At 39.0% G+C, this 288358-nt stretch overlaps 1 protein-coding gene across 5 annotated transcripts; it reads right to left on the bottom strand.

Annotated features, from left to right (window-relative positions):
* Positions 1-53231: 53231 nt before the first annotated feature.
* epha3 (eph receptor A3) lies at positions 53232-267253 on the bottom strand. 5 transcript variants are annotated; one of them, XM_028799857.2, is made up of 18 exons: positions 267064-267253; positions 220247-220311; positions 204888-205548; positions 162145-162300; positions 148703-149044; positions 123777-123901; positions 121187-121349; positions 101730-101832; positions 98544-98608; positions 91697-91822; positions 84766-84951; positions 80447-80508; positions 73270-73479; positions 72491-72640; positions 66314-66507; positions 63386-63541; positions 59516-59609; positions 53232-56348 (listed from the first exon to the last, which is right to left on the bottom strand). In XM_028799857.2, exons 1-17 carry the CDS (start codon positions 267146-267148, stop codon positions 59534-59536), a joined length of 2925 nt encoding a protein of 974 aa, XP_028655690.1. In that variant the 5' UTR covers positions 267149-267253; the 3' UTR covers positions 53232-56348; positions 59516-59533. The 5 variants fall into 5 exon arrangements, with proteins under 5 accessions (XP_028655690.1, XP_028655686.1, XP_028655687.1 ...); XM_028799853.2 differs by lacking the exon at positions 59516-59609; XM_028799854.2 differs by lacking the exon at positions 59516-59609 and having other exon boundaries at positions 121187-121346.
* Between the last annotated feature and the right edge of the window lie 21105 nt (positions 267254-288358).

Raw genomic sequence — 288358 nt, 5'->3', positions numbered from 1 at the left:
GTTTGTTCTGTTGTGGCTGATGCCATGTGTTCATGTCTCTTGATATCTGTGTATAGTGGCTCAGGCAACAGAAAGCAAACAGTAAGATTTTACATGTGGTTTACATAGTTCAACAACAGGTTCAGAATGCTATTGCTAGTCTTAACTCGGTCCAAATTCAGGATTAGTATTATCTGTTAGCTTGCTACACTACACTGGCTTGCTGTCCATCATCATCTGAAGCACTTGAATATGAATATCCTGCAGTTCCTGTCTATGCCAGACAGATAAATACTTGTGATGACCTTCTGGCTATCTCAGACCTCTATTGTCCAAGCCTAACTTGGCTCTATGGAAGTCATGGAAGTCTTTGTTGTCTCAAGTGCTAATGATTCAGTTGAGGTTGTTAATACACCTGGCCATTTACAGTTGTCATTTCTGGTATAATATATCAGAGTTTGCTTTGACCTTTTACATTTTGGCTTTAGTTGTTTTATTACAGGACTAGAACCATTTTCCAGACAGAGGAGAGTCGTCTACCTTGAATGAGGTATTCTGAATTTAAATTATATTATCCGTATATGTAGGTTTAGAATGAGGATGCCTGAAATGGAATGACATGAAAGCAGGAAAAAATAGCTTTGAAAAACAATTTCAAATTTGGAAAAGCATTGAAAAATGTAGTTAAACCCAGGATAATTGGACTTTCAATCATCAGTACGCACTATGAGATGCTGAGCTGCATGAAGCAAACACTGAAATGATTTAGGAAACTATGCTGATGTGTTCACAGTGAGTGATCTTGATTCTCAGAGAATTGACAATGGGTTGTTTCTTTATTTTCATATGGTCTGGCAGTTTCCTTTTTTCAATAACGGACATGGAGACACTATTAAGGCCATTGTCATAATGACTGATTCTTTGTTTAAATGCAAGGATGAACAATGATAGCTTGACATTCCTTCCAGGACTGTTTAATACTTTGGGCCTCCAGCTTCCTTGTCACTGATCAGCATAAAGCATGTTTTGATGTGATGGTCTCATCCTATGCAGCATGATGGAACAGTGGTTAGCACTGCTGGGTCCAGAGCTCCACTTGGATTTTATCTGTGTGCAATTTACATGTTGTCCAGGTATAATTCAAGACATGCATATTGGGTTAAATTAGTGACTCTAAATTTGCCCAGTGTATCTGTGTGTGCATGTGTGTTGTGATGGAACGTTTCTATGCATAATTGCTTCCTGTCTTTTTCCAGATGCTACTCTGATCATTACCTCAATTAGTTCAATAAGATATGGGCAGTTCTATCCTCAATAATGTACAAAAATAACTATTAAACATATTAGGCTGTTCATTTAAAACTAAACAATAGAAATAAAGAATTTTTACTCGTATTCTACTTCAGAATAGAGGCAACTGTGAAATGAGTAAATGCAAGGGATTATAAAGAGTTGGGGCACCCAAAGGTGTCCGGTGTCACACACGTGTGTATGGGAAACAACTCCAAAGCTTTGCTGGCTATAAGTCTACTCCTAGCCACAGGTTGGTGCTGTCAATTAACATCTCTCCTTGTTTTCCTATTGCAGAAAGAATGATTGACATGTCTCATGACATCACATCCGGTTAGGTCTGCTGGACCCACCTCTTCCTGTTTGCAGCCATGAAAATGATTGCATCTCTGTTTGCCAGTCAGTCACATTTATGATTTTCACATTTTTGATTTTTTTGATTTTCACATTTATTTTAATTTTGCTTTCAATATACGGGGATTGCTTTGGTGCCCTGTGGCACCTCCTGTAGGTTGGCACCAGACTACACAGTGTGTGTCTTCTAGCCAGGGATCAACCGACATCAAAATCAAGAGATGGCAGACATGGAGACATAGACACCAAAAGGGTGGTATTTACAAAAACAATAGTGGGTTTTATTTATAGGTGCACAAAAACACAAAAATAATGTACCAATCAAAAATAGTGATTCCATAAAAATATTTACAAAATAAAGAAGTGTATATATAAGAAACAGACAAAAAGTGAACTGCAAACCCAAACTATAAGATACCTTCACCAAACCAATGCTACAACTAGAAAATAGCTATACATACAGTGCATCCGGAAAATATTCACAGCACATCACTTTTTCCACATTTTGTTATGTTACAGCCTTATTCCAAAATGGATTAAATTCATTTGTTTTCCTCAGAATTCTACACACAACACCCCATAATGACAACGTGAAAAAAGTTTACTTGAGGTTTTTGCAAATTTATTAAAAATAAAAAAACTGAGAAATCACATGTACATAAGTATTCACAGCCTTTGCTCAATACTTTGTCGATGCACCTTTGGCAGCAATTACAGCCTCAAGTCTTTTTGAATATGATGCCACAAGCTTGGCACACCTATCCTTGGCCAGTTTCGCCCATTCCTCTTTGCAGCACCTCTCAAGCTCCATCAGGTTGGATGGGAAATGTCGGTGCACAGTCATTTTAAGATCTCTCCAGAGATGTTCAATCGGATTCAAGTCTGGGCTCTGGCTGGGCCACTCAAGGACATTCACAGAGTTGTCCTGAAGCCACTCCTTTGATATCTTGGCTGTGTGCTTAGGGTCGTTGTCCTGCTGAAAGATGAACCGTCACCCCAGTCTGAGGTCAAGAGCTTTCTGAAGCAGGTTTTCATCCAGGATGTCTCTGTACATTGCTGCAGTCATCTTTCCCTTTATCCTGACTAGTCTCCCAGTCCCTGCCGCTGAAAAACATCCCCACAGCATGATGCTGCCGCCACCATGCTTCACTGTAGGGATGGTACTGGCCTGGTGATGAGCGGTGCCTGGTTTCCTCCAAACGTGATGCCTGGCATTCATACCAAAGAGTTCAATCTTTGGTCTCATGGTCTGAGAGTCCTTCAGGTGCCTTTTGGCAAACTCCAGGCGGGCTGCCATGTGCCTTTTACTAAGGAGTGGCTTCCGTCTGGCTACTCTACCATACAGGCCTGATTGGTGGATTGCTGCAGAGACGGTTGCCCTTCTGGAAGGTTCTCCTCTCTCCACAGAGGACCTCTGGAGCGCTGACAGAGTGACCATCGGGTTCTTGGTCACCTCCCTGACTAAGGCCCTTCTCCCCCGATCGCTCAGTTTAGATGGCCAGCCAGCTCTGGAAGAGTCCTGGTGGTTTCGAACTTCTTCCACTTACGGATGATGGAGGCCACTGTGCTCATTGGGGCCTTCAAAGCAGCAGAAATGTTTCTGTAACCTTCCCCAGATTTGTGCCTCGAGACAATCCTGTCTCGGAGGTCTACAGACAATTCCTTTGACATCATGCTTGGTTTGCGTTCTGACATGAACTGTCAACTGTGGGACCTTATATAGACAGGTGTGTGCCTTTCCAAATCATGTCCAATCAACTGAATTTACCACAGGTGGACTCCAATTAAGCTGCAGAAACATCTCAAGGATGATCAGGGGAAACAAGATGCACCTGAGCTCAATTTTGAGCTTCATGGCAAAGGCTGTGAATACTTATGTACATGTGCTTTCTCAATTTTTTTATTTTTAATAAATTTGCAAAAACCTCAAGTAAACTTTTTTCACGTTGTCATTATGGGGTGTTGTGTGTAGAATTTTGAGGAAAAAATGAATTTAATCCATTTTGGAATAAGGCTGTAACATAACAAAATGTGGAAAAAGTGATGCGCTGTGAATACTTTCCGGATGCACTGTATTTACATAAGAAAATATATACAACTAAGGCACAAGCCTCTGTTTGGTATACTGAAAGAAATCGATATACCAACCACACTCTCCACCGGACTGAGTCCAAAAGTGACCTCTATAGGCCAGAAGTGCCTTTTATATCGGGGAACAACTCTTATAGCCAATCCTTCATCATGCTGCTCTCTTTCACCAATAGATACACAAAGATAATGGTGAGGCTAGAAACTGAACCCAAGGTGTCTCAAGCAATGCGGCAGCAGTGCTATCCATTATGCTATCATGTCGCCTTTCTAAACATCATTTTCATTTAACATTGACATCAATGCACAAGAACACATTTGGGAAGTAAGTGGCAGTGCAATTACAACTGAAATAGTCATGTTACTGTTAAGTAGGACTTCAGCCCTGGCAATTTTAAGGAACTTTTCAGTAATACAAAATGCCCCTTAAGAAGTGGCTTTGCGTTTACATTTTTTTACTTCTTTGATGGCATTTTCCAGTTAGTCACAAGTACAGAGGATTCAGAAAGTATTCAGACCCCTTCACTTTTTTTCACATTTTGCTATGTTTCAGCATTGTGCTAAAATTGTTTACACTCATTTTTATCTCAAAGCAACAGAAAAGAAAAAAATAGGAATTTACATTTTTTTTTTGCACACAAGTTTTCAGACCCTTTACTCAGTACATAGTTGAAGCACTTTCAGCAACGATTATAGCTTGAAGTCTTTTTGAGTATTACGTGACAGGCTTTGCAATCCTGGATTTGGGAATTTATTGCCATTCTTCTCAAGCTCTGTAAGGTTGAATGGAGACCATAGGTAGACAGCTATTTTCAATTCTTTCCATAGATGTTTAGTTGGGTTCAAGTCCGGGGTGTGACTGAGCCATTGAAGGAAATTCCCAAGTCATTGTCCTGTTGGAAGGTGAACCTTCTACCCAGTGTGAGGTGCAGAGTGCTTTAATGCAGGTTTTTATTAAGGATACAACTGCACTTTGCTTCACTTAGCTTTTCCTCAACCCAATCTAGTCTTCCAGTCCGTGCCACTGAAAAACAACCTCATCGCATGATGCTGCTATCTTCATGCTTCACTGTTGGAATGGTATTGCAAGAGGTGATGCCTGGTTACCTCCAAGCATGATGCTAACTTTGTTTTCATCAGACCAGACAATCTTGTTTCTCTCAGTGTGAGAGTCTTTTAGGTGATCTTTGCAAACTTCAAGTGGCCTTCCATGTGTCTGTCACTGAGAGGAGGCTTTTGTTAGATCACTTTTCATAAAGCCTAGATAGGCGGAGTGATGGAGTGATGGTTGTCCTTCTGCAAGTTCTCTCATCTCCACCAACTGGAGCTCAGCCAGTTTCTTGGTCACCTCTTTTACCATGGCTCTTCTCCCAAGATAGTTCAGTTTGGCCAGATGACCATTTGTAGAAAGAGTCATGGTTGTTTCAGACTTCTTCCATTTATGAATTATAAATTATTTAATTATAAATTAAATTATAATTTCACTCTTGGAAATCTTCAACACTGCAGGGATTTTTTTGGAGGCCTTCCCCATCTATGCCACCACACAATCCTGTCTCTACCTCTAAAGGCAATGCATTTGACCTCATGGCTTGGATTTTGTTCTGATGCACATTATCAACTGTGGGTCCTCATACAGACCAGTGTGTATTTTTCCTTTACATGTAGAATCAATTGAATTGACAACAGGTGGACTCCAAACAAGGTGTAGAAACATCTCAACAATGATCAATAGAATGGGATGCACTGGAACCAGATTTTAAGTGTCATAGCAGAGGGTCTAATTACTTGTGTTAATGTGATATTTCAGTGTATTTTTTTTAATGCATTTGCAATAAAATCTAAAATTATGTTTTTGCTTTGTCATTCTGTCTATTCAGTGTTGATTAATGTGTAGAAAAATGAATTTAAATGATTTTAGCACAAGGCTGCAGCAGAGCACAATGTGAAAAAGGTGAAAGGATGTGAATATTTTCTGAATGCACTGTATATATGATCACTGTTTCTGTACTTTGTGTGATGAGAGCTCTGGTTAGTTTAATAAATTGTCTCCTGGTCTCACAGTTTATCAGTGGTGTGAGTTGAACCGTTATCTTTATGCATTACAGTATAAGGCCTCAGTCAGTCTTTAGTTTATATAGCACCCTTCACATCCACTTTAGAGCCATATTGAAATGTTCCTGGCATTCGGCAACTGAATCACCGGTAGGCTAAATAACTTCCTGACACGGATATCGTTTATATTGTGCCTTTCAGTAGCAAACACTATCAGAAGCTGCATTACATGTATAGCAGAGTGCAATTGTTTCCATATGTCTATATGTGAAGCCTCAATTCATGAAGTGACTTGCTCAGTGCTTCACATTACTGGAGGCTGATGCTCTTCAGTTCAGTGCTTTACAACTGAGGGGCCACACTGCCTAGATTTTAACAGAATGGCTCAGAGGGCATAGTATCTGAACCTTACACCAATACAGCACCATAAGATAATAGTGGCATTCATTCCGAACTTTGTCACTTGTTTCATTGGGTAAGCTAAGTTAAAAAATAAATCTACTACACTTTATGGGCCTCCTAAACTCCTGCCCCAAGAATGCCAAGTACTACTTCAAATAAATGTTCAAAAAGCATCAAACTTTCTGTCTTTTTCTCTCCAAAGCTTTTTTCTCCAGTTTTTCATAAAAGGCAGATGGATACCGAGTGAAATTTGGTAGGATATTGGGAGCCCATCTGCCAGTATGTCTTTGGCATTGCCAGAAAGTCTCCATTGTCCTGAATGCTTCTTGCTGTTAGCCTCACAGCAGCTAAAGATGGTACCTTGTGAAAGCCTTCTGTCATTTTAGTGTAATATTTCTGAATGTTGCATTTGCAGGAGGTGCACAGATTCTCAAGTAGTGTAAAGGCCAGTTAATAAAAATCAAATGGATTGCTCAGGAAAAACAGAGGAAGAGTAAATGAAATAAAACAAGACACAGAGGTTAACTTTGTATAACTCTGTAACATTAAACAAACATTAAGACATTAATATTGCTTGTGAGGGGCTGTGTTGCATTACCGAGAAGACATTTAACGAGATGTGAACTTGGCGCCTGTAACGTGGCACATCTTATACAGTAACTGCCATTCTCTTAGCTCTATGCTGCCCCCCAATGGCACTTCTCTTTCTTCAGTTCTCAGGGACACATTTTAGAAGTCAATGCAGGAAGAAAGTGCGCCAAAGTTGTTGGCCTTCATTCCTCCAGCTTTCTTTCCCATAACACATCCAAACACAGCTAACAAATCCCCAGGGCAGCTTTAGGGCTTCCAGATGTCAGAATTGGAAATGCATCCTCACGGCTGGTGGCTGGTAGACTTCAAAAAGCAATTAGGCTATTGGACGTGAACTTTTGGCCTGTTGCAGGGGGAGTTTGGCTGTTGCACATCCCTTCCGGCAACCAAGCCTTAATGTTTGCATGCCCAAGTAGCCCAATGTGTCATTTGGATAGAGAGGTGTAGAACATTCCTGCTTGCATATCTTAGTGTTGAATTGTGGTGATAGGTTGATGATGGAAAAGACTTCTTCTACTTGTGAGGAAAAGCGTTGACCTTATCAGTCACAGTTGTCTGCCCTTAGAGTCACAATCAAATCAGAAATCAGAATAACAAAATTAGATAGATTAGATAGATTCTTTCATCATCAAAGCTACTGAGGAGGCTGGTGCAACAGGGAGGGTGGGCAACTATATGTCAAAGGCCCATAGTCATCAGAGTATGCAAAGGCTGAAAATACAGGTATCTAATCTTGAAAGACAATAGAGACAGTTTTTCAAAAACAGTGCCTCCACATTGGCTCCAGTAAATCAGGGCTTTTATGCCTTTGTATCTTTCTAACACTGCCAGTGAAAGCCGATGTAAAGTGAGTGGAATGACTAAGTGATGGAGGAGTTCTGACCCAAAGGGTTGTTGAGCAGGTATGTTTGGACATACTTTTGAAACAAGACAAGTTGAACGTGAGACGGGTGTGGAGGTTGTATTGCTGTGTGATGTGCTTTCTCAGCATCTCCTGCATGAATATATAGGATTATTCATGGCTAAGAAATAGTGAAGAATTCTTTCGAAATGCATGCTATCTATCTATCCATCCATCCATCCATCCATCCATCCATCCATCCATCCATCCATCCATCCATCCATCCATCCATCCATCCAGAACTAACTAAGATCTGCTAGTCACATGACTTCCAGGCCGGAAGGGGCGGGTAAAGAAGAGCAGAAGTGACATCAGAGCTGGAATGGCTGCCAATCTTCCGTTCTACAGAGAGGAAGAGTGAAGGCATTAGCAAACAGTGCCAACCCCTCATACAGGTGACACATTTACTTATTTGCAATGATAAACCCAATGTCTGCTATGTCATGCCTTATGCCCTAAAATTGGGAATTTCCCCTTGGGATTAATAAAGTATCTATCTATCTATCTATCTATCTATCTATCTATCTATCTATCTATCTATCTATCTATCTATCTATCTATCTATCTATCTATCTATCTATCTATCTATCTATCTATCTATCTATCTATCTATCTATCTATCTATCTATCTATCTATCTAAAAGGATTGATTCTGCCTTCCCTACACCGCTTAGAACTAAATGGACAGCATGATGTGGCATTCCCCTGGTGCACAGGGTAGAATAATGTAGCATGACAAGGCACTGTATTACAAAGTAAATGGCAATATGACACACTAGTACAAAGGATGGAATGGCATAGTACAGTGTGACGGAGGACAGAACAATGTAGCATGTGACTATAAAAATGTCAAGACATGATAGATTGCAGCATGGCACCAAATTGTTTTACAAATGATGTTTGTTTTGGGACTTGCTGTGAAAGATCCATCCATCCATCCATTCATCCAGCCAGCCAGTCATTTACTTAAACCATTTATCCAGGGTGGCATGATAGCTGGAACCTTAGCAATCAATGGGCACAAAGCAGGGATAACACCTGGAGAGTGCACCAGTCCATCACAGGGGTGAACACACACAAATACCAGGGCCAATTTTAGCAACACCAATTTAAATAACCTGGCTGGGAAAGATGTTATATGAGATTAAGACTCATACATGGATTAAACAATATAACCTTTCCGACACACCAAAGCAGCTCCCTGCCTTGCTGACTGCGCTGCTGTAACAGAGTCTGGATTGCATGTTTTTCATTTGTCGAGTATTAAAGCCCTGTCTTTCAATTTTGTTTTCTCTAGTGGCATGTTGAGGACACTAAATCAACTCCGCATGAGTATGAGAGTGAAGGTGAGCCATTTGAGAGATGGAGAAGCATTTACAATAACTGCCAAGTGTTTTGTTAGATGCTCCACAGGACTCTTTTCTGACACTTTGTCAACAGCAAGGATAACTCAAGATTACTTGGAAAATTTCAGAAGACACCAAGTCAGATTTATTAGGTGAAACATTGAATAAGGTTAAAAGCACAAATCCCAGGGCTTGTGTGAGCCTTCTTTTACAGGCCTGGGCATCAACAGCCAATGAAACACCACACAAGGTGAGGACATTACAATTCTAGTGTCACTGCGCTACCACTTCTTATTAAATGCATTAAAACTCTGGCTGGGTGCCTGATGTGGTGCCATGTCTGCATTCTTTGGGTCAGAGAAAGATGTGCACATAATAAATCCTAGTGCCCCTCTACTTTGCGCCAATCAAGCAGTCTTTCCCATTCCATGTTAATGAATCCATTAAAAAGATTGGGATGTCAACCTTGTAGGAGACTGTATTTGTATGGAATATTTTATAATTGTGCTTTGGTCCTATGTTCATTTTAAAAATTTTTAAAAATGTATAACAACACATTCAGGAACGAGGTCTATAAACTTCTCCAGCACAGTGAAGATGGTACACTGTGACTTAAGTAACCATGAGCTACCACACCACATTATATCTGTTTTTGCTGTTGCTTTGTCTCCAAGAGCTGGTGTCTAAACATTGCATTGTAATGTACATTTTTGTTGCTGTTTTGGATTTGTAAATCTGAGTCTGCCTTTAGTGAAGACTCCCGAATTAGAATAAACTGAAATTTTTTTTCAAGATCTTCCCCTTCAAGTGGTGCAAAGAGTTCAGAGGCTTAGGCTCTAGCTTTGGTGGGAGAAGCAGTATTCCATCACTGCCACCATTCCATGGAACAACCATAGGAAAAGAAAATGCAGGTAGACTTATCCACAACTTAAGACTGCTAAGCAGGAGCTCAAAGGAGTTTAGATGGGACCAGTGGGAGGTGCAAATAACTTGAACAGTGTGAGAGGGTTTCATGCATTTTATTCTGAGATGGCCCAACTTCGTATCAAAGTTCTTGGTGGCCTGCTGGATTCTTGGCTCATCAAAATAATATTTGGGATTGACGTAGAAGCTATGAGCAGTGTCTCTTAGGCAGGTTATCCATAAAGGACAATTTTAGTATTTTTTATGTCTTAAGAACACAATTTCAACAGGTAAATTAAGTAAGTTTATATACTGTATTTTTTGAGAACAGGCCATTCAGCCACCAAAGATCTATGTTGCTATCCACATAATTATCCTTAAATAACATCAAGTTTATTTTTGAAAGTCCCTAAAGTCTAATTGTGTATCACGCTACTTTGTAGCTTATTCCACATTTCTATGGTTCTCTGTGTAAAAGAAAAACTTCCTAATGTTTGAGCGAAATTTACATATAACAAGTTTTCAACTGTATCCCCATGATTTTGATGAACTCATTTTAAAATGACAGCCTTGATCCACTGTACTAATTCCCTTCATAATTTTAAACACTTCAATCATGTTTCCTCTTAATCTTTTGCTTAAACTGAAAAGGCTCAGCTCTTTTAATCTTCCCCCAAAATATATTGGCCCTAGGCTCCAGCATCCTCCCAATGACCCTGGTGGATGGATTAAGCAGATTATATAATGGATTACATACACACATATATATATATATATATATATTTTTTTTAATTTACTTATTTATTTATATATAGTGATAAAATATCAGACAACAGACTGTGATAAGGTTTCAGGATGGCCATATACTGAAAATCAGCAGAGCAAAAAAAAAGCACGGTTTACAAAGCAGAGTTCACAATTGAACTGGCTAACAAACAGACTGCACTATAAACATGGTGGAGAGGAGGAAGATTTGGAGTCAGGAGAACCGGAACTGGAACTGATGAGGCAGGAAAATTAATTCTGGGTAGCGGAAATTATATCATTAGGGTTGGCCGGAACTGATGTCAGCAAGGATATCAGCATTCATAATATTTATATTTATGAATTTATTTATGAACAGGCAGGAACAGACACAAGAGTTTTTTCAATAGGAGTTTATCTTGAGCACATGATCACACAGGTAGCAACTGGCAAACGTCATACTCCGGTTCCACCGTTCAGCTTAGAAGAACTTTACGAGCAGGTAAAGTGGCTCGGAAGCATCTGTTTCCACACGGTCTGGGGAAGACAGGACAGAAGAGCAGAAGAGTGAGCCATTGGGCTGGCCAGGGCTTAATCTTTTAAATATTCTAAGCATTGTGTGAGAAGCATGTTATGCAGTAGGAGAGCAAAGCCGCAGCTGACCCTGCCAAAAGAACTGGTTAAGTTGTGTTTGTTTCCCAATGAAATACTGTTTAGGAGGGGGTTTTCAAAAGGCAGCTGTGTTTCTTTGCCATTGGTTTACTGTGTAACAGAAAGTCAGCTTACTGCTAAGGGAGCATCAGCACGCAGATGAGCAGCCATCTTGAGCAACTGCCGCTGCCACCATCAAAGACGGCGAATGGGCTGGGAGACCAGTCACAATATATATATATATATATATATATATATATATATATATATATATATATATATATATATATATAATTGCAGGTGGCTGGGGAGGCGACCCGGCTGGGACGCCCCGGAGGAACGGATGTGGGCTTACGCCTTCCCCAGACCAAGTGGGGGCGACCGCCCTGGCGGCTATGGGGACCATGGGTACAGAGCTTGGAAGCTCATCCCTGTAGAGGCCCGTGGTCACCGCCAGGGGTACCCGAATGCCTTGGGAGCCCTGGACCTCAGCACTTCAGCCACACCCGGAAGTGCTGGGGGGAAGAGGATCGGGGACACCTGGAGTGCTTCCAGGTATGCAGCCGGCACTTCTGCCACACTGGGGAGTGCCGGTGGAAGATTGCCGGGAAGCACCTGGAGCACATCCGGGTGATTATAAAAGGGGCCACCTCCCTTCATTCAGGACTTCAGTCGGGTGGAAGACAGACGAGGTCTGGGAGGAGGCAAAGAGGCGGCCTGAAGAAAAGAAAGCATTGTGTTGTTGTGGTCAGGACTTTGGGGACTTGGGGACTATGGAGCACTGTTGTAAATATGCACTTTGTAAATAAACATGTGTGGGGTGATTTGAACGTGTCTGCCTGTCTGTGTCCGGGTCATGTTTCCACAATATATATATATTTATATTATGACGGGCAGCCGGGTCCTATGCACGGTCGGGACACCCCTGCTACATATGTTCCGGGGAGCAACCATGGGCAACTCAATACTTCCCCCGGGACACTTGGTGGCAACCTCCCAGGCTGAGAGTGATTCCCCAACCTCCCACAGGGCTCCATGGGAGATGGAGTCCTCCACAGCACGGATGGGAGCTGGGGTGGCCGCTAGGGGGTGCTGCGTGAATTCCACAGCCCGGCTGGACAAACCTTCAGCCCCACCTGGAAGTGCAATTGGGACCAGGTGGTCAAGCACCTGGAACACCTCTGGGTGGGCTACAAAAGGGGCCAGCCACCACCACTCAGTGGTCAGAGTTGGGAGGTGGGGGATGAAGCTACACGGGAGGAGTGGTGGTGCCAGAAAAGTGTTTTTGTGTTGGCTTAAGTGCTTTTGGGGCTGTGTATTGCCTGTGGGGTTCACAGGGAAGACGTGCCCCATAGGTGAAGAAAAATAAAAGTTTTGAGTGTTTTTACACATGCCTGAGTGTGAGTCTCTGTCGGTCGGGCGATGTACAGCGTCCTTATCACAATATATACATACCGCCCATTTTATTAGGTACACCTGTTTAACTCCTTGTTAATGCAACTATCTAATTAGCCAATCACATGACAGATACTCAATGCATTTAGGCATGTAGACATTGTCAAGACGACCTGCTGAAGTTCAAACCGAGCATCAGAATGGAGAAGGGAGGTGATTTAAGTGACTTTGAACATGGCATGATTGTTGGTGCAAGATGGGCAGAAACTGCTGATCAGGATTTACAGAGAATGGTCTAAAAAAGTGAAAATATCCAGTGAGCAGCAGTTTTCCAGGTGAAAATGCCCAGTGGTCAGAAGAGAATGGCCAGACTGGTTGAAGTTGATTGAAAGGCAACAGTAACTCAAATATCCATTTCTAACAACCGAGGTATGTAGAAGAGCATCTCTGAATGCACAACATGCAGAAGCAGATGGGCTACAACAGAAAAAGACCAGAAAGGGTGCCATTCCTGTCAGCTAAGAACAGGCAGCTGAGGCTACAATTCACATTCACACGCAGTAGTTGGTTATTTTGACGTCACCCATTATTAGTCTTGTGATCAGATGTCACCTTTCCATGCAACAAACACCTTTTGAAGTTTATTTAAAAACTAAACCAATCTAAACAGCATTAGACCTTTTTTGCTTTGTCTCTTTCAGCTTCTTTCTGCATATTGATGATCACTGCTTCTGGTATTCTGATCCTTTTACCTGTGCTTGGCCTCATCCTTACTCTGTTCTGCCTTTTGAAAACCTCCTTGAGAATTAGAGTAAGTAAAAAGGCACTTCCAGGAAACCTGGTTAGGACCCTTACTGTTTCACTCACTGTCACTTTGTAGGTGTTTTTGAATAGTCTGTTTGTGTCATCCTGTGTCCCGGTTTAATATCCCAGTAGAGCCCATTTTAAACTGCAAATATCGGCATGGTATTTTATTAAATTTATAAAAGCTGAAGTTAAGAATGCAGTTTCCCATGACAAATTATTGCATACCATGACGTGAAAGAATAACTTTGACTTGAAAAATACCGAAAGCCAAATTTCAGAGACATGAGTTGGGGGTGGCAGAGGGGCACCGTGCCCTTATACAGCTTAAGTGAAGATCATTTTCATTTTGAAGGGGAACAAGTAGAGTGTCAGTGAAAAGCCTGGATTAGCTGCTGAGACTGGAATCTCAAGAGAACTTGGAGTGTGGTGTCTAGACTGGTTCAGCGTCAATGTTTAATCCTTTAATTTTGGGAAATTAAGAAGGTGTGGGACTGCAAACATTGACACAATTTACTACACTTTATTAGACAGTGTGGAGGAGAGCTGCGGCTACAGGCAGTTATGCACCATGCAGGACAGAAGCCTGGCTGGATGAAGCATGGAGAGTGTGCTTAGTGTTCCTGGCAGATAATGTCTCCACACCAGAGTAGCTAGCTATGTTCCCTAATTATGCGGGATGCCCTGTCAGATATACTGACTTAGAAACAGGACAGTTAGAGTCATTGAGCAGTGAACTAAGAGTCTCCCAATCTCAAAGGTGAAATTTGGGAGGCCTATTATGTTGAGCACAATTTTACCTGCTAGGCCATACAATAGACAGTCATATATGGATTTGCATGACCTTTTTAAGTAGGCATGGGTGGAGTTTGACAGTTAGAATGGGGGGAAGGCTGATGAACCATAAAAAATAGTTGCACCTTTTTTTGGAGTCACAATCGTACTGCTACATATTTACATAATATAACAAGTCAAATATCATAAATTGGCTGTAATATAAAGTTACAGTATAACCTAAATGCCACTTAAAATAACGTTTAAGACGTTGAACTTTTGAAAAGTATACACATTCTGAAAATGATATTGCCAGAAAATGTGTTTTTTTTAAATCTGCTTATTGTACTTATGGCAAAATACAGTGCAGCTTTCGTTGTTGAACATAATTCGTTCCAAATGCTCTTCGGAAACTGATTTGTTTGAAAACTGAAACCATTTTCCCATAAGAATTAATATAAAATGGATTAACCCATTCCTGAACCCCTGATGGTTACTTCCTTAAACCGTTATGACAGTACTTCATGCATAAAATCATATTCAGAAATAATGAAATTACATAAAAGCTTACACAAAAAGAATAAACACAACGAATAGATAAAATATAGACAAAAATTTAGCTTCACTTTATCTGTACGGAGGAGAGTTGATGGCTTAAGTGGAAGGTAGTGAGGAAGGAAAAGGAGAGAGATGTTATTATAAACCTCCGGTAACTGTCCTTCTGTGTTTTTTTCTATTTCTCTTTTCTGTCTCTTGGTGCCACTTGACTCTGTTTGAGACTCACTAGACCTCTGTCTCACTAAAAACCTGTTCAATGAGATTTGTTTTTGCCTGTGTTTTAAAATCTTTCTGAAGTGAGACATGGCATAGTATAATTTGATTTCCTTTTTCCCCTCTATTGTGGTTCTAACAACTTTTCTTTTCGCTTTACTGCTATCACTATCCTTCTTCGGTGCCATGGTAGCATATTGAATAATAATTTATATAAAAACAACAACAAACACAAAGAATATCAAGAAAGGTCACAGCAATTTTAATCGGGTGTCTGCACTGAGTGGAGATGGAGATCTAACTGACAATCTCTGCTGTACATTTGAGCCCACAGAGAACGTGGTTGCCAGTTTGCCTCTTCAGAAAACTGGTGTGCTTTTTGTTCGGAAAATATGTTCGGTAATTTTTTCAAGATGGAAGTCGTTCAACAACGGTGGTTCTGCTGTATACATGTACTTACAAAATGTATGCATGGTGTTGAGTGGTCTGGGATTGGGTTAACTGTTTTGAAAAACATGCAGTTTAGGTGCATTGGCAATGCTAAGTTTGCCCTTGATGTATGTGAGTGTGTGTATGTGTGTGTGTGTGTGTGTGTGGGTGTTCATTCTGTCCTGGGATTGTTCCTGCCTTAAACCTGATGAGCTCACCATTGGATAAGTTTGTTTAGAAAATGGATGGATTGATGGAAAGTTGAAGCACATTTTATTTTTATTTACTTTGTCAAAGAGACATTTTTGTTTGTTAAATACTTTGTCACATTACTTTGTTTAGACCACCACTCAACTGTTTGTACAGGCAGCACATTCAACCATAAAACATGGACACACAGACATGCGCACAACTTTGAAGTCATTTAAATAGCTGCTTGAGGACTTTTCTGCTGACGGGAGCAGCTTTATTGACATATAAAAGAGGAAAATACTGAATACAAAATATACAAGTTAAAGTGACCCCTCTCAAGTTGAATTTGAAGTAGTAAATTAATCCAAAAATTATGTACACTAGTTCAGAATTTTGATTGGTTTTGTGACATGCAAGTGGGAATTGCTTTGGTAGGATGGAGTTAAGTACAGTATCTATTGATGATCATATGTTTATGTTAACTGTGCCCAAAACAAAATTAAATATAAACTTTTGAGGTAAACTTTTATTGGAGATTTATTTTAGTAACTTAGTGCATGCACTGGGGTTGGGGGGCATGTCCTCTCCTAAACTTCTCCAATAATTGTATGGACGTCTGGGACCAGTAAAGGTACCTCTTAGAGATGCCATTAGGATTTCCAGAGCATTCTGGAAGTAGCCAAGAGAGTCACCCCAGAAAGTAATCCTTGAATGGGGATCCCAGTCAAAGGCTCGGTCAGCCTCTGTGAGACAGACAGGGAAGGTGCTTAAAGGAGAGCTGGAGAAAGTTTGGGGGATAAAAGATGACCAAAAAACCCACCAAATAGGCAGTGTGATTTAATCAGTTTAGTAAGGCAAGGTGTGGCACAAGAGTTTGTTGCTTTCTATTGGAGTTTGTGTTTCACTGCTGTTGTGCAACCCACCCTTACATTTATTTTTATATATTCATACTTTGGCCTACGTGGTGTAAATTTAATTTCAGGAATGGTTCCAGAGCACCTCTAGAGATCACAACTGTTGATTACTTCAGCACAAAGATGTATATTTTGTCACATGTAGAGTACTGTGAAATGCTTACATGCGTGTCTGTGTTGCAACCAGTTATCAAGTGTGAAGGAGCAATTATTCTTTTAGAAAGAGCCGGTTGCTGATGGGTAACTTATCCATTTAATAAATTCCATATTTTAAAAAAAGAGTTATTTGCTCACTCAGCCCTTTATCTAATGTTAAATTTATGTTGAAGACCTGTCAAGCAAAATGACACCTTTTATTGGCTAACTAAAAAGATTACAATATGCAAGCTTTCGACTGATTACATCTTGCCTGAAGAAGGGGCCTGAGTTGCCTCAAAAGCTTGCATATTGTAATCTTTTTAGTTAGCCAATAAAAGGTGTCATTTTGCTTGGCTTTTCTCTACATTCATAATGGCTAACACGGTACAACACCCTAGTACTACGTTGAAGACCTGAAAATTTTCTGTGTCAAAATTGCAGTACTAGGGATATGAAAAGGGACAAAATACTTTTTCATGGCACTGTATGCCTGATATAAATGCAAGTGCTTGCACAGAAAAATAAGCAAAAGCAAAATTAATTGTAGATGTCATAGTGGATGGGCTGACATCTCGTCTGAGATAAACAACATCACCCTACCAGGCCAGGAGGCCCTAGTGGATGGACTGTAGAAGTGGAGGTGCTGGGATGGTACTAGGTTACAATCCTAGTCGAGGCAATCAGATAATGGATGGACTGAGAAAGACTGGTTGTCAAGGACAGTGCTATTCTAGTGTGGTCCCGGTTTGGACTCCCACAGGGTTCTATGGGACATGTAATTCAGAAGGGCAACCCTGTCGGAGTCCATGAGTGCCACCAGATGGTGCTACTGAGATAAGGTCTTCCTAGTCTGAAATGTTTCTGCATGGCCCGAAAGTGCTTCTGCCATGCTATGCCATGAAATCGGAACCAGGTTTAACATAAAAGGAGCCACCTTGCCTCACTGAGGTGAGTAGGAGTTGGTAGGCTGTGGACGACACTTGTGGAGGAGTGGTGGAAGGAGACATAAGGTGACCAGTTGTGCATTATTTATTGCGCTGAACTGATTCAACTTTGAAAAGAAATTATTATATAATAAACTACCATTATTTTATCTGAAATTGTGCTTGGTTGAGTTGCGTCTGGTCTTCAGGGCTCTGGGGTGCCACCTGGTGGTCACAAAATGTACAGGTTGACTTGATGTACTGTCTTTGTTTTAACGCTGTTGCAGAAATAACTTTTTTCAAATTGCTTTTTGATGTTCCAGTAAAAAGGTAAGCACAATGTAAATTAGTAAATTAAAGAAAATTCTCAGTAATGGTAAACTATTAACCAATTTAATGATAATTTACATTTTAATAAGTACATTCTATGGGGTTGCCCAGCTATAGATAGTGTTTTATAATAAAAAGAAATGCAAATGGAACAATTTCTAGTGTGATAAGACCTCACAAGTGTGCCCATCCCATACACTACGTTCTGGATATTTGTGCAGATTTTGTTTATTAGGTTCTGCTGACATTTTAGAGCCTTAATAAGGTACAGCGAGAAAAGCAATAGCTGTAGTCATCTCCATTATTACTTTAAACAAAGCTAAATCTTCCTCTTCTCTTTGTGCCTAGTTGATGAGAGGTAAATAAGACAAGGAGGTTATTTCTGTCTGCAAAACATTGTGCTACTGTAAGTCATAAAGACTGGCAGGCTTTTCATATGCTCCAAAGAGTAGTCAATCCATTCAATTTTCTGACTCTTCCTGACCCCAAAATGGATTAAGTGAGGTAGAAAATGTATAGGATAGATTTATTTTAGGGTTGCAGGGGTCTCAAGCCTATCCCAAGAGCACAAATCAGGAGCCATTTCTGGACTGGGTGCCAACCTCTCACAGGGCACACCCACTCATATAATGCCAGTAGCTCAGCTAGGATTTGAATCCAGGCCAAGCTCGGATGCAACAGTGTTACCCGTTATACCTCTGAGCTGCAATGGACAGTTCATTGCACTGTAATCTATCAAATTTACTAATGAAGAAATATTTAATATTAAAATGATTGGCAGCTTCAGATTACTTTTATCGACCATATCCTGGTTTTTACAATACTGGACAAGAGCCCCTTGACTTAACTGTAGAGCTCTGACAGAAGACTGCCTCAGACGTTCGGGCAGCTCACTCTTTTCTGACTGTCTGCCAGGTGTCTAAAGCGAAATACAGATGGGGCCTACACAAAGCTGCTCCCAGGCTTTAAGCTCCTTTCCGCCTGTTAATTTATTGCCATGTCGATCTAAGCGGCAGGAGGCTTCATGCTTATGCGCTGCAGGGGTTTCTGGGGCTCACTTCACAGTGGGGCGCTTCCAGGTGCAACTAAAGCTTCTTTGTTTTGTGGATGGTATGGGAAACTTGGTTTATCTCTGCTTCTTGACTCCCTAGATGCTCCTCCATTCCATTTGACAAAAGCGAACTTCACATCTTGAAGCGTGATGAGGATCTACATTTCCTGGTAGAAAGAGAGATGCCAGTGTTCACGTAACTGAGAAGCAGGGAGGAAATGTGTGCAGTGGGACATTTTTGAAGCTTGAGTCACAGGAGTATAAGTATAGATCATTTTTAACCCTAATCAGCACTCCACTGATTATCTACACATCTCTCCAGCCTGGCCATACATACAGTATGTGTGCTCCTGTTGTCATTTTGTATTTTGTGACATTATTTCAAGGCACATTTGCATCAGAGTTAGGGAGTTCTACTTTCCTAAAACACTAAAGAATCCAGAAAGTTCTATATCGAGTCATGTTTGTTGTACCTCTTTAAGGCCTTCATGATGGTCACTATATCTTTTAGAAACACTTAAAGAAAAATGCTACATAGGTTTGAACCACTTACTTCTGGATCTGTTTATGTACCTGTTTTTTTTTATAGGTTAATTAATTTTGCTACAGCTTCTGTCCTTTGTTGTGTCTCAGTATTTGGACCTTGCATATTTCTGATGACCCGAATATTTTACACTCCCGGAAGCACATGGGCAGCACACAGATTCAGTGCTATTGTAAATGGCAACTCAAACTGGGCAATTTCACACTCTCTTTAAGATTCCTAGTGGAAGAAAATAACTTTTTTATGACTGAAGTGCAATTCATACAACCCCCTTTTAAATCCTATCCACTATTCTTGCTGTGATTTAAGGATTCCGAATTACGTAGATTCCATTTCTACACACTTTCTTATTTATTTTGATTTAGAATTATTTAATCAATTTGGTGATTTTATTATACCAATATTTTATATTTTGTTTTTCTTCATGGGTACTGTCATCTTGTGTATTTTTGAATTGGTGTGCCCATATGGCTGTTAACAATATCACGCGATGCTACCACATGACAGTGCATTGTAACATCCTTAAGGCTGTCCCCCTGAGTATACCATGATATGTAAATGCTTTTTAAAATAGTAGTGCATTATCCCCCAGTGTCCAAGCTTTCGGATTAGTGATTGAAAATGTTCTATGTGTTTATTTCGGAAAAAATCAGTTTAGGGATTTCAAACTTTTTTACTTTAATTTCTAGTTTTCATATTCAGTTTTAGTATTGCTTGAATTATTTCCTTTTGCTTTTTACCCATAGTCATTTCTTACCTTGTAGTCTTTCTTTCTCTCACCTCTTGTTCCTGGCAACTTATTTGCCTTTGGACTTGCCAAATTTCCCATTGACAGTACAACACTACAACTCTGTTCTTACATTGCAAGAGGCATTTCAGTTTTAGTTTTCCTTTCTTTCATCATCAGCTGAACATCTCCATTCCCTCTATTCCTGTTCATAATCAGCAAAATGTGATGTGGCCTGGCCTTCAATACATCACAATATTATTTTTGTAATTGTTCATGTAGTAGTTCAGAACAATGAGTTCATGACATCTGAAACTGGTTCCAGTAAAGAGGAATGGATAGAGGGATAAGGAATCTCATTCTCACCTTGCTGCTGAAATCAGCTTTTCTTTAACATTTAATTACTAGGGGGCTCCGCCCCCTGCTTGCTTCGCTCGCCAACCCCTGGTGTTGGGAAATGACAAAGAGCGTGATGTATGAATGAGATATAGAATAGTGTGAAGGTGTAGATGATGCATATAGAAAGCAAACAATAAAGTGTGTGGCACAGTGTAAAGGTTTATTGGAAAATTTCTTTGTACATGCCGTTTAAGTGTAAAAGGTAATTCCAGGTCAGAACTTGTAAGGTCAATGAAGATGGTTATTGTCGTGATCAGAGTCAACTTTGTCAGAGCTTAGAAAGAGTTGTGTCTCTCCAGGAAGTAATGCAATGACTTGGGTATTTATGTTTTCTACATTAATATTTTTTGGACATAATATAGTGCGTTGTGTTAAAAGGGGCATTTGGTCTAATGAGATTGTTGTTCCAAATATCTGTGTAACTAAGTCGTCGCAGATAAAGGCTTGAGGAATTGTAATAATATCTGGCTGAAGTCTATCTGTATTGGTGAGTGTACCATCTCCCAGTTGTAATAACCAATTGTTATAATCTGGATCTGGACATCGCATGTTTTGTACTAACTGTATGTTTTGAAAGCAATGCCAATTGTCTGCGTATTTTAAGGTGCACTGAACAATAGCTGAGCGCATGGCATGTGGAACAATAGCTAAGCACTGTGTAAAATCTCCTCCTAATAAAAGTACCTTTCCTCCAAAGGGAATATTATTATTCATCAACGTTTGTAGAAGTTTATGAATGGTGTTGAGTAAGTGACTGGATGCCATTGTACATTCATCAATAATTAACTGTTTTGCAAGACGGATGTCACGTGCAGTGCTACTGTTCATGTTCATAGTGGATACCGATTTGTAGGATCTAATGCAGTTCATAAAGTTTTTACTTTCAGGTACATCGTTAGTTAGAAGCTTCTGTAGATATTCAGGATATGAATGTAAAGGAGGCAGTGTACTTGTATTGCTAGTTGTTTCTTCAGGGAAGTTAAGTGAATGACAATGATTGCAAATGACATTCATTAATCCCAATGAATTTTCCTGAATAGTGGACTCATTATTGAACGCATTGTCAGCTAACTGGCGCAAGTGTTTAGCAGGTGTCTGTCGTTGATGTCTGTGACGTGTATGTTTTGCTTGTGCCGTTTGAGAGGCGCGTCGTTGTATGTCCAGTATTTGGGACGTGTTGTTTTGGAGCTGTAATCGATTTGCCTGTGCTGCGTGAGAAGCCCGTTGTAGTTTACAGCGTGCATTGTTTGTATTGAGCCTTGCCCGTTTGTGTATGTCGGTCAGTCGAGCTTTCTCTTTTTGGAGCCTTGCCTGCTTGTTTTCCGGCATTCCAGATGCGCGTTGTAGACGTCTGCGTTTATTTATTTTGTCCCTTCGCTGCCGTTTCTGTATGTCTGAGACGGGAGGTGTTTCGTTTTGAACCCGTGCCTGTTTCGATGCAGCTCTGTGAGACGCGTGCTGCATGCGTCTAAGTTCGTGTGTTTGGTCCCATTACCCGAGCCGTATCGTTTTGTACCCGTGATAGTGAATTCATGACTTGTTTGTTCTTCAGCTTTGGAAATATGGATAAGTAATAAGGAGGATCGCACTCACTGTTAATATGGAGCCTTTTCTGCGGTTGAACGGTTAATAGTGCCTCATTGTAATGAGATCCACCTATGCTGCATAGTGTGAACGTGTTGAGATGACATATGTTTAATACGGACGGTTCATTTAGAAATGGGGCTTTGTGTGTCATTTGTTATTTATGTTACTGTGGTCGTGGGTCTGAATCGTCGTTTTTGTGTACGTTTCGTGTGCTATGTCCGTAGTCTGTCCCGTTTCGTGTCCAATGGGCTTTGTGTGGTGCTTGCGGCTTCTTTTTTTTTGTGTGCTAGGGGCTTGTTGAATCCTCCTCTTTGTGTGTGTCCCGTTTCGTGTGCAATGGGTTTCGTTGCATTCCATCCGGTTCCCGTTGCTTGGGGGTGGGGGGGTAGAGGATTTGTGGGGCGCCTGCGCAGTACATCTTTTGCGTCCACGGCCCATGGCCGGATGTCCCTGCGTCCATCCGGTTTACCATTCTCGGTTAGTAATGTGGAAATGTGATGTGGCCTGGCCTTCAATACATCACAATATTATTTTTGTAATTGTTCATGCAGTAGTTCAGAACAATGAGTTCATGACATCTGAAACTGGTTCCAGTAAAGAGGAATGGATAGAGGGATAAGGAATCTCATTCTCACCTTGCTGCTGAAATCAGCTTTTCTTTAACATTTAATTATGCATTAGTCACAATCAATTCCTAGCTTTTATGTAGCCAGTGACACCTTTAGCAGGTGTGTGCATACACAGGCTCATTCATCTTAAAGCAGCTTAAAATAAGAAAACTCTGAATCCTGTTTTATTTCATATAGCACAGCATACTAATTTGGATACTTGTGCATTAAAAGTACTGGCAGACAGAGTGACTCGCTAAGGTCACATAGCAGCTTGGTGGAACTGGCTTAACCATCATCCTTGCAGTATACACTTCAATATCTTAGCTGCTAGGAGCCACTTTGACACATTGACTTTGTCTTGCCTACTTCTTATTCTTTAGGATAGCCACTACATCTAAAGTATTGGATTACGCAAGTTTGAAAATGTAACAGTACAGAATAATATCCTTTTCTTGCCCATAATTTCTTTACTGCCCAAATGAAAGATTGAAGTTACAAAATCATAAGCTAGCAGAACAAACTGCATAAAATGAATGATCTCCTCTTGTATGGAATAGTTTTTTTCTTATTACTTTCCCTACATATATCATTGGTATATACACTGTGTATAAAGGAAGAAGCGTTATGATGGGATCAAAAGTACATCTTTAGGTTTTCAAAAAATTTGCATGTTTTAAGTGTTCCTGAACAAGACTGGCCCATTTTAGGAGTAAACATGTTGTGTGTCAGAATGTGAGACTGTGGATGTTAAAACCTTAAAAACAAATCAAACTACAGTATAAAATACTAGCAACTTAATAATTCTGAGTAAAATTACTTTAGAACTTCAGTAGATTTTGCTGTAAATCTGTAATTACATATGACAAATACTATGGTGGTCGGCTAGGGATTGTGCCCAATCACCATTTTGGATGGACCAGGAGATGGACTGTGCCTTCCCAGGACTATGAGAGGGCTCAACCCAATCAGGGCTCGTGGCCACCGCCAGGGGGTGCTCGGACGATTGTGCGGCCTCAGACTCGGAGGTGCTGGCAGAAGGAATACCGAGGACACAATCGGAGGGCTTCCGGGTGCTCAGGTGGCACTTCCACCACACCAGGAAGTGCTGCAGGAAGTTAATCAGGGAGCACTTGGAGCATGTCTGGGTATTTATAAAAGGGGCCGCCTCCCTCCAGTAGAGGAGCTGCAGTCGGGAGGAAGAAAACAGAGCTCGGTGGAGAGGAGTGGAGGCAGTGAAGGACCATTTGAAGGCCCGTGAGAGGGTATGTGGTGCAGGGGCACCGTGTGCTGTGTGGACTTTAAATGAATAAACATGTGCTTTTTGTAGAAATTCCGGTGTCTGTCTGTCTGTGTCCGGGGCTGGCTTCCACTAGATATATATATATTTATATATATATATATACAGTAATCCCTCGCTACTTCGCGGTTCACTTTTTGCGGATTCACGACTTCGCGGGTTTTTAAATACAAGTGATTGCCCGCCTATCGCGGAAGTTATGTTCCAGACCCATCAGCAACAGGAGAAAATCCGCGATATAGAAAGACCATATAAATAAACATTTTTATAGTTTAAGCCTTAAAATACCCATCCCACATGCTATAAACACATGTAAACTTATAAAACACACTTTGTTAACACATATGATATGTGGATGTCGGGCTAAGGATATGAGTAACATCTCACTATTATAAAACATTTTAACTTCACGCAAGACAAGACAGTGAGACAGGAAAATTGGTAATGTACAAGCAGTACAAAGCCAGCACAAAGTCCACTTCTCCTTAGCGTTCAATCAGCTCCCCACCCCCTTGACAATGCGAAGTGGCAGGAGCGTACTGCGCCTCCGGGGAGGGGGGGTTTGAGCGAAGGTGCGTTCAGCTCTCACACTCTCACACACCCACACACACACACACACACACACACACACGCACACACACGCACGCACACACACACTCCTCCTCCTCCTTCCGAACGCTCAGAGCGACAAGCAGGCATTTTGGCAGAAGCAGCACAAAGTCCATTTCTGCTCAGCGTGAGTTCAACTGCCCCCCTTCACAAAGCGAGTGCAGACACATTGACGTCTGATCGCTGCGTGCAGTATGAAGTGTTGGTCTGAGGTGTTTAAGAATGTAGAAAGTGTTTAAGAGCATAGGAAGTGTTTATAAGAGCGTGGGAAAGGTTAACAAGAGAGTGAGAAAGGTTTATAAGAGTGTGGGAAGGGTTTATAAAGCCTTAAAATATGTATAAATAATAAAATAAATATAGGTCGCTACTTCGCGGATTTTCACCTATCGCGGGGGGCTCTGGAACGTAACCCCCGCGATAGGTGAGGGATTACTGTATATATATATATATATATATATATATATATATATATATATATTGTCACACACGTGCGAGTAGGGGGACGTTGTGTGGACCAAGTAAAGGTAATTCCACGCCAGGCCAGGGGGGGCGGGGTGCACTAAACCTTCTCCTGTTGTCTCTACAGACCAGCCGCGGGAAAACCTATTTGAATCAAGAACGTCACTTCCAGTTCCGGCGCCTAGAAGGACGTCACTTCCAGTTCCGGCACCTAGAAGGATGTCACTTCCTGTTCCGGTGCCTAGAAGGACGTCACTTCCTGTTCCCTACATCACTTCTGGTTACCCTACATCACTTCCTGTCTGACCACTTAAAACCGCCATCTTTTCCAACCTTGATCAGTTCTGTGTTGGACTCAGTGCAATCAACTACTGTGTTGCATAAAAAAGAAAAACCTTTGCAGCTAGGAACATTATACGGGTGGCTGCCCCAAACCTTCCGTTACGTGTGTCGAGTCTGTTCTTTTACAATATATATATATATATATATATATATATATATACTGTATTCCTGGTCACTGCATTGAGAATCAGCTGCACTGCCATCTTGAATCAGTTTGAAGAAGGCTCCGGTCTGAATAAGATGTAATTTATTACACTGCACAACAGAGTTTTTGCTTCTTGAACACTGTTGGGTGTTATTTATAGATTTTTGGGTGCTGATCACGAATATCACATCAAAATTTACCCATCATGTACTGCTTCAGTTTTGTCATGATTTTTTCTTATATTTGTATCCAAACATTTTTGCTCCTTTAAGTGACTTACTGTATAACAGCAATATAACAGTAAGTAAGCTTGATGCTATAGACGTTTTGGTGTCGGGCAATATGTCTCGTCAATGTCGTAACAGCCGCAATACATTCTGCTATATCTGTGGAGAATATACACTTACTGTATACACTCAGAGACATTGGATGACTGCTCTTGTGAAGAAAGCTTATCATGTGTATTTCGGCTGCAAAATTGGTGATCAAGACAAGGAATGGGCGCCTCACATTTGCTGTGCAACTTGTGCTGTCAGTCTGAGAGCCTGGCTCAGAGGCACTCGAAAGACGATGCCGTTTTTTGTTCTGATGATATGGCGAGAACAGAAAGACCATGTGACGGACTGTTACTTCTGCTTGACTAATGTGTCTGGTTTCTCTGTCAAAAACAAGAAGTCAATTGAATATCCTAATCTGCCTTCACCAATGAGACCCGTGCCACATGACAACAGTCTTCAAATTCCAAAACTACCAGAGGATTGGACCTTAGACGAACCAAATGAAGAAACTGCAATGCAGGGTACTAACAGTGACATTGACCCGGATTTTGAACCGTGCTCATCAGGCGATCCACATCTGATAAAGCAGTCCGAATTGAACGATTTGGTCAGAGATTTGGGTCTGTCAAAAGCAAAAGCCGACCTGCTGGGTTCAAGACTGCAGGAATGGTGTTTGCTGTCACCAGGTACGAAAATTTCTGTGTTTTGAGGCCGACATCATGATATAACCAAATTTTTTGCACAAGTCGACAGTCTCTGTTTCTGTTGTGACACTGAAGTATTGTTCTCGACCTTGGGTTGTGATCATAACCCCGAAGAGTGGCGTCTCTTCATTGATTCATCAATGTTAAGCCTGAAAGCTGTTCTGCTACACAATGGCAACATTTATCCTTCAGTACCTGTTGGCTATGCAGCACATATGAAAGAAACGTATGAGAATATGGAACTGTTGCTGAAGCACGTCTAGTATAGCAGGTGCAACAGGAATATCCGTGGAGATCTTAAAGTCGTTACTCTGTTACTAGGACTGCAGCTTGGCTATACAAAGTACTGTTGCTTCATCTGTGAATGAGTCAGCCGTGCCAAAGAGTCGCACTATTCTCGACAGAACTGGCCACTCCGTAAAAAGTTAGTTCCAGGACAGAAAAATGTGGAATATGTATCGCTTGTCGACCCAGAAAAGATATTTTTGCCTCCTCTTCACATAAAACTGGGACTCATGAAGAATTTCGTGAAAGCACTGAACAAGGAAGGTGAAGGTTTTTGTTATTTAAGACATATGTTCCCAAGAATAACTGACGCCAAGATCAAAGAGAGCATTTTTGTTGGACCCCAGATCAGACATGTTATGAGTGACAAGCAGTTTGAAGATCTGTTAGTTGGCCCGGAAAAAATTGCCTGGAAAGCCTTCAAAGACGTTGTTGACAATTTTCTGGGCAATTACAGAGCCCCAAACTACATTCAGCTTATAGACAAACTTCTCAAAGCATACAAGACAATGAAGTGCAACATGTCACTCAAGATTCATTTCTTTCACTCACACTTGGACTTCTTACCTGCAAATCTCGGTTCTGTCAGTGACAAACACGGTGAAAGTTTTCACCAGGACATTGCTACGATGGAGAAACGATACCAGGGCAACTGGAATCCGTCAGTGCTTGCTGACTACTGTTGGACACTGCAACGTGATGCACCAGACATTGAATACAAAAGAAAATCAGGAGTAAAACACTTTTAATTCTGTTGAATTTATTAGCTTATGCGAAACATAAACGTGACTAAATACGTTATTGTCAGTAAACATATAAATGTCTATTTCTCAGAGTTCCTACGTGATGCGGTAAAACCAAATATTTGTGCATACCCAGTAGGTACCTGTCACAATCAGCAAAACTTTTCAGGAAGGAAGACCTTTCAAAAAAATTATTGTGCAGTGTTATTTTTCCTTTTGTAAAGCTTTTTTGTCTATCAAAATATATAGGGTTCACCCAAACCTTTTTATGTGTTTCATTGTTTTTAGTGCTATATATAAATATATGGAAGCAGAGGTCTGTGATACGGTTTGCATATTTGTAGCTAGAAATCCAGAAAGGGAAAAAATTATTTGTATATCTTATAATAGTTTTTTATACCTAAGCTTTCGCCTCCTACCAGGAATCATAATCAGAGGAACATGACTAGATTTACAGGAATCCAAGGCAATATATAGCAAATAAGGAGGGGAGGGAAGGTGGATGTTTTTGATTAATGAGGTGGGGTTTGGAGGGTGTGGGTCATAAAGTCATATTTATATGTGCATGTTCCTCTTTTCAAGCCTGCATATGCTGGGTTCATGTCCAAATGTATATAAATGGCATTTTCATTAGATAGCCACGTTTCACTGGCGTCTTTAGTATTAGCCTTGAATTTTATTTGCACTGAGTCTCATTTAAACGTGTGTCCAGTCGAACTTGCACGTGTGTAAATCAGAGACTGTGAGTCCTTTCTTCTGACCGATTTTCCTGTATATGTGTAGCGAGTGTTTTTGATGTCTGCCCCACATTTACAGCTGGACATCAGTCACTATATATATATATGTATATATATCTTCTTATATAATATGCTACCATGGCTGTCAGTTTGTCTGTGCAGGATTTTAAATCACCTGTAGTTCACAAACCGTTTGACCTATTGACCTGAAATTTGGTACACATATACTACGTGACGTCTACTATCCGGGGTGATGATTGACCTCCAAGGTTATTCCTCTTTTTATTTTATTTTATTGTTGAATCAACTCTCGGCAGCAGCCAGCAGGGTGGCCGAGTGGAGCATTGTGTATGGGCGTCGTTCTCATGCCTACTACCTTTGTCGTCACTTCCCCTACCTCTTCATATCTTAAATCATTCTTGAGGCAGATTGAAGACTTAAGTGCCAGCTTAAGTGAAAAATTGAGGAAGACGTACTAAGTAATTGCAACACAAACACTGACTTAATCAGTTTTAATGTGAAAAGATGCCGATGAAAGAAGAGAAGAAGCGGGCTGCTAGGGTGGAGAAAAGAAGAGCTGCTCAGGAAGCAGCAAGCACATCAACCTCTGAGGAAATGAATGCTAAATGTACAGAGAAAGAGTATGAAAACTATGAACATTCAAGTCAAGTGTATTCACTACACATCATGCAGTGCACCGTTACTTTATATATACTGTATATATATATATTGTGGCAGGCGGCTGGGGACCCTACCCAGCCAGGACGCATGGACGATCCACGAGAGGGACGATACCTTCTCTGGGCCACGAGAGGGCAGCCGCCCTGGTTTGCTTGTTGGGCCACTGGAACAGAGTTGGGAAGCTCATCCCTATGGGAGGACGTGGCCACCGCAAGGGGGCACCTGGGCAGTTATGGAACCCTGGATGGCAGCACTTCTGCCACACCAGGAAGTGCTGCTGGTAGAAATCCCAGGGGCACCCGGAGTGCTTCTGGGTGCTCATCTGACACTTCCGCCACACTAGGAAGTGTCGTCGGACGGAGCACCTGGAGCCCATCCGGATTGTTATAAAAGGGGCTGCCTCCCTCCAGTAGATGAGCTAGAGTTGGGAGGAAGGAGACGGAGCTTGTGAAGAGGGGAGTGGAGGTCAGAGAAAGAGAAAGAGAGAAAAGAGACAGTTGTTGGAGACTAAGGCATTGTGGTGCTTATATAAAATAAACGTGTGTGTCAGCAGTTCGATCTAAGACGCTCGCCAAGGTCCACACCTAACGGACAGTCAGTTTGATGGGGAAGAAGAAAGGCAGACGGACCCTGAAGGTAGCGGCACCTGTACCAAGCGTTGTCTTCATGGACACACAGGTTGGCGGAGCTACAGAAGAGGCATCCCAGCCGCAGCACGCTCGGGAAGACGGGATCTGGAAGGTAAGTCTTGTGCATGATGGCGATACACCTGGTGGGGCTTACCCTGCTGTCCCCTGGTCTTTCTTTTTAGATGGGGACTTCCGAAGCACACTGACCCATGGAGTGATGGCGAAACGACAGCGGGAGAAGAGGAGGAGTCACTACAGACCGTAGACGGGTCGCAGGGCGGAAAGCACCCAGAAGACTCTTCCCCGATCGAGTCCACTCATAGGGTGGAGGGAGCGCTGGAGGACCGGAAGTTCCTCCCAGAGACAGGCACAGGATTGGACGGGGTGTGTTGTGTGCCCGCCGGTGATTCGTCAAGGGCAGGACCAATGAACGTCAATCCTGAGACGGACAATGACCCAACTGAGCGTGCGCAGGAGCTCCTCGGCTCACAGCCGGATGGGAGGACCGAACAGACTGCAAGTCCACCGCCGGCTGATGTTTTGGTTTTGCTGTCGGCTGTACGGGAGCTGGAGGAAACCCTTCAGCCCATACAGTTGCTCTTTAAGGTCCTGCGGTTAATGCAAGAAGTGGTCGATGCGTTGGAGAAGAAAACTGAGACTTCCCTGATGACCATAAAGGAGTGGAGGGGAAAGTATAACGTGGGATTCTCCATCCAAAGCATTGATGCAGTACAGGTGAGTACTACCAGTGCCGTAAAGGAAAGAGGAAGCCCTAGCGAAGGGAGCCGAGACATGGGTGACCGGACTCAAGTAACAGGGCATCCTACAGTAGATCGGGGGACGAGTACCGAGCAAGCAATGGAAGCTGAGGCATGGGGGAGGTGCCGGCTTGTATGTGTCGGCACACAGACTGCCCCGATCCAAGAAGCCTCAGCGCTCGTAACCCGATCGAGAGGAGTGCAAACAACACGGGGTCCCTCTTTGTCCCATAAGGGGATTCAGGTTGTTGCAGCACCCCAGAGTAAAGGGAGGCCCCACAGTAAGAAGGGAGGGTCTCCCGACAGAAGGAAACGTGAGCCACAGAGCTCATGTATGGTGAGAGAGCGCTCTCCACAGGGATGGAGAGAAGCCCCAAACCTGGCTGGGGAGCCATGGGCACGGGCGTTCCCGTCCTGTTTTCAGGTCCGGAGGGCACCGGAGAGGCAGGGGAACAGTCGATGTTACAAGTGCCATTGGGCCAGGTCATCTGTGGAGACGCTGACAATACGCCATGATGGAAGACGCCAGTAGGCGGCACTGGGATGATGTCTACGCACCTTATTCTTGTTATTTTACATGACCGGACCGTGGACAAAAGTATGTCGGCACCCCGCTGTGGGAGACACCCAGCTCTCGTGGGACAGGCCGCTTTGCCCTACGGGCTTCAGCTGGTGATGGGGCAGTGTGGCAGACAGCTGAGGACCCTACCCAGGCGGGACGCCTGGACAGTCCACAAGAGGGACGATACCTTTCCTGGGCCACGAAAGTGTGTTTTGGATATCCTGGTGTCTGTCTAGTTGTGTCCGGGGCCTGTCTTTCCACAATATATACAGTATATATAAGGCATTGGGAAGTAAAGAGCAAGCCATGTAGAGTTCGCTTTGCTGCGAGTTTGGCAAAATCACATAAATGTTCTGGAACTTCGCTGAACTCCACATAATTCATTGAAGTTAATGGGGAAGGAGGAACAGAACTAGTTTTGAGTGGATTATAATGGTGCAATGCTCATCTAAGTATTCAAGGGGGCTAGGGAAGCATCTGCCAATTGTGCTGTAATGATTACTGTGGCCAAAAATGTGATCTGTGCTGTAAGGCAGCAGCGCTAACCACTGTGCCATTCTGCCACAAATAACAAAAGATGCAAACAGAACAAATACCACAAACAAAATACAACAAATAGACATAAACTAGCAATAAGTAAACAAAATTTAGATCATTACGCTTAAAGATGTCCAAGCATTGGCCATGCCATGAAGAGAATCCGAGTGCTCGTTCCATTGTTCAGTGTTATATATACGGTGGCAATAATATTTTCATTATGATCAGCTAATGTACCTCTTAAATGAAAATACTGCAAGTTCTTTTTGTTTAAACATATGAGGGGTGGAAATTGTACTGGAGTAACAATCAGGTTATGACATCACACTTGTGTGAAGCAAACAGGCAACAATCTTATAGTGCGCATGAAGGTAAGATCCATGTTTGACTAGTAATACTTGCTGATCACGGTGCCAGCGAGTGGCAATGTCTTTCATGTTAGCCGGAAGTTCACCTTACTCTGTACATTTGATAATAAATTGAACTAGCGAAGGAAAATATACATTTTCTTTCAGCAAGATATGACTCTTTGATTTTTTTTGTGTTTAATAAAATATTGGTTCACAATATTATCATAACATCACCAAACCCATTTAATCAATTTCAGAGTCATGGGGGGGGGGGTGAGGTTATAGCCTTCAGTGATAGCACTTGTTGCAAGGCAGGAAACAGCCCAGGCTTTCAAAGGGCCCAATCGCACATATTCAGGGTCCATTTGAAATGGCTAGTTAGGCTAATCAGCATGACTTTAGGGAGGTGGGAGTATAACTTCCCCCCACACAGGAAGAACATGCAAACTCCATGTTCAATATCTGGGTACAATATTTGAACCCAGGATAGTGGATCCATGAAGTTTGAGAACTAAATGCTACCATTCCACTTATGATGCAAAATGTCCCTGCTGAAAGCACAGATTTACAGTACATTTATTTACATGGTGCGTCATGAGCAGGACACATTAGATTTTTTCTGATTTTCGTACCTACGGTTCCGGCCCTAAGAATCTTGCCCTCCAGACTCAAACACAGATCCTACTTTCGCTATAATAAACCATGAAAAGCAAGTCTTTCACCCAGTGAGTTAAGCGCATATTCTCTCGCTTCACCAAGCTGCTGATGTGTTGTACACCCTCACCCACATGCAGTGAGCATCTGTGTACCCTGAGCTCCTGTACCACCAAGACGTGAGCTTGAGTCCTAAGAGAGTAGCTTGTTTGCACTGTGGGTACTCACATCACTTGAGCCCTGTAACAGCTACAATTACCAAGGTAATAAGAATGTCTGCAAATTGAATTTTAATGCATCTGTCAAGCGCTGCTAATCACTGTGAAAGGTACTATAGAAAAGAGTGATTGATTACAGAATTACAACAAAGGGATCATTGTCATTGCTCTGCTCCACTATTGGCTATTAGCTGTAAAAAACTATGTAATAACAGTTTAGCCGCTTTTCCCGGTTCCCCCATTTTAAGGAAATACTTGAAAGCGTGCCTGTTATACAATGTTGGCACCTTGCAGCCAGATGGGTGATTGGCATCCTTCATAGCTGGCCTTTGTCTCCTTCCCACAGGACTCCACATTTTGCCTCCTTGCATGTTTTTGCTATGCGTGTAACACTTGATTGCAAATGACCCAAGGCACTATATCAAATGTATCTTGTTAAGGTCAATCTTTGGGCCTTCTAGCCCAGATGGTTCCCTGCAAATGGAGTAACACTCGGCTGCACATGCTGCAGGGCAGGGAGCTGGATGTGCGGAAATGACAGCACTTTCTTGTTTCCTCTGCTCTTTCTAAGCCATGTTTACAGCAGGTGTTTAAGTGAAGTGTTGTTTTTCATCGCCTATATGAAAAAAAATGGTTGCAAGCTTCATGAGCTTTTGATTGAGATAGTGAATTCAAAGTGAAGTGCCTTCTCTCAGAATGCCCCTTAGAGAAGACAGTGCCACTAGTTTTCTTCTGCTCTGCCTAGTGCCTCATTTGACTTTTCTTGAATCACCCTTCTGTTTTTTCTGCCTGGCATGTTGTGCATTTATTTATGTTGCAGAAGCAGATGTTGGCTCTCTCGGCTCTACATTTGTTATTTTAATAAGGGTGAGAAGATATGCACATAATCACCCCAAGTTGGCGTGCATCAGCACACTAAACCTCTCTTCAGATTCCACTCCACGTGGGCTGCACAGGATGCCTTGGGTCACAAAGTGATTGAAAGCACGCAGGCCCTCAGCTCACTCAAGGTTTTGGAGTGGAAGGTACCCAGCTCAGCTTCACCATTTTTTGAGTTTTAGAGCACAATATGTCCAGCTCAAAGGGACTAACTGGAGGTAAAATAATTGAGACCACAAGGTACATAATAAGCCATTGTAAAAGCATGACTCTCTCCCGTGTTTAGTATAAATAAAAATCCAATGATAAATGCGTCCTTTCTCTGAATTTCCATATATCATCAGTTGCTCAAAGGCACTGGAGCCTATCCTGGCTGCATTTGGCACAAAGTAGAAAATAAGCTGTGGCAAGGACACCAGACCATTAACTGGCTGAACCACACCATAATGTCAACCAATCTTGCACATCTTTAGGATATGGAAGAGTAAACTAGAGTACCTGGAGAACATGCACACTCTTTACAGACAGTGACCTGGCAGCAATTGAACTCTTTGTCCCTGGAGCTATAAAGCAACAGATTTAACCACTGGACCACATTTCACCTCTTCACCTAATACATGAATTCATATGATGCCAAAATAAAGTAGTGGCTAATACTGTGGAAACTACAGAAAATTATTAAAATAAAAGAAATATACAGTACATATGAGCCTATATAACAAAAAGCTGGAGTTCACGGTAGATAAATGCAAGCCACCAGGTAATGAAAGTAAAACAACATAAATGGAAACAAAGGTATTCATTTCTTGTTAGGCATTGCTGCCTTACACCCCTCCGCCAGTGCCAACACGGCAGCTGCAGGGATATCAGCCGATAGCCACCCTTCTCTGATGCTTTGCCCCGTCATGCAGGTGCGTCTGAGAATCTCCCATTGGGTTTTGTTGGTGCTTGCAATACCACCCCAGTGATGGAGGGGGTGCCTTCTCTAATTATGTTGTCTATTTTTTTCTCTGCATTGCAGAGAAAACACCAAGTGAGGACAATTGAGCTCTGCCTACAGCGCTCCTGGTGTCCCCACCCCTTCTGATCAAGCTTTATAAATAAGCAGATGTCCTGCATTACAGACGTCCACAATACAGAACAGCTTGATAGAGCACTAAAGCTGAGTAGGCTACCCAGGCAGTTTGTCTGTGCCTGTTTTCTGTTATTGCACATGTTTTAGTTATGTTTTTTGGACACTGGCATTAAATAGGGTGGCACAGTTGGTCCACCAACTTTTTCAATGGACTCCTCCGCTTTGTTGCCCTTGACACTCCATTAATCCTGGAATATCTCAAGATGTGGGGGGAGTGGTAGGGATATCTCCTTACCACTCCCTACAACAGACCCTAGGATACTTACTCTCCCCATTTTGTGCTGTTTTTTCTAAACCAAAGCCAGAAACTCCTCCTCTGTTAATTCATTAACTATTCTCTTTTGCCTGGAACCATCAATTCTGATAAGCTTTCAAAACTGCTGGGTCAATGTTCAAATGAAACTCCTGTATCTGACTTCTATAGAGTAAGTTACTATGGTATCTTCCACCCAGTTTCTGTGCACGCTTCTGCCAACTCCTCATACTCTCCCTCTTCCTCTCAAAGTCCTCACACTGAATGTTGAGCTCTGCCATGATCACTGTCCTGGCAGGGATAGACAACAAGACAATATTTTGTCAGAGGGAAATTATGGTGATTTCGAGTGGAAAATTTAACTGACAGTCCAGGTAGGCTCTCAGGTTTCACTCTATTCGAAGAGTCAGTCTGGGCCTCTGCCTCAGGGTGGTATTCTGCATGCCTTCTCCCTGTCTGACAAAGTGAATTTGCCATTGTGATGTTCTGAGAATAGCACTATCCATTTCCCGCCTTCATTCCTACAAGATCTCTGTGACCTTCTGAAGAACCTGGTCATGGCACCTACCATGCCGACTCTGATTTAATGCTGCCTTGTAGCCAGACAGAAAATCTTGTAAACTTGGGTTCTGTGCATTGTATAGTTTGAAGTTTGCTTGTGTGCCATACCAGATGTGTACATTTCTGAGAAATGGATGAATGTCTGTTGAAAATAGCTAGCCAATTTGTCTGGCTCCATTTTTGATGTGGAATCACTGCTTTGATGTTATATCTCTCTTCTTCCATCTCGGTCGCTTCAGAGATTATCAGCTCTTTCTACTCCTTCTTTGTCACTTTGGACATACATTAATAATTAAATAACATAACAATCTCAAATCTGCTTAATCCAATGCAGAGCCATGCAGGTCTAGAAGCTACCTAAGCAGCACTGAGCACAAGGTTGGAAACAACCCCACGGCACACTCACAGATACCTCCATGGGTCTACTTTATAATTGCCAAATAATCAATTGCACATTTCTATAACATGTAGAAGGAAAAATCATGGACAAAAATAATTGGTCAGTCTTCTGACTTCAAACTGACAGCAATTGGGTGTACTATTCAAACTAAGACCCTAAAAGGCGATAGCACCTTCAGAACCCAAGGATTGTCGGTGATGGAGATTAAACCTCCAAGCTCTTCATCCATTAGTTCTTCTGAGGTCGGCACTTTTTGCATGAATGGAAGCTGTGTTTTAGAGTAGGGGAATTGTTATGCTGCAGCCTTGCACATTGCTGGTTTTCTCAACATTTGCTTGCCCTCCTAGGTGCACACTTCCAATATTTAGTTGCTTGCAAACTATAATTACACAGTAGTCGCTTAAGACACATTTAACCTTTTTACTTTATGAATTCCATGCATTCTTGAAAGCACACTCTTTTAAACAGGGCATTACCAGTCTAAATAATGACATTGCTATATGTGTAACTAAAGAGTGCTAAAGAGAAATCTTGACCAGGTCACACTGCCTGTTTATGTGTCTCTATAACATCAATATACTTCAAACAACCAGGAGTGATAAAAAAGGCTAATTTAATGATAAGCCATGCCGTGAAAGTACAGAATATAAAATGGAATCTCTGCCTATGAACTTCACTGCCCAGACTAGAACACATAGAATTTAATATTCAGTTCTTCTCCGCATGACAGAGATCTTTACTACAAGCAATACCACAACCAGCACATGTTCTGTTCAAACAGGCTAAAAAAACTCAGTGCTGTCATTCTTGGAGGTCCTGATCCAAATGTTCAAAGGCATTAATCCCTCTGGAGGTCTACCAGGAATCCTGTAACCAAAAAAGCCAGGTCTTCTAGATAGGTTTGTGTGTTCCTTTGTAGCCATTTACACCTTGTGAGGTCCCAGATCAAGATCTGGATGACTACTAGTCTCACCAGAACTGACCACAGGGTCTCTTGGTGGCAATTGCATGGATATCCTACAAACACGTCTGACATCTGATAATGTGGCTAGCTGATAAGGCTGCCAGTATGATGAGTGCTGATTGCTTTTCAAGGCACCACTGGAGAGACACCGCTTTCGTGTTTGCAGCTGCTCACAGCTGGATGCTTTCTGTGAGTGAAATTTTGCTTCGGGATACTTCTCCATGTGAGCACTGCGACGATTTATGGGGCGGATCTCTTATTTGGCCCCTTGGCTCTCTCTGTTTCTGCCTCTAGCATCTTTGCTGACCCGAGGTTTAATTGATGTATGCGCCTTCAGCTAGAAATGGGCTGGGTGAGGCAATAACTTTAAAAAGCACACAGTGCTTAGAAATGTAATATTTGTAAGAGTGCAGTCCAGAACATTGGACAGAACTTGAAAATGAGCCATATCATAAGGAAGTAAAGCTCTGTAAATTCAAAGCAATGGGAAAGAAAGACACAAAGAAAGGGGGGTCATGATCAGGAGTCAGGAGAAGAACACAGTGAGCTGGAGGACAGAGTGCATGGATAAAGATGGAATGAGAAGACACTGATTTTGAGTGAGGTGGGGCAATAATTTGAGAGGAGCAAGGGAGTGAGGCACATTGAGAAGTGTGGATCTCAAACAAAAGCATGCAACACAAGCATATGGGACCCATCAGAAAGGCATTATAGAATGTAAAGTTCACATAAGCGGTTACTGACCCGGAGTCGGACTGAAAAGCAAAAAGGCACAGGCTCATATGCCACTGCTGATTTATTAAATGTTAATACTGAATGTGCTCTAATAAAAATGATGCTGTGGCCTTTAAAATGAAGTATGATAAATAAAATAACATTTTTGTTTAGGTCAAGGACTTATTTTGCTGTTTAGATCTGGACTAAAATGAACTGTTCCTAAAAATGCATGTGGCTATAGTTCAGCTTGATTCTGTAATTTGTAATCTAGGTTAATCCTATTTAAAGGCTGTCATGTTGTTACTCAAATTACCGATGACCTGGATGTCACAAATGACAACAAGATCACCTTGTAAAAGGCCTAAAACATTAAAGCATGGCTAACAGAACACCCTTGAATGATTACTGTTGTCGTCCCATAGAAAGTGCCCTGCCTGGTGGTATCACCAGGTGTGTAATGGCCACCCAGACTAGAAAAGCCACAAATAAATCATCAAATGTCTTCTGCTAGCTACACCTATTATGAATACTGCAAAGTAAGGCTTGTTTCATTTAAATGATTAAAGCCACCCCAGTGCAGAGTAATATGGCAGATGTCACCGTAACATTAGCACACAGGCCAATAGGTTTTACCCAAAGAGCTATGAGCTTTGAATACCACAGGGATGGTCTTGTCATGAGATCTTCTTTAATCAGGTGCTGTCAGTTCATTTGTGTCATGTCAAGTATACATTATGTGTTAGGGATGAGTTCAGCATATGGTTCAACAACAGACAATGCCTAAAATCACGGGTGATCATGAATAGACACTAACTCCATGGTAGCACCTCATTTCAAAAGGCCAAGTACAATGGATGTAGTGTTTAGAATTTGAAATAGGCACCAGTTTGCTGATTTTGGCAGTCAGAATTCATGTCTACTATGAAGAGACATTTTCAATGTTTTATTGTATTGTTCTTGAGAAGACAAACATAACCAAATGCAATCATTGCCATTATCCCCTGAACACTTGTCTTTGTGACCATTATGTTTTATTTTGTGTTTTTGGTTACTTCCTGATCCCGCACTCCTTATGTTCTAACAGGGCTTCCAATTAAATGAACACTCTCAGGTGGTGTGGTGTTTATGGCTGCAGTTACCTGAAAGTTATTTAAGCACACCTCTTGTTACAGCCTCTTCTCCACAGCATTCACTTGTTGTAAGTGTATGATTTGGCTTTGTCTTGTGGTCTTTTAACCATTTCAGTTTTGAATTGTGTTAGCTTTGATCTTTGCATTAGTTTTTGGGATTTGCAGATGTTTTGTTTATGAATTAATTCTATTGCCCATTCTTACACTTATTAACCTTTTTATTGATCTACAGATAACAGATATTATGCACTTGCACCCAGAACTACAGTCAATTACTTTAAGAATTAATTCAGGTGTGACTGTCACAGTAGCTTCTCTATGGGGTGTATTCTTTGTCCCTCACCCCTGATTGAACTAATTGAGAAAAGAACTCGGTTCCTAGACCCCAGTTTCCAGCATCCATGTAGATCTGGCTTTGAAACAAGAAACACACACAGTAAACAAGCAATACCAACTTACACCCATCAGGTTTAGGCTCAAAACATATATGCAAGGACAAAAGGTGAAATTTGGAGTTTCTACCAAATGTACTTTCTTCCATCTTAAGGTATTCAGCAGTAAGAGCAGTAATGAATGTACTCAGTCACATGTCTCGTGGAGGGTCTCCATAGCTGTGTTTAGCTTCATGCTGTTCTTTATGGTACATTTTGTCTATTTCTGAATCTTCAGGTCATCTTATATAATATTCTTGCTTCATGTTAGACATGAGCATCGTGCCATCACTGGGTGTTATTTGCCACTGCATTGCAGCAGATGCTGTCCAAATGTTCAAAGCTGGTATAAGTAGTGGGGGACGTCTACTAGTAAGGTCTTTGAATTTTATGTCATCATGGTGATGGGATCACCTCTGCCTCAAAGTCTAAGCAAATCACCTAACCTACCTGTGCTCTAGTTATAAAAAAATACATGTAAATAGGTTTATAGGCTCATCATTGTCACATGCACATAGAGTGAAATTCTTACTAAATAACTGTGTGACAGAGGTGCAAAATAAAATGAAAAGTCTGTTATATAGCCATCCAGAAAATCAATTCATGAAACTGCTGTGTTCAACTTAAGTCATGGGTTACTACACAGTGGTCCACAGATGATGGGTGCAAGGCTGGTTGGAATTAGATAGGTTGGTTTCATCTTTTCCTAATGACAATGCGTTCCATAGGCTTTCTTGCACTGGAGACTGCCAAATGAGAAGCTTTATTGTCTAACCTTAGTTTAATCTGTTTGTGTGAATTCATTATAAATAGATATACCACACATGTTTGGATATTTTAAGGGGACTCATTGAATACTAATGTGATTTATTATAATTCCATTTATAAATGTGTTTAGCACTCTAATATAACACACTTCCTATGTATAAATTCAAAGTTAATTATATTAAGATGAATAGAACTAACCAGAATTCAACATGATGTATTAAAATAAGGCATGGATTCTAAATATTCCAGTTAGAACATGCTGGGTCTTTGGGACTACAGCTCTGAGCTCAGTAGTCTCGGTGATACTCATTTAAACTTCTAAAGTCAACCACATCCAAACATCAAGACTGATCTGAAACATCTTCAGCGTCACTGGCAGAAGGTATAACATCACAGAGCCTTAATTGTTTCACACAGATGTCCTTCATTGCAGCCTCTTGAGAAGTGCCCCTGGTTAGAGCTATAGTTTGAGCACATCAGCACATGGGAGACTGAAGTCTGTGGACTACCAAAGGTATAGAATTTTGTATAACATTATGAAGCCATCAGTAAAGTGAGTCTGACCCCAGCAGCTTGAATGGAAGGTCAGAGGTCTTCATGACTGCGTACTGAAGCAGACACACACGCTTTTCCATACGTGGAGTATGATTGTGCTATAAAATAAATAATTGTTAGCTGAGTAATTAAATGTCTGCAGGTGTTTACACTGGGTACATTGTATGAATCTTTGCATTCAAAATCACTTGATGTAATTGGTGCTTCTGTATCTCTTTGTTGTATTCTTCTGCTGATAAAGTTACAAAAAACATAACGAAGGAATAAACTGCTGAGTGACGGAAATGCTTTCTAAATCTCAGCAAATGCAATGAAAACAATGAAATCAAAGACTGATGAGCTTCCTTAACAGCTAACATTTGCTTTCAGTTGTTAGGGTTTACATTTTCCCAAATGGGTTATAATTTACTGACTGTCAAAAGTGCCCCTGTGAGAGGGTGGACTTCCCAAAAATGTGTTTGAGCTCATTGAAGAGTCTGACCTGAGTGGGGCACCGCTAGAAGAAAGTAACCATACTGTCCCTACCAGAAGTGGACCCAACCTCTTCAACACTATGTGCAGACCACAAGTGCAATGCTGTGAGTCCCAGAATTCACGGGATAAATAGGGGCATCAAGAGATTAAGGCTGACCTATGGCCAAATGTTGATGCAGAAGAAATTCCTGAAATTGGGAGCAAAGGTGGGCCAAGGAAAGAGGTGATGTGATGAATGGGGGAAGTAGCTGAGATGCCCCAACAGTAACGCATGTGACTGGAGATTCAAAATTGGCCTACTGTGGGGGACTGGGGCTGCAGATTTGGTTTCTGCTTTGTGCTTAACACAAGGATGGGTTCTGGCATGTTGTGATCCTGAGTGGGAATGATTTGACTCTTAAAATAAACAAACGGATTGGGTTTTTTTCTATTGTGGTGCAGTGGTTAATGCTGTTTCCTCACAAATTCAGGTCCAAATCCCATGTCTGGTTGTCTGTGTGAGTTTTCTTCTCAAATCTCAAAGTGGTGCCTGTTAAATTATTTGGCATGAGTAGCCTATGCAATACACTGCTGCCCCATCAAGGATAACTTATGATTAATGTTGATGGAATAGACTCCAATACCTGCATGACTCTAGGTTAAGAGGATTTGAGAATGTTATGTAGATGTTTCAGAAGGTGTTAGTTAAAAAGGTGTATATATGTAGCATGTAACATTTTGCTTAAGAGTAGCACTGTGAAGTGAAAGGAGAAATATAAAATGCATCCATCCATCATTTTCAAACCAATTCAATCTATGGCCATGTCACCGGAGGCAGGACTTGAGGCAGGAACTAACTGTGGATGGGGAAACCTGTTCATTACAAAGTACACTGTTTCACTGCAAGCCATATTTCATTAGTCCATTCTGTTTTATTTATTTATTTGTTTTGGAGGAGCATGAGTCTGTAGTACACCCCAGGACAGGGTAAAAGTGATGAACTAACAGAGGACAGCAGGCTGGTCCATAGATTGAGGAGTTTGATGGTAATACCAGGCAATATGGCTAATGCACTAGACATTAAAACTTAAAATTGTTAGCTCTGTCCAAGCACTGGTGTCCTATGTGACACTTAGGAAGTCACTTCAGCTTCTAGTTCTCCAGTTTTAGAATCTGGAAGTAGTAATCCTCTACCTGTTAAGCTCCTCATGATTGTGATTTCCTTTTAAGGCATTAATAAAAGGCATTAGTGCCTAATTCATCATACTCACCATGTGATCCTCACCTGATGGGCTCCAGCTGTACACTGTGAAACCAGATATGGTCACATGTCACAAGCTGTCAAATGGCGGCTTAGCCAGACACTTGAGATCTTCAGTAACAGTAATATTCCGTTGATAACGATGAGCTCTGTTTGTATGAAATCCTAGGCTTAGTAAGCAAGCAGTAAATTTACAAGTCTAGCAAAATTTAAGAAAACTCAAATGATTTTCAGAAATAAATACGGGACAAGGGATGAAGTTGTCTTCTTTAAAGTAGGCATACAACAACTAAACACAAGAAGTACAATAATGGGTCAGGAATTTTAAAACAAAGCATAAGTCAAAGCAGGGTCCTCTTCTGATGCACAACTTTTAAATCCGCTAACATTCAGGCAGAGGTGATAAGTAGCAATGATTGATGTCACGGACACCAGTTCAGTTATTTGTGACTTAAAGGACAAAGGCATTAGATAATACTTGTGATTATCCATTTGTATTCTTTAGGGCCTGATGTATTATTAACCATCCAGTAGGGCAGTTATGACCAGCTTTGCACAATCCACTACCCTCCACATGTTTTAAACCCTGAAAGTTGAATTTCAGGATGATTATGGTGCTTTTATTTAAACATTTTCAGTTACTCAGCGTCTCTGTTTAAATAGAATGTTTTACAAAGGATAAACTGAATAACATTTACAACCAGTTTGCACAGGTCCCCCTTTGTGAATTTGTGCTCATGAAAAGTGTGGTATTGGAAAACATATACTGTATATACAGTGCATCCGGAAAGTATTCACAGCGCATCACTTTTCCACATTTTGTTATGTTACAGCCTTATTCCAAAATGGATTAAATTTATTTTTTTCCTCAGAATTCTACACACAACACCCCATAATGACAACATGAAAATAGTTTACATGAGATTTTTGCAAATTTATTAAAAATAAAAAAATTGAGAAAGCACATGTACATAAGTATTCACAGCCTTTGCTCAATACTTTGTCGATGCACCTTTGGCAGCAATTACAGCCTCAAGTCTTTTTGAATATGATGCCACAAGCTTGGCACACCTATCCTTGACCAGTTTCGCCCATTCCTCTTTGCATTACCTCTCAAGCTCCATCAGGTTGGATGGGAAGCGTCGGTGCACAGCCATTTTAAGATATCTCCAGAGATGTTCAATCAAATTCAAGTCTGGGCTCTGGTTGGGCCACTCAAGGACAGTCACAGAGTTGTCCTGAAGCCACTCCTTTGATATCTTGGCTGTGTGCTTAGGGTCGTTGTGCTGCTGAAAGATGAACCGTCGCCCCAGTCTGAGGTCAAGAGCGCTCTGGAGCAGGTTTTCATCCAGGATGTCTCTGTACATTGCTGCAGTCATCTTTCCCTTTATCCTGACTAGTCTCCCAGTCCCGGCCACTGAAAAACATCCCCACAGCATGATGCTGCCACCACCATGCTTCACTATAGGGATGGTATTGGCCTGGTGATGAGCGGTGCCTGGTTTCCTCCAAACGTGACGCCTGGCATTCACACCAAAGAGTCCAATCTTTGTCTCATCAGACCAGAGAATTTTCTTTCTCGTGGTCTGAGAGTCCTTCAGGTGCCTTTTGGCAAACTCCAGGCGGACTGCCATGTGCCTTCTTTTACTAAGGAGTGGCTTCCGTCTGGCCACTCTACCATACAGGCCTGATTGGTGGATTACTGCAGAGATGGTTGTTCTTCTGGATGTTTCTTCTCTCTCCACAGAGGACCTCTGGAGCTCTGACAGAGTGACCATCGGGTTCTTGGTCACCTCCCTGACTAAGGCCATTCTCCCCCGATCGCTCAGTTTAGATGGCCGGCCAGCTCTAGGAAGAGTCCTGACGGTTTCAAACATCTTCTACTTATGGATGATGGAGGCCACTGTGCTCATTGGGACCTTCAAAGCAGCACAAATTTTTCTGTAACCTTCCCCAGATTTGTGCCTCGAGACAATCCTGTCTCAGAGGTCTACAGACAATTCCTTTGACTTCATGCTTGGTTTGTGCTCTGACATGAACTGTCAACTGTGGGACCTTATATAGACAGGTGTGTGCCTTTCCAAATCATGTCCAATCAACTGAATTTACCACAGGTGGACTCCAATTAAGCTGCAGAAACATCTCAAGGATGATCAGGGGAAACAGGATGCACCTGAGCTCAATTTTGAGCTTCATGGCAAAGGCTGTGAATACTTATGTACATGTGCTTTCTCAATTTTTTTATTTTTAATAAATTTGCAAAAATCTCAAGTAAACTTTTTTCACGTTGTCATTATGGGGTGTTGTGTGTAGAATTCCGAGGAAAAAAATTAATTTAATCCATTTTGGAATAAGGCTGTAACATAACAAAATGTGGAAAAGTGATGTGCTGTGAATATTTTCCGGATGCACTGTAAGTATAGATATCTTCTAGTTGTAGCATTAGTTTGGTGAAGGTATCTTATAGTTTGGATTTGCAGTTCACTTTTTGTCTGTTTCTTATATATACACTTTTTTTTTGTAAATATTTTTATGGATTCACTATTTTTGATTGGGACATTATTTTTGTGTTTTTGTGCACCTATAAATAAAACCCACTATTGTTTTTGTAAATACCACCCTTTTGGTGTCTGTGTCTCCATGTCTGCCATCTCTTGATTTTGATGTCGGTTGATCCCTGGCTAGAAGACACAAAATGTGGAAAAAGTGATGCACTGTGAATACTTTCCGGATGCACTGTATATACTAATATAAAAATATATATACTAATAGAAGCTTTTACCTAATTCAAGTGTGTGTGTAAGGAAAGTATGATTCAGGGTAAAAGATGGCAACTACCTAAAACAAAAGCAACTGTCAGCAACAAATATTTTCTGCCTGGAGTTAGGAAATGCGCTAACTTAAAATTGTAAAAGAGGAAGTATGTAAGTGAGACAAGTAGACAAGTTTTTTTGTTTTTGTAAAAGGTCACAGAGGGAGAATAAACTATATAAAGGGCTTGCAGAAGGGGAAATGCGTTCTTCTGACTTGCGAGCAGGAGATCCATGTTACTCACCTGTTGTTAATAAACTAATACTAATTGATTGCCTTCCTGTCTTCCTTGGTGTCTTTCTTCCATAGTTTTCTGGTGCCCGAACATGAGGCATGTGGTGGCTGCGGGCTCTAGGTTCGAATCTACAAGAAGGACCCTCCAAGAAAGGCCAATGACGATTGGTTAGACCAGCTTCGGGTAAAAGTTAGGACTGGCTCGTCCCCAGTAGGAATTAGGAGCCGGGAGCCTTAGAGCCCCTCTTGATTGAAGAACCCGAAAGCAGTTGTGTTCTTGTAGACATTCTTGCGAAATGTCCATCCACATTTAATGGTGTCAGTTTTATGTCCCATAACTGTGAAATGAAAGGTCTGTAAACCTTTCCTCTAGCACCCTGCTCTAAAGAATGCTTTCCACAAATAAACTTATATAATTGATAATTTGCTAAGAGGTTCCTGGCTTTTATTCCTTGTTTAAAAGGCAACTTTTCCAGATCAGGGTGTTTATAGTCCCCCATTGGAGCCATGAAGGGGGTGAAAGTTAGGATGATTCCAAAGGCTTCTGACATTCAACATAATTGAATCAGTTTTTATTCATGACTTAGAAGCTAATGTTTTTGATATTTTCTTACTTTTATGGCCAAAAGCAGCAATCCTTGCAGTTTCCATTGTATTTCCTCCACCTGTATTAGCCAGGACAGTTCTGCCTGGTCCTCATGAACTTGAACTGTAGAGCGGTAATCCACACAGCTAGCAGCCAACGAGGACTGTTCGTTTTCCTTAAATTGAAATGTTAAATCCAAAGTCCAGGTAACAGAAAAGAAAAGAAAGGAAGAAAAGCTTGAAAAGAGAAAACTAAGGGTAATGGTTGGTTGCCCAGTTTTTCTCATAGAAAGGTCAGGTTGCTAACATCCATTCTCCATATGTGGTACAAACCAACCAGTTTGCAGGTTTGTTCAATCTAAACTAATAACAAAAAGATAAAAAAAATCTAATTGGAGCCAGTTCGAATAAACCGTGCAGGCATATGCTTATTATTAGGCAATTCAGGAGGAATGGGCTGTATTGAATTAGAGAATGACACATTTGTGTTGCTAATGTTTTTAATGCTAGACAGCTTTTTATTAAGAATATTTGTGAACTAACTTTATTCATGCACCTTGCTAAATCAGTTGTGCCCTGGTTTCAGCACAGATGTAGCTTCAGCAACCCTTTTGTCACCCCCAGCTGAAGGAGGTGTGCAGCATTTCATTGGTGGCTGTATTTACTAAGTTAGTTTAACACAGCTAACCATGGTGTATGAGCTAATGACGACAATTTCTGTTCTTAGAATAAACATTCCAGCCTAGTTTATTTGCAAGATGAATATTTATTTTTAGGCCAAATGTGGCTAGTTATGGTAGTAACGTAAATTATAGTTATACTGTATATTATATTGTATTGTTCTGAGAGGGTGTTTACACAGGCATTGTACAGAGTTGGTTTGGTCTGGGTGAGGGGCCCAAAATCTCTAGTATGTCCTCACAGGTGGCGCAGTGGTAGTGCTTCTGCTTTGCAGTAAGGAGACTGTGGAAGATTGTGGGTTCGCTTCCTGGTTCCTCCCTGTGTGGATAGCGCTTTGAGTACTGAGAAAAGCGCTATATAAATGTAATGAATTATTATTATTAGCGCCCACGTAGTGACTTATGTATCAATAAATGCAGAGCTACAGAAATCAACTAGCATATTCCTAAAAGTCACCCAGTGCATTGGAGAAAACATAAAGATCTACTTTATTAACAGTGTCTGCTGCTTCTTGACATACATGAAGCTAGACAGGCAGGATCACACCATAAAAGGCACTATATAAAATGAATATCTTTCTGAACATATTTCCTAGCAGCTGGCAAGGTGGTGCAGTGGCAGCGCTGCTGCCTCGCAATAAAGAGCCCTGGGTTTGCTTCCCGGGTCCTCCCTGCGTGGAGTTTGCATGTCTGCGTGGTTTTCCTCCGGGTGCTCCGGTTTCTTCCCACAGTCCAAAGACATGCAGGTTATGTGCATTGGTGTTCCTAAATTGTCCCTAGTGTGTGCTTGGTGTGTGGGTGTGTGTGTGCCCTGCAGTGGGTTGGCACCCTGCCTGGGGTTTGTTTCTGCCTTGCGCCCTGTGTTGGCTGGGATTGGCTCCAGCAGACCCCTGTGACCCTGTATTAGGATATAGCGAGTTGGATAATGACATATTTCCTTGCAGGAAGTCCCATAAACCTTTTAGAAAAATCTTTATGGAAATCTACTATGGAAAAAGAATCCATAATGTTCCCACAATTCATTGTCTTTGATAACATCTGTGGTACACAAGATGATACTCTTGAGTAAACATGTAATCTCTTGAATACCTTAATCTGTTAAGTACTCATTTAGGTATGCATGTACTTAATTTGTAATATGCAATCTTATTGGCCAAGCTCTCTTCTCCTAAATGTAATGTCCTATTGTTAGGGCCATGGGGAATGGCTCACAGCACACTCTGTCCCATTCCTTTTCTGTTCACATGTAGCCTTCTGTTTCAATACATCTTCAAACTTGTAGCTTCTCTTTTTTACAACTTTTCTCTCTCTCTCTCTCTCTCTCTCTCTCTCTCTCTCTCTCTCTCTCTCTCTCTCTCTCTCTCTCTCTCTCTCTCTCTCTCTCTCTCTCTCTCTCTCTCTCTCTATATATATATATATATATATATATATATATATATGTCACTGCATAGGACTCTTTTAAACTCACCTTGATGTCCACCTGGACATCCTGTAAAATTCAAACCCATAATACAATGTGGTTGGTGAAGCATTCTGCTTCTACTATAATAGTGTAGCCCATCTACCTACTTTTATATAATCATGGCTGAGTGCATATTATGGATAACTGGTTGAAATCTGAGATCTAGGAAGAATGGTATTATTTTTCAGATAAATTCATGTCGAATAATAATGCAGCAGTTATAAAGAAGAATGTATGATAAGAAGTGACTATTTACAATAGGAGCTCCAAAGCTCTTTTACAACCACTGCATTAGACAGTAGCACATCGTGGGACTTCACCTCTTACAAAATAATGTAGAGCATTAGAAAAATTGTGACGAGAATAGGCCATTTGGTCCAACAAACTTATCCATTCCATGTATCTATATTGTCGAAAATAACATCATATTGAGATTTGAAGGGCCCTATAATACTGCTCTGCACTACACTACTTGGAAATTCATTTCATGGGTTTATGGTCCTTTGTGTGAAGACAAACTTCTTACATTTGTGTGAAATCTACCCTTAACAAGTTTACAAATGTGTCCCCATGTGTTTGTTACAGAATTTTTTTCAATGTAACAACTGGGATATTCTGTACTTGTTCCTTTCATAATTTTAAACACTTCAATCATATTCCCTCTTAGTCTTTGCTTGTTTAAACTGAAAATGTTCAATTTCTTTAATTGCTCATACCTCTCAGTCATCTGCTCAGCCTGGTGACTCTTCTCTGGACCTTTTCTAGTGCTGCTATGTATTTTTTGTATTAGGAAGACCAAAACTGTACACAGTACTACAGGTGAGGCCTATACCAGTCCATTATATAATTTAAAGAAAACCTCCCTTGCCTTATACTCCACACATTGTGATATATAACTTAACTTAATTAGCTTACTTGATCACTTCTGTACACTGTTTTAAAACAGATTGTGATGAGTCAACTGTGACTCCTAAATCCTTCTCATATGTTGTACTTTCAATTTCCAGACCAATCTAACATTTTTAATTCCTATGTGTAATATGTCGTATTTACTTACATTAAATTTCATCTACCACAAATCTGCCCAGGCCTATGTGTCATCCAAGTCTCTTTGTAACAATTTAGATGATTCTACATTATCTACCTTCCGTGCAGTTTGATATCACCTGCAAATTTAACCAGCTTATTGATTGTATTCATCCATACTATTTATGTATATTAAAAGATCAGCAGTCACAGCATTGATCCCTGAGGGATACCACTTTTAACATTACCTAATTTGAAAAAAAAAACCAAAACCTTCACCATTACCCTTTGCTTTTTGTGTTTGAGCTAGTTTTGCACCCACTTAGGCTATTCTCTGAATTACCATTTCTTTTAGTTTGATTGCTGACCTTTCTTTTGGTACCTTATGAAAATCTTCAGAAAATCAAGATGAATAACATCATGCAAACCTCTGTTATTGTATGCTTTTGTTGCTTCCACACAGAATTTCAGCATCCAGAACACCACCTTCCTCTTCTGAACTAATGTTGAAAGGTCCTGGATGTGGTTGGAAACCACAAACTCTGAGATTGATTCGCTTTGACAGTGTGGGCCTCTTGCCTTGAGCTTACATTCTACTGTTACCTACCTGTTTTTATCTCTCTGATCTGTATTCTCTTCATGTGCCACATCAGCAGTACACACTATCTCCCTAAAGGGCACGTGGGTAAGATCTACCAGTTCTCTGCTACAATGCAGGCATGCCACATCCTCTTCGAGCTGAACAAACCTAAACTTGAGGTGCTGGATCAGCTGGCATCTCCCAAAAATACAAGAATCCTGGAAGAAGAGTTTGTTGAGGTCAGCTTCTAAAAAGTCCAACATCATACAGGGCTTACATTGTACTGTCCTCAGGTTTAAAATTTGTTTGGGTGTCAGTTAAGCTCTTTTAAAGTGAATATAATTTATTTATGATTTAATAAACTGCAGTATCAGTTTAACACTTATTGGTCTCTTAAAGTCTCTGTATTAACTGTTGAAGGTGTTCTCATTACTAAATGCTTTCTGCTGCTGTCTCACTTTAAGATTCCTGCTGATTATGTTTTACCTGACTTTCCCTTAAGCCTGTCTTTATCCCTAAGAAACTCTCTTCACCAATTCCTTTTTTTCAATCCAACACATCAATAAATACAATAACTATTTAAATGGCCTTATTTTAAATGTGATGTACAGTATACCCTTCCTTCTAGCATATGTCAATGGAGGCTTGCATTTAATGTACCCAAGTTAACTAATAAACATCACTTCCCGGTTCCTCCCTGTGTAGATAGTGCTTTGAGTACTAAGAAAAGCGCTATATAAATGTAATGAATTATTATTATTATTTATTATTTATTTATTATTATTATTATGCAGGTCTGACATTGTGGTCAGCAACACAGGAGCGCCGCAGGGGACTGTACTTTCTCCGGTCCTGTTCAGCCTGTATACATCGGACTTCCAATACAACTGCAAAAGTGCAAAAGTTCGCTGACGACACTGCTATCGTGGGCTGCATCAGGAGTGGGCAGGAGGAGGATTATAGGAACCTAATCAAGGATTTTGTTAAATGGTGCAACTCAAACCACCTACAACTGAACACCAGCAAAACCAAGGAGCTGGTGGTGGATTTTAGGAGGACCAGGCCCCTCAATGGACCCCGTGATCATTAGAGGTGACTGTGTGCAGAGGGTGCAGACCTATAAATACCTGGGAGTGCAACTGGACGATAAATTGGACTGGACTGCCAATACTGATGCTCTGTGTAAGAAAGGACAGAGCCGACTATACTTCCTTAGAAGGCTGGCGTTCTTCAACATCTGCAATAAGATGCTGCAGATGTTCTATCAGACGGTTGTGGCGAGCGCCCTCTTCTACGCGGTAGTGTGCTGGGGAAGCAGCATAAAGAAGAGGGATGCCTCATGCCTGGACAAACTGGCGAGGAAGGCAGGCTCTATTGTAGGCACGGAGCTGGAAAGTTTGACATCTGTGGCAGAGCGACGGGCACTGAGCAGGCTCCTATCAATCACGGAGAATCCACTGCATCCACTGAACAGTGTCATCTCCAGACAGAGGAGCAGCTTCAACGACAGACTGCCGTCACTGTCTTGCTCCACGGATAGACTGAGGAGATCGTTCCTCCCCCACACTATGCGACTCTTCAGTTTCACCCGGGGGGGGTAAACATTAAAATTATACAAAGTTATTGTCTGTTATACCTGCATTGTTATCACTCTTTAATGTAATATTGTTCTTTATCAGTATGCTGCTGCTGGAGTATGTGAATTTCCCCTTGGGATTAATAAAGTATCTATCTATCCATCTATCTATCTATTTCTTACTTCTTTACTGTGAAGCCCACTCACTTATTCAGTTTTAACAGATAAGAACCTGGCTAATTATTTACTTACTGCCTGTGCTGCTGAAGTGTGAACACCCCAAACACACTTGTGCTTGCTTTTGATTTTGGGTAGTTGAAAAAAAATGTAAAAAGCCCTTGAAATGGAAAAAAAACACTGGGAAAGGATCTACTCATTCACTTTGTGGTGACCAAAAACAAAGTTTTTGGAGTCAAAGTTGTATTCTAATCAAATTTCACAGACAAAATTCAGAACCGCTCACTACAATCCACCAGCAGGGAAGACTTCAGCAGGCAGTGCATGCTCCGTACATCACCAAAGCAAGGCTCCAGTTTCAGCAAAACAAAACTGATCATCTTTTGATCATCTTTTGCACCGTTCTGAGCTTTATAGCTTGGCTAAAGGGCAGCAAGTCATAGGGACAGTCTTTATTCCTGGCTCTGAGTATGTAACGTTAAAATCTGAGCTCCAAATGGGGACATACATTGCTCTACAAAATAAAGATCAATAAATATGAAAGAGTTCGTGGTGTCTGTGCTACATAAATCCATATTTTCTGCCATTGTGTTGTGGGACCCAGTGCATGAGACATAATATGTAGGCAGAAGTGAGAGATGAGTTGTTAGAGTGAAACTAGCTAGACAGGAAGAAATGATACAGTAAACTAAGAGACAAGAAGAGTCAACAGAAATTGGGGAAGCTAAGATGAGACTATGGAGAAATGGTGGAGAAGAACACAGAGCCAGCAAAAACAAACACTCAGGTACACTCAGGTACATGCAGTATGTTGTCTTATCCTCCTAGCAGAATTCCTGGAAAATTTAATGGGAATGCTTAAACTGAATCAGAGTCTGATTTAAACCCTCCAAAATCTGCTTCAGGTCACTAATTTGTGTTTTCTACTAAATAAATTTAAGTTATGATTTTAACTCATTCTTTTTTTATCTTTAGAAAGTGGCAATGTGTTGGACATGCAAATAAGCATTTCCCTGTAGTCTGTACACATGACAATACAGTCAATCCTCAACTGTTGCAGGGGATAATGTTACTAGAAAATGACACGAAAGTCAAAGACGCAAATCTACAGTATGGGAATTGGGGGGTTAGGTTCCCACAACCACTAAAAACTGTAATCTTTTCCAGAGAGAAATTAAATTACACTTTTCTGCAAAGAATTCTTTGCAACAAAACATTGTTTCTAAAAATATGTACTTTTCATAACACAGTAATGCATAGCATGTGAATACATATGTACTGTTTATCTAAACCCACTTGAGCTGCTTCTGTTCGACTGGTACCCCTAAAATAACAATCCAGCTGCTCTTACATTATAGATAAAATGGTTCCATTACATCAGCATTCACCCATATGTGACTTACAAGACACTTTGGATAAAAGCATAAGTCACTTCACCTTTTTGAATGAAGCACTGTATCAGGAAGTGAGATGTAGTGAGTGGCTAAGGCAATTGAACCACAATTCAATTCCCAGCCTAGTTCATAGTTCAATTCCCACCCGTAACACCCTGTGTGATATCCATGTGTAAACATAAAAACAACTGTAAAAAACACAGAAAAATAGTAATTGGCACAAGTACATGAGGGCACTGAAGTGGATGTTTTGATGACTCCTTGGCAATGAGAAGGACACCTGAATTCTTAAAAAAGAGACACCACTTGGTCTGCGTATGCATTCTGTAAAAAATATTTTCATTATATTTATTATAAAAATATAAATGTTTCCACTACAAACCCTTTTACATTAGTAGGAGGCAATCTACATCTGCACACAAAAAAACCTATATGAGGGATATTTTTTTTAATACACAATGAAAATCAGGATTTATAGCATCAAACTATCCATCCATTTTGTGAACCTACTTTCTTCAATAGGGTCAAATTAATAACAAAAAGTAGTAATAATAATAAAACAAAAATCATGTGGCATGTTTGAAATAATTGTAGATGAAAGGAAACCCTTTAAGTGGATGTTGAGTGGAAATAAATAATGAAGAGAAAGGATCTTTCTTCTGGCAGTTCAGAGCAGCTTTGCTCACTTGCCTGGACGTCTCTTCTGCCCATGTCTACACAGGACATGTACTGTGATGGCCACACTGGTGTGAGGCTAGCTGGAGATACACTATATCTTTACATATGTACAAGTTAGCAATTATAATAATACTGTGAATCACACAATGGACTCCTGTTGGCACTCTGCTCAATTTTAAGGCATTACTTGACTAGGTGACCATGGCATACACTTATTCTTGTTGAAATAAGCCAAACTAGCTTTGCTTTTTTTTGTATCTAAGTTGAGTATATGGCACTGTTGTAGGTGGGAAAGGCCAGGAGATGCAGACCCAAGAGCTTTCCTCTCTGGCTAAAGTATGTAGTGGCAGCGGATGAATTATATCAACCATTTTTGATACATCTAAAAGGCTACTCTTTCTGTCTCACATGCATGTGTGGATAATGTGGGGCATGCCCTTTGTGTTAGAATAACCATTCTTTAAACATGAGCTCCGAGTGGAAAAACACATTCATGTCATGCTCTAAGTCATAAAATGAAATTTGAGAACTTAAGAAACATCAAGAGACCACAACATCTCCCACTGACTGACTATTGATTTCAAATGCCACAACCCTGCAACAGGAAGCATGGTGGCTGAAATGGCTTCCTTCACATCTCAGCAATAATGCTGAAGCATTCATGTATTAAGAAGCACCCAGAACCTCAAAATGAGTACACAATTAAAAACAATGAATTTTGCGTTGAATATGAACTTTACTGCCACAAAAATGTATTTGTGAGCATGTTGTATTTCCTCCTACTACTGTTTTTTGGTTCACTGGAATATTTTCACTGACTTAAAAACTTGCAGACTAACCATTTTACACAATAATAGGCTTATACTGGTCGCAACAAACCTAGCCGACGTTTTGGCCCTTTATATTTAGTGTTGGTTTATGTTGATGACCAAATAAGATGGTGCTGGAATTATCACGGTTATTGCAGCCACGTTTCTTGTTATGATATCCTTGTTAAATGCCATGAAAGGTCAGCAAGTGGAAGAAGTTCAGGTCTACATGTTTCCCCCGAGTTCCTTACTTTCATCTTGGATAATGAGATGAACTTTTTTCTTCCCAACCTGGGAACTTTAATATTTGTGTTGTGGAATTTTAGTTCTCATCCCAGTCAAGTCTAATTTGAGCTTCAACATAAAACAGCATAAAATGTTTGCAAGTAAAAATGCAAGAAAAGTGAATACCTTTGTTGCGATCAGCATTAGCCTGGCTGACATCTGTTGTTTATTTACTTGGTGTGCAGCGTAGAAGTGTTTGGAAATATAGCTATAAACCAATCTATAATAAAATGAAATAATACTGTATAATTCATTTATAGTATATGTAATGCAAAAAACATCTGACAGTATGAAGAGAGAGTAGCAATTCTTGAATAACCTCCAACTAGCCATACTGTGTGGTTGTCTAAAGAAGTCAATACTTCCACATTTTCACGTTGTTCACCCGGTAACTCCAACATGACATGAAGGTGTCATTGCTCAGCACAGCTTGACAGTTGGTACTGTTTAAGTCACAAACATTTCAGCTTTTCAGGTCATACACAATAGGTTATTGTTTTATGCATAAGGGTAACAGGCAATCGCCATTCATACAAAGATAAAAAATGTTTATTAGTTGGTTCATAACAAGTAGCTGTTAATGTGTATAAATACACATACACTTTGGCATGTTTCTGACCAAAATGGTAATTCATTAGTGGCTGCTTTTATTATGCAAAACCATGCCCAGATCACATTAAACCTCCCTCGGTGTGGGGAAACTGACCTTAATAACCAAGTATAGTGGATTTCAAGTCTCAAAATATGGGCAGTCTAAGTCCACTTCAGGGGCAATTGGCCAATAACATCTGCCAAACCTGCACGTAAGACTCCATTTGTAAGAACCCTTCTTCTCCTGCTTGCTTGTAAGTTCTGTGGCCTTCAGGAGAGGGAAGGCTTTCCAGCAGCTGCTTCTAGTGCTCTAGGGCACTTGTCTTTCTGATGGGTGGGTGAGTTAAAAGAGCTGCAGGATGAGAAGAATGAACGAAAAGGTGCAACAGGAATTCAGTGTGTAAAAGTGTCAAGCCAACCCAGCCTACTCTAATGTGTGATCCACTTGCTACTACCCTGCATGCACCTGCTGGCAGACCCTGGGACCTGGCTGTCCAGTGGCTGGTCAGGCCTTTCCCTCCGTGACATTGCTTTCATTTATTGCTAAGTGATTTTATGGCTGAAAAAAATATTCATCCAGAAATGTCCTTCTTCCCTGCTCCACAGGGCATCGAGTTCTCCAGGTCCACATATCCTTTGTATAAAAGTGATGATTTGAGTTGAGACTTACAGAAACACACTGCGTTCCTATTGGACTGCACATTTTCCCCAGGGATTCAGGGTGTGATTTATCTCCGCTCATCTGAATAAGGACTTTCAGCCTTCTGGTGCAGCAAGTAGAGGCTATGCTCCCTCAACAGGGTTGGCGAGGCAATGCTGCTTTGCTCCCTTATGGACATTTTTATGTATTAAGGCAACAATATGCAACCCCCAAGAGTTAGAGGCGTCCAGATTCAGAGTGCTATGTGGTCTTCCTGAGACCCTCAGACCTGTTCCTCAGTGGCCTGGAGCTGAGAAGGTCCATGCTTACACAGGAACAGGGCCGTTCTTTGTGTGCGTTTCAAGTGCTTTAATGCTGCTTATTATCTGCTTCTGTGGTCCAACGATCGAGACACCCATCTTCTTAAAGTCCCTGTATGTTAATTGAAGAAAAAAAACAACAAAACAATATAGTCAAAAGCTGGAAGAAGAGAAAATGAGACCACGAGCACTGCACAAAACCCAGGTGACACAATAAAGCTTCATCTGCCTGCCTTTCATAGATGATAGAGTCAGCACTTCTGCTTGGCCCATGCCGTATTTTTCAATGTGAACATCTTCATTTGAGTGTATTAATCATGAAAATGAAAAATCAACACACAACTGCAAAAATCTGCTAGGGTGGTGACAGCTCACCTTAAAAGTCATAGTTCTGCACTCTTTATATTCGATGATGTGATAACTAAATGAGCACAACACACACATAGACATACATATGTAACATGCAAAGTTGTACCATTGTTTGTTAGATAATAGGCCTTTGTTAAAAAAACAAACAAATATTGTACACAGAAAAGCACCTAGTTAATTACATAGTACTTCTGATACACCCAATTAACTGACGCCACTAGAACTGAGGCCCATTATTTTATGAAATTTCCCAAAAATTCACAGCTAGTCTATCAATAAAGAGGACAGTCACAAAATCATTTTCAAAATTCAGGAAATATTTTCAGGTGAAAAGCAACCACAATTTTCAGTTGGGGATGGACTGTTTAGTACAACTCGGTAGTGCTGCTAACCCATTTATAGCGAAAGTCAGTGTGGTGTCAGGTTGGTAAAATGTAAGGAGCATGCTGAAATTCCCAGGGTCAAAAAGCTCAAGTCACATTGATAACTTTGATAATTGTATAAAATTCTCTTTTTTTTAATATGTAACTAACCATTGAGCATGCATATTCTGACTAGGGGTAAGGTATGAACCAGCCCTAAATGTTACTCCAGCCGATAACATGGCACACACATATGGCCACATTCACACATAGCAGGGTAATATAGAGTTGTAATTGCTCTAAGGTGGTCTTGAGAATGCGGGAGAAAACTACAGTATGATGATAACTAACAGGGAGAATCTGTCCTGTCTCTACAGAGACAGTGACCGAGTCACAAGATAAATTATGGTCTTAGAAGTACTGAGCTGCTGTGTCAGTCATTAGCTAACAGTGGTAAGCTATAATCTTATTTATGTTAAGATTTCAAAATAAAAATGAAAATCAATTAAGAGAGAGAACAGAGGATACATAAAAGCACAATCACAAACAGAAACAAACTCCAAGGTGCAGCATATGGTGTAGACATGTTGGTCTCTGTATAAAGCACAGGTTTCACAGATCCAACCTCCCTCAATTTTCAGAACAAGTACTACTTGGTGTAAAACCTGTCTCTGAATCTGCCGCTCTGAGCTTTCATGAAGAGTTGACATCAGTCAGATTGTAAAGATAGAATAGATTGTTCAGGTGGATTGAAACCTTACCAATGGGACAGGCCTTATTTCGTTGTTGCTTATAATAAATCTTCTATACCTGAACACCAGGCAGAATGGCTTTTTTTATCTAGAGTAGGCAGTTTTACAGTAGCACACAGTGATGCCATAAGTCAGCACACTTTCTATGGTGTGGGCCAACAAAGTTAAAAGAATCACCTTATTATTCTCCCCTACTAAACATTCCTGAGGAAATGAAGGTGCTCTTGTGCACTTTTTAGTATGACCTCTGTGTTATGCGTCCCTCTTAGATCTCCAGGGAATGTGAAGTGGGTAACATGCTTTAAGTATGTTGAAACTGTTTCCAGATCTGTAGTACATCAATGCATTGTTATTGTAGTATCCTGCACAACTTTTGAATGAGTATTGCTAAATGAGTTGACAATGAAAAAATCACGTAGGTTGTTTCACATTCTTTGAACAGCATGGAAACCCTGGGACTAGTGAATTCTTATTTAAACTAAGAGTAACCTTGGAGCTTACCACAATGATGTAATCCACACTATAAACTATGGTTGCTGATCACCAAGTAATGAGAAACCAATTCAGAATTTTAGAAATTTGGGTGAACTATTCTTTAAAATAGCAGCCTATGAAAAACTAGTGTCCAAGGTTGGTTCCTATGCTGCACCTAATGTTGCCAGTATAGGATCTGGCTCAATGTGATTCTGAATTGGATTTATGTGGATTTGAGAATTTAGTGCTATTCCTTCAAATATCTATAGGCTATCATGCTTCCACTACACACTGCACTATTTCATTAAATGACAAAATTATATGATAAAAGTACCTCGTAATGTACTGTAACTTAAAACAAGCACCTTTGATCCATGGTAATGTTACTCTTTTTACCTCACTGATGTACCCCATTCAGGGTACTTACTCTTACCTTGACTATACTAGCTCTTATCCATTTTGTTCTCACAGCTCCACAACTCATTAGTCTTTAGACACTTTTGCAGCTCTTAGGAGTTTCACGAATGTTAGCTTCTTGTGTAACCCTGAACACTTCAACACTCCAAATGAATGAGTAGTAATGGCTGCCATAGTTCATTTCAGATATAGTCTACAGTGTAAGGCACTGTATGATTGGCTACCCAAAGCATCATGTGGCCAGGTTAAAGTATACATTGATTATTACGCCCTCCATGAGATGCATGTGACAATCGATCTCAGTTTACCCTTCTTCCCAGTGAGGTTGTAGAGTCCATATGACATCTCCTCCATTTCTCCAATGCCGCTAGTTTTCAAACAGCATTATCAGAAATGGAGCAACATCTTATCTTATATTATGCCTTGCCCCTAATCTTTTTATCAGAACAATTGATTCCCTCCAATCCGCAGTAGATGAACATAGGCAACTAAATAGATGAAACGAAGAGAAACACAATGCAGTCTGAGTCAGAATCTAGACTTGGACACCGTGAACTCTGGGACCCAAACCTAGGTGACTTTCAGTACAATCTGGACAGCTGAGGCACTATACAAGGCGTTCAAGTGCTGACTCGTCTTATTTTGGTGATAACACAGCTGGGTTTTGTGTGTCATTTCAGTAAGGTCAGGTTAGTGGAAGCAAAGCCAGGTTAGAAGGTGATGGCACATGCACCTTTAGAAAGCAGAGAGCATTTGGCTACAATGCTTGAATCATTTCACAGATTGAAAGCAGTGGCAAGTAGCTTGCATCTGTGCTGCAAGGTGGTGGGAAGCGGCAACCAATTTAGCAAGGTTGTTCAGAGGCAGTCAGCATAAGCATCATACTTTATCTCCTGTGGACCCACCATCTGGGATTGTTGAGGTTAAAGTGTTGAAATTCCTAGGGCCAGGTCGAGCTCAGGCGAAGGCCACACTGGTTTGATGTCAGTCAGGCATATTCTACAAATAAAGCAGAGCTTTAGAAAGAAGTTGGCACATGACCAGTGCAATTTCTTGTGCCAGTATGGGAGCACTACTAATTCTAGCAGTCATCTGAGGACAGGTGAGGTGATCTGCTGCTGTCCTTTGAAAGTCATCCAGAGAGGACATCCAAATCACAGGAGCATGGCGCTGGAGCAAATGCCCAGAAATATGAGTAATATTAACATGGCATTGCTGCTTGGACTTCCACCACATGGCTGTACAAACGTTGCTAATCTATTCAGAAAGTTAAGTAAAAAAATTGCCCTGTGCCAATTACCAGACACATGTGGTGTACAGTGGTTGCTGGCCATGAATTGTTGTGCATTTAATCTTGTCTACACTGACCTGGCAGTGTATGGTCTTAAGTGAATGCCGCAGAAATGCCCATCTAGGCAAGATTTATTAAGCTTCTGTACAGCAGGGCACACAGCTAACAAGCGAGCTGGGGACTTACAAGGCTCTGAAGCAATTAAACCAGAGTCAGGGGTGAAGGGAAGTAACCTTCTTGGGATTTGCATCTAATTTTTGGCAACATGCATATTACAAGTGTTTGTTTGGCCCTCTTGTCCATTGCTGCCCAGGAAGACAATGTGAGCCAAGCCTTTCATCATTTCTGCAGAGTTCACTGAAAAAAAAAATAGCCTGATCAAAAGGCCGCCTGGGAAAGCAAAGCTATGCTGTTCTGCACTTCCCATTAAGACAGAAGGTAGAGGGCTTTATTATTTCAAGTGCTGCATTTATTAAGTGCAATCACTCCAAGTATGAGAATGTGCAAATTACTCCATGCTGCTGGGGCTGAGTGCAGCTGCCTTCTTGGTGGGATGTGATTCCTGTAGCACAATATTAGACAGTTTAACTGTTTAGTCTTTGTACAAGGCCAGACAAGTTTAGTTAGGTTTACTTTACCACCTTTAACTGTAAAGTGATTTAACGCACAAAGATTTGTGGCATCTGTTGTGTTGCAGGCTATTTGGATTTCATGTAGCATACTGAAGATGGGGCCATTTGTGTTGTGAGATGCTGTAAACAGAGCCCTGTGTTTAACTGTTGGTGGAGCAGTTTCTTGTTGACGGAGCTCAGCAAAGTGTTATGTGCTGTGTCATTAGGGGTCAGATTCGTAAAACTTGTGTACACACAAAAAGAGAGAAGTAGTAATGCTCTGGTCAATGAGCCGCCAATTTAAATGGGCCAATTTTCACTGCAAAAGACTCGCTTGTTGATTGGTAAATTGGCCAATCACAAAAATATTTTTTTCCAGCACCTACTATTCTAAGCTTTATGGTGATTTAGTTGTAGTGCTTCTTTATGTGAGGTATTATGGTAGATGAGCTAGCACTTGTCTTTTTGTTGCTGTGAGCTTCCTTTAAACAGAAAGCAGAAAGGCAGACTTTACCAGAGAGAGTGAAGAATACTAGGCTTTAGATTAAATGTAATGGAGTAATAAAATGTGAAAAAGGAACTGGAGGAGTCATTCTGTGCAATTAGACAAACTGCAAGAAAATCTGCTTTAATTAATTTAGACCTTTTTCTTTTGCCCTTTAAAAATACACACTGTTTTTCCGAGTTTGATCGGTGATCGAGCTTGTGTTAAGTACAGCAGCTCACATTTTCAATTAAATTAAAATTAATTTTAAATTGCTACTTTATAAACAATAGGCTTGTTAGTTTAACATAAAAATGTGTTTATTTTACTTGTAAACGTGTTAAGCATGTTAGTCTTGTGTCTTCTTGATAAACATCTTATGAATATTTGACAGATTTGTGACTTTTTTGGAGGTTTATTATTTGTTTGTGTGTGTCATACAGTGCAGGTTTTGGTAAGAAACAAGTACTACATTATTAAAATGGTAATCCATATTCATAATACCACCTAAAAAATTTGGAATGTCTAGCTGGAAAACATTAAAAATACAAACAAACAAAAAAAACTCTGTATAAATATAGTGAATGTATATTTTAAAAGCGAAAAAAAGCATAGTGAAATTAATGATTAAAAATTATTAAAACCCATAAGAGTTTGTAAATTTACATTTAATGCAGTGTTTAACTGCCAATATCAATTAATGAAATTAGTGTGTGAGAATTAATTTTTTGTTAGACAAATAGTGAAAATTACTTTTTTTAAAATTAAGCTTTCTTTCAGATAAGTGCATTACATTACAATATTAAGCAATATGACAGCTTTTAATTATGAGAAGCATTTTTTAATGCCATATGAATTATGGATAAATATTTTCTCTACATATTTTATTAGTCAAAAGATATGTATTTTTATGGTCAAAGAACAATAAAAAAATATTGTTAATAAAAAATGAACAAGTAACACCCTGTGGTCTATAGTTTAATTACAAAAATCAGTACATGATCAGATCAGCACATGAACTTACATGGTCATTTGCGGAGTGCAGCCAGATACTCTTGAATTCAGGTGAAGGAGTCTAAATGCAGCAGGCAGCTCTACCAGCCAATGACATTCTGCAACATTGTGATTGCATATGTACTGTATAAGGTTGATCAGCATAGGTCATGTATGGTTGTTTAAGGGCAGCAACCAGGACGAGTTCGAGGCACATTCACATACACACATTAGCAGGATGATTGTGAGCTATAAAAGTAAACTGCATAGAAATTTGCATAAGCCTAGTTTTATAAATCAGATTTTGTTTGTCATATTTGCATATTTTCACACTCGAATCCACATAAACTTTGAGAAATGAGATCCTAGGTGTTTTGCAGACAGGGTTCAATTTTAGGTGGTTTTGTGCTATTATAGAAGTGGCTCTGCATCACATGACGTTATATGCAATACTCTCAAAGTGATGTGTGGCAGTCAGTTGAAGCTGTGTCACACACCATGTTATAGGTACAGTTATGTGACTGGGCATATTGTAAGCAGAGCCCTATTGGAGATGGCACCCGGAAGGCAGAGCACGTCTTCATGTGATATATTGCTCTGAGCTATTTGACATGTTGCATCTAGACCTGTGTCATCAGGTGCAATGCACATATAGCATTTGGATGTGTCATCCAGTGAGCAGAGTTCTGTTTCTGGTAGAACTTCGCAGTGAGAGTTTTGTCTTGTGTGACACATGACAAGCTGCATGCAGATCTGTCATATGCTGTGCTGTGGTATGGCTGCATATTACAAACAAAGCTCTGTTTCACATGTTATATTGCAGGTGGAGCTGGGTCATGAGGTGTAATGCAAATGCATCTTCCATGCTTCTGGGCTGTTTCTGGCTTTCGTGGCATTTTGTCCTCAGAGATGTCTTGTGTGACTTGTTACAGGTGAAGTTCTGTAATTTAAGTGTTGTTGATGGAAGCTCTATGTTTAAGGACATTTTGCAAGTGAAGGGTGAAATTGTGTGCTGTAAATAGAGCTCTTGGATGTGGCATATTGCATGGAGAATTTTGATTTAGGAGATATGTTGCAGGCAAAGTCTTTTGAGATTTGGTGTTGTTCTAGTGAGCTCTGAGTCATGTGGTATGTTTCAACCACAGACCTATGAGATGTAGTACATTGTAGATAGAGTTCTGTGACATGAAGCAAGCAGAGCTGTATAATAAACAGCATATGGCAGAATTCTGCACCTACAGTACATGATGCTCTACTGGAGTTCTGTTATATATACAGTATGTTTCAGGTGGTATTTAAAGTGATCATGGTGGTTGTATACATTTAATTAAATATAAAAACAATCAGCCATGACTCCCATCTCCTTTCCTCCCCATCCCTTTACAAAGATCCTTACTCTGCAGCTGTTTTAGTTAGAGTTTCAGAGGAACTGTAGCCAACCCCAGCAAAGCTGTCCTTGCAGGGCACCATCTGAACACTCTCCAACCAGTCCTCCATGGAGCGGAAGCCTGTGACATCAGTGCTATTTTGGTCCAGTAGAAGGTTTGATGGCCTGCAAAGGATTAAAAAAAACATGTTTAGGGGAGAGGCACAAGTAACTGTTAACATGAAATGAGTAGGCCATCTCACACATAATTTCCACCATCACTCTGTCATTTGCCATAGAAATGTAAAGAATATAAAAAGTAGAAATCCTCTCCTATGGAGATAAGAAGAAAGTATCAGTACAGCCATCTTACATTAATGGATAATGTCTTTTACCCAACTACTGTATATGTAGACAATTGAGGGACACCTGACATTCTCATCCCAATTGCCTTGTTCAATCTTATCTCCATACAGAACAGTATAAAAACTGTAATAGAAAGATGAGGCTTGCCACCTTTTTCCATATTATGCTACTGCTCACTCTGACTAGCTATATATAGTAATGAGGAGCTAATTTCTGCCATCCCAATTGATGCAGAATCCTGCTTACTCTGTTGTAAGTGGGTAGCCAGGTTCCCCAGTGGAGCTACCTGCAATAGCATTACAAAGTCTACTTCAGTGAGTTTTTAGTTTGATAAATTCGCATAACATTTTCCAAACCTCTTAAGCTAATGCAAGGTCACAGGGTATCCAGAGCCAATGTGAAAATATTCTTTATAAGGCAGAAAGCAGTGCTGGAAGCAATGCTAGTCTATTGCAGTGACATCAGCCAACTTTAGAATTAACAACTGACTTAACACTTATGTCTGTGGGCACGTGGGAAGAAATGCAGTACCCACAGTTAAACATATCACAACAAACAAATTATATTTTATATACCAACAACTAATTTGTCTTGCTTTTTGAGTGTAATAGTGTGATCAAAAAGATTACACAATTCACTTTCCTCTAATGGAGTACTGGCTGATGAAGCGACTTGTTCAGCCAAACATTATTCTAAACAGTGATTTTCTATTGTACATATATTCAGAAGGTGCCTTAGAGTTACAGTATATTCATTGTTTTAAATAATAAGAGCTCTGGCAACCGGTGTGTCTTGCTCAGGGCTGTATACACAATGTTGGGGATTGAACCAGTAATGCTATGATTTAGTCTAAAGCCTTAGCATATAGATGGTGATACAGCCTGTCTAATGAATGAATTTAAGCTCCTACTTTATCACTCTGTGTCACTTTACTGTATCCTTTCCTTCCTGTGGCACAAGGTACAGTTATGAAGCATGATAATGGGAAAGATTAAACTAAAACTATTGTGACCTCCGGCTGACCGCAGCAATGCTAGATTATGAGGAAACATGGACATCTGGACAGTTTAGTCATGGGCAAAAACACACTGAGATACCTCTTTAGAGCACAGCAGGGACTGAAGGTTAGCGGACTGTCCGTACATATCTGCCTATGAGTGTGAGCTTCTACACGGCATACAGGAGGTGAAATTTATTGCGTAGACAAATGAGGCGGGCTCCCTGCCGCGTTCCAGCACATGCTTTACTGCCTTCTATAAATCATCACCTCCAGCTCCACAGGCCGAGCGTGTTAAAAGACAATCAGGGAAATTAGCAGCCGCCTTCAAGGGACCCATTTTCACATCATTAGTCACTGTTGTGCACTTCCACACAATAAAGTTCTCTGTTAAAGAGTCAGTCATCTCAGCAGGTTTGTGAGGACTGAGGCCTGCAGTAAAGCCAAGCAAAGAGCCTGAAGCAATAACAGGTAGCCGAGACATGTCAAGTATCACCCTGGCATCCGAAAATACTATATGTAGAAAAGAAACAAGTTAGCTTTTCTTTTTGGGTCTAACCAGATAAAAACCCATTTAACTTGATGCAAGGCTTTCCCCAGGCCTAGAATGTCCAACTACCGATAAAAAGAGATCTTTCTGGTTTTGCATCCTGCTCAGATTCACTGTATGAAGTTAAATCTCTTTATCCATCTGAACATTTGCAAAATTGATGCACCTCAGATTCATTAAGAGTGTTTAGCCAAGAAAACCAACTGGAATGTTTCTCTATTACTAGACTTCTTCTGTACACCGTTCCTTGTTAGTATGAAGCTTACTAACATTTTAGACAAATTTACACTCTGCTAATGTAAACACACTCTCTACAGACCAGCTGAAAGCACACTTGCATCAAGAGAATGAAGAATATCCACAATGCAAACAAAGTTTTACTTATATATCTTAGCCGAAAATAAAGGTCCAAACTCTGGTGAGTTCCAAAGCCTACAGACATATCCTAATAAAATGTCCTCCCAAACCCTACCAAGATATGCAGATATGCAGATACTGCAGAGATATAAAGACTCTGAGGAGAGGTTAATTTACTCCTGATATGTGGGATACTTAGTCATTGTTGAGATATTCATCTTCTTCTTCTTCATCTTCTTCTTTCAGCTGCTCCTGTTAGGGGTTGCCACAGTGGATCATCTTCCTCCATATCTTCCTGCTCTTTGCATCATACATTGTTGAAATATCCAAATGATGTCATTTTACATATAACACAGCTAAACTGAGTGTCTTCTGAAATAAGTGAACAGATGTCACTGTCTCCACCATGAAAAACAACTGAACAATTCCTGTAGATCTGTTGACTCGTTGCCTGCTTTTTCTGCCAAGTTGAAGCACAGTGCAGACTTGTCACAAATGGTTGTATCTGTTATATTAACGATCCCAAGTAATTCCAATATAACATAACAATAAAATATTGTCCCCAGAGATGCTTTTTCTTTTCTAGGCTTAAGAATTTATATTTAGCCTCAGTAAATCTTTACTTACCACTTGAATCAAATATCTACACAAAAGATGGCCTAGCCCTGGGAAAGGAACACAGAAGTACCTGGAGGCAGTGTTGGCAGTTATTTTAAGGTTACTGGGGTTCCGGATCAGCTTGTCCAGAATGCTGACAATCTGTTCGAACTTGGGCCTATTGTTCCGGTCTTTCTGCCAGCAGTCCAACATCAACTGGTAGAGAGCAGCAGGGCAGTCCATGGGGGGAGGCAAGCGATATCCTTCATCTACTGCTTTGATCACCTTTATGAAGGACAAAAAGAAAGTGCAGTCAGCCAAGCTGTTCTTCATGACAGACTCCCCAAATCCATTATAGGAATGTGAGCAGTCTGGGTGTATCTATAAATCACTGGGTGCAAAGAATGAATCTCTTCTGGATAGGTAGCCAGTCTGTTGAAGAACAAACTTAACCAAAATCAAACATGACCTCTGCTGATCTCTAAGTATGGATGATCCCTTTGTTTGGAGTTTTTTCTCATGTTTCAGGAATGGAAGCACAACTATGGAGTATATCAGGTTAGCTGATTTGTGTTTTCTATTTAAATAAAATAAAGTTATATATTTTAATACATTCTTGTGTATCTTGGCACTAGATAGTAGAAAGTATGAATTTCATTGTACTCTGTACACACGACAGTACTACTTACTATTGCTACTATTACTACTACCCATTCTTACCAGGCCAATTTTGAGGCAACATGTGGCAGAAAAGTAGAGTGGACAAGGAGAAGAGAGGGCATGTAAACTGTACTTTAACAGTGACTGGACAGGAAACTGAACCTGGTACAGTGGAGGCAGCAGCACTGAACTTTGTACCACCTAATCACCCATGCTCTGAATTGAAGTATTTAAAACTGAAACCACAATCAGCTTCCAATCTCCACGAAAGGCGTCTGGTAAAAATTAAGCTTTAAGTGACACCAGACAAGGGCACGCTTGACACTGCTAGAACCTTTTGACATTGTAAGTACTAACAGAACTGGAATATGAGGATAGAGATGGTTGTATATATTGATTATCAGCTTTCACTAGGTTGCTCTATGTGTTTCTGGATAACTCGTTTCTTGCACGGTAAGCGCTGATGTCAATGAAAACCCCCACGTAAGGACAGAGAACATACGTTCAAATATGGCTGTGCAAGACACAACCAGAGCCACACTGCACTCTCTGGAATAATAATAATATGTCATTGCTATTTTTTTATGTGATTTTTTTAATATAAGGAGTGTAAGTTGGATGTGGAGAACAGGGTCTTGTGCAACATTCCTCAGCTGGAGGATCATTAGAGCTACACTCTAAAATTCTACCCAAAAGGCTGTCTAACAAAGTGAGCCGATGACGTGTTGTCTTCACCTAGCTTCTCATCACCATCCAACAGCACATATTTGACGATTTCATTTCCCCGCTCAGCTTAAGTGTAACCTCAGAATTCAGGCCAACTAATGTTTCTCATAGCTGTGTGTTCCTGTATATATATAGGTGTTAAGTGACAAGTGGCTTCAGCACTTCAGAAGGTGCACTTCAGCCACCAGCTCCTACCTCAGAAGGCTGCAACATGAGCACAAACCTGTTGCCAAGCATGAGCTTAAAACTTTTCTTAATGGGCATTCTTGACCTGCTACAAGTTCTTCTTTTCTGTGCATTTGGGTACATTGGAGGGAGGTGGAGGTCAGGTCTTGGCATGCATAACAGATAAATAAAAGAAGTTAACTTGAAATTCCACCTCGTGCCCTGCTAAAAAGCTTTGGGTGAGTCACTTCTACTGTGTAATTTTGTATCTTTGGAACATATACATCACATGGATCTGTGTTAGGAATTAATCAGAATTTAAATACAAGTGATGATTACTTGCCTAGCACATTTTTACACCATTCCAGGACGTGTTAAAATTTCAGTAAGATTGCTTAAGTAGCATTACGTAAATTTACTTTTTACAAATGTATGACATGATGGTCATGTGACTTGCACAGGGCCACCCAGATGTGGGAACCAAAATGACAACCTCTACCTTACAGTCCAGTGTCTTGGCCACTAGTTCACACAGTCTCAAGGTGGCAGGCAAACAGGGTGATTTCTTAGTCAATAAAGCACTGGATTCCTGCCAGCTTAATCCACACACTTGACTCATTTAGTATGTGATCCTGAAGAAGACCTTAACCTGCTAGTCCTCACAAGGTATAAATACTGAAGCTGCCTGGAAAGCACTATGGATGATGTTCATAAAAGAAAGGTGCTATGTTCCATAACTTTGTTCAGGTAGTGAACAAACAGTCCATAAAGGAGCACATAAACTGGCACCTCCAGAGTTTGCTCTGTGGTGGTGGATTCCTGCATCATTTTCTGGGTACTGCTAGCATTTCTTACTTTTATAGGTGAAGCAAGGGGACGCAGGAATTAATTATTGATACTCTATAAATTACGGGAGAGAGATGACAGCTTAGAGTTATGTTGAAGCACTATTTTTTTAGCCTGAGTGATTGTGGATTTGGAGTACAGTGTGCCTAGGAGCCTCCAGGAGGCACAGTTTTTAGTGGTGTGGCAGCTGATTGTGTTTTTGATCCAACACTGGGTTTGAAATCGCCCTTTCACCCAGTATTGCAGAATCTCAAAAAACAGGGAAACATTTCTGTGACAACTAGGGGGCTCCGCCCCCTGCTTGCTTCGCTCGCCAACCCCTGGCGTTGGGGCATGACAAAGAGTGAGATGTATGAATTAGATATAGAATAGTGTGCAGGTTTGGATGATGTGTATAGAAATAAAAAATAGAGTGTTTGGCATAGAGTAATGTTTTATTGGAATATTTCTTTGTATACAACATTAGTAGTAAAGATGGTGTCTTGTCCTTGAATGAGTCTTCCTTGGCATGGATCATTTATAATTTTAACTTTAACGTCAGATGAACGTCGAACACGTGAGAAGGCAACATAAAGTTGTCCATGTCCAAAAACGGGTTCAGAGAGGTAGATGCCAACCTTGTCCATGGTTTGTCCTTGTGATTTGTTGATGGTCATGGCAAATGCAGGTTTAATGGGGAACTGTTGGCGTTTCAATGTGAAAGGTAATTCTAGGTCAGAACTCGTAAGGTCAATTCTAGGAATGAGAACAGTATTGTTAGCATGTGATCCTGTAAGAACTGTTGCTTGAATAACATTGTGTGTCATGGTGTTGACGACTAACCTTGTGCCATTGCATAAACCCTGTTTAGTGTTAAGGTTTCTTAATAGCATGATTATTGTTCCGTTTTTAAGGGTAAGGTTGTGTTGTGGTAATCCGGCCGGGTTAGTCTTGGATCTTGACCAAGACCAAAGCAATTGTAGTTGCCGCTATAACTTCTGCATTTGCTTTTGTATTGGCCTCCTTTTCAACTTCATGTAGCATTTTTATAGACTTAGCTAATGGGTGATTGTTTATGACATGAGTGACGTTTCTCATTATAAGCTTTGTGCATTGTTTGTTTTCAGGAAGGTTCATTCGTTGATAGATTGCCTCATCTGGATCTAGGATGTAGATTTGTGCATATTTGCGTTGTTGATTTGTTTCAGGGTGCACTGTTCCAATGCGATGCAATATTTGTCCACATATGCGAAAGCAGTATGGGCCATTGCCTTTGGTGGCCTGATATGTACTCCGGTAGATGCAAAAGCAAATGAACTATTGTAGGATCTAATGCAGTTCATAAAGTTTTTACTTTCATGCACATCGTTAGTTAGAAGCTTCTGTAGACATTCAGGATATGAATGTAAAGGAGGCAGTCTAATCTGCCCCTTTTGACAACAACGTGTAAATTCATTATTTGTATTGCCAGTTGTTTCTTCTGGGAAGTTAAGTGAATGACAATGATTGCAAATGACATTCATTAATCCCAATGAATTTTCCTCAATAGTGGATTCATTATTGAAGGCGTTTTCAGCCATTTGGCGTAAGCGTTTAACATGCGTCTGGCGTTGATGTCCGCGACGTGCATGTTTTGCTTTTGGCGTTTGAGTGCCGCGTTGTTGCATGTCCAGTATTTGGGACGCGCTATTTTTTTCTTTTAATTTATTCGCCTCCGCTTTGTGCAAAGTCCGTTTCAGTCTACGTCGTGCATTGTTTGTATCGAGCCTTGTCCGTTTTTGTATGTCGGTCATTTGAGCTTTCTGCTTTTGGAGTCTTGCTTTCTTTTTTTCTGGCAGTTCATTTGCGCGTTGTAGACGTCTGCGTTCATTTATTTTTTCTCTTCGCTCCCTTTTTTGTATGTCTGAGACGCGAGCTCTTTCGTTTTGAAATTGTGCTTGTTTCGATGCAGCACTTTGAGACGCGCGCTGTATGCGTCTACGTTCATTGTGTCTGTCCATTTGGGCACGTCTCTGTAACGGTGTTACTTGTGCTTTGCGTTTTTTGATCCGTGACATTTTTTCTCCCGGAGTTTCAGAAGCGCGTTTTATGCTCCGCCGTCTATTTTGTTGTTTCATTCGTGTTCGTGTGTTTGGTCCCGTTATCCTTTCCGAATCGTTTTGTACCAGTGACCGTGTATTCATGACTTGTTTCTTTCTCAGCATGCAAAATATGGATAAGTAATAAGGAGGATCTTACTCACTGTTAATATGTTTCCTTTTCTGCAGTTGAACGGTTAATAGTGCTTTATTGTAAGGAGATCCACCTATGCTGACACCTATGCTGCTTAGTGTGAAGGTGTTGACGTTCACTTTAGAATATGTGGCTTTGGGTGTCACTTCTTATGGATGTGTGGGGGGGGGGCGTGAGGATTGTTGTTGCGCGAGCGTCTTCTTTCTTTTTGTGTTCCTGTGTCTTGTTGAATCCCCCTCTTTGTGTGTGTCCCGTCCCTTGCTTGTAGGGTCTGTGGGGTGGTTTTGTGTTCTTTTTTTTTGTGTTCCATGGGCTTGTTGAATCCCCCTCTTGGTGTGTGTCCCGTCCGGTGCTTGTGGGGGGGGGGGGGGGGGGGGGGGGTGCCTTGCTGTTGTGCAAGAGCCTCTTTTTTTTTTTTTTTTTTTTTTGGGTCTAGTTTCGTGTGCAATGTGTTTCGTGCTTTGCCTGCGTTTGACTACTTTTTTATGTGCCTTTTCCTTTTTTCGGTGCTCGTTGCGCCTCATTTCTTTGACTCCTTTTTTCTCTTTTTTCTGTGCTCAATCCTTTTTTCTGTGGTCTTGTCCGCCTCTCGCGGCCCCTCATCTGCTTCTTGCAGCCTCTTTTGTCCCCCTCTCGCGGCTCCTCAGCCGCCTCTCGTGGACTCTTTTTGCGCCTGCGCAGTACGTCTTTTTGCGGCTACGGCCCATGGCCGGATGTCCCTGCGTCCATCCGGTTTAGCATTCTCGGTTAGTAATATGGATGTGGTCATGGGAACAACAGCAATTGTGTGAAAGTTCCTGTATAACAGCCAGTCAGCTGCTCCGTCAACAGTTTCGTCCCTTGAAAGAGGAAGAGGAATCACTACTACTGCAAACTGTGTATGTGAATTGCTCCTTTGGGATTAATAAAGTATCTATCTATCTATCTATCTATCTATCTATCTATCTATCTATCTATCTATCTATCTATCTATCTATCTATCTATCTATCTATCTATCTATCTATCTATCTATCTATCTATCTATCTATCTATCTATCTATCTATCTATCTATCTATCTATCTATCTATCTATCTATCTATCTATCTATCTATCTATCTATCTATCTAACTGAAAGCAGTAATTTGGAATGGTTCAAAGATCTGATGAAAATGTATTCAGAAAGCCAACTCCTTTAGTCTGCAGGAGGGGAGAGGTTAGGAGAGGACCTGGACACATAGTGAAATTATACAACCAAATGGGAAACAGGGATGAATTGGAATTTTCTGTTAGGGAAGGAGAATGCTGACCTAACCTGTTTTGTTCAGGATCATTACATACCACACACACAAAAAAAAATTATAAAATGAACAGATATATGTTGGATTTTTCTAATATTGGTTACCTTCTTAAGATTAGTTTTTCATTTTATTTTGTTAAAATGTCTTTTGTTAAAATGATTGGCTCAAGCAGACCCCCGTGACCCTGTAGTTAGGATATAGCGGGTTGGATAATGGGTGGGTGGGTGAGTAAAATATCATTTAAGGTACTGGTGCTATGTGGCCAAGTTAAAGACTTACAAATGAGACAGATGAGCCAGCATATGCCTTAATGTTTGGTGATAAAAGTCACTTTGAAAGGCAGCTGAACCCAATTTGACCAAAGCCATCACCTGTACTCACATCCTGATTGGACATCTCCCAGTAAGGTCTCTCTCCATAAGACATGACCTCCCAGAGGACGATGCCATAGCTCCATACATCGCTAGCTGAGGTGAATTTGCGATAAGCAATTGCTTCAGGTGCTGTCCATCGAATTGGGATCTTCCCACCCTGCACATCAAAAAAATATGTTCAGTAGACATTACCTCATACCTGCCTGAATTTACAAGAACAGTGGCCATTGGGAGTTACAAAGGCAAGTAGATAGCTCCTTACCTCCTGAAAGTAACATAGATTGGCTTCCAGACAGAGAAGAAGAATACAGTATGTAGTGATTTGCCTGCTAGGCTTTAAAACTTGTAAATCATCCTACAAAACGAGTGTGAATCTCTACAGTTATAGTATTTAGTGGATCAACCAACCTGCACATATCCAGGACCTGCCTAAGCTGTGGGCGGGCTATAAATTTCTTTAACTACTCACACTGAATTCTTTAACATCTGTGGTAACTGACTGCTGGGGTGAGTTGCACCTGAGTTAAAACAGATCACCCCATACTTGGTGAAACATCCTTCTCTTCCTCTTGGGCTGGATCATCAATCTCCAGCATCACTCTATTAAGTTCTGCCACTCTACCAACATACCATACTTGCAACCTGCTTGCTCAATCTACGTAAGTAAACATAGAACATCTGGCTGAGTGTCCATGAGGTCAAATTCACATGCTACACCAACCAGCTCCTGTTTCATCCACGTGTTTCCTTTCATATGGCACTATGGAAAAACTGATATGCTCTCACCCGAGTGGTATAAGCTGCCTCTGGGTCATCCTCCAGCACACGTGACAGCCCAAAATCAGATACTTTGCACACCAGGTTGCTGTTCACAAGGATGTTGCGAGCTGCCAGGTCCCGGTGGACATATCCCATGTCTGACAGATACTTCATGCCAGAAGCAATCCCACGAAGCATCCCCACAAGCTGGATTCCAGTGAATTGGGCGTCATGCTTCTAAAGAGAAGGAAAAAGTGATTTGGAGAATGAACTGAGTTTCCAGGTAAAGCAGAAGCATGTTAATGGAGATGATGGGTATGCTCTAACCACCAGAAGTAATGCTGTTTTCTTCTTTACCCCTAACTGGGAATGACTACCCAAGGAGATGATTTGAACACTGAAAATAGTATATGAAAATGTTAGGCTGACAAACCAGAAACTAGAAGAACTAGGCAACTCATGAAACTATGTCTTAAGCTTCAAAAAGCCCACCCTCAGGATGTACATATATCATGTAAAGTTCACAACAAAATAGGAAGTTGACAAGACAAAACTTTTATTCTGTTGGAATCCAGGCATATCCAGGCAGGTGACACAAGTGCATTGAGAAGGGTGGGGACTACATTGAGAAATTACATTATCAGTTTTGTTCCATTTTCTAATAAATCCCATTTTCTAACTTTAGCTTGACTCCCCCTCATATAATAAATCACAAAAGCCATCTGATTGAGTGATCCCACCCTTCCAGTGCTCCACTTACACTTTGCACCGATATGATGCTATTCATATCATGTTAGCAACCTCCCACATGTTAATTCATTCACTTGTTCTTCAACTAAGCCATTACTATACAGTATGTATACTGTGGTTGTACTGTTAGTGATGTATCACTGTAATGTGCTTCACATATGCTGTGTACTCTGGACGTTTGGGGATTCTGTCCGTGTAATACGGAGCATTCGTTTATTAATATTATACCTCCGGTGCCGTGTGTGTGTTTTATGTGGTTGTCGTTGTAGGCGATTGCGGCATCCGTACTATCTCGGGTTTGACTATGCTGTGTCTTGTGGACGTTTGGGGACTCCGTACTCTCTCTGGTTTGATTGTGGGGCAGGACGCCAAGGCGTCCTGTGTTCGTTTTTTCTGTGAGTACTCATATTATTGTATTACTGTAATGTGATTCACATATGCTGTGGAGTCCGTATCTCTGGGGCTTTTGTACCATCTCGGGGTTTTGCTTGCGGTGTGTTAGACGCGCGTTGTAGGTTCGCGGTTTATGTGGTTGTCGTTGTAGGCGCATGCGCCCTCCGTACTATCTCGGGTTTGACTATGCTGTGTCTTGTGGACGTTTGGGGACTCCGTACTCTCTCCGGTTTGATTGTGGGGTGGGACGCCGAGGTGTCTTGTGTTTGTTTTTTCTGTGAGTACTCATATTATTGTATTACTGTAATGTGATTCACATATGCTGTGGAGTCCGTATCTCTGGGGCTTCTGTACCATCTCGGGGTTTTGCCTGCGGTGTGTTAGACGCGTGTTGTAGGTTCGCGGTGGATCATCTGTCCGTTTAATACGGAGCGTTCGTTTATTAATATTATACCTCCGGTGCCGTGTGTGTGTTTTATGTGGTTGTCGTTGTAGGCGCATGCGCCCTCCGTACTATCTCGGGTTTGACTATGCTGTGTCTTGTGGACGTTTGGGGACTCCGTACTCTCTCCGGTTTGATTGTGGGGTGGGACGCCGAGGTGTCTTGTGTTTGTTTTTTCTGTGAGTACTCATATTATTGTATTACTGTAATGTGATTCACATATGCTGTGGAGTCCGTATCTCTGGGGATTCTGTACCATCTCGGGGTTTTGTCTGCGGTGTGTTAGACGCGCGTTGTAGGTTCGCGGTGGATCAGACTTCGCTTGCGCCTTCCGTACTATCTTTGTGGACCTTTGCGGACTCCGTAGTGTCTTACGTTTGACTCTGGGGTGCAGTGCGGAATCGTCTTTTCTGTGTGGCTGTGTCGTTAGTCGTTAGCTATGGGCGCATTGTTGCTTCATGTCTTATCTACGTTAGTTGAGCTCTTTCGTTTTTGAGCCGTAACTCCTTCGTTCGCGGTTGATCAGACTTCGCTTGCGGTTTATGAGACGCACGCTGTAGGCGCCTGCGCACTATGTCTCCTGGGTCCATCGCCGTGTACCTGCGTCTGTGCCTTCCGGTTTACTGAGACCTGCGTCTGTGCCTTCCGGTTTACCATTCTCAGTTAGTAATATGGATTAACTGTACTATCAATCTAAGATGGGTTGAAATCCAAGTAAACGATGTAAACCTTAGCTTTAATGTTTGCAATACATCACACAATGCAAATGTTTCTGTTATATGCCATTTGGTAGGGGATTCATAAAAACATACAAATGTTTGTGATCTACCATCTTTTGTAAAGACAGAAATGTAGCAAATGGATGGACACACAGACAGAGACACAGAAACTTATCCTTTTATTAAGGTGGATTATATTATATTGATAAAGAGAGCTACAAAAATCCCTCAGTTCAATGAGGCATACATTATGTTTTGCATATGAATCTTCATGAAGAGAAGTTAATTTACTGACATCTGGTGGCATGGGGCTCTGGCAGTCCACATATTTCATAGATGTCAATCAATCATTTAGGCAAGCTGAGCAATCAGCAAGTGCTTTGTGATCTACAGTATAATTATCATGCAATTATTCTGCTCTGCTTTAACTTCTTCATAATCACTGATGCAGAAAAGTAGAAAGGCTGGCCCATTCACCTGTACTGAAGACAACCACCATCAAATCATACTCCATAAATCTATAATAGGCATGTTGGGAGGCATGTGAAGGGAAAGTCTAACTTATTCGTTTGAATCATCCGTCTAAATTCTTGTTGTCATCTTAATTCAATTATTTTTTACATAGTGCAGTATCTTTATATACATGGCACCAGATAATCAGTTAATAAACAGGTTTGCAAATATTTTATGTGATATTCCTTTTTTTAAATTGTGCCATAAATGAACTGTAAGGCACTCTTCTATTAGTTCAATTGTGTTATTTATTAATTAAGAGGTGTAATGATAAAGAAAATGAGCAGAGTACAAGAGTCAGGTAGAAAACTTTCATTTGTGGTGCAAGCAGAATTATCTGCATCTTAACATTAGCAACTCAAGGAATTGGTTATTGACTTTTGCCGCAATTAAGAGCCTCTATGTCCAGTCCCTATTCAGGGAGTGGATGTAGAGATGGTCCAGTCTTACAAGTACTTGGGGGTCCACAATAATGACAGGAAGACAGAGGAACTATATAAGAAAGGGCAGAGCAGGCTCTTTTTCTTTTGGGAACTGTGTTCCTTTAATGTGGTAAGTGACATCCTTGACATCTTCTATAACTCTGTCCTGGCCAGTGCAACTTTCTGTTCTGTGGTGTGCTGGGCTGGTAACATCACTTCAAGACAAGCACACCAAATCAACAAGCTAACTAAAAGGGCAGGCTCAGTATTGGGATGCACTCTGGATCTCCTGGAGGGAGTAGCAAAGGAGAAAATGAAAACAAAACTGAGTGCCATTATGAACAATGCTGCACATCCTCTATCTCACACACTAACACTGAGTGCTTTCAGCCAACAAATTATTCAGTAAAAGCATGTCAAGAAACGCTACTGGGGGTCTTTTATATCAACAGCAATACGTCTGCATAATTCCTCACTATTACTGTGACAGCCAAGTCAGAAGTTTTCCCTCTTTTAATTTTCTTGCTCTTTAGTCATTTTAGTGTATGTTCAGACCATCGTGTGTGTATATATATATTTATTTATCTATCTATTTATGTATATATTTCTGCAAAAAGCCCAATTTCCCCCTTCTTTCTTTCTTTCTTTCTTTCTTTCTTTCTTTCTTTCTTTCTTTCTTTCTTTCTTTCTTTCTTTCTTTCTTTCTTTCTTTCTTTCAATATTCCTTACCTATCTAGGCTCTGTCTGTGACCCTGCACAATTCCCTTCACTTGTGTCAGGGCTCAATTTATGGTACTAAGTGAAATTACTCTATCATACCACTAAAGCACCTTCAAATTAGTTTCTTTATGGAATGGAACTACATAAATTAAAGGCTGGTGGTTTGCACTACATATTTTTTATAATGGTGCCAAAAATTGTGCTCTTTAAGAAAGGAGCTGGGAGGAATTGGACTGCTGTTTGCTCAGCAGAACATGTGTGTACTAAGACTGTTTGGTTCTAGTCTCTTTTTACAGGATGTCAGATTTATGGTAAGTAAGGTGGGTGTTTGAGTAAACATTGGTTAGAGGATTAAAACACAGAAATCTTGGTGGTTTTCTTTAGGCGTATTTATCAAAAGAACCAGAAAGTATTCACAAGGACGAGATTTTCCTGAGAAACTTGCCCATTTAAAGTAGCCATATTTGAGCTGCTATTACATATTTTTCATGATTTGTCCTTTTGTTCTAGGTTGATGCCTGTTTGCACCCACTTCTGCTGTGATGGCTTTGGGACTACTTCTGAAACCTTACTGGACAGAGAAGGGATAAAAATGGATGGATGGATGGATCATCTCTTAGACCTTCAAAATGACTTTATGTGAAATTGCCACTGCAATTATCAAATCAGTATATTGAATTCCTGCATACATTACAGCGCACTTCATAATACAAAGACTGAAATAATTGTGAGAACTGTCAAAGCCTTTGACCTATCCTACTTGGCATGGTGACTTGAGTTCACGAACGCTACTAACCCTCTTCCCCTTTTCATAAATTTTGCAAATTCTCATATACCGGCTGGTGGTTGTCTGAAGGGTTATTCATCTGACTAAAAACACAAGAAGAGAGAATAATTAAAAGTAAATCTGTCACATGATGCAGTTGACATTTTTTTAGGCCCTTTGGCATAGTTTACCACTGACTTTAATTAAAGGTTAACCGTTTTCTATGAGGGTCAAAAAGAAAATTAAGCAGTCAGCAGAGGAGCAAATATGCATATTAAATGCAGACATCATATATTAAAATTCTCAATTTAAATTCTGTTTTGCATGAGTAATCATTATGCACTAGCTATATTATTAAGAAATGTTAAATCACAATTTTTCTCTCTTGAAGAGAAAGATGCCAATCAAAGGGGTCTTCATTATCCACACTGAGTACAGTATCTAGTTTTCTAAATCACTAATCTCAGTTGACTTTGTGTTAGTTTCCATCCCTTCTCCAGCTGGTGTTTATAACTCCAAAGTGCCTCAGAGGACTGCCTAAACTTCTGTAACCCTCGCAAAAGTCTACAGTGCCTTATGGGGAATCCTCTTGTGCTCTCTGGTATGTCCTGGGTCTATCTTGCATTTTTTTCCTAGGGATTATGTCCAATACACACACACACACACACACACACGCACACACACACACACACACACACACACACACGCACCATGGGTGATAGCCTAGGTCAAAGTTATTTGACAATGGTTGTCTAATCCTCAGCTCTCTGAGGGTTGCAGGGACTGCATGTTTCCATTACAGCCACTTTCTTTAGTTTCTAACCAATCACTGCTGCTAATAGAACATACAGCGGTTAGCTGCAAACTCAGAATCAGTACCCTTGCCCAAGCTTTGTTGGGATGTTGAGGTGTGTGATCTCTTAGTAATGTAGATCTCCTAGTCTGCTAACCTCAAAGCACTGCATCCATTTTGTGCTGCACTTAAGATGAACTGTAAGTGAGACATCCCCATAATACATAGTACTTTGAGAAGCTATGTTTTGGCAAGGCTGTGGCAGTGGATGACATCTGGCCAGAAATGCTCATTTACCACACCTCAGTGGCTACATTTGTTGCTAAGCTTAACTGCTTTGAGGATGAACTTATTAGATTGCTTTGCCTTTCACCACCATAAACACAAACCTTTATTAATGTTGCGTGGCCCTTTGTTATGATCAATGGACATTAGTTCATTCTGCTTTGTTTACCCTGTGCTGAGGAAATGGGTCAACAAACACAAAGCCTTAATTCACATCCTTAAGACTTGTAAGTTTCTTATTTCCCTGACAAATACAAATGTGATCTTAGATAGATAGATAGATAGATAGATAGATAGATAGATAGATAGATAGATAGATAGATAGATAGATAGATAGATAGATAGATAGATAGATAGATAGATAGATAGATAGATAGATAGATAGATAGTGTTACACAAATGCACATGGGAGACAGTTTACAGGCTCAAATAAATGTGTTTCTTCACTGGTGCAGGGGTTGACGCTGTACTCTAACTCTTCTTCTTTCCCTCTGCAGACCAATAGAAGCACCCCCTCATAAAAACGTCACTTCTACTTCCGGCCCCACAGACCCTGGCTCCTACAGACGTCATTTCTACCTCCAGTCCCTCAGAACCTTCCTATAATATCATTTCAGCTTCCAGTCCCGCCTCTTCCTGTCAGTCAGCTATATATCAGCTATCTTTGTCATTATACCTCAGTTCTGTTTTGGTTTGTAAAGACATAATATTGCTTTTCTTGCTTTTTTTCAACCTCATCTTTTCAAGTTTATGTGGTAGCTTCCCCAAAACTTTTTCTGTCTAACTCAGTTTATTTTACGATAGATAGATAGATAGATAGATAGACAGACAGACAGACAGACAGACAGACAGACAGACAGACAGACAGACAGACAGACAGACAGACAGACAGACAGACAGACAGATAGATAGATAGATAGATAGATAGATAGATAGATAGATAGATAGATAGATAGATAGATAGATAGATAGATACTGTAATCTGAACATACCAAAATGAATAAAAAGGAATAACATTAAGAAAAATGAAATTTTCTCCCTTGTCAGTCACAGTCACAGTGAGGCACTATGTAGGCACATTGCTGTTGATATAAAGGCACCCCAGTAGTATTCAGTGTGTCAGAGAAAGGATGAGCAGCATTGTTCATAATGGCACTTATGACATAATAACAAAGCTTAATAGATCAAAATCTTGAGGAAACATTCTGATAAGTTCTCCCCAACCTGAGACCTAATGGTCAATTAGTTTTTGGTGGACTTATGGGTGGCATGTGTGTGTGTTATGTTCACCCATTAAGATAATCACTGAAATGCTGCATGCACAAAGGTAAAGTGAACATTCAAAAAGACAGAGCCAGATTCACATACTTCCTCTCCCAAGGTAATGGAAGTCATACTCACTCTAAGAAAGCTGTCCAGGGAACCATTTTCCATATATTCAGTGACAATCATGACTGGTTTACCTGGGAAGAAAGCAGACATGAGTTTAGATGATGAATGAAGCTGTGGAGAATGCACGCATGGAGCTACGTAAACATCCAGAGGCACAACAGATAGCACTACAAAGACCATAAATCACTTATTAATGTGTCTTACACCCATCAAAACAGATGGTGTTTTACATGTTATGTTCCTCACTGACTACAACTGGCAAAGAATCTTGTTTCAGAAGCTCAACAATCTACTGCACAAACGTTGTATGGAATTCACTTGCACTAACATGCTGATGAAGCCATTTTCCAAATCCTGTGCAGATCCAACATGATGTAACCAAAGGAAGGATTTTTGAGCAACAAGGGGAGATGTTTGGTTTAAACTTTGTATATTTATCTTTTAATTTCTTGTTTTAATTGTCTTTAATCTACTTTGTTATGAAAGACACTATTTAAATATAAAGAATGTTTAAATAATGTTACAAAAACCAAAGCATGTGGACACTGTATAAAAATCTGCCACAGAGTGAGAATGTAACTAGCAGCAAACCTTATTGAATCCTAAAAGCATATAAAGAAGAAGGGTTCTCTGCTAGCGACATCTGGCTTACTCCCCTGCTGTGGACAACCATAATGGCAGACATTTCCTCTTCCCATTCCTTTCCCTATGTGGGTAGTTAGTAAGTAAAAAGGGGAAATATAAGCTTTCATCATGCTGAAGCTATCATAAAAATAGAGGTTAAAGTCGGGCAAAGCTTCTGTGAATTTTAATCACAATACAGTATGAAAGAACACTTAACATACTATATAACCTTAGTGACAGGGACCAATTTAACATCAAGCAAACATTTACGCTATAATTTAAATACAATTAACCACATTTCTATGTGTTTTTCAAGGCACATAATATTACAATGCAAATTTTAAAAATTAGGTACAATTGGACAACAAAACACAATTTAGACATGTTTTAATTGTGTCGCAGAGTAGGCCTTTGTGTGTGTCTGGAAATTACAGACAGCGATAAACTGCTATAAAAACAAAAAGGTTAAAAACAGATAAAAACAATGCACAATAACCATTTTTGAAGGTCACTGAAAACCAGAAGAATTCTTAAGAACTAAAAGTGATTTTAAATTGTCCAGTTATGCAAACAGAGATCTCACTCTCTGGTAACTTTAAGTCAGTTAGCATAAATTGTAAACTATGTACATTAACCGAAACAATTGTAAAGTGAAAGCAACGTTCCAGTACTGTTCCATTACAGAGCAGTCAGCATAAGTTTAGACTACAGATTGACTGACTGTGTTACATTAATATTGTAGTTTTATTGTAATAAAAGTAAAACATCTGATAGCAGAACAGCTTATCTTATCATCAATGTTTACTTCCAAAATGATATTATTGATTTCAGGCTTAACTTGAGAAACTACAAGTAGTGCTGAGTCAGGTCAAGCATTTAGTTAGTGGTCTAAACATAGAAGACAATGAGTTATTGCACAAGGAAATTATTCTGTATTTGGTCATACCAGAAGATAGTTTCCATATGTGTCACTGCTGCAACTCATTTTTAAAAGTAAGTAACACATTTTGCAGATGACACTAAATTACCTGATTAAGCAGGCATTCGAGAGTCAGAAATAGAAATGATTAAATGTCACGTTTTGTTTAAAGGAAGTGGAAATAATTGGAACAATTACAAAGAGTGGAGTTTGGAGCTACATTATTGTGCACCTTACTGGAACAACGTGGGAGTCCGAGTCACTCATCAGTGTCCTCAGTCACACAGTGTGCAGTGGAGATTAAAAAAAAAGACTAAAAGGGTGTTAGGCTATATAGTGTTCAAACTGTATAGAGTACACTGAAAAGAGGTTGAGATACCTAATGCACTTGTGAGGCCAAATTGGAATACTATGCCAAGTTTTAATCTCTTTGTAACAAAAAGAACAAACAGTCCGACAGAATGTCCAAAGACAAGCTACTAGACTGATTCTGTGACTTGGAGGTATGAGATAAGAGAAAACATTGAGGGAGTTAAGTTTTCTTAGTTTAAGCTAAGAGGGATTATTAGGAGACTTGATAAAAGCATCTGTGATGGACTGGATATTACTAGGACTGGATCTGCCCCACTATGACTCCACATTGGATTAAGAAAGGTTGAGAATGTCATGTTGTGTTATGGTAAAAACGTTTAAATTATTTGGATAGATGCCAGTTGTAATTTTTGCATTAATTCAGCTAGAACACAGGGACACATTTTCCAGTAAGTAAAAGGTAAATGTACTTAAATGTTAAATTATCTTACTTCATGAAAAGAACTAAATTCAAATGCAACAGGTTACATAATAGAATAGCTGAGTAGCACCTCAAAAAATATTTCAAAAAATGAAAAAACAAATCTTGACCAAGTGTTATTTTGGAAATGTTACAAAATTACTAGTTTATTTATGCTTGGCTGAATAGCCTGCTTTCATTAAAATCTCACTTTTTCAAAATGCATCTCGAAAAAGCAAGCAAGTGAGAATTTTTAGAAAACTCTTTTGTAAAAACACTGCACATTGTGATTTCCAAGAGAGTGAAAGTGACACTGCATTCCTATCCATTACAAGTAGACTTGGATGCTGTTCTCCCCCATACAGCAACACTAATATTCATCTAAATGAAGTGAGAAAGCCAAGGGATTATACAAAATCCATTGGCACTCCACAAAAGTGGATGCCAAAATGACAGAGAAGATGTGTTCTTTATCTTCTTATGAAATCTGCTTTCAATAAGCAGCATCTGCTCTCCACACGCCAATGTTGGACAAATTGAGTGGCACCCGCTCTTATAATGCCACCCCTCTTTCCAGTCCTTTGATTCACTAAAGAGGGAACTGTCATCATTACAGAGAACTCACTATAGACTGCGATTACTATATCATGCCTGAGATCCCTAAAGAGACTCGTTTGTTGGAAGATGGCTCAAAAAACAGTATGGTATTTACTAGTAGTTTTATATTAGGTAGTTTTACAGGAAATTATGTGGTAGTTTTATTATTTTGTTTATTTGCCTCTCACTCTGATGAAAAGCAGGTGACTTTGTCAGACAAGATTAATACAGATTTTGTCAGTAGATATTTGTACTTTTGTTACATTTTTAAACCCACATTTATTAAGACATACAGAGACGAACATGAGGCACGACCTGTGATGCACTGGCACCCCACCCAAGGTTAGTTCCTGTTTTGTGGCCAATAATATATAGTAATAAGCAGATTCCAAAAATATAAATAAATGAATGTGAGACAGTGACACAGTTGTCATTTGGGTGACAATAGTAGCAGTTTGCTGGGAATGACAATCCATGCAATGCAAGTAGGTATGAATTATATGTTGTACATTGTATTATTGTTCATGGTTTGATCACTCAGTCAGCTAGTCAGGAGAAGGCAGGATATCATGGATTAACAGAATGACTGATTTTTCTTGTAGCTATGCAACTCTAATAACTTTTTTCTTTATAAATCACCTTTTATGGTTAATGTCATTGTGTCTTTCTTTTATGTGTCACTTCTCATGATAAAAACAAATACATCCTTCAGTTATATAGTACCTTTCACTGGATGCAGCATCTCAATTGGCTTTATATGTGCATTACACCCCCATTTTACAATGAAGTGACTTCCTCAGAGCCTATCTCTAAATCTTAATTGTCACCAACGCCCAAACTCTTTGTGTTATGCTACAGGGAATGACATTATTGTCAGACTGTAAAAGCTAAGCTAACTTTAGCAAGGCTGCTCATCATTTGCAGTCACATGGCTCCATCGACTGAGCTTTGGTTTATGGATTTACATCTGTGTGGTGCACCACCATGTCCTCTCACCTCACTGCTTACGTGTCTATGAATCTGTACCTCTGAAGGTTGTTTTCAGGTATACCTTGAACATGAATGACACTACATAAAATTAACATTGCCAGATAGTGGCTGCAAAGAAATGGGCAGAGAGGAGCCCTCTGAAGCTTTGAAGATTTTTTATGATGAAATGGGCACCATTGCAGGCTTTTTATTGATCTAAGTCGACTGCCACTGTAAATATGAAGACTCATTTATTGTACATTCATTTCTATTACAAGAATCGTTCAGTTGTGGAGCTGAATAAAGTCTGTGAAGGGTCAGTATCTGAGGTGAGGACTGGCATTTTCTTCTGTCCATTCAAGCACAGCACAGGCACAAATATGAAGGCTAATGAAATGGTGGCATAGTAGAACAGCCATGTTACAGGCCAAATTGGCCAATACTTACTTCTGGTCACAACCCCTTCCAGTCGGATAATATTTGGATGGTCAAACTGTCCCATGATGCTGGCTTCACTTAGGAAATCTCGTCTCTGCTTATCTGTGTAGCCAGCTTTCAGAGTTTTGATGGCCACTGAGATCTCCTTCTTGGAAGGCAGCTTCAGGCGTCCGCTACACACCTCTCCGAATTCTCCTTGTATTGGGGAAACAAACAATAAAATCAACTTTTTAGATGCAAGTAAAGGACTTACAAAAGGGATTTTTACACTTGACTACATATTATTTTTTACATTAAGTTAATGCACAATACTTTCCCACTTTAAATCTAAGAGTTTGGACACAGCCTGGTTTAAGTCCCCACAAAGTAATCCAAGTTTAAATATTATCCAAATTTACAAATACATAGATAGATAGATAGATAGATAGATAGATAGATAGATAGATAGATAGATAGATAGATAGATAGATAGATAGATAGATAGATAGATAGATAGATAGATAGATAGATAGATAGATAGATAGATAGTGTGGCAGACCCAGGCCAGGACGCACCTTTGGATCCGGGGGAACACCCATGGGCTACACCCTACGTCCCCCGGAACACTTGGTGGCAGCCCCCCTAGGTTGCATCGGGGCCACTATTGTGGCACACCAGAAATCATCTCTGTTGGGCTCCGTGGCCACCACCAGTTGGAGCTGCACGGCTTAATGAGCCAATGTGGGCTGGAAGTGCAGCCTTAATTAGGTTAATTATCACCTGAAGCACTTCCGGGTGGGTTATAAAAGGAGCTGACACCCACCACTCAGGGCGCCAGAGCTGAGAGAAGGAGGCCAAAGCTCCATAGGAGGAGTGGAGTTGGAAGAAGAGTGGAGTTGTGTTTTTGTTTCACTTTGGGTTTTGCTTTGTGGAACGGTGCTGTGCCTGTGGGACACGGGGAAGACGTGCTCCACGGGTGAAGAAAATAAATGTGTTTCACTTTTACACGTGCTTCTGTTGTCAGTCTGTGTTGGGTCGGCCGCCTATATAGTGCCTTATCACAATAGATAGAGAGATAAGGAGTGTCTAATGATAGATAAACACTTTATTCATCCCCTCAGAGAAATTCAGGTGTCCAGTAGCTGAAGCACATCAGCAGATTATTATAATTTTCAAGAAGAACAAAATATAAATAAAGAAATAAACTGCATTTTCATATTACAAAAACTGCAAACTGTGAAGAATTAAATATTTCCTCTTTTCTTCTCAGATATGACAATATACAAACAAAACAATATAAATGTAACAATATAAATGAAGAAAAGAACTGAAACACAAATTGCTGTCAGATGGAGATTAATCACATTAGTTTTTGAAAATAATTCCTAAACACACGTCAATGAGTGGCTGAGCTACTGTGAATGACAGGCTATACAATGATAGGAATACACCATAGGAATCCTTATATAAATATCTTTCAATAAGACTCACAGTCTGTTCGAATGGTTTGTCTGCTATGAAACAGCAGGCAGCACTAGTGTGCAAACTTTAGGACACAAAAAAACAAAACCTACTGGGAACCCTGATTCAAAATTATAGGTTCCAAAGTTGTCTTTTTTGTCTGTATGGTCCTAGAGAACAACTATACAAAATTTGGTCCAGATTGGTCAAAGGGTGTAGGATTGTATAGGGAACATAACAGACAGGCAGGCATTCTATTTTATATGTATAGATTGAGATTCTATTGTTTGATCCAGTCAATGTACATTGTTTAAAGAGCACCTAGTGTGGCCATATTACTACAGGGGTGAGCTGTTGAGAAGAGACATCTTCAAAAAGTAGCACTGTAGTGAGTGGCACAGGTGTAGCTCAGGTTTGAAGACAACCATTTACCCTACTGATATTGAAGAAGCAAGTCTCTCAGCTTGAAGCATCTGTCGACGTGCAAGTAAAACTGTACACATGGGGCGCTATAAAGCAGCTATACCTAAAATTCATAGAAGTAACATAGTTAACTGTACCTGTAGTGTTGATGAACCAAAATAACAAACATAGGAACTTCTACGATAATACAGTATACTGAAGAATAGTGATAATACCATCTGGTGTGGGTAACTCTTTCAAATACATTTTTTGCTTTTGCTTCTATTGGTTTTACTATGTTTTATTAATTTTGCTTTAAAGTAATATTGATTATATATTGTTTCATTGGGTTAAGGTATATTGTTAAGAGCTCCAAGTGTTGCTGATTGCCATATTCCCTCAGACGTTAGCAGCTAAAGGGCACTTTTCTAAAGAAGCAGAGCAGTAACTGGACATCTGCTTTGGTGAGTAGCACAGGTGTAGCTGAGGTCTGAAGACAACCATTTGGCCTAACTAGTAAGTCCCATTGCTTGAAGTGGCTGTGCACATACAGGTAGAGCTGTAAATGTGGGGTGCTACAAAGCAATTACAGTGCATCAGGAAAGTATTCACAGCGCATCACTTTTTCCACATTTTTTTATGTTACAGCCTTATTCCAAAATGGATTAAATTCATTTTTTTCCTCAGAATTCTACACACAACACCCCATAATGACAACATGAAAAAAGTTTACTTGAGGTTTTTGCAAATTTATTAAAAATAAAAAAATTGAGAAATCACATGTACATAAGTATTCACAGCCTTTGCCGTGAAGCTCGAAATAGAGCTCAAGTGCATCCTGTTTCCCCTGATCATCCTTGAGATGTTTCTGCAGCTTAATTGGTGTCCACCTGTGGTAAATTCAGTTGACTGGACATGATTTGGAAAGGCACACACCTGTCTATATAAGGTCCCACAGTTGACAGTTCATGTCAGAGCACAAGCCAAGCATGAAGTCAAAGGAATTGTCTGTAGACCTCCGAGACAGGATTGTCTCGAGGCACATATCTGGGGAAGGTTACAGAAAAATTTGTGCTGCTTTGAAGGTCCCAATGAGCACAGTGGCCTCCATCATCCGTAAGTGGAAGAAGTTCAAAACCACCAGGACTCTTCCTAGAGCTGGTCGGCCATCTAAACTAAGCAATCGGGGGAGAAGGGTCTTAGTCAGGGAGGTGACCAAAAACCCGATGGTCACTCTGTCAGAGCTCCAGAGGTCCTCTGTGGAGAGAGGAGAACCTTCCAGAAGGACAACCATCTCTGCAGCAATCCACCAATCAGGTCTGTATGGTAGAGTGGCCAGACGGAACCCACTCCTTAGCAAAAGGCACATGGAAGCCCGCCTGGAGTTTGCCAAAAGGCACCCGAAGGACTCTCAGACCATGAGAAAGAAAATTCTCTGGTCTGATGAGACAAAGATTGAACTCTTTGGTGTGAATGCCAGGCGTCACGTTTGGAGGAAACCTGGCACCATCCCTACAGTGAAGCATGGTGGTGGCAGCATCATGCTGTGGGGGTGTTTTTCAGCGGCAGACACTGGGAGACTAGTCAGGATAAAGGGAAAGATGACTGCACCAATGTACAGGGACATCCTGGATGAAAACCTGCTCCAGAGCGCTCTTGACCTCAGACTGGGGCGACAGTTCATCTTTCAGCAGGACAATGACCCTAAGCACACAGCCAAGATATCAAAGGAGTGGCTTCAGGACAACTCTGTGAATGTCCTTGAGTGGCCCAGCCAGAGCCCAGACTTGAATCCGATTGAACATCTCTGGAGAGATCTTAAAATGGCTGTGCACCGACGCTTCCCATCCAACCTGATGGAGCTTGAGAGGTGCTGCAAAGAGGAATGGGCGAAACTGGCCAAGGACAGGTGTGCCAAGCTTGTGGCATCATATTCAAAAAGACTTGAGGCTGTAATTGCTGCCAAAGGTGCATTGACAAAGTATTGAGCAAAGGCTGTGAATACTTATGTACATGTGATTTCTCAGTTTTTTTTATTTTTAATAAATTTGCAAAAACTTTAAGTAAACTTTTTTCACGTTGTCATTATGGGGTGTTGTGTGTAGAATTCTGAGGAAAAAAATGAATTTAATCCATTTTGGAATAAGGCTGTAACATAACAAAAGGTGGAAAAAGTGATGCGCTGCGAATACTTTCTGGATGCACTGTAAATTACAATAAAGGTACATTTGCATGATAATACACATGGTCTACAATAAATACTGCAAAATCAATTTTTTGTTGAATATATGGTCTGGAGTGATAGCTGTTGGTCTTAAGAATGCTGATGTAAACTGGAGAACACAAATAACTTCCCTGTGCATTTTATTCCCATCATGCCGTAACAGTAACTTTCTTCCACTAATACTATTCTGTTGCATTTTGGAACACGCAGTGCAGAAACAAGCACCAGGTTTTTTAAATTTTCCTGCAGCCAAGCCTTCCATCATTTATTTTTAACACATGTTTGTATTGCACATGTGTCCCCATTCTTAAATAACTCTGAGTCTATCTTGGGTGCAGGGTTTGACTTGTGCTCACTGTATGCTCACACCAACAGAAATCAGCTTCCTGTTAATTGGTTAGCATTTGAGAATATGATTACACAATTGGTTAAAATGTTTGCAAAACACATTACATGGATGTTGCTCTTTTACTAAAATAGTGCAAAATGCAGTAAAATGTTTATAAATCTAAAGCAACCATACCACATAAATCTAGGATGTTCTGGGAAAACTTAGAAAAAGAAATAAATTAGGAGCAAATTAAAGAAACATTTTGCTTCATTGAATTATGCTGCATCCACCACACTTGGAACTTGAAAGAAAAATTAGGAAAACATTCTAAATGGTTTTTCTCCCTGAGGTCAGTACTTGATGGTAACCCTACTGCAAAAGCCAAAAGCAGGAGTCATTTTGGATATGTTTCTACAGATGTTGCATAGCACGCAATGCTGTTATTACCCATTTATACTACTTAGTAAGTAATTCCTGCATACTGTAGTATTCTAGTCTTGCTACTGATTTTCTATTGGATTAATGTCTAGACCCAAGGACCTCACATGGACATCCATTTTCATTAGCCAAAAGGGGATAAAGAATGCTGTACTATATATCTAATTCAATATTAGACAAACAGTACTGTCCATAAGGCATCAGATACATGAGTTGCTGAAGTAACACAAACCAGGAGACCTGCTATGATCGGCTCTCAGGAACACTGAGTAGAAATCTCTGCTTCTTTGGAGACTCTCTTTAACAATATTTTGTGACACTGTCTCTAATAGCATCTATTATGAAAGACCAAATAATGAATGGACGGGCTGATAATCTGATATCCAATGAGTACCCTGTTTCCATCTTTCACTGCTAATGCCACTGAATGAGGAGAACTGGGTAGATTCCCATCATTGATAAAGAAGTATTTTTGTCTCCCAAGATGACTAACAAGCCTTTTGTGTATTATAACAGATTGCTATGGTTCGAATTGGCATCTAGATGACATGAGATTGCACATGAGAGAAACCATTACTAGTCACTTGGTAGCTCCTGTTTTAACCAGTGTGGGTATACAGAAATCCCCTGTGTGAAATGTGCACAGATTCCTTAAGACCACTAGCTTGAAAGAAACACCAAAGAGTGCTTGCCAAATGTTAGTTTGTCTCCCCAAGTAGTAACATGGCAGCAAGCAAGCTCTGTAAGAAAGAGTTGGGGGCCTGGTGTTCACAGTAGAGTTTAGGCTGGCTCAAGAGAAGGACTGGGTAACAGGTCCTTGTAGTACAGAGTAGGACTCACAGTAACAGTGAGGGACACAGGCCGTTCTACAATAATGCTCCTGAGACTTTATAGAAAGCTTCCTAACCATAGTAGTTACAGTAATTCCAGAGTACCATCCACACCTTTAACTTAAGAGTTGAAAGGTGAACTAAAGTGGTTCACTGATGGGGAGACGGTGCAGAAAGAGCATTATGGTGAGCAGGTATGAAGGCTAAAAGGATTATGTTAGTTGTAATTTTAGGTGAGCAAATGTATAAGTCATTTCATCGATTAAGGAAAGGAGAACCTTAAATCTAGTGAATCCCATATGGAGCAGCTAAGTTTGTATTGTGCAATGTTTGTTTGTATTTTGTGTTTAAGTCCTGTGGATACCCCTACATTTGTGCCATTGGCCAATAAATTCACAAAGTTTGATGGTGTGGGATCTTTTTAGTTTACCTGAGCCACCTGTAGGTGGGCACTTGATTACATTATTTACAGCATTCCTCGAGGTGGAGAGTTCCTTTCATTGCCCTGAAGGTGCTATGTACATTGGAGGATGACCGACTAGCTACAACAGCAACACAGAGGAGGACACATGGAGTTAGGTGATATAGAATAGAATATTGCCTCCACCATTCTGCTGTGCCAGTTCAAAGTTACCTAGGCACTGATCCCAACCTTGTTCAAAAATGCAATGGTGTAACTCCATGTTTACTCAACTATTCTTGATTTTTAAAATATGGCACATTTAACTATTGGAAAAGAAGGTAAACCAGAGCATGAAAAAGGGACAGTGAATCAGAAAAAAAAGTAGTATAAACCTAAGGGCAGAGTACACAGAATAAGCTGTCTCTTGTTATATTAATGCCACCCTGGCACACAGCGAGTGGCTTATTAGGTTTATCAGACTCACAAGCCAAGGGCACAACCAGCAAGAGTGGTTGCTATTTTTATTCTTTCTACATAGCCAGCTATTCCAGGCTAGAAGATGCATGCTGGACACACTGGGGAGTGCAGCGCCAGTGATGTCAGCCTGGAAGTATTCACAGTAGGATTTTGCTCATCCTCTGCAATTTCATGGTTAATTATTTCTAAAAATGCAGCCTGAGGGAAGCTCCTTGTTCAACTTTGAAAATTCCTCTGGATGTGGTAGAGCCTATAGCCTGCTTGCCAATCAGAGGCACTTTGTTTCACAATCTGTCTGGTTTAACCAGCATATGCCACTCTGTGTGTGATCAGAATCTGCTTTGCACTCTGGTACACCCACCAGGCCAGTTCAACACAACACATTTGCTTCTTACCTGCACCCACCACCTTGTCAATGGCTATGCAGGAGGCATCTAGCTCCTTGGCAAACTCATGCACAGCCTGACATGGGTCCTCGTAAGTGTGTGGGTCCACATAGGTCCTGATGCCAGGGAGCTTTACTGGTGAAAAAGGAAAAGACAAAAGTGTTACTGTAGCACTGAATAACAGGAAAATCCGAAGAGACTCAGAGTATTTAAGGAAGTATGTGCCATTCACAATAATGGAGTCTGTTATCCAAAGACTGCATGTTGTCAGAAAAGGCAGGCTATCAGTATGGCCAAGTTAACATAATGAAAATTCAAAGGCTGTTGATTCATTCTTCACCACTTACTATGTGTTCCGAAAGAGTGTATTCTAAAATGAACAGATACCTGATCTGTAACTTGTCACCTGCATTTAAATTTACATTATTAATGTGGGTGCCTTGAAGGCACAGAGACCTATTTACATTACTCAAGGCGCTATACAAACAAGTGGATTTCTGAGTCTCTCATTTGACTTCAGTCATAGATAGATAGATAGATAGATACATAGAACCCAAGACAAGTTTTTATCAAATAAAAAAGTGCCCATTGGCACTAGCTAGGTTGGCAGCCATAACCATTATAGATGGAAACTGACTGTTGGGAGTTAAAAAATCAAAATAAATTGCTGAAGGATTACTGGAGATTTTCCACTGTGTTTAGGTACTATATAAAGTATCTATCTATCTATCTATCTATCTATCTATCTATCTATCTATCTATCTATCTATCTATCTATCTATCTATCTATCTATCTATCTATCTATCTATCTATCTATCTATCTATCTATCTATCTATCTACTGTAATAAAAATGAGTGGGTCATTAATGGGAGAGTCTTCAAGGCTGTTAAAATGTGATATATTTATGAACTGATGTAAAAGAACTTGTGGGAACAAACAGTTGGAACAGTGTGGAGTCATGATGTTTTCCCTGTATCTGTGTGGACTTTCTTCCAACATCCCAAATGGCTCTGTTGGGTAATTTATGATTTTTAAATGGCCTGGTGTGCATTTGTGACCTTGCCCGACAGTGGACTAGAAAAGTAATCTATGAATTTTCTCCTGCTTTACCCACAATACTTCTACGCTAGGCTTCACCTCTCTAAAACACTGTAATGGAAAAACACGTTCAGAAAATGAATAGATGTGCAGTATATTAGGTTCTGTATAGATCCCTCTTGTGTTACTCAATTTCGGCCTGCATATGTCTGTTTCGTGATTGCCTGGCTTACAGTAATCCTGTATAACAAGACAGAATTTAAATTTTGATGTTCAGTATATACTCGTGGATAAGTTCTCCCACGAATAAGTCAGGAGTTGATTTTAATGTATAATTTCTGGTATTTTATAATGTTGGTTGTATAAGTCGAATGCGGAAAACTCACGCTATTGGTCCAAGAGATTATAATATACTAATGCCCACCTGAGAGAGTAACCACGGAGCACACTGCCTTTTTTTCTATGTATTATGCCTACGTGACCACACGGTAATACTTGAATTATTCCGAAGCGACGTTTGCACCTTTTTGTGTTTTTTGTATCTTACACCCTCATACACCTTTATCTAAAGAGCATCCCTTATCTACAATGGAGCGTTTGACCAGAAGAAAATATGAAGCTGGTTTTAAATTAAACGTCGTTGAAATAGAAAAAGAATTTGGTTACTGCGCTGCTGCAACAAACTTTGATACGCCTGAGAAACTTTTGTGAAATTGGAGGAGGCAAGAAGTTGTTAAAAAAAAAAAAATTAAGTGTGGTATTTTTGAACAGGCACATAAGTCGGGTCTGATTTTATGATTGATTTTTTGGGGTTCAAGACCCGACTTATACGCGAGTATATACGGTAGTCATTTTCTTCTTCTTCATCATCTTCATCTTTTTCCTACTTTCATGTAGGGTCAATGTACTTGCTCAGTCTTCTCCAAATAACTTGGTGCTGTACCTCCTCATCAGTCAAAGCTGAGATGAGTTTATTACTTATTACATTTTTGTAAAACAACGTTATTCTGCTTCTGGGGGCAGTGCCTAACCTGCCCCTAATGTAGAGGACACTATTCCTACTCACAAGAAAAGAATGCAATTCCTCAAGTGTTTCCATTTTTAAACTTTTTGTACTGTGCATCAGTAATAGAAAAAGCAGTAACAGAATATCTTGTACAACATACTGGTATCGTAGGCAGTCAGTTAGACAAGATGGCCTCATTTCTAGCAGTGGAGTTAACAATGGATAAAAAAAATCTAATTTATCCAATTTGAATTGCTCCTTTTTCCATTGTATATAGTATCTACAGGGATGCAGAACCTCAGCAGCACCAAGTTTAAGGCAGTAACCAACTCTGGATAAGGCTTCTTTAAATTACAGTGTAGGGCCTGTCACTCACACAGGGTCAGTTTTGAGTCAACCTATCTGGCATGGCTTTGAGAGGTTTGTGTTGTGTTCAGCAAAGCATCCAGTGAACACCCGCTGACACAGACCTGCCTGGGAATCAAACCCAGTTTTCTGGAGCTGTGAACCAGCATTGCTAAACAATACAGTATACCACTGTGCCAAACAGAATCAAATTAAATGTAGTTTTTTAAACAGACTTCTGCTAAACGGATATCCACATGTAATTTATGACAGATTAAATATCTTGTACAATAAATCATACAAGTACAGAAACTGAGTGCATGTAAGGATAGCATTGAGGGACACTGACAGAAAACAAAACAATTTAAACCCTAAAAAAGTGGAGGTTTTGAAAAAATTTTTTATTTGTAGCATATTCCTTAATTCACAAAATATGAAAGAAATGTTGACTTTTATTAATCTGCTTGCAGCTTTCTGTTAAGTAAAGAGTGCTCTGCAATTTCTGTATCTTGGCAAATGTTATCCTGCTTATTTATTTTGGTGGTTTGGGGAGGATAACATTGCAGTAACCCTCTTCAAGAATAAAACCAACAACAGATGCAGTATGTGCAGACTGAAATTCTGTGCACATCTTAATATATTCAAAGTTTTCTATTCACTTAATATTTTGCTACTTTAATGGCCTGATTTTAATATATATGTTTATAAGAATACATAATTCTACATAAATTCACAATGTGAATTCAAAGTTGCATTTTAGTGTGCTCTTATATGTTAGCTTTGTGATTGTACATGTGCAATACCTTAGCTACGAGACAGGCACACTGCCTGTAGCGCATATTCCTTATGTTTGGTGTACAGAATGAAGAAAAATAATATATTGTAAAAGCACCATTTTGATAGGGCTTTAATGTTACAGCTGCCCCTGCATCATAGAACATGTAGTTCATACCTTTGTTATCTGTTATCAATTTTACTATTTTCTGTCATTAAAACTTTTACTGTTTTCTTATTTTCCACTTTAATAAAAGGACAAGTGACCATGTGTGTGTGTCTGTCTGTTCATCTATGTGTTCATCTGGTTACTATGTCTCTGTTAGTGGCTATTAGGTATGGGATTTGTAAAAGCAGTACTAATGTTTGTGATGCATCAGCTGTTGAAATGAAAAATGCAATGCATTTTATTTCTGCATACTTTCCAAATGCTGAACATGTCCAACAGAGAGTAACTGCTGGATGGGCAGAAATCAGAAATCATCTAGGTTGATTGGTTAGATTTGAACCCGTCTTAGAAGGGTAGCACATTTAGTTTATAATAATGTTACAGGAGAGAGAAAACATGGCAATTTTTTTAAGTCTGTAAGTGCTAGCCAAGAGTAAAACTTTCAATGGAATCTATGAGGAAGATCGAAAGTGATATATTTCTTAATGCCTGCTGTGAGCTGCTCTCATCGAGCCAGAATGAAAAAATATTACAGTGTGTAACCATGGCAATAACAGGGAAATATCGTTTACAGAGGTCTTTCAAGCCATAAACTTCAGATGGTCCTTCAATTAAGGTCTAGACAGCATCTACCATTTAGAGCTAACTTTTACGGATTAAACCTAATCTGGAAGTTAGAAAAGTAACATGGTACCATGTATGCTAATGAACTGTGCAAACAGAGAGTGTGGCCAACCTGGTCAACAATCTTTATAGTTGAAATTGTGTACTGCTCAATTTCTGCCTTAAATACAGCAAATCAATTTATTCCTATATATTAGACTAGCTCAGAGTGTAGAATATGTTATAAAATCGAAAGACAACACACACTTTGTACAAATATGATTTTGCTGATAAGAATCAAAATAGATATTAAACAAACATCTATGATAAAATTGTACTTTTTTAGAAATGCTTGAAAGCCTGTTATCTCTTTGACATGTGCCAAATTGATTCACATTATAGAAAAATGCAATGCACTGACATCATTCAGGGTTGGTTGTTGCCTTCAACCTGATTCTGTTGGGATTGGCGTTACCTCCCCAAAAAGTCACTAATAAAACAAGCTACTTAATAAAGTAAGGGAATGAACTTCCTATATACTTACACTCCTCACATTTTTGTAAATTTTGTTATACCTTTTCATAGGACAACACTGAAGATATGACACTTTGATACAATGTAAAGTAGTCAGTGTACAGTTTGTGTAACAGTGTAAATTTGCTGTCCCCTTAACATAACTCAACACACAGCCATTAATGTCTAAACCGCTGGCAACAAAAGTGAGTACAGCCCTAAGTGAAAAATATCCAAATTGTGCCCAATTAGCCATTTTCCCTCTGTGGTGTCATGTGACTGATTAGTGTTACAAGGTCTCAGGTGTGAATGGGGAGCAGGCGTGTTAAATTTGGTGTTATCGCTCTCACACTCTCTCATACTGGTCACTGGAAGTTCAACATGGCACCTCATGGCAAAGAACTTTCTGAGGATCTGAAAAAAAGAATTGTTGCTCTACATAAAGATGGCCTCGGCTATAAGAAGATTGTCAACGCCCTGAAAGTGAGCTGGAGCACGGTGGCCAAGACCATACAGCAGTTTAACAGACAGGTTTCACTCAGAAAAGGCATGGTTGACCAAAGAAGTTGAGTGCACGTGCTCAGCGTCATATCCAGAGGTTGTCTTTGAAAATAGACGTATGAGTGCTGCCAGCATTGCTGCAGAGGTTGAAGGGGTGGGGGGATCAGCTTGTCAGTGTTCAGACCATACGCCGCACACTGCATCAAATTGGTCTGCATGGCTGTCATCCTAGAAGGAAGCCTCTTCTAAAGATGATGCACAAGAAAGCTTGCAAACAGTTTGCTGAAGACAAGCAGACTAAGGACATGGATTACTGGAACCATGTCCTGTGGTCTGATGAGACCAAGATAAACTTATTTGGTTCAGATGGTGTCAAGTGTGTGTGGCGGCAACCAGGTGAGGAGTACAAAGACAAGTACAGTATGTCATGCCTACAGTCAAGCATGGTGGTGGGAGTGTCATGGTTTGGGGCTGCATGAGTGCTGCTGGCACTGGGGAGCTACAGATCATTGAGGGAACCATGAATGCCAACATGTACTGTGACATACTGAAGCAGAGCATGATCTCCTCCCTTCGGAAACTGGGCCGCAGGGCAGCATTCCAACATGATAACGACCCCAAACACACCTCCAAGACGACTACTGCCTTGCTAAAGAAACTGAGGGTAAAGGTGCTGGACTGGAAAGCATGTCTCCAGACCTAAACCCTATTGAGCATCTGTGGGGGATCCTCAAACATCCACCAGCTCTGTAATGTTGTCATAGACAAGTGGAAGAGGATTCCAGTGGCAACCTGTTAAGCTCTAGTGAGCTCCATGCCCAAGAGTGCTGGAAAATAATGGTGGCCACACAAAATAATGACACTTTGGGCACAATTTGGACATTTTTCACTTAGGGGTGTACTCACTTTTGTTGCCAGCGGTTTAGACATTAATGGCTGTGTGTTGAGTTATTTTGAGGGACAGCAAATTTACACTGTTATACAAGCTGTACACTGACTACTTTGCAGTGTATCAAAGTGTCATATCTTCAGTGTTGTCCCATGAAAAGATATAATAAAATATTTACAAAAATGTGAGGGGTGTACTTACTTTTGTGAGATACTGTATATACAGTATTAATTTGTCCATTTCTGAATTGTATCCAAGTTTGCCTAGAATGATTTTAGTGGCTTAGCGATAATTGATAATTCTCCTAGTTTTGTGTCATATCCAAAATAAACTGATGGATTTGTTACATTTCTGTCAAAAAAACAAGCATCAACCTTAGTGGACCCTTGTGGAATCCCACTGCCAGTTTCTATCAAATGTCTTCTGAAGGTCTGAGCTTATAAGCAAAAACAGAATCTCTCTCATCTAAACCTGTTATGGCCCTCCTTTACTGAGAATTCAGAAGCACGGAAGGTAAATACAATTTTTTAACCCACTATTATTATAATCAATCCTATCACCACAAATTAAATTAATAGAGCACCCAGTTCTCTGCACAGGATGATGTATAAATGTGTATGTGTTGGTGTACAGATCTACCATTAGCATTTATTAAACACTGAGATAGATGTACAATTTAGGGTGCCATCCAAGACATTAGAGTTTCAACAAAAAGCTAACTTTTAATTATATCTACGACCTACATATTGCTCCTTTTTGGGTAAAGTAAGTGAAAATAGTAAAGGGAGAGTGGGACATTAACCCGATTACACCTTATGAGCTGGAAGTCAAGAGAATGTCATGGTAAGACCTGATCCTAGATTGTGGTGGAAGGACTATCAGTAAAGTGTGTGAATCTTCATTAACTAAAGTTTATACAATAACAAAAATATTGGCTTTGTGAAAGGACTCTCAGCAGAAGGAAGCTGTAATGTGTAGTGGTTCAGGTTTCTCATGGCACATGCATTAAAACTTACAGTGACCATTTCCAAAATTCAATCTTTTCTCTTCACTCTCTTTTGACTTGTTGTGTCCACAAAACCTGCAGAAAACACAAAGATCAAATCAGGTTAATGAGCACTCACCCCCTGTAGGTTAACAGCACACAGTCCCTCATCCCAGTAGTTGTATGGATGGACAAAAGACAGAGATGTCACCTTGGCTCCTTTCCTCACTAACTCTGCCACCTATCTGCTGGCCAAGAATTACCACTGGATCATGCATTGCTTTTCATATATTGGACACACTTTGCTTCCACTGGCATGTCTTCTGTAATAACACACAGGATAGTGACAGAGTATGCAGACAGGGTTATTGCTGGTGGCAGACTGGCACAGTTCATAGCATACTGTATGTAAGGTTCACTCAAGCCTCCTCAATCTCTGATTAATTATAGTTCTATAAAGTGTTATGTGTGCTTGTGTACATATCCTAAGGTCAGTGATTTTGGGGAGACAGATCTTACAGTACTGTTTGGATGGACTGACATGCTGTCTGCTTGTATGCAAGGGTCATGCTCATGTGTAATGCATGATTGAATGAAGACCATAAGATTAAAGTCATCTTCTCCTTGTAAATGTTGTACAAGATTCAACTAAATTAATAATAATAATAATTCTTTACATTTCTATAGCACTTTTCTCACTACTCAAAGTTCTCTTGGGACATATGCCTGTCTTTTCTAGCACACTTGAAGCTAGTCCCATTACAATGGTTCCACTGCTCACCCCACCCCCAACAGCCCAGCATAAAACGTGTATTATTTGTAACAAAGAATGCAAGGCACGCCTGTGGTTTCTTTACTAAAAAAAAAGCCAAGTTCTCAAATTGAAGCTCAAGTAAAAAAAAATGAAAGCCAGATGCTAGTATCATTGAACCAGCATTGTTTTTCTTTTTTGTTTTGCCAGCAAATATGAAATCTGATTATACTTTAGGCCCACATTGTCCCCAGTCTCCAGAGGGAGGGAGCTCTGGAGGTGTCAGAATTGATCATCTCAGGAACTTGTGGCTGCGCCTGTCCATACCTATTACTTTGTCAGAGGAAACACTGGTGTGTATGGCATAAAGATCTCATTTTAGGAACATGTAGTACAAGTGAGACAAAGAGCTGTGGATCTAGAGTCTTTCGTTTTTGAGTGGGGTTCAAAGTGCACATTGAAGTTGCAGTAAGCAATCACTAAGGACCACACAGAGAAGAGGTTTTTAAACAGACAAAAGAGCCGTGTTGGAAGCTGCCCATTTCAAATGCAGCACTCAATTGAAGTTCTCCAGAACCAAATTATAAATTTGCTAGTAAATTATTTTTTTGAATCCTGCCAAGCTAAAAGAATAACCCTGTTTACAAACCTTCTACTGTCCAAGATACTCTAGTGTCAGGTAACACCTGGTGGGAATGGGAATAAAAAATGTGCTGCAAATCACCAATAGCACAGGGAAGAACAAATCTACAAGATAAACACTCCGTCGTCCATTTTAAATAAATGTATCCTTTTATTTTTTCCAATAGGTAGTGAGGTGTATTGGCTAAAGCTTTGGACTGTAAATAAAATGTTTTCCATCCAAATATAAGCCAAAGCTTGCCTCTTTATTACTGGCTCACTGTGTGACCCTGGGCAAGCTACTTCACCTAACAATGCTGTAATTGAACAAATATGGAATCAAATGTACTGTCTATACTTTCAAAGTTCCTTGGAATGGAAAATGTCGATGGAAAGACTCTATGTTAAAGTTAAGTTAGTAAATTTCCTGTATGTACAGTAAATACCAATGGTAGTATGAGAGTGTACACCTCTTGCACGCATGTACAGACATGGACAATATTTATAACATACTTAACTGTGCAAGGGTGATCATTGTATTTTTATCTATGATCCACCTCTGCGTCTCTACAAATATAACACAGATTTTAAATGTTTGTGTGGGGATGCCTCAAGACTTCTTATTACCTGCTGTATGTGGGTAATTTCATCAGTCTTTATTCTTAATCAAGTCCTAAGTGAATTGGGTGCAAAGCAAGCACACACACCCAGTCACATTCAAATTGTGCAAACTAAGAGCCACTAATTAATTTAACTTGTATTTCTTTGTGATGTGTGAGGAAACTTGGTACCTAAGAAAAACATTATGAACACACCAAAAATGTGAATACAGTGAATGAGCTAGAAACTAAGGCCTTGTTCCTAGAGCAGTAAAACAGTCATGCTAACTACTGTGACATATGTCACCCTTGCTGACAATGCCCAGGGCTTAAGAAATGTCTTATAAATATGTCACACTGATTGTGCATAGCAAATTTTAAAAAATCATGACAATAAACAGATTTTACAGGCTTGTTTTTTTCCCATCGCCTCCTACTAATCTTTTAGGTTAGGTTAGGCAGACTTTTATTATCCAGGAGAGACATTTGTTTACAGCAGGAAAGTACAAAAAACGGGAGATTGCTAGAGTGATACAATAAATAAGCAACATATTCATCTGAATTTCCCCATGGCATTAACAAAGTTTATTTTATCTAATCTAATCTAATCTAATCTAATCTAATCTAATCTAATCTAATCTAATCTAATCTAATCTAATCTAATCTAATCTAACATGACTACCATTGTTACAATCGGTTCACAACCATTAAGATTTGTACAAATGAAAACATAATGAATTGTAACTATACACAGGCATATTTTAAAACTCAGCAGGATCTCTACAAACACTAAAATTGAACATGTTTACAGTATATATCTGGGGTAAAAGAGTTCTAAAATCTGATGTGCGCTGCTCTTCTTCATTATTTAGTGATAGTGATGGCAATAAGACACAGCATTGATTCTGGTGTGTTGCATTCGGTAAAATTCAGTTAATGTTTAATGCATATACTGACATTCAGTGCAGTTAAATTAATTTTAAATATAGTCTTTTGCAGTAGTTTAATCCCAATCTCTGTACAGAATGTTACAAAGAAGTGCACAAATAATCAGTCGCAAAAAAATAGTCTATAGTCATATAGTATACATCATGTGGGCAGGATGTTTATGCCCAGCATGCTATCACAAAGTACTTTATGTTAACAGAAGATTTCAGATAAAAACAGTGAGAGAAGAGACAAAGAAAATCTAAATTAAGAAAGGGGGAGAGAACAGCATCAATTCAAAACAGTGAACCACACTGACCTTCCAATGAGGATGTAGACCACCACAGTGAGGAGAATAATGGCAACAGCAGCAGAGATGGCGATCATCACAACTTGACTGTTCTCACTCGAAATGGAGAAAGCTGGAAGCAAAAGACAAGACAAGATTACCTTTCATTTTGCTTTCCTAGCCAACCATGATTTTTACTTCTGGAGTCACAGGAAGCCACCTGATAAATATCTAAATGTTTATGTTAGAGTTTATAGAATAAGCAAGATTTAACTGATGCTCTGTAGATTTAACATATTTGGGATTAGCTCATTGATCGAAGCAAATGCAAGGGTATTTTAAAACACCTGTTGTAAGCGATGGTATCAAACAGTACATTTTCAATTTCTATACTGCCTCATACTGTAAACACTGTCCCAAGATGTTCTAAAAGCCAGAAGAAACACAGTACTTAGCAATATAAGATAATGTTGGCTTTTAAAATTCTCCTCTGATTGCTTTAAATCCTTCCCTCTTTCTTTCATGTCTGTACTGAGGTTCTAAGGAATGTCTGCATGCTGTAGAGCAAGCAGACACACAGTGTGGTGCCACGGACTTGGGCAGCATGGCTCCAAATTGAGTCACTTCCTGGGCTCTAAATATCAAACAAATATGTACACTACTATGGAGCGTTTGGTTTCTCAATTCTTGTAAAATGCCTTTGACTTTATACACAAACCTATTAACAAAGGAGGCGTGTATTTGCACTACAGGAAATGTTGTTTATTTTAAGAGATAAAGCTGTCATGGTGTATTACTAAGGGAGAGAGTCAATGACAGGACAGCAAAACTTACTAACACCTCAAAACAAAAGCGAAAGACAAGGCTTGATCATTCAGATCCAGGCAGTAGAACCTTTGAGGTCCTAGGGTAAATTCCAGACTTCTTCTCCAAACTTTCCATAGCCATTTTGTCTGTTGTTAATTAAAGATCAGGGCTCATTTCCATTATCCTTTGCCTGTCTGGCTATGCTATATGAAGGTGCTACTTTAAAACACGAGGATCCCAGTCCATTTTCCATTCCGTTAGTGATTCATTGTGGGACTATAAATCACTGAGACACTTCATCTGCCAGGGCTCCAAGTACAGATATATGAAAATCATTTTAAAGCTCATTATGATAGTGATCTCTGTCAGGTATCCCATAAAAATAGTAAAAGGGATGTTGAAGTAGGAAAGATTTTAAGGTTAGAATATTCATATTGCATATCTGAATATATTTTAACCTAGGTTAAACATTCCAGATGCAGTGTGTACTTTGCATGCTTTTTTATATTTATACTTTTATTAATGTTGCTACTTTTTTTTTTTTGCTGTGTGTTTACAAAGCAAAATTTCCTTGCGAGTTAAAAGACTAAGTGTGACCTTTGAAAACACAGCCTTTCACAAAAACTGAGCCCTTTTTGTGCACAAAGTACATTGATTAAAGAGAGAGTGTAGCCAGGAACACTACACTGTATAGTGCACAAAAGAAATACAGGTCAAATCACTTGCTGTTGCTCAAACTTTTTTAAACATTGTGATTATATATTTGTTTTCACTATAGGAGTGCTTATTTATGCTCCTAAAGGCCATTAAACAAAATGTTACTGCCAATCTTTCGTTATATAAGTTCTGTAAGTCAACACCTGTTTAACAACTGAAACAAGTTAATGTACTCTTTGTTGCATTGTAATAATATTTAAGTATTCTCTACACTTTATATTTTTTTAACAAATGATTCTACTCATGGCAACTTTGAAAAATTCTGTAAAAATAAGTCTGAGGGTTTATCAGGAAACTACTAATTTAACAAAACAATACAGAGCAAAATTTTAAAATAAAATATAAGAAGCATTGATTGTTGGTCAGCTGTGTGGGATTCGATTTGATACTTGTGTGTGTGTGACACCAGAGTGAAGCAAGTGGTCAAAGCATGAGTGTCAAGACAAACATATACCATTAAAAGTGCACAGTGAAATGGGGTAAAAAATGAGCTCAGCCACAATTCTCTTTGCACCAAGAAACAACATTCACCGGTGTGCCCAAAGAATAACATACAGAACTTAACTAAATTCTGTTTGTATTTTTTGCACCTTTACAGGCACATAAAAATATGTTTCACTAACCTGTATTATATTTTTTACACACCATTGGTTTAAGCAATGTGTAAAGTAAGCAGCCAACTAATATACAGACTGAATGCTGTCTCAGGTAGCTAAGTGAACTCTGCTGATATTAAAATGTTCCTTGAAATAGTGATTTTAAATCCATTAAAATAATAAAAGGAAAATAAAAAAGGCAGTTACTTTGCAGTGCCATTAATGAGCAATTTTGATGGATGCTTAGTTATAAGTTATAACCTAACTAGACATTAAGCCCGTTACAATAACGGGCGCTAGAACAGTAGTGATTATCATCATTTTTTATGCTCATTTTCCTTTTCTTTTATAGATCTATTTGCTCTAATGAGTCTTTCTCTTTTAGCGTTTTTCTGACGCTCATTTTCTTTTTCTTCTTTTTTAGGTGGCATATTGTTAGTAGGGCGGCACGGTGGCAGCGCTGCTGCTTCGCAGTTAGGAGACCTGGGTTCGCTTCCCGGGTCCTCCCTGTGTGGAGTTTGCATGTTCTCACCGTGTCTGCGTGGGTTTCCTCCGGGCGCTCCGGTTTCCTCCCACAGTCCAAAGACATGCAGGTTAGGTGGATTGGCGATTCTAAATTGGCCCTAGTGTGTGCTTGGGGTGTGGGTGTGTTTGTGTGTGTCCTGCGGTGGGTTGGCACCCTGCCCGGGATTGGTTCCTGCCTTGTGCCCTGTGTTGGCTGGGATTGGCTCCAGCAGACCCCTGTGACCCTGTGTTCGGATTCAGCGGGTTGGAAAATGGATGGATGGATGTTGTTAGTAGATAGTCACAGTAATATAGGCTTGTACGTCCCTAATATGTTCTGTTACAGTAATACTGGCTTGTATGTGGCTGTAATATGCGTCACTGTATTGTGTGTCTTTAATTTTCTCTCGCCGTAATAATAATAATAATAATTCATTACATTAATATAGCGCTTTTCTCAGTACACAAAGCGCTATCCACACAGGGAGGAACCGGGAAGCGAACCCACAATCTTCTAATTTTCTCTGACAGTAATACTGGCTTTGATATCGTAATATGCATTTAATTTTCTGTCATAACAGTGGGCAATCAGCAGATTCTCCCCAGCAACTGATGTAATGTGTGGCGTGTAGTTGATAATCATGCTTGTGGCGTCTCTCCAGAAAGTACTGTGCAGTTCCCTAGCCAAGTATTTTAATCCGTGCTGGCTTGCAGCTGATTATTGTATGTGTGGCGTCTCCCCAGGAACGGATTTTATGTGCGTGAAAATAAATCTACTTTTAAAAGTCATTGTATTGTAATATCATGAAAATTCGTATATTTAGGAAAACCCCTTCAACGACTGACACTTTACCGGGCCAGGCTTCTTAATCGCAAATCTGGCATCCTCAGAGTGAACACTTGCACAACAACAAACACTAATCCCACCTCTTTGGGGAAGCTGGTCTCAGTACCCGTTTGGATTTTTCGTGCCTTTTGTTTTATGTCTTACCTCATTTACAGAAATCCGATTGGATCGGCCGCACGATATTTCATAGGTCCCGCCCTCTCTGTCTTGTGTGACGCGTCAGGCGGCCTTTGAAGCATCGCACCGTGCCCCGCGCATGCGCACTTCACCAGAAGACACACACGGACACTGGACGTACACAGGGGTTTTATTAAAGAGGGTGCAACAGTGGGTCAGGGGTCAGAAGTAGAATGATACTCCTAGTGTGGGTTCAAAATCTGTTCTTAGTAAAACTGTAGATGAAAGAGCAGAGCAGTGAGGGAAAAAATCCAAGTTAAACTGTACCATGAAGGGATATGTTTAAGAAAAAGAAAGGGTGTCCTTTGTACTTATTACAATAAAGGTTAGCCTATTCAGCATAGAAAAGAACAATTTTGGAAGCGATGTACAAAAACAGATCTGAAAAACACTGCAGTATAATAAAGCATGCCATGATGCTGAAATGAGTGCAAGGTAAAACAAAGAATTCTTTCTTTTAACATTTGAATGTCAATTTTTGCCTTTGAAAACTTTTAAAAAAAAAAGTTAAAATTTGAATAGTGACATTTAGTCTGATAGACCTAGACAGAAAATTGTAAAAGGTATGTGCAGCCTCCTGGTTTAATTGTGAGATTCCAAAACATAAAACAGTTGGTTCAGTACCCGCTTCAAGACATAAGCCAAATAAGAAGGTTTGATTAGGTCTATCAAGCTCATTTACCTAGCTAATAGCTGACCTGTTTTGGATACTTTTTAAAATTTGCCAAGTGTTCTACTTCAGGTACATAATATTGTAGTTTATTTCATACTTCCATAACCCTAGGTGTGAACAAGTCATTTGTGGCTATAATCTTAAATGCACTTCTCCTTAATTGCCACTGATGTCCTCTAGTATGTTATTTACTATTTTAATGAAAAGAATTCTGTTGGATCAGAATTTTAAAAATATAGATGTGTTCCTAAAGAGATCAGAGTAGGGCAAACCCTTTTGTCCCAGGGTGCTCTTGGTTGCCCTTCTCTGCACAGCTTCTAGAGCTGCAATGCCTTTGTTTGTAGTAGGGTGACCAGCCCAGCACACAGTACTCTAAATCTGACTTCACTAGCGCTTTATCCAGTCTGAGCATAATGTCTCTTGATTTATATTCAACAGTCTTTACAACATAATCTAACATTTCATTGTCTTTGTAATTGCTTCAGGAATTGCTAAGAGATTGAGAATGTTGTGGTAACATAATTTACTCAATTCTTTTCAGATGTTCATTGCTTCAGGTCAGACTTATCCATGCACATTAAACTTTTCTGCACTCTCACTCATTGTGTAACCTTGAACAACTTAAGTTTCCCTAACCAGGGCTCCAGTATTTGAAATATGGACAAATGTACTACACACTTAGGACTTCTAAGTCATTTTGAATAAAACCATAAACAAAAAATAATATAAATCTTAACAGATGCCTCATAACATTATGTGATAGTGCAGAGAGTTCTTGTATCCTAAAGAGAGTGATGACATATAGTAAAAATGTTTCTTTACAGATTCCACCACTGCTTACAAAAATCCAACTGACAGCATAGTACAGGTGGCAATGCTACATAGCCCCCGCACCTCACTAAAAAAAGCCTTGCTGCTTTGCTCTGTCTCTGCAGTCCAATTTGTCTTCACTTGCAACCAACACCCAAACTCCTGGCTGCTCGCCCAGCTGGTGCGTTGGGATGCTTTAAGAGCCCAAAACCAGAAACACATCTAGTGCCTTCCCTGAGTTTTCATTTACTTTTTCAAGACACCTCAACATTTCCAAAAAAGCATCATCGCAAAAAAAGAAAAAAAAAAAAACACAAACACGGAAAAGAATTTAATTTAACAGCTGTGCTCCCTTTGTCCCGAAGAGATATGGAAACATTGGAATTTCTCACAATCATATCTTCATGGGAAGTAACGTCCTTTCCAGATGTTTCTAGTAATCATTCCAAGCCAGATTTTAATATCAGCACATACTGAAGTATTAAATACAAAGAAAACACCCACTGGTGCAGATATGAAATATTAAGTGTAGAAATTAGGCAACAAATGAAGCCTCTTATATAAATGGTGCCCTAATAATAAAAGCCATAAGTATAACTATTAACTATTAAGATGTTTTCATTTAGCTGATTGTTTTACAATTTTTTCAATTGATACACAACAATATAACAACTGTACATCAACTGTCTGGTAAACTGTAGGTTAAGTGTCATGTTCAACAATTTTTATTTTATAGTGTTTTTACAAAGTGAACACCAGCCCAAAGCACGTTACAGTACACAGTTATGTACTTTACTCTCTGGCACGTGACGTGACTTGCTGTGAGTCCCACTGTTATGCAGTTTACCATTCATTGCCCTGTCTACTAAGCCAAACTGCCTTATGGGTAAAAAATGTTTTAGAGGCAAAAAAAAAGCAAATAAGATACTAGCGCAACTGCCGCTCTGATAATCTGACACATTGCTAATTAGCATGTCTTTAACAACAAAGCCATCACGAGATATTTTCATATCAGTGCCTTTCACAATGACCACCATCACAAGGTGGTTAATAAACTAAGCATTAACATCATACAAGTCTATCCTTTGATGCTTTTTGAGATGCTTTACTAAAGAGATTTGTGGCAGCAGTCATCGCAATATAAAACAAAAAGTGGCAAAGAAAAAGTTCTCCTCACCTTGGATCTCATTATCTGCATAACTGCTCCTCCATTCAGAGCAAGTAAGCAAAGTTCACTGCCTGAGAGGTTGGCAGGGCCCTTCAGAGGAGCCTGGATGAAATTTTCATGAGGTGCCAGAAGTGGATGAGGCACTTTGAAGTGAGCCTATTTCATTTTTCTAGCTGCTTTTGACATTTTGACAGCAATTATGTTAGAATATTAAAGAATTTAATACCAAACAGGGAACAGTGAAGCCCAGGAGAGTGCATGAGGGCAGTTTGTTGCAGCCCATACAGGTCCAGTTTGAGTGGAATTTTCTGCTGAATACAACGAGGGCCTTTGCTGTGAAATTCTAACTGCTCACTCTGGCTACAGAAGATCTGTGTGATACATGAATCGAGTTTACAAGTATGGTTATATTAAAGGGCAGTACCTAGGTACACTGCTGCCTTACAACTTCAGAGTTTGGAGTTTATTTTCCCGCCCAGGGCACTTCGCATTTTGTCCTCATGTTTATATAGACTTTCTCCAGGTACTCCAGTTTTTACTTGCATCATAAAGAAACAGATTGGACTGATTGTCTGGATGTATACGTGAGTGTACCTGCTCAGGATTGTTTTTTCCCCTACATAAGACATTCACAGCCCTCAAATTGAGATAAACAGTTTCAAAAAGAAAAAAAAACTGTAATACGTATGATGCAATTCAATGATGGTATTATATAAAACACTTGAAATGCATTTACTGCCCAAACAATTAACAAGCTTTATTTCATATAGTGTGTTTCCATTTTGATCCATCTGCCTAAAAGCTTTACAAGTATTGAACAGTTCCCTCTTTACTTCTACAGCTGGAGCAGCGGCCTGAGCAGAAGAATTAAGCTGCTTTGAATAACAGAATGAGGGATTATTTTGAACCAGCTTATTCATGTCCTCACGTTTAGGGGCTGATATTATGCTCTGTGAAAGGTACTACAGTATATAAAAACAAAGTTATAATGACTGCCTGAGATAGAAGCACCCTGTCTTAGCTTTATGTTCATACAGTAGGAGCCTCTAATCAATAAAATAGATGAGAATGATTTGGTAACATCACCAAATCCTCCAAACCCCTTTGACCTCTCTCATTGTTGACATTGTTATGTTATGTCCAGGGGTTGTTCCCTGCCTTATGTGTCTTTCCTTTTATTGTTAGTTCTTTTTAAATTCTAATGGTTGTTGCTTTGAAATGTCTAATTGATAATGGGAATGGTTTTAACACTAGGTTCTTTGTAGCTAAGAAAAGCGTAATGAGTCTTGTGTTGTTGTGTTGTTCTGTTTGGTTTAGAGCTCCTCACTCGTGATGATCAATTTTGTAAACTTGTTGTGTGGCACTTGTGTGAAAATTGTCCTCAGATTGACGTTTACTCGACTATATGGACCTGTTTTGTAAGATGCTTTGAAGAGAAGTGAATAAATGGAAATGGAAATCATGTGTTTTTTGTTTTTATGTAATTTTTGTTAATTTATTGGATTCACATACATTTAAACTATTATGTGTTGTGTATTTATGTTTTAGCCTATATTTCTTGTGCTTTTTAGGTGGGTCCCCAAGAGTATTGTCATCAATACTGTGTGGCCATCCTCTGCCCTTTAATGTGAGGATGAGGAGATGGTTCCACCAGAGTGTCATTGTGCACATTTCATCTTTGTGAGCACTGTTCTTGGATTTTCTGCTTTATCTTTGGTTTCTGGTTACTGGATTACAGATTGGATTTGTTAGCTTTTTTAAGCAAATCCTTTCTGCCATATTGTTGCCTTTTTTACCTTTTCTTGTTCTACTTTTGTAAATATAAATAAAATTATTCACAAAGATACTGTGTTTTGTTTTTTCAATTTAATCCAAAGTTTTATGATCATCCTCTTCTTTAAAGGACGTTTATGTACTATATGATCATGTGTTTCAAGTATTTTATTTTATCTTTAATTTCTTGAGCCCCATTTTGTTTTAGTGCATGTTTTGTTCTTGTGCTTTTGAATTTGGGGACAAGCTGCCGGGGTGAGGCCTATTTTGGGGTCAGACTCATTGAAGCCCTCTTTTACCTTATTTGACATTTTGTACAGACATGATTGGGGGTATGAATAAGGTGATCCTGCAGTGAGGCTTTACACAGGAATAATGGGTAGGTGTCACTGGGGAGAAATCATCTCAAGTAGCTACAGACTATTGTGTTATACATCATATTCTAATGCATCGGATCTCACACCATATAACTGTTTGATTAAAAGTTCCTCCTCAAGAATAACTACATCTACCCCTCTGTCCAGAAGGGGGGGATTCCTGGAGTCCCTGGATGCCTGGAGCACACAGGTGTGGTAACTCAGCTTATCAGAGAGGCTCATGAGATCACAGGCGAACTTGCTGTGTTGTGGTTGGACCTGACCAATGCCTATGGGTCTACACCACACAAGCTGGTTGAGCTCACACTACATCGCCACCATGTTCCCAGGAAAATCAAGGATCTGATCCTGGATTACTATAACAACTTCAGGATAAGGGTCACTTCTGGGTCAGAAATATCAGATTGGCATCAGCTTGGCAAGGGAATAATAACAGGGTGCACCATCTCCGTTATTCTTTTTGCCCTTGCCATGAATATGGTGGTCAAGTCAGCCGAGGTAGAATGCAGAGGGCCCCTGACTAAGTCGGGTGTACGACAGCCCCCGATAAGAGCCTATATGGATGATCTAACCATCACGACAACATCAGTCCCAGGGAGCAGGTGGATCCTACAAGGACTTGAGAGACTCAACACATGGGCAAGAATGAGTTTTAAACCTTCCAAGTCAAGGTCCATGGTGCTAAAGAAGGGGAAGGTGACTGATAAGTACCAATTTGCTATCGTGGGAACAGTCATCCCATCTATCACAGAGCAGCCAGTCAAGAGTTTGGGGAACGTCTTTGACTCAAGTCTGAAAGACACAGCTGCCATTCAGAAATCCACCCAGTAGCTTGGAACGTGGCTCACAAAGGTTGATAGGTCTGGCCTGCCTGGTAGGTTTAAAGCCTGGATCTATCAGCACTCAATCCTGCCCCGAGTCGTATGGCCTCTGCTGGTATATGCAGTCCCGTTTTCAACAGTTGAGTCCCTTGAAAAGAAGATCAGCAGCTTTCTTCAGAGGTGGCTGGGACTCTCACACAGCCTCACCAGCGCAGCACTGTATGGGACAAGTAACATCCTGTGGCTACCATTAAGTGGCATCACTGAAGAATTCATGGTGGCACGCACCAGAAAAGCCCTATAGTACAGGGACTCCAAGGATTGTAAGGTGTCAGCAACTGGCACTGAGGTGAGGACAGGCAGGAAATGGAGGGCGGAGAAGGCTGTGGAGTCACGCCTGAGACAGAAAGCTCTGGTGGGCACTGTGGCAACAGGTAGAGCAGGTCTGGCCCATGTTGGTAAGGCCCAGGGCAACGAGAGAATCCTTCTATTCCAGGAAGAGGTCTGAGCAGGCGTGGAGGAAGAGAGAGTGAGCAGGGCAGTAAGACTCCGGCAACAGGGTGCATAGACAAGATGGGAGAGCACTCTCCTGCTAAGGATCACCTGGTCGAACATCATGTAGGGAGATTTCTTTCATGTCCGTTTCCTGGTGCAGACAGTCTATGATGCCTTGCCAAGCCCAGCAAACCTCCACGTTTGGGGAAAGAGCAAGACACCATCCTGTCTAATTTGTTCAGGAAGAGGCTCTCTAGAACATCTAGTCAGCCGCTTCCCTAAGGCTCTAGCAGATGGCTGCTACCAGTGGCGCTATGACAAGGACCTCAAGGCAGTTGCTGAAAGCTTGGCTGCAGCCATCAACACAAGCAAACTCCTCCACGGCTCAAAGAAGGCAGTTACCTTTGTTAAAGAGGGAGAGCAATCCCAGGCAAAGGCAGTAATAACAGGCCTCTTCCACACAGCCTCTGATTGGCAGCTGCAGGCTGACTTGGAAAAGCAGCTAAAGTTCCCGCAGCAAATTGTAACAACATCACTTCGGCCAGACATGATCATTACCTCGGTGGTCTCAAAACAGCTGATCGTGCTGGAAGTGACAGTGCCCTGGGAAGAGCGTATCGAGGAAGCTAGCAAGAGGAAACCAGTAGCTGGTGGAGTAGTGCAGGGACAGAGGCTGGAGGGTACTCTATGAGCCCATAGAAATTTGCTGCAGAGGATTTGCAGGACGCTCACTCTGCAGAGTTCTCACATGGCTGGGCATAACAGGAGAGGCCAAAAAGAGGGCCATTAAATCCGCAAGTGAAGCTGTAGAGAAAGCCTCAAGGTGGCTTTGGATAAAGAGGGCTAATCCGTGGATCGCTACTGGGATGCAAGTTGGGGATTATGTGAGGTATATGATGTTGCGAGACCCGAAACGCCCGATGACCTCAGGATACATCACTAATGATGCATCCCAGTACATCCAGGTGATGTTTCTTATATAGTCATATTTACAGATTATGTTATATTATTTTCCTTCATATTGATGGTAATTCTGTAGTTTGCCATCCAGTTGGTTTTCAATGAAACTATTTCATATCAGAAATATTTTGCTAACATTAATATTTAATAGACAGTGATAAGATACAGTAGTATTTAAGTATTTGTAATAGCAAATAATAAGTTTATAATTTGCTGTGGACCATACCTTTATAAGTGAATTTGGGAAGGAATTAATAAATACTAGCGAACCCGCGGCGTAGCATACGTCGCATAATTATTTATTGATGGCTGAATACTTCCGGAAAGACACAGTTGTCTAAAAGGGGTGGGTTTGAGGATACAACAGTAAGTGAATGAAAAGATGGAACTCTGGAGAGAGCATCATACAATTGTCCGTGACTGAAAACTGGTTTTGGCAGATACAGGCATATCTTTTTGAAAGTTTGGCCCTGTACCTTATTAATTGTTATCGCAAAGGCCAATCTAACAGGAAATTGTCTTCGTGTAAAAGTAAAAGGCAAATTTGCATCTGACAGGGTCAAGGATATTCGGGGAATAAGGACAGTTTGTGAGGTAGCAGATGTGATAGTTTTACACTCCAGTACATTGCGGTGAATGCTGGTAACAGATAGTCTAGTGCCATTACAAAGACCTTTTGCAGGCAGGAGGTTTCTGAGAAGCATGATGACGGATCCAATTTTAATTCTGAGTTTATGCGGAGGCATGCCAGTGGGAGTAGGACTATTAAGAAATTCTTCGGGGAATGAAAGTTGATCCGCAGGATTGTCTGTGACGATGGAGTCCACGCTTGTGAAAGTCACCTCGTCGGTAGGGATAAGTTTCAGCACTTGTTCATTAAGGTGTAGCGAGTCTTTGTTGGTGACGCTTAATATAGCTCGCGTGCTGAGTTGTTCCAGAGTTACAGTTGAGAAGTCGACGTCGCCATACAGTTGTTGAATGGGATCAGAAATTAAAGGAAAACAATGTGAAGGCAATGTCACAGGTGTTCCGTTTTTCCCGTCTCCAACATCGAGGAGCCATTGTGCGAAATGTTGTTCTTCAGGAAGAGCTCTCATATTTGTTGTCAGTGTAAGAACATGCATGTGACACCACAAAGGTTGCTTGTTAATGCAACTGGCGACAGTAAGCACGTGGGAGCCATACATAATGACAGGGAGTATTTGTCGGAAATCTCCACCCAACAGTATTGTTTTGCCTCCAAATGGCTGTGTGTTACCTGTGAGGTCACGTAATAACCTGTCAACTGCCTGGAATGCGTATACATGTGTCATTGGCGCCTCGTCCCATATTATCAATTTGGATTGCAGAAAATGTTGAGCGTGTGGCGAAGTAGGTTTGATGTTGCATGTGGAAGTAGTATTCAGCTTCAACGGTATTTTAAAAACAGAATGGGCAGTTCGTCCACCCGATAATAATGTTGCAGCTATTCCTGTAGATGCTACGGTTGTAGGAATGTCTCCCCTAGCTCTGATGATATGAATCAGGGTTTTATACACAAAGGTTTTCCCTGTTCCTGCAGGACCATCTAAGAAGAAGCATTGGGGATAGGAATTGCTATATGCAGCGTGTAAAACAGTATCAACAGCGTGTTTCTGTTCTGTGTTGAGTTTGTCGTAGTGTTCTATAGCGTGTGGGTGTTCAGCCTGAGCGTCGAAGGTGGGAGATGAATGACACAGCGGAGGAATGTCAGTGGAGGGTAGGTGTAATTTGTGCAGGTTGAGGCCATGTGGTTGCAGCAAGTCATTAATGTCAGTGACAGCATACGTGCAAGCGGTGGTTGTGGAATATTTTGTGAGAAAGTCCTCAGAAAGGGAGAGTTTATGTGTGTCCCAAAGGTGTGGAACGTTGTGTGGTTCGCCAAAGACACAGATGAAAACGAACATTTCTCGCAAGAATCGTGGCATTAGTATCTGGGATGCCTCTGAAAGAGTATCATGCCATATCTTGTCGTCTTTAAGAAGACCTAATTGTTGGCAAGCTTCTTTGAAAGTGTCACATTCGACGCCGTTGACTGTTCGTAGATGGTGGAAACTTGTGACGCCCACGGAACGGGTAAGAAGAAGTCTGAGGTAATAACGTTCGGTATCGTTAATGGCAACAACAGGCATTCTACCGATCACTTTTGTGCTAACAGCATAGTGTTTTTGTTGGCTTGTCTTTTTAGCGCTTGTTCCTCATGACCCTCATGAAAGAAGATGATTTGTTGTTTCAGCAAATGAACTGGTAATCGTGTAATCACATGAGATTTTTCTGAAAGACTGTACTCATTGAAATGCCACATAGCCTCAGGAGCACTAACATACCTACCGTCAAGGAAAGTCTGTATTTCGTCATGTTGGAAAACACCATTGGCTGGCTCACTGTGAAGTGCAATGGATGCAGCATTGTGCCCTTTGCAGACATACTTATAAAGATACTTAATACATTGAATGGACGCGCAAACTTCAACGTTAATATGAGCATTGAATTTCTGAGAAAGCCAGGGATTGTAAGGAACTATCCAACAGTTGTCGATATTGTATTTGCCAACAATGGCAGTTCTCCCCCCTTTTCGGCGGTATACGGAGTATCCTTGTGTGTTTTCTTGAGTCTCTGCGTTGAAGTCTTTCGGGAAATTTTTGGTACACGTGCTGTCTTTCATGCAAGGTGATTTGGTGTTGAGCGTGCCACACGGACCATGCACCATGCATTTAGTGACAATTTGGAAAAGTCGAGGGTGTACTTCAGGATTTGGAAGCTCAGCACAGACATATTTGTCTATATCATCCTTGGTCCTTATTTTGGATTGTGAGTCAAGTGTAAGTAACATATGGTAATGAGGCAATCCTCGTTTTTGGAATTCAATGGCGAAGATGTAAGCGAGAACATTGCTGAAAATATTGTTTTCCAGAATATCTGTTAGAAAATGTCGCAGTTTGATATGAAAGATGCGAGCAACGATGTCAGGTCTGTGTTCTGTTTGCTCATGATGGGAAATGGCGTTATAGAATTCTGGCCAAGCAGGATTCAGGTGAAGGTTAAGAATAAGTCAGGCTTTCCACATTTGCGGACAATTGCCATCGTGTCTTGGTAGTTCTATTGCATGTACCTTGGACTGCCTTGAAAGGCAGAGGGAAGAATGATCAATTTTCCAGAGCGGAGGTTATGGTGTTGTGCTTTCGCAGTGACACCATCCATAAGTCCCCTGTATTGTTCTACACGCAAACCTTGTTGATAGGACCGTAGGTAATGTAAACACGCACCTTCTGTTCTGACATATGCGTCGATGATGTATTGCTGGAAGAGTTTGCCACTGGAATGCAAGACGCTAAATGAAGATCTCATGGCAAGCCTGAAAGCATAAAATTGGAGCTGTGTGACTCATGTTCTTTTCGCAGTTCGCTTTTCCTCAACATGGTTCAATTGTATGTGCCAGCCTGGATCTCCGTAAGGGAACAGCAGTGGATAAACCATGGGGTCACAGTTCATATTGAGAACAGAGATACGCTTGCAAGCATCTCCCCTTGGGTATATGCAAATGTTGCGTTGTGCAGGAGGTTCCCCGTCTTCACCTACAAAGATTGCAGCAACATCAGTTTGACAGGATGGGGCGTTATACCTTCTCATATCCACACTTGGATTTTCCATGAACACCATTCGTACTGCAGCAACAGGGTTACTGTGAGTAACTTTGCGAAGGGATTGCGAAGCGATTAACCTGACGTATCATCTTGTCTAGTTGCAGCAACAGAATGTCACTGCAAGCGCTATTACATTCCTTTTGCAAACGTTGAGTGGTAGCCTCAGCAGAATCGAAGATATATAGCTGACCATATCATGGTGACGTGTCAGGATTGGTATATAAAGGAGAGACCTGGTGATAAATTTGACCGTGGATTCAGAAAGCATACGGTCCGTGTCCAGATGGTTGAGTGATGTGTGCGCCCATTGACGCGAAAGCTAAAGCAGAGTTATATTCCCTGATATGATCACAGTAATTTCGGGACAGTGGGTTCTTGCCAGTCAAGAGGTCTTGTAATAAAAGAGGAGGTTTGGATAGCGGTGGCAAAGACACCTTGCTGTTATGACAACACTTAGTGTAATGTCCGGATGTGTTGACCTCTGCTGACCAATGAAGAACATTGCAAAAAGTACATAGTGCGGTAGGTAGGCCAATGTTATGTTCTTGGATGGGAATGGCGTTATTTTCTTGAAAAGCTGAGAAAAATTGAATGCGATGACTGTGCATGCTGGAATGTGTTTTTGTATGTTTGTTGAAAAGAAATGATGTTTTGAACAATTTGGTGCAGTGTTGACACTGAGCAACAGTTTCATCGATGACATTTTTCCAGAAAAACCCGACTGATAGAAACAAACAGTTACCTGATGCAGGAATTTGTATAACATTGAAAGAAGTGTTGTTTCCATGAAATACATTTGAAGCGGTGGCCATGGTAGGCAAATGAACAGTCAACTTGGCTCACAGCTGGATGTGGACGTAGCACAGACCAAAGCGAGTGAGTATGTGTTTGGTGAGCTGTTGGGGGCGGGGACATGAGTAAGCCGTGCCTCGAGAGCGAGGGTGGACGTGGGAGGACGGTTAGAGTTGGCGGGCAGGGCTCTGAGGTGCGTCCCCTATCACGTGGGAGGAGGGTTAGAGATGGTGGGCGGGGTTCCATCGTTTGGTGAGTTGTTGCGTCCGGGCACATGAGCAGGCAATGTGAATGCCTGGAGATCAAGGGTGGACGCGGGCCGGGGAATAAGGAGTATTTTGTAGACAAACGTTTTCCGTGTTCCTGCAGGACCACCTAAGAAGAAGCATGTTTGTCGCGGAATCGAATCGCTATATGCAGCGTGTAAAACAGTTTGCAATGGAGGACGCGGTCATGCGTCGTAACCGAAAGGAATAATGAAAAGTCAACGTGGCTCTGAAGTGCATGTGGACAAACGTTTTACGTGTTCCTGCAGGACCATCTAAGAAGAAGCGAATCACTGTATGCTGCGTGTAAAACAGTTTGTGATGGAGGACGCGGTCGTGCGTCGTAACCGAAAGGAATAATGAAAAGTCAATGTTGCTCTGAGGTGCATGTGGACCGTAGCAGAGACGAACCCGACTGACGCGGTGATTGGTGAGTTTTTGCATCCGAGTTGGTGGTCGTGGCTCTAGCCAACCCACAGCGTAGCATACACCGCATAATTATGTATTGATGAGTGAACACTTCCTGAAAGACACAGTTGTCCAAATGGGGTGGGTTTGAGGATACGACTGAAAGTGAATGAAAAGATGTAACTCTGGAGAGGGCAACATACAATTGTCCGTGACTGACAATTGGAGGACCGCCGTCGCACGCTCATTCAGCGATTCACATCCGCAACAAACAAACTGTTTTACACCCTCGTTCTCGAAGCATACACACTGCCTGGTCATGTGCCCTCTCGCAAGAGCAACTCACGGAGACCCGCCCACCAACTCTAAGACCATGGCATGTAAAACAGTTTGCGATGGTGGTGCGTGCATCATAACCGAAAAGAATAATGAAAAGTCAACGTGGTGCATGTGGAGTGTAACAGAGACGAACGTGAATGACGCCCTGTGTTGTGAGTTGCTGCGTCCGAGTTGGTGGGCGTGGCTCGGTGAGTTGTTGTCGTATCCAATGACGCCATGTTTTGTGAATTGCTGCATCCAAGTTGGTGGGCGTGGCTCTGCAAGTTGTCGTCGTATCCAATTATCTTAGAGTTGGTGGGCGTGGCTCCATCCTGCGTGCTTCCATGGGTGTCTTGCTTGCGCTGGCGGCGGCTTAGTGAATTATATATATAGATTTTGGACATCTTAATTCACCTTGTAGTGGCTGTAAATGTATTTAAACAATTTTTCAATACACTAAATATAAAGTCAATGGTGACTGACCTCAATTACTGGCATTGGAAGAAGTAGTAGGCTGAATCTTTTTTTTTTTTTGTTTTGTTTTACACACTCAGTCACAACATTAAAACCACATGCCTAACATTATGTGGGTACCCTTTGTGTCACCAAAACAGCTCTGATTTCTCAAAGCATGGACTCCAGAAGGCCTCTGAAGGTGTCTTGTGGTATCTGAAAGCAAGATGTTAGCAGAAGATTATGTAGGTCCTGCGAGTTGTGTGGTAGGGCCTCCATGGATTGGACTTGTTTTTTACATCACATCCCACTAATGTTTTGATCGGATTGAGATCTGGGGAATTTGGAGGAGAAGTCAACACCATGAACTCTTTGTCATCTTCCTTAAACCATTTCAGAAGTATTTTTGCAGTGTGGAAGGGCACATTATCCTGCTGAAAGAGGCCACTGCCGTCAGGGAAAACTGTTGCCATGAAGAGGACGCACGTGGTCTGCAGCAATCTTGGGTGGTACAAGTCACACCTGCAAGAATGGCAGGACTCAAGGTTTTCTAGCAGAACATTGCTGAAAATATCACACTACCACTGCCAGCTTGCCTTCTCACCATAGTGCATCTGGCTTGCATCTCTTACCTAGTTTAACAATTCACACTCACCTGGCCATCCACATAATCTTAAAGAAAATGTGACTCAACAGACCAGGTCTCCTTTTCCCATTGCTCTGTGGTCCAGTTCTGACACTCCCATGACAATTGTAGGTGCTTTGCCAGTTGACAAGAGTCAGCATGGACATTCTGACTGGTCTGCTGCTATGCAGCCCCATACCCAAGCTGTGATGCACTGTGTGTTCTGACACCTTCTTCTCTTGGCCAGCAATAAGTTTTTCAGCAATCTGTGCTACAGTAACTCTCCTGCAGGATTGAATCAGACAAGCTAACCTTTGCTTTCTACGTGCATCAATAAGCCTTGGATGCCCATAACTCTGTTGCTGGTTCATCAGTTGTCCTTCCTTGGACCACTTTTGATAGTACTAACCACTGCAAACCTAGAACACCCCACAAGAACTGCAGTTTTGGAGACCCAGTTGTCTAGCCACCACAATTTAAACCTTGTCAAAGTAACTCACATCCTTACATTTGCCCATTTTTGCATGTACCCAACACATTACCTTCAAGAACTGACTGTTCAGTTGCTGCCTAATATATCTCACCCCTTGACAGGTGCCATTGTAATGAGATAATCAATATTATTCAGTTCACCTGTCAGTTTTAATGTTTTGGCAGATTGGTGTTTGAGCTCCAGTTACGCCGTGCTGTATGTTGGTTTTATGTATCTGTGTCTTTAACTCCTTCCACATGTTTGATCGACACGGGTGTTCCGCTGTTTGAACCTGCAGCGTTGAATTGTGCTGAAGTTCTTTTTGTTCTTATCTCTGTTATCTAAGTACTGTCTGGAATATTTGTTGTAAATTAAAAATTCTGTGGTCTTAATTTGTGTAGTACTCATATACTGTAACAGCTCCCCTGTGAAAATCCAGTACCAACTCTGTTGCAAACTTTGCAACACATAAACTCTTCTTGACACCTGGGTGTGCAGGTTTGTTGGTTATGAGGAATGCCAATGACCTACAAAACAAGAGCTTAAAGCAAGACAGTTAACACTAGAATTACCAGAGCCAACGCAAAAACTCGTAGATCCGGCCCACCTTAAATCCGTTTGCACCTCTCCATCAGCATCTTTTGTCCTGTAAATGTGCCGATAAAGACAAACAGCAAGCAGCCTACTATTTCATCCCCCCACAGCTGCAGAACGTGCACAAAATTCTCCCAGCTCATGCCTTGATTGATTATCTGGGAGTGAAGTGCTAGAGTTTTAGAGTGGAAATGATAGATCGTTATTTGGAACACATGCATTTCATGTGTGTTCCGTTTCTACAATAATCTGTGTAAACACATTGTTAAAACAGAAACATTTTTCATTTTTTAGTAGTAAATGACAAAATGTTGGCATAAACTATATAATGTGTGAAGTCTGAAGTTCAGTCTATAATTTCTAACAATCTATTATTTCCACTCTAAAACTCCAGCACTTCACTTCCAGATAATCAATGAAGGCATGAGCTGGAAGAACTTTGTGCACGTTCTGCAGCTGTGGGGAGATGGAATAGTAGGATGCTTGCTGCTTGTCTTTATCGGCACATTTACAGGACAAAACATGCTGATGGAGAGGTGCAAACGGATTTAAGGTGGTCCAGATCTACTTGTTTTTTCGTCGGCTCTGGTAATTCTAGTGTTAAATATGTCAGTTTTTTTCATAACCTGCACAGATAATGGAGTGTAGAAAGAAGGCAAGGCCAACAGACAACATTACTTAATGAATGGTAGAGAGTGATCACTTTATTCCCTTAAAGTAGAATTTGAAACTCCACTGGAAAGTTTGTCTTCCAGGATGAAAACTGCTCTATTTACATTGCATGAGTGGTCAACTGATGAACTAATAATCATGATGTAGACTTTTTTTAGAAGCTATGGTCTTCTTTGTCACCTATTCTGAATCCAATAATGCATTTAGTACGGACAACTTCCACCTCTATCAGGAAGGCATACGCAGACTTACTTTTTCTTTAAAAAAATGGGTCCACTGTCTTGCAGAAAACGTATTTGTCCCAAGACATACACCATTAAAGTTCCAAACAGTGGACTGATACCCTATTAAGTGGATTTTAAACAGTACATTTTTATGACTACCAGTTTCAGGTGTGTGTGCCTTTAGCTGTTTATTTATTTATCTTTGTAGTGAATGCTAAAAAGCTTCACCTTTCCCTCATGTCATTTCATAGATTATATGTTTTCTTAAGCACTCACAGTCAGGACTGGTTTCAAATTCAAACTTGCGGCTGCTCCCACCATAACCCGCTGCTGTGCGTGCACGGATCTGGAACACGTAAGTAGTGTCTGCCTTCAGCCCACTGATGGTTACATTTGTGCCTTTTGATCTCAGGATGGTGTAACTTGTCTCTTGTTCCTGCTTTAAAGAAAAGACAAGAAAGCAAGAAAGGTAAATTAAAATATGACCATGATAAGGAGCAAAATTAAAATCTCAGACTGAAATAAATAGAAAAAAATGCTGGTGGAATGACTTGGATAACATAGTGTAGATGAGGTGGCACACATATTGACTACAACTATTTTCAGTAGAGTATTGCCATCACAGAGGTCTGAATCAGAATGCAGAATGTTATTGTTGTTTCTTGTCTTGTCCGATGGGTTGCATTGCAAGAGGGTCAAAAGTACATTCAGTCACAATGGTCCATAGGTCCTGTGGGCATAAGACTGAAAGGCTTTGCAAATGTCACTAGGATATAATGGTGATCTAAGGAAAGATGGAACAGTGCTGTGTGACTCAACCAGTTGTGTTTAGAAACGTGAACCTACTCTGCTATCAATGCTGATGAAGCATTTCAGTATACTCATTAACTGTTAGATCTTCCCAGAATATACTGCTTTCTCATTACCACCTTATTGCTGATGGGGGCTTCTGTAACCAGAACCACTTCTGCTTTGCACAATACCCAGCACAGATGCAAGTGGGCAGCAACTGCAATATTTTGGGTTTGTACACTTCCACTTGTACAACACCTCTCTATGGAACAAAAGTCTCTGAGCTCGTAAAAGGCACTGAACTACCCAAAAAAGTCATCAATCGATTGCAACTAGTGCAGAATGCAGCTGCCAGAATCTTAACTAGGAAAAGAAAATCCGAGCAAATCTCTCCAGTTTTGATGTCACAACATTGGTTACGCGTGCCATTTAGAATTGACTTTAAAATACTGCTTATGGTTTATGAAGCCTTAAATAATGTCTCTATGTCTCGGAATGCCTTTCACCTTACACTCCAAATCGGAACCTTAGATCTTCAAATGAGTGTCTACTTAGAATTCTAAGAGCTAAACTTAAAAGAAGTGGTGAGGCAGCCTTCTGCTGTTATGCACCTAAAATCTGGAATAGCTTACCAATAGAAATTCACCAGGCTAATAAGGTAGAGCACTTTAAAACACTGCTAAAAGCACATTATTTTAACATGGCTTTCTCATAGCTTCATTTTAGTTTAATCCTGATATTCTGTATATGCATTTAATTATCATTATCATTCATGGTGGCTACAAACTCCATACTAACCCCTACTTTCTCTGCTGTTCTTTTTCTGGTTTTCTGTGCTGTCGATCTGTACCACCACCATCTGATCAAAGCAGCCTGATGTCCCTACATTGATGGATTAAAGGCCAGAGGTCCACATGATCGTCATCATCAAGTTCTTCCATGTGAAGTCTGAAAACCACGAGGACTGATTGAGATAATTTATGTTAGGTATAATGCCTAGAGGTGGCTGGGTGGTCTTGTGGCCTCGGAACCCCTGCAGATTTTATTTTTTTTCTCCAGCCATTTTTTTTTTTGTTTTTTCTGTCCTCCCTGGCCATCAGACCTTACTTTTATCCTATGTTAATTAGTATTGCCTAATTTTAATTTTTATATAATTTGAATTTTTTTCTCTTTCTTCATCCTGTAAAGCACTTTGAGCTACATCATCTATATGAAAATGTACTATATAAATAAATGTTGTTGTTGTTGTTGAAGCAGAATGGCTGCAGCAGTAGTAGTAGAAGAGTATTGTTACATATACAGTACAGAGTACAGTGAAATTCTTACTTGTATGTCTCACCAGCATTCTTTGGTTGACACCTCCCCACTATTAGTTCACTCTGTATTTGCTTAATGAAATCTTAAAATCTTTAACATCTTGCCCAACCTATGATACACAAGACAACCTCTGTTTACTCTTATATCTTCTGGGAAGCAGCTAAGGTCAATAAAATAGTTCTTTGTGGTTCAGATAAGAGAAACATAGTTTGTTATTATATTTCAGTATCCTCACTCACAGTGTGCACTTCTGTATATTTTTACGAGTTAGCAGACACACTTAGAGACATCCAGTCACCTAAGTATGTTGAGCACTTCACACTTATGGCTGCCGGTGCTCTATATATGACAGGAGGGCAGATATGGAGCCCAAAACAGTTGGCAGACTTGCCTTGAGAAATTTTTTAATTATTATGTCTTCCTGTGGACAGAAACACTTTAAAACCTGTGAGCTGACAGTAGGAGGCCATGCTTTTAGTTTCCCAGTGAGACACAGTGCTCCACTTTACACAGCTGACACATGTACACATTTCTTCTCATACAGCCAGCTTTTCTGTCTATATATGACAAAGGTGTAAGATCTGTAACCCAATAGCTCAATGGTCTTTATGACATGCCACTGAGACAGGATGCGCAAGTCTTGAGAAAATGTGCTCTCCCTCTGGATGGTAGAAAGAGCTGCTTACAGAGATGAAGTAGAAAGGCATGTGCTTAACTCTAACATAACAAGCAAAGGTCGACTTGACAGACTCCCCACCTTCTCATAGTACTTGACTTCATAGTCCAGAATGATGCCATTGGGATGTTCAGGCTCCTGCCATGACATGGAGATGCTGTTCCTGGAGGTGCGGTCCTTTCTTATGACTGTTACTGCAGAGGGGGCTGCAAGACAGAAAAAACAGGCTGGATAAATGTGCTCAGTAAAGGGAGCAGTGCTGCAGCAGTGGAGACATACTGGGGACAATGGGAATGTGGTTCTACTCTGAAAGCTACCTCACTGCTGCTCCAAGCAGATGGTTTCAATTGATTGTGCTAATTCAAGCCAGGATGTGCAGCTTTCTGATCTTTCTTTTTGTGTTGCTGCTTTGAAACTGCAAAGCAGAAAACTTGTACAGACATCTGATAAGCCAAAGGATTTGGTGTATTATTCACTTGACCACAGGAAAAAAAAATCTGCTTTTCTTTGAAACTCTCACAAATTTACAGAGCACGACAGTGAGATGCTGTTTCACTTCATTTAACTATGGTGCCATGTCCTCCCTTTAGTCAGGCTTTTGAGTTGCAGGGTCGGCTCTGTGACCTTCTAGTGCTAAAACACATCTCTGTGCATGTACCTCTTGTCAAGATCAGTTGCCATGTGAGACCATCACTCCAAAACGTCAAGAACACTGAACTCTGAAATAAAAAAAAACTCAGAAAGCCATGACCTCATGTCATTCAGTAAACATAGCTAAACTAAAATCCCCCATTCAGCCTGAAATGTTGCCTGTTCAGTGGCTTGAACAGTTACAGAGTGACCATCTCCTGGCCATCTGGCCTGACCCTGGCTTCTAATTCTGATCAGAAACTTGGTACTGTGTTTGGTTGGCAGCAGATATTGACTCCTCAATTAAAACACCAATGGTCACTAGTATGTGTGTTGCTAGTAAAGTTTACATTTTCCTAATGTCCACATTGCTTTTTTCTGGGTGTTACAATTTCCTTTTCCATTACTAAAACACATGGAATATTAGCGCTTGTTCAATGGCCCAATTCAAAAGAGTGAAACAACAGATACAATTTTCCTGACAAATTGCAACAAACACTCAAATACCAGCCAAGGGTGCTTACCCGTCATTTTGAACTGTGCACTATCATTGACTATTTTTCTCTGAAGCAGAATGTTAGCTGTAAGGCACAAGTGAAGGGACACAAGATGTAAAAATTTTCAGAAGGCACTTGGTGTTTTAATGAGAGCAAGATGTGAGCCTTCCAGCTTAAATACTTGCAGACTGTCTTTATAAAATATCACTGACCTAATAACAAACTCATTTGTACAATATTGAATAATTTCAAGCACATGGCTCTGAGGTTAGCACATGTGCCATGGTATAAGTGGGCCTGACAGCACAAGAGTGTCAGAAGCTGAAAGACACAGCAAAAATGGATCAATAAATGACCAAGAGACTCAGGCCTGAACAAATTAGGGGCATAAAATTGATTCTGTTTGAGTCAAGAATTGCCCAGGGATCCTCTGATAGCCTTAGTTTTCCAAACGCTGCCTGGGAATTTTATCTGATTAGAATTGTGAGTGTGTTGTTAAACATGTGGCAGTCATGTAATGTCATAGTGGACAACATACCTATACAACAAATGTATATAGAGCCATGGTGTGTTTAGTGTCCAGGGAATACTAAAACAAATTATACTCTCTTGAAAGTAAGGAAAAAAGGCAAAATAAAAAGATTTTGGTAAAAACTCAGACATAACGTGGCCTCAGGCATCACATATAAAATGCTAGATAACCCATTTTTACTCGGAAAGCATTACATTTCTATAAACTGGAAAACCTCAAATCCAGATGTGTATCTTTAAGAAATTTATAAGAAATGTTCTGGTTAATTATAACCATTTATACTATCAATTTTCCAATGAAACAAGAAAGCAGGAACATCTACCTAGGAGCTCAATGCCCTACATTTATATAATTTTCTTAATAAAAAATTAGGAAATTAATAACCGTACAGACCAATTTCCCTTCTAAACAATTTAAGATTCTGACAAACTTCACTAGTACTGCAAAACTGACCAATGATATTTGTTATGCCCAAAAAGCACAAGGCTTCAGAAGGTGACTGGAAGACAAGGACATAGTCAAAGAAATGTAGTGAAAATCAGAACCAGAAGAACAACTATCAGCAACCAAAGCCAGGAATTGTGAGACAAAATCAAAATTAGGATTTTTTTTCAAAAAGGATTGAAGGGTTTTGGAATCCATGTAGTCAGATTGGGAAAACATAATCCTGGATGACCTTTCATCCCATCACGCTGTGATTGACAGGTTACAACCTTAAGGATACGCCCACTCAGGGATGGTCCTTGCCTTGGGAATCAACAATGGCACTGTCGGAATGGGAAAAAATAATGGCCAAAATCAGAAATCAAAATAAAAATTGTAATTATATTTCAAAAACAAATTAACACAATGGACTGCTTAGGCTATGAAATCCACCAACAGAAGGAAATGATATTCAATGTGTTTGATGTACTTCCAAATGGGCTTAAAGTGGGGAAGGGCAAACAAACTGTAACTGCCTTTATTACACTACGAGCACGTAGACTTATGTTGCTCAACTGAAAGAATCCTAGCCAACCTCTTTTAAGTCAGTGGGTAACTGATGGTATATACTTACAGGCTTTTATATTGGGGAATAGGATTCTCCTCCCACTTTTCTACTATTAAAAGCTTTACTCTGGCTTTTGGCCTTCCTTTCTTTCTCTTGGGTGGGGTTTGAACTGAATTTAGTTTAGTTAAGTTTTACTTGTTTATATGGAATGTTATTTGCTTTTAATAAATTCATTAAAAAAAAAACAGGAGCCTCTGACCCTGACAAATTGTATATATATATATATATATATATATATATATATATATATATATATATATATATATATATATATATACTGTACATACAAATATATATATTCATAGACTATATATATATATATAGTCATGATTGGGCCACAAAGAGAGTACAGAAGGATTTCCAAGGAGTAGAAATTTTATTGCTATTCTAGCAGATCCAAACACAAGTCTCTTTTAGAAGCGATCTGGCCACACAAGGAACAGCTTTCAAACTTGACGCCTCGCCCCCGACTACTGGTCAAAAGAACACAAAGTCTTCCTCACCAAGTGACACAGCGGCACGGAAGCAGTGACCAGAGCGGACGGAATCTGGGGGAAGAGAGACAGGACAGTGAGACCTCAGGATGGCTGCGGCTTGGTCTTTTAAATGGTCGAAGCCCTGTGCAAGCCAGCAGGTGATCAAACAAAGAGGAGGTGTAAGTGTGTTTGTTTTCCACTGAAAAACTGTTTAAAAGGGAGTTTCTGAAGGGTGGCCATGTCCCCCTACGGCAGCGGTCACAATATATTTATGTTTTTGATCTTTGTTCTTCAGGGTTATGTCTTGCCGCTCTGCTTTTTATATACAGTACCTTGGTCTGTTTTTGATTCTTTTCCCAGTTTTTTTTCTTTTTTAATTCAGCCAGTTACCTGACCCTGCTTCAGCATATTTGACATTTAATGCGAATTTTGCTTAGTTTGCTGTTCTTAACCTAAGTATACAAAATTAAACTGAATTGGAAACTCATCTCTCTGATGTGGCTGATCACAGCAAGCTTGTCAATTGATTGCACTCCATTTTGAAAATCCTTAGTTGTAACATGTCATGATGGTGTATGCTTCAGTGTGGTCAAAAAGATTCAATGTTATATTTCAAACTACAACGGTGCTAGCTCAGTTCTCAGACTCACTTCCTGTGTGACCCTAAGGATGTAATTTACCATAAAATTGGGAAAAGAGCTGTAATATGCAATTCTGGCTTGGAATTATGTTTTTTAAATGTAACACAACATTATTTCCCATCGATACACACTTTGTTCATTTCATAACAGAGCACTTATTAGCAAAGCAAATGTTGTCAGTTAATTATTATTGTAGAAGAGGCTTCATTAACAGGTAAAGATAATTAGCATTAAGTACTAGTGATACGTGGTCTCATGCTAACTCTCCTGGCTTTCTGGATGCAGCAGGTCATTACTGTGTATGCTTACATAGTTACACTTAGAACTGTTCTCTGCTGGCTCAAATTCTGTATTTGGTTCACTGTTTTATATTCTGATTTAAAGCCAGCGCATTCATACACTTTGTACAAAAGAATCAAAAATGAAGTTATTTATCTTATTTTTGAATTATCTGGTGATTATCTTGTTCAAGTACTGTTTGTCAAATGTATATTGGGATTATTATTCATGTTTTACTCCCTGTAATAAATAAAAACAACAACAACACAAAACAGTTCAGAGTAGTGCTAAATATATGCCCTTATATCCTGGGCAACTGTGTTACTGTAAAACTGTGAAACACCAGCAGCTAGAATACTCCTAAAGTATGGCAATGAACACTGTGAAATATCTTTTTTTCTGTTAGAATTTCTTCAGGCAACTCAGAAAATGAAGGTGCTCTTGTTCCTTTTTCTGCAAGACCTCAGTGTTGTCAGTCTAAAACCTTTCTTCTGAAATGTGCAATTCAAGGAAGTTTCAAGCAGATTCAGCTGAAGAGGCAGGGGAGGTTTGAAAAGGACTACACTTGCAAATTTAATAGGATCTGTGAAAGATTTTAAGAAGCCGCTTTGCAGGTTTTTTACGTTCTTAAAAGGGTCTGTGCAAACCAAATTCACTTTAAAGGTTTATACTTTCTTACAAGGGTCCCTACACTGACCTGTAGTACATAGCTCCATCATTTATTGGGTGCTTTGATGCAAGGCTAAGTGTTTTGGGTTTTTAAGCTAGTATTAAGTTTAATTACTTCATCCTGAGGTACGGTGTCTGTGCTGGATGGTTTCACTAGCATTTTTTTTATAGTTGTTATAACTTGTAGACCCTCATATACAAAATAGTAATTTGGTGACATCAGCCTACTCCTTTTTGCTGTACTCATGAATGCTTTATAAGAAGTGATTTAGAATAATTAAAAATCAGTAGAGTGCACTCTGTGTTTCCCACAATTAACCAGCACCCTTACCTTTTTCACTTGCTTTGCACTCACAATCATGAAACACTTACTGAATACATTTAACTTTTAGCCATATTCCTGTCTTGGTCTTAAAAATCCTTTACCTCACTCCAAAGAGAACTTATCTATGCCAAACAGTTCAGTTGTCAGCCATTGAAATGCACTATATGAACCAAAGCATGATTAATGAAAGTAAAGCCACATAGATTTTAGCCTCCACTAAGCCAAAAAGAAAAGGGCTAGCATGAATGCAGCTAACCAGACCTGTAGAAAATTGTGACATCTCTTTTTGAGGAACTTTGGGAGCTCAGTTCTGAAAGGGGTTTGAGGTACTTTAAAATGAATTAATTATAACTTTCATAACAAGCCCCACCTCATTAGTATATTTATTTAGCAGACACTTTTATACCAAAGTAACTTGCACGCCAACCATCAACTGTACAAAAGTAAAAAATCAAACACATTCTGTTAAAATTATTCCATAAATGCTAGTTTAAAAAATGTACATCAGAAGTAAAGTAATAGCCATTTTATGGTGATGATTATTAGACAGGCATTAACATTCTTCTGCGAGGTGAGGAGAACTTCCTACTTCATTTGGCAATAAAATATATTAAGAAAGACCCTGCCATCAGTATATGACTTGAAAGGTGACCCATGAGATGTGATAATGTCAAAGCCTGGATGGAACTGCGCAGCCCCACAAAGCACAGAGAATACCCAGCTTGTCATCTGTGCTGGCCTCAATGATTGAAAGCGCAGCTGGACACATTTCAGCTTTGCACATCCATCTCCGCAACCCATTTGCATTTTACACGATCGTAAACAGAGCCTCTTGATTTGTCTGCATCTGAGTGAGTTTTACAAGCCCTAGGAGAAGGTCACTGGCTCTCGTGTTTCCCGTGAACCCGGGCAGCCTTTACTGCAGTAATAAAATCCCCATTTAAGTCTAACATTTGTTTATACTGGGCAGGGAGATGCTGAGTGAAGAATTTACACAATGCATAATGCATCCTGATGCTGTTGAGTACAAGCAATCAGGAGGGAATGCTCGAAGGAATGGCCTTCTCTCATGTGGTTTGGGCTTGCTGTGAGGCTACAAAAAGCCTCTTTTTCATTTAAGGAGATCTGCTCTTTCCAAACTGGAGCCTGCACAGGAGGAGGAGGAATGGGGGTTGTAGCTTAGACTTTCATGAGACCTTCGTGACCAATGCCAGTTCAGACTAAGCTGTTCTCATGAAAGTAAACATGATGTTTCATATGAAGATATCTTTCGGTCAATGAAATCTAACAGCTACATCCTAAGTTTAGAACTATCCTGGGGTTTTGAAATGTGGCCCTGATGACCCCATGCAGCTGCCAGTTTTGTCTCAACGGGTTCCTTACTTACACAGCAATCCTTGATGTTAGTCTGTTATCACAAAGTGCAAAAAATTGGACTAATGTACTCGATTAAAAGCAAAAGGTTGCCCCTGTTTAAGTCAATGCATATATCTGGGCAAGTCACTTAACCTGTCAGTACTTCATATAAAAGGTGCTACATAAAATAAAGTGTTTATGCGATTGACTGATTGTATCCTTACAATGTAAACCATATGGTTGGTGGTTGGTGGTACATTTTACTACTGTAAAAAAAAATCACTTCAGCTACTAGAGCTCACATTTTTGAGCAGCAACATTAGTGGGAACAGCAGAATCAGGCTTTGCCCACACCTAGCGACTCCTAAAATAGGAAAGATGAGAGAGTCTACACTATTTTTCTTGGTGTTTCAGAAAGTACTAATAGCGTGGTTTCCCCAGCCATGAGACAAGCTATCAGCATTAGCAGACACTCGAACAAAAGGCAGTTTTCTGTTACCTAACCAGCTTAAAAATCAATAACAAAGGCAACAATATGGCAAAAGTTTGTTTTTGATAACTAAAACTGCATCGTCACTGCAACAAAGGTGCTACTGTAGACCCAAGCCAAAAACTGTTAGTTGAAACAAGCTTCGATAGGATGAAATAGTGGAGTATCTGCTTTGCGTTTGTTTTAATATTAATAAATGGAAACACTTTGGTTAACAACAGGATAATTCAGGCACTCTGTGGAAAAATGCTTCCATTTATTAATGTGGGAGTGTCAGTGGCGACAGCACACAGTGCTTGACAACTTGAGGCAGACTTTATATAGCATATGGATATTAGGAATATGGTAGCTTCTTAGTGCTTCTAACATAGGTTTCTAGTCATTCCTTCTCAGTTTTGTCTATTTTAAATATATTTTTATGATTTGAGAACATCAAGTAAAAATGCATTCTTCTGAAAACAGCATCCATAAAACAAACACAACCTGACCAATCCAATCACAGCAATTGAAATTAGTTTGTGCACTTCCCTTTTCTTTAATTTCGGATAATTTTTTCATTTCTTCATATAGATTGTACCCAAAGTGACTTAGAAAATAGAGCACACATGCATAGTACTGAAACATGGACATCACTGCTCTATGCCAGGTGACTTGCAGGATACTTGTCATCTGAATATAAATGTAATATGGGAAGCATTCTGTTCAATCCAGCTGCAAGTTCCACATCTTTTGTACCTCAATGTGGCATTTTGTTTCAGTTTTCTAATTTCTGCCTATCATAGACACAGAAAATACAAATCCAGACAGGGCTGTCTGGAATTTTGTATAAATTGCTGCAATATGCAGAAAAAGAGTGTGCACATCTGTCTCTGGCACGTGTCTCTGTAGGTGGCAGGTTTTTTGTCTAGAGGGGAAAAAGGGGTTTGGAAAGGCTTTTAAAACTGAGCCTCACAACAGAAAACCCACTACTATAAAAAAGATGGGGAAGCGGCAACCCAGCAAATTTCAGAAAAGGTAAATAAAAGTTGCCAGGCAGAGTGGCATAGTGTCCAAGGTGTAGGAATGTAATTTATAATAATTCATGGCTACCACTTCACTCCCTATTACTATATAAAGCTGAATAAATCACTTAACCTGCTGGGGTCATGCTTACAGAGACATACAAAAATTTGTGTTATACTTTTAAATGTCATTGAGTTTGGGTTCAGCACAGAAATTGCTATGTAAAGATTGTTATTTATCAGCTGCTAAACCGACTCTAGGTAAAGTGCAAATATTGTTGTGAGTACATAGAAGTACCCAATGACTCAATAACCAGCGCATGATCTGTAAAAGTGCTAGTAGAATAAGCAGGGGAAAGAACAAGAGCTGACATTTCTAGAAAATAGAGAGCAAAACAATGAATAGATTAAAAGTAAAACAAAAACCAGGAACCTGAAGCAAACCTATGACAACCTTTTATTTTAAGCTAGCTTACACTAGAATTCTTATTTTTTTAACAGTTTTATCCACCAAGGGATACTGTCTGGTCAATCGCCACCAAGAAAACTGACATCACCAACACTGGTTATTGCAGGCACATTACAGTGAAGCAGATGGCATCATGATGTGACTGTGTGCAGAGGGTACAGACCTATAAATACCTGGGAGTGCAGCTGGATGATAAATTGGACTGGACTGCCAATACTGATTCTCTGTGCAAGAGAGGACAGAGCCGACTATACTTCCTCTGAAGACTGGCGTCCTTCAACATCTGCAATAAGATGCTGCAGATGTTCTATCAGACGGTTGTGGTGAGCGCCCTCTTTTACGCGGTGGTGTGCTGGGGATGCAGCATTAAGAAGAAGGATACCTCACGCCTGGACAAACTGGTGAGGAAGGCAGGCTCTATTGTAGGCATGGAGCTGGACAGTTTGACATCCGTGGCAGAGCGATGGGTGCTCAGCAGGCTCCTATCAATTATGGAGAATCCACTGCATCCACTAAACAGTGTCATCTCCAGACAGAGGAGCAGCTTCAGCGACGGACTGCTGTCACTGTTCTGCTCCACTGACAGACTGAGGAGATCGTTCCTCCCCCAAACTATACGACTCTTCAATTCCACCCGGGGGGGGGGGGGGGGGGGGGGGTAAACGTTAACATTATTCAAAGTTATTGTCTGTTTTTACCTGCATTTTTAATACTCTTTAATTTAATATTGTTTTTTTGTATCAGTATGCTGCTGCTGGAGTATGTGAATTTCCCTTTGGGATTAATAAAGTATCTATCTATCTATCTATCTATCTATCTATCTATCTATCTATCTATCTATCTATCTATCTATCTATCTATCTATCTATCTATCTATCTATCTATCTATCTATCTATCTATCTATCTATCTATCTATCTATCTATCTATCTATCTATCTATCTATCTAATAAAGAAAATAGTTAAAATGAAAGCAAATCCTAAAATAGTGAAAATACTTTAAAATCAGAAAAAAAATCCTAAAGACCACAAAAAGTCCACAAAAGGAGACCATAAAAGCTGTACAAAATTTAAAAAGAAGATAGAATCATAGCAAATATTCAGTTACCATTGAGGTTTTGAAGTGCAGGCCTAGACTGTAGACTTTACATCATTACAGCTCAGTAAAATATGCAACAATTTCATTGATCTACTTGTTGAACCTGCATTTGACAGATTTGCTTGGAGACAGAGCCTTATAGTTCAAAGGGCAGCATATAACACTTACAAGTATAACTTTTATAAAAATATTTCCACAAGCTAACATTCTCTATTTTTCCATTCTAATAAGATTTATACTTCCGTTTTTTTGGAACCAGTCATTTCATTTTAGAGTCATGGGGAGTCAGAGACTTTTCTGACAGCATCAGGCACAAGGCAACAATCATCCCTAGGTGGGATTTTAGTCTGCTACATAATGTTTGACATATGTAAAGTTGAGGCCAAGGAAACATTTGCCAAAGATAAAATATTTTATCACACATTAGTCTTTTGCTGATAAGCACAGTACAAGCAGTTCCATACAGCATCTAAGGAAGAATATATTGCTTATGTTGTAGCATGTGCAAATTACCAGCTGGCTAGCATCAGCATGTGAATAAATCAACTCATTCCTAATTTCTTTTACAGTAAGTAAAAAGAGTACAGGAAGGGGCGAACATCCTGTTGTCAAGTTTTCTACTTCTACATTATCGGTTTACTTTGGTGCGTTAAATGTTTCTGATGTTAAAAATGAAGACAGTGTACGGCTCCTGTCTGACTATGTTAATACACCTTCATTTATTCCTGTTAATCATACAAAAATTAAATAAAATGGATCATGCAAAGCTTGCATTCTCTTACTTATAAAAGTTTAGCAACGGCTGTGTTGAAGACTACCTATACACACACTCAACTGCAGGCAGTTTTTAATTAAGAGGGAGCTGTCCAGGTGCTGAAGCAACTCTGTATACCTCTGCCTCACGCTACCTGCAGAACAACCTGATTCTTCATATGCAACAGGTGGTTATATCTTGACTTTTTTTCTTATTGGATGCTTTTCATCAAAAGGTTTGCATATTGAAACAATGTTTTATTTTCCATTAATTTAGTCAGTATTCCAGAAACATTCAAAATTTGGTGCTTCATCTTTTTAAAACTTTAGGATTCTACTTCACTCTTACAAGACATGCTTGCAATTCCAGTCTGTGAAGTAGTAGTAAGTGAATATCTTCATGATGGACTAACAACAAGGGAGGGATCTTATGTTGAACCTGTAGCTGTTGTGACCACTAAGAAGTGTCATTTCCTTTACAAAACTACACATACTGTATGTAATCCCAGGCTCAAATGAGTATTTTATTTGATAACAAATACCTGAACCTTGCACAGGCTTCAGTCACAATCAATAATATAATATTCATTTCTTTCTGTTTCTCTTTTACTCTTTCCCAAGCAAGCATTGTCCTCCTCCTCTCCTGACTCCAACTCCTTGAGTGAAGCAAGGCGGCTCCTTTTATGTTCGACCCAGGATTATTTATATATATATATTGTATATACTCACATGTTTATACATTTTACACCCACCTTTCTAATATTTGTTACTGAAAACGAATGAATGTATTGACAGAAGTAAGAATTTAGAAACATGTTCTATGATTTGCATATACCTTTCTGAAAGTTTCTCTTTGCAGCTACTTACTGGAAATATACTTTATAATAAGTATAATCAATCAGTCCATCCAACCTTATTTTATAAGATATTTTTTATTGCGTTCCAAACAACATAGCAGTTCTTTCTATTACCAGTGACTGGGTTAATCTATATTGGTATATCAAGGGACTTCTCTTTCAGACTTCATGCAAAGTACTACACAGATCACTAGTCAAAATAACATTTACTTCAGACATTTTAGGTTGGAGGTCCCTTGAAATGTAGACAGAGTGTATGCATTTGAAATTAATATAATTTTGCTGTATGTCATTGTGGACCAGTGTCACACTTGCGCTGACCAATATTGCCAAACTTGTGAAATGAACTATGACCTAATATAAGCACACATATTTATTTTGCAGCATATAAATTACAAGAGAATGGAACACATTTCAGTTAGTTTGCTACCATTATGAACCTGCGAAAGTAGGTTCAGAAAATTAATGAAGACATAATATTAGAAGAGCATCACAACTGGCTGATTAGCACTTCACCTGTACCAGGCTCCTGTGATGTTTGGTTTACACATAAGATTTATTAATTATATACAAAGCAATTTCTAAATACCTCTGGGATTTTAAAATGTCACATCTCTATAAATAGTTATTTATGTTGGTAAAAACTCAGAAAAAATGTAAGAAGACAAACTTGTTGCTAGATCTACATACAGCATTTATAAATTAACAGTAAAACTAATTGCTTATTGGTGGTTGACTCAAATTCAGACTGAAAGCATAAAGAGATCTAATTAAAATAAAGATTCAGTTTTTGTCAGAGTTAAAAATTAAGAAAATACATATGCTAGCAGTTGGTGTCTGCAATATGCAGTAAAGATGGAAGCCACTGTGTTACCTTCATTGTTCTGATTAATGCAACTATATTTTTACAGGGCAACTAATTGTCCCCATTGTTTCAGAGCCTGAGCTAGAGTTCTGTACCAATGAAAGCCTCTGGATCAGTGCAATACTAAGTCTGAGAGTTATTATGATGCTGTACACCAGCTACACTAGAGCTGGGCTTTTCTGAAACCCTGGATAATCTACTGTTAGCCACAGAGTCCCAGTTAGAAAAAAGTAGCACCCTGGTTGGAGTTCCTAAACTGGCAGAGAGTGGTTCATTAACTTAGACCTCTTTACTCTAGGAAATACTACAAATAGTTGACAACAAAATCACTAGATAAAAAAGGTTGATTCTTGTGATGCTCATGAAAACTATAAAAGCAGTTGTTCTTCTTGATCTATGGATCCTGCAGACTAAGACTAGGAAATGGTGTCCTTGAACAACACCTGGACTTTGTCTCTCATTTTTGTTATGGCCAAGTACTTATCTCACAGAACAACAGAGCATAATGTTTTGGGTTAAATCATCATTAATAACTGACTGTAAGTTCTTGAGCAAATCACTACAATGACAGTAATAATACATTTTATTTAAAGGCACCCTTCTTGACTCTATGGGACAATATAAAAATGATTACAAAAACATAAAATCATAAAACAAGATACATAAAGATCATTAATCATATGTAATGTAGACATAAAAAGCCTGACTTTGGTTTTATAATTGGCAATTGAAGGAGAGCAGCAGAATTGAAGAAGAACAGAATTCCATAGTATATCAACATAAGCACTGTATGCTTAGATCTCCAGAAATTGGCATATAGTGTCAGGTACAATGAATAATTCGTCATGAGAAGACCGTGGATTATGGCATGATGCTTCATATCTAAAAGAAAGATGGGACCAATAATAGCACAAATAGTTTGTATGTGAGCAGAAGAATCTGATAAGAAATTTTATATTTATTTGGCAATCAGTGAAGAGGAAAAAGAAGGGCAGTAATGTGCTTCTGAGGCTTGGCATTGTTTACATTCAAATCTATTTGTTTTGTTAGATGCTTCAAAAAGCCATCAGTACAGTAGTCCAAATAAGAAATGACAAAACATTCTGTGTAAGTGTTTCTGCTGACTCATCTGAGAGACGTCTTGGACAAGAAATACTGCTGTGTTAAATGAAAGAAGTACTAGTGACATTTTTGTACATGTTTTAAAGTGACACCTAACTTATTGACTTCATAGAAGATAAAACCAATTCATCCATTGATACCTGTGCTAAATCTCCCAGAGATATGATTAAAGATATAATCACTTTAAATGTCAGTTTAAACTCAAAAGTGGGCTTTTTTTTGTGGACATAAATCCAAGTATCTTCAGCACTGAAAGAAGATCTCAGACCAAGCTGTTGAATGAGCTCATCCAAAGGGAGGGTGGGCCAAGCACCAAGACCTGCAGAACATCTTGCGTAACAGGGATTGACAAGAGTTTGTAGCTGCCAAGAGACACAAACATCTGTTCAAGGCAGACTGGACTAAGTTTATGCCAATGGCACACCCAAATACAATTCAAAACATTAATTAAAAACAGAATGGGCCACTATCAAAGGCAGCTTAAAAGTCCAAAAGTATAAGAACTGAACATGCAACTGTTAACAGCTACAAGAAGACTACACACAACCTTCAGTCAGCCAGTTTATGTTCTTTATTTAGTACTGATACCTAAGTAGGATGGTTCAAAAAGTCTGCGATGAGCCTTCAACTGGCAAGGCTACTGTCATTCAAATATGGAAACTATTATTCAATAACCGTAAAATACACTAAGACGGTATTCACTATGGAAATGTGCTAGGGAAAAAAAAAAGAGTTTTATGGCGCTCCTTTCCTGATTATAGTTTTATTTTTTCCTCCAGTGAATCACTGCAGTTGTAATGAGGTACCTCATTCTTGTGTATCATCATGGCACTGCAGACTGGTGACAAGTTGCTTATTGGTTGAACACACAAGTAAGAATTTCACTCTGTATACACGATAATACTATTACTGCTACCAATACTACTAAGCTAGTAGTGTAATATATTAGTATTGTATACAAAATGCCAACTCGTATCAGTCCTTAGAAGGCCACAGTGGCTAACTTAATATTTGGGAATTTACTTTTGTACAACATTTAGTTTAAAATTGGAGTGACATGGTGACATGTAATGAGTCCAGAAAAGGATCTGCATGTTCATTTCCACATGCACTTGAGTATGCTCAATATAGATTGCAGTTTAGAAAGGATTAATAGTAATATATTAATTAACTAGTTTGGGAATGAATGAACTCATGTGGACCAACTTATCACAAGTGTAATACAAATTGCTATATGTTTACTCTAGCTGCATGTGGTCTTCGGGACAAAAAACAACCAGAAGACTCCCTAGCAGTTTTATTGTATTTGTGACCTTGGAGAGGCATCAGCTAACTCTTACGAATTAGCCAGGGTGGAGGATGTGGACCCACCTGTGCCTGCTGCCCCACTGGCTTTCGTAAGAAGACACTGGCGATACTATATTTTAGCTGTATCGCTAGCCTATGAGTCCTATTAATCTTTGTCTCTAGAAAATGCCTCCACATATACAATGTTTTTAGTAAAAACTTCAAGCCTTGCCCTCCGTTCCTGAGGTGTTTCAATGTTCACTGGTGTTGTTCACATTGTTGAGCCACGGCATTTGCTTTGTTTCAATGCTGTGTCTCTTCATCTGTATCATTAGCATTATGCTGTTGTTGCTTGACAGCATTTGATGCACACAGGTCTTTAGTAGTGAGAAGTGAGGTGCATGCAAGCGCCGAAAAAATGTAAAAGTGCATGCATGCGCCATCTATTGGCTGTAGTTGAGCACAGAGCAGAACGGACTGCTCCATACACACAAAGGTCTATTGTTTATAAATGTCTAATATTGCAGATTTTTTATTTTAATATAATATAATATAATATAATATAATATAATATAATATAATATAATATAATATAATATAATATAATATAATATAACCAGTAACGGCACTCTGCACGATAACGTGCAGTGAATACACTTGACTTGAGTGTTCATAGTGTTCATACTCTTTCTCTGTATGTTTAGCATTTGTTTGCTCAGAGGTTGATGCGCTTGCTGCTTCCTGAACAGCTCTTCTTTTCTCCACCCTAGCGGCCCGCTTCTTGTCTTCTTTTGTCGGCATCTTTAGGCATTAAAACTGATTAAGTCAGTGTTTGTGTTGCAATTACTTTGTACATTTTCCTTAATTTTTCACTTAAGCTGGCACTTAAGTCTCGAATCTGCCTCAAGAATGATTTAAGATATGAAGAGGTAGGGGAAGTGACGACAAAGGTGGTAGTCATCCCTACCACCTTCGCCATCACTTCCCCAGTTCTCATCCGTACGGTGCCCGTACGCATGCGCCACATGGCCACTCTGCTGGCTGCTGCCAAGAGTTGATTCTACAATAAAATAAAATAAAAATAAAAAGAGGAATAACCATAGAGGTCAATCATCACCCCGAAAATGGATAGTAGATGTCACGTAGTATATGTGTACCAAATTTCAGATCGGTTTGTGAGCTACAGGTGATTTAAAATTCTGGACAGACAAACGAACAGCCACAGTATTGTATAATATAATATAATATAATATAATATAATATAATATAATATAATATAATATAATATAATATAATATAATATTTAAATGTTTAAGCATGAAAGTGTGTATGTCTGTCTGTCCTGCCCGGAAGTGTGAGGCTACAGCATGAAGCTCAAAGAGCCGGCAAGGCGGCCCCAAGTTAACAAGTCAGAAGAAGAAAGAAGTATGAGGCTACAGCATGAAGCTGAAAAGAGGAAAGACAAAGGAGAGAGAAATTCACTTAGCCACTGATAGACAAAGGGGGCAAGCACATCCGCAAAACAAAACCACAGATTCTGCATTTCAGTTTTTTTTCTGATGATTTCAATAGTTTCCCTGGGCTTTTTACAGCATGGACTTGCACAGCTAGTATAATATACAGTAATTCTCAACTTGTATAATCCAATTAAGGCTTACAAAGAGTTAAGGTCTACTGCAGCAGCACTGAGTCCAAGACAGGAAACGGCCCTAGATGATGCCAGTTCATCTACTCAGGCACACACCCACTCAGGGACCAATTTGAAAACCATTAGATATAATCTGCAAAATATAGCAATTCTGCCTATGTTTAATATAGTTAATTCTGAGTGCAGAAAAAAAAGGAGTCAGACTGATAATGTAGGTTATATGAGATAAGTTGAAGTAAACTGTTTTTAATACTGCTTCAAAAATGTGATGGATTTAATCATCTTACTATAGAAGACTCGGTGGTGCACCTCTCTGATATCTGCCTTTCTAAGCTTCCTACAATTTAAACATAGTTTCCTACTGATTTTCAATTCTTGTGTAAAGAATCTCAGCTCAACTAACCAATGTATGCCCACTGGATCTTTATATGTTGGGATACATTGGAAGACACAGAATGAATTTACATGCACTTTCATTAGTAACCCAGTTATTCACAAAAAAAAAATAGTTTAAAAAATGCCATGTAAACCCTTATTCCAGTTAGAGAAACTGGCATATCAGTCTCTGAGAAACCAGGTTAACACACTTAAAGTTCTTGCGAGTAACCTGGTTATTTGGCCATGTAAACAATTCACCGGGTTACAATTAAGGATTCACACTTTGCGCATGTCCGTTTCACTCTGTTAGCTTCACACATGCTTTGAGTAGCCGTGGGTAAAAAATGGTGGAAACATCCACAGAGATACATTTCCTGAGGCAAATGCTAGGGCAATCACATTATTCCTTCTTCTGGCTGAAATTATCTGTCAAATACAGATATTTCAGAAATTGCTAAACTTATACTGATGAGCTGATTGTACGGTTCTGTGCTCAGCAGTCCAATCTTGGGAGCAGTAGGACAACATGTTAAAAGTAACGTGTGTTGAGTAGTACAATTACCTTTTAAAGTAACAAACTAATGCAATTCTTATTCTATTCATGTGAAACAGCTGCGCCAGGAGCAGTCCCAGGAGCAGTGGGTGTAAGACAAAAGCAAACGTACCGGTGCACCACTTATTAGCAGGTCTCAGTCGCACATCCAATCAGAAGAGTGTGCAGCGTGCAATCCAATAACAGAAACACAATAATAAAGTGTAAGTTTAGTTTTCATCCAGCTATTTGCTATAGATATGTTGAAACTGTTAGCAGGTGGTGCAGTGGCTAAAGTTGATTCTGTGAATCTTTGGGGGCTTAGGTCGAGGATGTAAAAAAGGGACAGATGCTATTACTTCACAACACATAAAGGACTAAATATGTTTATAAAATGCAACAAAATTATGACGTTTGTGTTTCCAGTTTTATGAAGGAATGTTCACATAAGTGCTTAGGATTTAATAAATGCAGGCCAGTCAAATTAGCAGTTTTTCAGATAAAGTAATATAAATGTAATCCATTGATTATATTTTATATTTTATAAAGAGTAACTCTGTTACATTTTGTTTGTAAGTAAAATGTAATATATCTAATTACTTTTAAAAAGTAAAGTTCCCCACACTGTTCAGGACAAAAAGACTCCATGCTTGTTTTCAGATTAACGGCAACTGATTAGGACATTTAACTGTTTTTTGCACAGTTTAATGATACTGGAATATTTTCCTAAGAGAGAACTCAATAGGTGAGTTTGGGCAAGTAAGTGCGGGTTTTTAACAAACCAGGTATCTCACCTTATTCTGGTTTACTATTACTCTATTGTGACAGTTTATTTTTAATTTCTGAATTTTCTACTTAATCTTAATCAAAATTATTTTTTAATATCTGCAACTTGTTAAAGTCATATCAGCTACCATGGTCCCACAACATCGTTTTATGACAGTGACAGTATGAGAGGTAGTATATTGAATATCAAATCAATTAGTTTTTGTCTTTACTCAATATAAAGGGTGCTATCAAATAAAGAAATTCAAATTAATTTGTACACCACTTTTTGGCAGTTGTCACAATGAAAAGCACAAAAGAAATAAAAGCATGTTTTTGCAGCACTCATTATGAAACTCCTTTATTTGAAAAAATAACTAAATGGTAGATTGAATGACATGTGAAGCCCAAAGGTTTTAAATACATTTGTGAAGCTGAAACTATAAAGAAGCAGCATGATGTCACTTTGAGTTGCAAGGTGAGTGTGTTGTGGAAGTTCAAGAAGAAAAAAATGAAGGAAATGAGGCATTTACTGAGCCTGCTGGAAACTTCTTTGTGACATACTGTTGAGAGGTTTCTCACAGTCATCACTTTGGTACTTTCAAAAGGCAAGACAATTGTGCAAACCATGGACACTTTTAATTTATGATGAAATGTAGTATATAAAGGAAAATGATAAATAAGGAAAAAAACATAGCTAAAATGGAAAACAAACACACTGAATAACACGAAAGATGTCTGCAAAGGACTAGGCATAATTATAGGACTCGAGCAATCCAAAGCTTAGGTGCTATAATGGGGATGTGGAAAAGCTAATGCCCTGAACTAACATAATTTTAACAGATTTTCTCTTCCCCTGACACCTTCTTCCAATGACCAGTCTCCCCACACCATCCCTACTATATCAACAACTCCTACCACGACAAATGGAATGGCCAATGACATGTCCACCTCTGATAATGGGCTGTTCATAATTGAAGACCAAGTAAGGAGACAATTGAGAAAGCTACACACAGGAAAAGCCGCAGGCACAGATGGAGTCAGTCCTTAAGTTCTAAAGGCCTGTGCTGGCCAACTTTGTCGTGTCCAGTGTCACCTGTTCAGTCTGTCCCTAAGGCTCCAGAAAATGCAGCTGCTGTGGAATCCTGCATTGTTCTTGTTTCAAAGAGCAGTGTCACTTACGTCTTAAATCATGAGGACCTTTGAAAGGGTTGCCCTGAACTATATCAGTCTTCTTATGGTAGACCATCTGGGCCCACTGCAGTTTGCCTATTGAACAAAGATTGGAGTGGAAGATGCAATTAATTTTCCACCTGCTCCACCAGTCTTATTCTCACCTTTGCAAAGCCAGCAGTACTGTGAGAATTACATTTTTCGGATTTCTCCAGTGATTTTAAAACCACCCAGAGATATGCAGGTGGAACTGCCTATGGTGTCCTGGATAATTGACTATCAGTATGTTAGACCACAGCTTGTGATGCTCAAGGACTGTGTTTCTGAATTGGATGAGAACAACACTGTAGCATCAAAAGGAACAGTCCTGTTTCTTTTTCTCTTCTATGTACATCTCAGGCTATAAATATAACATCAAGAATTGTCACTTGCAAAAATTCTCAGATGACTCTGCAGTTATGCATATTAACAAGGGAGATGAGACTGAGTATAAGAGTTAGGTGGAGAAACTTTGTTTCTTGGTGAAAATATTATCTGCAACTAAACAGCAGTGGAACCAAGGAACTGGTTATTGACTTTTTTTGCCACACAAAAGAATCCCCATGTCCGGTCCCTAGTCATGGAATGCATATAGAGGTGATCCATTCCTACAAGTTCTTGGGGGATCTACATCAATGACAAGTTGGACTGATCTTGCAACATAGAAAAACTATATAAAAAAGTACAGTACAATTTTCTATGTTGTGGTGTGCTGGGCTGGTAACATCACTTCAAGAGAGGCCCACTGAATGAAAAAGCTAATTAAAAGAGTAATGGGACACCCTCTGGACCCCCTAGAGGTAGTAGCAAAGGAGAGAATTAAGACAAAACTGAGTGCCATTACGAACAATGCACATTCTCTCTCTGACACACTAACACTGAGTACATTCAAACAATAAGTCATTTAACAAAAGTGTGTCAAGAAACGCTACTGGAGCTCCTTTATAGCAACAGCAATATGTCTGCATAATGTTTTACTGGGACTGTGACAGTCAAATCAGAAAGTTTTCTTTGTTTTTAATATCCTTTCTTGTTAGTCATTCTGGAATGTGTTCAGACAAATATATGTATATACTAGGGGGCTTCACCCCCTGCTCGCTTCGCTCACCAACCCGTGTTTGGTTTTCCAGATACACACTTTTAAGATTTTTTTTTCTTTGAATTGTTGCTTTTTCATTAGTTTCACCTTTATTTCAGAACTTCTGTAAAAACATTTGTAATCTTTGGAGTCCCAATATGCTGAATCTTTTAAATGAGGTCAGTGAGACATGTATTTAATGACTTTGTACCATAATTCAGGATAGGTTTCTCTGTTTGGAATTTTAGTATAGACAAAACGATCTACTTCATCAGCAGTTAATAATTTTTTTTGCAAAGTAACTAATAAATGCATGTGAGGTAAACCCTGTTTTTGAAATTCTCTAACTTAAACTTCAAAGCCTTACTATATTTACATACTTCTGACATATCACCTATGTCCATATATTCGATCTCTATTCGCCTTTTCGTTATTTCTCCGAGTAATAATTTCTCTTTTTTTGCACTTATACGCTTTATATGTGCTGAGACCCTGGATCTGCGTGTTCTCAAATCCTTTAGACGACTGAATGTTTTGTTGCCCATTGTTTTATTTGATATTGGTTGTAAGTAGGGCATGTCTTGCAAGAATCTCGTGTTCTACGTCATCATGAGACGGTCCTGGGTCAATCTCTTGGCACAAAGTCTCATGTTTAAGGTCCCCGCGAGACGCTCTGTGGCAATTCTCTTTCGTCTCGCGGGTCTTTTAAGTGTCTTCCATGATCTTAACGTGAAGATCACGTCTCGTCTCCCGTCATTCTCTCCCAGGATTTTTTTTTATAATAGAGAGACATATATATGTATATATATATTTCTTAATATTCACATCTATTTATTTATTTATTTGAAGAGCTTCTGTTAAAAAAATAATCCTTGGGATAAGTAAAGTTTCTGCTTTCTTTTTTAACAAGCAAATTCCTTATCTATCTATCTATCTATCTATCTATCTATCTATCTATCTATCTATCTATCTATCTATCTATCTATCTATCTATCTATCTATCTATCTATCTATCTATCTATCTATCTATCTATCTATCTATCTATCTATCTATCTATCTATCTATCTATCTATCTATCTATCTATCTATCTATCTTGATGCCCTATTTTAATAAAATGTGCTATAGCCTTAAACTGTGGTGAGATTCTGTTTACTTTGTGTTTTCTAAATAGAAACAGTAATTCTTTTCTGCCTGAAACCTTCAGCGCACTGTTTGGAAGTCTTTGTTTCTTTCTCATTTCAATGAAAATTATTTGTTACTATCAGTGCTCTCTTATATTCTAGTCACACAAGAAAAGATACACATGGTTCACTTTTTGATGGGTGCACCCACTCTATTAAATATGCCATATCCAAATCAGACAAGAAGCAAACAGACCATATGGGATGTTACAGGATAACTTCACCACACTATATAAAATATGGAAAGAAACTGAGTCTCTTTAAATTTCTTGTGATCTCATCCGGCTTCAGCTATTAAGATTTCCAAAGGAAGCTACTCATTTAGAAACCCTCTCTTCATTTTCATTTTCTCTGTCCTTCCTGCTCTTTCTGTCTGTCATACATGTGGATTGCACTGTAGCCAAAGAGCATAAATTCCCTTATTTATTGCAGAGCCATGTAAAAGCTGTACGTCACTCTAAAGCGAGCGTATCAAGCAGCCCAAATAATAATGAATCACAGCTGTAATAACAGGCATTGAAGCATGGGTGCCCTGCAGTGTGTTATTAGGGGACTTTGAGAAGGGCGATCCCGGAAAAAAGAAGCCATATGGAAAATTGAAAAGGATTTGAGAGACAGAGAGAGAGAGAAAATTAAAAGAAAATCATAAATGAACCACTTTTCTTTTTGGTTCCATACAAGTTTTGTTAGAAATATGGCTTAGCAGCTTTAAATCTGCACCACAAACAATAGTAAGATTTGAGTTATACAAATATAGTCTGTGCAAGGCACTTTATAAACTAAAAGTCTGATTGGACTTATCACTTAACTGTGCTACTCCTCTAGTCTGGCTCTATAGTTATATGGATTTCATGAAATTGCTATTAATATTTACAACATTCAAACGTTCATATCTTTTAAAAGATCACAGCATTACAAATATATTTTTAAAGGTCATTGACAGACAATAACCCACCAGCAATTAAGAGAACAGGGAAATGCTATCATAAACATGTTTCAGTTTCTCAGTTCTTGCCCTCTGTCAGGTTCCACACTTGCTAGTCATTGGCAGAACATGTCAAGTTAGCAGTGGAATTAAAGTTTGTGCTTTTTAGTGTGTCACTGAAAATGTGTCCTTTACTTTTTTGAAGATTCCCTGGCATTATTGCCTTTGGTGTTACCAATTCATAAATAGGAGAGGTTTTTTTCTACACCTTATATCTAGACACAGTGCCAAAGTACTGCTGAGATGGTTTTAGCAGGGTGAGGTGCCTCTATATTTATATTAATTTGCATTAGGGACATAAAAGTCTTAATTCCAGAAATTCATCCATGACACCCTAGGGGACCTGAAAGCAACACACTGCAGCTCCCAGAGATACGTTCAAGCTACTCCAAATAAAGAAATAAATAAGGACCATGATATTTATTCTGCCACACATGTGCATCAGAGGATCACTTTCCGAATTCTTCATAGATATGTGATACCACTCCAAGCCAAGAAGGGCTGATGCCCCTAGCTGCCTTGTCTTCTTTTTCCTCCACAACACAGAGAAACTGCCCAGTGAGGGAAACTGACTTTGCCCCTTCTGGTTCCTGGGCCATAAAAACAAGACCAACTGGAAAGAGGTGTCACTTCTGGTTTAAGCAACCTAAGGAGGGGAGCTCCATAGCCTACTCACAAGATTGTTGTACTAGCCTTTTGTTGTTACTTTTTTGAATGCCATTATGAGTTGTTTGTATTTTCCCTGCAAGTAAACAGGCAAATAATTTGCTGTTGTAAACCCCAAAAATTTGCTTTTGTATCAGCATGTTATTCACTTGGATGACTAAACAAAAAACAAAAAAAAAACCAATGAAAAGTATAGCCTTGTTCTCATAATGCTCTACGTAATACTTACATTGAGCTATTCTCTTTCATGTAATAATATTTCTAGGATAACTATCTCTATGAATTGTGTTACACATGTAAAGCACTTGGTATCATTTGTATGGGGTCTAAATTTGTTTTTTTATAAATTGACATGATAGATATTTTACAAGATATCGAATGATCGACGGGTTGATTAAGAAAAGCTGGAGCCCAGCCACATAGGGAGTCTGCAGTTAGAGAGAAGAGTCTGCAACTTTGTATATTTTCACCCAAAAATAGTGATACTGCTTTTTCCATGTGTTTATGATATTTCTGTCTATTACTGTGTATGTCACTTGCGCCTGTGTGTTTGTCCTCTTCAATGGTTCTTAGGTTTGCTTCCTCTTGACTTCTGTGAAGAGAATGAAGGCTTTGTTCAACAGCCCAAGAGGAAGCCATTTCAAAGTCAGGCATATATACAGCACTCATCTGGAATGCACATCGCCAATCAATCAATGTAGACAAGCAAGAAAGTACGTGTTCACTGATAAGATTATCTGGTGCTATGCCGTCATGAGCAATCTCTCCCATGGCCTCCATTAAATCACCTTAACCCCATTAGCCATCAAATCCACATGACAACAAGCCATAAAGCAGTCAAAACAGACAAATGAAGCCAGACATTAAGGTAAGATGATCCCAATCAGACACAGATGCAGCACTATCTGACGTCCAAGTGTCTACCCCTCACTGTGGATAGACAGCAAAAGATGAAAGTAACAGCTGTGCTGTCTGAAGCATCATGCCTAGAAAACAATCAGTAGTAGGTGACTTGTGCCAGTACGTGAGAGTCAGAGCACTCCATGTCCTCTTGACTTACAACTGTAGGCCAAGACTGAGTCATCAGTGTCTGGATGCCACTGTATCGGGTCAGAGGGAGAAGGTCAGTGCATTGGTTAAGAAACTGGGAGAGAGAGAGAAGACTCAAAGATTAGAGACAGGTAATGATTGAGTCGGGTTGAAGACAATAGTTCAGACCATGGTGACCTGCATTCCATCAAAGCTAAGGAGTCAGGCTATCATAGACAGGAAGTCAGAGTACTCAGTTAGACTTGAGAGATTGGAATCCAGGTCATTAGAGAGTAGTGTTAATGCATTTAGACTGAGACAAGTGGCTAGACAATGCCCGAGTGTGTCTCTCCCCATAATGAATGTCTATGGAGTAAATCCTGTCAACTCTACCCATTCCACATGGTTTTGAGCAATAGAGCTCTCTTTATTTTAGCTACCCTAGCCAAAATCTCTACCATGTGGATATACCACTGTTGGGCTGAGGTAGATACTGTAGGCTATGCTCAACATGTCAAGTTCTTCCTTTTTCTAGTCCTGCTACTTTTATTTATCATGCCTCTTCAAATGAAGAGACGAGAACAGTTGGTGGCTATTCATGTTTTCAAGTCATTGTCTTTATAATTGGTACAAGACATCATCATCATCAAAATGTTCACCAGTTTAAAGGCCATTCTCCAGGTGATTCTGCTGACTCCCCTTATTGCAGTTCACTAAAATGCTAAAAATGAATATAGTCGATCATTGTGAAATTCTGTTTTCCATTCCAGTGTCCCTAGAGCTCAAAGATTCATGAAGTGTGAATGAATGTACTTAGGTGTATATGACTGGGTAGATACAATCTGTACGATACAGAAGATATAGCTGATTTCTTCTGAACCTATAAGAACATTTTTTGCTGCTTCCAGATCATTAACGAAATCACCTTTGACTGTATGCTCTTATAGTTAGTCAGCTAGACATATGAAAGTGAGGGAGACTGACAGATCTAACTTACTTGTCACTAACCTCAACCTGGCACAATTTAGTTTGCTGCTAATGTAAAAGGTGTTTATTTTTTATTGTAACCAGTTCTCTGCTAAAAGTCTTTCGTTTGGATATTTTGGAGCAAAAGAACTAAAGAGGTGACCCACCCTTACCGGCTTGATTGGTGGTGATGGTGACTGCAGCAAATAGTCGAGGGCCAGAGCTCAAGTCTGAAACACCATTGAAAGCCTCCACCTCAAACGTATAGTTGGTATGAGCCAAAAGGTCAGTGACGGTGACTGTAGAGTTGAATAGCCCTGTTTGCTGAGGCAAGAAGTGGACAGCATCACGGCATGGCTCACAGTGGCGGTTGTTGGAACCACACTTCTTGCACACCACACTGAAGGTCACATCCTTACGGCCTCCTGTGTCCAAAGGCCAGCTCCAGTCCAAAATGACAGAGGTTTCATTGATGTTGGAAATTACATTCCTTGGAGCAGAGGGTGGTCCTAGAAATAAAGAAAATACATAGTGAAGAACTTCTCAAGTGATGCAGCATTATGATGAAGGGAAACTTCTTATCATCAGCATCAAACAAGAAAAAATGTGTTGGAGATCTGGGAATAGATGGAGCCCATGCTGATATATAGAAACTATACACATACAATACATACCGGTTAATATATAAGTAACCAGTGATTCAAGTGACTACCAGCCCAGTTCAAGCACTGGTTACATGTATGTTTATTTAAAATCTAGCCAATTTAAAGACAATCTATACAATTGGAATTGTTTTTTTTTAATAATGTTAAATTACCCAGGTTGGCGGTCCCCAGTTTGAAAACCATTGGCTTAGAATAAGGCATGGATTACCACTATTAAGGAAAAATAACTTTGAAAATGAATCACATGCATTAACTTTGACAACCCTAATATAAATATAAAACTGTACTGAAACATTTCACGATCAGGTACAAATAATTTTACACATACAGATTTCCTCTGCCTCCACAAAAGGTGCAATAATTGAATAAAATCCAACATTTGTTACAGAAGGTCTTTCTTCAGGCTGCCACATACAAATCTATTGCAATAAAAAATAACTCAGAAGACTGTCCTTTAAACAAGACAAAAACCGAGTTTCTCAAGTTCATTTAAGCAAAATACAAGAGGCTAAATACAATTCCTTAAATTAAGCAGCGAGTATTATTTCTCCTCCACCAATCTGTCCTGCCCAGATTATAAACCTATTTCTGTATCCCACTCAAAAACCATACAGTGACAAATATACCAAAATCATATGCAGAACCCAGCATAACATCATTGATCCAGAAAATATCCTGCAATTTCATGCTAAACTTGAGAAATACATTACCCCTAGTATTTTACTTTTGTAGAATTACATCAGTTACACCTAACGGACAAATCAGATTTGACATCTAATAGATAAAATTTGTGGGAGGCCATGTATTCATGCTTAATACTGCTGACAGCTTAAATGCTGCGCTACAAGGCACCATACCTACTGTAATAAAAAATATCATTATGTCTAAATATCTGTTCTCTTTTTTATTGTTCTTTATATGTCACCAGGAAAAAGAAAAATTAAACTAAAAGAAAAGCACTACCTTATTCTGAAACATTTTGCTCTGAATAACAGCTTACTCCTCATAGCAATTCTTAAAATTATCTAAATAACTTCTGTATTAAACAACAGTCCAATAATTACCTATGCTGAATAGAACACAACACCACAAATCCTCGGTACAAAAGTTATTACAGCAATTTCCTACTGCTTTGTCACCATTGCAGACTCACACTGCAATTTATTGCAGCTCAACATTCATACCTTCATTGTAGAAATTTATTCTAAACAATCAACCAAAAAGCAGAGATATGTAAGTCTAACTCATGGTGGATCACTTGGAATGTTGAGCATGGCTCTGATTTCATTAGCTGAATGTTGTTTGAGGATGCAACAAAATTCTTCTTACTGAAACAAAGTGGAAAAACACACAGAATGTACACGGGTGTCCATTGATGAATAGGGGCAGATTCTGCTCCCCCGCTGGAACACTTCCCTTCCTTACATTAATTTTCTTCTGTTTTGTGTTGCTTTATGTTGCTTTATAATAACCTGCTGACATAATGACTCAGTAGATATTGAAGAAAGTTCTGTGGACAACTAGTTAGAAAAGGTATGTCAATTCCCAAGAAAGTCACCTTGCAGAATGGTACAAGATATCTCATGCCAGCAAAATAATGCTGAAGAGACTGCAGTTATAATGTCTGATGACCACAAAACAGCAAATGGGTAAGCCGAATTGAGGAGAGGAATGAAAACACAAGGAGAAACCTCAGCAATAAATTGGATAACCCATTATGTAATGAAATAAAAAATGTATGTTATTGATTAAAGCAAAGGTATTGGTTGTGCGGAAAGACAGACCCCCAGGCACAGACAGACACCAAATGTCCATAAACACACGTTTATTATTTTATATACTAAACAGCACCACGATGCCTAAATCAACCAGTCTCTTTAATCTCTCAATGCTTCTGCCGCCTTTACTCCTCTCCTCCCAAGCTCTGACTTCTTCCTCCCGACTCCGGCTCGTCTACTGGAGGGAGGTGGCCTTTTTTATAACAACCTGGATGTGCTCCAGGTGCTCTGTGATGATTTTCCGGCGGCACTTCCTGGTGTGGCGGAAGTGCTGCATGAGCACCCGAAAGCACTCTGGGTGTCCCTGGAATTCCTTCCGGCAGCACTTCCAAGTGTGGTGGAAGTGCTGCCATCCAGGGTTCCATAATCATCCGGGCGCCCCCAGGCGGTGGCCACAGGCCCCAACAGGGATGAGCTTCCCAGCTCTGTTCCCGTGGCCCCCATGCAGACCAGGGCGGCTGCCCTCTCGTGGCCCAGGGCTGGTATTGTCCCTCTCGTGGACCTTCCAGGCGTCCCGGCTGGGTAGGCTATCCCCAGCCGTCTGCCACAATTGTGTTGGCTATTATACATTAATACCCTGATTACAATGATCTGCCACCTGAAGATCTTATAGGACAATGAACAAATACTAATTCAACCTGCACATACTGTAGAAGAGACAAATGACTAAAATGGGAAATAAGTTCATATAATTTTATTTACATAGTATAAATGCTGAACTTATCATGAGGAAGCCAAATAAGAACCCGAGAACAAAACTTATTTATGCATTTTTATTTACCATGGCATTTTTTGAGTTGAGCCTTATGTTTCATTTTATTTTGTTTGTTTATAAGGATACTGAATTTTTAACCTCCCTAGCATTAGACCTGAGTGTCACTTGGGCTGTGAAAACAGTGCTAAAAGCGTTAGTCCTGAGTGTAACTTGGGCAACTGCATAGACTTGTCTCATGTAAGCGTTAGACCCGAGGATTAACTCAGGCTGCAAAAATGTTAACAGCATTACTCTATCAATGGCATAGGTGTGTCTTACATACGCATCAGGCCTGGAGCAACGATGTAGACTCGTCTTCTCCTAGCCATATAATGGCATCTCATAAGAAACATTTTTCAGCAGTTTAGGTGTTGCACACTCTTGACAGTGATACAAGCAATGATGCTGAGGGGCCTCTGATCAGCAGGGATGTTGGTTATGTTGGTTATGAAGGTGGATGGATGGATGGATGGATAGATGGATGTTTGTTTATATTTAGTAATGTTGTCTTTTTGTTTAACTTGAGCCAAATGTTTTGGGTAGCCTTTCAGAAGCTTCTCTCCAGGCAGTGAAATTGCAACAGACAGTAAAAACGAAAGTGATTCTGACAAATCCAAAAGTTTCTGTTGTTCCTGCTTAAATTAAATCAGCACTACCTTATTTTGATTTTGTGGGGGAGCCAAGAATAAAAGTGAACATTGAAAGCCAAGATCCACTTACTTACCTCAAAGACTGAAAGTATTGTTGTTGAGATGAAACGTTACGCTGAACAGCGTAGGGTAACTGACCGTACACCAAAGCAATTTTCCTGTTCAAAGTTATACCACAAAAAAGACATATTTTGATAGTATATACGGTATTAGCACCATTATTATTATTATTATTATTATTAATTTCATATGATTATTGTTATTATTCATTCTTATTATAATTTGTATCACTATTATACATTTTACACTTCTGACTTTGTTTTTTTAGTGTTTTGCACGTTTTATAGTAGAAAGATGAGATTTATTTAAAAAATGTATTTTTTCTATAAAAAAATGCAATGCTTTTTACATGTTTTTTTGAGAGAAAATGCAACACTAAGGCGGTTAATATTGTACCCGGAGGCTAGGCTTATAAATGGAAGTAGAATACTAACAAGATAAATTGAATTGAACTGAATCTATGACATGCCCATGACATCATAAACAGTCAAAAGACTCATGAATATTAATAAAAAAATGTTCAGATGCTAACTGAGAAATACAGAAAGAGCAAGATTATCTCAGGGTTAGCATACTGCACTCACAGCTCAAAAGCCCTACAGCAGACATTGTTGTGTGGAGTTCCCAATATGTCTCTTTATGTTTTATTTTCTTTAGGTACCTTGGATTTACTCTCATGTCAAAAACAAAATGAATATTAGGTTAACTTGAAAGTCTAAAGTTGCCCTGTATAAGTGTTCCATATTTAGGCTAGTTTCTGAAATAAACCCAAAGTTTTTAGATCAGAGTCATAATCAGAGCTGAATTTTAGGGTCTTATGGCATTTTCTGTATTGAACTCCATTTTCCGTAACCCTCCTTAGGGTTGCATCCCACACTACTAAGTGCATGGTCTCCAGGGTTGTGACTTTGAGATCATCGGCACGATGGGATAAAAGGTCAGCATTTACACCAAGCTTTACCAATCTGCAGATAAATCCTTTAAACACAAAAAGAAACACTTTCTTTGCTATTGATATTTATGTCTTTCCTGATTTTTGACTTTGATTCTTGTCTCTTATTTGGGTTTTGGCTAATTTGTTTATATTTTATTTGTTTGTTTTTATTTGCTTTTTGCAGGTATCTCCCAGTTCATCTAAAAAAATTAGTTATCTATCTCCAGCAGAGCCAGAACAAACAGGCTTTAGTTTCCACAATCCTTCATTTGATCAAGTGGGTTACATAAAGGACAGACAGACAGACAGACAGACAGACATATAATAAATGTGTGATAGATAGATAGATAGATAGATAGATAGATAGATAGATAGATAGATAGATAGATAGATAGATAGATAGATAGATAGATAGATAGATAGATAGATAGATAGATAGATAGATAGATAGATAGATTAAGAAGTTTAGATTGTTAAAGAATTTGGTTCAAAGAGCCAGTGAATGAACTGAATCAAGAAATCTATAAAGCAATGCTATTCCCAGTAAAAAAATATGACCATGTGAAGTGGATCACCTGGAGCAGGAGTAAAAGGAAATGTTTCTGGATTCATTTAAAGCAGCCAGCTCAAGTTCAATGTTAACAGCACTTATTGAGACCGAAAACACTTACTGAAAAATATCAGTGAGTTTTAAATTAGATCAAATCTGAATGTACACTGGAGTCATTTATTACAAAGCCTTTTGTAACACCTTCTTAAAGTTTATAATGTGTTCTATTTAACTGAATAGGCGGGATAACTGTCAGGATGTGCAAATTTATATGTTATGGTTTTTATACATAACAGGAATGAATGATTTACCGTTGTATTTACAATTTCTTTTGTTCTTACAATAAAACACAAAATGAATGCAATACACACATACTTTATATACACATTTCTCCATACATCTTCTGAATCTGCTCTTTGTAGTAGAGAGTCAAGATGAGCCAAAGCCTTTCCTGGTAGAATCAGCTTTGAGAAAGCAATCAAACCTTAAAAGGGAAGCTAGTCAAATACACATAGGCATACTGAACAGGATGAACTAAAATATTTAATGGGCACATTAAATGGTTAAATAATATTAGGACATCTTTATTTTCAAGAGCCTTTGACTTAAAAAGGAACTTCTGTGTTTAATTGTTTTAAGACAAACCATGAATCAAGAGAGATTTAATGGATTATCTATGATCTCCATTGAAAGGGAACTAACAGGAAGTTTAGATTACAAGGATTAATAGTAGAATTTGCTGCAGTGAAAGTTAAGATTTTTTAAAATAATCTGCTATGATTCTTGCAAATTAGCCTTATATATTGTATAAATAATACTGATATTTTAATGACTCTTAATGTGGTCTTAGTATATTGTGTTTCACGGCCAAAGAAATCTCTTTTTCTCAATGAATACTAATCTCTCTATTTTATAAAAAAATCCTGGGATGAGAGATAATTTTTCAGAGAGATAATTTCAAGTCCCACGAGACGAGACTTTGTGCCAAAAGATTTAAACACGCCCACTGTCCACTCACCTCTCATTCATGTGAATGCTATTGTCAGACACAGTTCCTGTGCTCTCTGCTCTTATAAATTTTTATGTTTTCCTCATTTTAATACAAGACATACAATCTGTTCGTTTACTTCGATGTAGTCCTTTTCTGGACAATAATTTTATATGTTCTAAATGAAATGTCAATGACTAAGCGAAGAAGAAAGGGCAATGAATTGAAAAGAGACCCAAAAGCGTCGGAGAGAAAAGAATTCAAAAAAGAACAATAATAATCTGCAAATTCGCAAAATAAGGAGTTATAATCAGCCCGGACCAAGTAGAACTGAAAACCTAACAGGTCCAAGCGGGGGCGGAAATAAAAGACAAAGAGTAGAAGACAAAGTAGACTGTCGTAAAGAGTTTCAAAAACGTTGGCGTGATACACATGCAGAGCAGGTTAGAGATTATGAAAGTACTAAAATTTGAAAGTCTCAAAAAACTGATAGTAAAGTTTGCATTAGCGCTAACAAACAGAAATTATTACTCGGTGAAATAACGGAACAGCAAAAAGAGATCAAATACTCTTAATGGACATAGGTGATATGACAGAAGTATGTAGATATTGTTCTGTTTTAAAGTTTAAGTTGAAGATTTGTAGATCGTCTAATTCGTGTTGCCATCAGGGAAAAGTAGTGTTTCTTCCCAATAAAGAGGCGTATCCCTGAGAAATTAAAGATTTGTTATTTGGTGAAAGTGAAATCCACAAACACTACACGTAAAATATTAGAATCTACAATAATCTGTTCGCATTCTTATGATTCAATGCTCAAAATGTACATTTACACGATTCAGGACCACATACTATGAGAATTTGTGGCCCCGCAACAAGTTTAATTTCAAAGAAACCACAATTCGTTCAGGTTTATATTTATGATCACGGAGAAGCAATGCAACATAGAATCGAAAGAGTTAAATGATCGGACATACTAGAAATTCTACAGCCAATAATGGATACAAATCCATACGTCCAAAAGTATTACACTTTACCCGAAATTTATCTTAAAAACAAACACGGACAAAGAAGTTTTCTTGGATTTCTTATATGAATCTGAAAGATCACACTCACATATATAATAAACCAACGTGATGAATTGTCAGAGATAATAGTTTCGAAAGACAGAGATATCAAAGACAGAGTTTATATTCGTGTTTATCCAAAAGAAAAGCATGATACGGGAAATGACTAGCATGTAGTGATCGCATGGGGGTTGGCAAGTGAAGCGAGCAGGGGGCCGGACCCCCAAGTTATATATAAATGACAATATCTTCTAGGAATCTTCTAAACCCTTCAAGGGGTGTCCCTGATGCCTGAGCCTTTAATTAATGTATTAAAGTCATTACATTATTGAAATTAATTAATCTGTTGGCCTTTGATACTGGTAAAATGATAAACTCCAGGTGATATAGACATATTAAGTTTCTGGAGTATCATGAGTACTGAGAAATATCACAGTCAACTTAAAGTTAAATTTGTTACAGATGACTTATTTTTGACCTTGGCTACAATGACCAAAATACTTCACTCAAATAAATAAAAAGACTCACTAGATTAGGCATTAATTTTTAGAAATTTGTTGATACAAGAAAAAAAAGATTGACATCATGGAAGACACTGATGCAAAAATCATTAAACTGAAAGAATGCAAAACCTGATCAGCTATTGATCAGATCATCATTAATTATAAACTACTAATACGGCTCAGATCAGAGAATATTTTTTCTGTGAAAATTTGTCCCTTGATTAAATCTATTTGATGACTCCTGCCATAGGCTTCTCAAACTAGATACCCTCTAAACTAAGGCTGTGCTTTAATTGCCTGGCCATGAAAATCACAAACAAACACATACACAACTCTTGCTCCTTTAAGGCTGAATGGTATGCAGCCACAGCCATGGCACTCCATGGAATTTTTTCCAATATACCACAAGGTATGCAGTCATATGATTTTTCTACTTGTGGTAAGCAGATATAGACAGAAGTGGCAGTCTCTGATGATTCCTCAATCATAATGAGTTAATCCACTGTTTCACAACCAGGATAGAATCCACATTGTGTTTCAGTACTCTGGCATAAGGGAGGTTAAGAAGTCTGATTCCTCAGTAACTGGGACAAAAAATCTTGTCCACATTTTTAATGATGGAGACCACCACCTGAACACTGCCAATTTTAAGACATTAACTCTGCCTTAAAACATAAAATTGAAGAGATGGGTTTGTCCCACAATATCCAGCACTTTCAGTATTTCTTGTCAGATCTCATCCATGTTTATCTTTTACCACCACAAAATGTTTTAATTATAAAAATGACCACAGCCACATAGATTGACCCAAAGCCAAAATTTCTGGCACTACTTCCTCTGGCATACAATGTGGGAGTTTCTCAAAGTGCTCTTTCTACTTCTCAAAAATATTCCTGTTTGAGGTCATTGTGACCATGGTGTGTTGAGTGGCCTTGTGTTCCTCAATACATAACATATCATTTATCCATTCTTTCATGAAATGACCTTAGGTTTGAAATTAGGTGCCATATGGATAAAACTTATTATTATTATTATTATTATTATTATTATTATTATTATTATTATTATTATTATTATTATTAATTACATATGCTTTCTATTGTCACAAAAGACTTTCTTGAAGAAATAAAGACCAACACATTCATTCATCTAATAATAATTCTAATGTTATTGGATTTTATGAGGAAAGTAAATAAACTAGACATAATTGTGGCTTCACAGACAGCCTTTACTAGTACAGCAATCCAATGTTATTTTGTAAGCCCTCATAATGAAACAAAGTGTAGTGCTACATGCTGAGACCTGCAGTGATGAGGCTGCAATGGTGAGTAAATAATGAAATGAAGATGAAAATGCTATTTATAAAAAAAAATGAAAACACAATTTGTCTTATTGCCAAACCCCAACCAAGACATCATAAATAATTTAGCTAACAACTGGATTTAACTTGCATTCTATTATTTGGTTCAGAATTGAATACTCCTATATTTATCAGTTAGATTATATAAATTTAATTATCTTCTTTGCTTCATATGAAAAGGTTGTAGTTGTGTCTATACTTCGTTGTTTATAATTTTCCTCCAAAACAACAAATCACAACTTAAAAGTATAATTGGTGCCATATTGTACCAGTTTGAACAAGGACAGATGACATAACTTATTACCTCTCCTTTATATAAAGTATCTTTCCATAGTGAACACCAAAGCAAAGTATTTTCAAGCATAGGACAGAGGAGTCTGAGTGTTTGGGCTTGCGAGTGTCCTGGATAAAAACCAAGATCCAGGCCTTAATGACCTCTTGGGCACAGCCATCAGCAGTGTGTCTGTCTGTGGAGAGAGTGTTGTCTCTGGTGACTCTTCCTATGAAGTCAGTAGATGGATTGGGAGAGTATGGGGGGTCATGAGGTTGCTGGAAAGGGGTGTGTGGCACTCCTGATATCTATGCAAAAGGATGCAGGTCCAAGTCTTTAGAGTCCTGGTGCTTCCTGTCTTACTATATGGTTGCGAGACATGGATGCTATCCAGTGACCTGAGACGAAGACTAGACTCCTTTAGTACAGTGTCTCTCCGGAAAATCCTTGGGTACCATTGGTTTGACTTTGTGTCAAATGAGCGGTTGCTCATGGGGTCCCGAATGAGGCACATTACCTGCATTGTGAGGAAGCGTCAGTTATGGCACTATGGCCATGTTGCGTATTTCCACGAGGGTGATCCAGCTCGTAGGATCCTGATTGTTGGGGACCTAAAAGCCTGGACCAGGCCAAGGGGTCGCCTACATAACACCTAGCTGCAGCAGATAGAGGGTCATTTCCGGAGGGTGTGACTGGACCGCGTGTCTGCCTAGGGGGTTGCCAACCAGGATCCTGAGTTGTTTCGTTGTGTGGTGGGTGCGGCAACGCACTGTACCAGTGCATGCTCCCCAACTTGACTTGACTTGACAATTAGAGCATTGGGATTTGAGGAGATAATAATGCGCATTACTCCTGCAGTTTGTTTGTGTAGTTGGTTGGAAGATGTGCCCTATTAAGGAAGGGGAGTTCTGGTTTGGGGGAATGTAGGATGAATAGGAACTTACCACTTGCCTCATACTTTTGTTCTACATGTGTGTGCTTGGGGTTTAATGAAAAATGATCTGTTAACCATAGGAATTTGAGGCGTGTGGATACAGGATGAGCATTTATTGGATTTAATATCACATTCATCTTCATCTGTCTTTATGATAACTCAGATTATGAAATGCAATTCATCAGCCTAACTAACAGAATAACTGAACTTGTCTTATACGTTGCAAGCTATGTTAAAAGATAAATGTTCAATGAGTGCCCACTGGAAATGAACATTCTATCCTCCTTGGATTGCTGATTTCCTGTAGCCTAGGTGAATTAATTACACTCCATATACTTTTGAATGGTCATCACATAGTTATGGAGACTTCTGCTCCGCCTGAAGAGAAAAGAGGAGGGCAGCAAAGATGTGCAGACTGATTGGAGCACATTACCATTCCTTCAGGGCTTTACATCAAAGATACTATGGTATACTCTGCTTGCTGTTCTGAATTACACTAAGAAAAGAGGAGTGATGAAACCATGGTGGTTATTAAGTAAAGGCAGGTGCTGTTTTCTGAAATTTCTGAAAAAGAAATCATATTGTCATTGAGCCCTAACTGAAATACTTGTCATGTCCCCGTACTAGCCTGCTTGTCAAAGTAAAAGTATCACTGACTCAAAGACTAAGAGGCTGGTCTAAACCACCCCTCATCCAGTTACAACTAAATGTTCAGAGTTTTTGCACATTAGGTGTTAGATATAATCCTTCTGGCTTATGGGTGTATAGTTTTATTTTTTTACAGAGGACATGTAGAAATCTACCGGGTATCTTCATCATGTGAAAATAACTTCTGTACAAAAACTACATAGGAAATATGGGAACATATAGACCCCAACAGTAGTCTTGAACATTTCCTGTATAGAGTATCATGCTTAATGTATAATCCATGTATCTTTTTTTGCAATCTATTTTTAAATTATAATCATATATAAACTAAAATATCAAAAAACGTATTGGCTTCAGCAGACCCCTGTGACCCTGTATTAGGATATGGCGTGTTGGATAATGGATGGATGGATGGAAAAACGTTTTCAGAAAATATGCAAATAAAAGAATAACAACCTCCCCAATAGCACCCTAACCTTGCGAGGAAGGAAAATGAACAAAGTGACAATATGGAGCCTGAATGACTACCAGAAAGGGCAGCATCCAACAATAGGTCTTGGGGAAAACAAACAAACAAACAAATAAATAAATTAAAGTAAGCAGATCAGTCTCATGTTGTTACTGACTACCACATTTGATAATAGATAAAAAACTTTGATGTTAGTTCTAGATGATCTATTAATCCCTAATGATGATAACTGAAGATGGTTTTCCTAAAGTGAAAATAAAAAAACCTAGAAACATTCTAGCAAGAGGGTTGTCCAAGTGTGGTGAATATGGTACCCCAAAAAAATATCCTCTGTTCTCTTCTACATGAAAAATATGTGGAGGAAAATTAGGGAGCAGTGGTGGATAAAGCCACTGAAAAATATTTATGAAGAATATCATGTAAATTTTAAAAAGTTTAAATGAACAGGCTGTTGATTATTGTTTTTGGAGGACAGAGTGATATTTTAAAAAATTGTATACTAGAATAAAATGATGAAGGATAGGAGATCACAAGAATCCATTTATCCTAACATGCAAACCCCTAGACATGCTGCTGATTAGTTAAACCAGACATTGCTTTGCAATATTTTCTATGTATTTGCTTAGCAAACTGCCCAATGTGGCTGTCTACTCTGGAGTTCATAAGTAGGTATGCTGCATGTCACCAAATTTTAGGAGTTTTAGTGAATGCAGGGATTGGTGAAAGTAGGGAGTGTTCTAGCCAGAGCCAGTCAATCCATTAGACAACACAGATTAAAGTTAAGGGGTGCTGTTCATGTAACTCAAGAGCCGTGCACTCCTCAGCTTTCCACTTCACTCCTCTATCAATGCTACGGACACCAAGGGGCACCATTTTGGAAACTAAAGGGACACACATTTCCCTAGGGTTCCATAAGGGCTTTGACCAACACTGATTCCTGCAACAGTTAACACCAACAAGAGTACAAATCCAATAGCTAGGTCAGAATTGCAGCAGGGTCTGTGGCCTGTTTCCAGCCACTACATCCTCTCCCAAACCTAAGTACATGATTTTTTCAGCACCCCCTCACTTTAAGCAGACTTACAAAATACTCGCGACATATTTAGAAAGCCTTGCATTTCAGAACACAGGTACTTTATTAATTCTAATGTGCCTTTTCACTTATTTGAGGAATTATAGCAGAAGAAAAAAAGTAAGTATGAAGATATTACTTCAGAACTCAAAAAGAACTTAAAGTTAGTTGAAAGGTACTGAATTCTGAGCATTCATAGAAGGATACCCCAGAACAGAAGGCTTTTAGGTTTTGTACATTTTCCAGAAAAACCCTAGATGTTGCTGTATCAATTATTACACTCTTCTTTATTTTCACAAATTATCATAAGTGCACAACAGAAAAATACTGGAACATTAAATGTTCTGCCAGCTCATCATTTTTAACGTGGTATGACTTTATACAGTTATACCAATTTATCAGAATGGTGTGGAAACAGAAGAAAACAAGCAGTTTTTTTAAAGCCAAATACACCCCCATGATAATCTCACTTTCTATTTCCTCATACAAGTTGCCCAGGTTTGCTGACTTGTCAGCCTGACATAATTACAGTCCTCCTGTTGAGTGCAGTTTACACAAATTGTAAAGAAGAGCCGACCACTGAGAGAAGACAAAGGTGCATATATTTATTGTAAACACCAAAGCCCTTATCATACAGGCAACTTTTTGTCTAAAATAATCATCCACCATTAATGCATTCTTATGTATAAAAAGAAAAGTTACAAGAATGCATTCTGTTGTACAAGTAGCTTTGTTAAACACTTTCATTCTTAACGTTAACTTAAGATATGCAGACCTGGTCAGACTTGCATGTGAGTAACAAACTTATTTTTTCCTTATTATTTTAATGAATCACTTTAATTTTGCCATTCCCTGCAAAAATTACTGGTGTAGGTGGAGTTGGGAGAAGGAAGGGAAGTGGGTACCTACTTGTGCAAGCCATGGAGGCTGGGTCCTTCAGTGCTCGGAAGTAGTTCTTTTCACACTTGCAATGCACGGCTCCTTCTTCATGGCTGTAACTGTGTGGAGGACACTTGGCACATTTCATATTCCCAGAGAAGGATTTGTAGAAGCCAGGTCTACAAACTGTAAATAGAAGATCAAGGATGGTAGTTATACCAAAAACTTAAACAAGTGTGAAGGTTAATCTGTTTAATTGAAACAACTGCACTCAAAATAGAATTACAGGAAGTAGACATCAACAGTAATATATCAAATGGGACAGCAGTGGACCTGTGTTTGCACTGCATCTTGCTATTTTGTAAATTACATTGGTCAACAAGCATTTTGCTACTGGGATTCTTTCACCTGTTCTTTAACGAATTTCACTTGCTCGACTGTAAATCTGAAAACCGTTTTCGTCAAGCACGTCCCATTTTTTAGTTATAATGTCCCAGGTCTTGGACAACTAGGGTGACTGACAGTAAACATGGATAACCATTTTGATAAATACCAGTAATTCTACTAGGGATGCCACACGCTGCTAACAGCTGTAAGTTGTTTACCTTGTCATTATTAATTTTATTTAAAAATTATTCATTTTTAATTTGCGGAAAAAATATTTGTTATTAATTACCAATTCTTATATGACTCTTAAGCATAATGACACAACTCAGACTTGATGCTGCAGTAGGTAGTCGGTTTTACTGTTTTCTTAACATAACATTGCATTTCAGGACATTTTGTTCATTAGATTCACCATTACTTTGAAAATTCTGTCAAGGCAATGAACAGAAACGTCAATGAATTTAAGCATTTAAGAAATAAGTTTGGTCTCGAGAAAAGTGAAGCCAAAAAAAAGGAAGCTGTTTTTGTTGGTCCTGAAATCCATGAACTGATGCCTGATGATGAGTTCAAAAGGGAACTGAAGCCCACTGAATCAGCAGCATGGGCATTCATGCAGGCTGTCCAGAATTTTCTTGGCAGTCACAGAGCAGAGAGTTATGCTGAGCTTGTGGAGAACATGCTGGTATCGTCTTCTGGTTTGTTTTCAGAATAAACACATCAAAACAATTTTGGTGGGACAGAGTTCAAATTCCAGATATTGTCTTGATATATTAATATTCAAACGTGTCAAAACATCAATGATATGTATCTCAAAAACCTGATGTACTAGCTTAATTCCGATTTCACATATGAAATCAATGTGAAAAACTTAACAAAGAACTGGTCAGAAGTTCCCAGTAGCAAACAAAAAATATTTTTTTGTAGACCTGTGTTATTGAATCTTGCTAATATTCATCCTCTAAGGCAAATCTCTAATTCATGTAAGGCCACTTAGTTATGTTGTTTGAATGCAAAACCCCTTTCTATCCCATTTAAAGTTCAATGGAACATTTTGTAATATTTCTCTGTCTTACGTTTGGCAGCTACAGATCCAAATTGTTGTTCTTTTTACAATAAATGGATAATATATAGTATTTATACATGCTGTTTGGTTTCTTACACCAGTGTACATTGAAAGATGCAACTACTATATTATTCTGTGCTGCAAGATAAAATTAAAAGAAGTGCATAATATCATGAGAAATTTGACAAACGAGAGGAGACCATTTAGTCCTTCAAGATGGTTTGCTTAGCTAATAGCCAAGCTATACCAATATCTCATCCAGAATCTTCTTATAGGTCATCAAGTTTTCTGCTTCAACTACATGTTTCGGTAGTCTGTTCAAGATTTTCACAACTCTTTGTGTAAAGAAGTGCTTCTCGCCTCCAGTCCTAAATACATTTCCCTTTAATTTCCACTGATGTCCTCATGTACATTTTCGCCACTTAGATCACCTAAAATTCTGATCTGTGCTTTTCTTTATCAGCAGCATTAATGTTAACCTGAAAGATCTACTCTAGAACACCTGAAAGCACCTGGAAGAAAAAATTCTCAGTTCATAGCCTGCTAAACACAGACCTAAAACAGAATGTTGTATTGGGCTGCAGTCATACATACACACATATGTATATAGGGACTTTGGAAGGGGCCAGACATCACTGGAGCCCTACTTGCTTTACATAGAAATGAAACTGTGCTCAAAATCCTCAGTGTATACCTTGCTTTGCTTTCCTGTTAATTATCAATACCATCAATATATAAGCAATCCCATTATCCACCAGTCACATCAGATTCTGTACCACAGTAGAACATCTTTAATGCAGGAATGCTTTGACCAGCTGTACTTGTATATAATACATTCCAACCTTCTGTAACTTATTTAGTTTCTATCTTATGAAAGTGGTTAGGTATAGAATCCTTTAGTGATCTTTATAAAGATATTTATGCATCTTTTCATATGTTTTCCCACCAATACACTATTTTTTCCTATATGCAAGTTGGACATTATTTTAAAAAGTTTATTCATAATTTTCCTCACCTTCCACCAATGCCTATTCTTGAAGAAACTCTGGCCGCTTTTGATAAAAATACAGTTATCATTCCTAGATGTTTAGAAACAAATCTGAAAGATTTTACCCTTAGTCAATCTCAGGGAATGGTGGGAAAATGAACCTTATTCGAATTTCAGAAAAGGAATGGAGCTCAGTCATTCAGAAAATCTGTTCCTCTTCAATTTGTGCAAAGCATACTAACAATTCATAAATACTATACACTACACATATTTACATCAGTATGTATCACAGAGAAATGGTGGTATATTCTTCAAGATAGTTTTTAAAAAACACAACAATTTATTAGAAAAAAATACATTACTCCACTTCTAACAGACCCCTCCAAGATATTAATATGGAATAAGGCCTGTTTAAAGAGTACATTCTGTAGAAGTTTGAATGATGTTGCTTCAACTGCCAGATATAAGTATAGCTGCTTTCTTCCCCACAAATTTTCAGGCAAGAGAAGCCTAGAAACAGGAGTAAGAGTAAAATAACTATTTTAATATATTCTTGATTATGATGTTGCAGTAGAGTAGCAACATGATACATTTTGGTTGAACATGCAAGTAGGAATTACATTACACTATGTACTGTATATGTAACACTTCTGCTACTACTACTACTGCTACTACTATAGTTTATCTAAAAATTACATATTGGGCACAAATGCAGTGCCTATGAAATGTATTCAGCCCTTGGTAGTTTCACATTTTATTATTATATAACATTCTTCTTTGCAAAAGTACTCAAACTCTGTCAGGTTGCATAGGGATTGTGAGTGAACAGCCTTTTCCAAGTCCAACCACAAATCCTCACTAATTTTATACATGAGGCTTCCATACTAAAATTTTGCATAAGCTAGAAAAGCAAAAATGGTGTACATACAACAAAAAAATTGGATTTATAAAATGTATGTATACCAGCTCCCATGCCAAGTAACTTTTTAAATCTCAAAATTAACTTAAAGACATGTGCATGTGCTTTAGCCTCTCCCCATCACCTCCCTCCAGTAACAATGAGAAAGATCTTAGGAGCACGTGCTGATACAGCATATTACCTCACCCACCAAATGACAAATCAACTCAGGATCCCAGATTAGGACCCGAGTGCAGCCATGCAATGGGTGACACCTCAGCACCACACTAGAATAGAACAGTGTGAATTTTCTTATGGTGACTGAAGTGCCAGCTGGTTGGAGGGCCTACATGTAGGGCTGGATGCAGATTAATGTCATACTCAGGACGGAGCAATTGCAGGTTAAGGGCCTTACTCAAGGGCCCAAAGAAGTAGAGTCACTTTTGGTATTTATGGGATTCGAACCGGCAACCTTCCGACTGCCAGTGCAAATACCTAGCCTTAGAGCCACCACTCTGCCCAGTAACAATGGATGACCTAAAAAAAGCCTATTTTGAATATTCATAACCTAATCATCATAAAAATTCAGCCATGTTCCTGAGTGACATCTTTACCTTCATACCATGTGAGAACACAAAAAATGAAACTTCAGAGGATGTCAACTTGAGGTATTACTGACATTTGGCAGAGTTTAAAGAGTGACTAGGGTGGTCTGCTCTCCCAACAACCACTCAAATGTACACTGTTACATAAAAAACAGTCTGAAATATATGATATTTTTCCTCAATTTTAAGGTCACAATGAATGTAAACATTTTAATGAACAAATTAAGCACCAATGATGCCGCGGTAGCACTGTTGTCTAATAAGGAGGAGTCTGGAGGTTGCATCCTGGGTGCTCCCTGAGTGGACTTTCCACATGGGTTGGTGTGTGCTTGCTACAGTTTCCTCCCACAGTCCAAAGACATGCAAGTTAACTGAAGTGGTGATGCTAAATCCCCCCCTGATGTGTGTGAGTGTGTGTGTAATGGCTGCCGCTCTGTCTAAGGTTTGCTCCTGCCTGCGCTGCTGCTAACTGGATTAGGCTCTAGCTACCCCCTGCTCTTGATAAGCAGGTTTAGAAGATGCATGGATCAATGAATAGCATAAACTGTCCTGCCTAAAGCAACTTTCAATTGCACTTTGCCAATCCTTATTACAAATAGAGAAAAACACTGCAGACTACAATTTCAATTACAGACTAGTTTACTATTTCTGATTTAACTTAAGCAGGTCAATTTTATCTTGAATATGTTATATACAGAATTTTTCTCATTTACACACCTGACAGACACTCCAGTCGGCAAACAGATCCTTGGATGTTGGGGTGAGCGATTAAAACAGTGGTGTGATTGATTGGCTTATGCCAGCCAGTACTAACAGCAAAGTGGTGGCTAGAGCAAATCTTCATCATAAGTTATATACTCATATATATCACCGTGACAAAATATTTAAAAAACAAAAATGTTGTATCTGTTTCTTTGATAAAGCAAATAATTAGCAGAAAATGTTTCAACTTGAAAATCAGTTAACTAAGTTACACTCAGATGTTACACTATGCATTCATTTTCTAACTTCTTAAAATAAGAAAGTGCTTACTTTGCCACAATTGAAATGCATAGAAAAACAAACTTAAAAACACATTTTCCATCATTTGAATATTTGCAATGGTGTTTGTGTCTTTTCTTGTGATGATAACTTATAAGCGAAATTAGACTTCCCAGGGTCATCCTCTTAGACTTGTGTGCTGAATCAAAACACAAAGAAACCATGTGATCCCTGTTTTGTTTCAAACACCAGGTTTAAAAAATGGATGGATGGACGGACTTCAGAATGTGACTGATGCATCATTGAAATGTGCAATGAAACAAGATTTTCTGCTCATTTCATTGTCCTGCTACCTGAAGTCGCTAAAATGCCAACACCAAAAACGTTTGTGTAGGACTTACAGATGGATGAAACTTTCTGCAACTGTAAGCCAATTTCCACACCAAGTTCAGGTTTTATAAACTTTGACTTTTATGTAAGAAATGGTTTTATGCGCGAGCCCCTGGACTTTGAGTCGGCAACTCCAGGATCTTAACATTTTTTTTTTGCCATTCATGTGTAGCGTTGGCTTTATGCTAGGAGATGTTCACTTGCTGGGAAAAAAAATCTTCTCCCAAGGTGTAGGTTTCTTGTACACTGCATCAGGTTTTCTTCCAGGAACATTAATATATTGGTCTGAATTCATTATACCTTCTACCCTCACAAGCCCTGCTTGTAGAGAAGCATCCCCACAGCAAAATTCCCCTACCACCATGCTTCATGCTTGGGATGACGGTTTTTAAACAATATGCACCGTTTGGTTTATGTCAAGCATTGTGTTTATTCTGATGACTAGAAAGCTCAATTGCGGTGTCATCAAACTTCTCTTTGCCATTCTTCCATAAACCTGTGACTGGTGAAGCACCCCAGTAACAGTCTTTCCAGTCTCACCCATTATAGACTGTCACTCCTTCTCTTAGAGGTTTACCTCAGTAGTCTTCTTGTAAGGTCACTCAGTTTTTGTGTACTGCCTGCCCTAGGAATATTTACAGCTGTTCCATACTCTTTCCATTTCTTAATGAATAATTTAATTATATGTACTCCAAAGGATATACAGTGATTTGCATATTTTCTTGTCTCCATCCCCTGACTTGTAATTTTTAACCACCTTTTTATTTAGTCGTTTGGATTGTTCTTTTTGCCTTCATTGTGTAGGTTATGCTATGATACTGACTACCACAAGCTGGACCTTTCATTTATACTCTTATCAATGGAAACTCCTTTACTACAGACAGGTGATCTCCATTGAGCTAATTATGTGACTTCTAAAACCAATTGGCTGCACTGGTAATGATTTAGATATATAAGGTGAATACTTAGGCAATGGGTTATAGTGTTTTTTATATTTTTAATTCAATTAGATCATTTTGCAGAGATCTCCTTGCTTTCACCTTGACTTTAAAAAGGCTTTTTCTGTTGATCAGTGTCAAAAAAGCCACTGTGATTCAATGTTTTATAAAAATAAAATGTGAAAACATCCAGGGGGGTTGTTTAATTGTGGAAGAGTTTTGGGGTGACGCTATCCTGAAACATAGATTCTTTTATTCCCATGCCAAGACTCGTTATTACGTAGACCCACATATATTTCCTCCACCCCAATTCTTGTTCTCTTATCCTTGTACTCACACTCACTTGGCCTGGTAAGAGACACAGTCCACAGCAATAGTACATTTGCACTTAGTACTATGAACCAACTTTACCCAGAAATAACTCATACTGTGCTTCACATTCCCAATTGTAGACCTTTCCTCCTATTCTATATACCCCAGATGGCAAGATAGAGCAACACATCAAACAGGGGACCAGTTTAAATTTTTATTCAGTCATTATAAGGTGTCTTTCCACCACAGGAACTTTATTTTCAGGAGCCAATGAGCTCCTGTATAATGTAGGCAGCATACCAGGGAGGTGGCTATGAAGAGCGACGGAATGCAAAGTGTGACACAATTGAGAGTTCATTGGGTATGCTCATGACTTCTTTGGTGAGATTTTTGCTTCGATGCAGTGCATCACACAATGCACCAGGGAAGCATCTATGAAGAGTAATGCAGAGAAAGGTACAGTGCTCTACCTTCACCAATAATTCTTCAAAGTCTAAACCACTAAAAGATTTGAAGGTTTGGTCCAGTGCTTTTGATCAACCAATCAGCACAATTCATTGCCCGAGCTCCATCCATGATAGTTTCTGATTGAACAAAATGAACACACCCTAGAGTAGAAGCTAAAAGAAAGATTAGGAACTACAAATAGTCAGAGATCCTATGGTGTGAATACTACAAAGGTTACTGACTTTCTATAAAGTCTTTGGTTCCTGTGAAAAGTCTGGTGTGGTGGGAAAGCATATAGTTTTTAAATTAATATGTTTCAGTGTACCAAAAGCAGAAGTGAAAAGCAAATGGATATGACAGCATATAACCTTGATACTTCAGGAGCTGTAACAGAAACTCTTAAGGTTACATTGCTATATCTCACATCTTGGATCTTGTGTTCTTCCTTTTTCTCCTCAATCCTGGTTCTCCTCCTTTCACTTGAAACTGCTGACTTTTTAAAGCTTGTCAAGGCCAAGATAAACATCTCTAGCCTGTCTCTATTCAATGTCATTTTCACAGAATATATCAACACAAGTTCATGAGATGAGAATGCAAGAAGATATCCAATGGATTGAGGGCTTCATTTTTACGCATGTGTAAAGTCCCGAAAAGTGACCGTTTTACCTTTCACAGCAAAAAGTTCCATTTTTGCTAGTTCAACTTCTCTGCCTTCTATCTGCTAATATTTAAACTGAATGTTCAACACTTGCTGCTTTTACAGAGGTCAAAAGATCAAGTAAAAAGATGAATGTACAATTTCACATCATGAAATATTGTCTACCAGTAACGGCGCACTGCATGATAACATGCAGTTACGCATTACACTTGACTTGAGCATTCATATTTTTCATACTCTTTCTCTGTATATTTAGCATTCATTTGCTCAGAGGTTGATGCACTTGCTGCTTCCTCAGCAGCTCTTCTTTTCTCCACCCTAGCAGCCCGCTTCTTCTCTTCTTTCGTCTGCATCTTTTCGCGTTAAAACTGATACGTCAGTGTTTGCGTTTAGTATGTTTTCTTTAATTTATCATTTAAGCTGGCGTTTAAGTCTTCAATCTGCCTCAAGATTGATTTAAGATATGAAGAGGTAGGGGAAGTGATGGCGAAGGTGGTAGGGAATGAGAATGGAGCCAGTACACCTTTTTATAGGCACTGCATATCATTTGAAATTGTCTAGAATGTATCCTGGACAACACGCAAATTTTGTATGCTGTAACCAGGTACTCAACACACTGGGTCATACATTTTGCGAGTGAGACTTTTTTGGCTTAATATTTTTGCACTCTTTTAGGTTGTCTCATATATAAAAAGACTCCTACCCCCTTAATTGCAATATCTAGAGTAAAACCATAAGGGATCATGCTACCAAAGGGAAAATCTATTGGGGTGTCCTGTACTCTATTGTTTTCATGAAGACTCATCTTGCATCACTGGAAGTACCAAAATTCACCTCTCATAACCAAGACAGAAAGTTATTTGGTATATCATCTTCAATTGTAAAAATGAAATTCTCTCTCTGAGGAAGAACAGTTCAGGATTTTTTTTAGAATGGGATAAGATTTTGTCAATGTTATCGAAATATAATTTGTATGATCTTTAGTTGACATGTGCTGCAGTTTTAATATATGAGGCCATTTTGACCTATTGTTGTCTGATGTGGGTAAGGTTCTGTGTATGCCAAGAAGTTAGTTTGATTGAAATTTTTTTTGAACACACTGTGTGAGTGTATTTTTGACAGAAGTGTGTGGAGTTGTATGTGATTTGTTCTCTTAAAGTAAAATATGATTACTTACAACCATAAAACAACCATAATGCTAACTTCTTTGTTAGAATGTAGGCAGAGATCCTTTTGTGATTGGAAGGGCCCAGCCAATGTAGGTTAAAACAATGAACAAGATATATGAGGGCAAATCTAGTGTGCCATAGAAGACCCATAGTGACAATAAACTGTGTGTATGACAGACTGGAATTCCATACTGGATTGTTTACTGCCTTGCATAGGGTGCTTCTGGGAAAGAGTTTGTGTCTATTTGACCCTGCATTGGAAAAGCTAGGTTCAAAAACTACATAAACGAGTATTTTATTTTTGACACACATATGTTTGGTCACAACATAAGTACAGAGTGTAAAAATGGAAGAGCTAACTGTTAAATTTACTTTGTATCATAAACAGCTTATATTAAACAGTTGGTGTCTCGATGAGCACATCAAAATAACTTGGTGTTTCGATGAGAAATACTGAGAAATCAAGTAAAATTACCTCTTTCATTCTTTTCCTCTTTATTTACTGTACAGTATAGGGATGATTATTTGTTCCAACAAACAAGATTTCAAAATGTTACTTTGCCAATGGAGATAGGATTTGACTGGCTCCATAGCTGCCCTATGTATCTCTGCATTTTCAACTGTATTGCCAAGTTCTTTGAAAGTGCTCAAATTTAAATATGCTATACAGTGTGTAAAGAAAAATATGTTCCTTTCCAGCTTATAAACAAACTTACTATTATGAAAACTACTGAATTATGCATACTGCTATATTTTGTAGAAAGGTGCAGCCACCCACATTAGTGCCATGGGAGCCATGCGTAGGAGCACCGCTTTCATGTTTCCTTCTGCTGCAGATATAAGTATTTTTCTAACAGAATATTCCACCCATCAGTTGGCTGTTCTAATGTCAGTGGAGAAATTAATCATTGAGCTTTGAAGCAGAGGAGAGGTCTTTTTTATCTCTCCTTTATTCCTTTGGCTGTTTACTCTTGGAAATCCACTTATTTGTCCATCATAATCTTCGAAGTGTGCTCTTTGCCTTAGTTTTTAAATGAAGTTAATTTGTAGACGCTCTCTAAGGCAGCAAGTCGAAATTAAATATCAATTAAGAGACTTCATGGGGCACATCTACTCTTGTAAGAGTATTAACATCAATTTTCTGGGTCAAACTTATCTTAAATGGCTACAGATGTGCCTACAGCCTTCTTTTGTATCCTGAAACTTTTTAAGGTTTTGGTTGGAATGAAGTGATTTTACTTTTTATGTTGTTAACTCCTTCCATATATTGGAATCACAAATAAGCTCATCTACAATAATGATCATACAGTATAACAAAAACAAATGATACTTTTATTCACTGTCAGCCTTTTAAAATAACCAATGTTTGAAAAATATGCACAATATGCAAAATATCCTTCATGAATCACACTATAGAGTGAAAAGACTGATAGGTGTGACGACGCAAGTTCAACTCCATGCTCCCATCTTCTGTATGGGAGCCCTTGAACCCGTCACCGTCGGTAATGTTACCGATGAGCTAAGCAGTGAGGCACAACAATAGAGCAAAAGGATGGTGTACAAAAAGTGTCAAGTGCTTTTATTTAAAATCCAACAAAAATAAAGTGTCCAAATAAATAAGTGCAGTGCTTATCAAAGTCTTCATTAAATAAATAATCCATAAAAACAATTGTGAAATGTGGAGGTTAAAAACAATAGAAAAAAGTCTTCTAAAAACAACGAGGTTAAAATAATGCAGAAAGCTGTCCTTTTAAAAATCCGGTGCATCCTTTTTCTACTACTGGTGGCCCCTCTGCTTCCCCCGTCTGGGCGCCTCAACAGGATAGTCGCCCTACTTGCAGCTGTCCTTCACTCTGTCTACTTCAGCTGTTCAGTTCGCCTCTCCGATCCCTGGCTCCGGTAGGCTCCTCCTGACAGCGACTTGGGTTCCACAGTGACCAGGGCGCCCACGCTGGGGAATACACACCCCAAGTCCCGACTCCCACTGCCTTCCGCGGCCTTACGCGGAGAGTCATCCGCCTTCCGGTCACTCCCGCCCTTCAGAATCAACTCTGCGGGAGCGACCGCTACTGCTACTCCTCGGGTTTCAGCCTAACACCCAAGATAACTTTACAGCTGCACGCGAGCCTGCACTCACTCACTTTCCCGCACCGACTTTCTCCTCCTGCTGCTTCCTGCCTTCTCCTGCTGCTTCCTGCCATCTCCTTCTGCTTCCTGCTATCTCCTGCAACATCCGTTCCATTCAATCTTTCATTTTTTTCCTCTTAGCCGAATCACACTACTATTTATCAAGAGATCATGGCAGCTGTGGAAAATTAGCAGCCCCAGGAACAATCACGGATGCAGGCGGTTTCTCACCTGTGCACTTAGGTGAGAAACGCCCACATCGCAAATTGCCCTTAGAACCGCTTCAGCCACACAACTACCACGCCCCCTCGCTAAGCCGCGAGCGCAGTGATTATTTATTTTAAAACGGGCCTTTGATGGGAGCTGTGGACCCACTATACCACAATGGGGCTATGTCAGTCCCGTGGATCCTTAACCTGTAAACCTGATAAACCCTAAGACCTTGATAGAGGTACAATTTATTGTTCAATAACTACTTCAATAAAAAGATGAAAACAGTTCAAAAAGTGCACGCTCCAAAAATGTGAAAATAATAAAAAGTTGGTAAAACATGCCTAAAAAATGCACAATAAAAATCTCAAAAATAAGTTTAAATCACAGTTCACATATGAGCACATTCAGTCAAGTTTTCTCTTAATTAAGCCTTTAGTTTTGTTTTGCCATCCCTCTTAAAGCTCAGAGGGTCACTAAGCTTTCGGTTTCAACAGAATTCCAGCCCATCTCAAGTAGCAAAACATGCTTACATGAATAACTTCAGATTCTCTCAGCTTCAGCTGATCCCTACTAAATTCTCACCCGGCCTTTATAAGCTTCTCCTACTATTAGTTCCAAAGGGACCTTGTCACCCATTCTCCTGTCTCGCATACTGCGCCCATTTAAACAAGTGAGCTAACCTCGTGTGCACATATTCACCGGCTCACAAGATGGCACTGGTGCACTCTCATGAACACCTGACTACTGTGCCCTGCTTCCTATGCCCGACAAAACACACCTTTTCTATTCCCCAGCCAGCATGCTTCAATAAAATCATAAAAAAGCACAGTTTTTTAAACTTTGCCGTACCTTCCCTTCTTGGCACTTTTAAAATGATGACAGCAAGTGAGTGACCCTAAAAGAAACAGACAGGTGGTAGCTGATACAACTCCCTGAGAGACCTTTGAGGAGAGACTCCATCCAAAATCCTCCAAAGGCACATCACTGATTTGCTGCCGACATTGTCCTACACCCCTTCATGTGAACCTGAAACGTTGCAGGTATGTGACATTTCTCTGATGTTTATTTCAAAGACTGAAGACTAACAGGGCACAGTTAATTATATTCAGCAGGACACCACAGAGAAAATCTATATTGTCCCAGGGCACATACAAAATGTAACTGTTGTGAAGGGAGTTGCATCCTCACAGGCTGTGACAGAATCTTAACTGGACAGTGTAAGATAAAAAAAAATTCAACAGCAAGGAGCTAGAAGGTGGTCAAGTGAAATGTCACCCTGCATACCCAATGGAACACAACCAACCGGAGTCAACATTAAACAACACAGCTCACCATATTGTCAATAATCTCAGAGAAACAGACTACACAGCCATGCTGCCTTTTTTCTGAAGTTACAAGTCTTTCCAAATCAGTGTAACCTCTAATACTACCGGGTGTGTAAAGTACCAATAGAAAACCTAACAACAATATTTCCACCAATCTGCCTTCCGTTGCGGACAGAGAGCCAAGCCAAAGGTCTTTTGAGAAGTAGGTCAGCGTGACAGAACTCTCTCAGTGGAATCGGTCCCCCAGGATCTAAAAAGTGGCCTTCCCAAGGGAGAGAGGGTTTAACTCGTTTTGAAAATGCCTGCCGAGTGATTTGCCAGCCGTGACAAATTGCAGCTCTGCTCTGAAGGAGACACGGCAGAATATTTGTTAGAAGAAGCCCTTCATCTTGTAGGTCACGCTGGCCTACTTTTTAGAAACAAGGGCACCTTTTTATATTTCAGATCATCTACTATGTTAAAAAAAGAGAGAGCTCCACCTCACGTGATGCTGCCAGGCTGTCAACCTATTACAGGTACTTAAAGCTTTTTTTTTGTGTTTTCAATGCAGAGCAGAACAATGAAATGATCTTAAACATAAAATGAAGACAAGAAGATGCTCTGCCCCTTATTAATTTAATCTATTCCTTTATCCAGTTACTGAAATCACTTGGTGTAATACATGATCAAAGCCAATCCTGACAGAATATGGGACAAGTTTATTGCAAGACAGAAGGATACAACTTCTCATATTCATAAAAGGTCAATTTACCCATCACCTAACTATTCTGCCCATCTTTGGGATACACAGAGAATTCAGAGTAGACAGAGAAAATTCTAATACAAAAAGAGAATATCTACTCAGACAGTGAGACAGCAACACAAATCACTATGCCAAAATGTCAGCACTAACTGTTTTAATTGAATTGGCCTATTGAGTAAAGGTGGCTGGCAGTAAAACCAAAAGATTACAAACTGAACCACTGATTCACTGTGTAAACTGAATAAGTCGATTTATTTCATTTTCAGAAATACAGGAATGCAAAATTTATTATAGTAATGCACGTTAGGATAGTGACAGCAATGGTAAAGTTTTAAATAAAAATAAAGTTTTCTTTCTAAAGTGTTTTTCACAGTCAGTACCATCACAACGTGTATTTGGAAGTAAAGCAGAATACATGACCATCAGGAAGAGAACACACAAATATCTGTTATATATCTGGAACATTTTGTTTAAGAAAAACACTGCATTTAAGTAACAGTCAGGCAGTGTAGTCTCAGAATGGCTAAGATGCCCAACTTTAAGACCAAACACCACATAAAGGCAGTTGTTAAGGTCATGTTTCCACTTCACCATTGGTTTTGTCATTACTTTCCAGCTAATTTGTTGGACTATTCATAGTAAATGACTGATCTGGTTGTTGTTTTTTGGTTTTTATAGACCAGTTGATGAATATCTAGTACAGTAATACCTCGAGTAACAAATCCTCTGAGAAGGTCCTTTCCAATGAACTGTACATAAAACAAGCTATGGTGCATGTACAAATTCAAGTACCAATCTGCTAGAGTGCTGTCATTGTTCAATACCCTTAAAAAGAATAGTTGTTGACTCTCATTGATTTGAATATACTGGAGAATGCAGTATTATTATATGTGAGTGCTTAGTTATTTTTCTTGAAATGTAGTTATATTAATATTTGTATAAAGTAATAAATATAATTGCCCAGTATGTTACAAAAACATTAAGTAGTACCTTTTAAAAATTAAGATGGAGATTATAAATAGGGTAGAAGCTGGAGAAAAGAAATGCCACATGCCAGGATCGTTGTTCATGACAAGGAGCCAGTGCAGAGCTTAGAAATGGGGGTGCAGACAGATAGCATTTAGTTGCAAACACTTCAGAGACATTTGTCTACTGCGAAAGTCTATTAGTCTGGGTGCATGGACACTGGCAATTCTTCCTAAAGATTTTGGCTTGGATTGGCCTCCTCAGCTCAATCTTGTACACAGTTGGGGATAAATGGTGTTGCCTCTGAGCTCAATTGACATATGAGGTGTGGTCGACAGTGTGAAATGTCTAGACATTGAACGAGGCAGACGAGAGCTTGTGGACCCACAAATAAAGAGCCATTGGCCATTGGCAGCAGCATTGCAGGGTGGCCAAGGAACTATATGGCATGAGCCTTAAGACACCCAACCAAACCAACACATACCCTGACACATCATCCTCTCGGTTGTTAAAATATGTATCCATATCCATCCTTGATTAAATCCATGGTTAGGTGGATTGGCGATTCTACACTGGGCTTAGTGTTTGTGTGTGTCCTGAGGTGGGTTGGCACCCTGCCTGGGATTGATTCCTGCCTTGTGCCCTGTGTTGGCTGGGATTGGCTCCAGCAGACCCCCGTGACCCTGTCTTCGGATTCAGCGGGTTAGAAAATGGATGGATGGATGGATAATGAAGCTTTTTATAACACATTAAAATACAGGAATGCATTTACTTCGTTAACTGAGATATTACTGTATAAGCATATAACTTTAAAATACAGAGTGAAATTAGGAATACAAGCCTCCACAGTCTCCAATGTTTACATTGGATTAAATTAAAATGATAAAGCAGACAGACATATTTATAAAGGATGACAAATTTTACAAATGAGATGAAACTGTTCAGTCTGTTGAACTTCATTTGTTTAGCTAACTGCAAAGTTGTCCCAATATCTTATCCAGAAATAAACCTGTCAAGGTGTCTGCTTTATCAACTCAGTAGTTTGGTCTAGATTACCCAAGCATTTTGTGTAAAGGCATACTTCATAGCTTTCCTTTTCAATCTACTTTCCTCCAATTCACATTAGCATTCTAAAGAGTTATTAATTATCTAACAGAAAGAATTAGCACGATTCATTTTATTGATATTTTAGAGAACTGTGAGGTTTCAGAATAGGTTCCTACTTCCGACATAGTCTCTGAAGCTGTAAACTAAAACAGCTTAATTCCCTTAGCCTTTCCCAGTACACCATACCCGCTTAATCCAGAAATGCAGTTGGTTAAGTTTCTCCACATTGCATCTAAAAGTCTTGCTATGTACTGCAGTAAACTGCACTGCACACACTGCTGTACATGGTATCTCACCACCAAACTAAAGTGTCTGAGCACATTTATATTTAACAGTTTTTACAGCATAAACATTTTGTTTTTTTACTTAGTGTCGCCCAGCTTGCATTTACAATTAATTTTCCTTTTGCCTATATGTGCTGTTCACCCAGTTTACCTGCCTCCTCAAGTATTCAGTATTTTTCCAGGTTTGATATCAATAGGCACACAAGAAAATCTTGAGAAATATCAGTTCAAGAGTTGTTACTGTGTAACATTTTCAGTCAAAAATATGCTAATTAGTATGGCAAAGATCATTAATACAATAAACAACACTCTTGCCTCTGAGCATGAAACCAAGTCCTTAATCCTCATACCAATTATGGTAGGGTCACCCTGGGCTAATTCAGACTGAGTGTGAGCATTTGTATATTGTAATGAGAGCATTTTTGAAAGAAAAATAACGGCATGCAATCAATGCATTGGGAAACACCAGTTTCTGCAGGCTCTGTGTATCAAAGATGGTTTGCTAAATTAAGCAAAAAAAAAAAAAAAAAGCAAAATAATATGACTCCAAGGCATGAGTGAGAATGTAGGAATGGGAGTTATCATCTGACAGGGCTCATTTCTGTTGCTCATTTCAGGTTTTTAACAGACGTCTCCCTGATGTTATTTAGCCAAAACAGCAGTCGCTAATATCTCTGTACCTATCTGAATTTGCACTTGCTCTCTGGATTTCTTTTCTAATGTGACAATTTGAAGCTCCAGGGAACATCTGATGAACACAGGTAAAGCTTAGTTGCTCTCCTGCTATTAACAGGATAAAAATAAACTGAAATACCATCCATACTTAGCTAACCAATCCCATTACACTGTACAATGTTACTATGAGCACAGATGGCAACTGAAATCAGACATATTGACATATATTCCTGGAAGCTATCTGTAGTTCTTACTCCATTGTTCATATATTCATTTGCAAATGTACACACACACACACACACATACACTCCAACACAGACACTCATCCACCTTGTATTACTTTGTTGTTTTTTTCTTCTTACCAGCAATGAACTCCAACCTAGGAGGCAAACCAGAAGCCTACATAAGTAGGTAGCCTCTGCTTGTGGGCTATTTTCTGGGGCATCACTGTCCAAGAAAGCAACTAGTCAACCACCTTAGGGCTGACTAATTCCCCCTTTACCATCTAACCAACCCATGAGAAGACTTCCATAAATAAACATAAAAACACACCAACAGAGTCAACAGAGCACAATTATCAGCCCTAATCATACCTCTCCCAAACACCCAATTTTTCATGTTTCCATTATCATAAGACTTATAACTCTGTGTCATTACGCCCACCATCAGTCCTAAACTGCACTCCAAGCTTATGACATTGTTATGGTGCAATTTGGGCTTGAACCTTATCAATGTCATATGACAATATTTAATTCAAAATGCACTATGAAAAACTGGAAAAGTTCTGATCCTGAAATGGGGCTCTTAAAAAAAACTAGTTAAAGTTGCCTAATATTTTGCTTGTTATGTGATAAATGGTTGCTCAGGCATATACCATTTTCATTCTATTCTGTCAGTATAGTGTCTCTTCCAAATAATAGTGCTGGAAGAGGCACTGAAGCTATGCTTTGGTTTAGTGATTATGAGACATCAAAGTCAGAGAACGGGACTTTTTTAGAAGTGATACCTCATCTGTCGAGGCACCTACAAATTCACACTGGGAACTCCAAAGAGGTGACTGATCAGATTTCTTGAGGATAGGAGCAGGGTGGCCTTTTCTTTCAGTGCCATCTGTTTACCCAGAGTGAAGCCACTATGTATCTCCTCCTCAGATTACTACATTCCACAACTGCAAGACACAGTTTTCTACCTGCATCCTAGAGTGTTTTCAATAAAAGGATCTAATTTTGGGTTTCTGAATAGTTGCTGATTATTTATGCACATACAGTATGTGAATCAACAACTTTCAAATAAACTCTCTCAGAAATCCTGTCATGATGATTTAGTATTTCAACATCATAAATCCTATACAATTTAACTTGTTCTAACAATCCGCATTTCCAAAGCCTCCAATAAGAGACGAGCTGCCGTTTCTTAAACGACTGCAGTCAACACATGATGTATTCATTAGAAATGGCTGCACTGGTCTTAAGGTGGCAGCTTGTCCGATCCATGTTCTTTGGCAGTCGTGTTTGTGACAAACTGTTATGATCTATGATCTATGATTTTCAAAAATTTGCTGTGCTAATTTTACATTAGTATGTGACTAATTAAATATTGTATATAGGGTTTTGACACACAAAGGTTTGCTTTTATGTTTTGAACCTTAACAAAGTTTAAATTGATTTACTTTTTACTGCAACACCAATTTTTTTTCTTTCAGGTACTACCATTTTGTGGATCCCTTTGCTATGACGTGACCTCTGGTTGTGTTCTCAAGAGGTTATGATCCTGACCTCGTTGGGTCAAGGTTTTAAAGGTTGGCTTGAGCAACCACACTTTATCTGAGTTTACAGGTAATCCTTGAATCGCTGTGTTAAAGACTACTGCTTTAAATTTTTCCTGGTTAATGAAGCCTTGCTATTGCCTTTTTGACTTTGAAATTTTGATCACAATTTGCTGGTTTCTGATCTCTTGCCCTTGGTTCTGACTTCTGATTTGAACAGATTCCCAGTTTCTTTGGAAGATAGAATTGACTTTAATTTCTGACCTTGGCTTGCTTTTTGACTTCAAATTTTTTCCTGATCTTTACTTAAAAAACTGCTGTCTTCCTGTGGGGCATTACACAATCATCTTTCTAAAGGACAGGCTGAAACATCACCTTCTATTTGGGGGCTAAAGAAAGATCTCTGCACAGATACTGCTCAAAAGGAGCCTTCGTCACCAATGTACAAATTTCAGTTTTAGAAAGAATTTATGCTGGAATAAGCGGGAGAGGTCTGTTCAGCAGAATTAATAGATGGTCGAGTCTCCTTAGAACCCATAGATGTTGTGCAGTATGACTGAGCCGCGGAGGTCATGGAGCTTGTGGACTCACCCTAGGACTGTCCTGGGTAAGTTTTAATATGATCTGTTTTAGAAGTTAAATACCCCTTAACCTCAAGATGTTCAGTAACTTCTTAGTTATGTATTAGCAGTTTTATCAGGTGAAGGATAGATAGATGAGAAATTTCTTTTGCTGTGTAGACACAGAAGAATATGTGCTGACAGACCAACAGAAATTCAGATAGATTATAGACTGGTGTAATCAGAGACATACATATAAACAGAAAACAATCAAATCAGAAGACAATTTGGTGGGAAAGCTCAGGAACTGACAGACGACCTTGTTGAAAGAGTGAGCCAGTCTCTTTCAGTTTCTACCCAGTGGACACTTCATTCCAAGACCAAATCCCAGTAAATGGTGCATTCCTTCAACGTAAGTTTGTGAGTGTTAGCAAAGCCATTTGAGTGGATTGATGTTTCCTCACTAATACGATAAAGAAAATCCCAGTGACCTAAGATCTCCTCACAGTAAGAAAAGGAGATCACCATAACAACCAGAAACCACTTCATTAATATGCCAAGACCAAATAACTGCATTTCTGAGAGCTGAGTCTTTATCATCTTTGTAAGGAGTACAAGTGACATTCAAGATCTGTTCATGGATGTATTTAGAACAAACAAAATCTACTTTTGCTCTGAGGGCTTTTCATCAACATCCCAAGTTCAATATACTGAAAGCAATCCTAGTGATTGCAGGAGACTGTGATGTGCTGCTGATGAAAGTGAAATTCCCAACAAGTCGAAGCATGTGCTAAGTGCGAAAAGTCTTCCATTTGGCCAAGGCATCAACTTTGATGCTATGTTTCCAGTCGAGGTTCTCCCAGCAGAGTTTGTCACAATTATACTAAAAAAGAATAAAACTTTCCCATTGGGCTAAGAACCATTCACCCATTCACTAAAGGAGTTACTACAAGGTTGAGGCTTCCACATTAATAAGTGTATCACCATAGGCACTTTTCATAAGCAATGGTATTGCTTTACTTTCAAAAGAAACATGAAGATATGAGGGACCTTCAAAAAGTTTCCATACTTTTATATTTTCATTGGAAAAGGTGAAGGAGGGAGTAGTCAACATTACATTCTCTGTGGACAACAGTAAGCTTTCTATCCAGTCAACATACATTTACAGTGATCAGCTCTGCACCAGAGTTCCAGAAAAACATTTCACCAATTACCATAGAAAACTAGTAATCAGCGTGGGTTCTTATAACCTTTTAGACTCAGCTCCATTGTTTTGGACTCACTGGCGAAACTGAACAATAATGCAAAATTTTAAAAAGTGAATAAAACCATACATTTGATCACCTGTATAATTAAATTACAATGTTTTGCTGTTAAATTGCCATATTGCATACCCTGAATCCACGTTGCAATATTTTTCTTTCTTCCCAGTTTGGCCAAATTGTTGCATCACAGCAACACCTGTGCCAACCCCAACTGAACAAAGCCTTCTTGTGTGTCCTGATTAAAGTGCATACACTTTGACAGACAAACTATTATCTACTAAATGAGAGGGGTGTTTCATCTTTTAAATGACACATTCAACTTTTTATATTTCAGAATTTTTTGTTTTCGGAAAAACGTTCTTGAATCTTACAGACATTGGTGTTATAATTTGGATATGCAGCATCATTTTTTTACTCACTATAAACTTTCTGACAGTATGTTCTGCTCTCCAAAATAATACATATTCCACGGGGGTTTCCATAATGTATATGTATGCTATGGATACTTATTATAACATAGTTAAAGGGGAGAAAAAGAATCCTGTTTCTTGTGCCACTTCAAAACAATAAAACTAGACATATTACTTGTAGATATTTCACAGCCATTTGTTTCTTGCTGTCCCTGACATATTCACTGACACTTTTATAGTGTTTGGAAGCTTATTCCAACACATATGCAAATAAAATTAACATTCAAAGTGCATTTTTTGGTAAAAACGTTACTGAGATTACATATGTGTTCAACATAACTAATTCTCCAGTTGTAAAAAGTCTGAAAGAGAAATGTCTGACCTCTGTTTTGAGGGGTGGAACATGAATACTGAGTGAAGGATAATTAAGTTATAGCCAGTTAAATCAAAGTAGTAGAAAGCAGCCAAAAATGAGGATAATAAATAATAATAATTTTTTGCATTTATATAGTGCTTTTCTCACTACTCAAAGCGCTCAGCAATTGCAGGTTAAGGGCCTTGCTCAAGGGCCCAACAGAGCAGAGTCTCTTTTTGTCATTTACGGGATTTGAACCGGCAACCTTCCGATTGCCAGTGCAGAGCCCTAGCCTCAGAGCCACCACAGCATAAAGGGTTAATGTTGCAGAATTATAGGCAAATGAACTTACACAACTTACCAATCTATGTAACTGAGTGTCTGATTGTTGGGGTCAAGCAACAATAATCTAGTTTCCTGAGTACAACGCAAATTGCAATGTGCAAACACAAAATAGTTTCAAGTACTATCTGTTTCAGGGAACTCCATAAATGAATTAGTAGCTTGTATGATACTTTTCCTAGTGATATTATATCAAATGATAAACATTACAATACAAACAGAGAGATATACTTTCATACAGTGGCCATGTGGGGACAAAAGATGATGTCGCCCAGGGAGGTAGAAGTGGGATCTGAAGCTGTGACCTTGCTTTTTAAGGCTGCATATATGATCTCTTATCAGCATGGGGTAGGGAGGAGGCCCAGTTATTATGGAGATGTGCATGCTGTGTTGTCTGCAATTCCCAGCTGTATACCTGCTTGCTGTTTTTCTATTACATCAGCAAAAAGAAATCCCGGGTGTACAACAGAATGGGTTGGGCTTGCTAAGTTTGGTTTCCAGGTTCAGGTGATGAAAAATGGTTGCTAAAGGCCTGTATAGCTTGACAGCATCTACTTTAGATTCTGAAAAGTGATAGAGGAATAAAAAGCCTCATGTACAGGGAATGCCTTATGAGAACCAAGGAATACAACACAGTAACAGTAAGTGTGCTGCATCAAAGCAACGTCTTTGACTCACTGACTATGGGATACATCTGTCCTCTTTTTTTGTGGAAGGAGTATTCCACTTTTATTAACTGTTACTCGCACACACATGCACATACATGTACCACTTTTTCTTGATGTATGAATAAAAGTCACATTTGAAATTAAATTAATATACTCAGGAAATCTGTGAGTGAGATTGTTATGCGCTGATTAAATTTATTACAAACTTCTGATGGACAAGTAATGTGAGTGTCGTTTATACAGCTGAGTCACTAGTTTGTGGGACACCGGAGGACAGGATGGCTAACAGCCTTGCAGCTTTTCAGGCCAAAAATGTAGGGATCTCAGTTTTAGCTAGAAAACCAGTTCCTGAAAGGTCATCATAGAGGTGGTAAAAATAGAAGTTAGACTTAATTTGAATGACAAAGTAAGGATGTAAGAGTGTAAATGCACTAATGTAAGGAGACCCAAACATATACATAAAATATTTAAATATAAGCTGTCAAAAAGTGATATATTAAAGTTGATTTTCTGTTCCTCAGCATCTTCACAGTGCTGTGTTTTGGATGCAGTGCTGCATCTGACATATCCTTTCATATAAGAAAAGCTTTTGAACACAAGCATCAACTTGGCATAAGTGGCATTACAGTAATACATATTTAGCTTTACCATACCAGTGAGCTTTATTTTCAGTTTTTCTCTTGCTGGGTCAGTATGGACTTTCCCCATTCTTCGCAATTAGGTATTTCACTTTATCTTATTCTCTTTAGTATGTCAGAGTATGTAGGTGTTCATTGAGATTACTAGCTAGTTATCATTGACGTTTGCTATGGCCCATCTAAACTTCCTATATATTGCCAATATTTCCACCCAGAACATGTGTATTCAAGCTAATTGTTTTTCAATCTGTATGTTAGTGTCCTTCTCCCTTCAGATCTCTGGCATTTCTTTCAGTTACATTCCTCGTTATCAGCCTCAAACCACACAAGCAAAGACACATCCATATTTTGTTTGTTCATTTATAAGTTTTGACATCCTCTTTTCCCTGTTTTACCCACTTATGTGCAGCATCTTATGCATCTCTTTTTATGATCTCTTCTAAACCCTGATATTCCCCTGGTTAGTTATACTATCTCATTATTTGTCCTTCTAATATTGCTTTAAAATTTCTTCAGTCAACCTTCTGTAAAAATGTTACTAGTTTATTAAGACTACAGAGCCTGTTGAATGGATATTTTCTTGCATGGTGACAAGAGCCGGATGTACCTAAGAAGACATTTTGTTTGTAGACAACATTCTTACCCCTTTTGACATAGAGGGTACTTTGGGATATTTTATCTGCTTATGTTTTACCACATGTGACTGTTTCTCTACCTCAAATACCATAGGCTTATTATGACTTACAAACCAGAATGTACATTAAGATCTCAAGATGCTGGTCTGCTTGTGATTCCAAGGATTAATAAAATAACAGAGGGAGGTCAAGCTTTTAGTAACAGGGCCCCTAAACTGTGGAATGTTCTGCCTACTACTACAGGAGATGCCCCTTCAGTCACAGCTTTCAAATCCCGGCTGAAGACTCACTACTTCAGTTTAGCATATTCTGACTAGAGCTGCTGATTAACTGTACAGACAGCATCTCTGTTTTTGGTCATTAGCACTAAAACATAAGTAATATGATAAATATAATTGTTACTAACTTTTATCTATTCTGTTTCTCTTCTCTGTACTCAAATGTGGTACTTGGTGCTACTGCCCTACTGCCAAGTTGTTTTGCCTGACTAAGGTATCTCTGATGGAGGATCGCAGGAATCATTGTATAGAGGCGTCCTTTCATCGGATTGGCTGGCCCAGTAATGACTCAGCTGTGGAATGGCCAATACCGGGAGGCAGCTTGATAGACGAGGTCTCCAGGACTCTGAACAAATCCAAATCGTATTATGTAATATCATCTGCTGTTGAATTCTGCTTTGTACTTGTAATATTTCTATTGCACTATTATATTGTATTGAGGATTACTTGTTGTGGTGGGCTGGCGCCCTGCCCGGGGTTTGTTTCATGCCTTGCGCCCTGTGTTGGCTGAGATTGGCTCCAGCAGACCCCCGTAACCCTGTAGTTAGGATATAGCGGGTTGGATAAGGGATGGATGGATTACTTGTGTTCTGTTCTGTGTATTGTATTGTATTTAAACCCTTTTTTGACACCCACTGCACGCCCAACCTACCTGGAAAGGGGTCTCTCTTTGAATTGCCTTTCCCAAGGTTTCTTCCATTTTTTTGCCTACAAGGGTTTTTGTTTTGCGTGTTTTTCCTTGTCTTCTTAGAGAGTCAAGACTGGGGGTGGCTGTCAAAAGGCATGGCCTGTTAAAGCCCATTGAAGCATTTCTTGTGTGATTTTGGGCTATAAAAAAATAAATTGTATTGTATTGTATAGTCCCTCCATTACAGAATTCAAAGAGTAATTTGCTCTTTGTTCAACTTCTAACAATTCAACAGTTCCAGGGCGGCTAAGATGCTTGGCATCTTCTGTCCAAGTACAAAATCTCTGCTTTATTGAAGCCACATTAGCGAAGCTGCATAAGCCCTAAAGGTTGTGACCAATGTCACTGCAGAGTCAATGGCTAATATAAATGCTGAACTAGTTGCCTGGACGAATGTTGCTCTTCAAAACTGATTGGCCCTGGATATTCTCCTCACAGCTCAAGAGTTACATGTGCAGTGATTGGCAGTGAGTTTTATATGCACATCTCTGAAAAAGCTGACATCTCTGACTTCACACAATCATCATACAATGACTGGTTTGCACAAGGCTCAAGACCAATGACTAATATTTAACAGATCAACTCCTCGGGCGGGGGCTGGAAAATTATATAATTGTTTTTAGTCCTATTGATAACATTTTCTGTATTCTTCATATGACCTCTTGTATTTCTGTAATTTATAAAAGAATTGTTTTTAGTAATGTAGTGTCTGTTGCTGCTTCTCTTATCTGTTCTACACAGACACCATAACCCCTAACTAAAACTGAGACTAAACTTACTTGACTTGTTCTGGAGGATATTTATAGAATTTGATCAAATATTTTTAATCAATATATGTATTTTTTACAATTTAATAGAAGCAAGTACTTAAATGAAGTTGTAACAATTGATTATTAAAAGCGTACAGAAAAGTACTGAAGGTAAGTAAAGAGTTAACTAAACGCGACTTTAAGCTTGAGAACGTGAGGGTTTTACCTCATCTAGAGGAGCCACCAAGATAGCTGATAAGGTGAAAATGAAGTAGATGTGCAATAAACAGCCCCTTAAAAAGTTAGAACAAACTAGTGAGAGGGCCCAAACACCAACCTTAGGAAGCAGTGATAAGATCAATGGGGAAATGTATAGGACACCCCTATTAACAAAGAGATGTTTAGAATAATGGGAGAATCGACATGTATATGAAGCTACTGGTGACTGTAGTCAATTGGATAACATGGCAGAATTCTGAATATTAAGAGTCAGATGACGCGATGTATTGGATAAGGTAATGGCAATAGGAAAGTATAAAAGGGAATGAATTGTTTCCTTGATTGCTCACTACATGGACAGAGACATTTGCGCATATCTATATGCAAATAAAGAATTGTTTTGTATTTTTATCTGGTCTCTGAGAAGGATTTACAGTATTTGAAAACAGAGGAAAGCTTTTTTCCACAAGTTCTTGAGAGTTTTGTACATCAGCAAGGTTAGTCTGTATTTGTGTACTAGAAAAGATTAGCAATGAATATGATTTTAAAATACAGTTTCTTCATCTTATTTAATTATAAAATATCTCAAAAATTGACTGTAATACTTCAATAGCAGCATTTTTTAGTTGCTCAAACACACAAGTCTCTGAAATGTTGGCAACACCGCTCTAACGAACACAGCAGAAGTGTGAGCAGAAGACTGTGGGGGCCTTTTCGACTTTGCAGTTTGAAATCGTGTGCTTCCTTTTTAAGGATGCTGTATTGTTGACATGATGTTCAACATTTGTTCTTGTTAAGCTTTGATGTATCATGTTCCTACATTGGCCTACGTAAGGTGTAAACAGATTCTTGATTCTGGCTGTACATCTATCAGCACTGAGCTAGACCAAAACTCATGCCTGTTAACATTAGCTCCTGGAAACCACTTTACCTCTTTTGAATGAAAAGAGAAACTAAAAGCACCATCTACTCACTTTCTAATTGGATTATCCCATCATGTCATATTTTATATTAAATAATCAGAAACCTGCCACTTCTTAAAGCTGAAAGACGTTTACTAATCCCAAAAGGAGGAAGGAAGCAGTAGCAACTTGGATTAGAAACTGAGTGAGTCAGACTTATGTTTACATTCTTGTGAAAAGCAGCTATTTCAGTTGTATTTCAATCAATCCCCTTTAATAAATTTAAAATTTAAGAATTAACTGAAAAGAAAAAAAAATATTTCAAAATAATCCAATGATGTTGTCTCTTTTCTTGAAAGTGTATATTGTTGGCAAGTAAAAAATTCTAAGTACTTACAGTATGTGTAAAACGTTAACTTATAATCAGTGAATGCAATATTACAAATCAAGGATGATTGGAGTGACCACAACTGATGCCAAAACACTATGTCAAACAATAATGGCTCAATTAAAAAAAAATGCCCTTCCTGTGACATAAGAGAGTTGCTTGAACCCTTGCAACAAACGGTTATAAAATACTGTAGCAGCTTGTATTCATGATTTCTGGCCTTAGAACCCGCACAGGGGCATTAACCAGTGTGACACATTACAGAAGTCTGAATACCCTTCAAATTCCATTAATCTCATGCATACAGGAATACAAAACAGGAGTGCTTTGTCCGAAATTGTACCCTTGGATTCCCTACTGGGCTGTACTTATTACAAGACAAGCTCCTATTAGGCATTAAGTATGGTGACTCTAGCTTCACACTGTATATTGCAGAGGCTTTAGCTAATTTCAAAGAATTATTTAGGACAGGGAATATTGACCCAAAGTAAAGGAGGTGTTATTCTGGAAAAACTATCAGTTATTCCCAACTTTTTTGAAGTGGTATGATTATTACTCACTGCTGACTGACTGTTGTGAGCTGTGTTCATTACTGGCTGCTTCTAGGCTGATTTCATGCAAAAGAATTTTCCACAGTGACGTTCACTTCGGTGTACACACAACTACAATTTATTCACTCATAGAGAGCTCACTTTACATGAATACTTACATTGATACATGATGCAAGATGACCCATGCGCACCAAGCAGTACTAAACTGGTGCTTAGAATGTATGCTGATCAGCAACATTAAAACCATCCGCCTAATATTGTATGTGTTCCACTTGTCCCACCAAAAGAGCTCTGACCAGTCAAGGAATGGACTCCACAGAATATCTGAAATTGTCCTATGGTATCTAGCATCAAGATTTTAACAGCACATCCTTTAAGTCCATTAAGTTGTGAGGTGGGGACTACATGGATAGGACTTGTTTTTCCAGTACATCTCACAGATGCCCAATCAGATTGAAATATGGGGAATTTGGAGGCCAAGTCAACGCCTTGAACTCTTTGTCATGTTCCTCAAACCACTCTGAACAGTCTTTACAGTGTGGCAGGGCATATTATTGTGTTGAAAGAGGCCACTGTCATCAAACTATTGCCAAGAAGTGTATGTGGTCTGTAACAATCTTTATCTAGGTAGTATGTGTCAAAGTAACATCTTGATGAACATCAGGACCCAAGTTCTCCCAGAAGAACATTATTTAGGGCAACCCATCCACATCAATGAGCCCTCAGTACCTATGACTCTGTCACCGGTTCATCGGTTGTCCTTCCTTGGACGACTTTTGGTAGGTACTAACCACTGCATACTGGGCACACCCTACAAGACCTGCTACTTAGGAGATGCTCTGATCCAGTTGTATAGCCATCCCAATATGGCTTTTGTTAAAGTTGCTCAGGGTGGCACAGTGGTGCAGTGGTAGCGCTGGTGCTTCACAATAAAGAGACCCAGGGACACATCCTGGGTCCTCCCTGCATGCAGTGGGCATGTTCTCCCTATGTCTGCATGGTTTCCTATGTGTGCCCTGGTTCCCTCTCACAGTGCTAGTTAGACATGCTAGTTAGGTGAACTGGCGACCCTTAATTGGCCTTAGTTTGTGGTTGAAATGTGTGGGTGTTCGTCCTGTGATAGACTGTCGCCCTGTCCAGGTTTTGTTCCTGCATTGCACCCTATACCACCTGAGATAGGCTCCAGTCCCCGCTGTGACCCCGTTCAGGACTAAGCAGGTTAGAAAATTACTGACTGACTAAAGTCACTCAGATCCTTAGGCTTGCCCATATTTCTGCTTCCAACAGTTTGGTGTATGTAGTGTCTGATTGATACAGAGGTACTGGACATACATACTTACTTGTCCAGTAAATCTCTTGAATAAAGGAATAGATTTTTCTTTTTATTTATTTTTGCCTCCCAGGCAACATTTGAGTTTGGCTTTATAGTACCCTTGATTCTATAGACAACAACTGACATACATCATTGAGATATGTAGTATCTGAATGATAGAGAGGTGGCAGACATCCTTGCCTACCTACCCAGTAAAATGCTTCTGTAAAGGAATAGATTATTATGACATGTTAGAGTGTGTGTACACTAACAGTCTGATGAACTGCTGATCTGTGTACTATGCAATATTACAAAGCATAAGACATCATTAACTTTTTCTGGATGCTATAACAACAGATAGATGTAAAAACACAATTTACAGAGACTGCTGAATTGGCCTTGTCTTCTTGCTTAGAAAAGGCATCACCTTTCATATACTATACCAGTGAACGCAAACTGACATGAGTTTACTTAAATCAGAATGTGTTGCCTCCTGTTTTATATTTTATTTCAGCTACATGAAGAAAATTTCATTCTGTCCCTGTTACTGATACAAATGGAAGAAGCTACATGTTTTGAAGTGGGCAGCAGCCTTAATCAACGCAGCCAGGCAAGATGTCCATCCTGCTGAGACAAACGCAAGCAGCATCCATCACTCACTCACACATGAAGCCTGCAATCGGAGGAGGTGTTTTAAGAGAACCAAGTGCCAGTAAGCAGGAAACATAATGTGCATCCGTGAACTTGTCAAGCTCGGTTAGACTTCAAAAGAAGAATAGCTCCATAGCTATCTTGTGCGGCCTGCTGTTTGTTTGAACCTACATAGACAGCATGGAGTTGAGTATGGATCTCAATCGTTTTATTGCAATATTTTCTTCTCTTTTGTTTTAGGTCTTATTGCTTTTAAGTAACTAATGGGGGCTGAAAACAAGCTGGCTAAAATGTAGAATGAAGTAATTAAAAATAGAGAGAGAGGTATCATACAGGAAAACAGAAATTGTTTAATTTAGATATTAACATAAGAAACATAAGAAATTTGACAAACAAGAGGGGATATTTTCAGTCCTTGAAGCCTGTTTGTTTAGTATAAAAGATAACAAACACAGAGTGGCAGAAAAAGATATGATTCTAGATTCACTAATGGGCAAAAACATAAAAGAATGGGAATATGCCAAAGAAGGGACACTAAAGGCATAATTAACTGTTCAGATATCTGGAACGATCTGTCTGCTCATGGAAAGGATGTCCCAATCTGTGTTACCATTCAACTCCAGTGTGAAGATTCACTACATTAGCTAGCATGACCTGATTAGAGTTACTGAATGGGCTGTTGATTCTACAACTCTTTGTTAGTCACTTGCTCAAATGAAAAATTTCGGCAAACATTCTGAACTGTAACCAAGCTTCATCCATACTGTTTCTCTTTTTTAGGTGTGTTCGCATATAATGCACGAAGCACCTATTGGGAAAGCCAATGTCTGTCTGTCTGTCCACGTGAAATGACTCAGCCCATCATGGATCAGATTTGTTGGGATGTAGCTCATTCAGATATCTCAAACAACTTCAGAATTTCCCATTGAAAACCATTGATGAGTTTGCAAACTAAAACATCTTAAAACAGAGAAACGTACTGTGCGACTGAGTTTACTCTTTCAAATTTATCTTGAGAGTGGGACTTTTATATTTTTTATATTTTCCTTTCCTTATATTTTTTCCTTACATTTTCCTTTTCCTTATACTTTCATTATATCCTTATATATATTTTCCTTATATTTTTTTATATTTTCATCTGTCAGCTGCTCGGGTACCCAATGCAAGCGAGTCAAATGTAAGGGTAAGCGAAAAACACAACAATGACCTTCTCCTGCTGCTTTAGGTATGTTAACTAAAAGAATACAAAAAAAGTCACTTCTCAAGAAATAAATGGAAAGGAGAAGCAATTGTGTAACTATGTATAAAACTGAATTGACTGAACAATTCAGCTGACGCTATCAACCTGTAGCTAAATGGTGTTTGAACTAATTAATAATACAGGAAAGGTGCAGCTGCCCTAACTGATATTAGCATAGGACTTGTTTAAAAATGGATGTTGGGGTTACACGGTTGGAGGGTTCAGTGGCTTAAGCCACAGATATACAAAAACAATCGCCGAAAGTCACTGATCTTCTTGCCCATTTCTTCGTGTACGATTTGTATTCCTGTTACACAATAAATCAGTTTCTTTCCAAATTCTTACTGATTTATCCATCCATCCATCCATCCATTATCCAACCCACTATATCCTAACTACAGGGTCATGGGGGTCTGCTGGAGCCAATCCCAGACAACACAGGGCGCAAGGCAGGAAACAATACCCCGGGCAGGGCACCAGCCCACCGCAGGGCACTACTGATTTATATAATTTTAAATTAATTATTGCATTTTAACTAATATTACCAGCTAGATGGGGAACTTATTTGAGTTCCATTTCTACTTTCATAGGTTAATATTGACTGATTTTATGCTAGTGGTCATTATGTGGTCATTATTTATTAATTGATATTTTCCAATTGCTAGTTATTGAATACTACTTTATTTGGTATACTTTCAAAAATGTTATGTGTAAGAAAATTGAACAACACGTCACAGACCCTCCACCACTAACACATATCAATCAATGCTATTTTCACATCATTTCAATGGCAATCTGCTCTGTGTGAAAGCTAATGAGCCATCACAAGTCTATTTGGGCTGTTTTTAACTGCAATGGACTCTTCTGATGTCCACTGGTTATATCTCAATTAAAGTATACTGTTACTATCAAATGTAAATTGCGTACATATTATTGTAAGTGTTGTATGGTTTGCAATTTACTGCTAATACATTTTACTCATAAATATTTGCAAAGTGAAGATCACTATAATGTACAAAAATAATTTGAATTGAACAGCTGGTTGGACTTTGGGTGGAATGAGCGGTTGCTCATGGAGTCCTGAATGAGGCACATTACCTGCATTGTGAGGGAGCGTCAGTTACGGCACTACGGCCATGTGACGCGATTCCAAGAGAGTGATTCGGCTTGCAGGATCCTCATTGTTGGGGACCCAAGTGGCTGGACCAGGAAAGGGGTCGCCCACGTAACACCTGGCTGTGGCAGATAGATTGTTATTTCTGGAGGTTGGGACTGGACCGTGTGTCTAACTGGGGAGTTTCCAACCAGGATCCTGAGCTGCTTCATTGTGTGGTGGGTGCGGCAACGCACTGTACCAGTGCATGCTCCCCAACCTGACCTGACCTGACCTGAACTGGATATGCCCATTGTTTATTGTTTAAGACAATATGTGAGACTATAGAAGAGCAAAGTGCCAGAAACAATGCAGCTATATACAGTACATGCAAGAATGTAAAACATAATGGTGACTAGGAAAGAGACTCTTTTGACATAAAAGCCTTAAATGAAATCAAGTGGGATGACTTAAGAAAATGAACTCTCACAGAAGAAGACAAACATGTAGTAAGAATCTCTGAAGAGGTACTATAAGACACAAGAGGCAGTATCACAGTAAACCAGTTATTCTGGAGATGAACATTAAAATGTGCAGTCTCAGAGGAGACACCATAGATATGCGGGCACACTGAAAAGTGCAACAACAAAAATTGGGGAAGTTCTCAAGCAGATAAGTATTGTGACATACACAGAGAGCAGATATTAAAGCTGCCACTGTTCACCTCTCTGGCATTGCACTGTCAGGAGCATGCAGCTGAAAGGGAAAAAGGTGATTTCCTTCAGATTTTTCAAAAAGCACTTCTAACATTTTAAATCCCCTCAGCACTGAGATATTGGGTAGCACCACAAAGAGCTTCAAGTCTTCATCTTGTTTCAGGAAGACTAGAGGAAAAGAAATGGAATTGAAATCCAAGTCTTGTAGTTTTTATTCAGCTGACTTTAGATTTTGTTAACAATCATTCCTTTGAAGAGACTTGGAATTCATATATAAGGCAGTGTAGATGAAGAGGGGCCAGCACTCTGCATGATGCAGCCACACTGCGTCAGCTGCAAAGTGGCAGGGAGTCTATGCAGAAGACAAGATGATCAGACAGTGACCTGTTACAAGGAAATTGCAGAGCAGCAGGAATGTCCTCCTGCTGAGCAAACACATGGTAGTCTGCTCAGCTGTTGAATAACCAAATTGTCCGAGTGGAACGGACAATGTGCCAGGAGACCCCAGTATGCTGAAAGCTGTCATTTTATGTGCAAGAAAAGTGCTGAGGATAATTGCTATGACATTTATCAGACAAATAGACATCCTTACTTGTAGAAAAGTGGAGCCAGAGCTGTTGATGTTACTCAAAAAGACAAAGAGGCCAATTTTATTTGGAGTGAGGATGAAAGAGTTTTTTCTGAATGCCACAACTCAGTGCTGCCAAGAACCCCCTACTATCTCCTTGGAATATGCTAGTTAAGAAGTGTTCCTTGGGAGAGGTGGATCTTCAATTTAAAAAGCTCAATCCTATTTGAATGCGCTCCCCAGCTGTTTTGAAGAGGATTTTTCAAAAGTGTTTTATTTAATGATTTTCAGTAAAAATACATGTGCTTGGAACGTTGTGAGCGTATGACTAGATACCTGACATATGTATTATGCAACGCAAGTGTTAAGTGACGAGTAACATTTGGGAATTATTGTGAGCAAAAACAGTGACTGGGAGATGGAAATGTGCACAGAGCACAAAGTCAACAACAGGCAGAGGTTGTAACCATCAAGTCAGAAAGAAGTGTAATCAAAGGGCAAAACTAAAACCAGAGTTCAACAACCTACTTGCAGGAAAGGTAACTGTCGCTAAAAGTCTTAAGATTTGTTGTGTTGTGTCTCAGCTGCCATATTTATGTAGTTACATCTAATAATGTAACTAATGTGACTGCCGTGGTCACGTGACACTACTCCAAATATTAAAGTCAAACTCTGCCAAAACCAGTTACATTAAGAAATAACAATAAAAACTGAATTCTTCATCCAAAAAATCTAGAACACAAAGGCATATATGTACAAAAAGCTTTAAATATTACAAAGAATAAAATGAGAGTTTTTGTCATGAACCTTTTGATATATCATTTTTGTTAAGAGTTGTTCCTCGTAGAAGCCTACTGTATCAGGAAACACAAGAGATCAAAAATGTAATCAAAAAAACAGCATGCTGTAAACTATCAAAAAATATTATAATTTTTGGGTGGAGTATTCCTTTAAGGTGTCGCATTGATGTTCGAGTGGAATCTGCCAATACATTACTTTTGATAGTTACTCATAAAATAATCCTACCAGAAAAACCTTGTGGTTCTTAGAATGATATGAAATACATTTAACAGGACTTGGTCTGCATCTCTTTCATCTCACAGACCTCCTATTTAAAAGCGTTTCAACTTAAAAGAAATGTTAGGTCAACTATAAGCATTAGACTGCAAGTTTGAATCCTTGAAGAAGAGCACCTCAAGACAGTACTGACAGAACAGCAATCCTGCTATATATGGAAAACAGGAAAGTCAGGATATACAAAAATGTATGAAATACAGCTAAGACTGTCCTACAGAGCACTGTTTGAATGCGTTTGTCACACGCAGACTGCCATCAAAGACATGATCTGAACACCTCTTCCAGGCTCTCAGGCTACCCCACAGGGAACTGAAGTGCAGCTCAGGAACACAAAATGAGAAAATGAGCTTGCCAGCTTGAGACGTCATTAAGCACCTGTCTTGCTGGACACTTAATAAGGCTTAAAGCACAGCTAACACACGCAATTGTGTCCCTGAAAGCATTCCACAAGCTTTACCTGTGTTTCATCTGTCAGCGCTCCATGTTAAGTCATTGCACTACAGAGCGCCTCTCAGGCGATGCCAGGAATTTCACACACCAATATTTGTGCATGGTGGCTGTTCTGCTTTAGAGTTAAGGAATAACTTTGTGCCCAGGGACATTTGTTCTTGATGAGGCCAGCATGAAATCTGATATTTATGCCTTAAATATTTATGTCCTCAAGAGATTACAGTACTTTTTGTTTTTCTCCCATATAATCAGTTAACAATAGTTCATAGCATCACAAAAAAAATAACAGTTCACGTTCTGTCCAAGATTGAAAAAGGCAGTAAGCTTCAGGCAGTAAGGGGAATCTTAAACAGTACCAGGAGATAACTACAAATGGAGTAAATGGGCAAAAGCTCAAAACCAGAGCAAAACCAATCTTTAAGAGAATCCTAAATGGTGGACAAAAAACAAGTGAGAAGAACATTTCTTAAAGCCAAATGCCCAAGATGGTCTTTGCTATAAACATATCCAGAACCCTTCAACACATATCTACAATATTTGACAAAGCACTGAATTAGCTGCTGGTTTAAAAAACATCACATTTAGGAACCACACTCCCAGTAACCAACCACTGCATCCTAATGCCAGAGACAGAAAATGATGCTGGTCCTGAAAAACAAAATAGTGTTGCAAAATAAAAAATACATTAAGATATTAATATTTACCACTTTTCCAAACTGGTGCCCTGACCAGGGTTTGTTCCTGCCTTGCACTCTATGCTAGCTGGGATAGGCTTCTACACCCACATGACCCTGGGCTGGATTAAGCGGGATAGAAAATGACATGATATGACACTTTTCCAAAACTAATTCTAAAAACAAAATAATTATAATTTCCATTTTTCCACAATTCAAAACTTCTAAAAATGCACATGTAAGTGTTGAAGAAAAAAGAAAAAAACTCAATCACAAGATATTTTTAAAGTTTGTCAAACTGTAACATTTTATGAAACTTCAGTTCAAAGTTCTTTGAGAAAGATCTGACACTTGACTTACCTTGCATTCAAACCCTTTATTACAAAGACTATGTAGCATTCAAACCTGACCCCAAACTTTCGTGACTAATTGAAGAATGGCTTACAAAATGTATCTTATTGACCAATGGCTCATCCCACATTATGAGAAAAAGCTACATCTTCTTCTCTGACAATTACACCACCTACATCTCTAATGCTGCATCTACCTTTTTGAGATATTTTGTACACCAGGAAGATCTGTTTGCTTGTATGCAAGTATTCCATATTTAGACCATCAGCGATTCAACCACATGCTAATTATGTCCACCCCAAAGCTTATTTTAGTGAATTCATGTGCTGAATGAACACACAAGCATAAAGACCAGAGAGGATAGGACACAAACCTCACTGTCCTCTTAGTAAGTCCTGGGGCCTCATGTATAAACGGTGCGTACAGACAAAAATGTTGCGTAATGTATAAAACCTAGACTTGGCGTAAAGCCACACACATTTCCACTGTAGCCCATACCCTGTCGTACACAAGTTCTCCACTCGGTTTTGCAGACTGGTGGCACCCAGCGTCAAAGCAGTGCTACTGTGTGGTTTCCCTTTCTTTTTCAGATCCACATCCCTGACGCAGCTTTATAAATGCACTGAAATTAACTGCATATTGTTTATTAGTTTAAGGCATCTGATTGTAATTAACCTGTAACAATATAATGGTCCACGGAATGGCCAAACTATTCCAAATACCATAGCTGCTTTAGTGTTGTTACTCTCACTGCACCTTCTTTTTCTTCTTTCAGCTGCTCCCGTTAGGGGTTGCCACAGTGGATCATCTTTTTCCATATTACTCTCACTGCACCCCTCGGAGAAGCTGATCGGAAAGAGAATTATTGGTATACAGCATCAAGCACACGCTGCATCAGCCATGCTTCCTATTTGAACTGCTTCTCACACGGAAAATGCTTCAAAACCTTTCCTGTACGGACCTCGCGGTTCAGAAAGAGTTTCATCCCAAGAACTATAAACGCAATCAATCAGTCCATCAAGTGATCCTTGTAAAACTGTTTGTACTTATTAGTACAATCACCTCACTGTAAACTTGCACTACAATTATAATATTGCACAACCAGAGCCACCTTATAAAGTGCGTATTTACATATGATGACGATATCATTTTAAAGATGAAATGCAGCAAAAAATGTTTATTATATTATACAGATAAAACTTTAACTTCATTTAAATAATCTATATTGTTAATAAATAAAGGACACGGTGTCGCTGCGCTAGCAAGGATCTGGCGCTCCGTTCACGGATTGTTCCTGCCTCGCACTGTATGCTTCACTGGGACTGGCGTGAAGGATAGAATAATTAAACATGTACTATGAAGATATTTCAATGTTCCTTAAAATTTTTGAAGAATCGGCGTTATAAGCTTACGGATGGCTTAACTTCTATTACAGAGCTGATTGTGGGGTGATTGGGTATTTGGAGAAAGAAAGGTAAGGACAGGAATTGGGGGTTAGTACGTTTGAAAGAGACATTACTGCTGCAATATATTATTTCATCGAAGGTCGTGCACAATCACTGCGCCACCGTGTTCCCATGTTTAATAACATGCTTTAACTCCTATTATCATGAAAATTATATCAAGTATACATCTCAGTATTTTAGTTATTCAGAGAGCTGTAATATTACGAATGTAATGGATTCTGTGTCATGTTGGAGGAAGAGAAAACCCGGAAGCACGTAGTGATTCACACACATAGAGCACATAGAAGATCAAATACAAAACAAAGCATTTAACGTGCTACTTTACAGTAGTTACGATGGGATTTGAGAAACTGGTAAATTAAACGATTTTAAGATGAAGTTTATGATGTTCTACTTTAATGACAAAATAAACTACGTGATTAAAGTGGAAATTTCGAGATTAAAGTTGACATTTCGTGCTTTTTTCCCACTGTGTGCCTATTATTTTTTTCTCTGTACCCTAATAAGCTTTCATATGAAACTCAGACGGTGGGCTACAACTCGGCTTTTCATGGTGATTTTGTTATGTGACAACTTCTTTTTTATTTCGAGCACTGTGTGACTTTGCGAACTTGAGCTTTCGAGTTTCTCCGACACACTATGTCACTCGATCAACTTCCTTTTGTTGTTTATACCACTGTTTAAACCAACAAATAGTACGTTTTTCTTTGCCTCCACTTGGTATTCACTGAAATTGTTCTATTTTGCGTTGTGGTTTTGCCATTGTCTTTTCACAGAAGGCTGGGCTTAAGGGCTACAGTATTTATATTGATTTGCATATTCAAAGAGGTGTAATTCTGGGAGGAGTTGGGGTGGGACAGCAGGCGCGTGCACGTGCGTTACTTTTCACGCTGACCTGGATTTATGTAGCGGAAGATCGTGGAAGTTGGTGAATACATAGATTTATGCATCTGGATTTTTTTGTGTATAAGCACATTTCCGCTTTTGTGCTTACGTCATGTAAGAATTCTACATGAGCAAATTCTACGCTCGGCGTTAAGCATGAGGCCCCAGGTGTCCTAACTCAATAATGGGCACCTTTTTTAAAGAGTTCTCTGTGGATTACATAACCAGCAAGTTTCAAAAGCTGTTCACTCAAGGCCATTGCTTTTATTTTATAGATGAGCAAACCCTCTCAAGGAGAGTACATTCATTTTTATGGATATCTCAGTGTGAATAAGTCCGGAGCTGTAGATGCTCACAGCAATTCTGGTGCCCTCTCAGTCCCTTTAAGGACCAGGGGTTGTTACATTAATATAAGTTCAAATATTTGCAGAAACCCCAAATTTTCCCGCATACAGAGAGAAAAAAGGTGTTCCACTTTGTTCAATTCCCCCCGCCTTTCTCCCAAGTACAATATTCCTGGAGATGGTGCTAAGACTGAAAGAGCTATCAGAAAAAAGTGGCACATCGAATTAAATAAATCTCTCCAACAAGCAGGCAGAACATATGACAAGATGCCTTTTCACAGCTTTGTGAATAAGCCCTCTCCTCATTAAAATATTCAATCACACATTTTTGGTATCATTAAAATGATCTAATTACAAATCAGAGGTGCCGACCAACGAGATCGAGTTTCCTGCCAAATCATGAAAGAATTCTAAACATTTGGCAGCTCCAAAGGACACGGAGGCAGCTGTGCGCAAGGCCTTCCCCTCCGCCAACCTCTACAGCCAAGCCGAACAATGAACTAGAGGGCAATGGAGCTGATGCTCAGCAGGACACTTCAGAATAACAACGGATGCTTTACCGGCGGTTGCTGTGTGCAATTGAGTATATTCCTCAACCACTCAAAACTGAGCAATAGCTACTTAGGCAAGCATGAAAAAAATAGGGGAGTAAGTTACCCAAATCTGCCAGTGCAAGATATCAATTCCAAGGACACTGAGAGAGAAGAGGAGAAATACTGCAGAGTGTCTATATACTTGAAAGAAAGAAAGAAAGAAAGAAAGAAAGAAAGAAAGAAAGAAAGAAAGAAAGAAAGAAAGAAAGAAAGAAAGAAAGAAAGATATACAGTGTGATAAATACATCCACCTGTCCATTAACTTTAAATCCACCGACTAAGTGCAGAATGTTGGTATCATATAGATGTGTTGCAGGAACCAACCCTGAATCGGGAACGCATTCATTGCAGGGTACATTTATGTACTCATCGACACTCACTCATATAGGACCAATTTAGAGCTACACAGAGTGGATTCAGAAATTATTCTAAACCTTTCACTTTCTGTTTATTATACTATGTTGCAGATTTCATTTTAAATGGATACATTTGCTATCTTTGTCCATCAAACTACACTCAATAACCCATACTGATAAAGTGAAAATATGTTTTCAAACAGGTTTGCATTTTTGTCAAAAATCAAAAACTGAAATCTCTTCTTCATAAATGTATTCGAACCCTGTGGAACTTCAAAAAAGCAAAGTGAGCAGGGGGCTAAGCCCCCTAGTTAATTTACAATAACAAGAGAACACCTGAGTTTTCCAAAGTATCACGCTCTTTGTGCTAATAACATATAATTACATCAGTAATTACCCAAATCTTAGTAGACACGTGGTAGCAGAAATGATTCTGAATGACCTGAACAGTATATTGATTGCAGCTTACTCCTTAGCACCCACTGTACTTTATTACCCAAATGGGATCAAACTTTGGGATTTGCCTTTGCAGTCTCATTTCTCCAAAAGTGTTGCCATATAAGACTCACACATTGATCAAAGTTGACAACATGAGGTGGAGAAAGTGTTACTTATCGTTTTGCCACCAACAAAGACAGTACTCTTGTTTCTTTTATTATGCCATCCCAATGCTAATATGTCAGCCAAAGGTACCAGCAGAGTGTCTACTACATGACAGGTGTTTATCTGAAGCTTTATGCAAAGTAATAGTCATAATCCTCTATTAGTTCAAATATGCTGGTTTAGGCAGTCAATATCTAGAAGGAAAGGCTTCAGAGTCTGGATTTTGAATTCTGCTCAGGACCTTTACTTGACTGGCTAATCCTTCAGTATGTACTTAAGATGACCATGTATTGAGCAGCTGAAAGAGCATGATCAGTCTGCTTTTCTCTTTGTGTAGAGGGGTTTGACACTCTTCCCTTCATAATGAATTGCTCTTTAGAATGTCCAGTTGTTCTCACAAGGCACTGGGCAAAATTCTATGAACCCTAGCAAATGCAGCCGGAAAAATTCTATGAAACCTAGCAAATGTAGCCGTTTGAGCTTATAAACCAAAGTGATCACCTGACTGTTACATGTATGCTACAGGCATCCAGGTTACAGAAATGATGAAGTAATTAACAATGGCAGTATAAAAAAATTGTAATATCATATATCAAATTCAGCACTGTACTATAGTTAAGGGGAAAGAATTACCGGGACATCAAGATGAGGCTGAGAGTTAGACAGTAATGGGTTAATGATGGCCTTCCGGCCTCCCCAACCTCTCTCCTGATGAATGCCTCTCAATCACCCTCACCCTGTGCTGGAGAAGGGATTTATTAGATAGTCACAGCTGTCACCCCCTTGGTAATCCAACACTCTTATTATCCTTCATTAGTTGCGCTCGGCATCTAATAAGAGATTGTCAAATGGATGACAAGTGCAACACATACTGCGAGGAAATTCTGAGCCACAGAGACAGCCTTTAGCCACTCAACGGGACAAGCAACAGATATCTGCACTTCAGCTAGGCCATAGCAGAATCAGACGTCTGCGTAAAAAAGGGCTGTTTCGGAGGCTAACAAGGAATGAACATTATGTCCTGTCAGCCATTTTTAGAGTGCAACAGAAGCTGCTGGGTTTTAAATCAGAGAATAATTCCATCTTGTAAATAAAGTTATTTCCTAATTTGGCTTTTTCCTTTTTTAGTTGCTGTAGAATTTTCTATTTAGCTCGTAGATTTGCATTCTGCTCCTCTCATGCTGTTTAAATTATGTTTTGTTTAAATATTGTTGTTTCTTATAGAATAGACAATGCCTGATCAAGAGACACAGGTGCATGTGGAATGACCTCCAGATTAGCAAGTTCTGAACATCATTGATATCTTTTATTTGTTGATTTTAATAGTTATTTATTTAAAATTATTTTGTTACTCTGAGCTGTTGTTGCTGAGTTAAAATGCTTGCTTTACTGGCATGTGAAGTTGATGCAGCCATTGCTTATGGACACTCTATTTTCATTTTAAAAATTAGAAAAAGGAAAACATTAAGCTTAAATAGGTATTAAAATGTTTAGAATGCAATATACACTTACTAGGAAATCAAGATTTTAAACTAGGAGCAACTTTTTAGCAAACGTTTCAATTTGTTCCTCACAAACATTTTATTATTTCCTTCTGGTTTCTGATTTTGATTCTGATCAATGATTTGATCTTCTTTTTCTGGCATTCAGAACATGTTTAATTTAAAGCAGAATATAAGTTTTCTTTTGGACTGATTTCTTTGGTCGCAGCAGTGATTACATATACCTAATATGAGATCATAAGTACCTGCCTCTTCACCTTCTGAGCTCTCTGACTGTTCATAACTTTACATAAGAAGGCTTATCTAATCAAGGAAACACAGAATACTGAATATAGCACCAAGTGGAAGCCAGACAGGCTAAGTGATTTGTTAAAAGTTCCATAGGGAGGACAGTTTGAACTAGCAACCAGATATTTTAAAGTTTACATTATATATATGGTACCATTTACAGTCCTTGTTAGGATATTAACAAAAATAATAGAAAAACTTAATAATAAGTGATAGATACATTTGTAAATCTAAAAGTTAAGATAGATAGATAATATCATCAGAGTACGCAGCACTGAACCAGCTTTGCAGTAAATGCCTGTGAACTCTCTTAGGACCAGCTGTACGAACCATTTGCTAGTTATTTAAGTTATATTAAATGTTTGCCTATATATTAGTGCATAGTCTATGGGAGGTTCTTATAACCCACACAAACTGAATAGAATGGGTATATTCTAACTATTTCTTGTCGATCTGACTACAGATTAGTCTCAGTGACCTGCCTTGCCATGAGTAAGACATGGAGGGCACACGGTTTTAAACTGTGCCTTAACATGCCCAATAGTATGTAACGCATCGAGCTCTATTGAACAAGCATGACCATACGTTTAGAGAATACTGAAGGCGAAGTAAAGCATCTTTAAGTATAGGAACAACTGACATTTGGCAAGAAAAGCTGAGTTTAGAGAAGAGACATTTTTTTCCAATTTGTTTTTGCCTTTTATTCTACGTGTGTAACAACCTTTTTCTTTATTCTTGAGTGGACTGTTTGCTTTGAAATTTTCACTAAATCTTTTAAAATGAATTTTTGAACTGAGAGATTTCTTTCAGCACACGTTTTGACTCGTGCTTGATCCTGCCTTGCTTACCAGCAGATACACCAGCATTAACTCTTGATAAAGCAACTCAATGACATTGACACAGAGTACTTCTCACTATACATCATGTATGTGACTACATCAGGCTAACAGAAGGGATGCTTCAGCTTGAATTACCCTAAGAAACAGCATGTGACACCATACCACATGGTAGATTCCAGTGAAGCAAAGATATTAATTCTGTTAGACCTCCATGCAGATTTTGGCACTGTCAGACTTGACATTCTACTGTCCAGAATGGAGAACATTCTGGGTATCTCTGGCACTGTCCTCCAGTGGTTTAAGTCCCATCTGACTGATAGACAAGCTTTGGACTAGGTTATCATTTTTATGCAGATGATTGTGTATAAAATTCTATTATTAACCTACAAAGCTTTAAATGGTCTCACACCAAACTACGTCAGTGACTTTCTCCATTGCTATGCTCCTGTTTTCTCACTAAGGTCCTCTGATTTTGGCGATCTTGTTGTGCCCCACACTAACCTACACTCTATGGGTGACAGGGCCTTCAGCTGTATAGCGCCCAGACTCTGGAATGACCTCCCTAAATTATTATTAGATATTATTAGATCACCTGACTCTATTCATTCTTTTAAAAAACAACTTAAAACTCATCTGTTCAGGAAGGTTTTTAACTTAACCTAACATTCTGCCCCTTCTTTTAGTTTGCCGATGTATCCAGATGATCAGGATAATTTGTGTGTGTGTGTTTTTTCACAAATTATATGATGTCTTCAGGCATTTCTTTTAGTATTAAATTTAGTATTATATTCTGGCTTATTCTTTCTTTTATGCTATTTAATGCTTTTGTATATATATATATATATATATATATATATATATATATATATATATATATATATATATATATATATATATATATATATATATATATATATATATATGTGTGTGTGTTTATTTGTTTATTGTTCTATGCAGAAGCTATTTGTATCTTAAGCACTTTGAGCATGGGAAAGGCACAATATAAATAAAATGTATTACCATCATCATTACTATTACTGAACTTGTAAGGGAAACAGTCATCATTTGAACAATTACCTTGACAGGATGCCCCTCGCTCCTCAAAGCCACTATTACACAGGCACTTTCCAATCGGTACTAGCCACTCGCCATCTGTGCTGCAGAACATCCTGGGAGGCTCCTCCTCCTTGGAGTGATTGACACATGAGCCCCTCACTTCTACCAGAGACTGAGAGTCCATGGGGACTGTGTCGGGAAACATGGCTAAGTTTCTGACTGTGAATGGGCATTTCTTAAAGTATACCCGTACTGAGACCAGTGCCACACAAGCTCCCACATCCTGGAATGCCAGATAGAAGCCCTTCTTGCTCACAGGGCCTACCTCTCGCACTTCTGTGTTGAGCTTAAGGATACGGTCACCAAGATCCATCTGTGTGAAGCTCTCATCTGCTGCAATGGTGTCAATCTTGCTGAACTGGTGTTCCCTGAACTTGACTCCTTGGTCCTCGTCAGACTCCATGTAATATAGGTTGAAGGTTTCCTTGCATGTGCCCAAGACAAGAGGAATACTGTTGCAGTCTCGCAGAGTAAACTTGAGCTCCACATGGATCTTTTGGGCAGAATTCCGTGCAATCCAATTTGTTCTCAGCCAGTTATTCTGATTGTACTCCATTACATTGCACACTTGGTACGTACGGATTGGCGTGTAGTGCTCATCCACCCCACTGATCTCCTCCCACTAGAAGAAAAGTAAAAGAAAAAAAGTCACTCAGGCACTAGGCATTCACAAGCAGTAGACACATGGTTGTTTCTAGCACTTGTTAGAAGTTTACTAAGTGGAATATTGTATTGTGTCCAGGCAGGAGTCATTTTTATACTGCAGCACTCAGATTGATGGTACCACCCCAGATTTTAATTTTGATCAACAGTTCTCAAGGCAATGTACAATAAAGTTACTCTGGAAACATTACAAATCTCAGAAAGTTGCAGTATATCAGCTTCATTCAAATATGTGATGAAATGTTCAAGCAGATGCAGTATGGAAATTACCTTCACAGAGAATTAGTTCAAGACAGTAATTGTTTTGGGGTATATTGTAAGAGAACCTTACTCATAAAGTCATAGTAAAACAGCAGCACTTGGTACAGTTGTGAATCTCAGAAGAAGATCAGCATGAGCTTTGAGGAAGCCTACCATAAAGATGTAATACAACAGTGGCTTCAAGAAAATTTTCAGCAAAGCAATAGACATCAAGCAGGCATTGCATCAGGCTGTCTTTGGGGGGCCAAATACAATAGATAAGAACATCAATAAAGGAAGGTATGATACAGAAATGACCCCAAGGATGATGTGTATGAATGTTAAGGAGATGAGGCCAGAAAAACTCACTCAGAAAATATATGTACAACATGATATTATAATGAAGAAGATGGAGCTTAAGAACAGTTTGTGTTACCAGAAAACGTGCTATGAGCAGACCTAAACTCTATCTATCTAAACATGTCTGGTGAAATAAGTGAGTCTTGTTTTTATTTTAATAATTGGTTTATAAGAGGCCCTGAAGAAGATGTGGTATGACTATGCACACTCCTTTATAAGCAGGTGTACTACAAGTGGCACTCAATAGTACTTAGTCATCATCATTTTTTTTTTTTTTTGGAAAGAGTGTGTTCTGATGACTGAGACACAAGCAAATGAAAGCACCTGCTGACATGTTCATTTCTGAAGTGCTTATTTACTCAGAGCTTCTCTCCACACAATAAAGCACAGCTGTGCATTTAGTGATGGCTCTTTTAATGAAAACTGAAGCCAGGATGTTTCCAGAATCTGGGCTAGTAAAAACCTGCTTGCATGGGGACAAAGTCCTCCTTGGCTTTATGAAGCATTGCTCTTAGAAAACAAAGTGTAGCACTGCCAGAACAGCAAATGTGAGACCTGAGAGCTTCACATTTAATCCAAAGGTCCAGAAACCTCTGCATTATTTTATGCTCATTTTAGTCACTGACGGAGACGTCAAAATTAACAAAGGATGCGTTTCCATTTTTTTCTCTTTACTTTTGAGATGCTGAAAGATGAGACTAGGCTGGAGGCCAGGATAGCACAATAGTGTTAGTGTGTACAGTTAATTCCTTCTTTGATATCGGCATCACAGCTTAATTGATTTCACATCTCAGGGCAATCTGCACAGCTCAGAGAAAAAGTTTCCAAATAGTTTTAGAACAGTCAGACTAACATAGGTGTACTTTAAACAGCTTGCCAAGATTTAACAGTCCTAAGCCCAAAAGGATACATAAACAATGTATTAAATTCAGTCTACCAATTTATCTTTCAAAAGAACTGTGCCAAAAAAGGGCAGTGGCAGCAGACTTGTGGGAGCAAAATCACACAAATATATGGAGAATATAAAAGCTCTATACAGACGTGTCATAATAAATTAAGATAGTGTGCAGATTACATTGTGAAATACAGTATTTGTTTGCAACAGGTTGTACCATATGTTTGAAATCAAATTATTCATATATGAAAAGTAAAAGAAAAACAAAATCTGTATAGTCATTGGTGACTCCCTGTGAAGTGGGAAAGATGACACTAGATATTGTTAGATAGGGAGGCACAGACACAAAAAGGTGGTATTGCATAAACAAAAGTGTTTTTTTTATTTACGGGTGCACAAAAAAATAGCATCAGACAGACTTTTTTAAATGGTCCTCACCGCAACTGACACACAAAGTAAAAGAAGCAATGTTCCAAAAGTAGTGAAACTGTACGATATTTACAATGTGAATTGCAACTCCCCAAATGAAATAGAAGCAATAAATGAATAAATGTATATACATAAAAAAATTGGTAGTCTTCCTAAATAAAAATGTGGTAATGAAAGTTCTATACAAAACCACAGTTCTTTCAATAATCCGATCCACAAAAAGATATTTGCAAAGAAAAGAAATCAGTGCATATACAAAAAGACAAAAAGTGCCACACAAACGTGTATACAAATACTTCCACTAAAACTATACTATATCTAGGAGATATTTATATACAGTATCTATGTACATAAAGAAAATGCAGTATATACAACCCAAGGTACAAGCCACTATGCTGGATGTACTATTAAGATCAAGCTACACCAAACTCACTCACTACTACTACTGCTGCAGGCAGGAAGTAACTTTTATACTCTGTGCTGTTTTGATGACCAATCATTGCGTCACCCTCTATCCAATCGTGGGTTGTGAGAGTACATACTTATGTCACACTGCATCTGTCCCTGCAAGGCCTCTATTAAAATGCCAGCAGCCTCGCAGGTACATACATGTGCACACACACACAGAAACAAAGCTCAATCGTATTTACATCCACATCTAAGATAAGTTAGTACCTCTCCTTCTAATACTATTATTAGAATTAACCTCCAGGATTCCTTTTCCTTTCAGCAGTACACTAAATGTTTCACACCTATTTTCTTTTACTTCAGCAGCGGGTGGCCATGAGTTATTGGCAAGGAGTTGGGCTGCACATGGAGCCACGTAGGCCTTCACTTCTCCCTTCTGCCGGAATGGCCAGCAATGTGTAGCGTTACACTTCTGAAGTAGCATGGAAACTCTAGAGCACTGGTTCTGAATCTGTGGGGCGGGCCCCCCTAGGGGGGAGCGAAGTAACAAAAAGGGGGGGCGCAAAGAAAACAAGAATCGAAAATATGAAAAATACATCTATTGAAACCAAAACAAATTAACTTAAACTACATTCTGATACTAGAAAAATAAATATAGAGTTAGATAAATGTTGATAAAAGTTGAGTAGGTATAATAAAATATGCATCTATGATATATCATTAATTAAAAAATAACAAATTTCAAAAAAACCTTAGGGGGGCAAGATTAAACCTGTTATGAAAACTCGGGTCGCAAATACTTAAAGGTTGAGAAATGCTGCTCTAGAGAAAGCATTGTCTTGCATTCTTGATTGTTACGCAGGAGAGGTAAATGCCATTCTCTTTCTATTCTCCTCCTCTTTAAATGAGCAGATACCTAAAAAGTAATTTTTTTTCTCTCTTTTGGTAATGGGCAGGCATATTACCACATCGTGTCTCACTTAATAATGACATTGTTTTGACAAGAGCATCGTTAGTCAATTAGTCATTAAGTGCGTTGGCATATATAAAGGGGGCGGGGGCGTGCCTCTGTGTCTGATGTTATTTTCGCCACACTGACTTTAATGTGCTGTGTCTTCAACACTGCATTCTGTGCACAGCACACAGCTCTAACCTGGTGCACGCCAGCAGTATAAGGGAAGTGCCTATGTGTCATTTTCATCACATTGACATATCAAGTATACACCTAACCTGACATAACCTACACTAAGCTAACCTAACCTCATGTAACCAAACCTAACATTAGCATAATATATTCATCCATCCATTCATCCATCCATTATACAACCCACTATATCCTAACTACAGGGTCACGGGGGTCTACTGGAGCCAATCCCAGCCAACACAGGGCGCAAAGCAGGAAACAAACCCCAGGCAGGGTGCCAGCCCACCGCAGCATAATATATACATTACATAAATTAATAGTTGTTGAAATATACTATTAATAATACATTAATAATAATATAAATACTGTAAACAATACTGTAATACAACTACTTACAATGGTGCTTCAGTGCCATTCGGTTTCATTTATTGTATCTCTAAGGAAGGTCTTCAATGAGATTTTACTACTTTATTGGGTGCTTCTTTGGAAAATATTATGTTTAAGGAATATGAAATACAAGTAACCATTAGGCCATTCACATCAAAACTACACCAACGATGCAATTTTTACAATCATGAAAGTTTGAATCTGGAAACTATTTCAGACATAACAAGCACATTTGGACTCCATTTTAACTAAAAGTAAAATGTTATACATTTTATGTATTGTACTAATGCATTTCCATATCTACTATTGTGTTTTTAATATAGACCTGTAGATACAAAAACACTTAAAAAACAAAAAACATGATATTTTCATCTTTGAAAGCAGAAATTTCAAAACTGTTCACTAAATTCCTGAATGCTACTGAATGTTATGTCATGTGTACATTTGCTGTTTAATCTTTTACAGCGTGAACAAATATGTACTTGATACAAATACCAAATTAAAATCTAAGTCTGATTGAGATGTCCATGTGTAGGTATCACTGGTATTTATGTACGAAAAACCTGGGACGCTCTCCATTACACACCATATATTTTAAATATATTAAGTGCAAAGTAACTAGGTATTGTCAGTGTGTATTTCCTCTGTAATTCAAGCAGTAGTATAAAATAATTAAGTGCCTGACTCTAAACTTATCATATATTTTCTCGGGCAACACACTAACAAACACAGCATTGTTAGGATATGTTGTAGTCATTGTACACTATAATTAGGGGAAATTCATGCAAAATAGTAACATTTTTTATACGAAAAGTGTACCATCTGTGTCAACAGCTCAATATTGTAAAGGCCAATGAAGGAAAATGACCAACATATTTGAAATGACCAGTAATAGAATCCAGGATCCCAAATGAAAGTCTACCTAATAAAGACCTCTGCAGTTTAGTTAGTGAACACACTAGTCCAAATTGTATATTTGTCATACTTTGAGTTACTCTTTAAGTGCCACATACTGTAAAAGGAACCAGAAGGTCAGGTTTCAGCAGCTGAAATAGACATTTGTTTCAAGCTGACAGAAAAACTATATGCATTGCCTTGTCAAGGGCTTCCAGCAAACATGAGCGTTTGTATGCCTCTTTGACTCATTTTGTAAATTACAGCTTTTTGGCAGTCGTTAACAAGAATAATTCCCAGACACCCTGAAGTGGCTGTGCAATCAATACCATTCCCCCACCCCCAAAAACACTATCAGAGAGGGCAGTCGCATTTTCCAAAGTAATTGCTGGTAACTGTACCTGACAATTATGCAATCAAGTGTGTGTCTTCCACGCTGCTTTAGTAATATACATTGCTGCAGGTCCCTCATATCAATTTTCATTGTGCCACAGTTTTAAGAACCACATGCTGGACCAGGGCCAATTGTTTCCATAAGACTCAGACTGGAAAGTATACGATTTTGGGCTGAACTCCCTTCTCTTGACAACATTCTACTTTTCAAAATCTTGATAATTGAAAGCATTGCCTCATACTATTCACCATGAATGAAAATTGAGCTAAACATAATCTAAGTGTGCAATTTTGTAAAAGAATCGTTGTCATGGACAGCAATGCAGAAGGTAACAAAAAACAGCAATCACTTATCCACATCTATTACAATGTCACACAACACTACCAGAATCATCTTTATATTTATGCTGGATCATAAAAAGCTACTCACCAAGCCGCACAATGCCTATAGGTAGCATGTATTTGCACAACTAAAAGCATCTTAATGTCAAGAGTCCCCAGTGCATTTGTTGGTTAATTATTTTTTTCTTATTACTGTAAATTTATACATCATACATCGAGAGCTGCATGCACCTGGGTGTTGAGAATGATTTCTGCAAGGGTAGACAGAATTAGAATGGGCTCAGGGTTAGAACTGAAGGTAGCATCCTCTTCTGGATGCCTGAAAGACGTGGCATTTGTGAACTCCTTACTATGCCCCCAGATCATATCTGTGGGTTTCCCTAGAGAAGTTAATGAAGCTTGCTGAGGGCATCTGTAGCCTTTTATAGTAAGAAGATTGCTGGCCGGGGAGCCCCAAGCTACACATAGCACCTGTCAGCCCCCGCCCCTGCTTCAAAAAAGCTGCCTGCTTTCCTTTGTTTTCTTTCTCTGCTCTTCTCTTTTCAACTCATTCTCAATGCATGTCCAACATAATGAGCTGCAACGAATGGCAATGAAGAACAAAACAGGGGAGCCAGGAAAGATTTTTTTGAAGAACTGTTTGGGAGCAGAGCAATCTTGCAGCTCAACTGTTGTGGTGTCATGGAAGACAACAATCAGGGTTTCACATAGTGCCACCTGCTGTACCAGAAAGCACAAACATCTAAAGCCTGTGTAGGAAGACTGTAAATGCTGAAATGTGTTTATAACTCTGTGATACCAGACCAGGCATATGAGCGATGACAAACCATGCAAATTTCACTGAAATACTGACCTTTTTAGAGTGTGTGTGTGTGCTGGTAACACAGTGAGGTCTCACAAAACTGAGGCCTCTTGAAATGTTGCACTGGAATAGTGGTGGGCGGAGGGGTGAAGAATCTAGTAGAGCATGAGTGTGTGAAAATTTTGCTTTGGAGAGAGTTTCTCTACAGTCATACCTTAGAAAAAAAATACGCCTCCAGCTATGAGTGTGAGAATGTCATCTTTATCACTAACTTTATGCATGCTATATAAACCCTGCTCTTACTTATTCCAGAGTGATAGAAAGTGAAGATCTTTAGAACTAGCCACAGGACCCTGACACATCTTCGTTTTAGATAGATAGATAGATAGATAGATAGATAGATAGATAGATAGATAGATAGATAGATAGATAGATAGATAGATAGATAGATAGATAGATAGATAGATAGATAGATAGATAGATAGATAGATAGATAGATACTGTAATCTGAACATACCAAAATGAATAAAAAGGAATAACTTTAAGAAGAATGAAATTTTCTCCCTTGTCAGTCACAGTCACAGTGAGGCACTATGTAGGCACATTGCTGTTGACATAAAGGCGCCCCAGGAGTAATTTGTTGGCAGAAAGTATTCAGTGTGACAGAGAGAGGATGTGCAGAATTGTTCTTAATGGCACTTACGACATAATAACAAAGCTTAATAGATCAAAATCTTGAGGACAGTTCTGCAAACAATTTTAATATTTTCCCCTATGAAGTCAAATCACTCACTGAGACTTTATTCCCCAACAGTATAATTTTAATTTTTTTGTGGTACCCTCTGGGGAGTTTCTAGTTGGGGTACAGGAAACCCAAAGGAGCTATAAAAAAAGTCAGTCTCAGGCATCCAAAAGCAAGGTATGGGCCCATACATTGCAACAACCAAGCATGTATAGTCTTATAACTAGACTCTGTTGGTTTGGAGAGCTCTTGCTTAGTCTACTGATGGCACCAAAATGCTAATGAAAACCAATCGAAAAATGTAGCGTTGCCTTGTGATAGTGCTCACAATGAAAAGTACTGCATGGTACAAAGCTGTCAGACAGAAGTATCCCATGTACAGCATTTACTTGATTTACAAGTGAAAGTCTCTGTCAAAGCTAATCTGCCCCAGTCTTTACTGGTAATACTCTAAAATTCTTGCAATACACTATTTGAATGTGAGCAAACTCCAGCACTGGCAGTAATTCCTATGATTATAGCTGAAGGTGAATTCAGCAAAATATTAGACAAAGACAGTATTTTGAGCAGAACACTACATAAAAATGCCAATGGATAGAGGAGAAAGTGACACACCATAGATTATATATGCAGGAGAGGCAGCTGTTAAAGTCTAATACACTGTAAAGGCTTCTTCCCAGATCAGAAAGGTAGGACTGAAGCAGCTGCCTAGTGTCAGCCAGGGGGCACAACTGTGCTGCAGACCAAAGCATATAGCGTCTTCTTATTTAATAAGTATGCACGTTTCACCATAAATGTCTCATCTATAAATGTCTCATCCATTATGTAACATAAGCTGTTTCAGCTTTTGAGCAAATTCTCTGGTAAGCTACTCCCATCACCTTTTAAACTGTAAATCTGTCATTTCTACAGCACTCTCAGTATGAGTAAAACAAAAAGGGCAAGTGACTTGCAAAGGAATTTACCAAAGAGACAAAGCAGCTGTGAGTCTTCAAATGGTACTTACAAAAAAAAAACTAAATGAGCCAGTCCTGTGAAATTGCTATCTTCATTCCAACTGAGGTTTTAGCCACAAAGCAATAAACAGATAGGAAGTAATCATGAGCCACAAGCACACACACCAGTGTAGCCAGCATAATGAATACTTGTAAAAGATGGAGAGTTCAAATCTATCCCTAAGACAACTGGTGTGACCTAACATTTAAATGTAACTGAATTAAAATGTGAAACACAGTGTTGTTGGGTCAGTCACTACCAGTGACTCGCTGTTTGACTTTATCTCCGACAGCAGGAAAATGGACAATAAATGTACATGGTGGTGGTGGTAACTGATTTAGAATATTAAAGTCAAGTAGCTCAGAAAATGAATGAATAGACTAATAAAATTATGAGAATTTGTTGTGCTTTTTTTTCCTTTAGATTCCCATTTCCAACATAAAAATTTGATAACATTAAATATCTAAAATGGAAAGCGTCTTCCCTCAGATACTTCGCAATAAGCACCCCATCCTGTCTTGGTTCCTGCTTAACCAATGCTATTGTGAATGGCAGTACCCATCCATCCATCTTCCAACCCGCTGAATCCAAACACAGGGTCACGGGGGTCTGCTGGAGCCAATCCCAGCCAACACAGGGCACAAGGCAGGGAATCAATCCTGGGCAGGGTGCCAACCCACCGCAGGACACACACAAACACACCCGGGCCAATTTAGAATAGCCAATCCACCTAACCTGCATGTCTTTGGACTGTGGGAGGAAACCGGAGTGCCCGGAGGAAACCCACGCATACATGGGGAGAACATGCAAATTCCACGCAGGGAGGACCCGGGAAGTGAACCCGGGTCTCCTAACTGCGAGGCAGCAGCACTACCACTGGGCCACCGTGCCGCCCATGGCAGTACCCTTTCCCCACGAATTGGACAGATTCAAAACACCTTAAGTTCTTATATTTTTCCACTGAATTGTGTACACATAAAGATATGAATATACCGTACATAAATATGTATTAAAACCCATTTTCACACAGATATACATACATATGCACAAACACACATACACACAAGTTTAGTATGTTACAGGGTTACAAACTGGAGCCCATCCCAGTAGCAGTGGAAACCAATCCTGGATGTGACGGCATACTACACAAACACAAAGACTGTATAGCAAGGAGAAAGCTGGCTTTGAACCTTACCCTATACTTGCTCCTCCTTCAATGAGAATTCAAAGTTTAAGGAAGGATGACAATGTAAATACACAACCATTGTGCTTTCATTCACCACCTCCCGACCTCTAGCAGACTCCCTGCTCCACTTTATAAATATGGTGCTTTTTCCTCCCTTATTCCCCAGGCACCACATCAAAAGTATGTGTTAGCAGATCATTCATAACAGCAAGGGAAAGGGGGCCAGAAAGAGTGTGAGGGAGACAGACAGACAGAGGAGAAGAGACCTTCCGGCTCTGCACCTGCACACAAACAGAAGGCCCAGTTTAAATAATTACTTGAGCTCAAATGGTGGTACTGTGTCTGTGCTGGCTCATAATTCAGAAAAGTGTGAGTGCTGTATTCAGATTGACTGCTCTCAAAGTAACGTTTTGGCCAGTCCTCACATCCTTGACATTACTGAGACATAGTGATTTAGCATTTAAGCATGCATACATCTGTTACTACGCATTAGGTTACGTATATTTAACAGGAAATGTTACCCTAATGCCCGATGTATCACCCAGATGTTTCATTTCTGGCATCCCTACAATGGTATTATGGGAGAAAGTTCATCTGATTGAAATTATAATGAGAAAACAATCTAACAATCTAAAATGTGTTCTGCTAGATGATAATAAATTATTGCTTAGTCATTTAAAATATTGAAGAGCGTGAAAGGTCAAGTTCCATCAGGTCCAGGACTCTAGACAAGATCCAGATGGTTGCTCTGTAAAATCTACTTAAATATGAGCAGGGTACAATGAAATAATGAGGATTGTGTTAATGGGTACCAAAGCATAGTCCAGTAGGATTTCCATTCCTTCTAAGAAATGCTGCCTAATTTTCTGAAAAGAAGAGAATACTAGTTATTCTCAGAGACTATCAGGAGAGAGAAAAATAATTGGCACACTTAGAGCAGAAACACAGGTGAGTGTTTTGGTATAATTCTGAAATTCCTGATTGAGGTATCCAAATTTTCTGGAGGGTCCAATAAGGAGTTCAGGAAGGATGCCCACACAGGCACATGCCTTTAAGGTACTAGATATTGAATGGAATTCCTGTAATTCCTAAAGGGTGATCTCCAGGGTCTTGAAATATTTCACAATATGATCCATGGAAGTTCTTCAAAATTCAATGGAAATTGAGAGTCTGGAAATTCGTGAAAGTGATGAACTAGACTATCTCAAGTTATACGAAACACAAGATAGTCTGTTTTTTCTCTAATCGGAAAAAACGTTGCAGAGGCAACTTCAAAGTATGATCCTGGTGGGAATGTTATGTAGTTTTGGAATGCATTGAGAATACATTATTCAAAAAAATTCCCTCAGGTTTCTTAAATCTCCAAGATAAGATACGTGATTTTTTTTCTATAGTATACTGGAGATGAAGAGTGATATTCTATGAATATAAAAATTTTACTTTGGTTGGTTCCAGTGGTTTACCACCACAAGATGTTTTCATTCATGTGACCAGGACTCTAAAGATTATACCAATGAAGACAAACATTTATTATATTCCTATTGCCTGTAGGCCGCATGTGTAGTTTGCACTTTTTGGGTTAAGGTGACTGAACCCCATCAAGAAATATTAAAAGTAAAAAGATTGGAGGTGCAGAGATGCACACATTAGTAGTGCTGCTTCATCGTGATTCAAACGTGAGGCAAGTTGCACACATTTTCCTTAGGTTTTTACATTATACTGTGATTGAATAAAAATAAAATGAATGCTTTGTCTAGTCTTAAATAAATGGCTGAGACCAAGGGTATACAGAGGAAATTGTTAGGCAGACATGTCTGTGTTCAGGCCACCACTCACTGCGATCAAGATGACGGCTTGGAAAAGCCCACAACCACAGCATTGAAAATGGCAATATTTGTAAAGTATCTTGTGAAGGTTCTCACTGAGAAACAGTGGAATTACTCATAATAAAGATAAATTGAAGATTCTTGCAATACACTATTTGAATGTGAAGAATTAAAGATTCCTGCGGTGGGTTGGCACCCTGCCCGTGATTGTTTCCTGCCTTATGCCCTGTGTTGGCTGGGATTGGCTCCAGCAGACCCCCGTGACCCTGTGTTCGGATTCAGCGGGTTGGAAAATGGATGGATGGATGGAATTAAAGATTCATGTTATAGTTGCTTTAAGACAGCAATCAAAGTGATTTTCTAAGAATACTGCATATTACTTACTAGGATTTGGCTAATTACTAGCACTTGTGGGGTAATGTGTCAAAACTCCTGCTTTATATAATACAGACAAAGGGAAAGTGGAGACAAGAGAAATTTCATCTGCAACTTGAAAGACAGCAGTACTTATTGAGTAGCCTCTTGCATTATTATGCCAGAAATGTAACTTACTTCTTATAGCAACCCTGCTGGTCATCATGCTGCCTAACATTTGTGCAACATCAGCTTCTTATGGAGAAACATGCCTGAAAATAACACTGATTTATTTCATTCTTCTTGCATGAGCAACGCTAAAGATAATTGTAGCAGGTGCCTCTCTCTCTTTTCTAAACACTAAGATGTGGCCTTCACTAGGATTCCCATTACAGCCATGATTCTAGTGACCTCTAAGCCACACCCAACCCAAACAACTGTGGCAGATTTCACTGGAGGTCCTGGCCAGGCTGCCCTCATTCAGCTCTATAGTAATAAATTTTCTGTCACCCTGCTTTGGTACCATTGTCAGGTGGCAGGCTTGCATTCCTCCCAGGGCCTTTTGAATGCAGAGGGGAGCTAATAAATCTCCCAGCAGGCATTGCATCTCCATTGTCATGCAATCATTGCTCAGTTGTGACTTCTTCCTCCTAAATCACTATGACAGTGGCATCTTCACAAGCAATAGCAAGCAGACGATGACACTCCAGTCCTTGGCCAGACCAGAGCCATTTGTGCAGCTTCATCAAACAATGCAGAAAATACAAGACAATGCTGGCTCAGCTCCCAGGTTCAGGGATTCCTTCAGAGGATAAAGTGGAGCAACAGCAAGCAGTTTAAAATGAAAAGTTAGCTTAGTGTCATGCATAGCTTCAGATTTCATCACCACATCTGTCTTCTTCGATTGCTACTGAAATGTTTATAGGTTCTGGGCAAAGGCACTATATGGTAAATTGACAACTCATTTACTGAAAACTTAAAACTAAATTTGTCGTAAATATGATGACATGGCAGCTCTTCTCCCTAAAAAGCATTAACTCTGCCCCTTACACAAAACAACATTCTCAAGAATATTGCCTGTCCCACTTCTTGGGGAAGCACCTTCACTACTAAGGAAGGGCAAAATATTGCAGGAGAGGCTTTTTTTATCTTAGACCGACATCTTTTCTCTTGAGCAATGAAAGTTTGCTATATCAATGTAGAAGATCTCTAAAGGAAGATAAATGTGCAAGTGAATACCAGAACAACCTCATGGAATGTACCAGCCCTGGGCACATTTGTGCATATAACCATATTCAATAATTATGGTATAAAAAAAAGAAGAAAAAGAATTTCCAACTAAATTGGCATACATGTCTTTGGAAAATGGAAATAAACAAATGAGATTCCTAGAAGAAATCCAACTCAGAATAATTCACACTTCAAAGACAGAGTGACTTGGCCAGGAGTTCTTTCAAGGTCTCTGGGAAACACAAGGCAAGTGCATTCAATATTGTGCCTCCATGCTGCCCTATATAAAATCTACAGGAACCTAAATTATAATTATTCCAATAGAACAAATCACCAACAAGATATTAAGGTAATGCAAATTGTAAATACCACATAAGTGGATGGATGGACAGCCCCCCGGAAGATGTCACTGGGGATTCTTTATTCCTCCAGATCGCTAGACAGCAGAAGCCCTGGATATCAATGCCCAGTGTGTAACCAGTAGGGCATGCTGGGAAGTGTAGTCCTGCAACACAGCCCTGCTGGGGTCCATAGGTGCCACAAGAGGCGCTGCAGGGAGAAGCGCTCCTTAATAAGTGGGACTTTGGTATGACCTGAAAGTACTCCTGGATCCTTAATAAGAGGGGCCACACTCCTTTACCTGTGCGAGTTGGAGCTGGGAGTACATGGAGCAACACTCGACCACAGGAGGGCAGTGCAGTGGTGAGAAGAGAGTATTGTGGAAAGAGAGAAAGAAAACCTGTGTTAGTGCTTGTGCTACTTTTTGGAAGTATTTTGTAATAAATCTTCCATTATTTGAAGCTGGGACTGTTCAGGTGTATTCGTGTTAGGGTTCAGGGCTTGCCCCCGGTTCCATTACAAAATATGACATCATTAAAATAACATACACAGAATGACAGAACAAACAGGATTAATGAAGAGCACTGAAAAGAATTCAGTTGAACTAAAATAAGACTGGATTGTAGACACAAACACTCAAAGACGCAGCATCTAAAATTCCAAATCCCATTCTTGGTTGTTGTCTATGTCATGTGGAGGTTGCCAGTTTCTTCCAGACACACCAATATTCCTTCATCTGCTGTGTATGTTATATTAGTTGATGATTCCAATTTGTGTGCATGTTCCCTGTGATTGACTGGTTCTTTATCCTGCCCTCTCTACCTCTAGAATAAATGAATTTGACAATGTGTTTATGCATGTGAAATAGAACTGATTGCTATCTAGAAGGAATTTATTGTGAGAACCAAGCACAAGAAAATAAATCAGCAGTGTAAATAAAACAGTACATGTCTAGTGAGAAGCGACACAAGGACCCAATGAAAGGCACTGTGGAAAATAAAATGTACTATAATAACACTTTCTGAGGGATCGCAAGGGCAAATGGAAATGTATTAGCACAGAATTTATGTTAAGAACATACAGTTAAATAGGTTCTGTGAAATAGCTTTAATTATAGTTCTGATTAATTATAATAAGAGTGACTATAAATTAAAGAAAAATACTATACCTGGGAAATTACACAAAATACCTCATTATGCACTAAAGTAGCAAAAGGGGTCTACAAATCAGACTAATACTAGACTGACTTACAGTAAATAAAAATTAGGTTGAACAACAAATTACAGAAATAATATCTTCACGTTCATCTTGAACACATCTGACTAAATCAGAATGTGCTGCTCATGAAAAACATTAGCAACAGGGTAATAAGTAAGACATAATGTTACCCAAAGGGTGGCAGCTTTTTTAAAGGTTCCAAAGCACAATATTAATAAAAGAAAAATACATTTCTGTTAATAATCAGATAAACTATTCATCAGGTTTCTGAATTTACTTTTATTTACACAAAGTTATGGCCAGTAAATTAACTGATGATTTAACTAAAAAAGACAATAATATGTAAAAGCATCTATGTGTTGCTTTCTCAGAGTCTCTCAGCACAAGACAAAGTTCTATTTTTACGTAAATGGGTTCTGCAGTTAGTTATTCCTAGAAATGACAGTGCCCACCAAAAAGCCCTCACACTTACCCCATGGGCTGGGTAGGAGATCCACCCCAGCTCCCCCTGACTTGCCTTTGAATCCAGCAGATTAACTAGAAAAGAAAGGGAAATGAAAAGAAGAGTTCAGTCTTTCAGTCTAGTTAGCCTCAATTATCCCTCCTTCAAAGGATGTGTTTATTTAGAGATTTCTAAAGTAGAGCACAGTTTGCTCAGCTGCAAGATCAATGGGATTTGAGAAAATTACAATATACACATTGCACAGGGTGCTGCTTCTTTTCAGTCCCTTTTTGCGCACCTCTTAACCCTACAAAATTCTGAAAAAAAAATAATGATGAGAAGGGCTTGCTTGAAATGCAGAGTAATTTGGAAGTGAAGTCCTAAATCCAAGGGTGTGTGCAAATGGATTAGAGATATTAGGCAAAGGTAAGCAAGAGGGTGCACGGCAAGAATAAAACAGATTTCATGTGTTTCACATTTCTACTCAAAGCTAAGCAATTTAAGTATTAATATTGTAGCCTGGGGAGATAAGGACAGGACTTTTTACTGTAACAAAAACATCAAGTGTAATTTTTTTCTGGATATTGTTATACTGTCATACATTGTCTTGATGGACTATGAACTGAAAGTGACATACAGAGAGTATGGGAAATGCAGAGCAGTATGATGCTCTATAAATGTTTTAGTCTGTACACAAGAAGTGGGGCCCACAAACCAATAGTGGGTTCCACCACCAATCAGTTAATCATCTAAAGCTGCAACTGAATAATTATGGAAACAACCACACTGTACATTTTAAATATGTAAGCGGATTTTAATAAAACCTACCTAACTCTTTTCAACCTGTAGGTCATTTCAGGGTCACAGAGGGGTTTTTAACCTAAGCAAAGGATAAATACGTAAATGTAATACTTAATGCAGTAGTCACACAGTACCCTTTTTTCCAGTCCAAAGGCAACTAGATGGCCAACTGTCTCTTCAATTGTAGCCACAATGTCACATATTGTTTCCTATTTGTGCATGTCTGGTCAAGTAGATGCAAAGTAAAACCTAGTAAAATAGTAACCCCGCAGGCATAAAGACCATTAACATAATAGTAAGAATTCATAAATATGCAGGCACTGTACAAAGTTAAAGACCTAATTCTCAAAGCTCATTTCCCTCTGTATGCTACACTTGCCCCAAACAAACATGCTAAAAATACACTTTGTCAAAATAATTGATTTATAATATATGAAAAATTCATAAGAGAGGAATAATCAATAGGAATATGTATTGTGACAAATAAATAAACGTAAATAATACCCCTGCTGCCACATTGGGTTAAGCCCCTTTCTACTCAGCAGGGTGGTGAATCCGTATGCTCTTTATTTTGTCCGAAACACTCACCAGATCTGTTCAATATCCAGTGTGAGCACCTACCCAATTCATGTTGTCTACTAAGCTGAACTGGACTAAAGTTATACCCCATAACACTTCTGAAGGGATGAAAGTCTCCAAAAAGTTCAGTGGCCATCCTTCAGACCTTCATCTGGTGGCCCCAGGTCTCACTTCTTGCCTAAGTCACAATATACACTTAAAGTGTTTTTGACCTCTCCTGTTCCTCTGAGCATACTGTTGCACCAGTGCCACCTGGTAACCCTGTGCTGACATCTAGGAGTTGGGGAGAATTCTTACAGGTCTCAACATATCCTGATAACCTCACTAGTCAGAGGGCCAGGCATCACTGAGAACTCCAGACTGACTGCCCGCTAGCATCCCTGGCATAACAATTTCGTATTTGTGCTGTCATCCCCAGCTATAGCATGAAAATTTACAGAGCACATGGCTTCTTGTTAGCTGTTTATCCATACTAATATGTACAGGGACCCTCCTATCCACAACATGTTGTTCTTCTGCTACATAGAGTTAGCCAAATAACCCTCCTGTCCTGGCTCTTTATGTGTCCTTTATCCATGCCACTTCCTTGTCTAAATGGCACACCATCATACTCCCTCTGTAGGCAATTAGCAAAAGCTTTTGGTCCTTTAACTTTACCTACTTTGTATATAAATGCTGGCTTTGGATACAAGCACCATAAAAATAAAAAAGTCAATGTACACAAAGGAGACTTTCTGTTCTTAGATGCCCGCTCATCCATCTTACTTGCTGTACACTCTTGCCATCAGAAGGAGATGGTGACAAACTCTACTTGCTACCTAAAGTCAGTTTACTCTCAGATGCAGACCTCATTGTAATACACTTGGCTGGACTCTCTGTTGGTTTTGCTGTCAGGTCTCATGATTGGAAGTATAACCAATTAATGTTCACCATATACGGTATATATATATATATATATATATATATATATATATATATATATATATACTGCTGGTAGCGCTGCATGCCTCGCAGTTAGGAGACCTGGGTTCGCTTTCCGGGTCCTCCCTATGTGGAGGTTGCATGTTCTCCCCGTGTCTGCATGGGTTTCCTCCGGGTGCTCCAGTTTCCTCCCACAGTACAAAGACATGCAGCTTAGGTGCATTGGCGATTCTAAATGGTCCCTAGTGTGTGTGCCCTGCGGTGGGCTGGCGCCCTGCCCAGGGTTTGTTTCCTGCCTTGCGCCCTGTGTTATAATATATATAAACTAGCAAAATACCCGCGCTTCGCAGCGGAGAAGTACTGTGTTAAAGAGGTTATGAAAAAAAAAGGAAACATTTTAAAAATAACGTAACATGATTGTCAATGTAATTGTGTTGTCATTGTTATAACTGTTGCTGTCTTTTATATATATATATATATATATATATTATATATATAATATACACACACACATAAACATTTATATACATATACATATATATACATATCTACATATACACATCTACATATATATACACACATACATAAAGACACACATAACACTTACTGACTGAAACGGGCTTTCATTGACAATCATGTTACGTTATTTTTAAAATGTTTCCTTTTTTTTTCATAACCTCTTTAACACAGTACTTCTCCGCTGCGAAGTGCAGGTATTTTGCTAGTATATATATATATACATATACACACATACATGCAGTTTTAATAACACAGAAATCAATATAAACATTAACATCATTATCATATGAGAATATGAAGTAATATATAAGAAGCACATTTCATATAAATATAAATTATTAAACAGTAAAATCTTGTTCTGTAATTTGCTACCGTGGCAATTTGTGTGTCTGTCCAGGATTTTAAATGACCTGTAGGTCGCAAACCGTTTCACCTATACACTTGAAATGTGGTACACATATAGTACGTCACGTCTACTATCCGCTTTATGGGTGATGATTGTTTTACTGTTTTTATCTTTATTTTATTTTATTGTAGAATCAACTCCTATCTGCGCACAGCAGGGCAGCCGTGGGCAGATGCGTATGGTGTATTCACTCCATGTTATCGTGCATTGCGCTGTCAGTGGTATTTTGATAAAATAATTTGAACAACATATAACAACCGTATAAATTATTAAACAGTAAAACATTAACAGTTAAGAAGTAAAGTTACATTAAGTACTACTGCAGTGCCTTCGGGTATACCTCATTTTTTGTTTGCCCGTTATATGCTTAAATGTATACATTTTTTGTTGCACCTACCCGAGAACACGCGACATATAACCGAGCGTGGGAGAAGCATGGATTTTAAACACACGTTGAGTTGATCTGCTGGTCTCCCTCGTGGAATAACTGGTAATGTTTGACTAAAATCTACAGCGAGTAAAACGACATTACCTCCTATTTTTTTTTTTTACGATCTCTGAGATCTTGCTTTTTTTGGTTCAAGGCTTCATAAGCTCTTTTATGTTGTGTGGTGTACTTATCCCAAACCATCATCTTTGAATGTTGCAAGACTTTCGCCTTGGATGTAGATCGGGGTAATTACATTCATTGCATTCCTAGTCTGAATCACAATGTGATTGTATGGGTGGTTACCTGGCACTGTAGGGTTGCCACCCGTCCTTTAAAATACGGAATTGTGCCGCGTTTGAGAATGAAATTGCGCGCCCCGTTTTGAATCAATACTGGACGGGATTTATCCCGTATTTTTTTTATAATTTTTTTTTTAAAGCAGCGTCTCATGCAAATCATCCCACACGCATTTTATGAAGATGCCTCCTTTCCTACTTTTGATTGGGTAATACTTGATGTCATCGTTACTTTGATTGGTCTTTTTAACTGTCCAGTGAGGAGGGCGTGTCTTTTAAGTACAGTCTGCAAAGTGTTGGCACTGAGATGTGGCGTCAGCGCCATAGTTGAAGCCCCTAACGTTGCGGTCAGCAAGTCGGCTAACATCCGCCATGTGCCGTCTTTCAGTTGCGAGAAGCAGATCATAGAATGGTTGAAACTGTTGCCCCTAACGTTGCGCCACGGCGTGTGGTTCGTTTATACCTCGTGTCTTCTCATTAAAGTTTTATCTCGCGAATATGTTATTGCAATCCGCAGCGGGAGCGTTTCTATAAACTTAATTTAAACTTATGTTTTACACCGTGCTTTGTTTCCCTTATGAACATGCTTGTATGCTTAACTCGCTCCGTTCTCAATTGTTTAATTAATTTTTTGCTCTTCGCTGTTTGCGGCTCTTCCTCCATTTCCCCCTACTTCGTTGTTTTATCTCGCGAATATGTTATTGCAATCCGCAGCGGGAGCGTTTCTATAAACTTAATTTAAACTTACGTTTTACACCGTGCTTTGTTTCCCTTATGAACATGCTTGTATGCTTAACTCGCTCCGTTCTCAATTGTTTAATTAATTTTTTGCTCTTCGCTGTTTGCGGCTCTTCCTCCATTTCCCCCTACTTCGTTGTTTTATCTCGCGAATATGTTATTGCAATCCTTAACGGGAGCGTTTCAATAAACTGATTGAAAATAGTTTTGCATTTACCTTTTTAGTAAAAGGCGAGCTTTTAAGCCTGAGAAATCACCCCGTAAATGCACACGTTTAATTGCACATGTGTTAATATGTATGGTTACACAGTATTAAAAGACAGTGAACAACGTCAGTTACCTTTGTTCCCGCGTTTGATAAAAGGTGAGCTTTTAAGCCTGAGAAATCACCCCATAAATGCACACGTTTAATTGCACATGTGTTAATATGTATGCTTACACAGTATTAAAAGACAGTCAAAAATTAACGTCATTTACCTTCGTTCCCGCGTGTGACTCGTGCTGTAAATCTCTTCCTTGTTTTTAGATTACGTAGGAGGCGTGATGACGCGATACGTGACTCCGCCTCCTCCATTACAGTGTATGGACAAAAAATATGTTCCAGTTATGACCATTACGCTTTGAATTTCGAAATGAAACCTGCCTAACTTTTGTAAGTAAGCTGTAAGGAATGAGCCTGCCAAATTTCAGCCTTCCACCTACACGGGAAGTTGGAGAATTAGTGATGAGTCAGTCAGTGAGTGAGTGAGTCAGTCAGTCAGTGAGGGCTTTGCCTTTTATTATTATAGATATATATATTATAATACCTCATTGTGCACACTATCACAGAGTCTTCAAAGTCAAATAAGACATTGCAGGTCTAAAAGCAGTTAGCATGACCATCACTATACATATCATAAGAACAACAGTGAAACTATTAACATCAGAAATAATAATTTACTATAAAATAGGAGCTTCGCAAACAGATTTGGAGACTTACACATAAGTGATGTGGACTTCTACTGTATAGAGGAGCTTCAATATACCTTCCACATTGAAAGTAATGTTAGGTTAGTAATCTAGATAAGGAGTAATATGTAACTATCTAGATAAAGTATAATAAAACGTTTTCCCAATATTCCATAAGCCTTACCAGGTGTTTTCGATGAAACTGCAAGATAGCAAACAATTGTTCACTGCTCAATGGCCCTGTAGCTAACTTAATGGAAGTTGTAAAGAGGCAGCAAAAACACTTTCTAAGAGTTGCCATACAGCTGACAAGCTCTTGCAAATACACTCTCAAGTACTAAAAACTGGAAACATGAAAACAGAAGGTAGCCTGAGCAGGTCCCTGTCCATGGGTTTCAGTCTGTAATCAATCTTTCAAATGAAACACCTTTTGAGCAATTTACATAGCAGGGAAAGAAGAGCCATAAGCTTCTTGTATCTCTTAATGAGTACACACATTATGGGACATGCGGAAAATGCACGATTCTCAGTGGGAAATTCTGTTAAAGAGGCTATTGAGTTATGATGCAATGTCTGCCTTTCAAATAACTAACTATTATAAATAATAATAACAAGGTTAATCAGAAATAACATTTTTGTGGATTCACTAATCTGGAGCAATGTGATACATGTTTAATTACATTTTGTTTAATTTTATATTCATCAAAAAATAAATAAATAAAATAAACCCTTTTGGTTTTTTTTTCGCACAGCCCAGGTAACAAAACAGAAGTGACCTTTAGTTTCTCCCAAAACACCAACTGGAATTTAATGCGGGGCAATGAAGTGGGAAGGTGAGGTATCAGAAGTGGCATTTGCAAAAATCCCCGTAGAGCGTGTCTGCTGCATCAACCGGGGCACGTGAAAAGGCTTTGAACGGATCCTGGGTGGACGTTAATATTCACACTACAGACCCCAAAAATAACTCTCTGTCACCAGATGCTGTAGATCATTTCTGACAACAATTTATTGCCATGCACCTGAAAGGTTGCTTGTTTAATCTCATGTAAATTTTACTTTTAATGCAACTTTGAACTTCAAGATTGAAATTAAGATTAAGGCACAAGTGCGCTTTATTTTTTTTTTTTGGAAAATTTTCAATAGTCGTGAAGTGCTGCCACCTGGCGGGATCCACCCGCACATCTCTTCCAAAATGCTAAAAATATGTAAATTAATTATTGCAAGATGTAGATGTCTTCTGTTAAATAAATATTAGATTTGTTTTTCAATGATTTTGACTTTTTTAAATTATTGATTGCAGAATTAAAGAGAAAAAATATTAATACCAAGAAAAGGAAAGCCCAATATGTTAAAGAACACCATCCATGCAGGGGACCAGCTAGTGGTCAACAACATGTGTGCATTTTATAAAAGTAATAAATATTAAAATGAAGAGACAATTAAACCTTTTTCATTATTGCCATCAGGGTAAAATGGAACATAACTATTTCCTGTGCATCATTTGTGCTTAGCATCCATAATTTGTCTCATTCCTGCATAGAACTAATTAATATATTACTGTTTCCTGAGCTGGCTAACCTCCTGAAAGTGTTACACTGACACTTACTAGTCAGTTCTGTTAATAGACCTATAAGACTGTATATAAATGAAGCATCTGAAATACTGTGAGATATGCCACATGGCAGCAGTATGTGCCTGTATCATCTTCCTGCTCTGCATGTCAGTCATTCAACTCTAATGGACTAATCCACCTTACTCTCACCAAAGATGATGTCTCATTACAACAATTCTAGTTGTAGGGTATGTCAGACTGGCTGAATGAAGTTGCTGATCTTCTCGCAGGAATACGTCAACTTACACAACTGAAAATTGCTGGACAAGTCACATTTAGAGATCATATGCCCACCTTCCAGTACAGTCCTGGCTGCCCCTTTTTTCTAGTGGCCAATAGCATGCTGCCCTTTTAGAGCCATGAAATATGAAGGAATAACAGGTACGTTGAGTTTACGCAGAATCTCTGCTCTTTATTTCTTTTTCCATTCTGTCATAGTACATAAAGATATCAGATAGATTACCTCCTGTGTTTGTGAAATTCAGAACACCCTTGTTCCTTATTGCTCATCACTGAATTATATCCATTGTACTTCTGGAATAGCATTCATTGATTGTCAGTTCTTAAGCACACAGAGTCCTCCTCTACAGTTCTGTGAAAACCTGTTGGATTTTATTGGAGCAAATCATGGATTAGCTGAAATAAGTCACTGGGCATGTCAAATCATGTGATTAGCTTCATGGTAACATGACATTGACTGCCTCTGACATGCTAATATTATGTACAGTAAATCCAGTGAAGATTACTAGAAAAGTCATGTATTGTGACATTGCCTTAAGAAAAAATTGGCTAACAAAAGCAAACAAAATGACTGCCCATGTTCCAGTCATATGACATCTACTGTATACTGAAAGTGTCTAATTAAGATCTTCTATTTTGGCCAAACTGTGGATCATGGGCCAGTAGGGTACTATTAGTGATGCCGTCTCACAGCTCAAGTATCTGGGTTCAACTGCTGACAGGGAGTTTCCACATTCTCCGCAGTGTGCATGGATTTTCCTTAGGGTGCTATTGTTTTTCTGCCACATTACAAAGATGTGCATGTTAGATTGATTGCTGATCCTAATGTTTGTGTGATTAAGTTAAGGTGTATGCTCGAGTGTACCCAGCCATAAGGTCAGTCCCAGCCTTGTGCCCACTGTTGTCATGTTGTCAGGCATAATACAAAAGAAATATGATGGGAATTTTCTGCTCACAAAAAGAAGTGTTATGTGGTGGTGCTTTCTGGAACTATATGAGGCCAAAAATTCAATTATTTAAAATGTAATTACCTAATGATTTAATAATTAAAAAGTTAATTATTCAATTCATTCATTATTGATTACTTAAACACATTTTTAATTAAATAAAAAATGCACTTCAAATTTATCACTTCAAAAACAGCTACTTTGTCACCTTCTCTTCTTCTTTAAATGTCTGAATTATTTTATTTACTAAGAGATATTGATGCATAATTTGCTCTTATACTGATTTGAATTTAATTCTTGTTTTCTTTGTTAAGTGCTCTAGGCTGGTGTTCACTGTGAAAAGTCTATCAACCCTTCAGTTTTGTTTTTTTGAATCATTTTGGTATTTTTCAGGGAATACTCAGGGTGTTTTACAAGCACAAGGCAGAATGCAATAATGAATGGAACACCGTCCATCACAGGACACATTCATAACATGACAATTTAGAGGTGTCAATTAGCTTAATTTGCATGTCTTTCAGTTGTGGTAAGAAACTGGAACACTATGAGGAAACAGTATCTGAACTTGGGTCCAAGGAAATGTGAGACATGAAAGCAAACTACTTTGTCACCATGTCACCCACTGTAACAGGCACAGCATAAATCTAAGAGTGAGAAACTGAATCCTTTCAGCTTTACCTACTGATTATGTAAAGACTGACAGTGTAGCTGAAAAATGAACTTTTTGACTGATCTCACAGTCCACAAACACTGTCTATGCAATCTTGAAATACTTCAAAAGCAGCAGCATTAAAGTTAGTCAAGAATAGTATGTTTGGAATGATACTGATAATATAAGCTGCTGTAAAATGTTTGTATTTATATTGAATTATAGGATATTTCTTAGGTCATCATTAAATAATATATATGTGTCACTGTGTCACTGTACAGCAGCTTTGTTGTCAATGTTTTAACTAAGATGTTGCTTACATTTGGCATGGTCATATTAAGCTTATAACCTCCTCTTCTTTTAAAGGTTTTCCTTCTGGGAGCTTTCTGCCTATTTCTCACTGCCTCTGGAGTAGGAGCTACAAAACAAATACCACTTTACACAAAATCTATATGTGCCTTAACTAGTCACACCGCATCATTATTGATCAGGGGCAGAGTGGATAATGGACAGTTGTTGCCCTACATTTAGTAACGATATAAAGATGGCTGACCTTGTACCTCTGGACTTACTGTATATGCTGTATATGAAATCGCCAATTTGATGCTTACTGGAGAGAGAAATTGACTGAACTCTTTTTCTTGTGTTTGCTTTCTATACTGTAAATTCTGAGGTAGCTGTTGACATGTTAGTGCCTTTGCGTCTGCTCTCTTTTCACTTGTCTGAATGCCTTTACGTAGCAAAGGGAACCTACAGAAGAATATCATCTATGATTCCGTCTGCCTGGGGCATCAACAGTTAAAGAGAAATTGCACCACAGCAGAAGTAATCCTGCTTACTCTTCACAGTACTATTCCTTATGGTGTCTGCAATTATTAATAGATATTTGACTGCTCATCCCTACAAACTATTTTAATAACATGAGCTGGAACAGGTGAATCAATAACTGCGAGACATAATAATCTGGGATCATAACCACAGACTGCTTGCGAGCATCAATCATTCAAAGAAATTCCAGCAGCGGCAGCAATGATAGTTTCCTTCCATCAGCACTCCTTGCTTGAGCTGAAGGAGGGCCCCAAACCTCTACTCTGTCTTCCTATCCTGAGCCACCAACCTATTTAGTGTCATTTAAAATAAAGACATACTACAGAATCCCTTGATTTGTGATTGGCTGCTTCCCATCTTGTACACAGGACATGTGACCCAATGGGATAAAGAGGCCACAGCAAACTGATGGAATGCCAGGTCATGGCAGAAGGCAATTTCGAGAATTTCAGTTGAGTTGGCAGGGGTCAACTGCTGTGTCTGCAACAAAATCAGAATACACTTGATGGCTCAGTTAATTAACCTGGAGTTAAGTCTGCTTCACCACCAAATGTCTATCTTTGTTAACTTAAAAAAAATTAAAAATACAAATAAAAAACACAACAGACATTGGAGCACAGCCATCATTCCTGGCATCGATAGATGCCATAGCCTTAGGAACAACCCATGGAAGACAAGAGGCTTTCAGAAGTCTTGGCAGCTTTCCCAATACCTGCCACTACAAATCAAGTGTTTGAATGTCAAGTAGAATGAAAATTAGCAAGCCCTGATGATGAGGTATCAGTGACAAAGAAAACAAAATGTAATCTTTGGTCTTTTAGCTATTGCCAATGCACAAGACTGCTACCATGCAGAAGTACAAGCACCCATAAACCATACAATAAAACGTAAAGCATTCCTTTAGAAAACATGGGCAGGAGTTTGCAAGATGGCATATTAAATCACCAACTGCTGGTGTGATGCCAAGTAAGTTTCTGAAGACAGCGATGCAACACGTGAATAAATACTAAGCTAGGAAATGTTTTGGATTGGAGTTCACTATGAAAGCTGCCACATAAAGAGTGAATAGTCAATTTTTGACTGTCATTAAAATCGTCATGGTTTGAATTAAAATTTATTTAAAAGTATTTGACATGCAGTAATTTAGGGTTAAATATATTTATTTTTTAATTAAAGATTTTATCCAAAAAAGCTCACAAATCATAAAACTGTACATATTTCTACATCTGCATACTTGACATCGATTTCCATGACCATCTTAACCAATTCAGTGTTACGCTCACACACTCGGCATGTTCCATTTGAGAATTGCCAACTAATCCTAACAAACATGTCATTGGATGTGGGAGGAAAATTCAACTAAAAATAAATCCACACAGACAGTGGGAGAACATACAAATGATTCCTGGGCCTCCTCAGGAAGTGAGGCAACAGCGTTAACCACTCTGTCATTATAAAGACATGTAGGTTAGGTGCATTAGCGACCCTAAATTGTCCCTAGTGTGTGCTTGGTGTGTGTGTATGTGCCTTGAGGTGGGCTGTCGCCCTGCCCGGGGTTTGTTCCTGCCTTACGCCCTGTGCTGGCTGAGATTGGCTCCAGCAGATCCCCGTGACCCTGTGTTAGGATATACCGGGTTGGATAATGGATGGATGGATGCTTTTTATGTTACAACTTCAACTTAAATCCTTATAATTGCTAATACTACTGTTTTCATATTTTAAAGTTGGAGCTCTTGTAGGTAAGTTAACATGCTCAGAGCAGGTGTTAAGGCAAAAACTAAAAAAAAAAAAAAAACTCCAACTCCCACAATCCTTCATGGTATCCCACTGAGTATGTGAAAAGGGGGAGAGTGTCAGAAGACTTACAACAGGTAGACGGAAACACCCAAAGCCCCAATCCAAAAGCCAGCAAAACTATTCACACTACTCAGAAACTTGTGAAATTGCTTTTAAAAACAAACTATAGAATGTACTGCACAAAATTTGCCATTTACGCAACTATGATATAAAGAACATTCAATTGTTGGATGGACTCCATCAAAAAAACAAGCTTGACTCCATGTTTAAAACTCTTAGAACTTCTTTCTGGGCATTGCATGTTGTTAGCTGTCTACATACCAATGGAATGAGACAGAATGCTGTCCTTTTGTGTGACATCTACAGTAAATTAATCATTAGTCAAATTATGATTAGGTTAAAGTCGTGCCATGATTATGCACTCTGATAACTGGCAGGTTCACTGCTACATGTCTATCACTTGATGCTTATCCAGTTACCTTGTCAGCACTGTGAGAAACTGATCGATAAACAATTAAAAAATACCCATCATGAAGCAAAATTTAAAATTCTTCATGATTCATAGCAATAGTATGGCTGGGATGCAAATGCCACCCCTCTCCCCACTGCACAGAATTAAAAAAAAAAAAAACTAGATGTGACATGAAAATAAAATAATTGCATGGATAATATAAAGAAACATGGAAACATCTGTGCACATCTCTTGAGCTGCCAACTTGTAATGCCATCTATCATGGCCACAATTACAGATCCACATCCAAAGTTCAGTGTTAGAGTGTCATCACAAACGGACATCAAATGTTTAAAAAGAAAAGTGAAAAAGAGCACCTAAATACAAGGCAATCACTATTAGGCACTTATTCTAACAGAGTTAACCTGCAGCATTTTCAGTTACTGAGTTTAAGCGAGTAAGTAAATATCCGTCCATTCATCTGTCCACCTTTTAACACACTCATTCATTTTTGGATTGGAAGAAAACATTGCCTATTGCAGTAGGAGCGTCCTAAACGTTGTTTTTTTATCCTTTTTTATTTGTGTCTCCATTTTTTTCTTGGAGGACTTAATCTTGTTTTGCTTTGTTTCTTTTTCTTTCTATTTTTTTATTTGCTTTTATTGTATTCAGTTTGAAGTAAATGATTATGTCAAGTATGTTATTAACATACAAGGTATGTTTGATTAGTACTGTGGAGTGCTACTGCAATTTTGTTGTTTCTGAAAATATAACTTATATAATATGAAATACTAATATATAAAAATAATATAAAAAAGAAGTGTCCTCAAGGCAGGAAGTAAGCATGTGTGGGGTGCCAACCAAAGCTTGAGGTGATGCAGTACAAAGTCTCACTCTATTGTAATCTTATTATGTTCCCTAGTAAGAAAGTACAGTAATGTATTGCAGTTTAAATTTCTGTAATCCATAACTGACTTAACTAGAATTTCGTTACTTGTGTTAGTTTTCTAAGAAGATAATATGTACTGTAACATGCCTTAGAAGGCAGACACTCAATCTCACGTGACACTGGAGGAGGACAGTGTGCCTTCTCAATCTGCATTGCCTGCCTGATTTAACTGTGCATTGGGTGCTATTTCCACCAGGTGTAGGGCACATTGAATTTTATAACACTGTCAGATCTGTACTGCATATATGATAATTCATTTTAATTCAGGAATGTGCTGAGTTTCTTAAAAAAAATCTTCTAAAATTTTTAAACTGAAGAATAAAAACTTTTAATTTTACAACACATTGAAAGAAAGCCTGAGTGTAGGGAACCGTCAGTGTGTATCCAGGAACATAAAACCTGTATTATTTTTGTTCATAGTAATGTACAGTCTCTTTATCAAAAGACCTCATTAGGATTTAGATTTACAGAGACAAGCATCGTAACATGCCTTTTTGTCACATCTCCATAACATTGCTGCAAAAATGGAGATGGCAGACGACCGGGGACCTTGCTCCACCAGGACACCTAGAGAAGGGAAGGACCGGGAGAGGGGAAATATCTTCCCCTGGGTGCAAGAGGGCAGCCTCCCCGGATTACATCATGGCCACAGATTTGGAGCTTGGAAGCTCAACCTGGTTGGTGTCCGTGGCCACTGCCAGCGGGTGCCTGGGCGATCTCAGAGCCCTGGATGGCAGTACTTCAGCCACACCAGGAAGTGTTGCTGGAAGAGGAACCAAATGCACCAGGAGTGCTTCCGGGTGCTCATGCAGCACTTCCGCCACACCAGGAAGTGCTGTAGGAAGTTCATTAGGGCACACCTGGGGCACATCCGGGTGCAACATCAAAGGGGCCGCCTCACTCCATTCGGGGAGCTGGAGAGCTTGCAGGAGAGGACTGGAGGCGGCAGAAGAGAAGATAAAAGGAAAAGGAAAAGAAGAAAAAGAAGAAAAAGGGACTGTGAGTTGTTTATGGTCGATTTTGCTGTGTGTAAAATAAACACGTGTGCTTTGATCAGTATGCCTTCAGTGTCTGTCTGAGTCGGGTTAAGAGCTGGTATAGCACCATCTATTGTCACAATACATATATTTAATGAGCTTCTGTAAAAGCCATATTTCACCCTTAGGACAAATAAAGTTCTATCTATCATTAACAATAAATCTATCATTTACCAAATCCATAGTGTTTTACTTGTTAAGTTTGGTTTATTTTTGATTATTAAAATGTATTTTTATTATCAAATCTTTTTTGTAAACTAAACACCTTTATGTGCTGCTTCAAATGTCATTCAACTGCGGAATTTACATTCATCGTTATTGGTTATTTCCTCTTTAATACAAAATACTGAAAGGACATTTGGATGTAATCCTTGTACTTTATAGACGAGACGTGCATTTGCTTGGGTTTTCACAGTAATGTAAAAGTAAAATAATTAGTAATGTGATTACTTTTTAAAGGAAGTAATGAGTAAACTAATCCTGTTACCATTTGACAGAAGTTAATTAGCAATTTGTTAATAGACTACTTCTTTGAGTAACTACTCCATTATAGAAATTATATATTTAATATGTTTTGAATGCTGTTGGGATACAAACAAGTTCTTTTTATGAAAATTACAAAATGACAACAATACAGCACAAATGTTGTAGTTTTTTAATTTACATTAGAAACCCAGACCCAGGAAATAAACCAATATCAGAATGCCATAGCTATTGCATGCTCCCATATAATTTCTTTTAGCCTTTGCGCCATGAATGCAGGGGCCTTTAACACAACCTGATTATTAATTCAAGACCTGTAATTGGTGTTGACAAAATGGCCACATTGCAATTTTGCTTCAGAAGAAGGAGGAAAGTAACTGGTGTTGATTCTTAATGGGATGTGCACAAGCTGCTCTACTTCTCCTTTCCCACTATTGTATTTTTCCAGCTGGATATTTGTAAACAGTCAAATGCCTACAAAAGTAGATAAACATAAAAAATAAGCAGTTAACCTGAGAAGACCATTTTCAGTCACTAGAACTAAGGCTTACAGCATTAGTCTAACCCCTGAATGGACCTAACACTAGCTGCTTTTCATTTCCCCATTATCTCACTGCTTTAGTGGGCTACACTTAGATTCTTCCCCAGGAGGTCAACACTGCTAAATAAGCCAATGTCTGGACGGAGTGGGGATCCCACTGCCTGCTGGGCTCTTGTATGCGTGCACACACACGCCTCCTGCCTCACCCATCTGGACTGCTGTCACATCCCTTTTTCATGCTGTGCCCAAGCCTGCACTTCACTAACACATCATTCTGTTCACAAGTGCTTTTCTAAAAATGACTTTTAATTTTACAGTTTGCCATTTTAAAATCCATCTATCCATTTTTTTATACCCACTTTTCTGATTCAAAATTATGGAGAAGCAGTGTCTATTCCAACAGGAATCAACTCTAGATGGGGTGCCGGTGCACCACTGTAAAATACAATAATTAAGTAGGAGATTGACAGCACTAAATGCAACATATCTCTTAAGAAATGAAAATTCAATTCGCCCAGTATGAATAAGCACTATGTAAAATAATTTGTATGTAGTAAATTACAGGGAAGCACATACATTTTTATTTTTAAAAAGGAAGGAACTGAGCTCTATATACACATAATTCTTGAAAATAGAAATTTGTATGTGCTGAATTCATTTGAAATCCCAAAGTCGAGCAAGCCAAGCTCTCTGTCAAACCTAAACTGACCCTCAATGAGCATATGAGTGTTGGTGTATATTTACATATTGTGAAATCGACTGCAGTCCCGTTAGGCTTTATTAATGCTTCCTACCCTGCTCCTAGTGCCTTTAGAGTAAGCTTCAAGAACCCATGACCCTGCGTCAGAATAAGCAGATTCTGATAAGTGGATGAATGGCTGCCATTAAAATTATGGGTGTTCAAACACTGTACTTTTATCTACTGATGGAACAACAGCTACTTCGCTTTGTTTGGCAACATCCAGGACCCCTTCGCTTTGTGTTACATTATTATAGAAACACTTACATGTACTCCCTGTAGAAGGAGAATGGGCATCCCTGATGAAACAGGGAAAAACATACTACCCGGACAGAAAGCTACAGCGACAATGAATTGGCCAGCAGAGATGAGAAATAACTTTGTGTCAGGATGGCAGGAGATAATGGATGGACTAGCAGAAGCTGAGATTCGGGAGAGGTTCCATTGCCCATACACAAGGTGGCAGTGGTCCTCAGTTGTGACACCCGCAGGGGTGCTGGTTGGGCTATGGAGTCTGGAAGTGCAACCCTGTCAAGGTACCTAAATTCCAACAGAGGGTGTTGTTGTTTTGCCTTCCCACTTTCATTATGGTCCGGAAGTGCTTCCTGGAAGACATGGCATGACACCGGAAGCTATTAGTGGTCCCACATTAGTACGAGCCAGAGCCGGGAGGCAACAGGAGAAACTCACCGGAGGCAGAGATGGGGGAAGAATTGGCCGTTTATTGTGTTAATTTATTGTATAATTGTGGCTTGTTATTGGGAGGATTGTGAAGAGGTGCCTAGGAAAAGAATAAAAATCCTTTATTTTACCCTATCCATGTGTGGTACTTTACTGTGTCTGTAGTTTGGGGCTCTCTGGCACCCCCTTATGATCGCACAGTGAATTTACTTTAGGTTGAAGTTCTAGACCAGGGGTGGGCAGATTCAGTCCTGGAGGGCCGCAGTGGCTGCAGGTTTTTGCTCCAACCCAATTGCTTAATAAGAAGCACTTATTGCTCAAGTAACACTTCAGCTTCACTTTAGTTGTCTCGTTCGTTAAGATTTTGAACCCTTATTGCTTATTTTAGTCGTAAACAGCTGTATTCTTGGTTTTTAATTGCTCCTAATTAGCAATACCATGCAAATGACAAAAGAGACCAGAATTTCTCCATTTAGCTTGTTACCATTTACACCTGTGTGTATTTATCACGAACTATTTGGTTTAATTAAATACTTGGAAGGAAAGTGAAGAGAAAAAAGTGAAGCACTGAGAATTACTCATCTGTTTTAGACTTCAAATCATTTGGATGATATCCTTAGAAAGGAAAATAAATCTAGGATATGAGAATGACCTGACATGGCAGTGTTAAAACACTAGCAAGCCATGCAATTAAATAATTGACAAGGATTGTTTTTTAAATTAAGCAACTGGGTTGGAACAAAAACCTGCACCCACTGCGGCCCTCCAGGACTGAATCTGCCCACCCCTGTTCTAGACCAACCTGGTTCAGATATTTTCCTAATGCTTCCAGCAGTGTTTTATCTGTGACCTCTATTTCTTGAATCATCTTTTTAAGCAGTTTCAGTGCCATATGGGTTTTAGAGTCACCTCCAGCTCTTAAAGATCTATCTGACACTCAGGTAGTTTCGCCGGTTGTTGGATAGGGCTTTGGGTATTTCTGTGTACCTGTCAAAAGTCCTCTGTCACACTCCCCTTTCTTGCCTGGTCAGTGGAATACCACGAAGGGAGCTGAAGTCCAGATGGTCACCTGTATGACCATCTGTACTATTTTAGTGATGGGATCCAGACCCATATTCCATGACTGCTTGTCCTCCCTGCAAGAAATGGAAAAGTCACTTACCTCAAATTTTCCTCTTTGAAGTTTTCCCAGAAACAAACTTGGAACTTGAAAATGTTGCTATGTTGGTTTTCCCAGGGATCTTCGTGGCAGATCTTGTGATCATCTTTCACACATTGGGGGCATGTGGTTTTCGCAACTAGAATGGCAGGACCACCCATCTTCACCATCTTTCTTTTATAATAAGGCAGCAAACTGCAAGCCATACCATCGCTGGCAACTAGATATGAATTGGGAATGCAATCAGGCCAATCCCACGGTATGTTTAACCTAGTCTGAGTTATTTAATAAATATTTGGTCTGCTAGTTTTGGCCACAACAATAAAAAAAAAAGGTCCCTGCCACTTGAATGGCCAGGAAATTCTGCCAACTACGCCACTTGTGACCACCATGTGGCACCATTGAGCCACAAACCCCAGACACAACTACAAAGAAACAGTCTCAGGTGCAAATAATTTTTTTTTATTTACCAAAAATACCTTTAACAGGTTTCTTCCTCTTAGTATTGCCCAATACAGCACAGCAAAACAAACATTTTCTTCTCCTTTCTCTTTGACTCCTTCCAGGCAAGCGTTGTACAGCTCCTCTCCTGACTCTGACTCCCATGGCTGAGATCGCGCAGCTACTTTTATCTATGACCCGAGAGTACTTCTGGTGCTAGGGCAAGGTCTATTGGAAGCACTTCAGAGCTGACCAGAAGTCCCTGAACGAAGAGACTACGAATCACAACAGCTCTCCCTGGTGGCCCCCACATATCCCAGCAGGGCTGCCCCATTGGACTACAGATCCCAGCATGGTGTCTGTGTGGGAATCCCAAACCAGGGTTACTGACATCTGGTGTACTGGGTGAGAAAATGTTCAGCAGTGTTCTTCTGCCCCGATCCTTCCATTGCACTGGCCTCCTGGCCAGGTAAGGATTTTTGTTCAACCCCTGTCGGGATGCCAGTCCATGTGTGCCATCCATTACTATGTAAATCACTGGGTTTTACAAGCAGCAAATCATATAAAAACAGGGCTCTGTATAAAGGGAGGCTACTTTCTTAACAACATAATTTAAAGGAAAAAAATTCACTGGACAATACGAAAATTTTATGTTTTTGGGCAGAGCATAAAATTAAAATAGGAAAACCACTAAGTGCTACATAAAACTTTAAACAGAAAAATCAATGGGCACAATTTAAGTTTGACTTTGCAAATTACTGTATATAAATGTGCACTGCCTAAAATTTAATTCTGAAATTAAAATCACTGAACACCACATAAGTTTAATTTACTGCTTGCATAATCTTACAGTCAGTGTCTGTATCAGGAAGAATATCACACTGACTAGAGTAAAGTAATGGCTTTTATGAGATCACACCGGCGGTGAGGAGAGGCATTGGTTAAACAGCCTTTTGCTAACAGGCTCTATGTTTGAGGCTGTAAAGGTTTCCTACTTCTATCTATTCCTCAAGTGCAAACTCTCATGAACCACAGTTGGCAATCATACAAATCTGAAGTGTGAATTGTTATAATGCTGAATAAAAAAATCACTCAAGCTTGAAATGACAAGAGACAAACCATCCTGCAATGGCTGTAGACTGCAAACATGGACAGTGCATAATATGAAATCTAAGCAAGTGAAAAAAAATGTATATCATGACATTAAATCTTGTTTTTCTTATTGTAAGAATTATTGACTTATCATAAAATTCATATTATTTACCTTTCTTTAACAAATCTTGCTAAATAAAAGCAAAACACCTCCCATTTAAAGTTTTTTTGTCTAGTTTTTGTATATGCATTTTTGCAGTGTATTAGTTCAAGATGTTCATCTTTCACTATTCTTAATTCAATTTCCTTGATGATGGCAAATGGAGGCAACAAAAACCAAATTGTGGATATTGACCTCATGCCAATATGGTGTGTCATAGGACAAACAGGGTGCTGTGCTCAGAAACTGGAAACATATTCAACAGTGCCCATTTACTCAGCTGGCTTTTTCTCCATACAGGAAGACAACTGTAATATATTTAGGCATGAGTAGCAGCTGATGTGGCCCACTCTGAAAGTTTGCCTAACGAAGGCATTACAGCCTCTCACAAGCTAAACATCACCCCCAAGAAACTGGTTGACACACTTAAATGCCTTCCCATCAACTAAAATGGAATTTGGTACAGAATGAATTTGAAGTATATGCCTCTCTACCTCTACTCCAGTAACCACATAACGTCTCAGTCTCAAATGCCAGTGGAGTCGGACAGGGCAGTAAGCTGGCGTAGCAAATAGCAAATTTATAGTCTTTTGGAAGTTCAAGGACGTTTGAGATAGTTAAAGACATTTCTCTTTCATTCAGCTTAACTCGAGTTTACTCAACCAACTCAAATTTTCCCTTTTTTGCCTAGGCTACTCAGGTAAGTAGCATGGCCTAGTGACTAAGGAAGTGGACTTACAAGACATAAGTCTGCAAGTTTGTCTCCTAACCCTGATTTACTGTGTGACTTGTGCTCCAATTGCAAATAAAAATATTTCAACAGTTGTACTGTACTTTAATCTTAAAACTTTTGCATATAAATGATTTAGGCAAATATATTACAATGATATACGCAACATATCCATGTGTTTTGTCAGAGCCATGCTGTTTTGTAATCTTTCACAACTTGCTATATCATCACTGTCAATTTACAAGCAACTAATGCGTGGTAGTGATCTTAATGTGTAGCATAATCTCAGGACCAAGCTAAAGAATGTATATTCACTGAGCTAGTAAGTAAAAACTTTTCCTGAGCTCCCAATTATAAACATCTGAACATAGAATAATAATAAAAATATCTACTCAAACCTGTTATTTATATATTGTAAAGTACCATTTACAAAGAAATTTGTTAAAAACAAGCAGTACCAAGAACAATCCCTGGACACAGTATTATGTATGAAATATTATTGTACATACAGAAAAGCACGCTTATTGGGACAGCATTATATTTTATTAGTCAATACACTGTTTTCAAAACAATTACTTTTATGTTTTGTGACATCTGGCAACAAAACAAATTCCAGCAAATCTAGCAACAAGTTTCTAGCAACACTTATCTTTCTTTGAATCCACTATGAGAAATGTTTTGCCTTCAATGGTTATCTTGAAACCTAATGAACAATATTCAGCCTCAGTCAAAATGACATAGATAGCACCACCTTACGGCTCAACATGAGGATGACAACGTCATTCCAATGGGCTCGCCCTTCAGAAACCACCTTGACCAGAAAAAACAAGGAACACCCAGAAGAGATCGTTTTGCACAGCGGCTCTATTTATAAAGCTGCTACCTATGTAAGCACATTTTCAGCACTCACTCTTTTCAAATAGAACCCTGCTCTGGGGAACATCAGTATAAGACAGGGTCTATAAATACCACCTGAACAGAGTCACAAAGTCACCTCCCTAAGTTTGGCCAGACATGGTTTTTGCTGAACAGATTTCAACATAATCTACCTAAAGCTTCTGCTTTTTAGAAGTCCACATCAGAAACATTTCATTCATTCAGAATTGTCTCATTTAGTCTAAAACAATGAGGTAAAAACCTGAAACGATGGCTACCAAACCCACTTTAATCAGTTATCTTGTGCTTTGAGGAGAGATTAAGATATAGACACTTATAAATCAAATAATTTCAAGGATGAGGCTTCCAGTTGATTCCATCCAGTCGCTGAAAAATAACAAAACATTATCAACCCTCAGGATGTACTGAAACAGCAGAAAACAAACGTAGATGCAGACTCAGTCAATTATAGTGCTCATACCAGGTCAATTTATAGCCTTCAATCCACCTAACAGCCAGTATTTGAGAAGTGGAGGAAAAATCTGAGTGTGTGAATTAAAATCAGTGACCAGGATGGATTTGAACCCAGACTCCAAGAACAGGGAGGGAGCAACTCTGTATTACACCACACTCTTAAGATTCTATTGGAAGATGATGGCAAATAAGAAATAAAACACAAAATAAATCTTTAAAGTACATAAAACCAGATTTAGCGATCACCATGTATTCCTGGAGGCGTTCTTTCCAAAACTGGGTAGAATTGTAGTTACAATGTCATGCATTTATCAATTTGTTACATGTCACTAGTATAACAAACTGGTAATATTAATTTATAAACTTTGTTGTCTAATATTAAATAATATTTTTTATTGCTTGTTTGTAGTATATAGCATATTTCAAACAAGCAGAGGAAGCACAATTTATTATATGTACTTTTGAAGAAGTTATGGCTGGAGTTTGTAGGAAGTACAAATTCATGCAATATTTGGGTCGCTTTCAATCCATATATACTCCGTATATCTATTGTGATATGTGGCCGGCCAATACCCCCAGGCCGCCAGCAGGAGCCCTTTCTGCAGCATGGAGGTGCCTCGAATGCCAGCAGGGAATTCTGGACAATGCAGTTTTTATCCCCAACCCTGCTGGATGCCGTGGGGGCCGCTAGGGGATGCTGCAGGGAGGAACAAGGATTATTTGCCTTACGCCCAGGAAGTACGTCAGAGTCACATGGACAAAGGGAACGATGTGCTTCCTGGGTGAAGAAGAAAGGATTTTTATCTGACCCGGAAATGTTCCAGGTCATGTGGACAGAGAGGGCGAAACACTTCCGGGTCAAGGACTATAAAAAGGACTATGAGAGACCAGAGCGTTGAGCTGAGTTGGGTGGAAGGGTGGCAATGCGTCTGAGAGTGTGGAGGATTGTATTGATTAGTATATTGATTATTAATTATTATATGAGTATTGTGGCGGCACGGTGGCGCAGTGGGTAGCGCTGCTGCCTCGCAGTTGGGAGATCTGGGGACCTGGGTTCGCTTCCTGGGTCCTCCCTGCATGGTGTTTGCATGTTCTCCCCATGTCTGCGTGGGTTTCCTCCGGGCGCTCCGGTTTCCTCCCACAGTCCAGAGACATGCAGGTTAGGTGGATTGGCGATTCTAAATTGGCCCTAGTGTGTGCTTGGTGTGTGGGTGTGTTTGTGTGTGTGTCCTGCGGTGGGTTGGCACCCTGCCCAGGATTGGTTCCTGCCTTGTGCCCTGTGTTAGCTGGGATTGGCTCCAGCAGACCCCCATGACCCTGTAGTTAGGAATATAGCGGGTTGGAAAATGGATGGCTGGATGAGTATTGTGTAGTGTAGGTGCTTTGTGCACTTTAATTTTGTCCGAATAAATAATTATTGGACTTTTACCTGGGGTCTGAAGAGTGGTCAGAGGGTTCAAGGGGTCGAGAGGACCGAAAACTGTCACACTATGTATTATAAAACATTAAGGTGTGTGTCCTGTCCCTTTGAGCAATGCGATTGGTCTGTTTGTCTTTGGTGATGTGATAAAAGAGGAAGTGCAGGTTTGAGATACACAAGGACAAGTAAAGGTGTATGAGGCATGCTGAGAGAGTCGCTTTCATAGAGAGAAATTATACAACTGGCCAGGAGGTTAGAAAAGGGGCCTTGAAAATAATGGCAGAGTGTGAGAAGTGGGCTTTACATGACAGCACTCGAGAGAAGAAGCATTAATGAAGAGACGTTCAGACACACACAAATGCAGAGCATAAGCACTGAAAGTGCATGCAGGGTAAGAGACAGCAAATATTTTTAAATTAATCTATTACTTGTCTATAACAGGTACTGTGGCTAGCTATATGTATATATATGTGCTTCAGGGAAACGGGAAATTTTCATTTGACGTTCAATGAACAAATAAACACATTGCAAAATTAATTTAATGATGAAATGTATTGTACAGGATATGCAATTAATGATGGTAATCAATATTCATTTAATATTCATTTTATGTTTTGAAGAAAACATCTTGAAGGTGTTGTCAATTTCTCCATACAAATTCTGACAGCCTGTTTTGTAAATTCTGCATTGCTTGACGTAACATGTCAACATTTCCTCTTCAGTCCTTCTTTTAGTTCAGCAATGGTTGCAGGACGTGAGTAGTACACTTGGCATTTAAGATATCCCCACAGAAAAAAAAAACAAACAAACAGTAAGATCTGTGGATCTTGGAGGCCATGAAATGTCACCGTTGCATAAAATGACATGCCTTCCAAACAATTGTCGAATAGCTGCCATCGATTGCCAGGGGCAGTAAGCGAAGTGGCTCCACCTGGGGGCTTCTTTTTTTAAGGCTGAACCCATTGCTTCGAAATTACACACCCATGTTGTAATCGCATGAGCAGACGGGATACAAACTGGTAATGACGTCGAAATTCCCTTTGCGCAGTAGTCACCATTCTTATAAAAGGTTTTCACAGCACACGCTCATTGCGCGCCACTCCACTGCTCCATGATAACTAATGGCAAGGGGTTCTAAACAAGGCTGAATTGGTCCCAAACAACTGCCGACGCCCCAGGGTTGCCAACACCTAGTTCCAAAATTTCCCATTTCCCTGCGCCACCCTGTATAACAAAATTGACTGACTGACTCATCATCAAAAACACTGTTTCCCCATTTAGATAAAAAGATGAAATTTGGCAGGATGGTACATCTAGGGCAGAAGATAACCACTAAGAAAAGACATTTTAATATATCAATATTTAGGAGTAACAAACAGAAACAATAGAAAAACTACATACCCCAAAACCACAAAAATGTTTTGTCTGATTTGATTAAAATTTGGTGATGCTATAGCAAAAAATAAAATTAGCCAAAACATGTTTTTTTTATTTGTAGGTAATAATGTTGTAATGAGTGGGGTACTCTTAAGCAGTGGGTCCTTTTTCACTTCAGCTATGATTACGTGGAGAAATAGGGCATGCAGTTCATGCTAATTGGGGGCCTTGGAGGTAAAATACATGCAATTTTGCAGAGAACTGGGGAGTCCCCTACCGCGATGTGCCGCTATGCTTCAGTTAGAAAAGCACAAACAGGTAAGTGCTGGTACGCCAGCTCACTTCAAGCCCTATGCACATCAGAAGCCTGAAGTGAAAGCCTGCCTTAGTCAGTTTATATGCTTCCACAGCTCAGTAAAGGGGTCCCCCACTGACAAAATGTAGAGGAGGTGGACATTGTACATAGTTCATGATATTGCTTCTTGTCTGTACAATACATAAAACATTTATGCTCATTCCATGGGACACGTAAATGTGCAGCCTGGAAACATCAATGCTGTATGCAATAGGTTAAAGGAAAACACATCCATCCATCCATCCATTTCCCAACACGCTGAATCCGAACACAGGGTCACGGGGGTCTGCTGGAGCCAATCCCAGCCAACACAGGGCACAAGGCAGGAAACAATCCTGGGCAGGGTGCCAACCCACCGCAGAAGGAAAACACAATTCAGTGTATTTTGCTTTTGATCTAAACCCTCCAAAACTTTGTAATGGATCAAGATTACAGAGCAATGTGTTACATTAAAATTCAAAAGACCATAGTTTCTTCTAAAAGGGTATTTTGCAATGACCATCAACAAAAATCAAGTTATTAGAGAAATACAGAAATTAATCTAATGCAGGAATGTTTTACTCATGGGCAATTTTATGTACCATATTCATGAGTAAGAAGCTCAACTGAACTAACAATGGAATACTGTATAAGAAATCATGTGTGTTTGAATGAAAATTTACATTTTCCATTTATCTAATCAATATATTTTCCAAACCATCTTCTGTTATGTCTACAGCATATCCCACCTTGCACGAGACAACCTCTCTGTGGACAGTATAAGCACTCAAAGAGTTGTGGATTTCAGCAGGATGCCGGCCAATTGCTCAATATGCTCAGTCATAGCCTCACACCACATTCATTTGTTTTTCTATCTTCCCTTGCCAGCTGGAGCCATCGAAAAATATTCAGACTTTTCCATATAAAAATTATTACTATTTGGGCACATGAAAAAATAATTAAAAGTATAAAGAACACACATTTATATTTTCCTATGAATCAGTTATGTGGTGTTTTATATTTATCATTGTGTTTATGCTATTTGGCATATAACACATTTTGGGCTGGTTAAAGAAAGTTTAGGAAGTTTGGAAAAGAGGATTAAGTTGATTTTAGCTTAAATTTGTTTTTTGGAGTGTAGGAGAGCAGGAATAATTTCAGAATTAAAAATAAAACTTTCATATTGCTACATAAGGAAGCTTCTACGAAAAGAGAATTATGTCTTCTATTGTTATATACAAGGAAGCAGACTTCAATGAAAGGTCATATTAGAGTTTAATTAGCTTAATCCATCCATTTTCTAAACTCATGCTATTTAAGTGTATTGTTAAGATAAACTGGAATCAAAGTCAGAGAGGCGAGATTGCGTTGGTTTGGACATGTGCAGAGGAGAGATGCTGGGTATAATGGGAGCAGGATGCTAAGGATAGAGCTGCCAGGCAAGTGAAAAATAGGAAGGCCTAAGCAAAGGTTTTTGGATGTGGTGAGAGAGGACATGCAGGTGATGGGTGTAACAGAACAAGATGCAGAGGACAGAAAGATATGGAAGAAGATGACCCGCTGTGCCAACCCCTAATGGGAGCAGCCAAAAGAAGAAGAAGAAGTGGATACCAGCCCATCACAGGACTCAAGCATATGTCTTGCAGATTTTAGCTAATTATTTCAAACCTAGCTGCGTAAGCCCATGCTGTAAAAAGCCTGGGGTCCTACAAACTATTGAAATCATCAGAAAAAAATTGAAATGTAGAGATGTCAGGTAATTGAAAGCAACTACTCTGGGCATCTCACTCCTAGGTTTCATTTTGCTGACATGCTCACCTCGCTTGTGTATTAGTGGCGGGAGAAAAAGTAAAAGGGATAATGTTTTGCCGATGTGCTCGTCTCGCTTGTGTAAGAGTTTCTCCCTTTTCTCTGCAGTTTTATTTTGGCAACAGAGTGGCTTTCTTCTTCCGACACATTAACTTGGGGCCATCTTGCCGGCTCTCTGAGCTTCATGCTGTAGTAGCCTCGCACTTCCGGGCTGGACAGATAGACACACACACTTCCACATGTAGACGTTTATATATAAGATGTAACCTAGTTTCTGTCTCCTTTAAATCAGATATCACAAACATGTTTCAACTTATTTTTCATTTCATTCTAATTTCACTCTGAATTTCTAGTCAGGTAAGAACCATGCAGACTTAACCCACGAATGGGATATGTCAGCTCCTAAGGATATGGGAATATATGAAAGTCTTTCCACATTTACAAAAAGTCATTGAAACTCATGTATGCTGGTCTCAAAGATGTACTGTTTTATGGGAATCCACTTTAGATTTCTTCAGTTGATGGCAATACAGAGATGTCACAACCGTTATTTCACATTTCTTCATGAACAACAGGCACAGACTACCCTCAGTTCCTGCTCATGTCTCCTCTGTCTATCCCATAGCATTCTACAGGGCACTGCCAAGCCTCCACTCTTTCAATTCGCACTGTCAACCCCTGGCCTTGTGGAGGAGTCCCTCCAGAGTAATGTTGTTGCTCCTGCTCCCATGCTCAATAGGGCAGCCCTCTTGAGCATTGGCCACACGCTTCTCTCCTGGGGCTCCATTTCTGTCCACTGATGTTTTTTCCGTCCTTTCCTTTAACTTCTGTTCTTTCTTTCCTTTCTCCTTTTTTCTGCCATGCAGGCTCCCCCTTATATGCCTCCGTGGGTGCAGCGCCTCCATCACGAACTACGGAAAGTCAATGGAGCAATCAAGACAGACCACACCTTCACATGCAGGCACACTCTGCGTCAATCACTCCACCAACCTCGCGCAGCCTCACCCATGGACATACAGCCAGATATTTAATTATTTATTTATTTAAAAAATGGACCACTACTGCTTAGCCACAGACACGCTATTCCGCAATCTCAAACACAGGCAAGTGAACTACACTTTGAAATTTTTGCCTTTCTTTATTTCTTAGGACTGCAACTGTCCAGTCATTTTGAAAACCAAGTTGATTAGTAGCCACTTTACTTATGCCCTACAGTATCCTTATTACAAAGCAGAAACAGCCCATGCAAAGACTCACATTACTCAGAAGTTTGAATATGTGCCATGTGACAACCTTATAAATAAATACACATTAATGAAAGATTGTGTTAAATAGCAACTTGTTATGAGTGTGATGTGCATGTATGTAAGTAGATCCCATGATGATTCATCCACAGTTGACTCCAGCTTTGTAGCCAGTGTTGCAGAGACTAGCACACGCTTCCCAGACAGCCACAACCCAAAAGAGAACCAGTAGTCCACACAGGTTTTCAGTCCCGATAAGATAACTGCTGACGTGTGGTCCACTTCTTCCAGTCTTAAATCCTGGACTTACTATAAAAGATTGACAACTTCCCAAATGATCAGTTTAATTCTAGCCAGCAAAACAGGAGGTTCTCTCACTAGGTTAGGCAAATGATGCATTGCAAGCTATGAAGGAGGATCCCCATCTTGATTATAGAACATTAAATTAGAGAGCTTGGGAAATGACTAAAAACCAAGGATAGCATACTATAATATTATAGCATACGTTAATATTTAACATTATACATAGTTATTGTCTGTTTTTTTCACCTGTATTATTATCATTCTTTAATTTAATATTATTTATTGTATCAGTATGCTGCTGCTGAAGAATCTGAATTTCCCATCGGGATTAATAAAGTATCTATCTATCTATCTATCTATCTATCTATCTATCTATCTATCTATCTATCTATCTATCTATCTATCTATCTATCTATCTATCTATCTATCTATCTATCTATCTATCTATCTATCTATCTATCTATCTATCTATCTATATATAAAGTCAATCTCTGAAAAGAGCAAAACCAGTATCTTGATTTGACTTATTGAGAGACTTTGTATGTAACTGTGTTTTTTATTGAACAAATAAAAAAATTAAATGTATTAAGACTGTGATGGAATGTAATCAATGGAATCTACATTATTTGGCCAAACAGAAGAGCATAATGCTGACATTGCTGGTAGACATCCATGCTGCTACTCTAGGGAAACCAGAAGGTATCACCACAAGCATGGATACCTTGGGCATATGTAAAACACCATAAATGCCATTTATGTCAAGTGGTTTATAAGACACTAAGAAATGACTCACAAGCCAAATAGGAGCAACAAGGATAGGTACACAAACAATTCAATATTTATACCTTTCTGAGTTGAAAGCAGTTTAGAGGATACGGACCTGAAGTACAAAATGCTGCACTGCTGACAAAGTCTCCATCACAAACTTACTGTGTAATCAAGATCAACTCATCTCCTTTGCTAGTTACTAACATTGTAGAATTATAAAAAAAAGACATTATGGTGTATCGAAGTGGCGTAAGATAGTTTAAACAAAATTACAACTTATTATTACATACATACTTTCACATTTCCAAAACTGAAAACTGTAGCTACGTATTGCATGTTCCCTTGATGCCTGTTGTGTCAAACTCATAAGGTATCCCTTGAATATCACTGGCATTTATTACAAATTTGTCAAAAAATAAATAACTTTAAAAGATGCTTCTGAAACCGTATGAATTATTGTTTCAATGGATATATTAAGACTGCATAAAAGAGTGTATGAAAAAACTCTGGGACAAAATTAACAGATAATCAATACTCCACATGTCACTTTGCTCAAGTCTGATGGCTCATGACATAGTAATTTCAAAATGAGGTTTTCATGAAACAATCAAGCAAATAAAGACAGGAATGTCAAAACTAGTATGTTGATTATTTCACATTGTTGATAAAGTTTAGTTAAATAAATAACCATAATTCTGCTGTATGAAGTTTTTAACTGAAACAGAGTCTACAAATGTATCCTTCTCATACCAATATCTTGACTCCCTAACTCTCCAGGATGTGGCTAATTTTATTTTTGCTTTATTGAGTGCTTTCTTAGAGATGGCTTCGTTGTTCACATTTTGTTGTCACAAAGGCAATCCAAATGAGGCACTGCTGCAGCCTCTGATGCCCTGGTGCCTGCCCCTCCCATGATTCCCTCTTCCCAACCATGTACATGTGGTTAACAAGTCTGGCTTTCCTATTAGGCATCGAAATAGGAACTGACAGTGCAAAGAGAGGCCATTAAAATGAATAAAACAGGAAAAGTATGAGTAAATATAGTTTAATGTTTCAATAAAAAGTGAGTGGAAAGTTTTATTGTGCTGTGGCTGATTTGTTCATTGTGTTGGTGGGGTGGGGGGAATGAGACACATTAAGGCAGCAGACCAGCGTCACCTAACTCTATACATACTGGTTTAGAAATTCCTAAACAAATGGGGGCTTCTTTTTGTGCTCCATCTACCCTGCCAGAGAAGGACCTCTAAACTCATTTCAAAGCTATAAATTAAAAATACAGCTATAAGCTATAAATTAAAAATACAGAAACATGCATCATGATTTTCATTTTATCCTTAAAGAAATTAGCATGTGAAGTCAAGTCATTTATATGTTACTTTTATTTCCTCTACATGTTTTCCCAAATTACCCCAAAAATTGTAATTATTGTTTACATACGGTTTACCTACAGTAGGAGCATTGTCTATTTAAATGAGTCATGCAGTGAATGAGATTTCTGAACTCAACTAACAATACAGGATTCATCATCTTAGCCATGTCTCTTGGATGAATATAATGTTTTAATTATAAAGTTATGTTTATAACATCAATTTTAATCTAAGAATAAAACAAGAGTCAAAGGTAAGTGCTAACCAATGGATCTCAACATATTTGTTCTTTTGTCAAAGCATTGGTATTGTCACAGAGCAACCCTGTGGTCAGGACAGTTGTAAAGCTTAAAGTAAAAGTCCAATATTTAGTTTTGCAGGGTGTGGATCAGACACCAAGAATAACGTAGAGAAGAAGAAGCCACTCCTAGAAAAAACACACATAAGCAACCGTCTAATGCAGGCCCTACAATACAGCAGTCAACTACAGTATATCTATAAGTCCCAGGGTGTGACTCAATCTAAATGCCACTTTGCATCAAGCACTTCAAAGCAGAATGAAACATACCAACCCTCACACCCACCGTACTCACATTCTAACTCACATGATCTCCTCTAAAATATATAATGTCAACATATACAGAAATAATTGTTGCATATAAAGAGCTTTAAGGGTTTAACTATAAACCTACATTCATGTAACACTTTCCTTTTTTCCTCCCCAACAGATCCAGAACAAACTTTCTTGACCTCATGATTAGATTCATCTTTTGTCAGAGACCCATCTTTACTTCTTGCATCAAACTAATGAGGTAGCATCTGCCTTTGAGCATCTAGGCTGCCCTCTACCATCTCTGTTTAAGCCTCTCTGTTTTATAATGTCTAGGTTGATCATTTCCCCCAGTTCTTTGACAAGATTTCTGTGTGTGAGCTGTGAAGCTAAACATTGGCTAGTTTCTGTGATCTGCCACCAGTTCAGTGTAATTTACTTGCAGGCAATGCCCAGAGGACCCCACACTCAGGACAAGACACACAGGAATTAAAATACTGCAGAATGTACAATAGAAGTAAAATAAGAATATAAAAAGGTTGGTCCCACATTATTACCCATATCCACATACTTTTTTGTCATCAAAGTGTTCACTTGCCCACTGTAGGTTTTTTTGAAATTCAGGACTATAAATTTCAAATAGCCAGGAACTGGTTGCATGCTCTGGCTGAGGACAGAGCACATGTACAACCTGCCCCACTCCAAATACTATGCAAAACAAGTTATTAATCGTACAGAAATATACCCATGGAGCATATTAGCGTTAAATATGAGTGAGACCCCCACTTTTCTGCAACAAAATGATTTATTACACAGCATTTAGCATCTATTAAGTACAATTACACAGAGGCACTCGAGAGCTGAAAGTGCGCAATGCCAGTCTCCAAATTGGTAACAAATGGTACACATATCAAAGCTGTAACTCGTTAATATTAAACAGGCAAGTCTCTCAGAGCTATGATATAAACACCCATATGCAGAAAAAAATGGTAACCAGTATCTAAGGACCTACAGGTTTGATGGCCAACAATGCCAAGTAAAACATGTAAAGAAATGTACTTTAAGGCTCATTTAACAGATGAATCAGAATTACTGACAGAAGTGATGTAGGAAAGAATGATGTGAGTTAAAGGAAGTAAGACGCTGGTGCATAACTGAAATAATAAAACAAAGATGGACATGTATTGGAATTAAACAAAGAGACATGGTAAGGTGTATCCATATGCTTTCTCTGACAGCCCTATAAACTTGGTACACCTTTACGATTATCATAATGGGGAAAACAGCAACACAAAAAAACAAAACAGCCAGTAAGTTTTTAGCATTCCTGCAGTCGCATTCCCGCACATACTGAAGTATCTCTTCCTCCATTCTCCACCTCTTACAGTACAAGATTTTCAGTGCTCCCTTAAATTTAAAGGTATTCACACCCCCAGCTGGAAGGACCCCATTTCCTAAGCAAAGCAACAGGACAAACAACAATTTGCCTAAACCATGTACATGTGGTTAACAAGTCTGGCTTTACTATCAAGCATCGAAATAGGAACTGACAGTGCAAAGAGAGTCCATTAAAGTGAATTAAACGGGAAAACCATTGAGCCATATCCAGTCTTTCATGTTGTTTGTTTCCTGCCTACCTTGTGAACCACTGATAGTTAACCCAGCCATTAAGGTTCAAGAACTTACCCTGGGGGCAGCACAGGGGCACCACAGTTAGTGCAGGTCCAGAATTTGAAGGTCTAAATGGGAATACTATATGGAGGCTTACACAACCTCAATAATTTTGTGTGGATATTTCCAAGGGTACTTCAGTTCTCCACCCACATCCCAAAGACATCCAGGTTAATGAAATCACTGGCTCTAAACTGACCCTGTACAAGTGTACATGGGTGCTTGATTAAGTTTTAACTCCAAAGAAAATAGAAGATGGAAAAAGTGATGGAGTAGCTTTGCTTTTCTTGAAGGGCTCTTACAATCTTCTATGGTTATGCTGGAGCACCACTGATCTAGCCTGGAGTTCTGCATCTGACAACCATGAAATTCCAATTAGATTTTTGTTTCCATACTGGCCCACTGTGAAAATGTATAGCAGTGTCATGTGCCATTCACAAGCTCAAAACCCAAACCCCAGTAGAAGTACTAATAACTATCCATCCATCCATCCATTCTCTTCCGCTTATCCGAGGTCGGGTCGCGGGGGCAGCAGCTTGAGCAGAGATGCCCAGACTTCCCTCTCCCCGGCCAGTACTTCTAGCTCTTCTGGGGGAATCCTGAGGCGTTCCCAGGCCAGCCGAGAGACATAGTCCCTCCTGCGTGTCCTGGGTCTTCCCCTGGGCCTCCTCCCAGTAAGACGTGCCCGGAACACCTCACCAGGGAGGCATCCAGGAGGCATCCTGGTCAGATGCCCGAGCCACCTCATCTGACTCCTCTTGATGCGGAGGAGCAGCGGCTCTACTCTGAGCCCCTCCCAGATGACTGAGCTTCTCACCCTATCTTTAAGGGAAAGCCCAGACACCCTGCGGAGGAAACTCATTTCAGCCGCTTGTAATCGCAATCTCGTTCTTTCGGTCACTACCCATAGCTCATGATCATAGGTGAGGGTAGGAACATAGATCGACTGGTAAATTGAGAGCTTCACCTTGAGGCCTAGCTCCTTTTTCACCACGACGGACTGATGCAGAGCCTGCATTACTGCAGATGCCGCACCGATCCGCCTGTCGATCTCACGCTACATTCTTCCCTCACTCCACTTGGGGCAGGATCTCACCACCAACTCTGAGAGGGCACTCCACCCTTTTCCGGCTTAGGACCATGGTCTCGGATTTGGAGGTGCTGATTCCCATCCCAGCCGCTTCACACTCAGCTGCGAACCGATCCAGAGAGAGCTGAAGATCACGGCCTGATGATCATGGCTACAGAAGCTGGCACTAATAATTAGATTTTTTTTTTCTGTTTCCATATTAAAATTCTTCTGAAGAAAATCTACTTACTTGTCAACTGTCCACTTTACCAGCAGCATCAAGTTCTCAAGTCTTATAGCTTAAAGTTACCAGAAATGCAACTTTCAGAATGCAGTGGCACAACACTCACTATTCTGCTTTTCAGACGATTTTTTCCTTTGCATTCTCCTCAGGTCAGATTCAGACAATGACTTTGTGAACTGGTGTCTGCCATAACAGGCATATTTTTACACTTTTTACTCTATACCTGTGATAAGAGGTATAACAGGTCCATGGCAAAGTGTAATTTTAAATTAGCAATCTAGTCCTGGAGTGTGCACCTGTCCAAACAGGTGCAGCTGTGGCTGAGCTAGTGCCACCTCCAGGGTTGATAGGGGTGTTTGGCTGATCACACACTCAAGTGCAAATGCAAGTGGCTCAGTCAGGTGCCTCGCTCACACTTTGGAGTGAGCAGAGGGTCACACCTGTACCCAATCAGCCAGGATATATTTGAGTCAGCATGGCAGAGAGAGGGGACAAGAAACAACAGAAGAAGAAGGGGAAAAAAAGAAATGTGGAAAAAAAAGAAACATGAGTGTGATTGAAGTATCGGAAACCTTAGTCAGTGTGGGAGAAGAGGCAGGGCGGTTGTTAGCCCCACAGAGGAATGAACGATTGATGCTCCAGGGATGGTTCATCCCCAATGAATTTGGATGGAGGAGCGGGTGCGATGGTGGTGGTGTCCTCCTAGGGTCCCTAAGAATTTATGAGAGCAAAGTGGAAGACAGAGAGTCAGTCGGCTCAGAGCGTCAATGCAGACGACGGCAGAGGCAGCCATCGCAAGAGCTTGAGGTTGTGATTGCAACTGCTGGTGTCTCCGCCGGCTGTAAAACCTGAGCAAGGTGAGTCAGGGAGACAGAGAGAAGAAGATGTACTGGTTCAGGAAGGACAAGAAACCCGATGACTGCATGGTATGGTTTTTTGGATTATTTGAATTTTTAATAAAAGCTCTGATACTTTTGCACCAACCCCTTCCTGAATATCTATGTTCTCATTTACCTAGCTCATCTCGGTTCATGACTATCAACAGTTACAGGTTCAGGTGGCTCCCAGAAGTGACATGGGAGTGAGGAGCCAACCTGGACCATCACAATAGCTTTCACAGGCAATTTTAATTTAGAAATTATTTTTCTCCTCGGGCGGCACGGTGGCGCAATGGGTAGCACTGCTGCCTCGCAGTTGGGAGATCTGGGGACCTGGGTTTGTTTTCCGGGTCCTCCCTGCGTTGAGTTTGCATGTTCTCCCCGTGTCTGTGTGGGTTTACTCCGGGCACTCCGGTTTCCTCCCACAGTCCAAAGAAATGCTGGTTAGGTGAATTGGCGATTCTAAATTGGCCCTAGTGTGTGCTTGGTGTGTGGGTGTGTTTGTGTGTGTAACTGCGGTGGGTTGGCACCCTGCTCGGGATTGGTTCCTGCCTTGTGCCCTGTGTTGGCTGGGATTGGCTCCAGCAGACCCTCGTGACCCTGTGTTCAGATTCAGCGGGTTGGTAAATGGATGGATGGATTTTTCTCCTCTGCTTTTTATTACCAGATTATACTTTGGTGTCTTGCTATCCTTTGTTCATGTACCTTTTTTGACAGCACAGGAAATGCATTGATAAGTTGCAGGCCTGGATGATCACTTGACAAACCCTCAAGACGACTACCTACACTACAGTCTCATGACCCCAATTCCAACAACAAAATGGAAAATGCCAATTAAAAACAAAAAGGAGTGAGTTTTAAATTTACTTTGACTTATATTTAAACAAAAACAGTATAAAGACAAGACATTTCGTGTTAAACCTAATCAGCTGCACTGTTTTTGAAGATACATGTTTATACTGAAATTAATGGGTGCAACATGTTCCAAAAAAGCTGGAACAGAGATAGTTTTGGACTAATAATAATAATGATGTGAAAAGTTGATATAACAAGATGATGGGAAACAGAGGAGCCAATTGTGTCACTGTATATAAGGAACTGGCAAAAATGCCTAGATCTTTAAGAGTGAGGATGGATCACAGCTCACCAATTCACCAACTGATGCATTAGTGAATAAACCAACACTTGGAAAACAATGTTCCCCAAAGACAGACTGGTAGGATTTGGGGCATTTCACCCTCTGCAGTGCACAATATAATTAATAGATTCAAGGAATATGGTTGATTCTCTGTGCATAAAGGGTAATGCCAAAAACTACAGTATATTTAACTTTGTGTGATCTCCAATCCTTCAGATGTCACTATCTTAAAAACTGTCAAGTCCCTATAATGGATATCATGATATGGGCATAGGAATACTTCAGAAAACCATTGTCAGTCAACACCTTTCACCTCTGCATCCAAAGATGCAAGTTAAGGCCTTACTATGGAAAGCAGAAGCCAAGCATCAATCCTATCCAAAACCACGGTCAACTTCTCTGCACTTGGGGTCTCAACTGAGATGGAAAGTAGCAAAGTGGACTCATGTTTTGTGATCCAACGAGTCAACGTTTCAAATATTTTTTAGAAAAAACAGCTTCTGTTTTCTATTCGTCATGCCAAGGAAGAAAATGAAAATAAAAGTTGTTATCAGCGTCAGGTCCAAAAGCTTGGGTAACTTGCACATCTGTGAGGGCACCATTGATGCAGAAAGACATGTACACATTTTGGAGAAACATATCCTGACATCCAGATGCCATCTTTTCCAGGGATATCCCTGCATTTTCCAGCAAGACAACGCTAAACCACATTATGCCAAGATTACAAGTGCATGGCTGTGTAAGCAAAGAGTGTGGGTACAAGACTGGCCTGCCTGCAGTCCTGGCCTGTCTCAGATTGTGAATGTCTGAACATTTTGGAGCACGGAATATAGTAAAGAAGGACCTGTACAACTGTGTGGCTGAAAACCTGCATAATGGATGAATGGAGGAAAATTCCGCTTGCAAAATGTAACCATCTTGTGTCATCAGTGAGAAATTAATAGTAAGATTTATTAAAAGAAATGGTGATGTTACACAGTGGTAAATACTCATGTGTCTCTACTTTTTTGGTGCATGGCATCAAATTTGGCATGAATATATATTTACAAAAAAACAAAAACAAAATAAACATCAAATACTGTGTTGTTGTAGTGTTTTCAATATAGTACAGAATGAATGGAATTTACACATAACCTATTTTTGTTCTATTAGCATTTTTCATTCTGTCCAAATTTTTTTAGAATTAGAGTTATAATAATAATAATAATAATAATAATAATAATAATAATAATAATAATAATAATAATAATAATAATAATAATGAAATCACAAACAAGTTACACTGCTGTCACCCCTGGGCATATGACAGAAGCAGGCAGTAGATTCTAATATAGGACGGATGTTCAAAAAGTTTCCGCACTTTTTTTAAACTCTGTTTATTACGAATTTCAAAAACAAATTACATCACTTTTCTATATAGTCACCTTCATTTTTAATGCAATTTTCTCAGAGTCGTACCTACTTTTTAATGCCCAATTACTACTCCTCACGCCTTCACCGTTGTCAACGAATATATAAAATGCGTGGAAACTTTTTGAACGTTCCTCGTACTTGATGACTGGAAACTGAACTGTGGATCTGCTAGAGTGTTTAATCTGTGGCTGATTTGCCTTCTGAATATGAAATGGAAGGACAAACACCAATCTGATGCTTTGAAATAAACTGCTGTGTGGGATAAAGGACTGAGCTGTAGAAGCACATCCAATGGCCTTACTATGCAAGTCAGTGAACACTCTACTCAAGTGTGTTGTTGGATTACAAAGAATTCAGTGGCTGAAATATCTCATAATGACAGTTCTGTGGACACAGATGGACCAAACCCATGAAAGACCCTCACTGAATCACATTTTCTCCAACGCATGGTCACAAAAAACAACCAGCAGTAGACTTTTATATAGTGACTTTGTGTAAAATTTCAATATTTCCACAGAACACTGCAGCACATAACTTATTCACTGACACACTGGTCACATTGTGCTGGGAAGTTTGGGTCTTCAGGGTCTGCACACAGGCATGTACAGAAGGGGAGGGGAAGGTGGACATTGGTAGATTTTGTACTGTTCCACTACCCTGGGGATTATATTTCAATTTCTGTGTTTAAATTTTCCCAGTCATCTTAAGAAGGCATACTACAGGAAGTGGGGTCACACCTGTCTCCAATTTTTTTGTTAAATGCCTTCATCACTATAGAATATATTATAGACTGAGTGGTCTTCTTGCTGCTTTCACAATCATATTAAAATGTTTGTGTCAGGATTTCTTTGACTTCCTCTCTTTTTCTTTTTGTAAATGGCCAAAAAAACTTTAAAGGTTTTCCCAGCAAGTGAAATGGTCTTCCCTTGTTGGTTTTCATTAGCAGGTTCACAAACTTGCTTCAGACTTTTCACTTTTTTCCCATTCACTTTACCGCCATCTGATCTTTCCCTCACTTTTTTTAATCTCCCAAAAAATCTCAGGCCTACTACATGAGAAGTGTGCATTTACTGTCTATGTTCTTCTGGGTTAGCCCAATTTTGCCCAGTTTTTTTCTGACTGTAGGCACATGAACACTGCCATTGCTGGCGCAAAAGAATCCTGCAATTCACTGGATGTACTGTATTTTAATGATCCTTTGTGATTTTCTGGATGATTTTATGCCGTATCCTTGCAGCCATTTTGTCAGGCCAGCCACTCCTTGTAAGATTCTCGACAGTTGCAAGTGTTTTCCATTTTTAGAATATGGCTCTCACTAAGGTTCTGCTGAGTCGCAAAAGCTCAGAAATGGCTGTGTAGTCCTTTCCAGACTAGTACATACCAAAACTTTTTTTTTTAAATCATCTGTTCAGGAATTTGTGACAAAATGTGCTTGTTGAATCTTTGTGCTGGCATGGTGACTGTGATGGTAAGGGTCAAAATAAGTGATGTCTATATGAAGCAGAGTTTACTGTAATCAAGTCTGGCTTTGCTATATCACAAGACTCTAATTATCACTTTAATTTGGTTAATTTAACTAGGAGACAATTATTTTTTCACACAGCACCAGTTGGTGTTGAGTAACTCTGTTTATTAGATTATTGAAATAAGTTTTAAAAACATGTTCACAAATCTGTCTTTTATCTAATACATGACTTTGATTGAAGACCTACAAATAGTCAGTGTCACAAATTTGTAAAAATATAGAAAATCAAGAAGGAGCACATATTTTCATGGCACTGAATATAGTATAAAATAAACAATTTTTTTTAAACAAAACTATCTGGATTTAGAGTGAAATCTAAGAGAAAGTAACTCCTGATCACCAAGAATCCTGAAATAGGTGTATCTGGTGGTTCCTTCTGGCCACCACGATGGGATAAAGTAGGCTGTATTAGACAGTGACATACAGAACAACCTCAAAATAAATTCACAATGACAAGACAGGAAGTCAAGCTCAGGGTGCTCTTTGTTATACAATACAACACTGCCCAAAATCAATATCAAAACTCTAACACTTCTTGCAACAAATTTAGACATTATGGTTTGCCAGCCCCCTATGTGGCTACTAGCCCTGACACCTCATACAAATACACAAATCCTGCTTACAGCATCTCTATACTTGCTCTGTTTTCAGAAAAGAATTCTACACAAATCTGCACTTTTGTTTGTGTAATTGATTATGATTATTTCCACATTGCACAGACAAATATGTAAATAAACCATTATCAAATATGTTAAGAGAACAGAAGTGTATTGAAGGAATGTGTTTCTTTAAAGCAACAAACTATGGGAACCTTGTGTAGGAAATCAGCAGTTTTTAACTGAGCAAACTGATACTGATCAATAAATTAAGCAATGGCACTTTTTCTGAATATTTGGCTCTTACTGCCTGTGAAATTGATGCTATATAGCGCCTGACCTGGCACAGACTGACACAGAGGCACATGTAAAAAACACAGAGACTTTTATATTTCTTCACCTGTGAGGCACATCTTCCCCGTGAACCCCACAGGCAATACACAGTCCCAAGCACTTAGCCAAACAACCAACCCTTCCTCTGGCACCACCACCACTCTTCCTCCCAGGCAACCTCGTCCTCTTTCTCCCAATTCTGGCCCTGAGTGATGGTTGCTGGCTCCTTTTATAGTTCTGGCTGCACATCCGGGTGTGATGAACATGCTGCCCATACAGGCTCAGGAGTCCCAAACACAGCACCCCGTGGCGGTACCTGTGAGACCAAACAGGGCTGCACCCAACTCCAATTCCCAGGGAGCCCTGCGGGAACCCGAGGCACTGCTCCACCCCAGGGGGGCGGCCATCTAGCATCCAGGGGGAAGTATTGCAGTGTCCAGGGCTGCTCCCCCTGAATATAGTGTGCAGGGGTGTCCTGGCTGGGAATGGACGCCGGCCGCCTGCCACATGCCATACTATTTCTAAGATCTTACTTTTGATAAAAAATCTTATCTGCAACTTATTTTATTCAAAGTATGTCAAAAAGTAATATAAAATATCTAATTAATGAGGTTGTAATGTTATGCATAATTTAGCTTAAAGAAGTTTGCAATGATGCTCATTGTGAGATTGCAAGGCTTAAAAATTGGTCACTAAGAAAATCTTGTATTATCCCTGTAGCCACTGGCTAAGAAACTCACCAAAACTAAATTTTACAAGCATCATTTTTTAACAGACTGAAGTATGGAATTATTAAATCCATTTTGAAAAGTGCTATATTGCCACAGCATTCAAAAAATCACTGCCAATATTTTATTAATTAAACATTCAAATGCAGATAAGGATACAATCGACTGATAATAAAAGCAGAGAGGCTATAGGTAGCTCATTGGATTATAAAGCACAAGATTGCCAGTTTAAACCCAACTAGTGTCCCACGCTTTGTTACAATGATTGTGTCACTTACTTGTGCTTTGCAAATTTCTAGTAATTGTGAACTCTTAACATAAAAATTATGACATGTCACGTATAAATGAGGCATTTAAGAAGATCACTCTCAGTGACAGATTTTTACAACAAAGCTTGAGTATTTAAAACATGTTTGTATAAAACTGATTCTCAGATTTTATTTTTCAGTTAAGTCTAATGTCAAATTTTGGATCAGACAGCAAACTTGCAAATTATGTGTCCACTTGTCCTACAGACATTCATACAAACAGCAAACAAGTGGGAATGTGGGATTTAAACATTTTTTCTTGGCAATTCAGGGTTTCTTCTTTAGGTTTTATAGGCTCATTATTTCTTTAAACTTCTTACCTGATCCTTTTGACTTATATCTAAATGTTGACTGGTTAAGATGTGTGAAATGAGGGAATAATGGCAGTGCAATATTTTATAACGTTTTTGTCATAGCATGGATAAGGATTTTAAAAAATTAAGACAAAACACAAAAAGTATTTCTTGTTACTTTTAATCAATAACATGCTCATAATATTACAACCGTCCCGCTAGTTAAACATCCTTCACTCGCTTATCTCTGGACCAATCAATATCGCGACATCAATCGAAACAGATCAGAGAAGGGCAATCCATTAACAATCAGGATACCTACAGTAACGAGCCAGCAAAAACGTAAAGAAAGCAACAAAGGGTCAAACCAAATCATTAAATCCTTCCGTGTCAATTTTATAACCTGGTAGGTCTCATCAAGGCAGAACACTTCTTGGATAAGTTTTCCTTTGCTTAAAAAGGCGTCTGTTCTTTTTTAAAGACGCCTTAATCATCTGAGCCGACTTTTTCTCACATAAAACTTAAAAGACATGACACATTTTTTCTAAAAAGAGTTTTCTCTGTTGTGCTTATGTATTCTATATTCTGAGCCGCCACCGTCTGACGTTGATTTCAGATTATAATGACATGACATTGTTCCGGGTGGCACTATCTGAAAAAAGTGTGCAGATTTATGTTGATTATTTTTTGCGCAGGTTTTCTTTTTATCATTTTCGTTTTACTGAACGAGTGGTGGGAACTGTCCATACGGTCATCTACTACATTCTCAGATCTAGCGTAAAAACTGCGTGCGTTCATCCATCTATTTTCTTAAACTGTTTCGTTTCTAAACTTTAGTGCAGGACTCTGTCCCATCTTTTTCAAGCTCAAGCTCAGTTTCGGACGGATGCAGTTATTATAGATATTTCGCACTTGTGCGTGCATTTGTTTTTGCTTTTAAAAAGTTTCTTAGTGTATAGCCAAACCAACACGCATAGCTGAAGCTGAGAATTATTTATCAATCAAGCACAAGTTTCGTCGTTGTTAATAATAAAGCAGGTAGGCAGTCAAACCTAATTTCTAACAATTCCAATTTTATGCGGAAAACAAAGTTGATAAGGTTTCCTTCTAATGAGCAAAGGAATGTGCAACTAGAAAACATGTTTATCCCAACCAGGCTCGAATACTTGTGTGCTATGAGCATTAGTTACCATCAAGCGTGACAAAGATTGATTTGGGTTGGGTCGGGGGGATTAAAAAATCAATGACGCCCAAGTCTATTAAATACATTTTGAAAAGTTTTCTTTGTTTTTAAAATTAATATGCACATCTTATTGTGAAAACATTTCTTGACAATTTTGTACTCACGTTTTCAATCTTTGTAAAAGATATTTGAAAAGTTAACTCTACATTTTTCTCACGTAATGTCACGTTCGACGGTGAATTACAGTTCGCTTTAATTTACGGTTTGCAATGAATGATTTCATCCTGTACAAGAAATAATAAAAGTAATAAAAAAAGAAAGGATGAACAATTTGCCATGTGTTTCTACTCTTGTTATGTGGAATTTTTACCGGGGCTGTGGAAAAGTTATATTGAAGAACTGCAGCGCTTTTCGAGTGACACCAGAAGATGTCTCCGTTAAGTTACTCGAACAGCTTTCGGCAAAAGACAGGAAAATCGGTCAATTAATTATTACACAAACCTGCAACCTCCTTGTATGTTCTGTACAGATGAAAAACGGAACCATTGGTTATCCTCGTCTGATATTTTGTATTATAGTCTCAGCTGTGCGTAACGGTAACGACATTAATGGATTCTCTGTATATTGTTATAACTTATCAAAAAACACAGTGGGCGTGATGCATACTGAACAACTTCACTGAATAAACTCAAACGTTCTCCTCTCTCCTCTGAAATATCATCTTTGTTCTTTGAGGATGCTGTATATTTCAATAGCTGTTGGTCCTTTCATTACGCACTTGAGCAAAGTGGAAAAAATCGCGGTCCCTTCATACGCAGATCTGTCCAACAAGTGCGACATCGCAATCCAAGGTGGCTCATTTTACTATAAACTTGACATCTTTAAAGGGCCATGATGGCGATAAGCGATGTTAAATATATAAGAACGTTGTGGAATCAACTCGGGTAAAGAATGGAATTACGAATCTATAATCCTAAAATGTCAGCCAATAAAATCACAATTAACAATCTATAAATTTCAGATACACTTTTCAAAACTGAATCAAACACAAAAACTAATGACACGGCGGATAATGGGTCTGCTATCTTCCATTGTGTTATACTGTTTAGAGGGTAGTAGAGATGAAACCGAAATTATCACGTGAAACTTGTAAATCGAAGGATTTTCGCTGTTTGTTTTTTTTTCTTGAACACGTTAGCATGATTTTATCTGTGCGTAGAACAAACTACGTACCATTTTAAAACCGGATAAATCAAATTAGAGGGTTCGGTGGGCAGTATTGGCGTAACACGTATTAATATAATCAACATGCATTGGGCAGGTGACAGGTCTCGACCACTGACAGCCAGGACTGAAGACAGCAAGTTTGATAATGGACAGTCTGATACATAAACACGCACTCTGCATTTTAACTGGATTTCCAGCACAAGGCAGTTTCCCCAGAGCAATGTATTAGGTTAAAATGATCAAGGGCGTATCACCAGCTATAACTTCACACCACATATTTGCGTTTAAAATCTCATCTTCGACAAGTAACCCATATTGCTAACAGGAATATACCTCTCGTGCTTTTGCCTTTGCTTTTAATCACTACAAGACATCAACGGGAAGGCATCTGGGATTTGCCGGCTTACGATCTAGTCTCAAGGCGCCCCGAAGTGACACAATGCACCACGATAAGCCTTGTTCATACATTATTTCCAAACAACATCGTGCATTTTCCTCCTGAGAAATGCACTTGCGAGAGAAGCGATCAGCGACAAGAGTCCAAGTTCAGGCTCCACAATGACGCCCGGCGGCCGGCTTACTGCAAAGAAGGCTGCCAAGTTGTATCAGCAGATGTGCAGGCTCCCTAGTGTCGCCACTACCTGGACGCTCTCCCAGGTACAACGAACGCCAGACACTTCGTAGTGACTGTTTCGACTGGAAATCTATGTCACTTATTAAAGCAATCCACTCGGAGCTGCGCAATCACATATGCGCGCGCACAAACCCTGTGATTTCAAACATACCGTTTACAGTTACTTTACTTTCATCATGGAAAATCTTGTCTCTATTTATTCTACAACCGTTATTTGACTAAAATCCCATTATATACATATAAACATATTTAAAATACTTCTCAACAATTATATTTGTTTAACGTATTGATCTCAAATGCTTAAAGTTATACTGTTAATATAAAGTGTTACAGCTATTTGTTTATTAATGCACTTCAATTATATATTTAAAAGTCATACCAAACTAAGAAAATTGCCTAGTTGGAGCACTAACAAGTCGAAGAACTCATTTAATAATAAAACGATTCCTGGAAACAGTTTCATATTCCCGATAACGTTTAACCCATAGCAAAGGGCATAGGACAAAAGCATTTACCTATAAGAAAGGATATTCCATCAAAAGGCCATAGCACACTCCAGTCGACAGACCGTTTAAAAATGACAGCAAACACTCGCATCTCAAAAACTCTGGCAGAATCTTAGAAATCACAAGAAAACACTCAGTCCTCGCGATGGATTTCTTTAGTAATGTAATTAAACAGGTACACTATATAACCCACTTACTCAGTCTATACCATTAAAAACGGCGATTGCCCAATCTTTCCGATTTCTAGTATCATTTGAAACAGTGCCAGCGCTTCTAAGTGCAAAAGGGTTTCCTGTCTGTGCAGTGAAAATATTATCAAAGCAATTGAGGCCGTGTAAAAGCTCAAACAAATTGCGCCATTAACTGCTTTTAGTGACCTAGGTCAAGTGTTAACTTGCGAGATTTATTAGATAATAAAAATTAGTCTCTTTAGACCCTTTCAAAGAAAGAATAAAAGATAGTATTTATTAGCAGTCGGCCAAGAATCCAATCTCATCAAAATGTGTATGCCACAGATGCAGTCGAAGGGACCATTTTATATGTTAAATAAATCGATTTGCTCGGCAGGGCCACGCCAGATGAAGAATTAATGTTGTAAAATATCAGAATAAAAAAATGGTAACTTCATTTAAGCTCGGATAAAAAAGGGACAGTATCTCTGTTCTCTTTAATATATAAATAATGGAAATAATATTAATTGTATCAATATTGGAATTCTGCGCCGAATTTATGATTTAAAATTGCTGATATGTTGCATCATTTGCGTATACTACATGTTACAAATTTAGAATTAGGCATACAAGGATTTCGCAGAGATAGGGTTAACCATTGAGTTTTTGCGTGACTACTATTAATAATTGGATTTTTCATCACGATCAATGTGACACTTTAGGGCTTTCAATAACCTTAAAAACACAAATGTACACTTGCTGGTACATACTCCCAAATTCGTCTTGTTTTAGGTTATCTATAAAGTGTACTACAAAAATTTTTAAAGCTGATTAAACAGCGAATATGACACATAGTGTGAGATTTCTTTTTTAACTAGAAACATACGTTAAGCATGTTAACTCACTTTGGACCAAGCAAAGAATATAAATACTAATACTTTTTTTTTTTCTTTTTAAGGGCACGAATCCTATCCTGCAATTCGCCTCTATTAAAACAATAAAACTACATTTTTCACATGGCTCTAACTTAATAATATTTATTATATATTAACTATATAGTTACATTACAAGTTTTAACAAGTCAGCAATCTATTCAAACATCTGAAATATAACGAATGTTAACTTGTCAAAGTTACGTTGGCCGCTATACACGTTTAATAGTTCAAATTTTGCAACGTGCCATTTTGTGTACATTTTGACACGACATGATGGATTCTGTTAATATTAAAATGACTTGTTTTATCAATCTTACTATGAAAATTGTTAGCAGAGTTAATAACTGCTACGAATATAACCAATAAAAATTACTACGGTGCACGTTGCTTTGTGTAGGTAGCTCTCGTGCTTTTTGCCGACTCCATGGAATAAAATATGTTGCTGTGATGCTTTGTAGAAAGATGAAATCAAAAGGAACTTTTAGGGGACACGAAATTAAACTATGTTTCAAGCCTAAATACTGAGATCTTAAACACTCTGCTTCTTTTAATAAAACATATGACAAATAACACTTTCGCCGTGTTTTTAAATCTGATGTACGACACCCTATCAGTTGTTTCACGTAGCGCGGCGGCCAAAGCTTGGCCAATAAAGCCGTATGAGACCGAGTGTTACCGCACTCGCACACCTACTTACCTGTCACACGTGCACACCTCGGAATTGAAGGCTGCCCGCCAAGGTCTTCCCTGTTATTTCCAGTTTTATACGTTTATATTTTTACTGGTTATGTTAATCTTTTTCGAATGGGACTGTATGCGAAATACCAAATAAAAGTGCAGGAAGACCAACATGAAAACGTCTGCCGGCTCTCTCATCCCTACACGCGTAATGACATAACTCCTTCGGAAGCAAGGGATTTGGAATGCAGTCCCGGGAAACGGTGCTGCGAGTGATGCTTTAATACTGACAGTGCAGTAAACGGGCACACGCATCAACCAGACCCGATTGCAAACGTAGGTACTGCAGTGTTTCCAATTTAAAGTGCTTTTTAAATATAGAAGCATGCTTAATTTGCCTTCTAGAACATATATCGTCGCCCAAATAAAGTTAAAACAGTGTGTGTTCGCCATTACAAACCTAATATTGTCATCGCCTTTTCACCTATACTTTTTGTGAGCTGTCCACTTTTCCGACTTTTGCATTTACACCTCTACTTTTTTTCCATTTTCGTACCACGTTTAAGAACAGTTGAGCATCACCCAAGCTCTCAAAGTCGTTCTATTGCCCGTGCCGTCTTACCTTCATTGGGGGGATGGCTACTCGCTTCTCCTCGACATATGAGGGATGACAAGATCAAAAGAAGAGCGGGGGTTTTGCAATCCATGTCGGTGGTGCTGAGGGGAACGAAAGGTACATATCTCCGTGAAGCATGCCGCTGATCTGAGCGCAGCCACTAGAATACAAGCTAGACTCGCCGGCTGATGTCAAGATTGACACAGGAAACTAGGAGGAGTCTGAGAAACGAACTGCGCGGGGTCCTGGTGCCCCCAGACTGCGCAAATAGAATTCGTGCAAACGCTCCGTATCCGGCATCCGAGTCGGAATCTAGGATTGCCCTTAACAGACGTCTACATTATACTGTAAACTCGTCACTTTAACAAAATATTGTTTCTTGAAGTACTTTATGACAGATTTATTTCATTGAGGTACCTGTGAGGGAATATGCATTTGCAGTGCAGTTAATAAGTTGCCACCAAAGCGCATACTCCGCTTGTAGTCCCCGGTTAATCACCTTCCGCGTTTATTAATCATGTTTTCCTGTGGATGTTCCGTGATGACTACAGTTTTCTAGCCAATCATAACATATGGTTTTAGGGTGAATGTGGTCTGCAATGGACTTGCATCCCATTTGTTCCTATTGTTGCCGAGTTACGTTTCTCTTTAAAAACCCCTTTGGTTTAAAAACGAGAGCCTGGCTATTGAGCCCGTTGTAGTTTTTATTGTACACAATGCCATTTTTAAAAATTCAGAAAATTATTATTTATTTGTTTTAACAGATTAGACATCAAGAAGCATATCTTTCTCAGATACAAAGCACTTCAAACCCTTATAAGGACAACAATTTAAGATAAAATAACGTATTCTGTGTATACTGGAGTGTGAGAATATAGACAAACACTAATGTTAAAGTCAGGGGTTTAAAGAGAGGGAAAAAAACTAATCCCAACAACTAGCCTACTACAACAGTTTCAGAGTATCAACAAAGCATTTATTCTATTTTACATTTAGCACGCTGAAAAATTACACTTCTGCTTTAAGCAGATTGTACATTTCCAAACGTGGATTTAGAGTAATTTTGACACCTGATAATTGAAAATTGTAACTTGCTTTTGATTGTTAAAGTTACAGCAAAATGTGTTTGTGGTTTGTTCCAAAGTTATTACAAGGCTCTAATTTGAGGTTTCTCAGTTTCTGCTAAACTATATACTCTCAACTATAACTTTTGTTATATATTTGAAAAAAGGAATGAAAATAGTTTCTGCAGTCTGTTAAATCTCCTGCACTGAAGAAGAGTGACCAGTGGCACTTCTAACAACATCTGCATGTGCAGCCAGTATCAAAAATACTACCCAGTATGCAGTGACTTCAGACCTCTATATTGCATTTTAACAGTTTGAAAAGACCTTTGTTACATATCAGAAAGATGTGTGTGGAAATCTACAAACCTGCAATTATTATATTTTTTTCTAATGAATAATGTTTAATCCCCTGTATTAGATCATCTCCTACTATATCTCTTCAAAAATCACCTTCACTTTAAAAAAAATCAAAATTAAATAAGACATATTTAATTGTGCATATACATGCATACCCCTGCTAGTCCACTTCTTATTGTTTCTGGTCTCAAGTAAAGTTTCCATAATATAAGCCCCTTGTACAGATTCAGGCCATACCACAAATTTAGCAATAAATTGCAAGGTCAAGGTCATGTGTGAACAAAGTTCAACTTGATTTTGTTAAACCTGACCCGGCAAGTTTCAGGTCAAGACGTGGTATGTTTTTGAAAAAATTAACCCTCTGTTTATGTGTGAAAAAAAACCTTACAATCATTCGGTCAAGCACACAAATATTAGGCCAACTTTATGTAAAATGCATTAACAGGCATGGATGAAGAAGAAAACATTGTAATAGTATAATCAAGCATAAAATTACATCTAGAGGATTCATCCATCCATCCATCCATTTTCCAACCCGCTGAATCCGAACACAGGGTCACGGGGGTCTGCTGGAGCCAATCCCAGCCAACACAGGAACCAATCCCGAGCAGGGTGCCAACCCACCGCAGGACACACACAAACACACACTAGGGTCAATTTAGAATCGCCAATCCACCTAACCTGCATGTCTTTGGACTGAGGGAGGAAACCCACGCAGACACGGGGAGAACATGCAAACTCCACGCAGGGAGGACCCGGGAAGCGAACCCGGGTCCCCAGGTCTCCTAACTGCAAGGCAGCAGCGCTACCCACTGTGCCACCGTGCCGCCCATAGAGGATTCATTAAGAAGTAAAAATATTCACTTTGAATAGTTAACTATCTGAAAAATATCTTCTTGTGGTCTGGAGAGCATTCCCCAAAACAACGAATCTTAGATGTTAATGAGCAACATTACAATTCCTACAAATTGAGGTATTTTTCGTGCATTTCCAAAACCCCTCTTAAAGTGCAGGTATGACTAAAAAAACCCATCCCACTACAAAAATAAATATTTTAATCTGACTTGCATCAGAGATAAAGGGGATTTTCAGAGAAGGACTTGAACAAAAAATAAAACTATTTGCAGATGATATGTTACATACTGTATACTGTATATCAGACACCCAAACTTCCATGCCGGAAGTCCTAAAAGCACTAGCAGATTTTTAAAAGATATCTGGACTCAAAATCAGTATGAATAAAAGTGTGCTTTTTCTACTGAATTCTATAGCTCACAATGTTGGACTGGATACTTTCCCATTATCTTAGCAGAGCAGTTTAAATATCTAGGTGGAAATATCACAAGTAAATATAAAGTTCTTTTTCAACAAAGTTTTACTGTCTGCATGGAAAAAATTAAACAAGACTTGAATAGATGGTCTCCCCTTCATCTTAGATTAGCAGGGAGAATCAATATTGTTAAGATGACCATACTTCCTAAGCTTCTTTTCCTATTAGATTCAATCATTACCTCATTTATTTGGAATTCAAAACATCCACGCCTCCAAAGGGCGACTCTACAACAACCTACTACCTGACTTTCAGTTTTATTACTGGCCAGCAAATCTTCATCAACACAAATCAATGAATACACACAAGCCTGGTCTGCAATAGAAATAAAATCTTGCAGTACTTTATATTCTGGCTCTGTGCCCCAGGAAATGTAAATTATCGTCAATACACTAATAATCCAATTGCCCTTCATTCTTTCAGAATATGGAACCAATGTAGGAAGCACTTTAAGACAGAGAAACTCTAATCTGTTGTACCACTACACGACAACCACCTTTTTCCACCCTTTCAAACATGCACAGCATTTAATGTTTGGAAACTGTCTGGGATTAAAACACTCAGAGAGTTGTACATAGATAATGTCTACACATCCTACAGACAATTGCACTTCTCATCAACACACTTCTTCCACTACTTTTCAAGCTAGAAACTTTGCTAAACAGATCCTGCCCATTTTTCCTCACCTCCCACCTATTTATATTCCAGAAGAAAAATTGATCAATCTTGAAGACTCCGATATCATCTCTACAATTCACAAAAACATTTTAAAATCCCTTCCTTTCAAAAATCCCAGAGTACATTGGGGAAAGGATCTCTTACTTAACATTTCAGGAAAGGAATGGAAGGCATCCATGTGCAGAATTCACACTTGTTCCATATGCATATAGCATTCAATCATTCACCTTAAAATCTTTTATTGAACGCATTTATCTTGTTTAAAATTGCCCAAAATGTTTCCTGTGCAAGACTCAACCTGTGAATGTTGCAATCTATTTCCAGCCTCACTGGGCCACATGTTTTGGGTGTGCAGAAAATTAACAACATTTTGGACAAAAATATTTGTGTGCCTTTCAGACAGCTTTGGTGTCACAATCACTCCTAACCCATTAACAGCTGTGTTTGGTGTCGTCCCAGACGGCCTTAAAGTGGAGAAAGACAAACAAACTGTAATTGCCTTTAATACACTACTAGCATGTAGACTTATCTTGCTCAGCTGGAAGAATCCCACCCCCCACACTTTCAAGTCAGTGGGTAACTGATGTTATATACTATTTGAAATTGGAAAAAATCAAATTGTCACTTAGAGGATCTGTTCAAAACATTTTTAAAATATGGCAGGATCTAATCAATAACATTTTCGAATAAACTTCCATTTCGAGGGAAAGGATACTTTTTCTTGCTGCTGTTATAAGATTAGCTTTGGTTGTTGGCTCTCCTCTCTTTCTCCTGGGTGGGGATTGAATTTTGCTTTGTTAAGTTTCACTTGATTGTATGGAATGTTATTTGCTTCTAATTAAAATCAATAAAAAAGTTGACTTTTATGGTTTTGTTTATGGTCCTCTGGTGGAATAAATTTAAGTTATGAAAAGCAATTTGAATTAAATATAATGTCACCATTTAATAACCATTAGTACAAAATGTATAAATAAATATATAAAAAGGCACTTATTGTTCATAAGATGAACGCAAAATCAATCACGAACACATCTCCCCATATCCAGCTGGAATACACAAATCATGTCGATCAAAGTAAAGCTAGCAGCAACGTAGAACACCAATTCTTCAAAACATTTAAAAGCATATAAATATTATCAAGTTATAAATCTGTAATTAAAAACAGTAGATTTTTTAAACCAACTTAATTTATCTATACAGAATAACTCTACAAATACATTAATGCATTTTATTTTCAAAAATGATAATCTCAAGTGTAAATATTAATATCCTAAACATTCATGGAACTGTGCAGATGTGAAGTTAATGTGTTCTGCTTGACAACCACTGTCTATCACTTCGGTCAATGTAAGAGGAATTCAGTTTAAAAAGCATTAGCAATTAACGTGTAGATCAGAGAACTGTTATATTACAAATGATTTAACACACTACTTTATACCAATCAGCTACAACATTTAAATCACCTGCCAAATACTGTTTAGGTCCCACCAATCAGTAACAACATTAAAACCTCTTGACTAATATTGTTTAGGTTCCCCTTCACAAGCAACTCTGACCCAGCGAGGCATGGACTTCATGAGACCTCTGAATGTACCCTGTGGTATCTGGAACCAAGTTTGTAGCTGCAGGTCATTTATAGTTGTGACGTGGGTCCTCCATGGATCAGACTTGTTTTTCCAGAACATCCCACAAAACGCTCGATTGGACTGAGATCTGGGAAATTTGGAGGCAAGTGAACACCTTGTTATGTTCCTCAAATCATTTCTAAACATTTTTTGCAATGTGGCAAGGCATTTTATCCTGCTGAAAGAGGCCACTGACATCAGGGAATACTGTTGCCATGGACGGTGTACATGATCTGCAACAATTTTTATATATGTCAAAGTAACATCCACATGAATGCCAGGACCCAAAGTTTACCAGCAGAGCATTACCCAGACCATCACACTGCCTCTGTCTGCTTGTCTTCTTTCCGAGTGCAACCTGCTGCCATCTCTTCCCAGGTAAATGACACAAATGGACCAGCCCGTCCACATTATTTAAATGGAAATGTGATTCATCAGACCAGACCACCTTCTTCCATTGCTCCATGGCTCTGTTGTGTGTTTCAGTGGTTGTCCTTCCTTGGACCACTTTTTGTAGGTATTAAGCAAACATACCAGGAACATCCCATAAGACCTGGGGCCACATGTATAACGCCGTGCGTAGAACTCACACTATAACATGGCGTAAGCACAAAAGTGGAAATGTGCTTACGCACAAAAAAATGCAAATGCATAAATCTGTGCGAACGCCAACTTCCACATTATTCCGCTACATAAATCCCGGTCAGCGTAAAAAGTAACGCATATGCACACGCCTTCTGTCCCGCCCCAACTCCTCCCAGAATTATGCCTCTTTGAATATGCAAATCAATATAAATAGCCCTTAAGCTCGGCCTTCTGTGAAAAGACAATGGCAAAAGCAAGAGGTAAAATAGAAGAATTTCAGAGAATACCAAGTGGAGGCAAGGAAAAACATACTATTTGTTGGTTTAAACAGTGGTATAAACAACAAAAGGAAGTTGATCGAGTGAGCATAGCGTGTCGGAGAAACTCGAAAGCTCATGTTCACAAAATCGCACAGTGCCTGAAATGAAAAAGAAGATGTCACATATCAAAGTCGCTATGAAAAGGCGAGTCGTAGCCCACCGTCTGAGCGTCATATGAAAGCTTAGTAGGGTACAGTGAAAAAAAGGCACACAGTGGGAAAAAAGCACGAAATGTCAACTTTAATCTCTAAATTTCCACTTTAATCACGTAGTTTATTTTTTCATTAAAGTAGAACATCATAAACTTCATCTTAAAATCATTTAATTTACTAGTTTCTCAATCCCATCGTAACTAAAGTAGCACATTAAATGCTTTGTTTTGTATTTGATCTTCTATGTGTTGTGTGTGAATCACTACGTGCTTCCGGGCTTTCTTTTCCTCCGGTAGGACACAGAATCCATTACATTCATGATATTACAGCTCTCTGAATAATTAAAACAATGAGATGTATACGTGATAACATTTTCATGATGATACACGTTAAAGAATGTTATTAAACATGGGAACAAGGTGGCGCAGTGATTGTTCATGTCTCACGCAAGATGCTTGCTGCGCCATGCACGACCTTCGATGAAATACTTTATTGTAGCAGTACTGTCTCTTTCAAACGTACTAACCTCCAATTCCTGTCCTTACTTTTCTTTCTCCAAATACCCAATCGCCACACAATCAGCTCTGTAATAGACGTTAAGCCATCTGTAAGCTTAGAACGCTGATTCTTCAAAACTTTTAAGGAACATTGAAATATCTTCATAGTACGTGCTTAATTATTCTATCCATCTATCCTTCCAGTGTCGTGTCAGCACCAGCAAGAATACAGCGTGAGGCAGGAACAATCCATGAACGGAGCGCCAGCAGCTCGCTAGCGCTGCGGCACTGTGTACTTAAAGTTAATGTTTTATCTGTATAATATAATAAACATATTTTGCTGCATTTCATCTTAAAAATGATATTGTCATCATATGTAAATACGCGCTTTATAAAGTGGCTCAGGTTGTGCAATATTATAACTATAGCAAGTTTACAGTGAGGTAATTGTACTTTTAAGTACAAACAGTTCTATAAGGAGCTCTTGATTGAGACTGATTGAGTGCATTTATAGTTCTTGGGATAAAACTGTTTCTGAACTGCGAGATCAGTACAGGAAAGGCTCTGAAGCGTTTGTCATATGAGAGCAGTTCAATAGACAGCATGGCTGAGGCAGCGTGTGCTTGATGCTGTATACCGATAATTCTCTTTCCGATCAGCTGCTGTACAGCTGTGAGTCACACTCAGATACAGTGATATAAATACTCAGAGTGGTGTAGTGAAAGTAATATGGAAAAAGATGATCCGATGTGGCAACACCTAATGGGAGCAGCTGAAAGAAGAAGAAGGTGCAGTGAAAGTAACAATGCTAAAGCAGTTATGGTATTTAGAATAGTTTGACCATTCTGTGGACCATTATATTGTTACAGGTTAATTACAATCAGATGCATTAAACTAATAAACAATATGCAGTTAATTTCAGTGTATTTATAAAGCCGCATCAGGGATCTAAAAAAGAAAGGGTAACCACACAGGAACAGTAGCACTGCTTTGACGCTGGGTGCCGCCTGTCTGCAAAACCGAGCAGAGAACTTGCGTATGCCAGGGTATGAGCTACCATGGAAATGTGCGTGGCTTTACGCCAAGTTTAGGTTTTATACATCGCAATTTGAACATGGAAACGTTCTTGTGCAACATTTTTGTGCGTGCACACCATTTATACATTCGGCCCCTGGTGTTTTGGAGATACTCTGACTCAGTTATCTAGCCATTACAATTTAGCTTTTTTTAAAGTGGCTCAGTTCCTTACTTTTATCCATTCATACTACTTACAACGCATCACAAGAACTGACTGTTCACTTGAAGTCTAATATATCTAACATATTCTACCCCTTGACAGGTGCTATTGTAATGAGTGTCACAGGAGGCTGGGGGACAGACCCAGCCGGGACGCCTGGAAGTACCAGGAGGTGGCGTATTCGTTCTCCAGGCCACGAGGGGGCAACCTCCCTGGATCAAGAGAGGACCACAGGAGAGGAGCAAGGAGGCTAAAGCCCGTTGGGGCCTGTGGCCACCGCCAGGGGGTGCCCCGAGCTTCATGGAACCTGGGAAACGTTCACTTCCGCCACACCTGGGAAGATGGAGGAAGATCCTTCCAGGGATGCCCGGAGTGCTTCCGGGTGCAAGAGCAGCACTTCCGCCACACCAGGGAGTGCTGCCAGAAGGACGTCACCAGGCACCTGGAGCACATCCGGGTGGAAATAAAAGGGGCCGCCTCCCTACAATCAGAGAACTAGAGTCGGGAGTGGGAGCAGGATGAAGCTCCTGTGAAGAGAGGAAAGGCGGCCCACGGACTGAGAGAGAAAGGCCTGTATTAGGGTTGTTTGGTGCTGGGAATCACTGTGTGCTGTGTAGGACTGTGTTAAAGAGAAATAAACGTGTGCCTTTTTATAAAGATGTGGCTTCAGTCTAATGGTGTCCGGGCATGTCTCACATGAGATAATCAATGTTATTCAGTTCACCTATCAGTAGTTTTAATGTTGCGGTTGATCGCTGTAGTTATGAAAGGTTTTTGAGAAACACTTATAAATGAATTAACACAGAATTTATGATGTTTCTAGTGTTACAATGCTTTTGGGAAATATACTGCTTTTTAAAGGAGGAAACACTAAATGCCATGTTCATAAATGGACGTCCTTTTTACTATAGTAAAACAAGTGGTATTCTTAGATTGCAGTTCAGCAGCACTTATCATGTTTAATGGACATTATGAAAACTGCTGGGAACAATTAAACATATGGTAGTATACAGTTTTTTTTTTCTGTTAGTTTTCATTTTCTTATTCAAAACATCCTCAGTGCTTCCAGTTCAACTGTAAGATTCAAGCACCTTTTAAGATAATGTGTCATTATCATCTAACGCTGTGTCTTTACGTAAGTCTGTGGCACAATTATCTCCTCCAGGTTGCTGGATATGATGTTAAACTGCATATTTGGAGCAAGTAAAGGGAAATGACCTTGGCTCTTTCTCACTATGTCACAAAAACAAAAGAAAAATGTGAATGTCTAAAAATACTACTAATAAAAACTAAAAACATAGTAAGTCATCAGTATTGTTCAATGCCTAAAAAAAAAAATGTTATATTGGTGGTCTCAGACATGCTATGTAACTTGTTCACTAATGTGAACAATAATCTGAACATTATTAACCAGGATAATTAAGGTTCATCCAATTATGTGTAAATTGGCATATTCCGCTAAATTCTTTGAATGGCTATCCTAGGAATGTCAAAGTCTCCTCATGATGCAAGACGTTGTTGTTTTTTAACATACATCTCTGACAGTTGGACACACCTTCCTTCAACAATGCTCAGTGACTGTGAAGAGATTGTATAAAGATCAGTCTGCAGTCTTTTTTGGAAATCTTAAATGTGTGAGATGATGCACTAATAGACTTGTGAGGTATCTAATACATTGAAAAAAAACATTAAATTAGCAAGAAATCCATAATTATAAAAAAAAAAACTAGCAAAATACCCACGCTTCGCAGCGGAGAAGTAGTGTGATAAAGAAGTTATGAAAAAGAAAAGGAAACATTTTAAAAATAACATAACATGATTGTCAATGTAATTGTCATAGACTTATTTTAGTATTGAGAGTGAATTTGATGATTGTAAAGAGTTTAGTTTATGATTGTAAATGGTGTGTATAAGAAATGCACATTTTTAGGACGCAAGGATCTCTTTCTAAATGATGTTTGCAGTTCTGCCCTCGGCTGTAAAATGACCAAGCTGTCTGCTGAGCTTACTCTTGAGCATGCAACGTACAGTTGGCCGTGTGAGAAGCAATCTTGTGTCAAGTCAATGCCGACCTTTTTTAGAGTCTGGTCCTGTGACTTATTTATTGTCATAGCGAAGCAGACCCTTACTGGAAATTGGAGGCATTTGAATTGGAATGGGAGGTCAGAGGGTATGAGAGGGATGCGAGGAATACAGTCTCCCCTGAGTCAGTTCCAGTGAAGACAGTTGTCTCAATGAGGTTCTTGTGCAGAGATTTGATCTGAAGCCTGGTGCCATTACAAAGTTTTGGTGGTTGTAAGTTTCGTAGTAACATAATTGGTGCACCGACCTTCAAAAGTAGAGTATGCGGTGGCATGCCCAGAGGATTAAGAATGTGAAGAAACTAAATTAAAAGGCAGGAGTCACCAGCAGGAAGACGTGAAGCAAGGTAAACAATAACAAGCTTGAAGCGGTGGAGTAAAGAAGAAGGGAGCAGTGAGCACGACGAACAGCTGAGGAGAGTAAGGAAGCAAGTGAGGAGGCACATGAGTGCGGGATGTCATTAATGTATATAGGCAGGGAGCCAACCACGTGGTAGATGCGCAGACAGTGGCCGTGCGGAAAAAGGAAGGGGGACCGGGGGCAGCCCTTGTGCGTATCTGCCGTTAAATAAGTCCTCTGTTAAAGGAAATAAGGAATGAAACCGCCAAAAGGAGAGGTCAGTTCTGTAAGTTCCTTACGGCATAATGGTGAGAACCAGCAAAAAGATTTTTCGAAAGTTTGTTACGGGGCACAGCATGAAATAAAACATACTTAATGTTTGTAATTACAGTGTAAAGGATGAGCATGGGAAATTTGGGCTTCCTACATATATTGGAAGTCGCAAAAATAGTGAGGAGGGGTTTCCCCTATATACAGTTTAGGGGGTACACCCGTTTCCCCCCCTTGGGTGTTGCAATAGGACATGAAACATAACTAACTTTTGTAAGTACACTGCAAGGAATGAGCATGCAAAATTTCAGCTTCCCACCTATATGGAAAGTGGGAGAATTAGTGATGAGTCAGTGAGGGCTTTGCCTTTTATATATATAGATGAAAACAAAATTTCATGTGTTTAATGTTTAACAGTGGAAACACTGTGCTTACAACAAACAATATGGCAAGGTGAAATTGCTTCAGCAAATGGAAGCCAAACGAACAATTAATAAAAGCACAGACTGAGGCAACCAGACAGAAACTTATCCACTAAAACCTGGCAGAAAAATGTATTTTCTCAAGATGAGTCTTTTTAATGTGATTGTAAATGTTTGCAGTCAATCAGTATAACAGTGAGAACATGTGTACTGAGGAAGAGCAGTTATACTCACTGTCGAAAACACCAGTGCTTGCCAAATGCTAATTGCCTGCTTCTTAAAAGCCATTTGATATAAATACAGTATAATAGGCCACTTGTAAAAAAAAGAGGTTAGAGGGTGAATATACTCTTTGAAATGGAATCCACAACAGTAATACATAACCTCTGCTAAATTCTATGCTGTAGATTAATTATGAACTCTACAGACCAAAAACAGAAACTAGTTCACAAGGTTGTTATTAAACTAAGAGATCAATAAGGTAGAAAAATGAATCAAAAGACAACTATAGCAAAAAAGAAGAGGCAGTTGCAACCATCGTTGGATGCTTCACAGAAACGCACAAAGTAAAATTCAACACAGCACTGACAGAAAGGTGCATAGTGAAGCTTTGGCACATATTTTTTGCAATAGTCTTAATTAATATTTATATGTTTTAAGAGCCTAACACATTTTTAAATTCTATAGAATATGCATACGCACTGCCTGACTGTTTCTGTGTGTACATATTTGAACATTTCATTTTTGTTTTATTCCTACTGCTTTGTGATATGTGAAGTGAAATATATAAAAGTGAACACAATTGAATATTGAAAATATTCTTGTAGCTTTAAAATTGGATCAATGCTGTATTCATTTGTTTACTGACATTTTTGGAGTTACCACTTTTGAAGTCTCAGTTTTTCATTTTGTTGTGCTCACTTGAATGTCTCATCAGGAGTTTCTGGACAAATGCAAGGTCACTGCTTATTTGATACGTGGTTTGCACTAAAATCAATAAAAAATAAAATTCTATTTTTCCTGTGGAAATGAAAAGCAAACTAAGTGTAATAACCATATACTGCAGCAATCCAAACATAATTCAATCACATTTCTGGCTGACCAGGTTATTTAAAAATATTTAATACGTTATACTATGAATGAGGTGACAGATTATTATAATGTTACAACTTAGCTATTTGGGTAACACCATTTTCTAGGAATTCTCCAAAGCTGGGAGCTATATCTTCAACGACTACTAATATAAAATTTTCCATTGTGATGTCTGTATTTCCCATCTATCTCATAGTATAATTAATTAAAATAAAAGGTTGGACAGAAAAATGTTGAAAAGGCCACATTCTGAATAATATTGGTTGTTTCATATACTGTATATATTATAATTATGGCTATTTAATTTTAGTTGTTCTAAGCAAGAGAATTCTAAAATTGTACAGAAAGTCACTATAGCCATATTGCTCACAACATTTGGTCCAAGGTAAGACACCTTGACAGTTTTAATTGTTGCTGATCTGTAAGGCGAATTATACAGATGGACTTCTACGTGGTTAAGACACTGAACTGTAAAACAGAAGTTTTACAAGTTCAATACTTACCATTGAATTCTTGGTTTGCCCTTAATCAAGTATTGCACTGTGACTTACAAGTTTGTTTTTGGTAAATGCTCAAAGAATTAATGTAACTGTCAATGATCTAGTGAATTAAAATACAGTAAAGGTTTCTTGTTTGGTGTGTCCAACATCTAAGTGACAGGCCGTATGTTTTATGTAAGTGACTGTCTCCTATAAGAGACCCAAGTCACCCAAGTTCATGTTCATAGAAAGAATTCATTGTTAACAGTATAGATGAATGTTTCAGACTATTGTAAATAAATAAACATACAATTAGATACATATTTTGTGTAATGTGACAAAAAATAAATAATAAAATGTAGGCATAAATAAATATGTTGCAAAATTAATTTTACAAATTACTTCTTTCTGTATTTACTTAATTATTTAATCATTCATTTATTTCAATGTTTGCACAATTTATTTGTTTATATATCTATTTATTTATTGAATAGGCTTAAAAATATTATCATTGAAAGTATATACTCAAAATAAAACATTTTCTATGGTAAAAAAAGGCCTCACAGTTCTCATCATTAAGATGACGAAGAATAAACAAAGAAATGTTTAGAGATTTTTTTCTTCAACTATTTAAGTAGTAAAGACCATTAAATAATAATAATTAGCACCTAAAAGTGCAGTGCTATGAATTGGAGCAACTTACATTTCATTTATTTTTCTATAGCCTGTTTTGGATTCATTCATTTCAAACAGATGAACCACTTTATAATAAATGGTATTTTACCTATATACCTTGCAGATATTTGTCCATATGAACTTTTTCTTAACCTGCTTATCCAGGGTAGGGTTGTGGGATGACTGTAGCCTTTCGCAGCAATGATTGGGGTCAAGGCAGGAACACCACTTGGACACAGCAATAGTCCAAAAGAGGGAAAACACAAAGTCACACACTGATATTCGGGCAAATTTAGCATCACCAGTTCACCTAAACTGCATGTTGTTAGACTTTGGGAGGAAACCCACACACACACAGGAGGAACATGCAAACTCCATGTGCAAGGAATACATGGGATGCAAACCCCATTCTCCTTATTGTCTCCTTATCATGCCACCCTGAAGTTAAAAAATTGACTCTTAATTATCCAAGTTTCTAAAAGAGCTGGAAAAATGTTAAGTGTTTGTTTGAAGATAACACTTTCACCAAAGTGAATCTACTGTATTAGTCAATTACTGCTACTTCATAGATTGATCCCTGAACAGGCCTGTTGGGCTCTGGTCCATGGACATAAATTGCCAGAATTGCCCTCATGGATATTAAACTAGCTCAGTTTTAGTAGCTGAACACAGGTGCACTGGTAAGGGTTTTAGGCCCACTGAAAGGTTGTTTTTTTGGTGTAAGACATAAGCCTCTGTAAGTCAGGACAACTGATTTATAAATTTATATTGTACACTTCTATTCTAGTTGTGTTTTTTACTGTATTTATGCTGTTAAGATTTGGACTTTCCTGGTAGGTTGAGTTGAGATATTAAACATCATGTTGGTGGGTGCAACATTATTGTTTTCTTACAGTAAATTTTTTGCTATTAAGTGCAGGGAATTTTCCAGAGCTTTACATAAACATTGTCTTTTCCCCAGTTGCCAGTTCTTCAGAAAGAGAATGCTAATGATCCCAACACAAAATATCACTGTAGTATGTGAGATCTACTTAGTATATCAAAGCTTTTAAATTGTGTTTGTTGTCCTATAAGTACAAATAAACATTGCCATTTGGATCAATAACACACTGTTTATCAACATGTCGTCAGGTTGGTTCTGGCTCTCAGCAGGGATTGGGAAAAGGGGGCCCTGTTGTCTTGACAGGCCAAGACACCTCTGGACTGGGGATCCATCTCTGTGCCACGTAACAAGACTTGAGAGGCTTTGTTTGGGTTATACAGTGGCAGTAGCTAATAAACAGGCAGCATATAAACTGCATATTCTAAAGTGTTAACTATTTCCACATATTGATTGAATAATTGAATATAGATTGAATAAAGAGTTTGTAAATGAGAACTTGGTTTACAAATTCCTTTGCTAGAGTTTATCCCAAGTGTTGAAGTCCATTCCATGTCTAAGTATTGTATGCAAATAGATTTTGATGGTGAATACAAACAAGGTCAAATGAGATTAGATTAGCTTCTTCACTGTTGACCAACTTGTAATTTACTAGATGTTAATTGTCAGCTGGTAAAGAAAAAAGTGGTCAAACGCAAACTAACATGGCAACTAATGTGAAGCAAAAAAGAACGGCATGAAGACTGATTCAGCTACTATGCCATGGGTCCCCAACTCCAGTCCTGGAGAGCCACAGTGGCTGCAGGTTTTCATTCTAACCCTTTTTTTAAATTGGTGACCTGTTTTTGCTGCTAATTAACTTCTTTTAAATTAATTTTAATTGTTTTGCTCTTGAAGACTCAGAACCCTTAATTATCTTTTTTTTTCTTTAATTAGCAGCCAAATAATGAGATACAAAATGAACCAAAAGATGACCAGCAAAATGTCTCCATCAATATCTGAAAATAAAATAGGACTTGGGAATGCTGATCTTCTCAAATCCCCAAAACATTTTAACAGTGGTCTTAGAAAAGAGAAAATCAACAATTAGAGTAGCAACAAGCCATGGAATTAAAGAATGGGTTTAATTAACAAACAAGCGACTGGTTGGAGTAAAGTTGGTCAGAATTTGAAGCCCTGACTTAGTTGGTCTTCTGTTGGCTCACTCACTTCACATTTCATTTCTGTTTTGGGGGTGACATTTAAGGAAAGAAATTCAGGGGAACAAATCTTAAATAAACAAGTTAATTAAAATTAATTCCAAAAAAGTTAATTAGCAGCAAAAAGAATGAAAGCCTGCAACCACTATAGCCCTCCAGGACCGGAGTTGGGGACTCCTATCCTATGTAGTAAAATCTATAATATCAAAATGCACCATTTACAGTTCCACAGCTAAGTCATAAACATGATTATGTTGTGATTTCTCATGTTCCAATAAAATAACCATTACAGTATATATTTTAATAAAGAAATTGAAAGAAGCAGACACACACAACCATTGTTCTGCTGAGTTTGAGGTTCATTTAATATTTCTTTCACTGTAAATATGTATTAACTTAGACCATACATTGCCTAGATATAGGCAACTAACAAAATAAGGAAAAAATGTTTCAATAAGCTGCTGGAAAAACATGAGCTGCCAGAATAGCTTTATTTGGCCTCGGTGTAAAAGTTTCTGGCATTCAGAAATGTATTTAAAGAGTGCAACACTATTCTTTCACGAGTAGCACCATCATTTGCAGATTCGATGATCAGCTATGTAAAGTGTTTTTTTAGAGGTAACTAACTAGTTTTTTGGGTGCACCACATATTCTTTTCTGCTTGTTGACAATAAGGTGGAGGGTGATGTTTTGTGTGTTTTATTTTTCACTGCTTGTTGATTACTGCTTGTGTTCGTTCACACTTCACTCTACCGGTAAGAGTGCATGATTAGGTGTAATAGTGGGTTTTGCCCTGCAACCCAATAATTGTGTTCATTTCTGTGAAATTCTTCATAGTGGTTTCAATAAACCTGTTCCCATTTTTGATGGATAGTTACAGTCAAATGATCTAGAGTGGTTTGTCTCCTTTCCTTGCATCTTGAATCACAGTACAGACTTAATGGTCAAGTATTCTGTGCTTTCCCCCTTAGTTTCCCCTAACTGATGACCTCCATTCCAATGCCAACTTAGCTGCTATTGTACCTGAAACAGAAGTAAGCTGATCAGCCAACTTCACTGAAACTCCTGGCAAATGCATCTAACATTTTTTTTCTTTTTCTTAAAGTAACAGAGATCTTTTCTTGCAGCAATAATATTTCATACTATCTTGCCCAGCCCAAGAGAAATCATGGAGTATTGCTTTAGCTTTACTGTATATCTAAGTGAAGAAGCATCAGTTAAGTTTCATTTAATTGCAACAAAGCTGCTCTCTCCTGGATGCAAGCTTCCTTACATATTAGCTGCCAAATGGCCAGAAATTGGCTTATATAATGTAGAAGTCTGACAACTGGGTGGTCTCCAGTACTTTCTACAAATCATCTTAAGTAAGATGGAATGTTAATTGCTTAATTAGCTCATTGGCCACCCTTGTGTACAAGCACCTGCTTTCAATGTAATTTGTATTCCTTATTTACTCGAGGGCTTGCTTTATTTGGTCAGTGACCTGTACTTGGTGAAACTGTATTTAACCTCCTCCATCCTTTTTTTTTATAACAAACAATTAAGAAAAGTCATCAGTTGCAGTTGGTTCTTAGTCTTATACTTCAGTTTGCAGTCAACAGGATAGGATAAGATATAAGCATTAAAGGTAATACAATCTCTCAGATTTCCTTAACCCAGTTCAGGGTCGTGGATTGCAGGATCCTATCCAAGCAACACTGAGTGCAAAGTGAGAAACAGTTCTGAACAGGGTGCCTGTCACTCTCTCTGGGGCTAATTTACAGTAAACACTTAACATAATTGCCATTGAGAATGTGGGAGTTAACCCATAAAGAATGTGCATATTCCACACAAACAATGACTAGGTTTAGGATTTGAAATCAGGACAATCCTGATATATTTATATATCCAACCTCAACAACCCCGTTTTCCAAATACATATTCATAAAGTTGTTTTCAATGTCCAAACAAGGCATTTTTGACTTCCATAAAGAGACAGTGAAAGGCACTATTAGCAAGAACACGTTAGTGCTTGGACTGGTGAGCCATTGCTAGTGAAGAACTCCCTGAACCCATGGCTTTTCCTTTTTTTAATAAATTTGATGCAGATACACAACCACTTCACTGCAAATACATTGATTGATTTTCCATATATTTATTGCTTTTAAATATATTACAAAAGTACAAACTCTACAGTATATCTTTTTAACGGATGCCAAAGAAAGGTGACTACTGACTGTTGCTCAACAAAAATGAAGTTATTCATACAAAATAAGTAATGTGGGCTAGATATTAAGCAGCCTAGAGGAAATGATTTGATAGTTAGCATGGGTTAAATGCATTCATTCACATCTTTTTATTTAAGAAACAAAACATAATATTAAAACTCAGCACAATCAAATGACAATAATGCAGCAAGTACAATGGTATGTTCAAATTTTCCTAATTTCAGGCTGTTTGTCTGCTTTGCAGTAACATGTATATTGCATTTAGCAAACAATAACATTTATTTTGCTTTTTAATGCATCTGCCTTTCAACTGTATGTGAATAAACTGATTTTCTTTCTATTTTAAGCTTTCTGATTTACCAGTTAAATTAGAGTGTATGTGAGAAAAATGTATGTGCAAATTTTGGTGTCAAACTTAACTTATCTATCGACTTGCATTTGGTGAATTGTGTGGCCCACCTTCAGCAAAACTCTTTTGCTCTACCCTTTACTAGAAGTACTAAAGGTTCAAGTCACAAAGGCAGTTTAATTAAATTTAATCTGTGGTGTTGTATTTCTTTGCTTGACTCTTTCCTAAAAACATTTTTTGCACAAAGTGAAAACTCTTTCTTCTTTGTGATTGCTCTTACTGGACAGAGTAAAAAACATGTAATGCAAAAGTCATGTGTTAGCACCTATCCAACTTCAGGCTTGAATCTGTACATCATCCAGTTAACATACAAATTCTGTCAATAAGCAAAGAAGGCCTCAAGCAAGCATTTTTATTAAAGAGCACTCCTCTAGCTTTACAGCTCATTTTAGTCAAGATTACTTTATAGGTTCATCAACTTTAGTTTATTTTGAAAAAGTTTACCCAGATTTATTTGTGAACAGAACACATATGTAACTGCAAAAGCATGCATTTTAAGATAAGAAGTGGTCATATTAAAATTTTAATAGAAATTTCTGAAGGTAAATGTGTATTGCAGTTAGCAAGATTAAATGAGTAATTTCTTCAAAGTACAGTGAATCAATCTGATGTCACATGCATGAGAAACAAAATGCATGCTGCAAACTCTTTGTTTTAAAGTTTAATACAATGTGTTACAAATATTGCAATTCCAAAAATGTCATTATTTTCATTGTTGTCATTAATACAAGTGTCCTGGTTACACAATGGGCATTGGTGATACAAGGTTAGATCTTCATTTACTTACCAAGTAGGTCATCTTTTGTAAACAGCTTTCTTGTTCCCTGTGTTGTTAAATGGCATTACAGTCATCCCCCTTTCAGCTGCCAAGTAAGTGGGTGTCTCTAAACTGGCTGAGTATGAGCAAGTATGTATTGGAGTCGGCTTGGCCAAGGTCTGGTTTCTAGAGTAGGTTGGGCTACTCAGTCAAGGCAATAATGAACACAAGAATAGTGACAATACACTTGGAACCAAGGAGATTAGAATTACTCTCAATTGGGTAATTCTTTAATGAAAATTCATGAATTTACTTATTTACTTTCTGCAATATCCTGCAGGATTAATAAAGTATCTATCTATCTATCTATCTATCTATCTATCTATCTATCTATCTATCTATCTATCTATCTATCTATCTATCTATCTATCTATCTATCTATCTATCTATCTATCTGTCTGTCTGTCTGTCTGTCTGTCTGTCTGTCTGTCTGTCTGTCTGTCTGTCTGTCTGTCTGTCTGTCTGTTTATTAAAATTCTTGACATTTTGACTTGGGTTTCATAATACTATTCAAACTAATAGAGTTTAGTTGATTGGGAAAATCAGATTGACCTGATATGAGTGAGTGTTCCCTGTGATAAGCTGTTGATGCTGCTGAGACAGGCTATCTGTCAGGCTACCTTGTAATCATTAAGGTGGGATCAAAGAATGATAAGGTATGGGTATCATTGATGTCATTGTGCCTGGTTTTGTCTTTTAACTAATCTGAAATTATCCTGTTTATAATTTTCATTGATAGGATATCAAGGCATAGCCAGGGATGGAGTCCAGTTTGGGGGCCTTAAAATTGCATCAGTGCTGATGATATTGTCCTGTTGATTTTATCGGGCTGTGAGCTCCAGCATGCATTGGAATGAGGATTGACACCTCCAAATCTGAGGTCATGGTCCTCAGTAGGAAAAATTTGGACTGTCCTCTCCAAGTGGGAGGTGTGTCACTTTCTTTAAAGGAGGAGTTTAAATACCACTGGGTCTTGTTTAGTGTGTGAGGAAAAGTGATGGTGAAATTGACAGACAAATGGGTGTGGCAGGTGCATTTATGAGGTTCCAATACCGATCCAAAGTAGTGAAGTAGGAGCTGAGTCAAAAGGTGACGCTCTTTGACTGATTTACCAGTCTATCTACATCCCTACCCTCAGCTATAGTCATGAGCTTTGGGGAATGACCGAAATAATGAGATTGTAGGTCCAGGTGGCAAAAATGTGCTTTCTCTGCAGGGTGTCTGGGCTTTCCCTTAGAAATAGGGTGAGAAGTGAAAACATCCAGGTGAGGCTCAAAGTAGAACTGCTGATCCTCTGCATCAAAATGAAACAATTGAGATTGTTCGGGCATCTGATATGGATGCCTCATTATGATGGTTTTATGGGCATGACCAGCTGGGAGGAGACCCCGGAGAAGACCCTGGGCTAGCTGGAAGGATTACATATCCTAGATGGCCTGGGACGCCTTGAAATCCCACAGTATGAGTTGTGGCTGGAGAAAGGGACGTATGTGCCGCACTGCTAAGACCGTTTCTCCTGTGACCCAGTTTTGGATAATCAGTGGAGAATGAATGAATAAATATAACATTGCAAGACATTTTCTGTTTTACTAATGTTTATACTGCATTTCTAAATATGTGTAACATGAGAAAAATGCTATATAAGAATAAAATCTAACATACTTAATTTCAATTGAACCAGATTAAGAAGAGTTCACAGCACATTCTTTCAAACTAAAAACTAAACTGAGTATCGTTATATTGTATTAATAGCTATGACACTTCATTTTGTATAGTACAATACTGAAAAATCAAATCTGTTCTTTTAAAAGATAAGGTTACGAATTATTTGCCTCAAATAACTGTCAGAAAGAACACTTTCTAAAAGTTGTGGATTGCATCTGGAGGTCATCAGCCAGGATTCAGTGGTGCATTTAGTCCTTGTGTCCTACCTCCATAAAAGGTTAAAAAAAGCCCTTGTAATGCAGAAATCAATGCAAAAAGTACAAAGAGCAAGCAACTGTTTTTAAAAACATTGGTTTGATGATACATTTAATAGCAGCTTTGTAGGCTTCAGAACAACATCTTAAGAAAGCAGAAGATATTTTGCATGATTTAGCCAGAATTGATAGAAATGATGAATATTCAACAATTCAGTTTTGAATAAATGAATAAACTCAGATAAAGTCTTTGTAAAATAAGAATAAAAAGTGACCTTGCAACATCCTTTCTACAGAAAGCCAAACACATGAATAAATAGTCATCCTTCTAACAAATGCATCCTCTTATTTTAGAGCATTTCATCCTTAAAGCCTGCTTTACAAGACTCAGAGATTTAGTTTCTTCCTGTCTTATTAGCGCACAAGTGTGAAATTGTTTAGTCCATTCCCTGATGTGTCCTCTACTTTTCATTTACCTGAAGCAGCACATTTCAGCCAATTGTTCTTGATTCATTTTAAATATTTGACTACCTACTATGGTCTGCATACTTTGTTACACTTAAAAAATCCAGTAGTTCTTGGAAAAAAAAAACTTGTGACTTAACATTGTATAATAGTTACAAAATCATTGAAAATAACCATTGCTGCTAATTTTACACAAAG

Source organism: Erpetoichthys calabaricus, chromosome 4 (assembly GCF_900747795.2).
Source record: "Erpetoichthys calabaricus chromosome 4, fErpCal1.3, whole genome shotgun sequence".
NCBI lineage: Eukaryota > Metazoa > Chordata > Cladistia > Polypteriformes > Polypteridae > Erpetoichthys > Erpetoichthys calabaricus.
The sequence above is the reverse complement of the archived record's forward strand: the minus strand, read 5'-3'. Positions and strand labels throughout refer to the sequence as shown.

Coding starts and splice junctions, on each gene's coding strand:
- epha3 (XM_028799853.2), bottom strand. CDS start 267,148: ATGGATTGCAAAACCCCCGCTCTTCTTTTGATCTTGTCATCCCTCATA. Junction 162,301..204,887: donor GCGAGGGGCATCCTGTCAAG/GTAATTGTTCAA, acceptor TTCTATTTACAG/TTTGTAGACCTGGCTTCTAC. Junction 149,045..162,144: donor AGCCTCCATGGCTTGCACAA/GTAGGTACCCAC, acceptor CTTTATTTCTAG/GACCACCCTCTGCTCCAAGG.